This window comes from Pseudopodoces humilis, chromosome 2 (genome assembly GCF_049639895.1).
Source record: "Pseudopodoces humilis isolate 2021_Gansu_Grassland_sample_001 chromosome 2, ASM4963989v1, whole genome shotgun sequence".
NCBI classification, from domain to species: Eukaryota; Metazoa; Chordata; class Aves; order Passeriformes; family Paridae; genus Pseudopodoces; species Pseudopodoces humilis.
This window is the reverse complement of record NC_142201.1, coordinates 93,542,871-93,826,747: the sequence shown is the minus strand read 5'-3', so window position 1 is coordinate 93,826,747 and position 283,877 is coordinate 93,542,871. Positions and strand designations below refer to the sequence as shown.

Genomic DNA, 283,877 nt, shown 5'->3' with positions numbered 1-283,877 from the left:
TGGGTGGATGATAAATTCGGCTTTCTGTGGTTGTGCCAACTGAGGGCTGTCTGCTCAGCCTCAGAAAAGACCCTGCTGTTCTGTCTCTGTTCTTTCCCTCCTTCTGGGACTTATTCCCCTGTGCGAGCACTGCAGAATAGAGAGCCACCAAGGTCCCTGCCCGTTTGTGTGGCCATTGCTTAGTGCTGCTAAGACTTCCTGTCTTTGTTGTTGTGGGTATCTCAGCCAGGTGGACAAAAGCTAGGTCAGATCTGCCTTCTCATGCTGTAAGTTCCTCACCTTTGCTTATAAACTTTCTCCCGGTGTGATTGGCAGTTGCTGCTGCCAAGTCCCTCTTTACATGGCATTTACAGATCATGCTTCATTGTCTTTTAAGCAGGGGGTGGCTGGAGGTCATCCTTGTTGTTACTTTGTTCATCTAATTAGGTGCAACTCCTGCTCTGCTGCTGTACGAAGGTGACAGCACTGACAGCTCACTGGAAGGTTGCCTTTTGCTGGGAAATATCTGGGGCTGCAGACAAAAAACTGAGATATGGAGAGTGCGACAATATCTGACACACTGTCTCTGTGGTCATTCCATCTGTTCAAACAAATAGAACACAGACAGGTAATGAAGGTGCTCATGATCCTGCAGTTCAACTGGGTGATGAACTATTTCATTGAGCATGACAGGCATGTTGGACATGGCCCTGGCTCAGATATCGTTCTGATAGAGGTTGCATATAAGCAACAATGTATTTGCTAAACCCATTCCACACCATTCTGTCAAGGCACAGCTTTTTTTACTGTGATGTTCACAAAAGGTGGCCCACTCCTAATCCTTAAGGATAAGGTGATGCCCATTCTTTTGCAGTAGTTCTGCACCGCCATAATCAGTTCTGAGACACATTGCACTTTCCCCATCCCCTTGACAGCTATTGCTACAAATTGTCTACTCTTAATTTAACCTCTCTGGGAGGCTGGGCCAGAACAGCTCCTGCTCATTGCCACAAGAAGAATAACTGAGCCCCTGAAACATAATTTTGCTATCTAGTCATTATATGCCTGAGCCATGAAGTTTCTGAGCCTTCTTTCAACCTTCAAGCATATTTGCCTCTGCACCACACAGTTTACTGAGCCCTGTGCCAACCCACATGGCAGGCTATGTTTGTATGAGAACTCTTGTATTTTGTTGGTGTTCCTGACACTGCACTAGATACCAGCAGTAACTGTGCTCACCGAGAAGCAGGAAAGTGCCTACACAGCTGTTACTGCCTTAAGCTTTTCTAATCACAGCAAATTCCGATGGTTTGTCAGCTACATCCACAGAATAGTGTATCCTTTTCTTTGTGCTACATTCTAGGTTATTTTATTGTAGTGAGAGCTCATACAACTTTATTAGGGCAGCGTGCTCCCTGTGTCTCTTCTTAGCTTTAGTACATTTACAAGCACTGCTCATCATGAGGAAAGGTTGTGTGGAAGAGTAGCCTTGAGAGTGCATAACCTTGGTGTTGTTATGTGGTTTATATGCACAAATGAAGAGAAAATACTTGCCAGTAAATGGAAAGATAGGCATGGAAAGAACAAAAAAGAATCAGCAGAACTCTAAAAAATGGAAGCAAAGTTGTATGTTTGGATTATTCATAAGGTGAAGCATGACAGGCACTAGGGAATAAACTGTGTTGTACTTCATGACTGCCTTCAAGGGAATATGACTTCCCTTCTTCAAGGGAAGATTAAGAGAAATTTCTGCTCATTACTTAAATGCCCAGCTACATTTTATGTCCACACAGTGCAATGCAAAGTGTCAGTACTCATTGGTTTAAGAGCTCACAATTTAAGCTAGCTGGAAATGCCTGTGGATAAGTCTTGCACTATGGGATTGAGCTGCTTCTGCAGCCATAACCAGTGTCTCTTTCTGGTGAAGCATGAAAAATGGAAAAGTTTGTCTTTAGCAGAGATCAAATACTTGGTTCTGGCCCGGAAATAAAGGCCAGAAGTTGCTATTCTGCTAAGCATGGGCAGCAGCACCACACAATCCTTATGTTGCAATGGGCACAGCATAGTTCAGATTGGAAGACACCCCTGGAGGTTTCCAGAATGACCTCTTGTTGAAATCAGGGTTGGCTGAAGATCTGACCAGATTGCTCATAGTTTTATCCAGTCTTGAAAATCTCCAAGGATGGAGGATGCACAGCCTGTCATTTTTCCACCTGCAAAGAGAAAGCATGAGTTATGCAATTGTAATGTAATATCTTTGTGACCAGAGGAACTTGATAACAGAATCAAAGCTGCTCTTGCACTGTTACTTGAGCACTTCTTGCTCTGCAGCTCTCTTTACCACTATACCCTTCAAAGCATGATATTGAAAAGGGTCTATTTTTCACTTTAGGAGGCATGTCTGTGCCATTAGAATGCTTAGCAACATGGATGCAGATGCATGCCATACATGCAATGAAAGTTAGACTGCTTCCCAGCCTATATTAGACACATTTCCCAGCTCTCACCTCATTATTTTTATGATGAATCCAAAACCCAGCAATTAAAAGGAGAGCACCAGTGTTCTTTTATGTCAGCAACGGGTTAGAGTAATTGCCTGTGGAGCTATCAGTGTCCCTAGCCCAGAAATGCTGCAGCTCTCCAGATGGCAACCTTGCACCCAGTAAAAGAACTGTGCTAATTGCCTGAAACCCTTTTTATATCATCCTTCCAACATTATTATTGTGTATTTAAACCTAAGTTTCAGAGTATCAACAGTCCAGTGGGAGTTGCTGGTTTAGGAAATCCTGGAATCCTGGGTTAATAAATCTCTACACATTTGGCTTAGTCATAGCTCAAGATAGCTCTGCCACTCTACAGTTCTGAATCCTTAAACAAGTTACTTTGTTTCTTCATATTCCTTGCTCATGTTCCTTCTGCTTATTTTTGGTATTTCTGGCCTGGTGCTGTAAACTCAGTTGTTAAGTTACTGTCTCAATATGGATTTGACAACAAATCCATATCCAACTAATACCCGTGTTCTCCAGCTATTAACTATTGTTGCTTGCTTCTTGCTCTCTGTCTTTTCACAGGTGAACTCGGTCTCCTGCTATTGTGGAAAAGAGACGGGGAAAAAAGCTACCAACTATTCCACAGAAAACAAAAATAATTTCTTAGCCAGTGGTTATAATAACTGCTGTGGACCCGTCTCTCTCTATATATGATTTCCTGACATTAAATGAATTTGACATTTACATCTGCTTTTATTTATTCTAAGAGCCCTGTGTGATTTTTTTCCCATTTAAATTGCTATTATACTCTGAAAATTGTTTTTAATATTGGCACTTTGGGGCTCTCTATTTATTCTGTCAAATTTACTCAGAGCAAAAACAAGTGGTTTGACAGCAAGAAATTCTCTGGCTTTTGTGATCTTTGGATTGCAGTGGAAAAGGCCTTTGCTAACTCATAGCACTGCAGACCCAGATGTCAGAATTTTCCTGAACTGTGCAGAATTGATGGAGAGTGATGAAGGAGAGCGTGACGCACAGTGCTGAGAATAGACTGTGCAGGAAAAGCAGAGACAGCGGGCTTCTCTCTCTTGTCCCTCTCTCGCTGCTACAGAGGATTTATGACGTTGTAACAGGCTCTGCTGTGAGTTGAATACGAAAAGGATTTCTCCCAGCCCGTAGTACAATCAGCATTTTTGCTGCATTGGCTTCATTGCTTCGCTTCAGTACTCCAGTGAGCTGACTGGCAAAATCCCAAGCTGCATGCTAAGATCCCTGCAGTGCTGCAGGGCAAAAGAGTGCCCAAGCTGCAGAAATAATGAAATAATGTACCTCGTAAGTGCCCTTCACTGAGTCAGAAGATCCCCTGAGGAGCAGCAAAATCCTCGAGAGGTTGTTGCCAAAATTCCTTCTTTGCTGTCATCCACTGCAGAGGTAATGATTTGCATATAGTTACTGCTCAGCAAATTCCCTGACACAGCCTCTGCCCTCCACACCAGAGAACTGCTGGCTGCTTTCATACACAATACACAGATCCAGATTCGTCCAAACACGAGGCCAGCATGTTGGGATCACTTATCTTTTCACCAAGATGAAACCAAATCAGAAAAAGCAATTTTGTTGCTGTATTTACATCTCATACCAGCTTACTCTATCCTTTACTGTCTTTTGCTTGCAGTCTAAATGCGAAGCTCTTGAGTAAAGATTATTAGGTGTTCACAGTGCTGAACACAATGAAATCCTGATCTTCCTTCATCAATCACTATCACAATTACATCAGCATTTATTTGTTTACAATGTCTGTTCTTTCAGTAGGAAGGTCTGCTGGGATCTCAGTGGTAATAAGAAGAGAGTGCTGTTTTTCTCAGCCATGCCTCCTTTTAAGAATATAAATGGAATAGTTCTTTATGGCACCCAAAATGAAATTTTTCCACAGATACCAGTGATTACTTTTTGAGTTGGCTTTTTCCTTTTATGCCTAATTGATACTTTTTTACACTGTATATTTAATAGCTTTCTGGCACTTTCCATGGAGGAATCTTGAGGTACAGAAATATTGTATCTATTTTACAGACATGGGAATCTGAGGAAAAGCATGGTAAGGTTTACCTGTCATCAAGGTCATGCACTGAGTTTGTAACAAAACTGACATTTTAAAAAACCCCAGCAGTTCACCACTATTTCTTCCCCTGTTTTTAGCCATTCCCATTCTCTGTGCCTTCTCTCCCCCATCTTCCTTTTCTGCTACCATTTTGCCAATGTCTTGTCTTCTCTTTCAATGGGTCTTATCCCTGAAGGTGGAGTTTGTTTTCCATATTTCTGAATCTGGATCTGATACCCAAACTCTTCATATGACATTCAGACTCATTGGCTGCCAGTCTTGCTTCTCTTTCACATGGTAACAGCTAGGAAATTCCATAGCAAACTCCCAGCTATTTCAGGGACCTTGGACACTGCCAGTAATTCTCCTTTCTCCTGTTTTTGGTGGTTTTTTTCCCTATGGCCCATTATAGTCCTGGCTTTTAACATTTTTATGGACCATTTTGATTTATAAACAGGTCATTCTGAAATGTTGTGGAGCCTGCAGTGTGTACAGACTCCAGAACAGTTTTCCACGGGACTTTCTGGATTCAGTATCTTTTGTACAACTATGTGCAGTAGTATGTGGGGATGCAGCCCATCTTTTCTCAGCCTCTATTTCAAACAAAACTCCTAATATAAATTTTCTTTCAGTATCCTCACACTGAAAAAGTCCCCAGATTCTTCCTGGATTAAATCTTCAGTTTGCCCTGCAGTGCACCTGAAAAAAAGGTCAATCTGTGTGTACAACAGCTGGTCAAAGGGACATGTTTAGGATTTGAGTGAGGGTTTCTGGTTGGTATTTTTGCCTCTTTACTTTTCAAAAAAAAAATCACAAAACTTCTTCATGTGGTTATTTTAAAAACTTCTGGGCAATCTACTCTGTGAAGTAAGAATAGCCAATTCAAAATTCTGATTTGTATTGATGTAGGCACTCTTTGTATTTTAGACATTGTGTAAATGTCTTTCCTGGATAGATTTGTTATCTTGTTTTTAATACCTTGGAACAAGGGGGAGCTGCTAAGGAGGAGGGGAAGCTCTTTGCCCATGTGAGGACACCAGGGGAGCTGTCTGCCAATTTCAATAAGAGAAGAACAAATTTTTTTTCCTTTTCACTCCTCCCCTCTTTCCTAGTGCTCCTACTCCCTTACATTCACTCCTGCATAGAGGTAGGAATTCAGTCTCCAAACTGAATCAATTCTTGCTCCCTTCACTGATGCTGTCAGCAGAGCAAGTTTAAGTGTCACAACAGTGTTTTTGTGTTGTGAAGAGCTCTTCTATCTGCATTTGCTTGATATAAACAGGCTTGTAGCCCCTTTCCCCTTTATCCTGCTCAATGCAACATACACACTGCAGATCACTAAAGCTGGGATTACTTGGCTTTACAAAGCTTCCCTAAAATGACTTGTCTCTCCCTGTCTCTCTCCGAAAAGCACCACAAGATCTCTGATACCCTGTCTTTTGTCTGAGTGTGCTCAGAGGAAAAAATCTTAAAGACCTATATTTCTTCTCACTTGTTTTACATCTGCCACCAGTTATCTGTATGAATAAGGCATGGAAAAACAGCAATTAGAAGGAGTAACCCCATACTGATAAGATGGCTGCTTGCTGATTGCCTTTACCTCGTGTTCCAACAAGCTACCCAAGAAAACCATCAGTGACTGGAGTAACAACATGGCTGGGAGAGTCTCAAGGGTTTTAGCCAATTCCAAGTGGATCACCAGCCTCATATAAGATGGCCTGGTACTGGTGGAAATTATAGTTTTCAGATGGGACAAGAAATGACTCCCTACTGAGCTATTTTCCACAAGAGTAGAGACTGTCACAGTGTCTGTGCCACTTCTTTCTAGATGCTAGCAAGATTCTGTCTCACTCAGAATTTCCCAAGCACTCTTTATTTGTAGAAGCAATCCTCTCTTCTTTCTGCACTGGACTCCTGCTAAGTAAATAGTAGTTACTTTACTGGGGGGAAATTTACCCTGTGTGTGGAGCAGGGAGTATACTGGAAATAGCAAATATCAGCCATGCTGTTTGATAGAATGATGAAACTCTCTCCTGTTACTTAAATGGCATCATTCCTATGTAGGAAACTATAGCCTAATGGTGGAGCATTAATCTGATGAGAGGAAATTCTCATCAGCTTGGAAATCTATGTATGGTTGACAAAACATCTAAAGCTGTCCTCTTGTTCCCCCTTAAAGTTTTAAGTGCATTTCAGCTTTTGAAGCTAACCCATTCTGCTGGAGGACTGCCCAGTCTTGCTTTGGCTTGTCTCTTTCTCTGGATTCCTGCCACATAAGAGATGTTAGCTACTTTGGTTGTGTTTTAGAAACATGGAAAATGTGGCTCATGTAAGCTTATGATAATGGATTGCTGGACTTTTCAGGCTGATGTTGTGGTTTATATTCTGCATTTCATGCTCAAGAATTTCCCTTGTGTAAACCTCACCCCTGTTGTTCATTTGCAAAGAGAAATCTTTTGGAGATGGGACAGAATTTGCCAAGAGTAGGAAGGGAATGTGGTCTGCCATGGAAGATGTGACATATTCTGCACCTCACCAGAGCTTTGCAGCAGAATCCTGTTTTGCTGCTCTCTGATATCCTCTTTTGCTGTACTTTTGGCTGATGTTTTTCAATGCTAAATCACTAGTCTGCACTGCTTGAACCATCTCATGGCTTGTTGAGGTTCACTGACCATCAATTGCAGTCCACAGCTGCCTTGGTTTGTAACTTCAGAGAGAAGAAAGCTGTCTGACAGAAGCACTTCCTACTGGAGCTTCCAAACAGACAGCCACCACAACTCTTATCTCATTGTAGGTAAAGATATGCTCATGAGGTAACAGGTGTGAAAAATGTTATTTATTTAGTAAAATAACGTATGTATTTTTGTATCCCACTCCCTGTTCAGATTTATATTTATGTATCCCTTCAAAATTAGAGACTGTCAGAGATTATGTGCAGTGCAGATATTAAAGTGCATGATTTTGTTGTGAGGACCTTGGGCATATGGCAAGTTTCTCTCCATACCTCAAGCAGGGGCTCCCCACCTCCCCAGCTCTTACCTGCGTCGGTGTGGTTGTGCTAAGGTAATGTCTGGCTTCACAGTTTCTCTTTTCTTTTCTTCAGGTGTGACTTCCTGTCAAAACTATGGCAATATCGTGGCATCAGGCTGGCTGCAGGGAAAGAGGGTTGGCTTAGGAGCTGCAGAGCTGACTTGTGAGGCAGTTCATTTTTTGTTTGGCATTTGCTTCATTCAAATGCTTCGGCCATTTTTTGTTAGAGTGAGCAATGTCAAACTTCTCAAGTGAACATAAAGATATGAATACAGGCAAGAGTGGTGAAGTGCACAGCTCCTGTCCCATGCTGGGACCCTAATTGCTCTAAAGAATTACACACTTTGTCAAGTCCTGTTTGTAAGTCCTCTCTTGATTCAGCCTATTTTCCACTAGGGGGAAGTGAAGGTGAATTGCTTGATTTGCATAGCACTTGGAGGCAAAAATTTTCAGAAAAATTAATGCCTTGATATGGTGATTTTTATATGCATGTGGATGTCTTGTCAGCCCATGGTTGTCCTACAGAGACAGCATTTCCCTGAATGGCTAGGTTATGCCCATGTGCATAGAGTATATGAAGTGCTTTTGATTTCTGATAAGATGAAATGCCTTTAAAATAAACTCTGTCCCCACAGAAATCATGAGCAAAGCTCCCAGTGACATCTGAGGGTGCAAAGTATTACAAAACCTATCCTAGAAATGACTGAAGTCTGGACAGCCCAGATTTTTCTAAGGTGCTAGTAATCTGCTACACAGAAGAATCTCATTTCTTACCCTTGTGTGCTGTGAAAACACCTTTTGTTTTAGAAACAGGCTTCCCATTGTGATCAGGTCAAGAACTGAACATTTGATAAGAGAATTTACAGCTCTGTGGGATGTGTCTGATGGATGAGGCCATAATGACCTTCTTTGGGTAGTGTAGGGTCCCGTGGAAAAATCCTGAAGCATCTGTCTGAAAAGATTAGGGAGAATCCCAATTCCAGGTCTGGGATTCAACTACCCTGCTGGTTTTTCATTGTCCATATTCCAAGCCTTAACTGAGATCCAGACAGAGGTATATGGTCATTCTGCCTCTATAGAAGATGTGAAACTGCAGGCTGGCATTTCCCTGACCTCAGAGTTGTTCCTACTGCTGTGTTTTGTGGCATCAACCCATTTCAGCAGCAGCATTAGGTTAGAGGATACCCAGAGGCCTCCTTGTCAGTCACAAAGGAGTTGAGCTTTATTCCCGGACACATCATTCCTGCCTGCAGCCAAGTTCTGAAATAAAGCTGGCCAAGGAGAATTGCTCAGAAATGCAGGTCATGGGCAGGCCAGAGTTTGTGCTTGGAGTGAGTCAGCCCTGGAACCTCCATGGGACTGACATTTGAAGATGAGGACAGAGGAAGACAGGCCATGAGTGCATCAGTAACACTTGTGTGTATGCACATCTAAACCAGTCCAGGGGTGAAATTCTTGCAGCTGGGCAAGAATCTTCTTGCTGCTGTGCTTGGCAGACAATGGGGGTAGCTGGACTGGCCCTGAGGATGGGAGGAAACGGTAAAGGCAACTTCCAACCTGAAAAGTGCCATGACAGGGACTGGACTAGATTTCATGCCCTTCCATTGATTTCTGTGCAAGGCAGCCATGGTAACTCTAGCCATATTTAAACCAAGGTTTTCCTCTTCCTCCAGGGGAAAAGAGAGGCCAGAAAGGAACCACATACACAAGCTAGCTTTGGAGCTGTGCTATGGCTGCTGCTCAGCTGAGGGCCTCTGGACTGAGTTTCTCACTGCAGTGTGACCAGCAGGTTCCTGATACCTGCTGCACAGGGCTGCATGGGACTTGCTTGTGGGAATGAGGGGAGACAGTTCACTCTGTGCCAGGCAGGGTAGCATCAATAGGAATTAGAGGAAAACTTGTGCATAAGAAGGAGGCAGGACCAGAGAGTTTTGGCCTAAAGCTAAGAAAGTATTTCTTAGGAAATACGATAGTCTCAGTTAACAGGATCAATATGAGTCATATGGACAAAAGGCAGTAACGGGACTGTTTCTACGACGAATTTCCCTGTAGCTGCTTCACAGATCAAGAAACCTTCAGGATTCATTCCTGGGAACAATAATGTGGAGTCCTTCTCCTCTTGGCTGTAGCAGTGTGAATCAGGAGCAAGTCTTTGGAAGTCAGGGCACCTGACATAGTAAAACAGAGGATGAAGGCACATAAATCCATGAGCTAAGAAAGGGAAGACTTAAACTGAAATGACTGACACAAGAGGCAGCAATTCCTTCCCATACTATTATTCAGCAGATCTTAAACTTTAGGGAGAATTACTATGTGAGGACTGCTCTGCCCTGTATCCATTTTGGCTCCTGGCTGCTCTGCACCATCAGCCAGCAGAAGAGCTGCTGTGAGGTGCCTCGAATCAGGGTACCCAGCAAGGCACCCTGCTCTTGTCCCAGAACATGCCAAAGGATACCCATGGCAGCATGAACAGCTCTGAAGGAGCAGTCAGCAGCAGGGATTGGTAAAACCCTTTCCTTACTAACCCTGAGGACACGCAAGGACTTGCAGGGACGTGTACTGTTTAGTTTCAATTGCTAGTTCACATTTCTCTCAGTTCTGGATAACTGCCTGCTGAAGCTGAGGTTATTTCTAACCTCTTGGAAAAAAAATTTACTTCCACTTTCTACCTGATCATTTTGGTTATTTCTTTTTCCACTGTTGTGCATGAAAAGGCTGGCTGGCCAGTGCAGCCCTGAGCAGAGCTACATGTTCACAGAGCACCCAGGAGCGAGCTAACAGGACAACTAACCCAGCTGGTTTCGCTTCCGTGTGCAACAAATGCCATTGCAAAGAGAGAGTTTGGGATGCTTGTAAGCTCTTTTTGATGCACAAAAAAGAGGTAATGTCTTCTTTTCCACCAAATATAAGCTGTCCTAGCCTGTAGCTTTGCCTAATTTCCTATCAACAGCTTCAAGGAGACTTGGGCGTAAGGTGTCCACTTTTAATCCTCTCCCTGCAGGAGTTGGAGATGGGGTTTGGAGGACAGACAAAGATACAAACCCCTACTTTTTCTCTATTTCCAGTCACCACTTCCTCCTTTTACCAGATCAGAAGATGTCTATATTTCATCTCCAGTTCTAATGGAGAACGTCTGCTAGTATTTTCTCATTGACTGCATTCATTTTAGAGAGCAATCTTGTAATTTTGTCATTCATTGTGAGCTTCTGTTCCCTCTAGTGGTGGCTGGGCTCTGTGTGAGCCATAATATATAGGGACTTTGTTTTAGGTCTGAACCTATATTCAAGATCTGATTTACCCTCAGTCTTCGTTGTTCATCATAGATATTCACTAAGAGACCTAGCAGGCATTTAATCCAAGCTCTGGAGTTTGGAAATAGTCCTTGTGGAGGCCTGAAGTTCTCAGGACCTTGTGTGTGTCAAGCACCAGCCCACCAGCAGGTGTCCCAGAAGCCCACTGGTTTTCACCACGGGAGGAGCAGGATCCGTCCTACCTGGTGCTGGTTCTTCTGAAGAGCCCTACAGATGCTCTGCCACAAGCAGGATATGGCGTCAAATAAAAAGTACAACGCACAAATGAAAAGTCTGTGGATTTCAGGACTGGGTGTGCTGGAGCCAGGATCTTCACCTCACCATGTGGATACGCTCCTTGCGGGGGCTGAGGAGCCTGCTGTTGCCTTGGTGACTGGAGCCGGCTCTATTAGCACAGCCAGGAGAGCTTAATCCAGTGTAGTCCAGAGGATTAAGAACGAGTTCCTGCAGCACAGCTCGAGAAGAGGTGATTTAGGGATGACGCCAGGCAGATATCAAATTTTGTGTCATGTTTAGCCAACATGGGAGTACTGGGTTGAGACGGCTGCTTATCATTCCCCTAGTGCTGCAAAGAGAGCATTATCTTTCTCATATTCCAGGAACCCTTCAACTTTGACAGGGACAAGAAGTCCCTTGGGGACTACCTGTTCTCTATTACCAATACCATCAAGAGACAGTAGTTTCTCCAGCTCTTGCAATGGAAATGAAACCTCTGTCTAAAGGAAAAGCAGTAATAATGTTGTACTGGTTCACAACAAAAGCACAGGAGCATGTGCTAGCACCATCTAGCCAGCATCCCCATCATTGCAGCACCAGCTACTTCTTTCTCCTCTTTTGTCCATCTTTGAGCTTGATGTGAGTAGTTGTCCTCTGTTTTCAACTTACTTTTCTTACTTACTGTCTTGTATCCATTGTCCTCTGGCGTTATTGCTCATCCTCCCCCACTTCTCATCGTCCTTCAGGGAGAGCCTGAGAACTTGCAGGGAAAGCCATTGATTATGCCCTGCTATGTGGGAGAGAGGATGAGATGTTCTGGTTGTATCCCAAACCTGAGATCCTCTGACAAGGGTGAAGCCAGAGTATTCCTGCATTCTGTTTCCAATATGGGCCTGAAATCATGTGAAAATGGTTACAGGGCATGTAGCCACTGGGGAAGCTCTGCCTCGACCCAAGGCACAGCCCTAAAAGCAGGGAGTTATGAAGTCACCTTTGGTCCCTGCTGTCTCCTGTTGTGGAAGCCCCAGATACGGGTCAACTGGTCCCAGCTGTATCATTTCAAATCTGTGTGTCCAAAGCAGCAGGGGAGGAGCCAGATGAGCAGCAATTAATTACCTGAGGCAAGTAATCCCGAGGACTAGGCAGTGCTGTGGGGCCGGACATCCTTGCACACTATGGAGAGCAGTACCCTGTTTCACGCCATGGAGCCTGTCCTGGCAGCTCACTCTGTCTTGGAGCTCGTCTCCTGGTCTGCTTTTCCAGGGTGTGTTCTGCCTGGGTGGTGACGTGGAGGTAGTACAGCGGTGGGTGAGCGAGGGCAGGATTTCCCTACAAGCCCTCAGTCCTCGTCCCCAGCGTGTGAAGGTCGCTGGCTCCTGGGTAAATTTCCATCGGATGCGGCACTCTCCCATTGCGACTCAGCATTTCTGACACCCGACTGCAGCTCCTCTTTCTCATTTGATCATTTTCTTTGTAAGGGGAACTAACAGCCGTTACTAGAGTGATTTGGCCACCGTCCAACAGTGTGTATATTACTCACACATTTCCCTGCTAGCAAAAGGGGGTTTTTTTTCCACTGTCTGGTTGCAGCCTCTTCCTATCTTCATCATTAGATAGCTCAGAAGGTCAGTGTTAAAAGAGAAATCTCGGAGGCTTTTTTTACAACCCAGAGTAAGGGAGGGCTGGTGCTGGGGGAGAGGGAAGGGGTGAGAAAGAATGGAGGTTATGCCTGACTGAATTAATTCTTCACTAGGATTGTCTCTGGTACAGCTGAAAACACAATCCTGGAATATGTAATATTTATAGAAACCATACTGCCCTGGTTGAGTAAATCTCAAGGTCATCTGGTGATCACTGCAAAAGGACTGGCCAGATACTGCTGCTGTTGCCCTGGCATCATGAGACCATAAGACCTTCAACTCAGCACTGAAATCTGCATACAAAATGGGATCCTACTCCCTCTCCCTAACAACCATCTCCCCTGAAACTGCCTTCAGAAGGAAATGCACAGCCCAGCAGTGAGGAGGTTCAAAATGCCTGCATGGCTCCTTTTTTTTTTTTTCCTTTCCTTTGAGAACATTAAGCTATTAACTCTAATTCCCTCAGAGGCAGAGGTCTGCAATTCATTTCACATATAGGGCATCTCAGGAGTTTGCCTGAAGGACCAAGTGCTGGCATGAAGCCAGTTCTTTCATTTCTGAGCCCTTTCCATTCCTTGAGGAAATTCTGCATGGACATGCTGGATGCCAAAGTCCTTAGAGAGAAAAGAAGAGCAGAGGATTTGCGTTTTCAGTACATCTGCTATATTCCTGCACAAAGAAAAGTCATGGTCTCATTGTCAGGTAGACACAATCCTTCCACTGCCCCCAGAAGTACTAACTGTCAAAGAAATTGGTGGTAATGGGGAAAGGTGAGAGCAAGGTCATGACTGCAGCTATTTCACTCTGGTCCAAACGACTGTCCAGCTCTGAAGAGTGAGGGGTCTCCACTGGAGAAAGTGGAGTCAAGGAGGTACTATCCTGAGGCAGGTACCCACTTCTGAAAGTTTAAAAGATTCTCCCCTTTCAAAACATTAAAAGCAAACTAAATGTGACCTCTATACAACCTTCCTGAATTATCTTTCCTGAGCACAGAACATCTTCCCTAATATTCTTTGTTGCTGAAATATTTTCTCCAGTGGGGGTGTTTTCAGGAGTCTTTAATTTTTTGTGTGGGGTTAATAGAGTAAATGAAGGTAATTATTCATGTTTTCAAGCATTTATTCAGCTGTTCAAAACACTTGATTGCAGTACCAGTATTTTAACCAATGCAGCAATGCAAAGCAGTAATAAAAAAAAAAACTCAGACTGAAACAGTGGTCTGCAGTAAGAATAATCGTGTTGCAAGTGAAACAAGGAGCATGCAAAGCATACAGCAAAGGTGAACTCTCAGAAGAGTAAAAGGCATGAGAGGTAAATTTTTTGCTGTTCATGACCTTGGGCCAGACTCAGCTAGGCCACACAAATACGTGTGCTCAGCTTTCCTGGAGCGTGTTCTTCAGTGCTCGCTCAGGTGAGGCTGGAGGTCTCCTGTGAGCACCTCCCCGGTTCCCAGCACCCCAGAGAGACATTCTCCTCTGGGTAACTGGAACCTGGGCTGCTTGTCTCCATGGAAATACTACAAACAGCTCCCATCCATCAGACTGCACTGAGGTGGATTTAAGCCTGGTATGTACTGTCTTGGTGAGGAGTCACTTCTGATGTAGAATTTGTGAGTAGGTAGCTGGACAAGAATTTGCAGCTCGAGGGAGGTTATGGGAAAGCACTGGAAAACCAAGAGTTTTGAACACAGTGGCTAGCAACCTGAACCTAAGTCAAGTTCTAAGGCTCATTAAACTCAGGTGACAGGATTTTGTGGGTCAACGGGAAATGGATGAGGAAAAATGCTGTGGAGAAGCTTGACTTGATGGTGGAGGTGAAGACTGTATGTGAACAAGCAGTGTTTTACATAAACATGTTCAAATACGATACGGGGCAAGACAGTTTAAAGCATTTGACCTCCAAATTCCCAGATCGAACTTCCCTGCTCTAGGAAGGAAATATTATGTATAGATTGAAAGGTGGGTGCTATAGGGAGAGCAGTGGTTGCTTGTCTCTATGAAGATTAAAGGCTGTGTAGGGTATGAATTCCTAGCCTAGGATTGTCTCTCTTGCTAGGACTTGTGTGAAATAGAATCCACTCTGGAGAATTCATACCAGAAAGGCTGCAGCTAATACACATGACATTCCCAAGGATTAGAAAGATGATTTTTCATGGGCCAAATTACTTTAGAGACACTGGCCCTGTCATATCAAGGTGAATCCTATTATCCATCTGGAGTGTGCAGGACAATATGAAAGCACCACTGGGGTATTGAATGTAGAGGCAGCTTACTTGCATGGTAAGAGATGGTTGAATGCATCAGTGGGAGAGAGGCCTGTATGTACAGTGTTTGTCTTGATAAACTTTGAAATTTAGGGCAGAGAACACAGACTGAGCACAGTCTCCGCCTTGTGTTCAGTATTGTCTTAGCCGTGTTTTGGAGAATATAAGATTGGCTTTTAATTAGTGTGGGACAGCCCAAAGAGACAAAGTATGCATGATGCATCTGAAATAAGCCTCCATTAGGAACTCTACTACACTGTTTCTCAACAGATGTTTTAACGTTTTTTTGAATGCTTTCAAAAGGAAAATACATTGCCCTGATCTGCCAAATACCTTGATGATTAATGCAATGCTGAGGCATCACACATCTTCAGATGGCCTCACAGAGGTGTCTGGTAAACAAGAAAGACAAAGCTGTAGCTCAAACATTGTGGAGGCCTTTGCTTTTTTTTTCTCTTACTTTTTAATGCTCCTTTTTGAAAAAGAACTGTAGTGTAATCATTATTATGCTTATGCCCCAGCACATGTAATGGAGGCACAAGAAAAATTCTCTTCTTAGGTCTTGTCCTTTGGCTGTAGCACCAACTCCACAGTTATTTTCTCCTTTTTGGATGTAAGATCAATAATAAGTATGTACATTTTTAACACTAGAACAACTGTGCCCAACAGTGCCAAAGAAGCCCTGCAGGGAGTGCACGGGTAGGGGCGTGTCAGGCAAGAGGAACATAATCTATTCATTCACTCCCTCTAATACTGTTTTGTGCCTTTTAAATTATGAAAAAATCACAAGAGTCTCTGCCTCCTTGCACATTTTTGAAAGAACTCCAAGCAGAATGACCTCCTTCTCTGTTCCTTTGGTGAGAGGACATGCTTCTGCCTACAGCGAAAGGAAGAAAATGCTAGCATCTGCTAGTCCAGAGGACATATTTCAGCAGTGGAAGCTTACAGGTTTTGCCTGGTATTTTCCCTCTTCCTAAAGCACATGTTAACAATTTTGACCTTTCTAGTAATTTGATTCCAAAAACAGTGTTGCAGCAGCTGAGCCCCAAGATGCCATTTGGAAGATTATTATCACTATGAAATCAAAGCAAACAGCTGCTTGTTCAAGCCTGTGTGGAGATTCCCCCACTCATGGAGATCCTCTTCTCTCGTCTCTCAGTGTCCTCAGCCCTGGGCCTGCTGTCAAGAAGTTCCATTCTGCTTGGTCAATGTAAAGGATAAATATGCTGCCAATTCTTTGCATTTGTGTAGTACAAAAAAGCTGTAGCAGAGCCAAGCTGGTTGAATATACCAAAGGCATCCCTGCACACAGGTAGCTAAGACAGAGGGGGCAGGGTCTGTAAAAACTTTTGCTCATGGTGTGCAATTAGTTGAAAGGACATTTAGGCTATTTGCAGATAGATCAGAAAGCGTTCTCTTCTTGCCTTAAGCAGAAGCTGGCTCATGCAAAAGTTCCCCTTCCAGATCTGCATTTCCTTGGCTCCTCCCACAGTGTGAATAATCCCTAACATTTCCGTGACTCAGTGGATTTGCTATGGAAATCATGGCAATACTTTCAGAGTCATAGTCTAATACCTGAGCCCCGACAGGATTCGTGCCTCCACATCTCTGGCATTTTGCATAGTTATGTAACACCTCTTACTCATGGAACTGAAATCAGGAGTATGTCCGAGTAGTGAGGAACAAATGAAATTTAGAGTAAAATCCAAACCTCCCTTTCACTCAATCTTGAAAACCTTATCATTCATGTTTGAGTGTGCAACATTTTTTAAAATGTGATTTGCAGATAGCTTGCTCTGTTGTTGAAAACAACAGGGTCACAACTTTATTTTAAATTTCTTCCTTTTGCATGGCAAAATTCAAGTTACTGTGTAGAAAGAAAATCTGATCAGCTACTTCACAAGACTAACATGAGCATCTGCCTTCAACTTTGCTGTTTCATCCCCTTTTCTCCTGGTTCCCTTTCGCCTGTTCCCTGTAAATGCTTAATAAGAACAGTAGCTGGGAGAGCAGGTGTATAAAAAAAGAGAAAGAAGTAATCTCATCCATACAACCCAAAGCCCACAGCTGTGTTTCTTATACCAACTGAATATAAAGCTGCTGTCCTCAGAAAACTGATAATAAAAATCATTTGAGAGGCTCACTGCTCTGTGCAGAACAGTAGCTGTCCTCAATGCAGTTTCTGGTTGCTCCTTTATGCAAAGTATATTTTCTGCTATCAGTGACAGGAGTGGTTCTTCCAGGTTAGATAGAGCATTCACAATGTGTGCAGAGGCCACAGAGCCTTGTCAGGGGGTGGCTACACTGGGAAGTGGTCACAAAAAAGTGGTCACTATTCAGATATTTTTATGTGATATTCAGAAAGGGTATTTTACCTGGCCAACTGAAAAATAGGAGTAAATCACCTTCCAGTGGGTTCACATTTATGAATACAAATAGGATTTGAAGGTGGTAGGCGTGCAGGGCTTCCATGTCTGCACCAGCTGCCTTCTCTGGGCCATAATCACATTTTCAGAGAAGCTGTATCAGCCACTACTGCTGTCTGTAATAATAACAGTAGCACTGATTGCCCTGCTCATATACAGCCACGGTCTCTTGCAGCAAAAGCTGCCTCCCTTAAGGCTACAGAAAGCAGACCCACCTGCAGACTGCCGTGCCAGCAGCTGTGGAGCAGGTGGGGAAGCCAGAGCCAGAAAAGCAGTCATGCATTGCAAAGCCACTACCAGGTTCTGTTTCACAGGTGAAGAAACTGAGACAGATGGAGGGCAAGAGATTTTCTCAAAGTGATATGAGTAATATCACTGGCAGTGCCAGGTCTTGAAACTAATCCTGGCTTAGGCTAGGTTCTGGGAAATGTACAATAAACTGTGCAGCAACATCCCTGGGCTTCTTGCTCTTGCCCCAGGGAGACTCACTGAAGATGTCTGGCACAGCTGGCACCGTGGGTGCACCATTGTGTTGGCTCTGGTCCAACAGTCCTGCTGTGGGACCTTCCCCTTTCTTTCTCCTGAGGGTGTCTGTGGTGAGGAAGTAGCTGATTATTTACATAGTAGGGGCTCTTTCTTAAATTAAAATAATCCCTTCTGGGTTTTGGTCCTGTTCAGCTCAGTCTTCCCTTTTTGGGCTCAATGTCATTGGGTGACAGAATTATTTATAGGTAACACCTGGCAGGGGCAAAGACACTGACATTTAATGAATCAGTAGGGATGAAACAAAGGATTTGTTTGCTGATGCTCCAAGAATAGGCTGCACTGAGAGTAAGCACACCTTGTATTTCCCCTCTGATCCCTGTCACTTTGGTATCCTTTCCCAGTGCACTCCAGGCTGTAATTTCCACTTGTTTTTCTCCCTCCTTCACTCCCTACAATCAGCTGCCCTAGGAGAACATTAAGCTCAGTTGCTCCATGCCCTGGCTGCACCAAAGTTTCAGTAGACCATGTGCAAACGTTGAAACGATCACCTTTTTTTTCAATCAGATGTATTGCAGTGTGAAGGATCATGACTCTCACCAGCCTCTCTAACTGTGACCCTGGGGTGCACCAATCTGCCCCATTCCTAGACCTCTGAATAACTTTTTTCTGCCATTCTACCAAAAGTTCCATCTTTTTATTCACTGAGTTCTAAGCCTCTGCTAGACCCTTGTCTCTGACTAAAGAGCTTGCTCACCCATGAGCCCTGTTTTGGACTTTGATTTTCCTCCTGGTCCTCCAGCTTGGCTAGGTCCTGGGCTTGAGGAGACAGTCAGGCAGTCCAGTGTGCAGGAAGAGTGAGGGCTGTAAAGGAGAAACAGAGTGGAAATCACCCCAAACACTGCTTTTGGCAGCAGTTTAATTGCACATGATGTGATATCACAGAATCACAGAATCACTGGGTTAGAAGAGACCTTTAAAATCATCAAGTCCAACCCAGCCCTAACACCTCAACTAAACCATGGCACCAAGTGCCACATCCAGTCTTTTTTTAAACATCTCCAGGGATGGTGACTCCACCACCTCCCCAGGCAGACCATTCCAGTATTTTATCACCCTTTCAGTAAAAACTTTTTCCTAACATCCAACCTAAATTTCCATTGGTGCAGCTTATGTATCCATCCTGGGCCACATGTAATCTTGTGTTCTTGTCTTTCTTGTCTTGTTATTCTTGTCTTTCAGGAAAAATGATGGGGCTGGAAAACAGCCCAAACAGACTAGCTTGTCTTAGGGCCAGGAGTTCTATGAGTTGCATGGCACTTTGATGGCTCCCATGGATTCCAAGGTAACCCAGGATTCATGGCCTTTTCTAGTTATTCAGACTTTCCCTAGCTGTTCATCATGCTAGGAACTAGCTGGTTTCCTGAGAACTAACACTGCCATTTCAAAGCAGTATCTTTGGCAGTTCTAGGACACTTCTCTTACTGTTTGGTAAGCTTGGATCTGGCCGAGATCAACCAGACAACTTTCTCATTGTTCTTTGAGCAGCATAACTCTCTTTGCACTGATTAGTTGTTAGGCTAAAGTATATGAATGCTCTAGGTGATGTGCTTCACATTTAAAAAGAGAAAGAGAAGAGCACAAATATGCACACAGAAACTACCAAATAATGAAAAACAAGTGGTTTCTAAAGTTCTCTTTTCAGATGGGTGACTTGCAATGCAGTGTTAATTTTCTATTGCTCCTGTCTCCTGGAAAGATATTTAGAAGGGAGAGGGAGTAGCACATTTCCAGAGCTAGATATTGGAAAGGATCAGTAGCTCCATCTCGTAGTAACACTCGTCAGTCAGGCGTGTGCTGTGTGTCACTCAGTGGAGGAGTGCCTGCTCTACTGTGCAGCATCTCTGCTGTCACTGACAGCTTCAGTCCTGCATTCCTCACTTAACTTCCCACTGTGACTCTCCTCTGCACCTTCCATCCCTTAGTATCAGGCTGCTCCCTGCTTCTGGATCATCCCCTTTCTTGACTGTGCTCTGGGTTTTGTACCTCTATGCCTTTTGCAGTCTCTCATGCTGACCGCTTTTCACACTTTTAATCTCTTTTATTTATTCTCTTCCCCCTTCCTTTCCTGGTGTTTTCAGCATTGTAATAGTATTTGGCACATCTTTGAAAAACATTCTTAAGCCAGAATCATATTTTCTTCAGGTTTTTATAGTTTTAGCCATCTCAAAATGCCAGAGGGAAAAGTGAAACTAAGCACACTTTGTGATCACCCTAGAAAAACAGTCATGTCAGAAGCAGACTTCAAGGTGTCTCAGTCTCAGTGCATGGTTCTGGCTCTCTGGCAGGGCATGAGCACTGCACTTTGCTCAGCACCTACATCATGGGAGTTCCTGCCATCACAGATCAGCCAGTGGGATGGGCTGTGCCAGCCCCTTTGGAACCTGCTCTGGTGCAAAGTCAGCCATAAAGCCAGGCTGGTGGGCTGTGTACAGGTGGGAGTCACATGCAGGATCCCACCACCAGCCCAATTTTGAGCATATCAACAAGCAGCTGGAATATTGTAGTGTAAATCTTTTCCAGATGCTTGAAATGTGCCTGAAAGTCATGGATTTGGCTGGAGGGAAGGATGTGATAAAGTGGATAGATCTTTTCTTTGCCCCTTTTGGCTTGTAGGGTACTATCATTATCTGATGCTGTGCTTTCAGAGCAGGAGAAGGCTCTGTGTCAGCCTCAGAAAAGGGCTGAGTGTAACTCCTCTACCTGGAAATATATAGATGCTTTAATTTATTGTGGGGAGTGTAATAGAAGGAAACAAACTAAAACATTTCCCCCATTTATGAGAGTAGTCTATGTGTCTGCTGTGTATTGCTCCTCCTTGCACAGAGGTGTTGGATGGCTGTCAGCACAATGAAGGCTTTTACATGTAAGAGAAGGCCAACCTAAACTTCCCTCATCTGGTCTGGATAATCTGACTGATCTCACCATTTCTGCCGAACAATGGAAAATTGCCTGAATATTTAAACATGTATTGTTCTTAGGGAAACAAAATGTTCAGCTAGTTTGGTTGCCTTAGCAACATTCACTTCTAAAAATACAAAAGACACAATCTACAAAATAAGTGAACGTGGAGAACAGGCAAGGAAAGAAAAATGCTTCTTTTTTCCTGACCCAGAGCTACTGGGTCGTGAGCAGAAATGCTTTCATTTAAATCTCAGTGAAGGATTTCGGGCATATCTTCACACACTTGTTGAATACATTAAATTTTTAGTAGTTTAGAACATGGCTGATGTTAATCTCAGGCAAGTCCCTGTGACATCTCTTTTATAGTGGCTCCAAACCAATTCTGTCAGAGGTCCTTTAGAGTGATGCAGCTCAGACAGTGCAGGTTGCACCAGAAGTAAGCAGCATGTCACTGTAAGGGTTGCTGTGTGCTGTAGAGCAGGAAGGTTAAAGCAGTAAAAGTTAATTAAGAATGATTAAAGGCCAGCCTGAGACAAGTATTGCAAAGGCAAGTAAAAGAAACAAAAAGTGATTCCTTTGTGACATGATGTGGGAAGGACCTGTGCATGCTTGGGGAAAAAAAATGAGGGGATCCTAGGTGTGACCCAAGGACTACATGAATTAAATGAGTAACACTCCAATTTTCAGTAATTCTGACAAAGGAGAATATGGAGCAAACACTGTGTGTACAGAAAAGGAAATGACTGCATTTGAGATGAAACAGGAACGTAAGCATCTTGATCAGCTCCAGTCACAGGGACCAGAATATCTCAGAATATTGAGATAGTTGGCATATGAAATGGCAAATCTTACAGGGCGGATTTTTAATTAATCTGTCAAGTTGGTGGTGGCACTGTCTGACTGCAGAATAACAGATGCAGTGCTTCTGTTATCTCTAAGAAAAGGAAAAGGGTGTAATCTAGGGAAATGCAGACCCATTCTTCTGACCACCACAGTGCCTACAGCTTTAGAGCCAATCTGTAGGAGGGAATAATTAAAAAAAACCACAGAGGCAAATGAACAGTAAAGAACAATGCAATATTAGTTTGTCAAAGACAGAGCATGCCAGAATAACTCAATATTTCTCTTTGATAACACAACTATTTTGGACTGGGGAAATGATACAGATCTTACCTGTCCAGACTACGATAAGGTACTTGACACAGTGCCATAAGTGAAACTAATAGCTAAAATAGAATTTATGAAAAAGTTAGAAGGTAGATAAAGAGCTGGCTGATGGGGAGACAAAGTCAGGTTGTACAGAAAGGGAAGGCATCAGTTTGGACGAATGGAATTCAGTAGCTGGCTTTCCTAGTGCCTTAGCTTTAATATGCAGAAATGTATCAGCATTTGTAACAGCAACACTGTTGTGGCTCAACAACTGGAAATGCCAAAGAATGACAAAAACTTGCACTTAATAAGAGCACTGTCATTGCACAGTGACTGTGAACCCCAAAATGTTGCAAGTAAAGACAAATAATATCCTACGATATATCCAGAAAGAGAAGGAAGAGTGATTAGTGATATGCAGGACTCAGGAGAGATCTCATCTGAAAAATGGAGTACAGTTCTTGCTGTCCACTTCCTAGAAATATGAATTTCAATGGGAGCAGGTGAAGAGAGGAGTGAGCACATGATGCCAGGGCCAGGGAGACTCATAACCTCTGTAGAGAGACTAAGAGAGACTAGCTTTCACAGCCAGGAAAGTGAAGGATGAGAGTGGCTAGATTTCCTCTCTATAAATCTCTTGAAGTGTAAAAATCAGAAGATTTTACAGCTGAAGGACATCCCAAGAACAACTGAGTGAGTCTAAACTGACCATGAAAGAATTTACTCTAGAAATTAAAAGGAAGCTTCTAGCCATCAGAGCAATCAGGTTTAGAAACAGTCTCTAATGGGAGAGGCAAGGAAAGAGGCCAGATGCTTTAAAAAGATTTCGCTCAAATGAAAGACATTTTGTTCTGTGGCTTCCTGTGATAGCACTCAGTGACTGAGAGGCTTCCAGGGCTATATTTGCCTAATCACAAATCAGTTTGGCAGCATCTGTATCCAAGAGGTCTTCTCCACTTTACCTAAATTAAAGTCTATGCTTTCAGCCACATCAGTAGAACTTAGGGTGCAAAACAATGATTCACAGAAAACACCTGGTGGGAGGAGAATGACAGCAGGGAAAGGAAAACACCGTTTCAGCAGAAAGCTGTTTTCCTTCCCTGATGCTGAGGGACGTGAGATATCATGTTTGCCAACTGGGGATAAGCCCTGCAATGCTGATGCCCACAAATGCATCAAATGCAACAAAAGCTAAAAGAGCTTCCTAAAAGTATAGTAACTGCATATATTGGGTATAGATCCATCATGGAGACAAGCAGAAATGGATTAAACTCCCTCACAGTCTGTTCCTGTTTGCTTTCCTCCATGAACTGTGACTTTGTTGAGAATGTTCAGATAATTTTTTATTATTTTTTCCTGGATGTTGTTTAGCTTGTTTTTTATCACTTAGAAGGTGGTTGCCATTCTGTTTTATATTCCCCATGGCCCATGACATTTTGTGACAGTTCTTCTCTCAGAAACTTTTTACAGAACAGCAACTGATGTTCAAACCATGGGATGATTTGGCTAGAGTTGTTTGAGAAGTCTGCAGTAAAACAAATTGTCTACCAAATCACTACTCTCTGCCTCACCATAAAGTCAATGTCTCTCCTACCTTTCTTCTGTGTTTTATTTCCCCCTTCCATTTTAGTCTGCTCCATTCAAGCTCATTCATGTCCTCTTCACTCCCTTCTCCTCCTTGCCAGCTGGAGCACCTGGCAGAGGTGCCCTGTTGCAAGCTTCTGTCCTCTGATTTCCCATGGCTTTCCATTTGCTCCATCCATCACTCTCACGGCTGTCACAGTTGTAGATCACCACAGCAACAACACAGTGGTGCTAGGATGAGCACAGAAGAAATGAGTTATTATGACTCTAGCTGAGACAATATCCATGTCCAAATGGAAGGAGGGCTTTGGGAGAGCCCTGGGTAGAATTTTTGGTTTATACAGTGGATAGAAGCTGATATGACAGACTTGGAAGATATTGCCCATCACAGACAAAACTCACACAATTAATTCCCACCTCTTGGTCCCTTCAGCCAGCAGCTTTTGCTCTGTGTTTTTTTCTGCAGCTTTACATTTGCTGTCTACTCTTTGCCACCCCTCCCATACCAGGCACAGCTGATGGATGTAATCTGTGATCCACTGAAGACCGTTTGGGAGACAGAGGTGCCACAGAGGTTTGGACACAAAACTCTGATGCTGTCACATGTGAGCCACATGCCACTCCCATTATTACAATGCACAGAGGAGAAAAAAGAGTTGTCAGAGAAGAAAGCAGTCCCCCCAGTCAAAATTTATGTGCAGTGTGGAAGGGGTTTGTCAATGCTTCTGCTGCCCTTTGGGTGAGCTGTGTTTGTTCTCTGAAGTATCAGAACTTTTATGTTTCAGTTGTGATGAGAATGGAGACCTTTCTTATAATATATATATGTGTCTTTCTAGGTAGGGAGTCTCAAAACCAACTGTGATATAGTGAAAACTATATCTAACTGTAGAGCCAGATACAGATTCTTGCCTTCCACAATCTTTGTGTTACTGTCCCATTTATATGGATGTAACTTTGGTGCACTTGCAGTAACTGTATACAAGGAAAATTACTTAATTACATATAAATACAGTCAGTGTTGTTATATATTTTGATAAATTATTAATCTTAATGAAACAGATCTTCAGATGAATCAAGTAAATATTTGTCTCAGAAAAGTGTGAGGGCAAGGTGATATTTTATCCAGCTGTCACCCCACAAAAAGATTAAAAGATAATGTTATTAAAAGTTTAGGGTTTGTGCTACCTGTGCCACAGATATATCTCCCTTGGACATTGCTCTAGTGGCCAGAGATTTAGATGTGCTCTCCCCTCTTGTGTTTCTAAACAGCAAGAGAAATAATAGACATAAAGCTGGGTGTTTCATGTCAGTGCTTATGAACTTGCTGTCAAAGATGACAGGTACTTGGTAAGACATTAAAGGTTTTCTACAAAATACTGTGAAAATACACACCAAAAGAAAACACACCTACATTCCTGCTTGCAAGAAATGAGAAAAAGGAGAAGGAGAAAGGAAATGTTATTTAATTTATATAAACAGGTGGGAAAAATAAAGTCGTATAAAAATTTTTAGTCTATTTTTTAGTTGATTATAAAGGAAAAGCAATAGGCTGTGTCTGGTTTGATTTTTTTTTTTTTTTTAATAAAGACTGCATTTCTGAGAAACACTGCTACACTCTGCCTCAGTGCAATTCTTTTGGTCGGTTTTCTGCCTGCTTTGCACCACAGGCTCTGTGACAAAGCTGGGACCAAAGACCTGTCCCACTCTCTCCCTTTTCTCTCCATCCTCTCTTCCAGCTAAGTAGCTCACACGGTGAACTTGAGGGCTCACATCTCACTATCTCCACCACCATGCCTCAGTCTCACCCTCTGGAGAGTTATTGCTTCTGTTATTAACAAGACAATTAAAGGGAAGGCCACTTCATATACCAGCTGCTCCCTTGCAAACCTTTTTGCTTTTCTTCTTCCCTGGTATCTGAATGACTGACATGGACTCATCCCCTCTTCTCTGAGGCATCACAGCATGGTAACAGCAAGAGAGTCTAGCCCTGTGGTCCAGTGGTCACAAGCAATGTTCCTTATCTTGCAATCCTCTCTTCCTTCAATGTGTATTCCTGCTTGGCCTCTGTCATCAGGCTGCCTAATTGTCATATCCGCTTCTCTGTTAATCATTGCTGGTTTCCTGCTACCCTTTCTTTGGCCTGTGATTAAAGTATCTGTGGGAAGTCACTGGTCCTGGGACTGTCATCACAGGCTTTAATGTGTATGTGGTGATGTGGCAATGCATCACCTTACAGTATGGGGATACAGCATAAGAAAAAGGAAGGGAAAGTGGTGAGCTGAACTGCAGCAGAGGTTGTGTCAGCTCAAGGCAGATACAACATCTGAACACATTTGTCTGTAGTCGTGCTTGGCTCCTCTGTCGTGCTCTCCTGCTCTGTTTCCCATCAGGTGGGAGAACCTGCAAAGTTGAAAGCGGATCTCAGTGGGGAGACCCTACAGTGATTTTGCTCTGTCAATTACAAAACCTACCCAGCTGTCACCAGCTTTTTGCCTGTAGCTTTGATTGCAATTACTGATTTTTTCCTAAACCTGGGGGCAGGTGTGAGTAAGACAGTAATAATATTTTACTCCTCTTCCCTCTGCAAGAAGGAAAAATGGTCACGAACTTGGAGCTCCAACTTAATGAGGCCAGGAGCTGTGTGGGGCTCCTTGTTGAAGAAAAACTGTCTTACTCTGTGACTGCTTCTGCTCTCCCACTGTCAGAAAATGTCCTGAGCCCAGGAACCTCGCTGCAGACACTGGTTAGGATCATAGAATTGTTTAGGCTGGAAAAGACTTTTGGGATCATCAAGACCAGCCATTAACCTTACACTGCCAACTACAACACTAAACCATGTCCCTGAGCACATCTACATGTATTTTAAATACCTCCAGGGGTGGAGACTCAAACACTTCCCTGGCAAGCCCATTCCAATACTTGACAACCCTTTCGGTGAAGAGATTTTTCCTAATATCCAATCTAAAACTCCCCTGGTGCAACTTGAGCCCATTTCCTCTTGTCTTATTGCTGGTTACTTGGGAGGAGAGTTTGACCCCCACCTGGCTACAGACTCCCATCAGGGAGCTGTAGAGAGTGGTAAGGTCCCCCCTGAGCCTCCTTTTCTCCAGGCTAAACAACCCAGCTCCCTGAACTGCTCCTCATAGGACTTGTGCTCCAGACTCTTCACCAGTTCCACTGCTCTTCTCTGGACACACTCCAGCACTTCAATGTCTTCCTTGCAGTCAGGAGCCCAAAACTGAACACAGGATTCGAGCTGCAGCCTTACCAGGAGGGTACACTGCTTCAGGGGGACAATTCCTGCCTTGGTCCTGCTGGCCACACCATTATTGATACAAGCCAAGATGTTGTTGGTTTTCTTGGTCACCTGGGCACACACTGGTTCGTGTTCAGTCCCTCTCAACCAACAACCCTGGGTCCTTTCCCACCAGGCAGCTTTCCAGCCACTCTGCCCTAAGCCTTAGTTGCCAAGCTATTGCTTGTCTGGACCTGGTAGGAATGAGAAGTGAAACTGCCACTACAGTAGAAGTGTATATCATGAAACTCAGTGTTGAATGGTCCAAGTTTCATGCAGAAATACAACTTTGTTTCAAGATTTTCAAGAAACCATTCATAGGACCACATGGAGGGACAGGGAAATCTTTGCTTGTTCAGCTTTCCTGCCTGAAGCCAATTATGCCCCAAAGTTTGAAAGGTTTTGAAGATAGAGTGTGATATAACTAGAAGTTTGTACTTTCTAAACAGCAGTTTTCCTCATAAACTGGCCTAGCTGGTGTTCAAGTACATGGCAGTACCACACATGCAGCATGGTGTGACTGTGAGCAAAAACAGTGCCTGCAGGCTTGTGAGCACAGCAAATCTCCCCAGTCATACCTAGACTTCCCTGAAGTCTTTTTCTGTCTTGGATTTCAACAGAGCCAGAATTTTGCTCCAGCATCTACTTTCATTAGATAACTTTTTTCAATCCTCCACACTGTTTCTTAGCCAGCAGGCATCTCATAACATCCATCTGACCAGTATCTTCTTCCCATTTAGATCCCTGTCCATCTCCTGCAAGGAATCACTTAATATAAGTTACTGCTTTTTCATCATGCAATTATTTTTGGTATTTGTAGGGCCTTTCCTATTCTGTCTGGATATGCTACATCAGCCTAAACCATGTCTCTGTGTTTGTTGCAATTCCTCTCCCAGATTGTGCCCCAATGATTCCCTTTCCCCTCAATTCCCCCTGCAATGAGACTTCAGGTTTATGAGGGGAACCAGCAGGACTGGGTTTACCAGAAAGCTCCAGCTCACCTCTGCTTCTCACAGGTGAGTGCTTCCCATCCTTTGATGTGCATGGAGACGAGCATGCATACCCACAGAAGCATCCCACAGAGATGTCCCATTTAACCCGTTCCAGAAAAATCTGTCTGGATCATAGCCCTGCAGTGGGCACCAAGAAAAAGCTGTCTTGAAAATCTGGCCTTTAAAGCCTTGAACTGATGATGTTGTCAGCACATAGTGTTCATTCCCAAGTCATGAAGTTTATTCTGGGACCACTTGAGAGCTTCAAAGCTCTTCCCTTGCCAGGAAAATATCTGTGCTGTTGAACTCTCCTTCAGATTCTCTCCACATGCCATAAAGGAAATGCTCAGAAACCTAATCTGAGGGGGATCGGGCTGCAAGTTCTCCTTGTCTCCATCAGCTTTATGGGGCATGAAATCTGAGGGTGCTGTAAGAATCAGGCAGCCTTTCTAATGCACACCAGCTGTGTCATATGCCCCCAGAAGGGAGGCAAGTGCTCATGTGTCCCTATTGCTTCAGGCTCCACCCTTACTTGGATCCTGCCTGCTTAGAGGGACCCTATTGCCTGCAGCTAGGACTGCTGCTAGGTAAGCAAATAGGAATGTCATGTTCTTCCCTTGAGAAAAGAGTGAGAGGTGAAGGATGGTCTTGGGACTGAGACACTGAGCTGTGATTCAGAGAAATAAAAATTTCTGTTCCAATCTCTGTTGCTCAATTCTTGAGTGACCTTGATAAGTCACAGCTACAGTTTCAGTTCCTGGTTTTGAGCTGGGGGAGATAATGCTTTCTTGCTCCTTTGTCTGTGTCAGTGTCCAACTTTTTGTGCCATGGACTTCCCTCAATAATATGTTTGTGTGTCATCCAGCAGAGCTAGCCCTTAACTCTGGGTGAGCCTTTAGGTGCTATTATGGTACCCCTAAGCAGGAACAGGAGTGGAGCCTGTGGAGTGGAGCAGGCATAGGCACTGCACTGATTCTGACAGCTTCTTGCTGGTCCTGTCCTGCTGGTACATTTTGACTCAGCAAAGGCTGGCACAGTCTCTTGAGTGTGAACTCCCTGCTCTGAGCTATAAATAACTCCCACAAATAGATGAACACCAAGTGCTAAGCATTCACTGTCAGATGCTGCTTTGTAAGTGAAGGCAAAGAGTTAACCTACTTTGTGTACCTCATCCAGGATGTTGAGGTGTGCTCTCAGTTCTGCTGACACAGGCCTGAGCAGAAAAGCTAAATCAAGCTATATAACCCTCACAACAGAAGGCTTATGTGCCATCATTTGGAAGGCCACAGAAGTGCCAAATGCCCAACAGTATTTGGAAAGGAGCTGATGGCAACAAAGTAATGTCTGGTTTGGAAATTACATATAAAATTCTTATAATCGTATAGGGGGTTGTCTAAAAAAAGGAAGCCACTTCTGCAAGACAGACAGCACTCAGAAATCAGGTGGGACATGAAGGGAGAACACGTGTCCATGAAAAAGAGGTGTTTCTTCACTAGAGTTCACTTAGTGGTAGGCTGGGCCATATCCTAAATCAGCTATTGAGGAAGGTTTGATGTCACTAGAAATCAACAGGAGAGTAAAGTCCTGTATGAAGGGGAACCAGAAAAAAAGCAGCTTAAAGGCATGGCCCAGTAAGATCCTGGATCAGGATCTAAACCTGGGTGAATTCTTCTATTCCCTGAGCAGAATAAGGCCTGTGGGATTGGACAAGGTGAACTGTGAGGGCAAAACTGGAGGGAGGACAACAGAGAAAGAACTTGTAAAGAAAATGAATGGAAAAAAGAAGTAGGGATGAGAAGATATGAGAGGGTAGGGTGAAGGAATGAAGTTAGGAAAACACAAAAACCTGAGAGGAGTTGAAAAGAGAGATTTTTAGTGGCCTGTGGAGATGCAATTGTTGAGCCAGATGTACCTTGAAGCACACCTTGAAAGATGCATCTGCGGCCCACATGCTAGGTGTTGGAGAGGATTATCTTACACATTCCTCTTACCTTTTGATCTGGATTGGGAAAAGAATGTTACTAAGGCTCAGTTCTCCTCTTTAGGATCCCCGAACGCCGGAGCAAACAAACACCGAACTGTTTTCCCAAACACACTTATAAAGAGTGACATTTTTTTCAGTGCCCCAAATTCCTTAAACTCCTTTCTTTGATTTGAATAATCCCTACAAAGCTATGTGATTTCAGGTATATCTTGCTACCAGCAAAGGCAGATTTAGTGAATGAGATGGCTTTACAGAGATATCCTAAGCCTGGAAGGGCAAGGCCTCCTTTCTTCAGGAAATAGCTTCACAGGCTCTTCCTGTTGTTTTTATAGGCCATTTTGAAACTTGGTGCTGGCTTAGATCTAGTATGAAGCTTCAGTCTTTGCTTCAGTCTTTCACCCAAGCCAGCCACTCGCTGATTCTTTCTACTCAGAATATTCTGTGTGTGTGTGGTTCCTCAAGAGCAACTACAGCCAGATTTCCTTATTTTATTGGAAGTTTCTCAGTAGTCAGAGTTATGGGCTTAACTAAAGTTCAGCTTTCTTTTTATTTAGTTAGGGTAACTTTCCCTGATGGTTGCTGAGAATAGTTTTTAAACATGAAAGTTAGAAGTTTAAAAGCCAGAAAAAAATATGAATAATTTTGAAAGAATAGTTTGAAGTGAATGCTATCATTACTAGTTGCCTAATTTGTGATTTTTAAACAGATTGTGTTTTTCAGAGATTCTGAAAAGGGAAAATGCGATGGTAGCCAGTGTATTTGTGTAATAAATTTTCTGCAGCATTTTAAGATAACTTAGACAAATGTGTGATACAAACTGTCAGGTTACTTTCTGTGTATTTCTTTCCAAAAAGCTGTTTCTTTTAAAATAGAGTGGCCAAAACAAGCAAAAAACTTCACAAAAGTACCTCACTGATGGAAGCAAATATGAGGGCTTCTTAGAATTAGGCAATCTCCATAGATAAAAACTATTTCCTTGTATGAATGGGTCACACTGGGATGGCACATGTGTTCTGGCACTTCCATTAGCACACCTCCCACTTCTAAAACCCTTAAAATGTTGTGGTATGCTATGACAACATCAGAAATTGTGCTGCCCAGGGGTCACCTTTGCCTCTGGCTCCTACAGAGTCCCCTGGTGAAGGACCATGACATTGCTCCACACATCCAGGTGTTTTATTTGGCCTTCCAGACAAGCAACAATATCCAACCCCAATCAATCTTTGACCTCAGCATCAAAACCAATCAGACCTTAAAACACTTCCTGACTAAATTAACAACCTCTATTTACTGTTGCTTTTACCATAATTCATTAATAACATTTAAGAGCTTTCACTTTGAAAGCACCCCACTGGCTATTACAGGCCACACCACACATTGTGGAAATTCAATTGCAGAACAACAACCATGCACTGGGTCCTGGCTCTGTCTGCTGTGCCTAACAAATCCAGTCTGCAAACCCAGGGAGTCTCAAGCTGTCTGTCCCCTCAGAGTCCCCAGGAGCAGCCAGCAGGTGTATCCTCACCTGCCTGCAACCTGCCAGCAGCCCATTCTCCTGCTGATGCTGCACTGCTCAGCCATGAGCTCTGGGGCAAGACCAAAGTGCTGCTGGCAGTGGAGGCATGGAGCTAGGACATAGATGTGCCAGGACACTTGGCCCAACAGATCCTTTCTTAGTTTTGCTAACACAGTGAGGAAAGCTCAGCTGCCCTTGATGCAAGGGCAAGCTGACTGCTGTGTCATTATTGATCCTTTGTGTAGGTTCCCAAATGTTCCCCTTCTGCTTCCATCTGGTTCTGGATAGAAGAGGATCAGCCTCCAAACACAAGGTTGCTGAAACCTGTTGCTTTCTCCTTCCTTGCAACATGAAGTGTCTGGTGATGTAATCAATAGGAGAGACTGTCCAGAATAGCAGAGATGCAAAAATAGTATGTCCTCTGTGCGTGTGTGTTTTCCCTGTGACCCCCTCCTGTTTCACAATATAGTCAAGGTGGGGTTTCTCTTGTTTCCCTGCTCATGCAGAAATCCCTGTAGATGGTCAGGCACCATGTCAAATACTCCACATCTACCCAGAACCCAGATCCTGACTCTGGCTTTGCTGTGCAGTCTGCAAAGCCAGAAATCAAATCCACTGGGCAGCAACAATAGATGTTGCTCAGCTAGAAGACTAGACTCACTATCAAGAAAGAAATTAAAAATTATTGAAATTAAAAACATTTCTCTAAAACTCCCATTGGACGCTATTCCCCAGGCTATCTGGCACCACAGTCAGTCTCCATCACAACAGCATCCACACAAGTTGTAATCAGGACCAAGTGGTCACACTGGTGGCTTCTTTCCACACCTCCCAGGCTGCAGCAGAATAATAAGAGCATCTCTTACATTTCATATTGTCTGCAACTTTAGAAACACCAGCAGAAAACAAAATGGTATTAAAGAGGCTCTACCAGTAAAACAAAGTTGATTTGAGGCCTAAAGGGGATATGAGTACAGATTTAAAAGGTCATTTTGGTGTGTGCTTAACTCAAGTTACATCTATCCACTGTCATCCACAGTCATCCACACTCTTTCCATGCTGGTGCTTATCTGGGCCCATTTTCTGGCATTTCTGGTGTTTTTCTAGCTCACCTTTGTGCACTTGAGAGCTGGCAGCACAGAGAGCACAGGGGTGACCTGAAAAAAGAGGGAGGAGTACAGTTATCCAAGCCCAGAGAGAAGGATACAGAAACAACATTTGGCAGGAATACAGAAGTCTCAGTAAAGAAACAGAAGGCATAATGAGATCAGCAGACCTACAGTGTAGGGCCAAAGCTCTTGGAACCCAGGATTTATGATGTCCCATCAGTTATGAGAAGGGCAGACTTTTTTCCTTATTTCTTTTTTCCTAAATAGATGGTATATTATGACAAGACTCCCTTGGCAGTGGATTTGCATGAATAATGTGGTTGTACTGTACCCAAGTAAATCATATTTTGTTCTCAAACATTCCCAAATGGTGTTTGTGCAATTCTGAAGTCTTAAAATCCTACCTGCCTGGCAAAAGTTTGACTGCAATAATCAAAAGGAAGTGAAGCATCCTGTAGGACAGGAAACCCTCTTGAGGACTCCAAGAATGTGGAGATCCCAGGGCTGCCCAGAAGAAACTTCACCCACTGTGTTTCTGAAGCTACTTCTTGGTTGGCAGCAGCTGTTGGATACCGTGTGACACCATGACAGACCAAATTGCTTCAGGAAATAGAAAACTGTCAAGCAGATGCTGCTAGGACATTCGTGGTGGGAGGAAGTATCAGGATTTTTTATTTAGGTACACCATTTTCAATAGTGACACTCTATAAAAGGCGTTTTTAAAGAGCTGCTCTGTCGTTGCCTTTACAGAGCATCAGAAAACATCTTCAGAGGCGTAGGGCTGCAAGATACCAAGTGAGAACATTGCATCAACACCTGAGCAGGGTTTTCTTTGTTGTCTCCTGTCCAAATACTGACAAGTGGAGCTCAAAAAGAATGAACAAGCAGGAGCACAGAAAAGTGGAATAAATAAGTAAAGTATTATTTTGAGTCAGTGAGAGAATAACTAAAAGAAACATGCTGAGCTATTTATTTCTAAAAACTTAGTCAGAGAAAGCAGTTACCAGGCAGCAAACAACTCATGAGCTGAGTATCTCTAGAAAGGGAAGTGCTATTAAAGTGGTTTGTAACTGATTAAACTGGAAATTTTTATTTTTTATTTTCAATTTGATGTTCTATCATTGCTAACAGGAAAAACAGAGAGGATGCTGTGGTAACTCAAAGCTTCTGGTGTGACTAAGGTACTTAAAGTGGCCCATATGGATTCCAGACCACCCACCTACCCACCCCAGCCCTTAGTCAAGTCAAAACAAAGCATTGCATTTTTGAAGAGTTGCAGCAATGGCAAAAAAATATAGGCCTCCAAAAAGCTTGTTATTAGACATTGCCAAGATAGCTTTTTTATGATAATTTCTGTTAATTTGGCAACATAAATAAAATACCGGTATTTTTATTACGGTACATGATGTGAGGTGGAGCAGGTGTTTGGCAGGTATTCATCTTTAGGACTCATCTCTCAGGTGTAGGAGATGAAAGGGGCAGGACATGGTGACATCTTCCCATGGGTGCACATACTCACACATTCATCTCCATGAGGCAGATTCTTCTCTCTACAATGTGGCAAAATGGGAATAGTCCCCTAGAAATTACTGGCACAGACCCAGCATGAGGTCATCACTGAAATGTGAGGTCATGGACAGCTGCTCCTTATAGAACAGCAAGAGACATCCTGCTCCCAGACAGCTGAGTTTCCACAGGAGGACAAAAATGTCTGTGGTGTGTGGCCAGGACTACTGCTCCTGCACATTCCAGATGGTCTACTGTGAAATTTTCTAACCCAAATTATCTAAGAGCCTAATTGCCATTTACATATAAAATTAGACTCCTGAGCAGTTTGTGCTATGCCTGCAATTAGTCCTACAGCTGTTAGGTTTCTAGTTTTGAAAGAAGTTCCTTTATTATGTCCCCAAAGATGGTGCTTTCTCCAAATGTGGCTTGTTGGCTGAAGGCAAAGTGCCCACTGGAGGGTCAGTCAGGGCTGTCCTCAGAGCCTGATACAGCACTCTGTGAAACATCTTTGCAGAGCATTTCTGGAGGCTGTTGTGACACTCAGTAAACTCTTGCACCAAACTCTCATGGCTCTATTTTCAGCTGGTGTTCTGTCATTATAGCAGGCAGCACCTGTGATTTTCTGACTCTGAAGGCCTTGAGGTCCCAGTGCACCTCTGTGCTCATGCTTCTTTTGGGACACATCATATTTTACTTCTGCTCTTATGGGGATTCCTCTTTCTTTAGCCAGAAACTTTTGAATAGGATGAGCTCTATGACACAGTCTACATCATGCTGAATTTGTTTGGATTGTTTTGGGTCCAGGTCTGGCAAAAACAGATAAGGAGGTTGAACATTTCAAGGAGAAGCCGACAAGAGTGATTAGTTTCACACACACAAAAAAAGAGAAACAATAGAAATGTTAGTTTTATACCAGGAATCAAGAAAATATGTGTTTTTTGTATTTCTAGATTTTTTCTGTAATCATCTAAGGTGAGGCACAGAGGTGTTTTCCTCTCTGGAATTGTTTAGCTCACACTATCCTTGTCATCCTTTCTGTCATCCTGTAGCAATTAAGTAGGGAAGGTTCATAAGATAAGTCCTGGCTGGAAAGTGAAGGAGCATGGCACCAAGTGTTGCCCCTCTGGCTGCTGTGGGGTGAGGTGGCTGTGGTTCATGCATCATCCCCGTGGTTCTGAAGAGCTGCCAGGAGCAGATGCTTCTGAGCTAATCCCAAGTCATTGACTGCCCACCTGCTTTCAACATTTGTCCCAGCCAAGCTCCTCCTTTAGGCTGTGGAAAGGATTCCTCAGTAGATGGAGGCAGGAGAAGTGCCAGGGTTAAAGGATCAGAGCTTGTGGGAGCAGTTTTGAGCTATTGGGGCTGGACTCGCTGCCTGTTCCAAAATAATGGATAGCACTGCAAATTAGGGTCATTCTCTCCCTGCTGAGAGGATATTTTAGTGTCTTCCACAAGCAGTCTGATCTTTGAAGCCTGATACAATGCATTCTGGCTTCTCATGACAGAGAAGACACAAGCCTGTAAGAGGGTCATGGAAGGGCAGAGTTTTGGATCTTTTTTGTGTGGAGCTTTTTTGTTTCTGCCATTCTGCCATGTCTCGCACATGAGACATCCAGAGATGGGTATTAAGATGTGAATTATGACCCAGGAATGTCAGACCGAGCAGAGCAAACTCCTCAGTGAAAGAAGAGAGGCAGAGAATAGCTAGAGCAAGAACAGCTCAAGGTCAGCTATGTGAAGAGAAGAAAAAGGGCTGTAGGTTTTGAAGGCCGGTGGCTCCTGGGTGTAACTTCTGCCTGCTTTTCTGAAGTGGGACTGTAGGAAAGGATCCTGCATATTGTGACAATATTTCATGACAGCGAGTTTTGGGAAGCTCTCCAACACTGTGACAAGCCAAATCACAAGAACTCTGATGGATGAATCTCCAAGTGTTGGAAATTATGTGGTTTGTCTACACAGAGAAATTGCAGAGGCTTTAAATATCCTGGAGTTAAAGCTCTGTGATCTCTACTGTGAATGAAGATTATATTTGTATAAAGGTGTATGATGCCAATACAACCCTTTCAGTATGTGGGGGGTAAAAAAAAGAGAGAGAACACACTTCCAACTGAAATAGTTATGCCTGTAGAAGAAAAAAAATGCTTGGAACTACTTAGACAGAAAATGTTTATCATACCAACTAGCTCCAAAAGGCTGCATTGAGACTGTAATAAGCTGGTTATGTCCTTTCTGCTGGCTTCTGCCACACCTGCTAACTCTAAAGGACTGGAGGAAACTGGCCTGAAGGAGGGATCATTTGCTTTTTTTTCTCTAGCACCTCAGCAGACATGGCTGTGAAATTCCTTATTGGCAACAATATGTATCGTAGCTTTGGTAATTCACATGGGAGTGGATTTTAGGTTAAAAGTTACTTAGATATGCTTAGCATTTTTGCTCAATTTTTGCTCAATTTTTGCTCATTTTTGCTGGCTTCCCAAGCAAACATGAATGATTCTGGATTTTCTCAGATCTTCTGAACCAAAACAACTTTTATTGGGCTAGATGGGCTGACTATATAGAGGTGTATAGTACCTTTCTCTACATACATACCTGGGCTTGGGCTTGAGCTCCACTCCAGTGGAGTGTAAATTGATAGTGGGGTATGAGTACCAGCATATTCCTAGATTAGCCTGAATTAATTTCATTTGCCTAATTCCAAATAGAATTCAGAAAACATTTTTTTAGGCAGCAGTGAAAGGAAGGGACTTCCTCAGCAGCACCTGCACCCTCATCTAGGAGTGCAGGGGAGGATATCTGCTACAAATAGATGGCACAGAGATGGCTGTCCTGGCAAAACAATAGTGTCCCAAAAATAGTGTCTGGCAAGGAAGGGGGAAAAGAACAGGTGAGTAGATAGGGTAGAGGTGTCCAGATAGATAATTCAGCTGACACAGGGGCTGGTATTCTGAAAGGGAAGCTTCGACTGCCTGGCTGCCAGTTTTCCTGTCTGGTGAACAAAGAGTTTCAGTGTTGCTTCACCACAATGTCTCTTCACCTTTTGTAAGACCTACAATGACATGAACTCACTAAACAGTCACTAAGCTTTGTCTCAGTTAAACCTATTTGTAACCAGTTTACAGTAATGCTACTAAATTTATCCAAATCTCTTTTCTAGCCCATGTAATTTAAGACAATGTTCTGTATTAGTCTGAGTGTGGATAACTGTACATTATTCTAGTTTTATATAAAATAACAAAGACCTGTGTAGTTCAGTAACCCACATGCAGGAAAAGGAATATAGCTTAACTCTCCCACAGCAAATTGCTGTGTTTGTAGCAGCCCTGCCTGCATTTCTTCCCTGTAATGAGACCAGACCTGTTCCTGTCCAGGGCTTATGTGTTTCTGAATGACAGACAAAAGCTAAAGGTTGAGACCGCCTTTCTTGCTTGCACTAGGAAAGTTGAAGTCCACAATGTAAGCTGCTTGTCATCTGAAATATTTATGCATTCATCCCTATAAAAGCACCTATCTTGTCTGCAAAAGTACAGTGAAGCAAAATGCACTTCCTGCAGCTTAGAATGGATATCAAGGGCGTCTTCATTGATTATTGTGAATTTCAAATTATTTTCTTCTTTAGTTCTCTTTACTGCATCTTTTGTCTTTAGAGAGCAGGTCAGCCTTCCTGGAAGGCACACAAAACCTCACTGAATGCAGTGCTTACAAACAAGGTGCAATGTATAAAATTACTTCCAGTGTCAAATATTTTACATTAAAATTGTCCACCCAGTGAACCCTTCTTACTCAAGTTTATTTTGATACTTGATGAGTTTGGGACATTAAAAAAAGCAGAAGTAGAAAGATCAAAATCCTACTTCATTTGTTGGGCTGCTCTGTGTCAGAGTAGATACTTGATAACTGGACCCTATGGATGGAAAGGGGAAGGGGGTATAATAATCTAAGCATTAGTCAAGATTTCAAAGACCTGTATTCAGTTCTTAGCTGTCAAGTCATCTAAGTCTCTTCATTATGCATCTATGAAACACTTTTAAGAGCTGTAGCCTTTTTCTGTAAGAAGTGCATGCATCAGCACCAAGAAAATATCTGGGTATCATACAGCTGTGCCAGCCAGTAATGCAAGCAATGTATTGAACAGCGTATCAAAGAAAACATTTCCCCATTTGCCATATTAAGATATGGGTCTTAGAAATGGTGAAGGAGTATGATTTTCCTCTTCCATTGATTTCCAGCATTTTAGCATTTTTTGTAGCCTTCTGTAATCCTTTCAGGTTCCTTTCCAAGCCAGAAGATAACTCAGGTGTGCCTTCCATACTTTGCACACCAGATACAGCATCAGGGCACGTTGAAGAGGTGGTGAGAAAGTGTTGTGCAGATCCATGCGGGAACAGGAAATTTCCCCTCATGTCTCTGTCTACCCAGTCTGCTGGAGAAAACCCAGAGCAGTGGAATGTCTCACTTGAGCTATTAGGAAATTGATGAAATTGCAAATATTCTCATCTCATCTTCCCTGAAGCCTCTCTCTAGCCTTGGCTGAAATTGCAGCAAATGTTTTCTTCGCTTGGAGGGCAAATAAAAAGGGAAGGCAAAAAGTGGGAAAATAAAATTATCTTTAAAATGTAGTTGGAGCTGATGCAGTAAATTCAGCTGCTCAATTGGTGCTTTGCAGTTGTTTGTTGTTTCTGCCATCACCCACTAATGTAGTTGAAAGGCTAACTACTGAAGTCATTGAATACCTTTTGATTTATTCTCTGCTCTGTTTTATATCCAGTATATACATTTTCATAAGTTGGACTGTTATTACAGTGAAGGTGAAATTTCTGTCCTTTTATTAGAGAACAATTTTATAAGAAAATAAAACCCCAAAATATTTATAGTCTCAATTGCAGTGTATCTGAGTATACCTATAGTCTAAAAATACCGATTTTAATTAGCGACCTCTTCGGGGTGAAGAGAGAGCTCCATTTTTAGTTACAAGGTATTGGTGGAGGTGGAACTCCAGGACAGTTTCAGGGCAATAAGTAGCACGGATTTTGGTAGCACATTTCCTAGCCCAGCAGAGGAGTGGGGAGGGTTCCTGGCTATGCTGTTCCACCTCACAATATACTTGCACTGTAACTAGAGAGTGACTGAGACACCTTTAAAACAACAGTGTTCTATATTGAAGATCCCAGTGATGGCTAAGTGATTAAAACACAGAGGAGTAAGAGCTGCTAGACTGCTAGAATTGTAAGACTGCTAGAACTGCCTACTGTTATGGGGAAGCAATTATGTACTAAATGCCTAAAGGCAGATATATTTGATAGAAAGAACTGGAACTGGGCTTATAAAGAATAACTGTGAGGTAGTCAGAGATATAAATCAAGTTTTTCAAACAGTTATATTAGAGAATTCTTCTTTCAGTTCTGCTTTTGTGCTCCCATTGGCCTGTGTGTGTATATTCCTAAAGTGAAAGGCAAGACGAAACTACTCTGTCAAATTATTTGCTAAAATTGTAGTCTGTCACATTCTGCTGTTTGACTAGCCTTGTGGGGCAGGGTTAATATTGCTTTGAAAACTGAATTTAAGGTTATCTGATTCACAAAACCTCAGTCTTAAATATTGTATTAGGGAAGTGGGTGGGTGGGAAGGAGCTTTTATCTTGCATAATGCTATAAAATTGTAATTGAACAGCAGTTGTGCTTTGTTAGTTCTATTGTTCTGAAATTGTAATGATAGAAGACCACTTCCTTGCTTGTATCCAGACACATCCAGAGGCTACTGCAGGGCAGCTTGGGAAGAAGCTACAATGTGCTACCAGGAGTACTGGCCTGTGTGCATGCTCTGACCTTAAAATAAGTTTCAGTCATCTTGCTTCCTTTTCACTAAAGCTACGTCCCATCAAGCTTTCATTACTGCTGCATAAGACCACGTAAGTGAGAAAACAGAAATATTAACTTATTCCTGTGCTTGTGCACTAGTAGCTCTGCACTGCCTTCAGAAGAGCAATATCTTGTTCTGAGAGCAAAGGGGATCAGACTGGGATTCACTGGCTGTGGAATTTTCAATGGGGCCTAGAGGAGAGAGGTCAGTACCCAATAGTCCATGGAGCTCCCTGACACCCTTGTGAAGGTACCGTGTGCTTATCTCTGCATTCCTAGTTACTAGCTCCAAATAGTTTAGGAACAGTCAAGTTATTGCTCCATGCTATGATTAGTATGATACACTGTTCATGTGCTATCATCTGGGACATCTGGGTCGTTTAGGGACACAAATAGCTATCAGCAGTAGGTTAGGATAGATGAAGGGCTTGAGCAAACTCTGCTGAAGCCAGTGTGAGTTTTTCCCATGCCTCTGATTTGAAGCTAGATAGAGACATATTTTGGCATGAAATGTATGCATATTTCTTAGTCAGTCTCCCTGTAGGAAAGCAGGGAAATAAAACGTTGAAGGAGGGCTTAAGAGAAACTTGTTCAGCTGTGATCTGTGGTGCACTCAGGCTGTGCTCTCAGGCATACCAGCTGATCTGTTCCAACTCCACTAACTCCATTTACAGTGTATTTACCTGTTACATTAATGGACACAGAATGTTTGGTGGTTTGTCCTTTTAGATGTTCCTTCTCTTCCAGCTGTTGTCAAACACAATGAATTGTTACACAGCTTCTGAATTTATGCTGTTGTATAACTGCATTTATAAGGGAAAGCCCAGTCTGAAATGAGCCTTGTTTCTCAATGGCAGGAGCAGTGGCAGCAGGTGCTTGCTAAGAATATCTCTGGAAGAGAGAGAGGAAGAGCAAATATGCCTGTAAGTATCATTTTGCATACTGACACTCTTCCCAAGGCTACTGAGGAATAAAGCCAGCCAAGGCTGAAATTCAACAATCCTTTCATCCAATTTTATGAAGACTTAACCAGACCTGTGTGTTTGTCATGAGATTAATTTTAAGAAACAACTGCTTCAAGAAATTCTCTTCTTTTTCTGCTGTCAGTCAATATCAGTTTGCTAGCCCAGTGGTAACCATTCACCTCCACCCTGTGTTTATGTTTTCAGCCAGTGGGAATTCACACCAAGTAGTCAGCACATCATTATTACTGGGAAGTTGCACTATCTGTGTGCAGATGTTCCTGCTGTTAACTTGAAAATCTGGCTGTGTAGTGCCAGAAGCATTTATAAATCTGGGATTCTCTTCCTGGGTCTGCTGCCGAAGCCTGATAATTTGACTGTAGTTAGTGGAGACCTCGCAAAAGATACACCAGCAGGGCTGGTACAACTACTCTCAAAAGAAGTAGTTATTCATGTGACCAGAAGGAGCTGCTCAGGTGCATTTATTGTAAGTCAGAAAGTGCCCTTGAAGGTAAAATCTTCTAAGTAGTCACAGAATAGGTGCAGCAGTGATAGCAATTTCTAACAATGTATTCAAGCTCTGGCCATAATTAGACTTTGTGTCATGGTGTCTGTCCTTGAATTTATACCTACACGTTGTAATGATGTGGTTTTATGTGGATAACTCTCCACCAGGAACCAGAGAAGGATGTTCATTTACACTGCATATCATCTAATTAAATTGTTGAAATTAAAATTAGTTTTGGCCACAGTACTTTGGGCTGATTTTTTAGTTATGTAAGAGCATGGTAGATGCCACTTGTATATATTAGAAGAGCTGGGAAGAGGGGTGGGTATGAGATGGTAATGTTTATAGGTAATTAGCTTGTTTAGGCTAGATAATCTGGAAAGAATGAGAAGCTTCACAGGGTTATAGCCAAATCTGGGGATGGGCAGCAGGCTGTGCAAGTATGTGGGTATATTAGTGAGTATTGGGGAGCTGGAGGCACACAGGATCTATTAACACATCTCAAATGAGTTAACTGCAGCCACAGAGACAAAGCACTTTTACTACCACTGACTGTCTAATGGTGCTTCATTAGCACTATGCTTTTGAAATAAGTCCTATCTATTATGGATTGCAGGACAAATTTATTTATATAATTTCTCATATTTTGCCCAGATATGCTCTCACAGGAAAAATACCACATTCTGGATGATCTTGAGTGATCTAATCTGGCACAAAAATTTTTAAAAGCTAAAAAGCTTTATAGTCCATAGCCATTCTTCTGAATAGTTCACATTATTAACTTCATCTCCTTATAATACCACTTTTCAACAGGAAGCTATCAAGTGGATTCCAAGAATGTGGTCATCCTGACCCAGCTCATTCAGATTCATTTGTCTCATGATAAGAAGTATAGATAGAATACACCAGGTGTACAGAAGAAGATAAATAGTTCAGAAGTCTATGTGGAACCACTGCAAGTAGATCTTTTCTCTCCAGTAATGTAATTTTATCTTGCTGTATCTAATTGCAGGTGGTTGCTGAATCTAATGATGAGATTGCTCTGTTTTCTGTCTTAACAATGTCTCTAAAGCCTGAAGCAATGAGAGAAAAATCAAGATTATTTAAAATTATCTGGAGTGACTGATTCCACTGTTGCAGAGAAGGATATTTTTCTTCAGCTTTCATAGATTTCAGTAGTTTGATACTATATCATCTTCTTTTATGGAAAAGTTCTAAATCCTCCTGTAAGGTGAGAAGTCTCATGAATTGGTTTAGTAGTCAATCACCAACATGTGAGACAAAGACTGAACTAGTCAAGTATCCTCTTAGATACATTAGCCCCAAAAGCCATTTCTGACACTTCTAAAATATGAAGTGTCAATGTGGTGCTTCTGATTTGGTGATAATTTACTGATTTACCTGTGATTTGTATGAGAATTTCTGTTTGCAAAAACAGACACAGCTGGTTGTTCTGCACTGTTAAAGCACATTGGTGGCCTCATATTCATGGTCAATGTGCCACCTGGAATACAACTTGGGAATCTCTTTGCCAGCCATAGACCTCTGATACTTGGGAAAGAGCTGGCTCACCATCCAGCCACAGGTGTCTGTTCCATTCATACCTATCCCCATCTTTTAAATTATTCAGCAAGTTTGATCCCTGCACTAGAGGGCAGTCAGAGGCAGCTGCACCAGCTGGCAGGTGTGTCACAGCAGCCCCAGGAAAGGTGGGACAAGTCTCAAGACCTGCCTTTTAGTTCTCCAGCCCCTTAGTATTTGAACTTTACCAGGGCCAGGAATGAGCAGCACAGGCACTGCCACTTGTCTTTATGAATGAGAAACTGAAGTTCAGTGTCTGAAGGCCATGATTCCAGAAGGACAGGGCTTGGACAGCTGGCACTGGTTTCAGTAAATGTTTAAGGGCTTGTGATTGTCTGGAAAATCAGTGTGAGTAGGTTTACATAGTCCCTTATACCAGCATTGAATCCATCAAAGCATTTCTGTTTCCTGCAAGGCATTGTGCTATTCACAAGTCCAACTGACCTGCTCCACACCACCTTCATAAACAACTGCATTCACTTGTTTGGAAGGTTCTGCAACATTTTAAATCCTGTTTGAATCATAAGCAAGACAATAGGAGTATCCATTCCCTCAGCTGCTTTCTCCCCAGGGCAGCTGAACATGCCTGGCTTCTGGCTGTGGGTTGGTATGGGCTGTGCCCTGTGGTGTGTGGCATGACAAGGACAAGGGATTTGGTGGACCCTTTTAGAGTGTGGGCTCCCATGAGACAGAGTTCACCCAATATTTGGAAAGGCAATCCATCATGTGAGTGGGGAAGTGTGTGTGAAGCACAAAGCAGAAGTAAAACTGGAATTTGATAGCAGTAGTTCTGGGATGCTGAGTATTTGATTTATTTAGGGAGAAAGGAATTATTCTCCCTCACAGCCAGCACTGAATCATTCATGGAATTCTGAATTTGCCTCTTGAGAAGAAGGCGTTGCCTGATGCCTCAGACAAGATACTAAAACTAAACTTGGTGGCTGCTAGTGTGACCTGGCCCAGCAGATCCTGTGCTATGTTGGAGGGAGAACTCTGGCAACAACCTGCTTGGATATTTCTGTCCTTGTGTGCAGCCAGATTTACAGCACCACAAACATGAGGAAATTATATCCAAACAGAACTTCACAGAAATACTGTGCTGTTAAATGAATAGCAGCTTTTTATATAAAGAGCAGTTGACTTTGCAGACTGGTCCCAAATGGATTTTGGGTGAGAGCTGGTTTTTTCCATCAAAAAGCTGAAAAAAAGGCAGAGAAATAGAGGGTGTGTTATCATCTCTGGTTGAGGGCCATGCCACTATGCCATCTTGTTCAATCCTCCCTCCTTGGGCCCTCACATGAGCTGCTCAATACTGTCTGCAGCCCGCGAGCTGCCAAGCCTGGCTTTGCACCATCTGCACCAGCCAACCTTTTCTTTGGGCCTGCTGCTGCTGTTCAGGGTTCCATCAGTTCAAAAGACAAACACGGATACAAAGCATTACCAAGAGCAAAGCCCCATGTGGAGGGTACACTGTGCATCTGGACCATGTCCAGGTTGAGTAGGTCTCCTTCCTTCCTTCACATGCTTAAGCAGGAACCAGGAAATATCTTCAGGAGATTTTTTTTTTTCCCTAATTCCTGCTTATTCTATTTATAAAGACTGGCAATTTGTAAACATCCTCAAAGCACAAGGTACACTCTGAGCTTTTGCTTTCTCAGGCTTCATGTGTATTTACATTACAATAAGTCTAAATAAATAATGGGCAATAGTAGCATCTCTTTGCTCTGTTTTCTGGCTGGCATTTCCAGTCTGGTCTGGAACAGCTGAACCAGGAAGGGATTCCCACTGTTGTCAGGGGCTCTAAATGAATATTCTAGTGCCAGTCCTACATTTCTTTTATTTTTCATGCCCTAAACTCCCACCAGTTTCGCTGGGTGCTGACACTTTCTGCCAATGGCAGTATCACATCCCCCAGCAGGGATCTATCTCCTGTGTTGAGGCTATAGGAGACTTATGTTTCATTTCCCTGTGCTGTGTGTAATCTTTTTCTGCAGCATAAAGACATAGGGAGTACAAAGCCCTACCATTCTGATTTCATAGTTTGTACAACACCTTTGTACTCTTCTGTAGGGGATGGCATGTGATGCAGGGCAGTGAGGAGGGGGAGGAGGAGAGCTAGAGCCTTGGGAAGTGCTTGTTCTGATCACTGAGACTTAGTAGTCCTTGGGCATGACCAAAATAATTTTAAAATAAACACAAACTCAAATACTTCTTTAAAACATCAAGGTCCCTTCCTTTTTCTCCTTCCCCTTTCCCTTTCATACTTTTTTTTTTCACTTGTCTCCTTCTCCTTTTTATGTCTCCTCTCCTATGAGCACGAAAATTTCCTTCAACCTTGTCTCTCAAATTTTCAGGCATCTCTGGCCTCAAAGAGGAGCTGATGTACCAAAACCCCAAGAGAGAGGTCTATTCTTACTGTATTTCTGGCCTATTTTTGTTGTGAGGAGATATGGGTGCCCTCTGAAGCTCCGAATGGTATCTAGGGTTTCAGATGTTTCCCCCAACCACTGTGGCACTTGTCCAGAGCAGATACTCTGTGTAAAGTACCTGTCTGCTTACAAGGGAAAAAGAAGTCACCACAGGGGTGATCTGCTGTCAGTTTGGCGAGTGGAAGGGTAGGAAATGTCACTCTGCTTTCTCTTTTGTAGGGAGAACAGTGGGACAGCATATCATAAAATGACCACTTGAAAGGCAGTAAGGACAAAAGGACTGAACTCAGTCACACTTCAGGTCAGCTGGGTGCCAGGTTTTCTCTCATCCAAGGTATGTTAGCTGTTTCAAGCATTCTTCTTCATGGCAGTGATAGCAGACAAGGTTTATGAATAAGAAACTGGATGACAGAGACATAAAGAGGACTTCACAACACAAAGGTGGGGCTATTCCCAAGGAGAAAATGCTGGCCTGTAAAGCTGGACCTGGAGCACTTTTGGATGAGGCAGCAGGGTACACAGTAGCGTAATTCCATCCTCCCAATGCTTGCTCTGGTGCTGACAAGGAGGCCTTGGGTAGTTGTGGTTTCTGTAGCTTTTCCTGTAGCTTTGTTGACCAGTTTAAAACCTGCCTGTCTGTGTCAGTGCAGGCTGAGGATGAAGATGTGATTTGGGTTGTGAAAGAAAGGGCAGACTCAGCAACACTCCCCGGCACTCCATGTCTTCTCTTTCTCCTGTATTATCCAGTACTGCCTCTCCTTTGTCTGTCACCTTGCCCCAAAAGTATCATCATATCAAATTGATCCCTGACATATCGTTTTGGGAGCATAGACATACTGGACTCCATCAATGAAATTTCTAGAACATGAAAAGCATCTTAAAAAAATTAGACAATTATGCAGTTCCCTAAAACCCTTCATTGACCTGCATTAAGCCTTCCACAAAAACCTTCTTAAAAGCTCTGCAAGTCAAATCCTGCCTCCTCAATGCATTTTCCCATAGGATTTGCTGGGCCTCAGATAGTGTGGTTAATTTAGAAGGCAAATACCATAGAGAAGATGCCCAAGGACAGAAGTCCATGATATTGCCTTCATGGTGCAGAATATATCCAGGCTTGGGCAGAAGGGATGGTAGAGCAACAAGCCTTATTGTGTTTCACTGAACTAAGAACCAGTTCCATGGCAGCATTTCTGTTGATTTAGTAGTAACTTTACATAGAAGTTTACCAGACTAGCACTACAATTCAAAACAAATCCCTAAAACCTTTAATAATAATGCCTGGGTTTAAAGGAAGATGTATTTCACTTTTTTTGCCTCTTTTGCTTTCTTTTTTCTTTGGAAAAATGCCCAACAGAAACCATATGTGTTGCTTGTACACAGTAGTACATAAAATGAGAAGACTTATCAGAAATTTTTCTCTTCTTGTCTTAGAAGTGGATTTAGGCCTGTAAAGAGATGCATTATTTATGGCATTAGCAGTTTGTTTGGATTTTAATCAACCACAGGATGCTATCCCAATATCATTTAACCTGTAATCATCTTTTGTCCAGAAGCCCAAATATTAGCATTGCTAATAAGAACTCACTAAGGTGGCACTCAGGGAGGGGGGTTTTGTCCCCTGAATGCTGCCAAGTAATTAAGTTATAATATATTCAGATATTTGAAAGGCTGCAGTCTAAGTACTCTCCCTAGTTATAAAGTGACTATTCTGGGAACTAACCATCCAGTTAGTACAATTACTTATTTCCAGTAACAGCAGGTCCAACCTGGTTCAAAGGTAAAATACCTGGTGATGTGTAATGGCATAGTCTATAGGGAAGTTCCTCTCTGAGAACAGCTATGATCACTTTGAAGCAAGTACGTTAAAAATCCTTGAAGATTTGTACTGTACACGGTGTTGTTAGAAATGCTGCTTTTCTCAAATTCACATATTTTATTTAGGCAAAAAATGAATAGGCTTTTTTTCTTGATAAATAGATTGTGGCAATGTGTAGTGCAAAGCCAGCTAACACTGAACTCTAAAATGCCTGACTTAGCAGAGCTGAAGGGAACTCCAGGAAGAACATGTACTGTGCATGGTAATCTGGAAGTGTGCATATAAGCAAATGTTCTGCTACCATGGACATTTTAGATCTGAAATACCTGTGCAGCCTTTACATCAAAGGGTTCCTAAGTGCTTTATTATGCCGATCTATCTAATAATATTGAGCAAACTCCAAAGTACCAGTATCTGGTAAACATTCACTTACCCACCTCTGATATGGAGCAATTGCAGGAATCAATCCCAGTTACTCTCTAACAGCATGCAACGGACTAATTTCAGTTTTGTGGCAGGAAGGTTGGAAGATCATACTCACACACGAAATGACAGGAGAAAGTCTTGCAGCTGATACCCTTGCCATAGTTTTATGTGTACGTATCTCTCAGTCCTTCCAAAGGAGGAGAAGAGACTGAATGTGAGGTTAGGGGCAAGGTCCCGAGTCCTGCTTGGGTCTGGGGACTGCCCTGGTGATTCTCATGGAGTGGAAGGTGGGGAGGTACACAAGCACTGGCCCAACACAAAGAGACCAGTAGCAGCTGAGGTCTCCTTGAGGGCACACAGAGCAGATGAAGGGTGAGAGGGGGAGAGAACTGGGGACACAGACCTTCACTGGTAGGTGGGTGGCTTTGGGAAGGGGGTGAAGGAATATGGTGTTTGCAAGGCCTCTTCACCAGTGTTGTCTGGTGTTGCACAGGTATCTGTGCAGGCTACAGTGGGGACTTCAGCACCTCTGCCAGTTCTGTGAGTTCCAGCTGCTCTGGAATGTCTGGCACTGAGTGTGTACAGAGTGGCAGTTGTTGTTCAGGCTGGGAAGTGGTGTTGGTGGTACCAAGTGGAGCTGGCCCAGAAATGGCACTTCTGGGTTAACCACTATTGGGCAAATTAACACACGAGGTGGTGCAGCAAGTTGTCACAGAGGGTGATTGAGGAGCACCAGGAAGGGGAGCAGCTCAGTAAAGGGCAAGACAGCTTGATTTTAAAAAGACAGAGAAATGGCATGAAACTAGAGGAGGAAGAGAAGGAAACACTCGTCCCATACTCCTTGAAATCTCACTGGCTCCTGATTCATAAGGCTTAATGGTATTGCCACTTCTCTGGCATTTGAATTGGGAAAGGTGCAAATATTGTTCAAATGTTGAATACTGAAAATCAGCCAGAATCACCTTTTGCTTCTGCCAGTGGGACAGAGAAGCATCATAATTTTTTCTGTTGCAGGCTGGGGAAGGGAGTTAAGCTGTTGGAGCTCAGGTATAATAGCACTTCTAGGTATGGCTGGGGTTTGGTTGGTTGTTTTCTCCTCCATACCAAACTTTTCCAGACCAGAATTATTTTAGTTAGAACATGTTACTATTTTCATCTCTCATCAGTCCAAACTGTTGACCCAGTACGTCTTCTGAGACATAATGCATTATTTGATATGGGAGAATTGGTGTCAGTTTAAAAAAATAAATTGCATGCTCACCAGACAAAGACAGCCCTTAAGGACCAGGTCTCAGGCTCTGTATTTTCAGATGAGTGCTGACTGAGGTAATTGAGTTTTTGGCAAGATAGTCAGAAACCCAAAATGTCAGATTGAGGCCCAAAATATATTAAAGCATCTGTTTGCAAAGATCATGCATGTACCCACCCATTTGTTTACAGAACTATCCTAAATAAAAGGTCAAAACTTCACTGTAGTTCAGCTACAAGATTCTGAAAATAAAGAACAAGTAGCATGATTTCCTTCTCAAATTCCGTGTATTATGTGTTAATTTAAAACTTTCCACTCCTGTGGAGAGCAAAAAGTGAACCTAGCTAGAGGCAAGTGATGAACATAAAGAGTTTGAATTGTTCTGACCCTGCAAAGAGAAAATCCCAAGCACACAAATCATCTCTTCTGACGGTAAAATAAATCATGTCCTTAAACTTTTCACAGTCATATCTGAGTCACGGGGGTTTAATAACACCACCAAGAACTGGCAATTATTTAATTATTCAAGGAAGAATATCCCCAGCCTCTCTTCTCATAATTGCTGGAGGATTGCTCTGAAAAAAGATGGCCTTACGCTGGCAGAACCCTGTGGAAGTCTGTGGGAGTTTGCTTTCACTGTGACTTGCAGGAAACAGTTGGTGAAAATCTAAGTCTGATGGTGAGTGCTGTCAGGCAAATGGCCAAATCCAAGGAGGAATACAGTCACCTAAACACTCACTGATCTCTGTGACAGGCTGTGGCTTACATTTCTTCAGGTGGCTTGCTCCTGTATCTTCTTTTTTCATTCAGGATTAATATATCAAAGTTCAAAAGGTTGTTTATTTTCACAAAGAATAAAGAATGTGTGTGCTTTCAAGAGCTGTGGGCAAACTGGTCAGCAGTGCAGAAAGGAGAGTCCTGGGGAGGATGGTTAAATAGCCATGGGTAAATTTAGATTACGTGACACGCAGATGGGCTGTGCTGAATGCACAGTGCCTTGGCTGTGCTGTGTGGCTGGACAGAGGGTGGCAGTGAGTCTGGGCACAGGCAGCAATGCCTCACACCCTGCTGATGACAGCTGTGCTACTGGTGAAGCAGGGACACCCAAGGAATCAGTCCCAGAGCAAATGGGGCCAGTGCTCTGGTGGCCCTGAGTGCCTTGTGCAAACATCCCTGCTGCCCCAGGTTTCCTAAAGAAAACCAGGGCATGGGAGAGATGTATCCTCTTTATACTTTATATCCTTGCAGAAGTCCTCAGAGGAGACTAAACCTTACAATCCTTGGGCAAGAAAATACAATGTGACTGAAAAAGTCTCTCATACAGAGATCTAGGAACGCATCAGGTCTAAGCATGGGCAGTCCACTGACATGCAGCATATATTGGTTTGGTTTAGGAGCTGACAAGCCAAACTTTCACCAGTATCCACCACATATGCAGATTTCCCTGAGAATTCCATGGTTTTCCCAGCCTTTGCCTTTGCAAGGTGGCATCACTGTTCTCTTAGAGTCACTGCAGCTTATTGCTGGGGACACCCACATCATGCAAGCAAAATCCTCACACAGCACCTTCTTTCCAGAGCTGTTGCTTCTCCACTCTGTGTGGAAGGTCTTCCAGACTAACACACAGGTGCAGAAAAACATTGCACAAGAAATGAATGTTTCCCTGGGAAGGCACAGAGCAAAGAGGATTTGTTCCACCCCTGCCAGATATCTAGAAGGTTAATCTTGGTGGTGGTGCAACCTGAGACCTGCTCTTCCCTGACTCCCACCTTTCATGATCCGCAGAGGACTTTGCATTGCTTTGATGCACAGTCTCCAGGGTTGGGTTAGCAATCAGCCCTGAGAGCTCACAGAGGCACAGCCTGCACCACAGTCAGCAGATTTGTCTCCTGACTTGACACAGAGCTTCACTTGCAGCTGCCTTGAACCAGCTTGGCTGTAAATGCAGCTAGGTAGGTTGAAAAGAAGTTTTGCTGAAGTAAGATTAACAAGTTCAAGCCTTTATTAGCATTCAACTTCCAGAAGTGCATGTGGTCTAAGGAGACACATTAATACTTTTTTGCTTTGTGAGAAGGTAAAATGTTGCTTAATTCATTGTGGCAGGTCAAGATTTCTATTAGAACAAGAGGCTTGAAGAGGAGTACATGCTTTTTGGAGAGAATGAGACAAAAAATAAATGCAAAGAACCACATATGTATATAGCTACTAAAAAAAATTAAACATTTTAAGTGCAGTACTCAGCAGTGACAAATTATCCATCTCTTTTTTGTCTTAGGGAAAAGTATAATAAAATTGCAGGCCTTGATCAATGGTAGATGAGTCATTTAATGACAAATTGTAGTGATGAGTTCAAACCTTTTAATTCAAGTACATTTTAATCTCCTGTCCTGTTTAATTATCCAATAATGGCAACTTGGATGGAGAGTGATAGGCTGTGTGTACAAAGTGTCTTAAACTCCAAATTTTGTTTGTAAGCTAACAGTGAAGAGGATGCTAAATAGGCTAGATCTTGACCTTTCCTGAGTGCTATTGCACTCAGCCCAGATGAGGAGCATGCCTGGAAAGTTAAAAGGAGTTAAAAACTTCAGTGAAACTGAGTCATCACACTTTGAAAGGCAAAAAGAGAAATACATGACAGCTTGCATTATGACCTAGAAACTCAGTCACTGAATTTTTATAACCTCTCTGCTAAAACCAGGAACATATAGCCCTGCCCTGCTCCAGAAATTGCAACATCCTGTCAGTTTGTATGGAAAATGCAAGTGTTCTCTCAACTCTTTGTAGGCCTTTGTTTTGCTTTGCTTTTTAGCTACCTTGTTTCTCCTAGTCTTCAGCCTTCTGTGTTTGCTAAAGCCATTCAAGAATGCAATGCCAAACAACGCCCTATTACTGCTCTGCAGCTTTTATTTGGGAAACAGCCTCTCAAATGTACTCATCCTAGGCAGCAAGAGCTACCTTCACCCACAGTTAGGGCTTCACAATCATTTCCATTTCAAGAATCCTTTTTTTGTTGTTTTGTTTCAAATTTTTCCCCCTGAAGTTGCTTGTAACATCGCTAGACTTGACTATTTAGGCTGAAATTTTCCATGTTGGGTGTGTACCTCAGGCCTCTTTTCCTTAATTTCAAGCAAAACTGTTTCATTATCATCCATTTCTGAGAACAAGATGATGCAAAACTTGTGCACTTCCCACATAAGAAATCTGACTGTAAATCGAAGTGCACGGATGCATTCACTCCTTCGCCTTGTTTGGAGGGCAATGCAAAGCTGGCCCGCTTCTTAGAAGAGCCTTTGTCATTACTGTGGTATTTCTGGAAATTTGAAAAAGTGCAGGACTGTAACACTTCTGCTCTGTTTGGTTAGAAAGAACCTAGAGCTTGCAAACCAAATTCTGTGAAAATGTGTCAGCCTTTCACAGGGAAACCAGCAGAGTCTGAAATGTCACAGCAGTGACACAGCACCTGCCTGGCCCCAGGCAAAGAGCACAGGCACTAGAGAAGAGGGTCAGCCACAGGCAGATGATTTTCCTCTCCAGGTCCATAAGTAAAATCTAGGTTTGTTGTTCATGTTCAGTGCATAATTTACTCTAATTTCCTCTTAAGGAAAGTCTATGGACATGAGTTTTCCACCAAGAGCAGTTTCTCTGTAATCTCAGGTGGGAAAGGGCTGATAAGGAGCTGATGTTCCAGCTATATCAGATAACCCTTGTAAGGACTAAGGTGAAATTTTGATGTTGCCATTGTTTTAGTTTCCTTTTAATACCTCAGAAACATTGTGGAATGTACTTTGCACACCACCGTTAACATTGCAGACATTCAGAAGCGAGAGCTGCCATTGCAACTATATTCAGCTCCCCATTATGGCATGACAGTGGTGTGGAGAGTATAGAGAAACAATTCAGAAATTATGATGTCAATGTGAGCAACTGGAAAGCCACATCCACCTCCAGACTCCACTCATTAAACTGTCTCCTCTAGGACTTAAGACTTTTCCTTAATAAACTTCTTTATGTCAGGCTTCTTCCTCTGGGTTATGTTAAAGAAAATATTACTACACAGTGGAAAAAGAGCATTTATGTGGCTAAAAGCAAGCATTATGGTGAGATATCAAACCTCTCATCATAATAATTTTCAAAAAAAGAGAAGGCAAAAGTTCATTTTTTGAGAAGCACAGGCTGTTTGAGCTACATTTTTCCTCTTTTACAGACGCTGTAGGAGCAGGTCTGTGATTCTGCCACAAGCCTGGAGCAGCTGGGGACAGGTGTACTGCAAGCACAGACAGCACAGGGCTGCCTGGGGCAGCAGTGCTGGGGGCTGAAAGGTGCTGATTGCCACAGGACCCGCTTGGCCAACACAAAAACTCAGGGAACTGCTGGAGCTGTTACTGTTGCAGAAAGGGCCAGGCTCTTCCCTGGGACCTGCTGTGGACCCTGGTGAATGAGGAAAGGGTCTCAGCACACCTAGTTCCCATTCTCCTGTTTCTTCCATCCTTGTGAACTGACACTTGCCTCCTCTCTCAGAGCAGCAATGGTAACTTTGCCTGTGCAGCTCAGTTAATTTGTTCAGTAAGGCAAGATGGGGTTACTGCTGAATAAATACTGGGATAAGATTCTTGGAAAAACTTCACTTATGTAAAAGAATTTAAGAGTGTTTCCTCTGAAATGCAGAACTCTGAGTTCTAGAAATGAACAAGGAATGATTGAGGATTTGCCACTCATCAGTTACGTGGTCATATCAACCTCAAGCTTCCTCACACAATCACACATGCTCCTTCAGTTTGCTCCCTAACACACTTATGTGAAGAGTTATGACAAATGCAGAGACAAGTGATGTCAAAAATAGTAAACATATAACCTTTTTATAAGTATATCAACAAAACCATTGAGAGAGTATTTCATATTTTCTGGTCAAGTTTGCTTTTGGAATAAATATAGCAAAAGATGGATAACCCCAGCAGTTTCAAATCTGATGTTTGTGGTGAGCTGCATTAGGATCGATCATCCAGAGAAGATCACAACAGAGATCTTTGCTTGTGCACACCTTCAAAAACATGGCAGTGGGGTCATGAAACTGGAAATGTTTGTGTTTGAGAAAGTTGCAATGCTAAAGTGGCTGTAATACAGAATCTCTGATACGTTTTTGATGTTGCTTAACTTTTAGTAATAATGACTTTTAAGGGGTTTAGTTATCTTAAACCACTCCAAGGGCTTAAACTGTTTTAAGCTGTTTAACTTACAGTTGTGCCAGTTCATAGGGGTTGAGGCATCCCAGTTAAAGCACTGTACGGTCAGGACATGTCAAGACATACAGTTCAGCTCAGATGAATGTTCAACATGTTGAGGCAGTCATAATTTTCAGGCTTTTTTTCCCTCTGATTTTTTTTTTTAAATGGAGGACTATCACACATAAACATAGGGGATTTTTGGCACTGAGGTTCAGGGAAGACATGAACTTCCTCAGAAATTAAGTATTAACTCTGGGGCTAAAAGATGAAAATCTGAAGTGATATTTCAATGTTTTTTGGCATGTTACTTATCTTGGAGTTTTCAGACTTTCTGGAAATCAAGCTGCAGAGAAGGGTTGCAGCCCTGTGTTTCTTGTCTAGTATTGAAGGGGTCCACAGCCAGATGATTGGTTTCATCTTCCTATCACAACTCCTCACTCCTTCCAAGAGTTTATTTACTCATTGGCAGTGCCCTCCTCCAAGGAGAGATGGCTCTGCCATTGATTCATTTGGAAATGTAAGAAAGGATCTTGCTGAGTGAATATTTCTCTCTGGAAGATGCTTAACATGCTTGGCACGCTGCTAGGAATATTTCATTAGCAGTAACAATAGTACTGTCTCTCTAGTAAAGATCTTTACAAACACAGGAGGGAGAGAGGACTAAAACACTACAGCCATACTTTCACCTGGGGCAGTTACAGAAAAATCCCTTTTGCTACTGCCACCAGCTCTAACTGTGGAAAGAAAGGATCTGTTTGCATTTGTGCTGAAGAGGTAATGTTGATGTGTTCCTAATTTTTATGTAATTTTTATATAATACCACAGAAACACTGAAGATTATAAGAAATACAGATGAATAGCAAGAAATAAGAATGTGCCATTGTGTTCCTGCAGCTCCTAAATTAGCTTTTAGAGTATATTTGGCACTGACACATTAGGCACAGGCACAGATGATTTGGGCTTTAGGCTCTGCCTCACTTCTGTCATTTTAGGAGGAGACTCAGACCATTCCCCTCTTCCTCTTTCACCTGTCACTCCAAGTCCTTTGGCACCATCATCACTTAACTACTTTATATTACAAACACCTAACCAACTGCCTTGTGAGGAAGGAGACTGTTATTGCACCCATCCTAACAAGCTCATCAACACACATAGTTAAAATCTCCAGGATAAAAGCACATGCAGAAATTGGACCCTTTGCACTAGATCAGAATTCAGAAAGAACACCAACATATTTACTCTTTCAAACTCAAATGTTTATTGTTCCATATAGCCTCCCTTTATTGTCAAGAGCTCTGGATTGCATATCCAGGTTTACCACAGTCAGTTCTGCAGGAGCAATCTGACTGCATCCAGCAGTTTTGCAAGAAATCACAGAATAGCTTACAAAAAGAACACAGGAGATAAACTGCATATTTGTAGCCTCAAAGGCTCAAACTTTCCTAAAGAGCTGATGTGTGAGAGAGATGAGAAATTTAAACTACCCTGTTCTGCTGGTTCCTAATTGCCCCCACAATATCCCTAATCATGGGAAGTCACGTAGGAACAAACAAAGGCACACATAAAACTGTACTTGGAATTGCAGAACAAAAATGAAAAGCATGCTCTCCAGAGAATCCAGAGAAAAATACCTGTGCAATTACTGTGAAACATGAAAATATAAAGTTCATGAAAAGGTTTTCTGCTGTTATTTGAGACAATAGATATTTAGTAAATAAAGGGTTTCCATCAAAAGGTGAATGAGTAAGACCATTGTCAAAGAACAGCATACCAGAACCATACCAGAGCCTTCAATTGCTTTGTGACATCAGCCTGTCTTTATAAAGCTGTGAAGGCAGTGATGAGCTCAGCATAGAGCCTGGGCTTCACTTTCTTTCACACAAGAGCCTGGAGAAAGTGTCCAATCAAAGGTGCTGGTGCAAGGTTGGTGGTCTCCCAAACTACTTCTCTTGCCACCAAGAGAAAAAAGGAGAAAAAGAATCAATCTAAGGGGCTAGAATGAAAAAAGTAAGGGAAGTCAAAACTAGGTCTGGAGGTCAGGGAAGTCCAGGAGGAAATAAAGGATTTATCCCAATGCTGGAACAAATTCTTGTGGACATGGATACATATTATTCACCCTTGGGATGAAAGTCTGGATGCTGAAATAATTCTCCAAGGCAAAGAAAATGATCTCAGCATCAAAGAGTTTCTAATTGAAACTTGGACTAAGACAAGACAAAAGGGCAGGCTTGTTCTTAGCTGCCCTCAGAAGGTGATTGAAAAGGTGACAGTTTTTTTAAGGATTATTCCTGTTCAAAGAATGAAAGAGGCTTGAAGTAATTTGCTAAATATAAATACAGAAGACTTAGAGGTCAGGAGGGTACTTTTTGTCCATGTCTGCTTCTGAAACTAGATGACCTCTCTGATTGAGCTTCTGCTTTTCATTTCCAAGGACAGGATGATACCCCTCATCTCTTGAAGCTGAGCAAAAGGCAAACATTTTCCAGTGTAGTGAGCTTATTCTGCCCTCAGAGCTACTGAACTTGCAGTCAATTTAAATCTAATGTGAAAATTGAAAAAGAGAGACCAGCTGTGATTTTCATGAAGCTAGTCTCCTTTCTAACAAGGATATTTAATAATTCTCAAAATAGCCCTTGAATTCCTTTCCTTCTCTCCCTGCAGACATAGGCAGGACTTCTTTCTGAGCCTTGTGGATGAATTTTGGAGGCATATCCTCTGTTATTAGCAGATACATGTCACAAGGCTAATGGGGAGGTAGGGAGAAGAGAGAACAATCTAACAGAGACCTGAGTGCCAGGGATTAGTCACACAGGGACCTGTGGAAGATCTACACAACAGATCACATCAAAAGAAGCAAAAAGCTAGTGTTTATCTCTCCCTCAGTTTAATGCTCTCAGCTGCAGAGAAACAGAGCAGAAGAGAAATCAGGAATAAAATCCAGTCATCAACGTGCTATGAATTGGTTTCACCTGCTCTTGGGTGCACAGGTTGATACAGCTGTGAGATACTGCTGCATCACTGCAGAGGGACAAGCACTGCTGGCAGAAGTTTTGTGCCAAATAGAAGTTTTGAGCCAAATAGATAAGTGAAGCTGTAATGGACTATAGGTTTTTTCTTCAGGAATTCTATTCTATGGAAGATTACAAATTGCATTTATTGACCACTTCTATTGAGTGAGGAAGAACTCTGAAAAAAATAATTCCTTTCATATCTTAGACTTACCAGACAGAGAGTTAGAGCTTGTGATTTCTAAGAGCTGGTCCCTGTAAGTTGGCCTAGCACTTCATCATGCCATGGAGACCTGCAGTGTGACACTGTGCTGAGAGAACTGGGGAGAAATATGTCCAGGGAAAATAGCAGTTGTGCATCCAGTGCAAGATTCAGCTTGTGGACAGGATACCAGGTGCAGAGATCCATGTGGAATGAGGACAGCAAAGATCAGCATGTTTGTTTATCCGATCCATGACGGTATGAAATGGTAAGTCCAATTCTAGGACCAGGGCAAACGCACCATGGCTGCACGATGCTCAGTGATGAAATGGTACATACTTACTCTGCTGTGTCAAATGCTTTTTAAAGAAGTGAAGGGACACTCTGTTCTGGCAGATTGTATATCATGCACAGTCTGTCTGCGCTTCACTGACTTCATGATGAGTCAAGTGTGGTCTGTCCTTCCACAGCTGGTGTAAGTCCCTATATGAATTTAATGGTTCCTAAGAGCAATAAATCCTGTGAGCTTTGGCTGAAAAGATTATTAAAATGTGATTGTATACTTGCATCTGATCCAGATGAGATGTGTTCTGTCATGACCCAGAAGTGTGCAGGCCACATATCAATGGTTGCAGCATTGGCGTTCATGTTCATCTGTGCAGAGTATGGTGTGGGTTCCTCAGAAAAAACAGTTTGTGATCCTGCAGCTGGAGTTCATATCAGAGTGCCTTACCACCAGCAGGGCACAAAGGTTTCATAGGCAGCTTTAATCCTGGCATTTCCTATCCATGAGTGGATGATTTTGTCCCTTTGGTGGTGTTCTTTCTGTGTGTCATATGATTGTAAGTCTATACTTGTGAGCATTTTCCTTGCAACATTTGGATATTTTGTCTACAGCTCTTCAACAGTGTGCTTTTGTGTCTTCCTTTGTAGAACTTTTGCTACTCCTCAGTTCATAATCTTTAGCGATCAATTCTTCTATGAAACAAAGCAGTCTAAGACATGATTGCTTAAGCATCTACAGTAATAAGACTAAATGTTTTGGCATTGAGGAGCTGCTGTAAACAGAGCTTCTTTTGTGATGGGTTCCTACTGGAAGTTATTGAAATCTCCTATCAGTATTTTTTGTTAAGTTTTAAAACATACTGCTTCCTTTATTACCTGCATCCCTAGCAATTCTCTCTGTCATTCAACAAATGAATAACACAGCTGTGTTAGGAGCCAGTTTAGCACGTGAACTTCAGGGTGACTTTCACCAGAATGCAATTCAGCAGTGTGCTGCGCCAGGTGCCAGGTGTTTGGGCCAACCTGGGAAAAACACTGAGCTGGTTTGTTAGAGAGCTGTTGGAAGTGAGGCTGCTTTTGTGCCTCTGCCAGGAAAGAACAAGCAACCTTCCTCGCTGTGAGGCTGCTCACCGTGTCTCTAACCAGGAGCTGCTTGTGGCTGTCGTCCCATTAGGAGCTACAGCAGCTAAAACCTGCTTTTTAAATGGGAGCTTGTCCCTGGTAAGATCAAAAGCCTTCACACTGCAAATGGAGCACACTTCTAAATAAATGCAGCACCTCTCCAGAGCAGTGTCAGATTTTTCAGCATCACAGCAGAAGTGAATTTAGCTGCCCTAACTAAGAGGAACAGATACTGAGATAAACTCATAGAATGATGTGGTTATAAGGCACCATCAAGTTCTAATACCCCTGCCATGGAGGGGGACATCTTTGTATAGACCAGGTTGCTCAAAGTTCTATCCAACCTGCCCTTGGACACTTGCAGGGATAGGGCAGCCACAGCTTCTCTGGGCAACCTCTTACAGTGTTTTACCCTTACAGTAAAGAATTTTTTCCTAACACCTAATCTAAACCTAATCTCTGTCAGATTAATGCCATTTCCTCTTTTCCTATCACTACATGCCTTTGTAAAATGTCCCTCTCCAGCTCTATTGTAGGTTCCCTGCAGGTGCTGGCAGGTGCTCTAAGGTCTCCCCGGAGCCTTCTCTTCTCCAGGCTGAACAAGCCCAGCTCTCTCAGTCTGTCTTTATAAGAGGTGCTCCAGCCCTCTGATCATCTTTGTAGTCTCCTCTGGACTTGCTCCAGCAGGTCCATGTCCTTCTTGGGGACCCTGGATGCTGGATGCAGGTGAGGCTTCACCAAAGCCAAGCAGAGGGAGAGAATCCCCTCCTTCACCCGGCTGGCCACACTGCTTTGGATGCAGCCCAGGATATGTTTGGCCTTTTTGGACTGCCAGCATGTGTTGCTGGGTCATGTCCAGCTCCTCATCCACCAACACACCTCCTTTGATCTATGATCCTGAGATCCGCTCCTGTGACAGAACAGGGAAGGAAGGGACAGGGTACAGATGGCAGAGCAGTGGTCGTGACCCTGTGTGGATCACCTCTTCCAGTGTAGAGATCAGAGGATTGAGGACACATCATGCTGTTAGCCCTGATGTTGGAAATAGCAGCTGTCCATATATTCTGTCCCCAGTTACACAGAGGTGGAGGCAGCAGAAGATGGTGTGAATCTCCAGCACCTTGGAATAGGCAAAATGGGCAGCTGGGTCATAGCTGGCTTGTGTGCTTTGGCTTCCTGCTCTGGGAAGTCAGTGGCTTCATGAATTTCTAGAGCCCTGCACCTGTTTATGTATGGCCTCAATTATTTTTCTTTATGTTTGCATTGCTCTACTTTTTCACTCTCTCAGCTACATCCCTGCCCATTCTTGTTTGCATTGAGAGGGAAAGATCTAACCAGCACTCTCTTGTAACAGGGATGCTCTTTTAATTCAAATGGTAGCAGTCTGTGTGATTGTACTGAGAATCTTTGTTTCCATCTCCTGCTGCCCTCCTCTGCAGGGTGGGCTATTGCAAATGTGTCAGATGTACCACTAACATGATGAAGTCTCACATCAAGCAGATGAAAAGACAATAAACATCCCCCCAAATTGTCAATGAGAGTAAATATTAGCTTCATTAGTGGAGACTTCTCTCTTTCATGCCAGCACATAATGTTTGCAAGAGCATCTTTGGTTTTTATCTGCAGAATGCTGAAGCTATGCTGACTGGAAAATTACCCATGTGCCTACATCCATCCAGGAGAGCAAGGGGAGCATTTTGTTCCAGCCAAACCCACTTTCTTCCAGCACAACAAAAACCTACAACACAAGCTTCGTGTTAGAGGTGTTGAGGGGGGTGGCAAAGTAGGAAAAAATGTAAATGTGGCCAGAAGGCTGGTGCCTTAGATACCCTTGGCATGGAAGTTATAGCTGTGTTTCAACAGCGACAGAAAAGCACATGAAAAGTGTGCAGCTTCTCTTTTGTCCCTAGCAGGAGACCAACATCAACTCTAATCCAGAGAATGTGATGGAGTACAGCCACAGTTTTGTCTGGACCCTGAGTTCCTGCCAGCTGCACACAGCTAGGAGCCAAAGCAGTGCATCTACAGGAGTGAGGGAATGTGGGCATCAGCCAGAGGAAGGTGATCAACAGAAAGGAATTGGCAGGTAGAAGCAGAAAGAGTATCATATGTTGGGAAAGTGGTTGATGTTCAGGAACAGTTGTCCTCAGAAAAGTGTTGGCCTATTAAGGGCATTGACTTGGAGATTGCAGTGCCTTCTGTGATCCAAAGGTTAGAATGAATATTAAGCCCAGCAAGCACAGCAATAAAGTGGGGAAGCCAAGCTAGCTTGCAGAGTAAAACCCAGGAGGTGGTTTAACTGTATCACAGGCTTGCATTGAATTGCTTAGTAAATTGCTAGGTCCTGCTGTTGAATATGAGTTGCAAGGCTTTAAAATGTAGTCTTCTACTCTCTTTCCATTTTCTGATACACAAAGTATATGTGGAAGGCTTGTTTGCATCCCATAGAAGGCTGGAGGGTGTTTCTGTTTCTCTGGAAGCACAACAGGGAGAAATTTGCCACAGCAAGTTGTGGATGGGACCGGGGAAGTATCCCTGCTGCTTCCATATGCACCCTACTGTCCGGACAGCTTCTCCATGGAGGGTGCCCTGTGCTTGCATGCAGGGAGAGAATATGGAATGTCTTGGGAACTGAAAATTATTCCCTCAATCTTTAGACACATAGGCTCTAATCACAGAAAGCTGTGCATCTGTGCATCCATGCAGACATTTTCTCCAGTTCCACTGTACTAGTTAAGTGACACATCTGAGATTTCCTCAGCTGAAAGAGCCTTCTGAAAATTAAGAGGTGATTACCCAGACCTTTGCACAGTTTTAAAACTAATCTTTGAAAATTACTTAAACATTTCTTTGTAAGATTCATTTTAAACCTAGCTAGTGCAATTTTCTTGTGGTAGCAGAGGCAAAGAGAAAAAAAGGAATGGAAGAAGGCAGAGGTGGATCACCTCTGTGTGTATGTGTGTGTGTGTGTGCATGCTACCTTTAAGAACAAGGCCTGGCTCAAGCTTTTGAATATCATGGTTTCTCTTCTCTTTTGGAACCAGAATAGAAACTTTCATGAGCTGCCAAATATTGATAATATACCTAGGTGGGACAACCACCAGCTGGATTTGTACTAGTTACTTTCTCACTGTGGTTTCACACAAGCAGAGCAGAACCATGTTTGGAGTTGAGAGAGGAGATAAGCAGGAGTCTCCATATCTTAAAATTTTACTCTCTAACAATAACTTGCTCTTTTCCTGTGAACAAATTATTCAGTTTCTCTGTGCCTGGTAGGGTGGCTTGATGACACTGAGTCTTCTTTGGTATTTCAAGCTTTAGGTATTGCAACTTCACTTCCCATCATCATCAGCAGCAGCAGCAGCAGCAGCAGCAGCACCCTTTCCTTTGCTTTCTCCTTCTTCCACAGCTCATTCCTGCCCCTCTGACACGTGTTACCACTATGCTCATCATTAGTCAATATTTTCCAAGCAGAATTGTCCCTCTGGTAACTGTTGAGATTATAAAGCAGTACAAGAATAACAAAAACCCCTGTGTTGGGTTTGTTTGTGTTCAGTTGGAAGCTACACCAACAGGTTTGTAAAGTAATGAACCAGTTTGAGGCTCAGCCAGCTGGGAGGTGGCTGTGGCAAAAAGAAGGAGTGTGAATGAGGTAGAAGCAGCAGTTGCTGAAGACTTTGGTGCCATCACATTCTTTATACTGACACACTGTGGCCTCCATTTTAGCATTAAACACAAATGAGAGAAGGTGCTGTGAGTCATCACTAAAGGATGTTTGCAAAGGGTTTTGAGATCCTCACAGTCACCTTGCAAAGAAATGTCCATGAAGAACAGACATCTCTGCTGTTACCCTACCAGATTTTCCAGGCAGACAGTAATAAACAAGAATGATTGCAGGTCATGGCTAGTCATCTAAGAATCACATGTTTTGAGAAGAAGGAGGGAGGAGAGGTTGTTATATGTTGTCTAATTGCAGGAATGTAGCTAGATGCAGAATTCATAGTTCTGGGTTGAGCTTTTGACCCTGTTCAGGATGCAGTTGGCTGAGCTATTTTTGTCTAGAAGGCTGCGACTACTAAGTGCAGTAAGGCTGTGATTTGAAGTAACCAGCTGAAATCTTATAATTCTCCCATTTCACCATAGTTGTTTTTTGTCATTCTCTCCCAGCCCACTTGTCCCATTGATGCTGGTACAAGCATTTATGCTGTATGTCAGACTTTTGAGGAGAAAGTTATTTTTCATCCTGAGCTAATTCAACATCGAGGTGGTCAAACACCAGGTTCAGTCCAAGCAAGAGTGAGGTGCAGGAGCATGAGTACATGATTAAAGGTGAGGAAAACCAAGGCTTCTTAAGCTAAGTTAAGCAGGTGTGGCACAGCTGCCCATGCAGCACACTGTACATTATACTGGGTAGATGGTTCCCATCAAGAGCTCCAGATTACAAAACACAGATTTGGATACTGTTGCATTAAATGTTTTGTACATGACACCAAGGTAGAATGTGTTTAAAAAGTGTCTAAAGTCTCCAAAGATAGCTCTGATGTTGTAGGAAAGGCTGTCATCTGCATAGAACCATTCAGCATCCAGTAGATAACAATTCCTCTGCAGTGACATTGGTGCTGGTTTTGGGGGCAATTTGATATGGGAACTCAGTGAGGCAGGAACTGCTTTGATGACTAGAAGGAGTGAGGAGTAAGGAGAAAAGAGGGAAGAGAATTGAGAATGAGTTGGAGAGAGAGACTGGTCTGAGGGGATCAGAAAGGAGGATGTAGGACCAAATTGCTATTCAAGAAGTAATACCTGATTTAAAATTGCAGAAATGGATGACATAGTGAGTACAGCTTTGAGCTTGCTGGTGTGACTGCGTCTTTTCCTGCCAGCCTTCAATACAACAGCCCATGCACCCAGCTCTTTGCAGTACATGTTTTATCTTTTCCTTTTCTTCTCTTTTCCATGCAAGCCCGTATGACTCTGGGGTAGGAGACTCCCCATGGCTCTCTAAAGGGAGTCAGTCAGTCTTGTACAGTTACTAGTGGGTGTGAGGAATATTTATTTTTAGAGGAGCTTTTGGAATTGAAGGAACAAAAGAAAGGAGGACCCATGCAACAGCAAAAGTACCTTTTTTTTCTTGTGTGCTGCTGCTGTACATTGCTAACCTGTTAGCCCATATATAGCTGTGTTTCAGGTGCAGGAAAATTCCTTCTAACACCCTGGTGGGATCCCATGGGATGGGATGGGATGCAATAGGCCAATGTGAAACTTGTCCTTTAATTGCCAGCTCTGTCCTTGCTCTTGGAATCAACATCTTTTTCAGACTGGACTCCCCATTTCCATAGAAATGCCAGCCTGGTTCTGCATAACTTTTGCATCATTTTATGTGGTGTTTGTTTAGTGTGGCACAGCTTTAAACACCACAGCCTGCCTCTCCTTTTTTTCCCCCTTTGTTGCTTGCTTGTTTTCATTTTGCTCTTTGTTTCTTCCACCGTATTGTTCATTTATTTGCACTCCCTTTGTGCCTTGTCTCAAGGCTGTGAGCAACATCTCAGTGCAGGGAATTCATTGTGCTACCACGTTGTAGTGAAAAGAGCCCCCATTCAGAGGCAAGGGAGCGTTTTTTTTAAAGGGAAAACCTTGTTATCCACAGCTTCGTGTTTGTATAGCACAATGTACAAACAGTGTCCCCTTTGGCACAACTTTATCTCCTACTGTTTATGACAAAGTATGGATCAAGGAAGAGAGACATTACAGCAAAGGAGAAAGTTGGAGCCTGTTGAAAGGGAGAGTGAGCAAGCAGGGCAAATTCCCAAAGCCACAGGCCATGGAAAGACCTTGTAGAACACAGCTATGACTTGGGGCAAGACATCTAACAACTGGGTGGGAGCAGAGAGAACTGTGTGCCCTCTGTGTGAGGTGTCACATTTCTGCCCCCGAACTGCAGTGTACAGACAGATACATCCAGTTGGATTTGATGATCTTAAGAGTCTTTTCCAACCTAGATGGTTCTCTGATACCTTGAGCTCACCTCAGTTTGAGCTTGCACTCAGATGCTCAGCAGTGAAGCACAGCAGCTCAAAAGCAGGTACATCCACACACTTCTGAACGGGATGTAACTGCCACACAGCCCTGCAAAACCTGTCCCTGAAAGTAAGATGCTGCCTGGCCTTCCCAGATGAGGTTCAAGACTGTGGGGCCATCAGAGGAGCAAGTTGCAGTGAGAAAATAGCAGTGAGAAAATTAACTTCAATGGTTATGATAAAACAAGGGCTAAAAGAAAGAAAAAGCTCACCAGAGTGAAAAATATAAACAGGGATGCTTGGAAGAGAAAAATTAAGGACGTTTTGTCAACTCCACTCCAGTACATTATAAACATAGTAACATCTTGATCCAGGGCTGCCAGGTGGGTAATAAAATCCCATAAGTGCTCACTGTCATAGATGAGGCTTGCACTGAGTTTGGCTTAACAGAGTTCTATGGAGAAATAGGAGAAGTTAATGAAAAAGATAATGGAGACAGCTGCTGCCTGTGGACAAGAGTGGGGGAGGGAACTGAAGAAAAGTCCTGAAGTTAGGCAGAGCCACAGCATACAGCTTTATAAGCAAGGATCCAGAACCCAAATAGCCTTCAATAGGTATCTCTGCTGATACTAGTGTGCAGTCTCTGGCTGGGGTAGCAAACAGCACATGCTGCAAGACAGCAAGGGAAGGTGATTTGAACTGGTGCTCTGCAGTGAAAGCAAAAATTGCAGTTACTTAATACAAGTAGAATTCCAAGAAGACACAGCATTCTACCTGTGCTCCCCCTATACAAGTGTCTGGCTGGCACTGTGACTTGGACCTTGGCAAGAATGGGGCCTGAGAGAGGTTCTCGTATAAATTTCCTTGCTGACATTCAAACCTGAATGCTTAGATTTGGTTTCCAGGAACTGGTGCTGAAGTCATAGAATCATAGAATTGTTTAGGTTGTTAAGAACTTTTAGACAATTCAGTCCAAAATTTAATGTGTAACACACTGAAAAAAGCTATTCCTTGAACTTAACGAGCTTTTCACATTTATTCTTCAAGTGGTGGATATTTCTCTACATATTTTGAGATTCTTCACCTCCATTTCAGAGATCAGTGTGACTTCTAATAAGAAATTAAGTCCAACTTCCCATTAGCTTCAACACCCTTTACCTGCCACTGAACACCCAGCAGTAAAGGGTGAGAAGATTCTTGTTACCTTGCATCAATAAAACAGAAGCAATACGCTCCAGACAGATACTTGCAGACTACTGAGAGCACATATCAGGAGATGTGTGTTATCATCAGTTGTGGTGTTTAGTATAGTTTAGATTTTTTCATTAGTCTTCAGAAACTATGACAGATAACTGATGGAAAAGTAAGGATAAACAGTCCCTCTTAAGGCACTTCTGTCTTGATGTGTATCAGTTTTGAAATAGGTCTGGCTTTACAGGCAAGACAAGATTTTTTTTTTAGGCCATATAGTGATGACAAAACACTGTCACTTAATGGGATTTTAGATTTCTACTAGGCACAGCAGGCACAGACAGCCCATCAAAACCATTCAAGAAGTCTATACAGAGCATGGGTATCCATAATCAACTAATTTTTTGACTCTGTTACTCAAACAACTGTGTGCCAATAGCAGCATTATCCTAATCAAAGGAAAACTCTTCCTCTGCAGAGCTCCCTGGCTTCTAAGTCCTCTTTCACATTCAGTTTTCTGCCCTGCCAGGGCAAAGGGCTGTGGTGAGAAGGGCCAGAGGTTATAAGTGTGTGGGGCAAAGCTTTCAGGTGGGGGGGAAGATTCCTATGTCAAAGGTGCAAAGTGAACACCCAGCACTGTACCAAAGAGCGGCATTCTTGTGAAGGGAAGGAAAAAAGTCCAAGTTAGAGGACTGATCCCACAAGGACTTTTGGAGTAGTAACCTGGAGAAGAGTAAAAAACACATTTTATTCTGCAACGTTTTTATTTTTCTGTGTGGGCTTTATACAGAACTTTGACGTTTTCCATATAGTTTTTCAAATGTGCAATTGACATTCAGATAGAGCACTCAAGTGGCTGAGAGAGCTTCTCTTCCTTCTCATTGCTGACCTTTTGATTTTTAGAAAGTTTGAAAACGGAAAATTCTGTTTTTCCGTTCTGCTAGACAGAATGTCATTGCCATCAGTGTACGCTCTTGCAAAGACAGTGCAACTTTACCTTGTGTTTTCTGTAATACAGATGTTTGGGTCTTGGATGTGAATGGCTGGTGCACACACTGTAAGAAGGCTTGATTGCTTTATGGGGAGCTGGAAGGGTAAGAGGAGCCTGCAATGATCGGTTTTTTGCACATGGGACTTTTCATGTTATTTAATATACTGTATTCTCCTAGAGCATTCTCTCCTTTAGTTACTGCCTCCTCCCAGGAGGACTGTGTCTGCTCTGGACAAGGGGTCTGCTCTGGACAAGGGGTCTGGGCAGGAGGGTAGGAACTGGCAGACAGGCAGCAGCCAGGGTGTGGTAATAAATAGCTCCTTTTCAGCTGGCAGCCTGTCACAAGTGGGGTCCCACAGGGATCAGTGCTGGGCCCAGGGCTGTTTAACATCTCCATAAAGTGATCTGGATAATGGGATCAAGCATACCCTGATGAACTTTGCCAGTGATACCAAACTGAATGGAAAAGTGGACACTTTGGAAAGGAGTGCTACCCTGCAGGAAGACCTGGATAGGCTGGAAGACTGGGCTAACAAAAGCCTTATGAAATTCAACAAAGACAGATGTAAGGTATGGGAAAACATAATCCTGGAGTGCAGCTCAGGCTGGGATCTACCCACCTGGGGAGCAGCTCGGTGGAAAAGGGCCTGAAGGACCTGGTGGGGGACAGCTTAATGCACCACAGCAGAACATTGTTCTCTCACAGCAACCCAACAGGATGCTGGGCTGCACCAACACAGGCATCACCAGCAGACATAAAGAAGTCACTGTCCTACTCTACTCAGTGCTTGTCAGGCCACTCCTGGAGTCCTGCATTGTTTTTGGTCCCTGCTACACACAAAAGATGTGGACAAGCTGGAGAGGGTCCAGAGAAGGGCCACAAAGATGAACAATGGTGTGGGAAGCCTGTCCTATGAGAAAAGGCTGAGAGAAGTGGCTTTTCTCAGTCCTGAGAAAAGAAGACCTTATCACCATGTTTATCCAGTATTTAAAGGGTGGCTGCAAAGAAGGTAGAGACTCCCTCTTTTGCTCAAAATCACATGGAAAAGACAGGGGTTAATGGGTCCATGTTACTTCTGGGGACATTCCAGTTAGACACAAGAGTAAAATTTTTCACAATGAAGCCAGTCAGCCATTGGGATAGTCTCTTGAGGGAAGTGGTGGATTCCCCAGAATTGGACACTTTTAAGATTTGTCCATTTCTGCTTGCCTGTCTTGTATAGACTCTGTTTTTGGCAAGAAAGGTTAGACCAGGTAATCCTTTATGTATGGTCTCTTCCAACTTGGTATTCTATAGTTTCGTGATTTTATGATTCTGACACTGGCTTAAATGACCCCAAGGAAAGCTTGCCATTTATATGGGACTTCTCTCATCCAGGCATGGAATAAGAAATAGCTGCTACATGCTCAGTGTACCCCTAGATATGTTACAAATGCTGCTCTCACAGACAGGTGCTAACTAGGCACTGCAACTGTTACAGCTTCGCAGTTCCTCAGCAGTTCCCCAAAATTTTATGCCTGAGGAAACATATCCAATCTTGTTACACCAGACAAATGGTTTTCGACATCCTTCCAATTTGCCAGCCACTAAAAATTCCAGCAGTTGTGGGTTCCTATGGAGAGAGTAGGTTTTCTTTTCTTGGTCTTTATTCATGGGCTCCTTAAAAATAATTCACAGACCCCTGGGATCTCACATAGCGTGGGTTGAAAACCACAGTGCTGGATCAGTAAACAGATCCCCTTGAGACACTAAGACATTTTTTCCTGGCTGCAAGTAGTACAGAAGTAGGTGTGAAGTTAGTCCAGTTCCATTTGTTTGTTGTTAGACAACACGTTCTCATGGATAAAGCCGTGATCTGGCAGTCAGGAAACTGGGTAGCAAGCAGGACCTAGAGCAGTGCATCACGCTCTGCAAAGCAGAAAGTGTGGTTGGTGCTTGTGGAGAGGTGAGACGAGCAGTTAGCCCTATATTTTAGAGCCATAGAAGCAATTTTGGATAGAAAACTGGCCTCTGAAAAAGGTGAGTAATGAAACATATTTTTCAGATGGGAGAAGTTCTGAAAAAGACCTTTCCTGACATACTGTCTTTCTGGAGTAAGACATGTTCTTGGGATGTTAACAGAAGCAGATTTCCTACAGTGGTGACAGTAGGAATATCACTGGAGATTTTTTTTCCATATCCCAGTACCACCAGAACAAATTTCCTTTTTGGTGTGTATAAAACCTGTTTCTCTTGTATTACAGGAGGCAGTAGGAGTGTAGTACTTCACTGAGAAGTTCAGTATGTCTCCAGTTAAACTGCCTGAGCTGGCTGCAGTTCAGCCTACTTTTTGAAGATGCCATCAACCTTTTAACTTGGCCAACAGCCTTCAGAGGAGCATCACATTCACTTAATAAAATACAAGGACTAACTTTTTCGTTCTCCTTCCAAATTGTCTGAACTCAACCTGCTGGTAGGACATCATTACCACATCTTACACCTCCTCAGTAAGCTACTGGGCTGATCAAGCTGTCTGTAAGAGTCATGAAAAGTTTTGCAAGGGTTATATGGAAAAGTGAATATCCAGAATGAGGAGAAAGTCTCATCTTCCTACTAAACATGCCTTTAGCTCTGATGGATAGAAACATAGGAACAAACTGGATATTGACTTTCTAAGACAGGATAGGGAAATGAGGGCTGATCTCTTGTTGATTGGATATGCATCAAAATGCTGAACAGGTTCCTGAAAAGCTGCCACTAATGCTTCATATCTCACATTGCCAGAATGTTTTAAGAGGTTCTTGCTGCTTTCCTGAACAGCCAGTTCTTGCAGCTGGGTGTTTGGAAAGCAGAGAGTTTGTCTTTAGTGATCAGTTTTAACTGTGGACTAAACAAGGATTTCTCTCAGAAGGAGAGACAGTTTTATGAGGATCTTAAAACATTTCCATGATTGGAAATGAAGATTTCTGAACTTCTTCAGAATGGAGTTTCTGCAGAAGAAAGTACAAGGGGAAGAGGACTTCCTTCTATCATCTTTCCAAGCATCAGTCTTAATTTGGTGGCTGAAGAGAACAGCGTGCTTGAGATTTAGTCTGTGTAAGGTACACAAGTAATGCATGGAGGAGCATCACTTCTTTTGGTACAGAGAGTATTTCAAGCATATCTGGATTCTGTCTCTCCTGCACCAGAATGAATCTGGATTATTTCCACTGCAGACAAAGACAGAACTTCTGTGATTTACAGCAGAACCTTCATGTTTGGAGGCAAGCAGGCACAGTTTCAGACAATCATCCATGACCCACTGTACTTGTATGCAGTTTTTAGTCTACATCAGACCTTGTGTCACCTCCACATATCTGTTAAGCACTGCAGATGTCACATTGAGTCCAAGGACTTGCAAGTGGAGAGTACTTGTCTAATAACCTTGTAACTCCTGCAAAGCTTCTCAGGAGCGGCATGTGGTGTTCAGGTCTGATACTGACTCTAGAGTGTCCAGCCCTCACCTCTTTTTTGTCACACATACTCATATGGCATTAGAGAGCTACCTCACAGCCACTGCTCTGCTGTCATTTTGGTGTAGGTCCCTGCTTTTTAGTTTGGGATCCAAATAAAGTGGAACATGGCATTTACAAACCGTGTAGCAGAGTGTTGTCCGAACATGCTGCCCCACATGCCAGCTCTATGAATTAGGTCACCCTGGCTGTGTTTTGTCTTCATAGTACAGATAAGGAAAATAATTCATCCTTGTCAAAAGCGGGCTGGAAGTCAGTACAAGGATTTTAGTCCCAGCAGACTTGTGTTGTTTTATTTACCATCCCTAAGAGGGGATAATAAAAATGAACAAGGGGGGAAAAGTCATAAAGTGCAAGTGGCATGCTGTGCCCCAGCCAGAGGATGCTGTGTGTACAAGCCAGGGCACTGCCTCTGAACAGCAGTCTGTGTTATCCTGACAATACAGAGATCCCAGCAAGACACAAGTCTTGTTTTACTGATCTGCAAGTAAATGCTTAGGAACAGAGCATTCTTGCCCCACAGCCATTACAGTACACTTGCTGAGAGGGAAGCAGGAAGAGGATTCAGCCCATGGAGAACTGAGAGGAGGTATGACTTTTCCCTGTGGCAGAGCCAAGACTTAAAGCCCTTTCCCCCTTTCAGTGCTTAACCATCCCTTCTCCAAATGTCCCTCTGTGGCTGTGCCTGCAAAGCTGTCATTCTGAGGAGCATTAGGAGCTGCCTCCGAAGTGACTTCAGTGCGGTTTCTCTCCTCCTCACCCCCGCACCCTCTCTCATTAACTTGAAAGCTCCTATTTATAAACCTGCTCAAGATTGCTTGTTCAGAAAGGAGGAGCTGAAACACTCCATACACAGACTAAGAGACTCAGCAGAGATGCAGGCAAGAGCTACTTCTCACTCAAAGGGTAATAACCAGATGGAACAAGTCAGCAGGAAGAGTGCCTGAAATGTCACAGAAATGAGATCAAGCAACAGCTAGAGCTGTGTGTCTGCAGGCAGAAGGGGGAGAATCACAGGATCACAGGAAACAGAAAGAAAGAAGGGCTGAGAGGAAACAAAATATTTAAGTGGGTAAGCACTTTGGACAAAGTGGCCTGATAATCTCCCTAGACCACCACAGATCTATTATGCATTTTTGACACTCTCTCCCAGCCTCTGTCACAGTGATGAACAGGAGGCCTATAAAGCTGGCTTGCTGTGAAAAAGTGTGCCAGGCTACTAACTGTGGAGTGACTTGTCATCTCTGTTGTTAAACAGCTTACTCGCCTCCCTGAATCTCACTGGGATGCTGTTTGTAAGCACAAAACTTGTTAAACTCAGGCTTGCCTGCACTTTCTGTAGCACTTGGTGATTTTGTGCTGGCAAGCTAGATAGAGAACAGGCTGATGAAAACTCAAACCCCTGTGAGGGGAGAAGTGAGTACCTAAATAGCTGTCCTACATTGTATGGCACTATTTACAACAGCCTGACTTCCTTTATTTTTCCTTCTGACTGTATTTTATGATAATGATCCAGACATGACCCAGCTATCTCTACTCTTCTGGAGAAGCACAGCACAACTATGAAAGATCAGACAAGCTCATCTGCTATGAAGACAGGGCCAAAAAAAGGCCAGTCCCTAAGTTTTATATAAAGAATAAACAAAACTGCAGTAACCCATAAGGAGTCACATTCATGGAGAGAAACAGAATCACATTGTTCAATAAATCAGGGGAGAACAAAGAAGTTCAATGACAACCCGAGACCAAAGCCATTTCTGCTAAGGAGCCTGCATCTGTGTTCTGAACATAACCTCACCTCTTCCCCTTCCGGCTTAACAAGTGATTTCATGCAGCTCTTTGTGCCAGCATGCAGGCAATTCCCTGAGCTGCTTCTTCTCAATAGAGGGCAAAGGATGTGCTATACCTGGTGCCCTGCTCTTTTGCAGTCTGAATTCTCCCTGTTACTCTCAAAAATACCAGCTTTAATCTCCTTGACATCTATGCTCTTAGGTGCTTTGTCATCTGATACATTATCATGTTACTTTAAAAACCCAAAATTTAAAGCCCACAATCTTACCAAGGTGAAGTCTCAATGTGACAGTTTACAGATCCAGTAAAGGACAAGCATTCCCACAAAATGCCCACGAGGTGTCAAAGACAAGAAACAACCACTGAAGAAAGGAGGTAGACTGATGGAATGAGAGACTTGAGAATTAGGGTAACAGAAGTAATGTGATGTGCACAATTGTGACATTTCAGTCTCATGATTTCAATGGTATGCTGGACATACCAGAGTACTGGGACACTCTTCCAATAATACCAAAAAAATTTTGAGAGGAAAATTACTGAATTTGAACTTGTTCTCTTTGCTGGAGAAAGTCTGATACAGTTTGTGGTATCATCTGACATATCTTACATATTTAAGAAGCTCTCTACTAACATCAGAAGAAAAAATATTGTCCTACCTGGAGCATGTCTCACTCTCAGACACAGACAGACGTGGGTTTAGAAATGAGCAATGAAAACTGTCATAGATCTAGAAAACCTGGTAAAGAAAAATTATTGGAAGATTCATTTACTGGGTTTAGGAAAAAGACATTTGAGGAGGAACATGGGAAACTGTCTTCTAGCAGAGCTATAAAAAAGACAGGGATTAATTGTTCTCTGCTTCTGTGACAGGAGGGGTGTGCCACAAATAGTGGCCAGCTTTGTTTGCGTAAACAAAGATTCTGCTTAAGTATCAGAAGGAGATTTATTCTGAAAATAGGAAGAAGAAGTGAAGCAGCCTTGAAGGCTGTGAAGTCCCTGTTTATGGACTCCCTTTAGAACAAAGCTTTGTTAGTCAGTGATGGTGTTGGCATGTTTACTTTTTCAAAAGGAAGGGGCCCCTGAGCCCCATATTTTTGTGATTTGTACTAAGTCTGCAGTTCTAGCAGGGCAAGGCTGCAAGATGTAATCTCATTATTTAAATAAACAGAAATCTCCATTGTGTTCCAAACAACCAAACCTGGAAAGGGAAACAGACGGTTTGGCGAAAACAAATACCCCAAGAACCTTTAAAGATTTATAGGTGTAATTTGACCCTGTAGTTCTGTTTAGGAGTATCTGTGAAGAGTGTGCTGGGTTGGGTAGGCTAAAGATGGGGAAAGCACCCCTACTCCTTGTCCTCAGCTTTGTGGCAGGACAAACCGGCTTATCCTGCGTATAAACAGGAGGCTTCAGGGCTGGCAGTGGGATCCAGCCTGCTTTTCAGTGACTACACTCAAAATGTGCTAATAATAAAACTGCTAACAAAATTTTATTGATGGAAATATCCCAAAGTAGCTGAAGTGGTTCACAGATTCAAAGCTGGAACAGGAGAGAGGTTTGTGAAATTAGGATGTCTATATTCCTTGTCCAAAATCAGAGGGGAAAGCTGAAGAGCACATGGGTAAAATACATGAACTTTAAATTACATTATGAATAACCTATGGTATAAGTACTACATATAAGATTATTGGGTATTTTTAAACAGCACCCATTGGGTTTGAATTGAAACATCCGATTTACTCAAGTGTAAGTTCTCTTAGTTAATAAAACTAAATATGATTTGGCACTATGTACATTAAAATCTAGTATGTTTGCTTTGTGATAGCTTCATTAGGTTTCTTTCTTCATCCCAAATAATTTACTGATTGTTCATTTTCTATAATTTCAGTATTTTCAATTTTTCCCTTACTTTTTGTTTCTGTTTAAAAAAGGAGGTTTCCGTGTCAAACATAGAAGCTCCTAAACAGTGATAGGTCATGACCAATGATCCTACCTTAAGCACTCAAGCATATGTGTAAGAATTGAAATGCTGTGAGCTTAACTCTGGAAGATAATAAGAACTGTGGCCCCAGTCCAGCACACCGTATTTGTCCTGGGAATAGACTGATTTGACTGGATTATTTGCATACTTCACTCTAAGCACCAGGAAGGAGAGCAGTTCAATCAGGACCTGTTGGGATAAAGAGAAGCAGTGCAGATTTGATCATAGCAATGAAGTGCATTCCCTTATCTTTGGTGCAGTTCCTCTGATGTATGCAAGGCTAAGTGAAATTGGATCTGGATCTCTAAGGTCCTTTCTCCCTTTAGATTCCAGGTTTCAATGTGATCTCTTTCACTTGGAATAACATCAGTTAATTGAGATAAAAGATTCATATCACTGGTTTATGACAGAAAGAAGTTGTCCAGGTTCTTCAGAAATTACTTATCTTTGTGTTACATAACCTAATAAATTTACATTCTCCAAGAAGATTAAGCTTGGAGTATCTAAAAGTCCTGTCTAAAGTCCACAGTGATAAAAAAAGCAGGCTCTGTCATGCTGACATTGCTAATGGCAAGGAAGGATGTACTGTTTAGCCAGGTTGGTGTGAATTGATGAGTCTTGATCCAGCTTACAAACAGCAGCCTTGGCTCAGCCCTGCCACCAGCATCTCTGTCCCATGCTCCACTACACAGGGCAGAGAAGCACAAAACTTGATGGGAAACCCACAGAATAAACTGTTCCAGAGGTCAGATCCATCCTAGGGTCTAGATGTTTGTCACCACTTCTCTGTCTATCAGAGCTTTGTTCAGTGTGGCCCAGAAATGAATAATGCAAAAGCCTATTTGAATCATGTGGCCTCTGCTTGTTCTCAAGTTTCTTGAATGAACAGTAGTTTACTACAATACTGCAGCATCTACATCCTGTGTCTAGGACTGTTTTCCATCTCTTTCTTGCTTCAGAGTAGCAGGGCTTGGACACTGAAAAGGATCAGTGGAAATGCAGAACATCAAGTCCAGAGTTCCTGGCTTAGAGAAATGTTTCCTGCCTCTCCCATGCAAGCTGCATAGCCTAGATCTGAAAACTGGTTATCTTGTCTCACTGGGGGTCAGCTCTTTGCAGTTAGTCCAAAAAACCCCAGTTTGGTGCAGAGCTATAGATGGTTATATTGAGCCATACATATGATTACTCAGTAGTACTTATTGTATGTTGACAGGAAATGGAAAAAAAAATAAGAAAACAGCTAACACAAGGCTGTTACGAACTGCAAAATAAGAAGGAAATCCATTGTTTTCCATGCACTTGCAATTCTGTTATTTGCTTTCCTGGCTGTTCTCTGCTCCTTCCACAGTCTCTCAGTGTGTAAAATCATAATTGCATTGCATAACTTATGGTGCTGATGCCACTGTGAAATTTGTTGCTTGGCTGTTGGACTTATTTTTATTAGATGCAGTGATTAGAATCTAAGCAGTGATCATAGCTTTAAAACATCAGTGAATATGTAGTTGTTTCCAATGGGATTTTCTTTGTACTTCTTAAATATCTGTCTGATTCAGAATGCTTATTGAAACTTAGAGAATGAATGTGTATGGAGAAGCATATCAGGAGGGGAGGTTCGGAATTTAAAATCATAGTCAAATATCTTAAGGGCAGCAAATTTGTACTCTAGGGCAAGGTGCTTTATTGCTTAGGTTACTGACAACTGTAAAACACCTTCCAGAAGAAACATATGGTCTCGAAAGTATTGATAAGGCAATATAATGTGTTTTTTTCATCATATGAACCAAAGCTAGCCCAAAGCCTGTGAGAGCTATTACTGTTGAACTTACTGGGAACTGTGGGAAAGGGGCCCAAATTCCAGTGCCTGGGTTCCCAAACACCAGGTAAATAGTGAAGGATCAGCAATCAGTGTCCACCTTTTCTTTACCTGTATGTGATGAAGAGGGGCCCCAGGAAGAGGAGCAAGGAAACTGCACTCCAAGTGAATCCATTTCTGTACAACAGATTCATCTGCTTATGTGGGGATGAACTGGAGTGTCCCACTGAGGGTAGTAGGCTAGGTGACATGAGAAGGAAAGCCTATCCTTCTGTATGTATTTTATTTTCTTGACCTATGTATTTTCTTTTTCTTTCTTGGTTTGAAGGGGCTGTATTAAATCCAGCCACAGGAATGACAGTCTTAAAAGGGCTTATTTACTCACTAGGCTAAAATGAGTGTTCTTGTTTCGTTTTGGTGGTGCCTTTCCTTGACATATCTGGCTCTACCTGCAGTTGTAGTTATTCCAGAAAAGGAGTGCCTTTTTCTGGTTTAAGATAAGCCATTCCTGTACTAGGTTATAGGTGCTACTCAGTGTTACCTTGCCTGGTCTCTTCAGCACTGTTTGCTCTCCTTTTTATGGTCATCTTGTCTCTTCAGGTTGACAGTTTTCCTGTCTCAATCTATCTGCCTGTGTAGTCCTTGGAAAACCTCTTATCATGAGAAAAGTAAAAAAAAATTTGAACATTTTCCAGCATGTGTTCAGAGACACAAGGAGCAGGTACATCCTTGGGAGCGATCAACTCAGAAAAACATTTCAAAATGTGTTCTGGCACACATTGTTTGTCTGGGAGAAGTCATACAGAAATACTTCTGAGACATCTACACCTTGTTTATCAGTTCAACGTCAATGAACATTTTCTCTCATCCTTTCACCAGAAGAAAAAAAAACATAAGTGCACACAAAAGGGTCAATGTTTTTGAAAGGTCAGTAAATCCAGATGAAATGCAAACCTAAGGCTTAAAAAAAAACCAAACTCCATTGAGCAATAAGGCACTTAGAGTTTGACTTTGTTACGCAAGAGAGAAACTTTCCAGCTGGCTAACAGTGGCTCCAAAGGGTGTCTGCGTGGTTATTGATTAATTAAATCTATTGTTACTCACTTCTTTCATTAATCCAAGTGTTTTCTCTTCACTTGTGTCCCTGCATAACCCTGTCCAAAGATTTGGAATCTGTCAGAGACAACTGCTTTGAGTATCACGTTGCTTATTTGAAATGCTAACTCTTCCTGTCTCAGAAATTTCTAGGTGTGGCATTTTAGACCTCAGAAGAATGAGAAAGCTACTTCAAGTTGAAGGTGTCTCCCGTCTCATGTTCAGGCCTGGAACTCTGTAATGTGTAATGTGTAACAGAGAGGAAGGGCACGAAAGGCTGGACCAGAGGGGTGGCTCCGCTGCTTTCTGTAGCACTGCATTCAGTTCCTGTGCTGAAACACAAACCTTAGCGGGTTGTGTGAGGGACAGATGTCTCTAGAGTGTTGACACTTGCTGTTCAGGGTTCTAAATATTTGGTAGTGTGGAGGATGAGATTAGTAATATCAGCAAGCCAGCAGCAGAGTTTTGCTTCTCCATATACCCACCTTGGCCCCAGCGAAAATCTCTATTTAGCCTAATACCCACATAGTCCTCTGCTCATGGTCCCAACAACCAAAGACCCTGAACAGTACTGCTAACCCCAGCAGTAGGAGACTGTGTCTAAAAATCCAGAGAAAAGCCCAGCCCTCGCTAGGCCACACAGTCCCAGCATCTCTGTTTGCTGTACTGAGGGTACTTTGTCTGCTGGTCCCTGGCCCAGCGCCACTGACTTGTGTCACACAGGAAGCTGAAGCCCTGCCAGCTGGGAGCCGCTTCTGGTCGCTATCTCCAGCCATCAGTGCTCGATTGGAGCCTGTTAACCAGGCTCCTGACCTGCCAGCCTTGCAGGTCCCAGGCATTTGCTTTCCCTTTTGAGCCCTTGAGATAGCAGAGTCTGCTCTACCACGATGAATGTGTTTAGGAAATGCCAAGTCTGAATTAACTACTGGGAATTTTTAGCTTGACTGGAAACATTTGCCAGAAAGTAGGATGGACAGTGTTCATGCCCAAGAGCAGGGCAGACCTCTTTGATAAAGCTTCCCCACAGAAGCAATTCTTAATCATAGCAGTGACAAGTCACTCCTAGTTCCTTGCTGCTCTATTTCCACTGAAATACAGGGGTCATTTGAAGGGTAAAGCTGCAGCTGTCACTCAAGTCAAGAAAGAACAACATCCACCTTTCTGAAGCATGGAAAGAGAGGAGGCACTTCCAGTTCAAGACTATTTGGCTGCTTTACAGTTTTGTTTGGTGAACATAAAAGAGACTTGGAAATTTCAGAGGCCTCTTTTAGGAAATCCTTTACAAGTTCCTTTAGTAGATGGGTTTTATCTCAACAATTCAACTAATTACAATCAGTCACTTGATCCTGGAAGAACAGGGAAATCGTATCATGCACATTTCATACAGGATTTACTTAAGCATTCTGGGTTTTAGCTCTTTGGCACCTGCAGTTAGTCCTTTTGCCTGTAATTTTGGCTGGCCATAATACTGATGTCTTCGTATCAGAAAAATGGGCTTCCTCCTCTGCGGAGCAACAACAATAGCGTCAGCTGGCAGGCTCATTTCTTGCAAAAATCACAGGCAAACAAAACATGCATAGGTTGGTCTTCCAGTCCAATATCCAATAGGACGACAAAGGAGACATCTGTGCCTGGGGATGTCCATTTGCCCCCAGCTGCAGAGGGGAAGGGAGGGAGGTACCCAAAGAGCACCTTGCTGATAGGTGGAGATCCCCCTGGTTATAGCAGTGCTGCTAACAAACTCTGCAGTAAACCTTCATGCAACACAGTTATCAGGAAGGCCATCTCCTTTCCCTAAAGCATTCTAAAATGGGACTTTTTAACCATTTCCTAGCCACAACAATGTGTTGGCCATTGTGAGAGTCCAACCAGAGGACCTAAAACCTCAGAGAGGGGCTGAGGCCACAGATGCTGAGGAGCGGCTGTGGGGAGGAGCAGACCAGTTCAGCTTGTGTGCTGATTAGCTGTATAAATGTGTTGAGCACAGAGGAAATTTGCAGTCAATTTAATGCAAACAAAATGTTTCAGCATAATTGCAGTAATTAAACAGGAATGCTGCTTTTAACTAAACATCTGTTACCTTTTTCTGATTGAATTAAATAGTTATAAGCCTCTGAGGCTCACTGGTACTCTCTCTTCCTTTCTATCTTAAATCTCTTTTCCTGCTGTTTTATCAATCAGTGATTGTGACTGAAGATTTTGCAGTGTCTCTCTTTGATCAGATTAGAAATGTTTGTGGTTTCTTGCTCTCTGAAGCCTTGCACACACAGGACAATCTTCCATGGCTACCTCATCAGAGCTTTTGTGCCAGCAGCTGCCTGCCCTTCTCTGCTGATGCACCACTGCTGCCCTAACCTCTGTGGAGGGGATTGATCCTGGAAATATTTTGATCCTGATCTGAATAAGGCTGCCAGTAGAAGCAGACAATGCTTTGCCATCATACAGCGCTATCTAACACACAGGAACAAAGATGTATCTTTTTCCTGAATTACAGTGATGCTTCACCTGCTTTTGGAGTGGTTGGTGTTGAAACAGTGTAAGGTGCTACGACCAAAGGAGATGCAGGCAAAACCATTTAACTCTGTACTCTGTCAAAGAATTTGACTGTTACCAACTTCCCCCTGAAGAGCCGTCACAAGCAGTGTTGTGGGTGGTGACATCTGAGAATTGCACTACCTGATCACAGATCATAGTAGGGATGACTCTTCCAGCCTTCTGTCTCTTCAGATCATTTTCTGTTGTTTTCTCATCATCTTATCCTCATCCACCTTCCATGTTTTCCTCTCTGCACTCTTCAAGTATTTCTGTATTGGTGTTTTAGGTCACCTAAGTGAAGGTGGAAGAAAATCTGGTTATGAAAGAGCAACAGCGATAGTCAGCTTAGCAGCCTGACTGCTGTGTACTCAACTCCACTGAGTTCCCTCGAATGTAAGTGCCTGGCCTCACCTGACCTGTGGCACCTAGCAGTCCTACCTTTGTATTGGTTTAAATTTGCTCCAAACAGGTCACCCTATCTAAGAAAGGCTATAAGAAAAGAATCCTAAACATTTTCATTTCTGAACAGGCAATAGTCTTGGACAGTGCATGACAGAGCTTATAAATAGCACTTTGATTGCCTGTGATGTCACAAACCACAAGAGCATCTGACTTTGATTTATTACATCAGATCATGACTTGTTCATAGGCTTGTAGTTTACAGCTTATTTACAGTCAGTACACCCACTATTATTCCTAAGCCATCCCAGTGTTTTGCAGATACATAAATGCTGCCTGGAACTGAAACAGTAAACAACCAATTAAAAGTTTAACCTCTTCCTTTCTGATCTCTTCCTACGTGATTAACCGAGGATACTGTTGCATAAATTACAGTTGTGTCAGATAATGAAAAACTGGTGTTCTTCCATTTGCCTGTGTATCACACTTACAGGTGATGGTGATGGTGAGGGTGATGCACTAAAAAAAGTTTGTAGATATTTTTAATATTTATGCTCAAGAATAATTTCTCATTAAAACTGTATTTATTTGAAGAAGTGTTCTTTCCTTCACTGCATGATTGTTGTTTTATGAGACTTTCTAGAATAAACCAGCAAAATCTAATTTCTGGAATTTAATGAAAGAAGAATTTTAATTCTTTTTGTAGTTCTTGACGCTGCACACATATACACACAAATTGGTTTGTCTGAACAGCAGTTTGAAAAACCAGAGTTGGGCAATGTAATTAGAAAGGGAAAAGCTTGCTATTCAGATTAATTAAGCTAAGTAACATTTAACTTTTATGTCACATCTTTTTGGCAGAGGGGGTATTCTCATTTACTTTGACCACGTTTTGGAAGAGTTCACAGTTAAGATTTAAATACAGGCCAATAAAAACTCCAGACATTAATGAATGTAATGATTTTAAGATTGGAAAAATTCTTAGTTCCACTCCTTATCTATATCACTGAGTTACAGGTCTTACTTGGTTTTGAATAGCCCAGTTGCAGAGAAAGGCACTCACCTAAAAATCTACAGAAAGAACTAAGCCATTTCAACCAGTCCTTGTTCAACTACCAGCATTTTAAAATAAAGCAAATCCCACCCTGAGAAAAATGTCTGATTATATTCAGGTATCTAAAAATTGGTATAGCCTGGTATCTAAGATTGGACAAGGGAGTAACTGTATCATTCAGAAATTATAAAATGGGAAATTATTTATGTAATTCCTCTCAACTGAGTATCTGTGGACCTGGCTGGTACATCAGCATGTGCTCTCCATCAGAGGTTACCATAAAGCACTCCTAAACATTGCTGTGATTTACTCTCTTGTTTTAAAAAAAAATCCTTCAGGTGAATCTAAGGCTGTTGGAGAAGAAAAGTAATTACCAGTACTAATGTCCTGTACAATACCTGGGTCTATGCCTCATAGTTTCACAGTCTGTGATCTTAAAAATATAGTGCTCAGAACAGAACCTCCTTTTGTATTCTCATAGGACACAGTACCCTAACCCAGCTGGTCAGAGGAGATCAAGCACTACCTGTCAGTGTGATTTGCAAGATAGACACAAAGGAAACTTTTCTGTAGCCAACTGGTTCTTTCTAAACATTCATTTGTATTAATTAAAAGATTTACAGTGTTAATGGCCCTTACTGGAACTGGAACGGAGTGCAGATAAGATGGTTCAAGGTGCATGAGAAATCAGGTTTACTGAAGTCTTCTCTGTACAGATTTTGCATTAAATACCTAATCTTGTTTTTAAGTAGTGAGTTGGCTAGCTGAGGTCTACTAGTGGCCATGAAAGAGAAATCTAACACGCAGCCTGTAAGCAGTATTTCTTCTAGTTGAGTTTACATACATCTGTTGGTGGCCTCTAAGCTGGGTTTTATTCATTGTGACCTGCTTTTAAATATGAGTGCTTCCAGAATCTTGCTGGGGTAGGCAGAGAGCTTAGTGGAGATCATGGAAGAGCCATGTGCTTGTCTCTGAAGAGACCCAAGGTGCCTTAAATTGAAGAAAAATGCTTATCTTTGTTAAAAAATAAAAAAAAATTGTGTACACTGCTACTAATCTCAGGTGTTTAGTCATCAAGGAAGAGGCCTTCAAAATTCAGAAATCAAATGATTAAGCAAATAAATAAATAAATAAATAGGGAAAAAAAATTGTTAACACCCCCAGAGTATGGGGGACATTGGTGAAGAGAGCTCTGTTTTCAGGATTTTTTACGCAGTCATGACAGCTCAAATCCCATTTCCCTTTGATCAAAGTACATACGCAATCCCTTGGTATCAGGAGTTGCGGCTCTAAGGAAAATATTGCAAAACTTTCCTGTATGAAAGTATGCAGATTTTTTGGTACCATCCAGTTCCTGGCACACTGCCACTGGCACAGAGCAGTGCTGGAGGCTGACAAGGTGCCTTCCACAAGTATCCACTGTGGATCTTCCTGTGTCTTATCATGTCCCTGGACATGTGGTAGCAGCCACTGTCAGAACCTGGGTGATGGCTAAAAAAGCCTCTGCTGGGGCCTTTCTTATGTCTTATTTTGGATTTGGAAGAGTTAATAAATATACAGATTTGTTTTTCCTCTTATGTAATTAGATCCCAGAGGAAAAATGTCATAAGCCTCAACTACATCCTTAATCTCCTGAACAATGGAAACTGTGTTAAAAAACCCAAAACAACTGTCTTCCTGGGAAGGGTGGGTGCTTATCAGTGATCCTCAGCTGGGTTTCTGGTGTCAGCCTTGCACAGGCTGGCTGGGGGCACCGAGGGGCTGCCTACCACTGTGGGGGCACCTCCTGCTTACCTGGGCTGGGCTCCTGCCAGGCAGGTGTTTGTGGCTCTAAAACTCTGCAGCAGTGTGGAGAGGTGTTGGGGAAGAGGGAGCCTGGGCAGGTGGGTGAGCAGCTTGCTCACTGCTGTAAGAAGTGGCTTCTTTCCAGCTGGGAGTGCTTTGGCAGAGGGATGGGGTGGACAGATGCTCTGCACTTGCCCGATTTATCTTACGGAGAGGTGCCTTCCCTCTCTGGGTCTGTCGGCTCGCCTGCACTAAAAATACATCCCTGAAACGTGCCCTCCTATGCACTCAGTTGTGCAGAGAGCCTGACCCTCAGCTCAACTGGCAGAAAGCATTCTTCTGGCACTTTCTGTGTACTTCAGGAAGGGCACAATCAGCTGCCCAGAACCATTATCGAAAGAATTGGGACATAGAATTGCACACATTAACCCAGCCTCTCCTCTCTTCCTCCTCCCTCTGACTCAACAAGTGGTGTAAGTTCCAAACAGCATCCTTATCCTACAAGTGTGTTTAATTTCCTTAACAAATTGAGGTACTAGGAATTTTAAACCCCACATGTTTCCCAGAGTTATGTAAACCAAGAGGCACCCAGATGCTCACGTAAGAACAGAGGGAAAATCCCTTTTGGGAATATGTGCCTGGCCCATGGGTGCAATGGGCTGCCAAGCAGTGTTATTCAAACTGTGACGTGCAACAGGCTGAGATAGCAAAAGCCCAGGGCAAGGAGAATGAGGTGAAGGTGTAAAGTGACACACTGTTCTTTTTCTTTTTCCCCAGGTGGGCCTTGGGAAAATTACAATATGCTATAGCTGTGCCTTCCAAATCAAGAGCCAAGCTCTCCTGTGCATGAGCTCACACAGGCACCAGAAAGAGGCCTACAAGACAACAAGTATCAAAAGAAAAAAGATGGAACAAAACAGGTAAATACTAGCATTCAGTGTTTCCCAGTGTACTATATTTAATTTTCCCCTCCTTGTTTCACTCTCCTTTTGAGACAAAGAATTGTCATCTGGAAAAGAAGAAATTTCCTCTTGTTTTGTTGCATTAGGGCATATAGGAAGGTTTGAAAATGCTTAGGTATTTGAAAATTACTATTTTTAGAACAGTCATGAATGCTGAATCTGTTTCCTGGATGTCTTTTATGGTGACCTTCACATGTTGACTATGAAGTCTTTGAATTCTTAGAGAAAGTAGCTGGGTCTTTTTTCCCTTCCAACAACTTATTTTGTCCTTTCAATTGAAGAGATGTTAATGAACACACACTGTTATAAACAGCTGTTCCTGCCTCATACTAGAGCTCATCTCCACCATAATAGTTCTGCTGAAAAGAGAAAAATGATCTCCCTGTGTGGATTCAGTCCTGTGTGAACTTTTGCTTTCTTTTCTTCTGCAAGGCTCTGTCCCTCACCCAGAATGGGCAGCCTGCCTCTGTCTACCCCGGGATGCCCTGTGTTACAGGGATCAATGACACGACCTAGCTTTATCTTGTACTAGGAAATTATAGAGCTATCAAGAGTATGGAAAATACCTTTTCTCTCCCTCTCCTCCCACCAGCCAACTGCAATCAGCACAGGCTTTACAGTAAATGCAGTGATAAGAGGAAAAAGCAGCAGCAGGAGGCTTTTTGCTGGTGTGGCTTCTTATTACTATCTGAGAAAATAAACTCCAAATACAATACTGAGGTTTGCTAGTTACACCATTGCCCCTGTAGCTGTATCTTGTTTAGTGGAGGCAAAAAATGAGATTGGAAACTGTGCAACCAGTGAAGCACGATTTCATTAAATGTTGCAGCACCCCGAGGAGTGAAGGAGCTAAGCTGTAGGTACCTAATAAAAGCGTTTGATGATGGTTTGAGGACATCCACATGCATACAGGGCTTTTGCAAGGGGACCTTCACAAAACTCTGCATGTCTCTTCTCGTTCCATCTCACCCCTGTTGAGATACCAAGGAACCCATAGCTGGGATATCATCAGGCCTTTCTGGCTGAGAGGTACTGACTGTAATAGTGTCTGACTCAGTTTCAGCCTAGTGGCCTCCTGAAACTCTCAATATGTGCCAGATATAAGGAGCTCTTCATCATGCAGGTATCTCCAAAGAACCTAATTGAGGCCAGAATATCCTGGCATGTAGAAGACTAATCTGAGGCTGAGTCACCATTGAATCTCACCAGACCAGGTTTTGAATCAGGTCAGAGGATCAGTTGTTTATTGTTAAAATCCTCAAGCTCTCTATCCCTGCTTGCCGGGACAGTTTAGCTTCCCGCCACCGTTTCAAAGCCTTACTCATTCCAAGTGGCCTGTGCTTGACTTCTCCTTAATGCAGCTCCCTGGAGAGGAGGAAACACAGCGTCACCCTGGGCCAGGGCTGGCTGCCCTGGGTGCGTGACCTTTGCCATGCTAACCTGCCCTCATCTTGCCCAGCACTGTTAATTGCCTCTTAGGGCAGCTTTGTCTCCAGCTCTGAGAGGTTGGGACAGACAGCTCATGCTTCCGCTAGTTAGGAGCCAGTAATAGCCACTTTGGGTCCTAGGATGAGAGAAGGAGAGGCTGGTAATACCCCTGCTTCAGTGCCCCATTAGATGGAGGAATCCTCAAAATGTGGGTTAGTTTCAGCTGAGCCCCCTCCCTCTCCAGCCCAGGCACTTCCTCGTCTTGTTTCAGCTCTGCACCACAACCCACGTGAGGAGGGCGTGATGCTATTTATTCTTGTTTCCTCCCTCTCTGAGATCCTATCAGAAACACCAGTCTGAGTCAGAGGCAGAGGCTGTGACTGAAATGAGAGAGAATACTTGGAAATGCACAGATTTCAGCCCAGTGTGGCTACCCCAGCTCTTTGGAAAACTGGGCCCCAAAAATGTGTGAGATACTCAGCAAAACAGCAGCTAAAGAAAGACTATGTGAATTAGAAACTGCCTAGCAAGCAGCAAGTAAAGGAGTGGCTGGCTTGTCATAGGTAAGGAACAGGACTCAGAGGAGTGTTGTAGCATGGGTGTTACATGACCTTCTACCCTCTTGAAATATCTGCTATTTTTGGACATTTGCTGAGAAGAATCCCTCCAAGATCACTCTTCTGGTTTACTGGGTGGTAATAGCTGGGTTTTCCAGCACAAACAGAACTGTGCTACAGTGAGAGGTCTCCAGCAGTGATATTTTTCCACATGCATTTGGAGAAAAGTCATTTAAAAGCCTACTCTCTGCATTTGGCAAGTAGGGGCAGGGTTCAACAAACCAAAAACATGTGTCCAAATATTCCAGTCCCAAACACTTAGATCTAGGTGTTTACAACATGCTTCATTACATATTAAGCAGCACAGATCTGGAAGGATCTGGAAATACTTTCCACATCCAGATCTCCCCAGCAAAAACCATGTCTTGGGCAGATTGCATTTTTATTGCCTTCATTGCCTTGCTGAGATGATATCCCGGTACTTAAGGTGAACTGTGTGAGTAATGGTACTTCAGTAGAATGGAGCCATTTACTTCTGCTCAAGTGAGCTGGTGCTTAATGGTCTGTAGAGTTATATGACCTCTGGTTGCAATCTGATCAGATAGCACAAACTAAATGCAGTAGAGTCTTGCTGATAATGGGAGGAGACTGGAGGCTCAGGATCTAGGGTACTGCCCAAAGTAGGGACAACTGGTCAGCAGGTGGCAATCATATCTAAAGCAGGAAAGGCCCACCACTGCTAAAAAAATTTGCTACCTGCCATGTCTTCAGTGAGATGTGTAACTGAGAGATCTGGACGCTTTGTGTACTGGTTCTAATCACACACATTTAATTTTTCTTTGCAGTCTATTAGCAGCACACCTTTGCCATGTCCCAGATGTTACGACTAAGTTTCCCTTCCCTCCGTTCTGCCGTGCCCTCCAGTTGCAGATCTGATAGGTTACACTCAGCCTCCTCCTCCTCCTCGGCCAGACAGCAATACAGGTCCAGACAGCAATACAGGTCCAGACGTGCAGCCTTGCTATTTGCTGCTTAAAAGCTGCTATGGAATGGGTGCACCTTGCAAATGTAAGCCATGTATTATCAGTAACCAGATCTGCTGCTCAGGAGTGTGAGAGAAGGGCATCTTGGTCCTTGCAGACATGAATGGCTCACTGACTTCACTGGCCTGGTTTGTCCGTGCAAAGTCAGTCAGCTGTAGCAGTTTGATCAACACCATCTTTAATACGACACTTCAGCTTAGACATCTTTGCTCATATAGTGCTACTTCAGAAATGCTTTCATTTGGGCCTTTTTATAATACACAGAAAAGAGTGGCACAAACCATTTCCAGAGCATCTGACCTCGTTTTCAGCCTGTCAAGTGGGAGAGAGGCCGTGAAGCATAAGGAGAGTGGTTGGGACCAGGCAGGGAGTATGCAGCAATGGCAGAATTTGTGATACATGTTGTCCTAACAACAGCAGCTTTCTCTAAGCCAAGATTTCCTGTGCTAACATCTTGAGGAATCCTTGGGTATGGCCTGTTACCTGAAAGGCACTTCATGCTCTTGTGGGAAGGGAGGAGGTGAGAAAAAAATAGGATGCTGCTGTTCTTAAAATGAATTTAGCATTGAGGAGAGTAACTTGTTCCCAAACCTAGAGCCTGAAGCTCTGTCTTGCCCACAGGGCATGGAAAACAGGCAGGGCTGGAGCAAATGTCCCTGTCCTGCATTTTCTGGGTGAACTTGGATGTTGCATCCATATGTGTGAAGTACTGCAGGAAAGGGGCAAGTGTTGATGATAGCCAGTTTTTTCTTGTGGACTTTGCTGGGCATATATTGTGGGCAAACTTCTTACAGACCTCTGAGTACCAGTCCCCAGTAGTCTGCTAACAAGTGCTTACACTGCTTTCAGGGAGGCAAGGTAAGAGGCCTAAAACCTGGAGACCTAGGCATGGTTACATGACAGGTTTGTTGCAAGACAAGCAGTTATACCAGAGCCTCCCAAACCCTTGCCCTTTCCCTTGGGTTAGTGCAGCTTCAGTGGCCCATTCAGATCTCAGCCCCATAACCCAACAGCTAATTTGGGCCTATTGCAAGTGAGGTATGAACTACCAAGGATTAAAAGTCATTTTTCTCATCCTGCCAAGTCACCAACTGGAATTTGACAGCTAAGCACTGCTAGTCTGTGCTTCATCTAAGCTGACAGCCTTCTTGCTGAAGTCAAGGTCACCAGGAGTAGCACAGTACGGTGAAGAGGCAATTAAAGCACACAGAAGTCACCCGGGCACTCACAGCAGGTTTGATTTCTCACCCCTTCTGCTGCCCAGTTTTCACAATGCACATCTACAGATTCAGGTTATAACCCCAGAAGTGTTGCAACAAGTTAGGGCTTGGAGCACATTTTGTCTGCAATGTTTGCACGGTCTGTCTCGCGACAGCCAAGGCTGTCCCAGGCACGCCAGCAATGCTGCAGGTGGGAATGGCTGGATGAAACTTCTAGGTAGTGAGCAGGGCTTTAACTCCCATCCCATTGTAACCCAAATGATGTCAAGCATAAGGTCCCTGAAACGGAAAGCTCCCTACCTGTTCCTTGTTTGGCTGCCTGCAGCCTTTACCCAGGGAGCTTGTGATGCTGCAGCAGTACAGAACAGTGGTGTGTGGGAAAGAAAGGGCGAGCATCAGAGTGGTACTGGCTCAGACAGCTGCTCACATCCTGCCCACCAAAGCAGTGATCTGCATTCAGAACCTGACCCAATTCCAGCCCCTGCTGGCTTCACAGGACAAACACTGTGGGGTTTTCAGGAAGCACTTGCACAACAGCCGATACCAGCTGAGCTGCAGGCTGAGACAGATGTGTCGTCAAAGCAGTGTGGCCACGTGTGTTGCAAGTATGAGTGAAGGATATTGGCATTTTCTGTCATTCATACCTAGAGGACCATTTTCTCTTCTCAAATTCAGTCAGAATGGGGGGGAGAAGGGGATAAGCATGGTTGTGACTTTAAGATATCAATTATGAGTGGGAATGTGTACCTGGCACAAAGTCAGTTCTTTCAGTAATGCTTATGTTGCTTTTATGCTTTTGTCAAAAATTCATCAGTGGATTAAGACCAAGAAAAGTGTAGGGGCCTTTGCTTCAAGAGAAGGGCTATGACCTGGTGGTGTGAAATTACTCTGTTTTGCAAAATTTCCCTTCATATCTGACATTTGCTCTACATCTACTCAGGAGCTCTGATCCATCTCTCACGAGCAACCTCTAATCACATGTGAGGACAAGTGAAGGATAATATATTTTCTTTCACCAGAATGAAGAGAAAAAGCAATGACAAACACAGCAATAGATGGGGCATGTTCTCTCTTTAGTATAAACCAGATGTCTTCCAGCCTGAGGAGCTGGTATATGGCTCACAGTGGAATGGGAGTGCTGGGGTGGATGAGAGAGCTTGAAGTGGTGCACCTGGCCTGACCTGGTCATACGTGCTCCTTGTGACCTTTGATGAAACTCTGGTTGTTGTTCTCTGAAAGCCATTTTCTTTCTACCTACCTACTGTGTCAGTCCTCAGAAAAGCTTGCCTTAGAAAAAAAAAGCCTGGTCATCAGCCTGGTAAGTCAGGCTTCTTGTTTCCTCTCTCTCTCTTGACTTCTTTTCCCAGCGAGAAGCACATTTGTCCCAGATCCACAAGTCCACATCAGAAATCTCTGCTTTAGCTTCCCTGGATCTGGGAATATCAGAAGAGGGAAATGAGAGCAGAAGATGGTTCAGGGAGGTATCAAAAGAAATGGACAGGAAAAATGAGATCAATGTGTGATCCCAGGCTACCGGATGGGTGTGTGACGGAAAGGAAGGAACAGGAATTTTCTAAAAGTGTTCTCACCCGAAGGGAACTAGGTGAGAGACATGGCAAATTTTACTAGAAAGGTCTCCAAGACTGGAAGATGTCAAGGGCTGCTAAGAGCAGGGAAACAAAACAGTATTCATCTTGGAAAATGTGAGGCATAGGGATAGCTGCAGCCCTATGGAGAGATTCACATTTTTCCTTAGATGGTCCTTGTTTAGTTATGCTCTGCACCAGTACTTACAGCACAGCCCTGCTGATGCCACAACTTAACCCTGCAATGTTAGCAAGTGTCTGCAATGCCTGGTCCCAAACCACGTGGGTCAAGGTGCCACGTGGCTTTCCTTCTTGGCCAGCACCCAAGAAGGAGCCATAGCAGCTCCACAGGTCCCATCCCCACCCCGTCTGCCTGGAGGCCTCCCAGTGTCCTGGCCAGCTCGGCGTGGGGGCTGGGAGGACAGCGGTGCTGGTGTAACTGGTTTGGGCAGCATACCAGACCAGCGCCGGTGCCAGACAGCGCCATTCCAGCCGGACGGAGGGCTGCTCCTCCGGCGCCTCCGCGGGGCACGGCGGCAGCAGGGACCAACACCCCGGGCTCCTCGGCTCCTCTGTGGGGCTGGGCCGGGCCATGTGGGCCAGGGAGCAGGTTCCACCGAGGAAGGGCCCCACACCTGCACAGGGGCCCTGGGAGGCCAGCGTGGCATCGGAGCGGTGGGAAGGAGCCGGTGCCGGTGCTGGGCCCAGCTGCGGGTCAGGCCGGGTGAGCGAGGAGCACGGCAGAGCCTCAGGTGCCGCTGCCAGGCCGAGCGAAGGCCGGAGGTGCCTCGTGTCAGCTCCAGCCACGTGTGCACAGGGTCAGGGCACGGCACTGCCCCAGGCAGCAGCACTGCTACGGGCTGGTCTGCAGGGAAACGGCGTCCTTGCAGAAAAATGACTCTCAAGGTCCCTCTCTTTTGCTGTCCCAAGTTGCCCTTGATGGTAGTGGAAAAAGCCAAGGCGGGAGTCCTGTTCTGCAGCATTTTCTCCTTGAACTCCGGACTGCAAGTTGATGTTGCTGTAAATGCAGCAACACACTTTGCCACTGAGGCATTTCTGTGTGACTGACAGGGATTTTGCCCAAATGTCACGCAGGAGGCCAGGAATATGTCATCCTAGCCTTAACAGCTCTTTCTGCTCCTCCTGCTCTAAGGACTGGCACGACATGATGAAAAGGGCAACAGGCAAGGACAGATAGCCACGGTCTTCTACCAGTCGGAGTCTTAGCTGGAGATTCCTGCGCTGGGGGTCGTTAAGCCAAGGAAGCCTCCTTGGAACGAGCAAAATACCAAATCTGAGACCTTGAGCTGCAACTCAGTCCTCGTTGTTATCAGTTAGCTATCAGGCTAGAAAGGATGAAGCCAGGCTGAATTATTTTCTCTTCTTTTTTGAATTTCTTTCGTCTTGAGGCCCTGATGGTGTAGACAAAATTAAGAAACTTACCTTTGTGCTTCTTTGGGAATTTTTGAATGCTTCTTGTGTCCTGGAGGCATGCAAACTTCCCATCATCTTACCACAGATTGTATTTTTTTTAAACCTTGTTTTCCACAATGCATTCCAGTGAGAAATGTGTCCCGAAAGTGTTTTGTCTCGGGTCATCCTGCCAAGCCAGGACTTGTGGAAAGGAAATCTATTCAGGCTAGGAATGTGTTAACTATTCATGGCTGACTCTCCCATCAGGGCCTGTGAGCTCTGCTGGGGATTTTGTGCCAGGGATTTTCCACCAGCTCTGCCTATTCCAGATTTTCATCTGGGTTCATTTTCCCACAAAGATGTAGTCTCAGAAGTGCCATCTTCACTGCTTAGTCACTCAGGTAAAGAAAATAGTTCGAGCATGGTTCTCATGCTGCCTCCTTCCTACCAGGCACTTGGCTTTATCTTGCATTATAAGTGAGACTAAATCTTTTTGAAAACCTATGTGTCAGCACTGAATTATTTATAGTCCTGTCAAACATTCCTGAGTACATGGATAAAACCCGGGATAAAGTATCCTAGTGCGCCACTGATGACAAAAAAGTGTTGTGCCAGTCAGAGGGCCAGCCTTGATGTGATGCAGACAAAGATGGTTTTTGCAGGCTGGGGGGCAGGTGGGGGGGTGGGGGATGGGCTTTTTGTAGCAAAGTCAATACATTGTATTTTATGATTACTTTAGTAATCACATATATATTAATGTAATTTTCCCAGCAGCTGACTGCAGCAGCAGATAAAAACCTAGAATTATGTTTGAGAATTTGACTGGAGGAGATTGCAGACTGTTCCCAGGCCATGTTTGTTCTCTTCGCCAAAGCAAAGTATTACTTAAATAGAAAGCTAGAGACACTATGCTGCAGCTGAAATATGACCCATTAGGCATGCCTGAGAAGCCACAATTAAAAACTCAAGAAATTCTAAACAATTTCCCCCAAATAAAACTAGGGGAGGGGAGGTAATTTTATTGCTGCATAAGTTGTGAATCCAGATTTTGCTTTGTAGATGCTTATTTCCTTTATATGCTATTTGTCCTTATTTAAAGAATAGCACAGGCCTTATACATGTGCATATAAAGTATGCAATGATACATCATTATCCTGCTTGTTCTTTATTCATTTTCTATTTAAAAATCTTCCAGCAATTGGAGCACTCATCCTTATATTAAAAAACTGCTTGACATTAGTAACTGCCCTCTCCTCTTTCCAAACTAATTAAGATGTCCACATCTTTACATTTTTTATTTCATTTCTGTTTGTGTTCTGACATATGTATTGACCAGCCCACTCTCACTGCCCTCCACTAAAGGAAACTGTGATTGACAGATCCTGTCTTCAGTTAAAGAAGGTCTCTCAAGAGGGGCATTTAGGAATTCTTGCTGGCTGCTTTGGTGCTCAGTGCATTGTTCACACGAATGGGCTGGACCATTGTCAAAGGAGAGGTTAAATCTCAGCCAGACCTGAGAGGGTTCAAGTGGGCAAGGAATTACAGCCTTTCACCTGTTTTGGTCTTCTCAGTCTTATCATAGCAATATATGCTTGCTTGGTCACTCCCTTTCGAAAAACAGTCAGTCTGCTGAAAAAACAGATCCTTTGGTTTGCTCTGTATTTAGGCAAAACCAATCTTGATTCCAGGACTATAGAAATGTATGCTTTTCTTTCCACCCTTCAGCTAAGGAAGAGGGGAAAACAAAAATTTGAGCAAATCCATCTATAACAGTGTAATATTTTACAAGTCTGTTTAATAGACAACTACTGCAGTGAGGGGAAACTCTGACAAGTCGCTGCTGCACTTTATGTTGTTTGTGCTCTGAAGGCTGTTCACCTTCTTCATTGTCCTGCAGAGTTTGCAGATTGGACTGTGATTTCTTGATGGGTTTGGTTCATGGGTGTAAACTTATTTTCTGGTAATGCCTAAACAGGGTAGAAACTTCAAAACTATAAAGGAACCTTTGACATCTTCAATGTCCTGAGGGCTGAGGACAGATCACTGAAGGGAAAAGTTAAATAAAAGGTGGGAAAATCAGAGTTATTGCTGTTGGTTCTTCAGCAAAGCTGTGTGACTTCTCACATTGGACTGAATACTTGTCTCCAGGTTTATTTTTCCCTTCCTAAGAGGTAATGTGATATTGATAACATGTACATGGATTATTCTGTATTAAAATTTTTTGGTGTCTTGTTGAGGTATACTAATTGGGAGCATACAGGAGAATACACATCCAACTCATCACAGTTCTGGCCCTAGCATAATTTAAATTATGCTTGGGAAAAAAAATACAGCATAGTCTATTTAAATAGCTGAGAAAATAACTTCTCTGTGGTATGAATGGCATCTCCATTACTGAAGTATTTCTGTCATGACTCTAGCAATATATACATACGCTGGAAAACTTTCATTGTAGACATACCCTAGAGGAACTGGGTGTCCAACTGGCTGAGAAGGTCACCTACGTATCTAACTCTCTCAGACACACTCAAAATCATTACCTAAAACTTCCCTTCTGGAATAACAGCTTAACACTGTTAAAGCTCTGTCTCACCCCTGTGAGGTCTTGATGAACAATGTGGTATCATCTTCTCTCAATCCCAAATCCAGCCTACCTGTTGCTCACCCTGCCTTCAGTGCTGCCTTTCACACATACCTGAGGAAGCAAAGCTGGCAGAGGAAGCCTGGGCTGGTCTGGAGAGAAAGTGGAAGGGTAGGATGTCAACAAAGAGTTTTTAACTGGCAAATAGAAGGACATTTCCCTTTAGCAACAAGACCTGCACCTGTGATGCAAATTAAGTGGAATATTTGCAGTGTCATACCAGTGGGTGTAGATTCCACTTGTTTTAAGATACACATAAATCCTAAACCTATTTTTTCTCCTGATTTTCTGCCTCTGGAGCTAATGCATTTAACTCTCAAAGAGGAGACAGCTGATTGTTAGCTTCAGATTCTCTTGATGTTAATTTTCTTTTTAAAAAAGCTCGCATGTTATTCTAGATTAATTATATCTTTCTGCAAGTTAAATCATTGGAAGGGGTCCACCTCCCTCCCTGCATTCTGCTCAGTTTCTTCCTTGATTTCTTTCGCATGTCCCTTCCCCAGTGAATACATCTGAATGTTAAGTGGCATTAATTAAGAATCTTAATTGCATATTTGTCTTCTCAAAGCCTGCCAGGATGTACAGGCAACTGTGGTTGACAGCATGCAAAGAACAATGGAGAAGCCTTAACAAGGCTTGGCAGAGCAATACAATCAGTGGAGACCATGCTCAGGGTAAGAGCTTCACACAAGGATTTCAGGAAAATCTGTGCTTGGTGACTTTTATTTCCTTAATCAACGGCAGGAAACATTTCAGGCCTGCTGCAGCTGGTGATAAAGCAGCTCCCCTAAAGCCCACTGCTAGATGAAATAACCACATGGTTAGAGGTAGAACAAGCTGTTCTGGAACATGAACTTTTGTGGTTATTTGGGGAAGCCTTAAGAAATTGTGGTTCTTCTCAGCATTGACCTGGAGCTGGGATATTTTGACTTTGGGCTCTGCAGTTGTGCTAGCACAAGCTGCTTGTGATGCTGGTGCAGAGAGACTCCCCTCCCAGATGAGGTCCTGAGTAATTGACCCAATGCTACACAGGCCAGCCATCTGTTCTGCTGCTATCCCAAGGCAAAGCTTGAGCACACTGGAAGGGAAAAAGGCTGGATTTACCTCAACTCACACAGAAAGTCTCCCACAGGGTGAGCTTCAGCTGCAGCCACCTGCCCAGGATTCCAGGGGAAAAAGCTCGTCCTGGTTCCGTGCACCATCCACAGGGCTTGCCTGTCTCACATGCTGTGGTCGTCCCTGGTACCCCCAAATCTGAGTACCACACCCCTTCCCTTGAATCTTTGCCTTCTCCTCACATTCCTAAGGGGCTAAAAACTGCTGCAAGCTCTGCTTTACAGGAGGCAAGTGGAGTTACAGAGATGTAACCTGTAACCTCTTCAGTTTCCTAAGCAATGATGAGAAATTTTAGGGCAGAACCAGAAATTAAACCCAGGTTTCCCAATGGTGTTTCTTGGAGAGTTACCTCAGGGGCTTCCAGCCCATGGATCCAGGTATCACATAAGAAGAGGTACAGTGGTTCAGGTGAAACTCTGAGAAATCACAGCAGTCTGGGCTCTGTTACATTTGGAAACAGTAGCATAATGCAGCAGAAACTGCTTTCCCTCCATCTGTCATGCCTGGAGTGGCATTTACGCAGGCAGATCTCTATGCCAAGGGGTCACGTTACAGCCCAGTTCTCTGCTAACCATGTTACTGCATGTTTTCGTCTCACCTGTGTGTGCAAGTCCAATCCGTGTTACAGCTCAGAGGACAAATTCCTTGCCAAAAGAGAGTTTGACCTTATGTTTAGCAGCAGCAATGACCACTGCTGCTGCAGGACTCCCAGGCGTGTTCAGTTTTCCACGCAGACAGATCTGCTCACACCAGTGAAGAAGGGCACCAAAGCGAGGTGTGCACTGTAAACCTCAGGGGCAGGGGGGGTGTGATGATATCCTGACTTATAAAAGTCTGCACAGTTATTATTTTTCACCTATTTTACCTCCTCCTCCCTGTCCTGCAGTTGTTTCCTGAGCTGAGAAGCACAGAAGATCAGGTGTTTGGGTGCTGGCAAAGAACATGGGAGACCTGGAGTCAATATCTTTACCTGCTGCAATCCTTTGCATTTGAGCTGGGTGAACCACTTAGGGTTTGTCTGCACCAGGTGAAGTAAATGACTGGGATGTTATACCTTCCTGTAGGCAGCAGCCAGATAAATTCACCCAGGAGAACATGGCAGAACAGTTCTCTCTCATAATTGATCTCCTTATCGATTTAGAGCTTGTCACTCAAAGAGGTTGCCTGGGCTGCAGGGATGGCCCAACTCCCAAGGAAAGCAGCTGGTGAACCCCGTGGTTTACAGCCCTCATCATTAAGGTAAATTAGCACCAACATAGGAAACTTTAAATGAAAAATTGGCACACTGGATCCCTCTATATGTCTGTCTAGTCTAGTATCCTCTCTTCATTGGTGGTAGATAGCAGATGTTTAGAGAAAACTCTGTGAGAAAGGCAAGCATGTAGTGGTAATTCTCTGGTGTACTTGCCAGGCTGTGGGTTCTTGAAAGCTTCCTAAAATCTTGCTGTTTAATAGCACTTAATAGATGTGTTTGCAGCTTCACAAAATCATTTTTTGAAATCTATTTTAGGCATCCATAGCACTGCTGGCAGCAAGCTCCAGAATTTAATTACCCATTTGATGAAGCTTTTCCTTTTGTTAGCCTTGAATCTTCCACCTCATAACTTTATTTTATGCTGTTTCTTCTGTATAATCCTGCCATGTGACCAAGCTGCATGCAAGTCACCAGGACACTTCTCACGCTGGTGTTTTGTCTATAGCTGCATGCCTGTGAAACCGTTGTGGTTATGTTGTGATTATGTTGTGGATATATGCGGCATATGTGTCAAGGGGAGGTGGTTTTTCACTTAACCAAGCCCATACCAACATAACTCTCAATTTTAATTTCCATTGCAATAACATGAATAGGTCTGCCAATGATTAAGCTCTTCTCTCTTCTTGGGAATGAAGCTTTGCCAATGTAAAGCACTGATACATCACAGAATCACAGAATGTGCTGAGTTGGAAGGAATTCATCAGGATCATCGAGTCCAACTCCTGACCCTGCACAGGACAGCCCAAGTGTCACCACGTGCATGAGAGCATTGTCCAAGTGCTTCCTGAGCTCTGGCAGACTTGGTGCTGTGACCATTTCCCTGGGGAGCCTGTTCCAGTGCCCAACCACACTCTGCAGGAAGAACCTTTTTGTAATAACCAACCTAAACCTCCCCTGACGCAGCTTCAGGCCTTCCCTAGGGTCCTGTCACAGGTCACCACAGAAAAGAGATCAGTGTCTGTCCCTCCTCTTCCCATCACAATGAAGTTGTAGAAAGCAGGTGTAGTCAAAAAAGCTTGTATTTCAGCCACAGCTTTGTACAAACACTTTTCCAGCACCAGTGAGTTTTACCAGGGAGGTGTCTCTCTCTGTGGAGATGGTGTGTGTCAAGGCTGTGCTTCGTACCAACCTGTAACTCACCGGCAGAAAACAGGGTTTTGCTGCAAGAGTGATGCAGCAATGCATCTCACCCCTCTTTGCCTCCAGACCCATCTGTAGGCCAACAGAAGTCTTTGGTAATCCAGCCTTTGGGGCTAAACCAGCCTGATGGGGTCCAAAGCTGTCCCTCAAGTCATGTGAAAGAAAAAATAAAAATACCTTCATGAGGTCTAAGGAGCCTCCCCGCTCAACACCTGTGCGAATGGCACAAAGTTCATGAACCCTGTGCCTATGATTTGCTTAAAAAGCTATGTCCCCAAGACCATATCTGAAAGTCTGATAAAAGACTTGATTTCTCAGGAACCCTTGAGTTTCTATTAAAAGAAGTGAGAGAGATTGTGAGTTCTGCTCATTTGCAATTCAAGTCATTCATATAGGAATCCAAATATGAAGCTGGACTTGTATCTTATGATATATTGACCTTTGTCTTGGGCTGTAGTAAAGCAAATATTATAAGCCAACAAGTGACATGAAATTTTCAGTTACTCCTTAAATGTTACAGTAGCAAAGAACCAAGCAGCATTACTGAAGGGTCAAAGGCATAGATTAGAAACATCATTAAGAAAGGGTAAGAATTACTGATAAGTTTTAGTGTCTTTGTTTTATTACTTTCCTGTCTCAGTCGGGTCTGCAAACACACTGATTCACGTTTAATTGAACAACAGCTTCATTGTGAAACCTGCCATTCTTAGCTCCAGTAAAGAAAATATCTTTAAAAACACCGCCCCCGCTTTCTAACATTGTACAGACAAAGAATTACAGCTCATCTGCCATAGGATATTCTCTACAGTAGCATCATCTCCCTTAGGTCTTGTTTTCTCCGTCATACGTGGTGTGACAAGCAGCAGTCTGGGGACCTGTCTGCTGTGTGTGCCTCTGTGCAGAAGGGCTCCTTCCCCCCTGCTCCTTCGTGCCCCTCAATGCCTCAGTCATTGCCAGCAGCCTCTGGGCCAGTGTCCCAAAGCCGCAGAGTGGGGCCATGCAGGAGCTGTGTGAGGGTGACTTTCACTTCGAGTTCCCAAAGCCCTGCCCACATTTGGGTTGTACACAAGCAAATGTGTCCCACCTCCCCGAAAGCAGCGCTCCATGAAGCATGTTCTGCTTCCACTGGCCATGGGCTGCAACATTCTCTACCTGTGATCAGATGTATATATTTGATTGCTCTCACAAAAATAAAAAGGATTACCTGGCTCTGTAGAGCAGTGGCCTACATTTCACTATTTTGCTCATGAAGTTGAGCTGGATAGGAGTGTGAAAAAAAGAGCTTGTGAATGACACAGTTATGTCAGCCAAAAAAAAAAACCTAAAAAAATAAATACTTGTCTCAAGAACTAGTTTCCTTTTGAGGTGCTCTCCTCTGTGGCTTTCACTGCTGTAGATGTGAGCCCCACCTCACACAGATCACGCAGTGCAGGGATGATAAGGGTGTGCAGTCCAGCCTGGCTGTGGCTCCAGCAGTAGTCTGGTGTCCTTGGTGCAGCTCCTAGGAGAGGCATGCATCTAGTGCAAAGTTTAGGCTTGAGGAGGACGCATGAGAGGCTTCTGACCTGCCTCTGATCCAGGATACTACATCCACGTGCTCAGGAGTGCATTCACCTCAGCTTATTTCAATTCCAACATACAGGCACAGTTCAGTGCAAGGTGCAGTGGCTTGGAGAAGAGTGGATGGTCCTTTAGGTCCAGTGGTGTGTATGCATGATGCCCCAGGGTATGTCAGACATCCTATGTCTGCCTCAGGCCGTGGGAGATTTCACAGCTCTAGTGTCACATAAAGTTCACCCCAGTGATCTAAATTGGTGTAACCAAGCTAAAAGTGACACTTCAGTACAGATAAGCCCTTAATTTTTCAGTTGGTTATTTACAGTAGATCAGCCTATGTGAGTCTCAGCATCTGACCTGAACGGCCCCTTCCACTACCTGGGTAAGGATTTGTCTGGTTCTGTCTTTTTTTTTTTGCCATTTTTAAACTCCTCAGGAAGTCAAGAGTGATAGAAGGAGGATGGAAACTTCCCTGGACCTTCTCTCCTCAAGCCTTCTCTCCTGCTCTGAGTTTTGACTTTTAGTTGTTTTACTTTCAGCCAAAATTGCTGAAAGTCCTTTCCTCCTAATCTGTGCACTAGAGATCATGAAAACCTAATGAGAAAAGCTAAAACTCATTTTCTCAGAAAGAACAATTTCATTTTTTTCCTGTGGCAAATGAGAAAGTTAGGAAAACAAATGCATTTGTCATAGACTCAGTTGAATACACTGTGTTATTCAGGTTCATGTAAGGGTACTGTAAGAAGGGCCTGGGCACAAGTCCCTGATGAGTTAATAACTCAAACTTTGTTTCTACAGGGCTTGTCAGAGCACTGTAGTTTTCCAGATGGAGGACTGGCAGCCTAAGGAAAAGTCTAGGCCCCAGGGGTTCTGGCAGTAAAAAGGCAGGATGGGTGGGTGTCTGTGAATGTTACAAGAGAAGATCATGTCTGTAGACCTTTACCTGACAACTGTGCCCAATTCTGCTGGGGACCCCTGGCTTTGGCCAGATAGGCCCATGAGTCATGTGTCACTGTAATTTGACTTGTGATTGCTGTCTTCAGTGCCCTGGTAAACATCTGTCCATTGTGAGCAAAGCCAAGTCACTTTTCCCATCTCTTGCTTTGTGCCTTAGGAAAAGGTAAGAAGTAGTGACTCTTGTCCTTAGTGTCACGTTAAGATCCAGCACTGGAAACTGCTCATGTGTTCTGAGCATTATTGATGAGCCCAGAATGCTGAGACAGTGCAGCACAGAGAGGGTGGTCTTATATTTGAGACTTAAATAAGTCTTGAATTAAGACTGAAATATTTAAGAGTGAATTACCTACCCTAGAGAGGCTAGTCTCCATTTTTCTGTCTTGCTCATTTTTATGGTTTATTCCAATGTGTGTCTGCATCTCTCTGCAGTTCACAGCTTCGTGCTGCCATTTGTGTGAGGGAATAGAAAAGGCTAAATCTGTGGGTTTTATATGAAGAAACCGTGAAGCTGCCCACCAGATCCTCCTTTTGGCTCCTGTGGTGTGCCTGAGGCTGGGACCACCCTGCAAACCTTGCAGGCTTTGCTGACACTTTGAGATAAAGAAAAGTACTCACCCTACGTCCTCAAGAACCTAGGCATATTAGTGACAATAAGAGAGAGGTATTTGAGGTTAGGAGAAATTTACATTCATTCTGGTGTAATAATTTCAGCCCCCCTGGAAAAATATTGGTGTTCCCCCTTTTGGTTTTTTAAACTGTTTATAGACCAAAGCTGCATCCCCAAGAAGGCAGGACTATGATTTTGCACAGAAAGGCATGTCTGTCAGAGGGAAAAAGATTATAAAAGAGTAGTTTTCTAAAAGCAAAATTGATTTCAATGGAAAACATGTATCCAGCAAAATGCCTGGAAAATTTGACTGCTGCAAATACCTGACTTTATGTTTCAGCCAAAGATAAACTATCAGGCAGACTGAAGAAGTAATGGAATGAAATTATACTGTCTGTGTTGTGCTGGAAGGGCATAATAAATGATCCCTAGACTGCAGACTCAAAGGACTGTAGCATTTTCATGAATTTTCTGCACAGTGTTGCTTGGAGCCAGACAAGACAATCACTATCTTGCTCTTCCCATCTTGCCTCTCCTGTTTGGGTCTGTTGCAAAGCCTGATGTGGAAAGGGTAGAAAAAGAGTGCTAGATCTGCAGAAAACAACTCCTGCAGTGGTGGAAGTGGAGAGAAAATCTTCTTCCCTGAGTACTTGTGTATGTCTGGTCTCCCCCACTTCTGCTCCTGACACTTCTTTTAGATAATCCCATACAAGACCCTTCTCTCTCTTGAATGGCTTCTTTATAAAAGAAAATGGAGGGGAAAAGTCATCTAAGTTATCTAGAGGCATGGATTTTAAGTAGGTGAGTCACCTGCTTTAAAGTGGACACCTTTAATAAGGGTGGGCTAAATCAAATGTTCTTCTTAAGCTAAAATGCCCACATGTGGCTTTAATGTGATTTAAATAAGTTTTAAAAGTTTCATCCCTTCCGAAATTCATTCAAATTAGGTTTCTGGAGCATATCCATGTAGGTAAACCCACAGTTTCTCCCACTGATGAAATGGGGACTTCCCTGCCTTAGAAGGGTGCTGCTGGCAGAGCAGTTCCCCAGTGCCTAGAAAGCACTTTGCTCTGCCGAAGGCACGGGGCCAGGCGTGCACAGCCCTCTCTCCTAAGTGCGGCAGGCTCTGGGCAGCTGCTCGTGGCTCTGTGCAAGGCTCCCAGCTGCAGCCTCTCCAGACACCTGCCAGCTGGCAGGGACAGTGCTGTCACCTGCATGGAGCCATATCTGAGGTGGCAAAACACTGGCTTTGCTCTTCCTTCTACCACCAGCTCCCCGTGTCCCACATGCACCGACCAGAAATGGGGCCAGAACAATGGGCGTGCATTTACTCTTTAGTGTAAAGCCTGGAAGTCAAGGGGGGAGAAGGGAATTTGCAGATCTGTTCAGTGCCTGATGTGGGTGACTTTCCTGAGCCATTTCATTAGGGGAATTCAACTGCAGCAGATTCCTGGAAACCTGATCCCTGAGATAAACGTGGAAGAACTGAAACAGCAGTATCTGTCCAGTGCTTCAGACTGCCAGCTCAGAGGCAGGTCAGAGCCTCCCTGACCTGAACAGGGCTGTCAGGATAAAGACAGCTGCTCTCACTCATGGGCACCCAGTGGGCCTAAGTGGAGGCAAAAGTTACATTAAACAGCCACACTGCTTTCAGAGTCACATGAGCACTACTGACATGCATTTTCTAGGAGACTGATGACATTTAAAGTTCTTTGAGTAAACTATTTGCTTTACATTTATAACAGGATATTCATCCCACTGCTTGCCATGGGAATGAAGCACACTGATCAGCCTTCCCAATGACCAAATGTTTGCCATCTCAAAAACATTCTCCTGAAGAATAAAATACACATCTTTATTGTACAGTTCTGCCTCATCAATAATGCTGGGACAGATTCTCTTACAAAGGTATCAAGTTTAAGAGAGCAACCATCTTCCTAACCACACCAGCCTATTTCCAGATGGCATTTCGAACATAATATAGACCAGGGACTTTGCTATCTAATCCATTATGTGATTAATTAGCGCTTATAAATTAAGTATGTGCCTAGCAGAATGCGTCCTTCCATGTGGCAAGCCTCGTGCGGCGAGCACAGACTGTGAGTCGTTGAGTCACCACAGGTGACACAAAGGCCACCTCAGCCGGTCATTTCGCTGGAAAAATGAGAGGCAATTCCCATGTGCTAGGAGGCTGCATCTGAAGGAGAAAGATTCTCTTTGTGCACTCCTGCTGCTGTTTGTTTTCTGGTGGTGTTGACGCGTGGGTGCTCAAATAGCAACGTGACAGTAAGACAGGTACCTCCCTCATCAGGTGAATTACCGTGTGTCCACCGAGGTTTATGGTTCACCTGTAGCTGCACACCCCATGGGGAGGCTGATCCGTGTGCACCCTGAGGCTAATGGTGACTTAGACAGACCAGGGACAGCTTTGAACCCTCTTGCTGGTGAAACGCACCAGTGGCAGGCCACTGCTGGCTCTTTCTGTGCAGGGTGTGGCTGTGGTGGCACTTCCATCACCCCTGCACCCCTGCTGGCCTCCAAAGCTCACCCAGGTGAACTTGCAGGGGCTGCAGTCACACCATTAGGCTGGAGGGTGAGGTGCAAGGTGCCGGATACAAACTGCTTCTCCAAAGTGAGCCACAGATTAGGCTGGGGACTACACCCAGTTTACTTAGCTGCCAGGGTACTCCCTGGCTTGGGAAATCCCTAGGTGGCAGACTGCTGGCACCTGGGAGGTCACACCGGTCACTGTGTACTTGGGCTCTGTTCTTGGGCTCTTTTTCTAAATATTTGGTACTGACCACAGCTGGAGAAGACACACTGGGTTAAACGGACCTTTGGTGTGTTCCAGGTGTTGCCAGTCTTATGTGCTTGCAGTCACCAAAATTAGCTTGTAACAAAACTAGTTAGCTAAGACCATTTTGGTAAGGGGTGTTCATTTGTGAAGTGCTTTGAATATCAGGCGACGGTAGCTAATCTTTGATTACCAATAGTGATTGCTTTTCCAAAAGGAAATATGGGTGGGGAGAAAATGGAATTTCTATTCAGTTCCTAGTCCTGGTTGCCTGGGGAATTCTTTTAACATGCAGAAGAACATATTTGCATGTTGGTATTTTGGGGATGCTTCCCATGAGAGAAAAAGTGCAACTCAAAACTAGCTGACTTGGAGGTCTTGTCATGATTATATCCTCCAAGGATTTGTGTTATTCAGCTGATAAATAGGGTTTAAATAAGGGGAAAACAAAGGTATTGCCTTATGTCAATAACAGCAGCATCACAGCACTGTCCTGTCCCATTGTTAGGGCAAACACAGTGGAGCTGCTGGCTTGTGGCGTTCACTTCCCTGTGGCCATCACTTGTGGTGTCTTATTTAGCCAGGAGTGAGAGATTCTGAGAAATGCCTGATCAATCTGTGGGCACCAGTGACACAAGTGCCCAGGTCCCATCATGCTGTTGTAGGATAGATTCACTTTGACACAGTTCTGGTGCAAATGTCTATGTCAAACATATCCTGGCCATCTGAGCACAAAGGCAAAGCAGATTTTCCAAGATATACAAGCATCTAAAAACACATGCTGAGGCTCATACAGCTTTTTAAATCATTTACACAGGTCAGGTTATTAACTCCTACTAATTATAATAAAAATATTATATGATAATTATAATAAGAAGAGTGCTTTTTAAACGCCTGTTGGATGTGTCTGCCCCCTTTGGCCTGCATGATAATGCCTCTCAAGCTGTGTAGTGTGCTGCAGCACACAGGACCAGCTAAAAGAGAAAAGGGAATTTCAGACTCCAAAGTGGTTACCACAGCACCAAATTCACGCGAGGAAAATGAAGGCAGACAGTTTCCATCACAGCTGCATGATTTCTTTGGTCATAATAATTGGATGTCCAGGACTGTAGAGGGTTCTCCAGAGAAAATATGTTTAACATGTCACGTGTCACTTCAAGTGAGGGTGCAGTGCTGGTCACTGCAGAATGTCACAGTGGAACCAGGTAACCCAAGCCAAATCAAAGTCCACCAAGAAGCCCACAATGGGCAGCAGGCTCGCTGGTTTGCAGAGATGTCCATCTTCACCTGCTAAGAAGTTTTAGTGTGGAAAATGCTGGAGTAATCTTTAAAATTACCACATACATCTGTAAATAGTGTCAGGGAAAAGACCTCCCATGAGGAGAAGGAGAAAGGCCTCTGGCAAGCATCGTAAATCATGTACCATCCCACTGATGTTTAGGAACAAATTGAACCTTAACTTACCATTCCCATTGCCAGCTCCTGTGTGGGGCTGCTAAGATAAGTCTTGCTCCTGATGGCTAAAAATAGAAATGTTTTTCCACTCTGATTTTGTTTTTCTTTTTAGAAATTTTGTTTTTCTTTTTCTTTTAGAGAAGGCCTCAAAATAGTTCTAGAGTTTATTTAGTTCTTGTTCTTTGACTTGGTTTCCTGCTGGATGTCCCGGGCCGGCTGGCGCTGGAGACAGCAGAGCTCTAACTGGAGCAGACAATCAGGCTGGTGCCCAAATAAAACCTTCATCAGAAACCCCATACAGGGGATTCTGGTCAGGCAAGTGGAGAGTGAAGTCCTGTCATCTCACTGCCTGAACAGGAAAGTGCTGGCTGCCTGTTGTGATGGGGACAGTGCTTCTATATCCAGTAGGAGCCAAATGGGGACAATTTTTTTTGCACCAGCAGGGGTGAAGCTGTATCAGTGCCCCAGACTTGCAGCTGCTGGCTGCATCAGGAGCTCATGTAGCTGCCTGAGCTTGGTGGCTGCACACCAGGAAGCTGGCTACTGCTCCAATAAGGTTCCAGGTGCCCATTATCACAAAACAAGTGTTCTTGTAGCTTCATAGCTAGTTCCAGCCTAATGCTGCTTCCCTGTGTGGTGATCACTCCCAGATGTGCCAAGGAAAACAGGGTAGATTTCATGCAAGACCATATTTTCATATTGTTTTCTGTGAGATCAGAGTAATTTTTTCTGTATAAGCCAAAAAGCAAAATTCTGGCAATATGATGTGACTTCTGCTGCCTTCCCAAGCTGCCTTTGTCTCCATCAGAGCAGTGTTGGTCGCTGGCAGGTTTCACTGCAGCAATCACCAGAACTCTATACTGTCCACTAGAAGTATTTATCCCAGTTTTCAAACACCAGACACACATCACATTGTCTCTATTGCATCCCCCTTTTCTGTCTTCACCTGCCATCCAGTCCACCCCAAAACCCTTCCTTTGTTCTGCACGTAGTCACCAGTTCAACATGAAATGTTTTTTTTTTTTTCTATCACTGAGCATTTAGGCCTTCTCCCACCAGGACTGCACAAACTGTAGACAAAAGCCTACATCAGCTGGTCATTGTGTCAGGGAGAAGTGGCTCAGCTCATGTAAGTTAAACCAAATCAGGACTGAAATGATTTATTGATTTCTAAAGGAATGTAATTAATGGACAATCTGTGAACTATACATTCAGGGTCTCTGTCAGCAATACAGCAGTTCAACCTCTAGGTTAGACATATAGAAAACACTTATAAATTCCTGCTGGTTCCTAAACACACTTTTGTAACTAATCTCCAGACACAAGGACACCAAGCCCTCTCTCATTGGCTTGGGGGTCACTTCTGGGAGCACGGGTCTCCCCAGTTATGTCCTGCTCCAACTGGAGCTGTGGCCAGCTCCAGCTCTGGGGGTGCCCATGCCACTCCCTGCAATCAGCTAATGCACCTGCTGGTGGCAAGGGACACCAGCAGGTCACAGCCCCTCCCAGATTGTGAGTCCCACATGCTGCACCCCACGGTGCAGGCACCCAGACCATGTGCTGGATGCCTGCTGCTGGTGGTGTCACATGGATGGGGAACTGCTGCATCTGACCTCCACAGAAGCTGTGATGTGCCAGACTGGATTCTGACAGTCTGAGGCCTCTCCCTGCTCTGTTACCGGTTTTTATTTTTCTTTTATGTAGTCTTTCCAACCAACTCATTATTTGTCTCAAAATTGTCTTTGTCATTCCCTGGTTACCATTTAATCCAGCTAAAGGATGCCATCCTCTTTAGCTTGATCAGCTGAGGTCTGGTGTTTGTTTTCTTCTTCAGCAAAAGAAGTTTGGGGCAAATTTTTGCCTCAAAGCGTTTGCCTCAGACACTTTTGGGTTTTCCATCTATAATTGCTCTTTAGAGTCAGTTATCTGTTTTATCAACTGTTATCCTACACCTCATTTTCCCAAGGGTGAGCTGTGCAAGCACCCCAATCATAACTAAAACATCCCCATGTCTGAATTTGGGGGAAGGTTATTTCTACATATATTTACTTTCTCAGGGCCTACCAGTTCATGAAGCCTTGACCTCAGTTACCTCACCTTGCACAGATATATACAGTTAATCTGTTTAAATTGTGCAGTCATTGTGCTCAGAGAACCAACTGGATATGTCTGTAAATCTAATCGCTTATGACCCCACACCTGTAGAGGGACAAGAAGAGGAAGGAGGAAGACTTGAAAGCCAGTTTTGTCCTGGGAGACAACATACCCTGCTTGAGCCAGTGTTATGTGTAGCAGCCCCTGAATGGGTTTTTTTTCTCCTGAACCTCCCAGGCAGAAAATTGGAGGACAATCCCAAGGCAGTGTCCTGCAGGACCAAAAAGCTGGCATGAGGACTGAACACTGGCACGTGCTTTGCTGAGACCCTGAGGGCCATTCTTGAGGGTCACTACTCTCCCCCTCAAGCCCCCCAGAGGGCTATAAAGTGGCTGTTTGCCACCTGGCATCTTGATGGCAGTCTGAGGACTGTCGTTCCGTTCCTCATCCTCTCTCACCTGTTGTGTGTGATGCAGGCTTGGTGCCAAGCAGCTGCCCTTTCCCAGCTCCTGGGCACACTCCAAGCCTGCCCATCCCCATTTGTTTGCAGTGGCAGCCCGTGGAATAGTAACAACTTGCAGCCATTTTGCACACTTCAGGCACCTTGTAACTTGTACTTGGTCCCACAGCCTGAGCTGCTCCCTGCCCTGGCCATGCCTCTCTCCTGCTGCTCATCACAGCATCACTCACAGTCAACTTCAGAGATGTTTCTAGATCACACATTGCCCAAAATTTCTGTGTGTGACCATCAGCAGCAAAGTCTCCTCTCCCCCCAAAAATGGCACTAAGGGGCAGAAATCAAGCCAAACAAAGCCTTCCTTTGCTCTGCACTGGCCATTTCTCTTTCACTGCTACATTAGAAATAATTGTCCATCCTCCTGCCCCATAGCGAGACACCTTTCCTTGCTCTAGGTGCTTTCTTCCAGTCCTACAAGGCAGGAGATGGAAAGGAAGCAGGAAATCTCTTTGATGGCTATGCTCGAGGCAGTGAGATAAACTCTTAGCAACTTCCATCCTGTAGGTTGTTTCCTAGGTGTCTGTGCACAGCTTTCCCTAACCCCATCCTTCGTCCTGTGGCTAATCTGGACATGCATTGCTTTGCACATTTTGTTCTTGGCAGTTTCCAACATTGCCTCAGGCCCTTATCGCCTTAAAAAATCAGATCATACGGTGGTGGCCTTAGAGACTGCCTGATTGATATCTGAGCAGCCAAACAAACAGTAAATTTGAATAAAATTTGGCACCTCATTGCCTATTAGTTCTGCTCATTCTGAGAGGATAATTCACAGCCATCAAGTAAAGTGCATGTCCTGAGCATGCACAGGACAGAGTCTTCAGTTTTGTAAAAGGTTGTCAGGAATGGTTTGCAACCCTCATGAAGGGCATTTTGCCCATTGCACATCCTGCATGCCCCAGCCTGTGCAGTGACAGGGATTTGATACTTCTGGCCACCACCAACCCACCAAGACATGTCTGTGTATTTATGCAGAAATACAGGTGCTTGCAGGAAGAGGAGGGAGTTTCCTGGTGATCCTTGAACAAATAGTGATGAAGCCAGGAGCTCCTACAGCTCAGCTTCCACCAGCAGCACTGGAGCTCATAGCCATGGTGTGCATGTGCTCAGAGATCGTGTTTCTGGGTGGCCATTTACCGTGTAATTGTGATACAGTTCTTTAGATATTCTCTAGTTGCTTCCTCCAAACTCATTCTCTGTGGTCATAGGAAATAATGCTGTGCTAGAGTGTATCCCCACTCAAATCTTCCCTGATTTCGGTATCAGCTTGAACCTCCCCGAATGTCCCACACCTGTTTTGTTTTGGATGTCCCTTTTGCTCAGGCAGAAGGCAAGAAGGAGAGGCCTCCACTGACTGCTGCTGTTGCGTGTGCCCTGATCTAACTCATGTGCTACTCCTTCCACAGAGCAGATGAACTGGGCCCTGGCCCGTGGATAACACGAGACATAGCATCGCAGGGCAGGCTGTCTGGTGAGCAGATTTCATGCTTGGGTGACACCATCACATACCCATGCATAATTCCCAAACTGCTGTCCTTTGTAGGGTGGCGTACCTGGGCTGTAAATGCACCCAGGGCAGTAGAAAGAAAGTTGGTTCAGCTCCCCAGTTGCCACTGCAGATTTGCAGCCCAGCAGCTGAGAGGAACAGACTAGCTGGCAAGAGCAGCAACTGCACTGTGGTCTGGGGAGTCAAAAACGGGTGTTTTTTCCTTCAGCAGTGCTTGTGTATTTATTGGCTTGATTGTAATCACAGCTGCCTTAAGTTGTAATTGATACTGCCCTCCCTGCAGCGTAGATGATGTTCTCTTAGGTATCAGGTACTGCTGTCTGTGTTTGCTTTTGTTATCAACCACCATCACCAGGATCTTTTAAAAGACCAGCTCTGACCAGACACAAAGGAGAAAAGAGAGATTCCAATTATCCCCTTCCCCGTGGCTCTCCAGCTCTTTCCCATCACATAAACACCACTGACAGCTGATTTTCCTAACCCAGGATGAAAATCCACGTGGCACACCTGGCTCCCTTTGATCATGTGTAACGTATCATGGTGCATTCACCAAACCAGGCACTCCCAGTTAAACACACACAGCCTTCGAGGCACACAGCCTCTGTGTATCTCTAAACCACAAGTCTTCACAGCTTTGAGAAGTCTGGTTGCACATCTAAGGCTAAGGAAGCCATCCTCAGCCGCTGTCATGGATGGTGTGAGCTTGAGGGTATCTGGCCTGTCTGGACCTAGAGTGGCTCCAGCAAAGTAAGGATGAGGGTCTAAAAAAGCAGGTCCCTCAGTTGCTTCAGGGGCTGGTTGGGGTTGTAGCCATGGATCACTTGGAGAAAGGTGCCCCGTTATGACTTGGCCCCAAAATGTCAGCTTTAATGGCTTAGGAAGGATCTAATGATGGTTGCCAGACCACTTCCTCTTGAGACCTAAGAAGAGCATGTTAAGTTTGGGTGGTTCGTGATTGCAGGCTAGGTCATTCTCACAGGCAACTGTCAGAATGTGCACCTGCTAGGTAGTACCGTGGAAAGGCTCATCTTACGTGCATTCATCGCGATTCAGACCTTATGGGGAAAAAAAGCAAGATGGAGCTAAAGTTCAGAGAATGTATCAGCAGCTTAAGGGCAAGAAAATACGTGGAATACAATATTGCAACCCGACAGGAAGTTCAGAGGTAAACCCAAGCAGGCTTGGATGTACAGATTTAATTCAACTGTCCTGTAATGGTACCAGGGGACCAAAGCACATCGGTTACCTGTGATCACAGAGGTGTCCCGGCGGAGAGCCCCCCAACCCCACCCGGCCGGGCCAGGGGTGCGCTGCCGGCGGCTGGGTGTCCCCCGAGCCGGAGGCGGCAGTGGCGTTTGTGCAGCGCCCTGAAGGTCACCCCGCAAGGGCGGCGGCTGTCGCGTGTGTGAGTCGTGTCCGGCCCGCCACAGGGGACGGGCAGGTCCCGCTGCCCCCGGGAGCCCCTGCCCGCCCCTCCCGGCTGGTGCTCCCGGGGCGCGGGCGGCGGAGCGCGGGGCCGGGCCGGGAGCGCTGTTCGCGCTCATTATTCCGCAGCCGCGTTACACGTGAGCCCGCCGGAGCGTGGCGGGGCCGGCGGAGCGGGGCGCCAGGAGCGGGAGCAGGGGAGAGAGCGAGAGAGAGAGAGACGGTGCTCAGCAGAGCCCGGCCTATCGGCTCCGCTGCGGGGAGCAGGGACCCGCAGGGAGCGGCCGGGGCGGCAATACCGGGAACGGGCGGGCACGTGTGCGGCCCGGCGCGCGCACAGGTGTGCGGGCGCGCGCACAGGCGCGCCCGCAGCTACGGCCGGGCAATGGAGGCGCGTCCCCGCGGGCACACGCACGCACGCACCGGCCCGGCCCGGCGGGCCGGAGCTCCGGTGAGCGGCGGGAGGCCCGCACCCATCCATCCCCCGGTGCCGGTGCCGCAGCCCCCCGCCCCCTCCCGCCTCGGCGCTCCCGCCGCCGGCGCGCCCCCCGCCCGCCCCGCCCGCCCCCGGCCCCGCCCGCGGAGCGCTCGGCGGAGCCGCATTGGCGGCGGTGCGGGCAGGGCGGAGCCCGCGGTGTATATGAAGGGGCGCTGCGCGGGGAGCGGGGCTGCTCGGTGCCCCGTGCGCTCCGCCGCGCTCCCCCCGCCGCTCCCGCGTCCCCCGGCCGCCTCCCCCGCTCTGCCCCGCCGGGCCGGCGCCGCCGGGGCGGGCGCACCCACCCGCACCTTCCCGGGCCGCTCCGCCCGGCCGGGTCCTGCCCGCTGCGCCCGCCGAGGGCTATAGATCGCTGCACGCCGCTCGCCCACCCCGCCGTTCGCCATGGCCCGCGGGAAGGCCAAGGACGGTGACGGCAACTGGAAGAAATTCATCTGGAACTCGGAGAAGAAGGAGCTGCTGGGCCGCACCGGGGGCAGCTGGTGTGAGTGCGGGGCCGGGGGGCGGCGATGCGGCGGGCGCTGCAGCACGGCCCCGGCGCTCCGCCTCCGCCGGCTGCGGCGGGGCTGCGGCCGTGGCGGGGGGGGCTGGGGACGGGGCGGCCCCGCGGGGCGAGGGAGGCAGGGACGGGGCCCTCCTGCCCTCTCCCCTCGGTGTCCGCGGGGGTTCCGCGGGGGCCGGCGAGAGCTGCCCCCCGAGTGCGGCTCCAGGTGGGTCCGGGGGTGAGGCGGGGTCGGGCCGACCTTGTCGAGGGCGCCTCGTCCTTGGGTCTCCTTCCTTTCCCTGTGGCTGGCCCGGCCCGGGAGCATCGCCGTCGGGGGACCCTGACCTCCCAGCTCTCATCTGCCCTAGACCTTACAGAGGCTTTTTCTTTTTTTCTGTTTTCTCTGGATAAATGAAACTAAGCGAGTTTTATTCTGCTGAGAAGGATCATTTGACTTTTAATATCTCCGCAAGAAGGAAATGGCTCTGTGTGCATTCCTCATAAATGCTCATGATCTATTAATTGGGCGCTGTATAGCGTTTAGCTGAAAGAGGCTTTTAATTTCTTTGTGCAAGTAGACAGCCTTCCAGTTGCTGCCAACCACAGCTGGTGCCACCTTTGCCATGTTGAATTCAGCTCCTATTGTAATGGATCGGCCGGAGGTGCCACATCCCGAGCCGGCAGCTCTGGCAGGCGGACTCTAGAGCAGGCTTCTGCCGTATCTTTACGTGAGCAGAATGGGGTTGTGGGTGCGCATGGAGAGGTATTTTCTGCTCCTGAGGCACCAGGCAACTGCGCAGTGCTTCAAACGCGGAGGCTGAACCAGGTCCTTCTCCCAGAGTGCCCGTACCTATCTGCCTAGGACTGATTTCCATTTGCTGAGTCGATCTGCAAGGCTGATGATCACATTCTTCTGTTATGAGCCTACCTGTTGCAAGAAGCTTTTTCCTTCAACCCTGTGGTGCTCGATTTCTAGACCCACTGCGTATTTTCTGAGACCTTGGAGCGGTTTTGACCTTTTTAAGGTGTCTTTGGCATTTAGAGCATCCTGGCTGGGAACCTGATTAAATAAGCTACCTCCCAGCGTTTGCCTTTTGATGTTACAAAACTCAAAGGCATTACGCTGCAGACAACAGCATTAGTGTTTGGTTTGTTACAACAGCACCTCCTATGACCGTGCTCTGGAAAAAATTTCCACACGTCCCTGACGTCACGGCCATTTGCTTTACGCTGCCTGGATACCAAAGAGTGCTTTAACTCCTGGAGCACCTTGTTACTGCACCCAGCTCTGCCCTCCAGCCCTGGCTACCTCTGCTGCACGCGAGGAAGACGAGAGGATGGAGTGCTTTTCTGACGGTGTCCCTCAGCCTCTGTTTCTCTGGGTGGCCCTCCTGCCTGCCTGCCTGTCTTTCATAGACTTAGAACAACCAGAACTGCCAGCTTTCATTGTGAGGCTTCTCTAATGATGCAGGGTTTTTTTATGATGGAGCTGGGGAGTGAGGAGGAATATTTCCACCCACTACTTACTCCTTGTCTCTGGTAGCTCATCGCTTCAAGTCCTTCAAATAAACTACATCTGTTTTACTTGTGATTAGGTGAGGACAGTCTGAGATCAAGCAGGCTTGCTCTCAAGTTGTCTTTGGCCTCTGCCTGTCCCTGATGAGCAATACAGCTGCTTGGCATGGGCTGGCCTACTCTTGTAGGTGGCCTGGTGGTGCGTAGTACAGCATGTTACCCTGCAGTTAATCAGTTCAGATAATCCTTGTAAACTGGTAACTGATACTCAGAGCTGGGCTGCATCTCCTGACTCTTCTCCCCACAAGATTATTCTGGATGTTCCCTTTAGACTGAAACTACATTCAATCTTTCATTGTTATGTAATTCACTCTTTAATTGGCATGAGCAGTGCCAGAGCGCGTTTGTCGGCACACAAGGCTGGTAAATGTGTGGTATTTTGACATCTTGAGAGTACTTTCCTACATTTGAGATGGAGTACTGAAGTTAATTGGGCCTGAACTCTTTTCCTGTTGTCTTTTTTTGGAGGTGATGGCCTGAATTACTAGAAGAGATCAGGCCTTACGGTGGCTTGCGAACACATTTACTGTTACTGCTCCTGGAATTAGCTTGGAGCCCCAGAGCTGTGTGGAATGAGTGTCCTTCAAGGACACCCATGCTTGCTGTGGGGCACTTGGATCACTGACAGTGTCAAGTGTGAGGGCCTGTGGTGGTAATGCTGGGTCAGCCAAGGGATCCTTGAAGGTGTGGGGGAACGTGGTTTAGTCTTTATATTTTATAAGCCCAAACCCAGATTCATGGGTTTCTAAGTTTTAAGGGGCTTATGCTTCCCCACCACCGAAACAACTGGAGCGCCTTACGTTTCCTGTCTGCATCAGGGCACGATCTCACTGTTAAATAGATGTCCTTTCAATGTCTGAATTTCATGTGCTGGGCTCTTCCTTGGAAGTGGCAAAGGTTGGAAGTATTGTCCTGAAACGTGACTGCCACAAGGGCTTGATTTGATTCCTCTTTGTTTGTTTTTTCTTGCAGTTAAGATCCTCCTCTTCTATGTCATCTTCTACGGTTGCCTGGCAGGTATATTCATCGGGACCATCCAAGTGATGTTGCTCACTGTCAGCGAATTTGAGCCCAAATACCAGGATCGAGTGGCACCTCCAGGTAACTAAACAGGAGGCCCGTGTTTGACTTTGTGCAAGCTGCTCTGGGAAGGCGGGGTTGGTTACTCACCTCAAGAAGGAGGATGAAATAAGCGTGTCGTTGCTGCAACACATACTTGCAGGGGGTGGGTATGTTCTCAGCCTTCTGTGTTAACAGCACTGGGGCTTGAACACAATCCTGCTAGAACTAAAGGTTGCATCACATGAAAAATGTCTCCTCTCTGAGAGGAACTTGAACCTGGTTTGGTTTTCCCTTCCCTTAAGCTGAAGTGGTGGGGTGAGGCTAAAAGGCTTCACCTTTGGGAACGGGCTGTGTGAAGAAGCTGGGTTCAGTTTTTCTTTCTTCAGAGCCACTCTGTTCACATGGGTAAGTGAAGGGATAAAGATAAAATGTTGGCTCTATCTGTGGACGTGGCACGCACAAAGAGAAAGTGGGGACAGTGCCAGTTCTGGGAGTGCTCACAGAACTGCGTTATCCAACACCAAAGTACCCCGCACTCCAGAGATGCTGTGGCACTCACTAGTGGGAATTGTGAGTGACTGGTGTGGGAGGTGAAGGGAGGGTGAGTCTGGCAGTTGCTGATGTATGACCTGTCCTCACAGACAGAAGAAATCTCTGCTCAAAATGATGCCTGAGCAGTGCCTGTGGCCAGTAGGTCTTGGGCAGGGCAGAAGGAGCGAGTGGCCCTTGCCACAGGTTCGTGCTCTGCCTGCCCGGGCTGTGCTGCACTATCCGACTCCCAGCGCAGCCGGCGGCTGGAGCGCGGGGGGAGCTGCGCAACTGCTGCTTTCCCACATTGCAAGTGACCTTGAGGCTGCCTGGCACTGGGCATCCTAACGATCCGTCTCCAGTTGCTCTGTGAAACAGTTCAGAAGCTTTTAATAACAGTGGTATTTAAGTGACAATTGTGAGGCTGATGGCTTGTAGCTACACAAGTTGGCCCTGGTGCTGCACTGTGTCTTGCAGTCCCACTGTCTGTAATGCTGTGCTGTGAATCCCTGCCCTAAACACAGGGAATGTCACCATCGCCAAATGGTGTTCTAGCTCAGCTAAGTCATCTTTTCCAGATAACTGCTTTTCTACCAGCATGCTTGAAAGACAGAACAGAGGCTGGAACTGCTGTGTTAGTGTGTTGTACTTCATGTACCGCCACCGTGGCTGGGGCAAATGCTATCTTAAGCTCTGAAAGCTGCTTTTTTAGTCTCTGCAGTGGACCCTGACATTTGCAGTACTGTCACTGATACTGCCCAGAGCCATTTGGCTGTGTCTGAAAAGCCAACATGGCTAATCCTGGGGTAGTTGTTACTCAATAATGTGCTTTTCTCCTTCATGAAATAATTAGTGAAGGTGCCCATGGATCTGAGGTCTCACCCAGGTAGCCCTGCTGTTCAGCCAGATGTCACATAATTACCCAGTCTAGGTAAACTGTTTGCTTTTTGGGAAACAGCAGTTTACTATTATAATTTCAAAGCAACTCTGGCAAAATTTCTGTGAAAGACTTCAGCCTGCAGAGGATTTTTATTAATGTCTTAATGGCATACTGCAGCAGTTCTTCTGGGGCTTCTTTTTTTTTTAAACAAAGAAAAGGAATTGAATTTCACAACACTCTTGTAGTGTGTACTGCAGAAATCAAAATGCAGGAGCAATGAAAAGGTTGTCAGGAATCTTTTGCAATGAGCTTTCAGGATGGGCCTTGAAATCAAAGGGAACAAAATCCACCTCCTCCAATGTGTGACAGTGGGGAGCCAGTAAACAAGGGTTTTGAACTAAGCTGCAATGGCATATGTATAAAACTTCAAAGAAATAATTAATAAATAGCACAGGGTCCTTTGCAGAGCATCACTTGACAGCTCTTCCTACAGATGTGGACAAGCTGGTGTGGGGTGTGGCAGAGCCTGGCACTCAGTATCCAGGACATTCCTTGTCCTGTAGCAGAGCTGTGAGTCGAAAGTAGCCCTTTAATGCAGGTTTTCAGAGACACTGACAGGTAGCGAGTGGCTGCACTGCTGTTTGGGGGGTCAGCAATCCCTGTATTCCCTGGCTGTGCAGGATTTTCCCCATTGCTGCAAGCACAGCTGCTGTTCTGTCAATGAACACATTTGTGGTGAGCATCAAACTTGAACTTTCTGTGACACCTGCAGATGATGAACTATATAAAATAGGATGTTGAGCAATTCTAATTCCTGGTTCTTGTGGGAAAATTTGTGAGCCAAGTAAGTATACTGGCAGCTTAGTAAAGCCCTGGATTTTCTAGGGAGCCAGAAAAGCTGGTTTTATTCTTGTTCCAGTGCTCTGTCCTTCTTGGGTAAGTCACTGTTGTGTCAGCCTAGAATGTTTTGAGAAAGGGAAAACTAGACTTGTCTTCAGGACTTGCAAGAGAAAATGCTGTAGGGGCTGCTATAATATCATTCTTGTTCTGAAATACAACAGATTTCATAACAGCAACAGAACCTACAGGGTGTTGTATTGAGTTATCGACATGGGTATAACATTGAAAGCCATAAAGTGCTATTTTTGTAGCCAAGTGTCATTAATATGGTAATTGGTTCCTGCATTGAACACAACAGGAATGTTATACAGGGCTTCAGGGCAAGCTGAGTATTGTACCTTTCCATTACACTATTTTTTTCCTTCTTTTGTCTTGTGGTGGGGGAAGGGAAGGTGCAGTTCACCTGCCCGTCCAGCCCTGCCATTGTGACAGCCCCAGCTCCCAGTTCCACGTGTGCTGCAGGCTTAGACTCTGCTTTGAACACAGGAGACTTACCTTGCCAATAGTGAAGGATGAGGATATTGATCTTGTATCTTAAGAAGTATCCCTAAAAAATAATGCTTCATTCTCCCCCCTCCCCACCCCAATACAAATTGGGCTGTGTATCCTGCCATCTTGTGGTGTGCATCTCGCGGAACAGCATTCCATCACAGGCTGGCCGAGGGGACAGAGCTTGCTGCTGCCTGAGGCAAAGGTTTGTAAGTGGTGGCTGGAAGGAAGAATCCCCACTCCAGCCAGGGGATTTCAGGTGTCCCTGCTTCAAGCACTGCTGGGCACTGAGCATGTCATGGAAAAGGCTGCTTTGGTGTGTTCCCCACTTGGATTATTTAGCTTGGACAGCAGAAGCAAGGTGGCGAGGAGGCTTCAAAGGAGTGTGTGTTGCCTCCTATGAAGTTGCACTTCTTTGCTTCTCTCATCTCAGCATCAGCTGTGCTTGGGAAAATCTCAGGCTCCAGGATGTTACAGCCAAGCAGGCTTTGCTGCATTTGGAGGAGACTCGCACCTGCTTCTTGCACTTTGGGGATGAGGTTGACTGGAAGCTTGGAAGGACGTGGTTTGATGTGGTGGCTTTTAAAATCTATCCTCACTTACTGAGCTGGGGGAGGGTGTAGTGATCACTCAATTTGTCATCTGTGTTATCTCAGGAGTGTTCATACTCATTTGGAACAGAGCTTACGTGGTACTTGGAAGTGAGCATGGTGTCATGGAGCAAGAGTGGTTACTATGGCTTTATACAACCGTTCCTAATAACAACCCTGACTTCCCATTTTTAGTTTCTTCCTCTTTACCTTCAGGACACTTCTGAAGTCTTGTTATTGCAGCTTAGAATGATAAAATCGATGTGGAAGATTGTTTTTTTTTTTTAAATGGACTTGAATAAACAGGGTTTTAATCTGCAGTGGCATTTTGGAAGTGGAACTGTAGCTAAAAAAAACCAACCTAAATGACTTTGTGGGTTTTTTTGTGTTTGATGTCCTTGTATAGTCACAGCCAACAGAAGGTGGTGTCCATTACCAACTCAAGGCATTGCTCATCATTTATATGGACAATGTCAGCCAAGTGAAGATGAGAGTCTTATTTCCTAACAAGGCACTCTGAAATGCCAGTTGCAGCAATTTTCTAATTTGCCAGTATTTTGGCAATGAATTACTTGATTCTCTTCTGTGGAAAGAACAGCATCACCATGTGACACTATGGTGCATCCCTGTCCAGCATACCTGTGACATACAAATTATAGTCTGAGGATGGGGGAGAGGGTTGTTAGACTCCTGGCTATGAAAGCACCTGTGGGTTTGGTTTGTTCCCCCACAGGACTTGCTCATGAATGGCTTCCTCATGTGCATGCAGCCCCTAAAAGCTTTATTCATGCCAGCCACACACTTCCTTGGGTGTCTAGCAATACATGCCAGGTAGCACTACAAGGGCCCAGCTTTTAAATACTTTTTCATGTCCCTGCTTGCTTAAGTTCCCAAGTGGGGGTGAGAGAATGTTCCAGAAAGGTTAGTGTTCTGCAGAGGTTACCTTCTGCCATCATACAACACGCTTGGTTTTCCACGCAAGACTGCTTATGGTGTCAGTGATAGTGCTGCTCTGCTAACAGCACTGCAGCTTTTAGTTTGGCAATGGGATGTACAGAAGGAAGTGATACATCAGGGCTTAGAGCTTTGTATCCAGTCAGTTGCAGGCATGTGAGAATGAAGGTTGTGGTAGAAGCCATTAGAACGCTTTTTAGTTAGAATAAAGTTACTTTTCTTGACAAGTCATGAAAGATTTTCTTTCTTGCTTTGTAAGTGGGAAGATTGATCTTCACTTTGCTCCTATCCTAAGCAAAGCAAGCACATGTGTGCCAAAGCCTGGTCTAGTCTGGTTCATCCAACCACCTGGAAATGCTCCCAATTAGGCAGAAAACAGCCCAGCTTTGGCCTCAAGCTACCTGGCAGGAACAGTGGTTCCCTTGTGGCTGCTGGAACAGCTGCTTGGTGGTACTGCATCAGTGGCCAGGCTCTCTTGAAGAGAGAACAGATCTTCTGGGTGGCTTGTACAAACCACAGGGTTTATTGCTGACCTTCAGGTCACCTTTGCCAGGCCTGTGTGGGTGCCCTATGCGTTACCTTGGCCAAGACCAGAAACAGATGTCAGCAAAACTGACGGCTTCACTTGCCTGACTGGAACTTAACAAACCTGGCCATGTTTTCTTGATTTTTCTTTTTTTTTTATTTATACACTTGAATGACACAACTGTAACTTGAACTCTGGAAAAGGCAGATGCAGGAGAGGACCCAAGGCCTGGCCAACCTCTGCTGCAATTCCAGACAGCCACTTCAGGTGACTGAGTCTGTTGCTTCCCAGCTGAGTGGTAACATGAGAAGGGCTTGGCAGGATGGAGTTGAAGTCCCTTACTAAAATGGAAACTGGCGTATTTATTCTATATATAACTGTTTGTGAAGCAAGAAGATGAGTAATTGCTCGAAAAGGGGTTGAAAGACACTGACTTTGGAGGGTAGGATGTAATTCTGTTAGAGGAATAGTAAATTGCTTCTAAACTTGTAAACTCAACACAGTCCATTTGTACCAGAGGGATTTTTGAGCAGTTAAAACTGCTTCAGGAATAAAACTTAGAACACCCAAGCTCCTTGCTGGACTTCTCGCGATCTTTGGCGATCAGGAGCTGTGTTTAGGGGAACAAAGCTAATCTTTGTCCTAGGTTACAAATTCCAAGTTAGTGGGTAGTGTCAGGGGGGGTAGGGGGAGTGGTGAGCTGGTTTGAGGAGGGACTGAGCAGAAGCACTCAAGTGGCTTTGGAAAAATTGCTGGAGTCACAAGCTCTTGTGGGTTGGGGCCAGCCGGCTAAGCTGCCTGAGTTTTGCACCAGAGGAGCTTCTTGGCAACAGGCCTGTTCTGAAAGCTGTCAAAGCAAATGCTGCTCCCCTGCTCCTTTTCTTGATCTTGCTAAAATGAAGATGACAAACTGAACTGAAGTCACAACCTCAATAATTACAGTGGCTGCCACAAAAGCAGCATGAACTTGGTTCCCCATTACTTAAATTAAAGTGTTAGCCATGCATCAATACTTTCAATTAAAATGTGACCTAAACACTGCATAGGAGCAACTATATCCAAATTCTTCCAATGAAGAGCAAAGGAGTTGGTGCTTTTCATTATCTGTGGGCATTTCTTGTTTATAGTCTCTTCTCTGTGCACTATAGTCTAAATCTGAGCTGGTTAGCACAGCCCAGAATCTGGATAGTCTTTTAAACAACTCTTCTGTGTGTGGTGGCATTTTTCTACTCACTTCCTTGGTGAGCTGCTGATAAAAGCTCAGAAGATGAGTTTTGCAGTCAGAAATGCCTAATTAGGGGGTGAAAAGAGAGGAGGCAGTGCTCACACACAGGAAGTTACTGTGGGAGAAAGTGTCTCCTGCCCCACATCCCACAAGAGAGACACACAAAGGCCACGTGGATTACAGCTGGCAGAGCGTGACTGGACTTGGGAAACCTCTCTTGTCTTTCATTGCAGGAGTTCACGAGTGGACAGCTGTGCTTTATCCTGAACACAGTGTTTGCAGACGCTGAAGGCAGCCTGTTAGGGATATTTATGGTCTGTGTGGTTGGTCTCACACACAGCTTCCCTTCTGTCCTTGAGGAGGAGGCAGAAGTGCACAGTGGACCTGTGGTTGGCTGTTTTTCTTGAAGGAAACCTTGACTTGTAGCTTCACTTCTCCATTTTGTGATTTTTGTCTTTTTACCTTTTACTTTTTATGCAAACACTGTGATAAATATTTAGGACTTGCTGTTGGAAAGAGGAGAACCTCTCCTGCAGTGAACTTAAGCTGTTTTGTTAAAGTTCTTAAGTCTGAAAAATAGAGATTGTTATTATTGTTAGGAGTTACGTTCTTGGTCTGGAGGCTGTGCAGCTCTGAGGTGTACTTAATGTTTTCTTCCTGATTTTGCATTTCTTAGGACTGACTCAAGTCCCCCAGGTTCAAAAGACAGAGATTGCCTTTACTGCCTCTGAACCCAGAACTTATGAACCCTATGTGAGGAACCTTGATAATTTCTTAAGGGACTACAGTGCTGAGCTACAAACTGAAAACATTGTGTTTCAGGACTGTGGAGGTAAGTCTCGATTGTTTCCAACAGCTGAGGGCTCTGAAAGATGCCTCTGTCAGGTCCACTAGAAGCTGAAGTTGAGCAGTGGTTGTCTTGGTCTTCAGCTGTTTCAGAAGCCCATTGGTTAACTGGCTGCTCATTAATTTTGTTTGGGCACACCACACTGGGCCGTGCTCAGCAGTTTATTGAAGGGTTGTGAGCCTCCGTGTTTCACTTGGAGAATATTCCAGCTGACTCTGAGGCTCGTGGCACTGACCTTGTGAAAGCCATAGGGGTTTTACTGATGACTTTGATAAAGCCAGTGTTGGTCCTCTTCATGCCACACAGTCAAACATGTGGGAGGTGTTAACCTTTAATAGGTTATTTGTAATCATGTGAATGAGACTCTCACCTCATAATACGTCTGTATCAAATCTGAGAGGAGCCCACTTGTAAAAGCTGCCTAGAAAAAATTAGTCTCTGAGCCAGGTGACTCTGGAAGAAATCTGTTCTAAAACAAAACTCCATAAAACCTGCTGGTCTGGGGGCAGCCCCACATGGGGGGTGGCTGGGTGTAGGTCTGTGGAGTGCCTTAATGGAGAAATCCCCAAATGCTTAGGGAAGTGTGACACGCAAAAGTTCCCACTGAATACGGTTGTCTTTCCCTTCCCCCGCCATGACAGACGTACCTACTGAATACAAAGAGAGAGGACCATATAATGATGCCCAGGGCCAGAAGAAGGTCTGCAAATTCAAACGTGAATGGCTGGAAAACTGTTCTGGATTAAATGATCCCACCTATGGATACAAGGATGGCAAACCATGCATCCTTGTCAAGCTCAACAGAATTATTGGCTTCAAACCTCAGGCAAGTACCTCTCTTCCCTTTCTAGCAGAAGCTACTGTTCAGGAGGAGGAGTTGGCTGTAGATTTGGTGTGGCTGCTTTTTGGTCTCTGGAAAGAGATCAGTATTAAACCCTTTCTGCAGAGGATAAATTGTGAGACAACTGGAGTTATTTGCTTTAAAAATACTTTTAATTGAGAAACAGTGGAAGTTGTGCACTACAAACTAGTAACAAGTAGCAGTGAACCTCACAGTGCAACCTCCTGGTTATTTAGCTGGTAACTTCTGAGCCTGCTACTGGAGTTGCTATAAAGGGGCATTTTCTTCAAATGATAAATTCCATTTTAAATTCCTGTGTGCTTCCGTGGGACCGTCCCAAACCAACCCTGTCTGTAGTAACATCAATACATTTTGTCATGCCCTGATCCACTCCATACTTTTCCTCAGGCAGTGTAGTCTTGTCTGCCTTGCTAAAACTGCTTAATTAAATGATGAAATGCTAATATTAAATACCAGAGTGAAACACAGGCTCTAAAGAGTAAACTACATTTGAAAGTCAGGCACAGCTGCAAGAAAGGTGAGAAGGTCTTTAGTTAATTTAATGTAGTTTTCCAGAAGGCTGTGGGATGTATCTGCCAACTGGTTGCTCTGTCCTTCACCCAAAGGCAAGTCTGCAGTAATGCAGAACAGTGTTAATCTGGACATTCATGGCTTTTCCTTCTTATTTTCCCCCAATGCATTAAAAGGCTAAAAATTTCTTTTTAAAATTCAGTAGCAAAACATGTGCTATTGAGTAAGGTGGTGTGCAAAACCTGCCACTCCATCTTTTGGATGGAGAACAGTGCAAATGGTGTTCTACGCCACCTTCACTCCGATCTGTCAGGGCACTTGAGGATGGGAAATGGTGCTGCCTAACGAGTCCTGAGGAATGTTGTCCTCCAAAGGGAGCTTGTCCTGTGCTAAAAGGAATGAGCAAGCTTTTGGTTTATCAGATGCATGGTGGAAACATTTTAGCAGAATGCACTGTGGTGGCTTTGGTATGTGGTGGCAGTGGGGTGACATGAGATGAGCATGTTTGATGACTGGGAAAGAGAAGGGATTGGTGTTTTCCTCCTTTTTTATTGCCATGGAGCTCTGGAGACCTCCAGACCGCATTAGACAGCAGGGTCTAGTCACAAGAATGACTCTGCATGTTTCATTTAGAAACAATATATCCAGGACAGTATTTACTTTTGTGGTGCCACACTCCAGCAGGGACCCGGTAGCACTGGGAAAAGATCTGAAACTGAAATGCTGTCAAGCAATACTGCTGCACTTTATAAGACCAAAGACCGACTGGGTTAGTGGTTGGACTATAAGAGTTGGCACTCATATTTCTCTGATATACCCAGAGCTTTTGTCCTTCCTTGGTGGTGGTGTTGAAGTTCAGCAGTGTCAGGGTGAGACTGCCACACTTTGTTCTTTCCTGTGCATTTCCAGTCCTGGTTGCACACACCTGGCAGGCAGGTGGCAGATCCTGCACCAGTGCAATCCTGCCACTGCCTGAGCTTGCACAAATGAGCCCCACTAGCTATAGACACCGCCATGAAACACTTTCCCCAGGGACACCATGGAACTAAATCCAGCCTGACCTGCTTGTATCCACAGCAGGTGAAGCTGGAAGAACAGCCAGCAGCTCTGCTTGGGTCAAGTTCCCCTGCTTCCAGCTGTGTTGCACTACTTGTCTGTCCCAAGAACCACTGAGAGCTGTTGCCTCTGAACAGTGCTTAGAGGGGATTCCAGTTAATGGTGTGTGTTTGGTACTGTTGATCTTTGCTGCTGAAAAGGTGCTCCAGTCTGCAGAGGAGTGTCCAGTGTGTAACATCCCCTTGTTCTGGATTTCTTCTAGGCTCCTGTCAATGAAAGCCTGCCTCCTGAGGTTATGGCAAAATACAGTCCGAATCTCATCCCTGTCCACTGTGTTGCCAAGGTAAGTTGAAATGCGACAGAGCAGAGTTGGGAAGCTGCAGGGGATGACTAAGCCTTTGTCCAAGTGTAGTTACACCCCCTGCCTGCCTTTCCATAGACAAATGGGTTGGTTCTTCCTTGGGAAATCTCCCCCTCAGGAACAAAAGTTTCTCAAAGCCCCGCTGATGGATGAGTTAGTGCTGCCCTCACAGTGTGGGGTAAAAGCAGGGCAAGGCAGTCGAAAGTATCTTCAGAAGTAGCCATTTGGCTTCCAAGTGCTGTGCTGGAGCCAATATAAAGGCCTGCAGGGAAGGTATTTCATACTTGGCAGGTGTAAAGCAGCTGAGACACAGCAAAGTTTTTGTAGCCAAAGCCTGTGCAATTGTACCACAGGGGGCTCTGATGGTTTCTAACTGTGGGAGGTGGCTGAGGCTTTAAATTAAGCAAAGCCCTTTTCCTGGCTGCTGTGTGCTGGGAGGTGCTGCTGTTTGTGTGCTGACCCGGCAGTGCTGACCCGGCAGTGCTGCCACATCCTCTGAAGCACCGGCCGCTCTTGTGCCATCACGCTGGGGACCAGCGCTGACCAAATGGGAGCTGAAAATCAGCTGCTGCTACAGCCAGCAGTGCCAACGGTGGAGTTTGGGTGGTTGTCATTGGTTGCGCCTCCTCTTCCCCCTGCAGCGAGAGGAAGACGCGGACAAAATCGGCACGGTGGAGTACTACGGGATGGGCGGCTACCCCGGCTTCGGGCTGCAGTACTACCCCTACTACGGGAAGCTGCTGCAGCCGCGGTACCTGCAGCCGCTGGTGGCCGTGCAGTTCACCAACCTGACCTACGACGTGGAGGTGCGCGTGGAGTGCAGGGCCTACGGGCAGAACATCGTCTACAGCGACAAGGACCGCTTCCAGGGACGCTTTGATATTAAATTCGACATAAAAAGCAGCTGATTGTAAGCACAACTCTCTTCCTCCCCCCTCCTCCTCCTAGCCATTTAAAAAGGTTAAAAAAAAAAAAAAAAAAGAACAAAAAAGAAAACCTACTAGTCTTGAACAAACTGTCATACGTATGGGACCTACACGTAATCTATATGCTTTACACTAGCTTTCTGCATTTACTAGGTTAGAATGTAAACAAAGTGTAGCAATAGCGACAAATATTTATTCTACTGTAAATGACAAAAGAAAACAAAATTGAGCCTTGGGACATGCCCATTTTTACTGTAAATTATGATTCCATAACTGACTTGTAGTAAGCAGTGTTTCTGGCCCCTAAGTATTGCTGCCTTGTGTATTTTATTTAGTGTACAGTACTATAGGTGCATACTCTGGTCATTTTTCAAGCCATGTATTGTATCTGTTTTCTACTTCTTGTGAGCAAAGACTTTTGCTGTCCAAGGTGTAAATACTCAATGGGACTAGAACTGGCATGAAACTTCTCATTATTTTGTTCCTTTTCAAAGAAAGGCCCACCTGTGAGACGATATTTAACAGCACTCCATAAGGCTTCTGGCTTTTCTGTGGTGTTAGGGTATTTTATTTGGAGGGGTGGCAGGGAAACTAACTTAAGTGAAGTTAAAGAGAATAGGTGATTGTGTACTGTGCTTTGTAGCGAATGCTGTCTCTCTCTCCACCTCTTCCCTTATCCTCCAGTATGTTGTGTGAGAGATTGGGTCAGACTATCACTCTCCCCAGTGATAGGCATAACTCTTTGCTTTGTATATTTTCTTTTTTCTTTTTTTTTTTTTTCCTGCTGAAGGCATCGCACACTGTGGTGCTAATGTCTTTATTGAATGTTTTAGCCATTTTCATGGTGGAAGAATTTTATATTTATGCAGTTGTACAATTTTATTTTTTCTGCAAGAAAGTGTAATGTATGAAATAAACCAAAGTCACATGTTTGAAAATAAAAATTTATTTTAAACTTTATAAAAGCAATGCAGTACCCCATAGAATGGTGTTAAATGTTGTCTAAAGTGCAAAACTCTATGTTCTAACATGTAATAATAGCCAGGAGTACAGTGCTCTTGTTGATCTTGTATTTCAGTCAGGTTGAAACATTGGACAAATAAATGAATGAACACACAGTTCTGTGTGCGTGTCTGTTGCAGTTGGTGAGGATGGAGCCTGTTAGTTGTCCAGAATCTTGAAGAAGTACTGCACCTATTTCAAACAGAAAATGCATCTTTATCATCCCTAGATGGTCTCAGTGCAAGGGAGTTTGAAACATTTGAAACACTTGAAACACTGAGCTGTTACACATCAGTGCTGGTGTCTGTTACTTGTTTTCCCTACCCCGAATGAGGGGCTGCTGTGGCACAGGTGCCTGTGCCCCTCTGAATCCCAAAAAGTCTCTTCCCCATAACTGCACAGGCTCCCCCGCTGGAGGCACAGGCTCCCCCGCTGGAGGCACAGGCTCTTGTGTTCCATACACAACACAACAGACAACCATCAGTCCTCAGCACAGGTTAAAACTTACAGCAACCAGAAGGGAGAGGCTACACACTGAAGCCACAAGAGTTTCAGGACAGCCACTTGCTCTGTGTTGCTGCTGGGCCGGTGGCAGAGGACAGGCTGTGCCTGCTGGGGCTGATCAGATGTGACAAAACGTGGCAGCTGCCTTCATGCAGGAGTCAGGCTCACTTTGTGCTGCATGACGCAGATTACCAGGGAGAATTTATCCATGTAAAGTGAGAAAACAGGACTATCCTAGAGCAAGTGACTTGATAAAGACTTCCTAACTGGAACACACACTCCTGGAAAAGCAAGATGCTAAACTCTTTGCCATCTGCTAGAAGGAAGAGCGTGGTTACGGTATGCTGTGGTGGTTAGTGCACCCATTTAGCTGTTCCATGTTGTTCCCAAGGAGCAGGTGCCAGCAGAAATCACACCTTTCAGCTCTTTCTTTTGCTGCTGTATGTTTATAGCAAGGATTTTAAAAACTGTGATGAAAGCCCTAAAATACTCCCTAATGGAAGCTCCACCTGCAAAAAGAATTGCAGGAAAGCAGAGCCATTTTGGCTCCCAGCAATTTATGGGTTCCTACTGCTACCATTTTCAGTGGGGAGTGGGGATGTTGTTGCATGGCTCAAGGTTTGGTAGGATCAACTGCCCCTACAATTCAGTTCCTAGGTGAACAGTCTGTGACAGAAAAAAAACCACAACAATAAAAAACCCCAAACCAACCAACAAACTAAAAAAAATCCTAACTCATGGTTAGGTAGTTTACTACCTTTTAATTCTCTATATGAGTGCAAAATCCAAGCAAGAATTTTTTAATAAAACTTTCTGGCTTATTCCAGGGGTTGGGATGACCATTGTGGAAAACTTAAGGTGCTTGTGTTCGCTTCAGTGAGCAAATGCCAAAAAGGGCTCGTGTAACTTAGGAATTGCATATGAAATTAGGCAAAAACAAACCTTTACCCACCATCCCTGCCCCAATCACTTTCTCATCCCACATCAGTGAAAGCAGAATGGCTGCTCAGATCACTAATTAACCAGGCAGGAAGGGCAGTAGCTATCTCAGCCACATGCCCTGCAGCCGCCCACTGGAAAGACCCACCTGGTCCCAGGCTTCAGGACAACTCTGCTACCAAAGCACCCCACGCCCCCAAAAGACACACCCTCCTCAATGCCCCTGGTCAGACACGTCCCCTTTCCCCCTTAGAAATGCTGCTGTAATTTGTCAGACCTACTAGCTAAACAGCACTAGAAGACTGCAGGATGGTTAAAAAAATTCCCAAATAACCAAAGTCCAAGAAAACCTCACCCCATCCCACCACAAGCAGGTGCAGACTCTGGCTGGGCACCCCACTTGCCCAGGGGCACCAGTGCTTTGGATACACAACAGCTTTGATATCAAAACAACCTTTCCCAAGTGGCACTGACACAGCCTCACTGGGCTGGGGCTGGTCAACAGCCCTGGGGGCAGAGGGACTGCAAGGCAGGGCAAGGGCCTCAAGATGTGACATCTCACTAACCCAAATTAAAATGTGCATTACCTTCAAGATTCTTTATTTTAATCTGTGCTTGCTCCATCCACCCTCCTCAGGAAGGCATCGCTTTCCTTACTGCCTAATAGGACATTACATTATAAACTGCCAGTCTGAACATGATGTTCTTTCTGCCAGATTGACTCAGTATAGTTAAGTATAATTGTAGCCATTAAAGTGAATTTTATCTCCCTTCTTGTTATATGGGACACCTGCATTTCATAAGAGAGACACACAAAAGCCCTAGTAAAATAAAAAGCAGAGAGAGAGACACACACACATATACTTGACAACTTAAGCCTTTAAGGCTGTGTCTGCACAAACACGTGCACTAACGCACACCAACTATCGATTTTACAGCTCTGAGCACTGGCACTTCTGGACTTCTGCTCACAGCTTGGGCCAAGGGCAGGTGTCCAGCACTGGCCAGGCACGGCCCTTGGCATGGGTGGGGAGCTGTGCCAAGAGCAAAGAAAAAGGCCAAGTGCAGTGGAATCTGCTTCTTCCTAGGTAATAACTCCATGTCCACCCTCAGCCTGGGGTGCTGATACAACTGCTGCCACTACAGTCCCATTTCCCTGCCATGGGGTAGGTTTAATAGAGCTCAACTCCCAACCCTGCCTGGGATGCCTCAGCTGGAGCTGCATGGCCACCCCTGGGATTTAAGTACTGATCCACCCCTGCAGCACACACTGAGACAGGCGAATGCTGGCCAAGCCCAATGCCTGCTCACTTGCCACTAGCAACAAGAAAATTTGTGTTATTTTAGTCTCCAAAGGCCCCTTGGTTGTGTGCAACCAATTTTCCCAGGCTGGACAGAACAACCTCAGTTTACTTACAACCTTGTGAAAAACCTCTTCCTCCTCAATTAGCTTTTATTGGATTATTCAGGATCCACACAGACTGTACTGGCAAGGCTCAGACATCAGAACAAGCAACACTACATTTCATATGCTGCACAAAACCAGGTGCCGGTATGTTCTCTTTATGTATAATTATCTTTATGTGGGTCAGCTGCCACCCAGCTCCCAGTAAAACCAGTTAAGAGATGGCATATCTGTGGTATGCAGGAAGGATCCTTCTCTCTAAGAACCTCACCCTTGGGAGCAGGGCAGTGCTGAACAATTACCATCAGAACTCAGTTACCCATCCTGTGACCACAGAGAAGAATTATGACTTAAGAGTCATGAGTTATGAGAAGAATCAAGACTTCAGAAGAACCAAGCTTTCAGCATTACCAAGGGATTTGGGGTGTCCCCATCTTATGAGGCCCCACTTGGAGACACCTTGAAGAACCCCCATTCTAAAAGCACCAGGTCCTTTTCCAAGGGGATGGACTTGGTAATAACTTGCATCAAGCATCCAGATGGGGGTTAGATACTCCAAAATATCCTGTATTTTAGGAAATACAGTGCCTCTCTTTCCCAAGGTTTGAGCATAGTCCAAACCACAGAAAGGAGAACTGTAGCAGTACAGAGCATATGAACAAGCCTCACATTTGACCAAGGGCAAGGTCAGCCTCTGAGCCAAGCACACCTCTGATCTTTACAGGACCCAAGGGTGTCAGAGCACAAATCCGCACCAGGAGCTGATCTGAATCCAACCAAACACATTTTCCAGATGCCACCCAAATGCCTTCCCAATGATGCTAACATTCAGGTGTGCTCACTGTTTCCCAGGGATGAGACAGGACCGAATTTAACATCAGTACTCCCCTTGCATATCCCAGGAACCATCTACCTGCTTTGCAGCATGCAGCTATGCCCTCTCTAGCTCCTGTTCAGGGACAAATAGCAATAATGCTCAGGAAGTAACAACGGGTGAATAACCGTGACCTTCTGGCTCTGACCCCATAAACTGCTTCACTGAGGAGGAGCTGAGAGCTGCTTCAGCTCCATGAAGTTTTGCTTCAGTCACACTCACTGCCAGCAAAACTCATGTTAATGAGGTTGGCTGCTCTCTCTGAGCACTGCCATGTGTTGCCACAAAGTTTCAGGAGCTAATACAGCAGGCAATAACAAAATCCAGTCTAATGCTCTGGCTGAGCACAAGCAAGTATCATCTGAACAGTGTGTGCCCTAAGTGCACAGAAAGGCCAGGCAAAATTATAAAGATGGAAGCAAATCAAGCGAGACAGACAGTTTTCCAAGGGAGAAGAAAAGATCTTAGTATTAACACAGGGCCCTGCACAAGCACAAAGTGTGCTGAAGATTCCAAGTGAAAGAATTACAGGCACTTAAAATTTAACTCATTTTGTATTGTTTTCTATCCAGAAAACAACACAAAAAGCAGTGCTGATGAGAGATGCCTGCTGAGCAGCTTTGGAGTCACGGCTTTTGTCTACAGGCCAGACCCAGGCACACCTTGGGCTGTAGCAGCACTCCACACAGGTAGAACTGCAGCCTCAAAGAAACCCCAGCACTGAAAGGGCACATCAACTCTCATTCCCCTTGTTCCTCTGAGCTGGCAGTTTTTGGTCAGAGACCCTGTTAGTCTCCTTTATGGAGAGGCCAGGGGGCTGACAGGGTGACACACTAGCAAGAAAAGGGCTGAGTTCACAGGTTCACTTCTCATCCATCACCAGAAAGGTGACAGGAATTTTCAGTCCTTCCTCATCTCTGCAGAACCAAAACTGGCAGCTGGGAGATGGAAGCCTTTTCTATCCCTGTATCCATTTAGAGCCTGTCAGGAATCTTGGTGCCTTCCATGCAGCTAGCTAGACAGACACTCACTAGCACTCTCTCCCCAAAACCACCACAACTCTTATCTCCTTGGTCAGTGTAGGCATCCAGGCACATGATCCAGAGTCCTTGCTGACCCAAAGTTTCAGCATCAGTACACTCTTCCTAAACATTTAGGTCTGACAAATTTTTACATGTTACTTCAGCTTGAGGTCACAAGTAGGAAACAAAAAGCTTTTTTTGCCCATTAACATTGGTCTTTACATCTGAATGAACTCACCAATGCTGTTAGCAAGCACACTTGCTAACACCTAACACCTAAACTACACTTGAGCTACAGTTCACTCAGCTGATTCACATGACTAAATCATTAGATTAACACACTGAAAGCCCCATGGATTCATACCATCCTTTCAGCCACAAGCACTCCAGAAAGAAAACTGGTTGTCAGAGAAGATAGTCTACTCACCTACTATTTTATCTGTTCTGAAAACTGTTATTTTCCCACACAAATCTGAAGAGGGTTTAGTTTGTTAAAAAAAAAAAAAAAAAAAAGGCAGGTTTATCACTCCTGCCTCTCTCCCAAGCATCACACAATGTAAGAAATAAAGCCAGCCAGGCTGCCCAAGACAGAACAATTTGTACACATGAACTTCAACTAGCCACATTAATTTCTTAAGCAGAGCTGGGATAAAAAACCCTATGCACCAAAAAACACAACCTTGCAATGGGAGGTTTTATTACATAAACACTACAGGATAACACAGAGCGCACTGTGCTTTTATGCTGTGTGCTGTTAACACAGTCACCTCAAAAATTGTGTATGGTTCAATTCCAAAAATACAGTGGAAGAGGAGAGTAAGGGAAGCTATCTGAAAATTGTAAAAATAAAATAAAATATTAGAAAAATGTGAATTCCAAACAGGATGGAAATGAGAGGACAAGACAGTAGTTCATCATACCACAATCACAAATACCAAGAAAAGTGAGTTTTATGCTATTTACTCTAAGAAAAATAAGTGAACTCTGAAACTATTTTAAAATAACAAGACGTTGTTTTTTACCATGTATAACTACTGTGTTGACTCAGAACACTGATTTCTGAAGCATAGATACTTGTAGATTTAACAAGAAGGTACAGGTCCATTGAATCTTCTCAGCCCTCATCATAAGCAAACTGCTCTGTAGCTGGAGCTGAACATACGAGTTCAGGACTCTCCCTGGAGTTCTGCTTCTTATTTAGTAACATATTTGGTCACCATCAGAACACACCAATGGCTTGGAAGAGCCACTGGAATGAAATAAAGTTTAAGATCCCATCTCCCATCAGATGTGACAAATTCCAACATGACAGCAAGTACTGCTTTCCTGAGGATCCCAAGAGCCCACTGAGTGATCAGGATCACTGCCTCTGCTCTTCACACTTATCTTGAGGGACACTTGCTTGCCTGCCTCACAGTCAGGAGCTGCTGTGGAGGTCTTGTAGGATGCCCTTGAAGCAGTGGGCTGAGGTGAGACAAGACACAAGTACACCACAAGTGTCAGTGCAAGCTGCAAACACATCCCAAGCACTGGATAAAAACACTTGGAAAGGGCTCCTGCTGCTCATACCTGCAGTATCTAAGTAAAGCCAGGTTTGGATGCGTTTCTTACAAGCCACAGGCATTGCCAATGCTGAGCAAAGTCTCTCCAGCCTGCTCACGGAGTACTGACAGTCATGGTCCTCCTGGGCTACCAGGTTATGGCCAAGGGAGAAGGAAGTGATCACACAGACACAACAACATGTTTTCCAACCACATCACAGGTTCAAGCAAGGATGGAAGCAGCAAACAAAGAAATAAAGTAGAAGGCACCCAACATCTGAAGCCCTTCCTGAGCAGCCCTGATGTTCAGCAGATTTTTATTTGCGCAAGAGACCCAATAGGCTACACATGGCAAGTGTTAAAATTAAAAAATGAGATGACAACAAAATATCCTGAAAGAAACAACCAATCAAAGGCACCACCAGCAGGGGCCTTGCAGGCACCACCACAAGCCCTTATGCTGACAGGAAACATCCCACCAAACTAATAGCATAAATTCCCCAAGCATGGTGTTTAAAGTACCTTCTGAGAGATGTCACTGAATCCAGAAAGCTCCATTTCCCTGTGGAATGGGTCAGTATTAAAAGGCCAAGAGTTTGTTTTGAGTCTCATCAGCTTTCAGTGATTTCAACAGTGCTGCTGAGTGCTGAAGCAGGTACTGCCATGGCAGGGCTTGACACTTCAGTGATCAAATTACTATTGGCTGGACTAAGGTAGCTACCTGAGGAATCCCACAGTTTGTGTTTGGACAGTCTTGTGGCTGGACAGTCTTGGCACACTGTCTCTCCCCAGCAGAACAGCAGTAACTGGCACCAGTGTAGAAAGAAACTTGCCCACTTAGCAACTCTGAATACTTCAGATACAATTGCCATATGTCAGTGTATCTCAGGAATAGCTGTGGATGCATCATTCCTGCCTATGTGCCAGTGCACTTAGGGATTACACACAAAGAGGAAGAATGCAGCTCTTACTGAAACCACAAGATGATAGGTGTCTTCAAGGAGCCCTAGACCTAGCCTAGACTACAGTCAACATCCTTTCAGGTGATCACTGCCATCCTGTTTTGTGTTTGCACAGCTGCTAGCACAGGATCAACACAGTGTCTAAGCCCTCAGCACTAGGACAGCACAAAACCAGTAGTGGCATGAGACTACGCTTTGAATCATTTGCTATTATTAATTATGAAACAAGAAGTAGTTTCTAGAGCTTGACAAACTCTAAAACTCACTATATTCCACGGCATTAGCATCTATGACAGACAAGAAATCTTATTCGCAGTTTTCTGTCCATATTAACACATTTGGCTTTGGGTTTTTCCTCCTATGTTCCACATATATTTCAACACATGTATGAAAATAGCTGGCTTAAATTCTCCTCTTAATTACTGCTAGTTGATGGCAGTGAAGGAAGCTGCAATGAGAAGGGGTAAACCCTACACAGGAAGAACCAGCAGAGCTAATCATTTGTCTATTTGACCTCTGAGAGTGAGGTGGGAGGTACAACTGGCTGAGGTCAATAACAGGAAATCTCATAAAAATTTATGTGCATCTCACAGGATGTTTGTTATACAACAGTGTTTCTCTTACGCCCCAAATAAGGTGCAGGGCCCCTTGCTCCAGAAATGAAGGATATTCTGAGCTTTGACGTGGCTGTACAACTACAGCATGCCCTTACTGCTCTTGCTGTATAAGCCGTTCCCCTGGGGTTTTTTGCCTTCTTGGCTGTAGTTTGCCCACGGTGCAGCTGAGTTGCAGCCCAACTGCTGCTCTGCTTGAGCTGAATAAAAAGGAGAAATGGAAAAAGGACTCGGGCTTTTTGGTTAAAAATGAGAACATGCTTGGGGAAAGAAAGAAGGCAGCAGCCTCAAAGACACAAACTGGGCTTCAGATGAATTATCAAGAAGTGTCACACCTTCCCTCCACCTTGACCTCCCCTCCACAAAATTACTTTGCTCAGCGCAACACAAACACGTGCCAAAAGCCAAGCCTTGTTTATCACATAAGTTACCTTCAGGATCAGGTGAAACTCAAAGAGCTTTGGCAGCTGCTTGGTTCACACTCATTAACTTCTTCTCTCTGGCACTTAAAAACCTCAGACTTGGCAGAACAAGGGGTAACTGGACCTCGGATTTTACTCAGAAGTGGAAGCACAAGAGGTGAACTATTTCACAACTCTGTTTAAGCAAGTTCCTGGTTTAGTTTGCCTGTCTAGCCCACAAGTATAATAATTATACAACCTATGCTCAAAATGAGGCTGCACGTGACCTAATAATACAACAATCTTTAAAAGAGAAATCACCAACTTCTCCAACATCCATCCATCTACTACTGCCATTTTTAATTCTTAATTTCCTTCAGATAGGCCTAGGCAAAAGGACTACTTAATTCTCTGTGCAAGAATATATACAGCATCAGGAAACATTGAGAGACAGCATTCCAGCAGTGGTGGCTAACATGTTCTGATATGCAAAAACACCACCAAGTAAGATTAAGTTTTCCTGCACTCCAGATTCTTTCCAACCTGTTCCCACAGCTGTTGGATAAAAAGCTTCAGAAAGTTTAAATGGGGAAGCACTTGAATCATAATAACTATTATCTGATAGACCTCCCTAGAAATCATCTTGTACCAGGAGAGACTGAAATTTCCAACTGACAGACAAAAATAGCTACTGCTTGGATGAAAACTTGGGAGAAAAAAGTGCCAAAGCCAACCTCACCCAAAACACTCAATTTTTATTACTTTTCACTGGAAACGGTGAAAAGCATTTTACCCTGGATTATGCAGCTCAGTATGGGCCTCTAATAAAAGACTTCATCACAAAATTGCTGTATGACTGAGTGAAACAATGGCTTCTTTATTAAAATATTTTAAAGACTCCTGAGGGAAATGCAGACGGCTGAAATGCCCTCAGTGAAAGGTTCATTGCCATGCTATGCACTTCTGCTGTGTAATGTTTTACAAGCTGGGCTGCTCTGTGAATGGGGAGAGTTAGTTCTCGGCTGGCAGAGGCAGCTTGCATAATACCAGACAAGTTAATCGGTAACAAGCAATGCAGGAGACCTTTGTTCCAAGTGTGACACACACAAATTCCACACTAAGCACATTGACGCTTCTGAGAGTTACTCATTGACATGCTTTATTAAATTGCTTGGACTATACCTCAGTGCACCGAAAAGGACTAGTTTGACAGAGCTACATCCCTCTGATGCCTTCCATCCTAAACTGCTGCACTTTAACCTCAGCCCAGGATCAGCTCATTACTGGTACAGAAGCACTTCCAGGGTGGATGACAGCACCATGCAGCACACCCACATGTCCAGACAATGGCAGTGGGCAGCCAAGGAGGCAGCACACAGGAAAGGGCAAGTTGGCAGCTTGCAGAGTGCTTCTGTAACAGGAAGTGGTTATGGAAGCATGTGTTGGGTTCCCCCTTCCAAAGCCAGTGCTCCCCTGTCCACACTGAACAGCTTGCTAAAATACCACCCTGCCCTCAGCTGCCCTGAATAAATGGAAAGGGGAAGGAGAAATAAGACCTGCTTCTTCTGGCATGATCTGGAATGCCAGACCAAGGACAGCTGGCCTCTAGCAGGTGGAATACACAGTGCACCAAAAGCTTAGGAGCAGCACAGCTCTTAACACTCAGCAGAGCATTCAGTTTATACCAAATCTGAGGAAAACTATCACAGCTTTCATTGTCAACAGCACCACCCTGGACAAAATTACTTCTGCTGAACTGAAGCCACTGCTTTCAGTACAGAACCACCTCCCACCTCCCCAAGGCCGGATTCAGGCAGCTGAACTTCCAGTGCCAGAGCTGTGTGAGCCTCTGTCCAGCAGATCACTATAGCTGATCTGTCCCTAGGTGACATTACTTGTTTGCTTTAATGCCCTAGGAGCGGTAAGCCAGTCTCACTAGTGCAAGGCTGAGCAAAGGAACAAAAAGCCTCCAGCAGTTTGTTGCGCAGCCTGCCAGCCCCCAGCTCTACACTTGAAAACCATTGCACAGCCAGAATTCAAAGAAGCAGTAGAGAAAAAAACCAACCATCATGACAGCTCTCTCAGAAGACAGATGAAATCCACTCTTCTTTGATAACAGCAAAGTCATCCCCCTTTGACAGGTTATTTTCATGTCTGTGAGTGCCACAAATAGCTCTGAGGCAAGGGAGAAGGCCAGCAAACGATACACGAGGAGGTCCTCGCTCCTGCCTGTCTGGAAAGCTGCCCATGATGCTGAAAACTGACACGTCTCTCCACGGTGCCGATGCCCAAGGAGGAGGCAGACGCACCCCGCAGCCATGCGGTGGCACACGCAGCGCCAGCGCTGAGAGCGCCCGTGGGGACACAAGATTGGGAAGGCATTTGGCACATCCCCCACTCCCACGGAAAGTGGCTTGAGAGATCACCCCCTCTGCAGTTCCACTCGTAGCCTAGCAGGCACACAAAGGCACGGGTAAGCACACACCGGCAGCAATTGTCACGATATTGCCCAAGGATTAGTCACCTAATAACATCGTCGCCCTCGGTAACAGGGAGAAGGCTGTTTCACCCAGAAATCAAGTTCTATCCACCCCACAGCAAATCCTTTTTCATGCATATGTCGCTGAGGGCAGCATACTCTCCCTCTGTGCCTAAGTACACGCACACAAACACAGGTATGACTACTAAGGACCTGGTAATTATGCAAAGAAACCCTGTGAGACTGACTGGTTGCCCCAATACCATGGCACAGGAACATGAAGCCAGCGTGGGTGGCACGGCAGTCTGCACTGCAATGCAGAGACCTTTCAGGTTACCCCAGATGTGTGCATTCTATCATTCCCAGAGTGTTTCCCTGCACTGCAAATGCCCTCATGGAACTGCTCACACACACACACAAAAAAACTCCTAAAACCTTGAACTGCACAGTATGAGCAACAAGTTAAAGGCAAAGAAATTCTGGTTTTGTTATAACTGCAATTCTAGGCTACCAGTTTTATTTATTATGTGGTTTCCTGCATGGTCTGAAACGTACTGAGCCACTTGAGACCCAGGGTGTACAGGGTGTACAGGTGTGTGTACAGCACCACCTCCTGTGGGAAGTTTTACTCACTGTAGTTCCAGGGATGTGAATAAGGCCTTTATGACTGATTTTTAATTTGCCTTCACTTCTTTATAAAGGCACACAAACTGTGAACTCTGGTAGCCACAATACCTTGTATCACTACTTTGATTAAGAAGTATCCCAGGAATGATCAATTTTAAGGAAACTTCTTTTGTCTAGAGAATGATGATTCATCAGATCCAATGGTTTGCAAGCCTCTATTTCAACAAGATAGTTATCAGAAATGTTCCTCAGGTCAAAGACGGTGACTTGAGAAACAGAATCATCTTTCACCACATGTAGATGACGCATCTCTAGTCTGCTAAACAGAGCAGTTCCTTGGCATATAAAATATGCATGTTCTAGTCCTGGCACTACCTGACTCAGAAGGAACATGAAAGCAGGTGAGTACTGTCATTGCTTTCTCCAAATAGTACCTGCTTTATACAAAACAGAAAAAAACCAAACTTGACAAGAGGTAGAGCTGTACCAGCTTTGGATGCGGGAAACAAATGCAGCCACATGCTCTGAATGAATGTCCTACACAACATCAGCTGCTGGTTTGAACCTTCAATCAAGAAACTGCATCATCTCACAAATACTCCATTGCTATCAGTCTCCCTTCTCTACTCTTCCTCCTTTCTTCCCTCTTCTCATTAAAATGGGAAACTGATGACAAGGCTGAGAAAACGGACTGTTCTGAGCTATTTGTGTCTATCCATTGTCACTTGTAAAAATACATTTTGTACTGATAAGAGGACTCACAAGCTCATGAAGTGAATAAGTAAGTGCCTGACCCAGTAAGTCAAACAACTCATCCAAGAGACTTCAGGGCAATATCCACATGCCTGTATCACTAAACTAGGAATAAAAAGAGCACTTACAGCTCCAGAGATGAAAACACACTGATTTTTCTACGGTGACCAGTCACATTTAACTGCATCTCCCCTCCTTTCTTGAGCCAAAGTGAGTTATTAATTAATTCTGATATTCTTTAGTCACTGCCTAAAACGTGAAGTAGTTTGTAGAACAAAGACAGGAGTTAAGGGTCATACTGGTGGAAGCAAGTGCTTGTATTTGCTTTTGGGGTTGGTTTGTTTGAGGGGGTTTAAGATTAAAAGTGAACTTTCCTTTTTTCAGATCCACAGAAAAGAGGTCTAAGAGAAAAACACTGAAAAACTCCTGTACTACATTATTTAAGTGTAGTGTTCTAAACTAGATGCACAAGCTGACCCTTATTTAGTTAATTAGTCCTTGTTGTTCTCAAGACAGTGTTGTTCTGTCTCCTTTCACCAAGTACTCCTTAGCCATGATTTTTGGGAGAAAGGTCACAACCTTGCCCTTCCCAGTGGCAGTCAATGAAGTGCAAAACACCAAAGCCACCTAGAGTTTGGCTACTAACTTCAGGAAGGATTTTATCTAATCCTCAAATTAATCCTCATCTCCTCTAAGAAGTCTCCATTTGTGGACAAAGAGACTTCAGCTGCCATTGTAAATTCTTCAAATTTCAGCTAGATCTGAAACTGGGTGATGAAAACTGCAGAGAAGGGTGGAGAAATCATAAGATAAACAGTGTCTGGCACACAAGATTCTGGAGTTCTCAGGAAGGCACCAGTGTGATCCCTTCTACAAGGGAACATGCTTCTATTGTGCTTCCATAAACACTATGCATTTAAGGCTCATCATGGAATACTTGGTCAACCAGTGATGTGACCATCTCCATTTGGTTCTGGAAGTTTAAAAGTCACAAAACCAGCCTACTCAGCTTTCTATACACAGTGTCAATAGCAGCAGTTCCTCCACGCTTCCTCCAGGATCCCTTGTGCACTGCAGTCCCTGCACACACCCTGTGTGCACACAGGACACGCAGCCACAGCAGGAGCCAGGACTGTGGCTGGGACACCTAATAAACTGCTTTAGCATTAACAGTGTAAATACTCCACACACCAACCAACGGGTACAGCCAAGGCTTCCTCTGTACAAACCCATTGTGCTCAATCCAAAACATTCTCTGCTTTATTTACTCACTAAACAACATTGAGCGATGTCCTTTACAACTGCTGACTTAACCTGGGCTGTTACAGAAGAAACTATAGATTGATGAACAGCCATGTTCTGCACACAATTATGCCTGTGGTAAAAAAAGATCTTAGATCCCTTTCCCAAAAAAACACAATCAATAAATGACTGTTAAAATGATCAGTCTGCACCAGGAACTGCAAGGTGTGTGTAGTCAAAATAATCCTAGATCAACAATTTTGGTTATGACTGAGATGCAAGTTTTAAAGACAAACACACATAATGGAGACCCTTAAGGAAGAGGGCTCAGCTTCTGTTTTGGAGAAGCAATTCTTGCCTCATTTCTAGTAGCTCTAAACTCAGTTTAAACAGCCAGCAAAATCTGCACCAATGTAAAGGCAACAGACTGGAAAATTCTGATGGAATACTAAAATGTTCTTTGAGTGTTGGCCTGTATAGTTTTTCCCTTAAAGGCTATGCCTTTTGTTCTGCTTCCACTGGAATGCTATGGCTGAGGAACTTTAGGCATGTGGTGAAAAATACCTGTTTGCCTGTATAAACCCTAAGGAAACAAACTAAAAGTTGTCAATTTTTAATGACATATTGAAAATGCTCAAAAAACCTGCAACTTTGTTTATACTGGTTGCTATTCTGAGTGTTGAATTTCACTAGTCTGTGCCTTAAACTAAATGGGATTTCCTAGCAAAAGCACTTTAACCCACAGGTTATTTCATGGAGGAAGATGGTGATGAAATTAGGTCTTCCTCACTCCTCCATGAAACAACCATTTTGGCTATGTAAAATTATCTAAGTAGGACAACACTTGCTGCTCCATGATTCTGCTATACTTGACAGCAAAGCACTCACAAATACATAGAGATAGCAAAAAATAAGCTGTGTATGCACTGGAAAAGCATCTCCATTGACACAGAGATTTATCCAAGATTACACACCACTTCAACCCCCTGCTATGGACATTTGTTTTGAAGCACAGAATTAAGTGAATGAGCTTGTTCTCATTTTCACAGTGAGTACTTCTGTCTTTACAAATTCCCTTAATTTTACATTTTCTCGTTTTACTGGACTTTAATGGAGGCACACAAAGCCAAAATCAGGTAATAATTAGTAAGTTAATATAAAACACAGGAAATATCAACTGATGTGTGTAAGTATGACTGCCTGCAAATAAACCTGGCCTCTGTCTGGAGGATTTGAATCCCTAGTGCCTGTAATATTCCAAGCCCCACACAAGTTCACTGTAGGGACAATCTAGATGAGGGTACTCATCCAAGAAAGGGCTAAGAATGGTGTCCCTGCAGAAGCACTGTTAGGTACTGATATTCAGACCCAAGGACACATTCAGACAAAGAGAAGATTCTTGAGCTGCATTACATTTAATACTTCATTGTACTATATTCCTTCAAGAAAACTTCATGGATGAATTTTTTCACAGTATCAAAATTAACTGAGTCAAACGCCCTTAATAAACTCTTTTTTTTGGTGTCTAGTCTGGTCTACGACACAGCTACTCCACATAGGAAACACTGGCTTAAAAGAGTGTCAAGAGAAGCATTTCACTTCACAACTTCAGTGATATATGAGAACGTGTTTGTCTAGCAAGTTTGTCTTACCTCTAAAAGCCCATCCTCAGGCAGGTCTGTGCAGTGAACAGCATTCTGAACCTTGTCCTTCCCAAAGACAGCACGCAGAGTTCCAGGTCGGAGGTGACGGGCTAATGCCTATTGAACACAAGCAAACCAGAAGACCTTTGTGAACCACATTGTTTGTATCATGGATGAACCTTATAAAGTAAAATACTATTATGCTATTAAAATATGTGTAGTGTATTAAAATATGTGTAGTTCACTATGAAAGGAAACATAGATTGAAAGCAACCCTCAGGAGAAGGATGTGGGGGTGCTGGTGGACGAGAAAGTTGACACAACCCAGCAAGGTGCCAATTGTATCCTGGGCTGCATCAAAAGCAGCATGGCCAGCAGGGCGAGGGAGGGGATTCTCCCCCACTGCTCCACTCTCCTGAGACCCCACCTGGAGTGCTGCATCCAGCTCTGGGGCCCCCAGCATAAGAAGAGCGTGCCTGTTGGAGCAAGTCCAGAGGAGGGCCATGAATGAAGCACCTCTCCTGTGATGACAGACTGAGAGAGTTGGGGTTGTTCAACCTGGTATGTCTCCAGGGAAACCTTAGAGCAGCCTTCTGGTACCTAAAGGGGGTTACAACAGAGGTGGAGAGTGACCTTACTAGGACAGGTAGTGATAGGAAAAGAGTGAATGGCTTTAAACTGAAAGAGAGCAGGTTTAGGAAAATATTAGGAAGAAATTCTTCACATTGAGATTGGCTGAGATGGGTTTCCCAGAGAAGCTGTGGATGTCCCCTCCTCAGAGGTATTCAAGGACAGGTTAGATGGGTCTCTGAGCAACCTGGTCTAAGTGCTGGCTATGGCAGGAGGGTTTGGAACTACTTGATCCTCAAGATCTCTTCCAACCCAAACCATTCTGAGTCTATAAAGAGAGAAATTCCAACCTGTACTACACACATAGGCAGCTGCTGAAAAAAATGTAACCAAGACTACGAATACCTGCTTCACATTGCAGACACACCTTACTGGTACTTGTATTAATACAGTAAATTCATGTTAAGACCTTTTCAGCTCTCAAGCACAGGATGTGCTGTCTGTGAGCAGACACAAATGTGCTGCCTTGCAGATTGCTTCCCTTAACACAGAGCTACTTGCTTCAGTAACATTTGTGAAGTCCAGCTGCTGAAAAACCTCTCAGTCTTCTCCTTTGACACGGTGACTAAGGCCAGCATCTGATCCCCTCTAAGAATCAGTCCAGACTCTGCATCTTTCTTTGTTCTTTTAAATTAGCCTTTCAATACTCTTCTTCACCTACAATGCCAAATAGCCTCTTAGGCCTCTCAGAGGTCTTTTCACTCCTCAGGTCCAGAGATAACATTCCTCCCCTACATCTTCACTGTGGTATTTCTCTTCATACCCCGGAGGACTGCCTTCATTGGCTTTCCCTTCCATCATACTCTTTCTTTCAAGCCACAATGAAGTCCTGCTGTACTTCTCTGTACTATTATCTTGCACTGCTGTCTTTTAACCCCTTTCCTACGCCACCCATGCACTTGGCCTCTCTTCTTAACACCCTGGAGGCTTTTTTCCAAGCTCTATCTCATGCACAGTGAAATTAACCCACTTTTCCCTCATTAAAACCCTTTGGATATTCTCCCACGAGTGCCCGTGAGGGGACAGGTGGATCACAAGCTGACAGTACAGCTACTGAACAAAGAAAATAACACTTTCCTTGACAACAAAGCCTTCCTCAGGCCCTTTCTGAATAGGCACTGGGCACGTTAGGGTGTAATCACTTTGGAAGTGGCCAGTGCAGTTTCATTGTGCCACTCCCGGGTGTTTGTTTCAGTGTCACAGCTGGAGGTTACTGTTTCCACAACTGAGTCATCAAACTGGATTTTCCGAGCATTTCTTAACTTTCAGTGTCAAACGGGTTCGAATTGACTCCATCAGTAGCTCTTAGCTGACCTGGAAAACCCTGCACAGGTACAAATGAGAACTGGTCCATGATGCACAGTCTCTTCTGGGATGGCACTGAACGCTTTAAGGTAGTCCCAAAAGACCTCACAAGGGCATTATCTGACAACACCCTTTGTCCACTTTCCAGCTTCACCCATTGTTTACATCTCATTACTAAAGTAAAGCAATTGGACTTTAAGGGCAAGAACTTCTTATAGCTCAGCAAGTCCTAGATATTTTCCTGTCATAACAACTAACAATTATTATGATCTGTTACCCACCCAGAAGACAATTAAACTGCTTTAATGCTTGGAGTGTGTATAACCCAAAACATGATATGAGAAGTTTCAGTTCCTCATTGTTACTGTGTGTACATCACAGATTATACAAGATCTTTTGATATGAATGTCAAGGACATTTGAATAAGACACACTCAACATCAAACGAATTTTGCTTCAGAGGAAAGTTCAAGAGTTTCACTTAAAAAAAAAAAAAGCCCCAAGGAGAAAAAACCCCTCCTCTACATGGTCCTCATTAAAGGCTTGAGATAAGGAAATCTGCTGGAGAAACAAAAGTCACATGCCAGTTAACTACAACTATGTGACACTTTAATCAAGCCTTCCTCCAAGCAACTGTTGATTGCAGTAATAACTAGCTGTCAGGAAGTCGGCAATAGCACTGGAGCTTTCAATCATTTTAATGAAAGTTTGCGAATACTAGAAAAAAGCATCATGGCTATGAAACCTTTGGAAACAATTTAGAAACAGCTCAAGTCTAAAAAGCTAAAGTTTGATATTTTATATTCTGTTTATTTCCTATCAATCAAAAATTCTTTTGCTCAAACTGTTCTGTCCTCCAACAGGTCCAGTAATGCTGCTTCTTATGAAAATTCCAGAAGATTTTCCTTGATATCTTCCTCATCACACCCACTTTTCTTTTTTTCTTTTTTCTTCCTTCTCTCTGTTTTTTAAGAGCAGCTATGGTCTCCTAACTTACCATTTGTCCTAAGCTGTCATTTCTACTTCACAACTTCATGACAAAAGACGTCATGCTTCTTCCTGTGGACTCACTCTTTCTCACTAATGTGGGCAAAAGCTCCTGCTGTTGCACTGTGTAATGTCCTGTTCTTCCTTTCATTTTTCAATGCAGGTTGCTACATTTTAGTGGCCTCCTGAAACTCTTGCACAAAGAGCGATGCATTCTGTTCTGCCCAGGATTGCACTGGATCAGAAACGCTCAAAGATAGGTCCTTCAGCATTTTACACTGTTAGCACCTGATTAATAAGAATCTAAATAAGCCTTTTTTGCCATTACTTAAATAGGATGAAACAGTCTCTGCTTACATTTACATAGCCAAAATAAAGTACAATACGTGTCAATTCAAATAATTTTCAATTCCACTGCTTTCCTATCACACCACTGAGGAATCATGAAGAAACAAGGCCTCTGTAAATGATGGAGATACAAAGAGATGTACAGTTCATATATTGTGTTCTTGTGCATGTATGGCTGGAAATCCTGGGAATGTTTCAGGGAAGAAGAGAGTTCATTATGGAACTTATTGCTCATAGCAAGTATTAATACACTCTTCTGGTCCATTACAGGAAGCTTACTAATCATTTTATTTATAGATCCTCATCTGTCACACCAGGGAGATAAAAACAGTGGGCTTTGGGTTTGTTTCCCCATGCCCCACCATCCCCTTTTAAAGCTTTTTCCTAAGCTTTTGTCTGAGTCTACTTTCTGGAGTATGCATTTTGTGCAATGGCGTTCAGAATGTTTTTGAAAGGAGTTGAAAGTGGGATGATGGAGGAATTAAGAGCTCTACCATATGCATGAGAGGAGACTGATGTGTGTGTGCTGGAGCTTTGTGTGCATGTGTAAATGGGGATGACACAAAACTGGCACCTCACACAAGAAGACACTGTCTGTGGCAAAACAAACCAGGGCTGCTGTACCCAGAGGCTTCATCCTCTTTGGTCTTATTCAGCAGGTTATTTGATCACCACTTACGGCTCGGCTTTGATCTGCAGTTAGCCCTTTGAAGATCCTTATCCCATGCCAGATACAGATGCATATATTCCATGTCTCTCTTTAACATGCAACTGTGTCCAGTGTAACACTGCCTGCATGAAGTACTTAGCACATTTCTAAAATTTTTCTATTTCTACACAAGTGAAAAGAAACAAAAATGTCACCAATGCCAGTAATATGTCAAAATCAAACTGAAAAAATCATAAATATATTCATAAGCAAAGCTCATTAACTGCTTTTCCTCCAAAAGGCTGGGGTTTTTTCACGGGCTGGATGGAAGTTATAAAGAATAGTAACATGTATTCCAGCCAAAACTGCAGATTTCAAGAAAATTCGGCCAGCTTTATTTAAACAGTGTCCTGAACATTTAATTTGGTATCCAGAAAGGCCACTGAATGGATCAATACGACACAAAGGAACCTTTACAGCCTAAAATTTTGTTCTTCTTAAACATGAACTAGAATGAAGGACCCTTGAAAATTTACCAACCCTCTTGAATGAAGCAGAAAAATAAAAGTTTGATCAAACCTCTCTAGCCACAGTGCACTCACACCAGGCAGGCTCCTTCTTTTAGATCTGCTTTCAGATCAGCAGCATTCAGAGGATTTCTTGGGCTGCAACATACTGCACAGATCCCTCTACACCCTCAGTAAAACAGTTTTCCTATTCTAGCTGGGCCCTAGCTGTGCACCTGCTCCTTGCTCTTCTTGGCATTCCTCATTCATCTCTTTCTGAAGGCTTTGTGTTGACTTGGTCTCACCACCTCTGCCTTCCCCACCCTGCACTCATGAAGCTTTTTCCTTCTGCAGTTCTCCATGCCCTGCTGCTGTCAGGAATGAGATGGTCCCTCTCTCCCCTTGAGGGTGCCACCTAATCCAGAAGGCAGAGCCAGCCTCAAACAAGCAAGTGCCTTTCTCCTTCTAAGGACCAGCTACGCCCTTGTCAAGAGAACAGAACACACATTAACTGTGAACAAATAAAATAAGGTAAATTCCACCACTCACCTTGGAATTTGTCTGGCTCACCTTTAGGCATTGGAAAGCCTACTGCCTCATCCAAGCAAGGCACCTAAGCTTCCTCTATAGTGCATAAAAACGATCTAAAACAACATTTGCAGCACAGCAAGTATGGAAGCTAAAGGAAGGGTAAGTGCCTCTCTTTGCATCATCATAGCTCTTCAGGTGCTTTTATTTTCAGGGCACTTTAGCACCGGTCATATCAAACACTAATGGTTGCAGTAGGGAGCTGGACAAAATACTGGTTCTTACAAGCCATCAGCAAGAGGTAAGACAATAAAAGCAGTATCATCTTTGTCATACAATACAGGATATGAGACAAGCAAATCCTGCAATGCTGATCAAAGCTACAAATGCTTTACTGTTACTATGAGAATAACCTCAGGTCAGTCCAAGAGATTCTTCACAAAAGTTCTCATCCGAAGACAAATGCCTAGTGTCAAAATGAAATCTGTGGTCACAGGTGACCCTGTGCATGATACAAAAAGGGCAATCTTGCCTTAGCATGCTTCACATGTTTTGTTTGCAGCTCATACTCCCTCCAAACTCTAGCCAACCACTTGGCTGACGTGTGCACTTCCCGATTTGTTACCTCAGCTCAGCCCTGGTTTGTTACTCAGTTTCATCCAACAGGCCGCTTGGAAATCAACATCAGCTGCTTCAGAACACAATTTTCTACTCACGCAGCAATTCAAGGTCCAGTTCATCATCCCTAAATGCAGTACGAACCCTTCCGTCTCTATTACAGAGAAAAATTATGTAAGATGGTGGTGCTGTTGCTATTGTAAGAATTTTAATTGGGCAAGAGTTTTGCCTTGAAATCTGGGGTCTGCCTGTAGAAAGGCACTGCATAAAGCTCCTAAGTACAAAACAAGGTTAGTGTTAAAGAGAATGCAAGAGGCTTCCTTCAGCTTACGTTTCACAAACCACTCCAGAACAGAAGTCACTTGTTGACAGTGACATATTTTCTCTTTGAGCTCCACATGAGCTGCAGCAATGTCATTCACAAATGCAGTCAGTATCAAAGGCCTTACACAGACTTCAAGGGAGTCAGTGTTACCCAAAAGCGCTTTTGTACTTTCCACATATCACAAAAAAAAAAATAATCAAGCCAAAGCAACTTCCTTTAAATACACACACACACTAATCTTCCTTCACCTTTAAATCTTTATCACAAGACAAATTCAAGAACCTGGAAAAGTTGCATTCAAAGTCTTTATAATGTTTACCCTAACCGTCTCTCCCCTTCGCACTGTGCGCTTCACCTAGACTTCCAGGTTGTCTTGTCCTGGATGATGGCAGAATAGATCACTTATTGTCCATCCTGACAGTGTCTCATACTTTTAACTGAGCCAAGTCTGTGTGCACATAGTATGTGAGTATGTATGTGAGAGAGCACAGCTGTAAAGGTTTGTTCAGCAAATGAATTGATCTGATCCAGGCAACAGCAGTAAAATTTTCAATTACAAGGCATATAAAAAGTGCATCTGAGATGCAACTCCTTCCCAAATCAAACAGTTTTACAACAGTAGCAGCAACTTCTCAATCCACAGTTTTTTTAATTATGTAAGCTTACTCTTGTCTGAGTAAAAAAAAAAAAAAAAAAATCCATTTACTTTTCTGTTTATTTTACAGTCAGCCAACCTCTGAAGTACCAGTCTGAAGCCCTGTATCTTTGAAAGTTTTGTTAACGGACCTAAAATTATATTCCATACTCCAGTGTTGGCAGTTTTCCGTAAGCCCACAAGTCTGTACAAGTTGTTACACTGTCTCCTCCTCACCCTCCATCCCCTCAGGCACTTTGATTCTCTCTGTTTCACTCCCACACATTCCCTACCACTCCTCCTCCCTGGCAGCCCAAAGGTTCTGCACCAGCTCTCTGTGGGTTCTCTGCTGTGGGCAGCACGCGCGGCACATTTGCCAGCCTGAGACAGTATTTTCACTGGTCTTGGTGCTTCTGGCTGATGTTTAAGTGATTCTAATGATAAGTGCCCTGCTCAGAGAGTTTGTGTGCCACTGCCAGTGTTCTGAACTTGGGTAGCCACACACCTGAGTTAAGTGCAAATTAGACTGGATGGTGAAGCCTTGAAGATAATTGAAATACCTAATACAAGATGGTCACAAAATAGGAATAAAGATAAAATATCCAGCTTGTCCTATTATTTTGTCCCATTATCTGGTTGCCACAAGGGATATTTATGTTACTTGACAAGCTGGAAAAAGGAAGCATTTAACAACTGAAAAGCAACTAACCCCACAAGACATCAACACACAGTGTAAGTGTAAATTTCATTAGTAGATGCTCTAAATTTTAAAGGTGAGATGGTCCTACTGATGCTTTTCCAGTGCTTTCCAAGGCACCCAAAATATTAATTCACCTGTAAAACAAGGACAAAAACACACTAGGCTACAAAAGATAATATGGGATTTTATTAATTCAGATTAGCAAAATACACTAAGAGCCTCCAGTAAAAGTCACTATGAAGTTGCAAGACATTATTTTTCATCTGCAGATATTTTGGCTGATTTTTTCCCAGTAAAAACAAGAATAATTACAAATTATCTTTTCCTCTGAATTTTTTTGAGATTAAATTCTACATTTGTGAAACAGTCCAGGTATCAAGAGTTTTACACTTTGCAAAGCAGACAAAAATGCTTTGAAATTCCACTGAGACTTCCCAAGCTGAACAAATTTTGGACCATCCACTTCAACAGAAGATGGAGACAGATTGAAAGATAAAATTCATATGCCTGCTGCAAAACCCATAGATCCTTCTCGTTTGATTCTTAGAATGGGAGAGACCTCTCCTTCCATTCTGTGCCCTAAAGTCTCTTCAGTGCAAGCTTGGAGGCAGCAGTGCTGGATCTTCCCACACAGTTGTGAGCAGCCCTGTTCTGATGGAAGAAATCACTCATTATTTGTGCACAACTGCTTTTTAAAAGCCCCTCCCCTTTTCATTAACTAGCTGTATTAGCCAATGTGCTTATACCTACTAACAGATGGTTCTTGGCCTGCAAAACTTGTAGGAAAACTTATAGAAAGAGACACAAAGAACAGAAAGTAGCAGAATGGACCTTATTTTCTGGAGTGGAAAACCAAGACAGTGAGACTGTAATTTTCCAGGTGCATAAAAGAAATACGTATTTCACAAGAATCACAAGTTTAATGTCTAAGTTTCAGCTGAATCTTTAAAATCTCAGATCAGTTCCTCAACTAGTCTCTCTCCTTGATGTAATGCTTTGTAATTCCTGGGTAGCACTCTGATGATAAGCCACAGTCTGCAGAACCCAGACCATACCAGGTCACCTATGGGAACTTGAGAGCTGCCATGGGAACATGAAGAACGGCTGCTCACCCATCTTCTACCCTGACCATGTTCTAGTCCCTTGATGTGGGAAGTCCGTGGAAGCAGAGAAAGGAAAAACGTATTAGGAGTGTTCAAGGGAAGTCCCACGTGTACATCAAATGCAATCTATCATACTGTAAGTGAAAGAAGCTGATAAAAATTCAGCTCAAGTGGCCCTGCAGCAGAACAGAGAATGTCAGCCTGAATCAGACCAGCAAACAGCACCCCAAATTATTCAGCAAGTTCTCAGAAATTGAATTAATCACTTTATATCCAGCTTCTAAAATGTTTTTGTCTAGTTAACAGTATCCCCAGGCAATGAGACCAGTGATACATACTGAAAACTATTGCCGCAGTTTTTCTCACAACTGTGCTATGGCTGTCAGCAGTTGATAAGAGAAGAAGAAGAATAACAGTAATAACAACAATACCTGTCATCATTATAAATGTGAAATTAGACTACTTCTTCTCATTACAGAAGGGAAGGCTTAGGCCACAGTATTTGTTTTTGTCCACTTTGAAGCCTTCATTAATGTAATTTAAGCAGAAGACATAGAATCACAGAATAAGCTGTCTTGGAACGGAAACACAAGGATTGTCAGTCCAACTCCTTACCCAACACAGGACACTCCAAGAGTCATACTAAATATCCAAGACCATTGCTCAAATGCTTCTTGAACTCTGTCAGGCTTGGTGCTGTGACCACTCCACTGGGGAAACTGTTTGAGTGTCCAGTCACCCCCTGTGTAAAGAATCTTTTCCTAATACTCAACCTAAATGTCCCCTGACACAACTTCAGGCCACACCCTCAGGTCCTGTCACTGATCACTGCAGAGATCAGTACCTGTGCCTCTTCTCACCCTCACAAGGAAGTTCCAGACTGCAATGAGGTCTCCCCTCAGTCTCCTCCAGGCTGAACAGACCAAGTGACCTCAGCCCCTCCTCACACAGTTTCCCCTCAAGGCCCTTACATTGTGGCACCCAAAGCTGCTCCCAGCACTTGAGGTGAGGCTGCCCCAGCTCAGAGCAGAGCTGGACAGTCCCCTCCCCTGCCTGGCTGTGATGCTGTGCCTGATGCCCCCAGGACAGGGTTGGCCCTCCTGGCTCCAGGGCACTGCTGGCTCAGATTCAACTTCCCACAGACCAGGACCCCCAGGTCTCTTTCCATCATCACATTCCCCAGTCTGTCTGTACATTCCAGCTTGCCCCATTCCAGGTGCAGAATCTAGCACTTTCCCTTGCTGAACTTCATATGGTTGGTGATTACCCATCCTTCTCATTTATCAAGGTCTCTTTGTGGGGTCTCTGCCTTTGAGGGAGTCAACAGCTCCTCCCAGTTCAGTATTATCTGCAGACTTGCCCAGTATCCCTTCCAGCCCTGCATACAAGTCATTTACAAAGATGCTGAAGAGCAGAGGGCCAAGGATGAAGCCCTGCAGAACCCCACAGGTGACAGGTCACCAGTCTGATATCATTCACTGAAACCCTTTGTGCCCGACCTGTGAGCCAGCTGCTCACCCATCCTATGATGTGTTTATCCAGCTGTATGCTGGACACCTTGTCCAGAAGGATCCTGTGAGAGACAGCATCGAGAACTTTACCAAAATCCAATCCAAAAAGATTACATCAACTGGCTTCCCTTGACCAATGGGGTGGGTCACCTTGTGATAGAAGGAGATCAGGTTTGATAAGCAGGACTTTCCTCTCACAAAGTTGTGCTGGCTGTGACCGATGACTGCATTGTCTATCAGGTGTTTTTCAATACCTCCCAGAATAATCTTCTCCATAACTCTGATTTCTCTCATGTAACAATTTATCCAGAGTACCTAAGATACACTGTGATCTGCAGCTCCTTTCTAGTTTGGCTGTTACTAGCTCTACTACTAGTGTATTGACCAAGCAGAACCTGAATAAGAGGTCCTCCGGGATAAAGAAAAGAGAAAAGTAAGTCATGCACTTCTAGGAATTAACTAATCATTCATAATCTGTTGACTGAAAAACATGAAAACTGTTACAGCCAACTTCAGAATACTCATGATCACATCATCATGGTTTTGTGGAAAAGTTAACTGTTCTGCTGCCCTTTTTCTACATGGTTATAACTCTCTCTATTGCACAATTTCATCAAGCACCTTTGTGTGCTGACTCTTGCAAACTGCCATTTACAGAGCTCTAGAAAAAGCTCTTGCAGCCTGTTCTACCATGTTCTGCCTTGATTTTCTTAAAAATTCTACCTTTATTATCTTAATTTTTAAAGAATGAAATATCACTCATATTACCTCATAACTTGAAGTATTTGCAACAGCACAACATAACCAATATGTTCCAACCAGAGGCTGGGATGAATTCTAGTGAAGGACAAGGCTATCTATGGTCTACAAAAACCTGAGTCAGACATGTAAAGCAAACACTGTTAATCAATTCAAATCAAAGATTCTACAAACATACAAGGTCACTGTGACCAGAATGCTAAGCAACTAAAGGATAAAATAATTGTTTAGTGCAGTAATAGTATAATTTTCTTTCCCAGACAGAGTGACCTCAGAACTTGCCATATCTTTTGGAAACGCACGGAAGGACTGAAGCTATATGTTTTTTGGGTTTTTTTTTCCTTGAATGTTTCTGTTCTGGTATTTCATATATTCAAAAACATTGCTGTCCAAGGTTAAAGTGATTTGCTGTCTGCTGCAACCAAACAGAACACAAGGGAAACAAAGAAAACAACCATGTAGGTTGAAATTAACCCAGAACCATCATATTCTCAAAAAGACTCTTACCTTGCCTTTATGGACTGAATATATCAATTAATCAGTTCTCAGAAACCTCAGCAGCTACAACAGAACCTTAAATAGAAAAGTCCAAAGGAAAAAGAAGGGAGAAAAAAAACCTTAAAAAAATTAAAAGAAAGGGAATCACTGAGGACAACAGTCATCCTCTGACTGCAGGAGGACACTAGAACCTAAAAGTTCTGATGATCAGCTATTTGTATTGCTGAAAAAGACTGTTTTTATGAGGGGGGTATACTCTTGTTTTCAAACAGCATTAAAACCTCCCATAGGCCAGGTAAATAACATTGCAATCCAGTGTAGCTATGAGAAAGAAGCCCTGGAGAGAACCCTGCAGACTACCTTTGATCAACCTAGCAGCACAAAATTATGTTGTATATTTGTCTATACTAGGCTGGTATCACACGATCAGTTGCTTTCTTAGAAGCCTACCTCTTTTCCTACAGAAGTGGGAACCAAAACTTTTTCCTTTAATCCATCTAAGATACCTAAGCAGAGATGCAACAAAAATATGATATTTTGAAATACATTGATTTTGTATTATTTAGACACAAACCAAGCAAATGTCAAAAGAAATTAGGCAAGCACTTCTAAAACTTTGTGTGGTCACTTTTAAAACAAAATACGAGCCATTAGTATGAGATACTAAATCTGTAACACAACCCTGAAGCATGGCATTTATTCAAAGCTTGGAGAGAACATTACCAGGAAGATCCAATGCAAACAGGATATGGAAGCATTCATCTTGCAGAACAAGACCTGCAGATGGACGGTTATTACCAAAACTCTGCACAATCAGAAAAACCCCACCTCCTCAAGGCTGAATAGATAAATTTATGTAAGTCACAGCATTTATAAGAATCTTGTGTTCATCACAGTTGCTTAAAATAACCACTTCTTTAATAACACACACCTACTACTTTGGGATGTGCTCAGTCTGAGTGCAAAGGGAGCTTTTATGATTTCTAAGCCAGTCTTTCAGTCTTCATTCCCACCTACCTACAGATACAATAAGTCTTTGTGATTTCAGATCAGATTAAATGTCTTTGTATGTCTGCAAAGCTGAACACTACCAAGGCCTTGACCAAAAAAATTGAGTTTTCTTAAAAAGTAAATATTCTATGTGCAGCTTAAACCTTTACCAAAATGCCTAGCCTTGTGACACTTTACAGGGAAAAGCCCAAACATCCAGCTCCAGGATATCTTGGCACATTTGCCATTCTGGAGAGTAACTAGGAGGTCTCCCTGGTAGCTCAGCAAGTCAAGGAAGATCAGTAACCAGTGGTGTAAATGCTTTGTGGCACAGCCCTGCTTTCCTTCAGTCTCTGGGCTCATGCTAAGCTTCACTCCTATTGCTAAAACAGGGCAAGTTATTCCAGCCTGGAACCAGGTGAGAGGTACCCTGAAAGAAATATTTCAAAGCCAGAGACAGATTGACATAAGAGAAAGACAGGAATGCAGATGGGAACCCTGAAGCTTCTGAAGTTGATGCCACTTTTCAGGAGGACATACAGAATCTTTGACAAGATGATCTTAACTTCCTGCAAATGTCCAGAAATCAGTTAAAAACATGCCATCAGAGGATACCAAAATATCAGTGTCAAGTAGGAGAGGAAACTCCAAAAAAAACCCTACCACATAGGTTAGAGGGGCTTTGGTAGTCAACTAATTATAAAAAAAGGCATTGCAGCAACCAGAAACGAGAAGCAAATACACCCTCAGTCCTCTCCCAGAGGGCACCAGCACCTTCTCTCCAGAGAATGAAAGCAGCAGACTCTCTAGTATCCTGCCTTTGTAGTGGCAGTGGGCCTGGTAATAGACAATGCAGTATCTTTTATTAACTATTTTACCCAATTACTCAAATTTGGGACCACTGAACTCAAGTCCAGTGAGCTCACATCCAGGATGTGTTTAGGCAGCAACAGTTGCATTGATAACACATTCAAGTTCAGTAACTCTGGAGCTGCAGAAAAGGAGCAGCAGATAAAAGTGGGGATTTTTTCCAACTGTACCTTTGCCAACATGCCTCAACCACACTGGATTTGAAGCAGAATTAGGTCTTGAGGCTCTATCAATATTTAGTCTCCTGATGGAGACTGTCAGTCACCACTAATAACAGCAAATTTCAATCTAGACATCAAGAATCAAAGTGAGCCTACAAGCTCCAGCTCCACATGACAGCGAACAGCCATCATATGACAGCAACCTTGCGGCAACAAGCCACATCTAAAGCAAGCCACTTGCAAGCAAAAGTCTCCTCCAGTACTACTGCTCTGATTTTTGTTCTAATCTCTGCACAATGACATATTGCCTGAGGCTGAAATCCCTCTTGCCATCAAAGGACTACCCATCACCACCAAAGAGTGGCTTGGAGGAGAGAGTCTGCAAGAAACGCAGCTCCAAGCTGGTCACCTCAAAACTGTAAGCAGATCATGTATCCATGCCACTACAAAGCACACACACACGTGATCAGAGCAAACAGGGCAGCAGGGATAGGATGGGTGTCAAGGCCTGCCAGACCTCTGCAGTATGTATTCAGAAACAAAAAAGACATCAGGAGAACCTATTATGAACAATGAATTCATGCCTGTAAAAATTACTTCTCGGATTCTTGACTCTCAGCTGCTCCCAGGGATACACAGAGCTTTGAGAGGATGAAAATTGCCAGTTTTGTTCCTGGTGCAGCCACTGGAGACTCCATGCATTTTAACCCCGGGAAAGCAACTCACCGTGCCACAGGTGTGGTGTTTGGCATCCACAGAGACAGAGGCTTGTCTCTGACAAGAAACTATAATACTGTTTGAGGTAAATTTCAAATCATACACCAACATTGTGACTGTCTAGAGCAGTGGTCACAACTCCTATTTGCAGCCACATTGCAGTCATGGATCATTAGAGCATAGCTACCTTATCCCTTCCTTTCTTCTAGATCCCCTGCCTGTGCACAGACAGGTGACATGGAACAAGGCAGGAGAACTCCTGAACCTACAGATGCCCTGGGCTTTATGAATCAGTAGTTCCAGCTCAGAAAAAGGAGACCGCACTAGAGGGAAGCATCCGTGTCTGCAGACAAAAACTACCCTGTCTCTCTAACTAAGAGACCTTAGCTCTGTCTAGAACACTTTTTCATTAGACCTGCAGAGGCTAATGTAGAAATTAAAAATTGAAAGGACAGAGTCAGATGATTGACCCTAAATAACATCTAAGCAATTCAATCATGTCTTTCCCATTGCTGGCTTAGACAGCAGGGTATTGTAACTGGTATTGATTGGTCCGTTTGCTACTCTAGCTGATTCAGTCTGCATCTGAATGAAAGTTTTTATTTTTATTACACGACTCAGACTATCTGAGCAGATAATCAATTATATTAAAATCTTCTTCGTTAAAGAATTAGATTAAAAATATCTTATTTCTCTTGAAAGACATTATGTACTGCATTGTCAACGCTCTTATCAGGGCTCGCTAGGCTATAGGGAGAACCCACACTGAAATAGCTATAATGTTATTACAAGAAAACAAGTACTTGGAAGCTCAAAAATAGCCTTTATAGTCCTTTACGCCTTCCACTGAACTATTCTCTATCTGATGCAATGTGAAAATGTTGTGCTGATATATAGCTCTAGGAATGAGCATGAACATTTTTAGGCCTCACACATACCTATTTTTCAGCGCTAGAGATTCACAGGAGGTCTATAAAAACCAAAATCTTACAGCAACAGTGCTCTTTGGCTCATACTGTTATCCCTATTTAACTGATGTGATTAACTGAGGCAGAAAGATATTGAACTTTTTGTCCAAGGTCACACAGTGAGGTCAGGAATGGAGCTAAAGCAGACTCGAACTCTTTCAGTTCACTGCTTTGTTTTAAACCATCTAATCTCCCTTTCAGCTCTTTCATGCAAAGGTACAAAAGACTTGACACACTCTAACACTTAAAAGTACAAATCCCCAGTGTAAAAAGAATGCAGGTTAGGATTTAAAGCAAGTGTACAAAAATCCCCTTTCAGGCCACAGGATGCAGAAATATTGCAGCACAGCCCATCACTTTAATAATATCTCACAGCAGAAGGTACTTGAGTCACGTTTAGTGTACTGCCAATTCCAAGTAAAAGCTCTCAGGAATACTAAAAGTTATGCAGTCAGCCAGGAACATGTAGCTGATGTAGACTCCTGGAATCATATATTATAACCAACTTTTTAATTTGCATATGAACAAAATAAAAAAACCCAACAAACCAAACAAAAAACCCCACCCTAATCTCTACAGCATTTTTCAAGTGTTCCATGAATACTAAGTAATCATCTTGACAACTCCATGACAAAACATTACCAAGCAGTTATTTCAACATAGAAGCTGCATAAATATGTGCAAACTAAAGCTGTAGCTTCAGACCTAAGTAATAACAAAAAGCCTCTAACTGCTCCAGAGGCCAAAAATAGCCAAACATTAGTGAAATGAAATATCAATGCCAGGAAACGCAAGGAGTGACAGGATTCCCTGGCCACCCTTGTTCCAAGGTTTTCCATTACAGATTTTACATCCTGGTCCATATTAAAGAACACCAAATTAATGCAGAATAGGTTGCTTTCTTTTTCTTCCTTACTGAACTTAAACAAAAGAGCTTTCTTGATAATGTACACTGACCTGTATTTATCCCTACCCCTCCAAGCATTTTCATTTCTTTATAATGAAGGAGAAACAACTTCATTTCTGGCAGACCTAGACAGGTTGCAGTTATTAACTTTTACTTCCAAGTAATAGCATGTACTGAAAGTTCAAAAGACCAGTGTTCTGTAAGAATCAGATTTAATTAACTTTTTAAGTCCTCTTCCTAGCTTTCTAGAACAGCTACCTTTTTGCCATAGGTAATTTTTTTCTTTCTATTTTCTTCTTTCTTTTCAACTGCACCAGTAGAAACAGTCCATGAAGACTGGCGAATTTCCCTCAAGTCTGCAACTAAAACATTAAATCATAACAAGAAAAACATACAAACCTTGACTTCAATGTCTGCATCTTCATATTTCAACTCATTGTTCTTGTGTGTAGAGCAGCCTTCACTGTTTTAGACAAATATTGTAACCAAATATCCAAATGTATACCAATATTGTAACAAAAAACTACAGACTTTTTGAGACAGCCTGTCTTCAAGTTGCACACAGTATCACACATATGTAATTATCCACCTCAAGAAATGAAAAACAAAAGCTAGAAGCAAACAGGTATGAGAGCTTTGACACCCATTTTTGTTTCCTTCCTTCTGAAAAATCAAAGGAACCTATTCTTCTTTCAGTTTCATCCTAGGAGAATGCCACAGACTGCAGTGATTTAACATTTGATTACACTGGCATCCACAAGCAATAACTGTTCATTCCAGTGCTCTGAAGCCATGAATTATTATATTTGTGATTCTTTAACAGATTTTTGCCTAGGTAGCTTTCCTTTCACATAGATGTCATCACAGTATTTTATCATCTGATTTAGGTAAGATCAGAAGAGCTGCTAAAGGATTCGCAAATTGGTCCACCAAGGCTAGTGCTTGACCTCTGTAATAAGGTAATATTGACATGTTTCTAATGAATGCAGCAGGCATGTGGCAGCCATACCACCCTCTGACATCTTAATTCACTTAGCACATTAATTTTTTAAGCTTTATTTATCACTAAAGAAAGTACTTACAGGGTCAGAAGGACCACAGAAGTCTCTGAACACTTTTGAAGGATCGAATTGTCTAACCTCCATTGCTATGCAAGGGCCTGAACACAACTCTGAAACCATCTCCTGGAAGAGAAAGAAGACAGAAAAAAAGTTGAACTCTTTGGGCTTTAGCACAGGTCGTATTTCTCCCCAAAACAAGGCCCAAACTTACAGGACAGGAACAATTAAGAAATATTGGTACATTTGGGAAAGTGAGGACACTAAACAGATACCATTAGTATACAGCACAAAAGAAATGTTTTCCATTTTGCCTCTTGGTTTCGAAGGTGGAAATTGAGAAAAAAATGGATCCACAGCATCCACAATACTTTAAATTCTTTTGTAGGTCCATCTTCATTGATCTAGATTGCACTGCAGTATCTCATAACTTGTCAAACTACACTAAATCACTGGAATCTACTTTGCTGGGTTTTAAGCCTGAAAAATCACACTATGTTCAGCCAGTTCCACAGGCAGCAATGTACTTTGCAGTGTTCCCTACCAGAAGCCCAGTACACAGCCTATATCTGTTTCCAAATATACACTCATTTGATGTCTTTGAGTCATTAAAATGTCTCCTGGGCTTTTGGTTCTCACTGTCTTCTCCTCATAGATTACGATAGAAGCTGAAACACACAAGCCAACAGAATCCGTGCCTGTGGCACAACCTGTTAGGGAAAGGGTCTGGCAACACTCTTGTGATGTACTAATACCAGTATCTCAGTTACAGTGAAATCATCTGTTTCCCTGGAGTCTCCAGAAGAGTCAAGAGACATCGTAAGTTCCGTGTGGGTGATGAAGATGGGTCTTAGTTTTCATAGGCTTAAATTAACTCTGGGCATTAGTGCCAATTTAGAGTTTGTTAATTAGAGGTATAAGTTTCACAAGCAGAAAGAACCAATTTTGATGTTCTAATCTGACTTCCTTTTTTAAATCATACCCTTATAATTGCATATTAGTCTAGAAATCTGGCCAGACAAGTTTTAAACAAATAAAGACAATTAAAGGAATCAAAACTAATGAGGAAAGACAAAAGGACAAAACATGCACAGAAAGTAAGGGAGGACAGGTAAAGATTAGCAAGGTTCTGCAACCACGCCCACCAGCCATAGGCAGGTCAAAGATGAACCATGGCAAAGTATACAGAGCAGACAAAAGAGCAGAAGGAAAAGAAGACCTAAGTCCTTCTTTTCCTTCTATGAACTATGACAGAAAACAAATACAAAATGACTCCAAGTCAAGCAGCACTGTTCCAAAAACCTACTATCCTTATACTGGATTCCATACTGAGAACTGAATTTTATCCAGTGCCTCTATCATAACCGGATCCTAGGAAATTTAGGTAGAAGTATTCCTTAAGGACATGAAAACAGTGCAGACTAGCTTTATGCTCCACAACATAAATAAATATTTTAATTCCAAAAACTGTGTTATCACTAACAGATCCTCTGTTCAAAACAGGTCAAAGAACTACATATTTCATTCTGAACTGACACAAAGTCACTACTCTGCAGAATTTCATTTATTTCTGTCATCTAAACAACTGCTAACAGGAAAGCAGAGAGAAAAGGGTCTTTTGAAACTTGAGCTGAATCAACTCTCTGCAATTCCTGCAAACAGTGTTTTTTCTTGTTCCTCCCTCTTTTAATTGTTTCTGTCTCAGCACAGGCATCCCACCAGCAACAGTGAACAACATGACCAAAGTTATTCCTGATTCCCTCATTACTGCATGGAGCTGAGACCTGAAGACCAGCTGCCATCAGGTACAGCACAGGTGATTCTGTGTCAGACAAGCCCAATCTACTTACACAGCCTCATCAACTCCAGAGCTGAGTCTAAACAGCAGACAATGTTTGTCTGGTGAGGCTTCCAGTTACAGCTACATCAAATTTTCTCTAGCAAATAGTTTGTCAAATAGCATGGTTTGTGGTCAAGCAGAACCATTCCTGGAGGTGGATCAAGCACAAGGATTTTTGATTAACGAAGTGGATTCTGAGCTGATCAAAAATAATCTCACTTCTTTTTACCCATTTTCTATTCTGACTAGAGTAGGAAGTAAAAACCAAAACAGCACAAAAACTAAGCAACAGTATGTAAAATCCCATGTAGGGGATACTAAAAAAGCTAAAATTTGGGCAAGTGTACAGCTTTCTCTTTTCAGAAAGTACTTTATATACAATGTCAAACCTTTATCTGACTGACAAGGAATAACCAGAATAAATGGAAGTACATTTTTTTAAAAGGATTTCTGGATGCCAGTATTTTCTGTGCTGAGTTATTTTGGAATTATAAATAAAATTTAGATCAAAACAGATGGTTCTGAGTCACATATAGAAGAGGTCATATTCTTTCTCCAATATCCTATTTCATAACATACTTTCCTATTTGGACTGCACTGACAATATCTGCTGCTGTTCCCATGTGTGCCTTCTCCAGAACCCTTTACCATCACAATTAGATTTTCCACGCTTTCCTGTTTCTCAGATATCCTGAGTGCATGAAAATATTAATTTGATTTCTTTTCAACTGAGTCAATCCAGCACATATAACTTGCAGGATGGAGCGCTAGATTCTCACTTTTCTTGACATTACCTAAAACGTGTTTTATCTATTGACTTACCTTGTTTTAAATGTTACCTTCCATTCTGAGTAACTCTCCAATTAAATTATATAACTAAAATTTGCAACTTGTTAGAAAGTTAGAGATTGTGCAGCCCAAGAGCTGCAGAAAATGCTAGAGAATTCCCCATTTTGATCAAAGCAGAGATTTTTGCAGCACTATAGGACTCCTCAGACCCTGAAATACTGGTCAGATATTTCCATTCTTAAATTCTGCCACATACCAACAAGTATGCCTGTCCAATCTCCCTTTGGCACTTGTAAAAAATTATGTTCAGAAGAGGTCTTGTGAGTATTCCCCAATCTGAGAGTGAACTAACAGTACTCCTAACTCATTTAAAGACAAATATACAAACCCTGTTGAATTATGTCAGGCTGATCAATCATAAAGGAAGAAAAAAATAATTTAAAAAATTTCATTTTTAGAGTAATATTAGTAAATATGTAGAAAATCTACAATAATGTAACCATTTAAAAATTAAGGATAATTTGCCACATAACAGCATGGCAGTAAAATCATCACTGTGAGTAAATTACATTGTAAAGTAAAAATTGCTATGAGTAAAAGGAACCAAAATCCTCTGAGAGAAAGTGATCCAGAAATACAAACTCATCTTCTTGTATTCCCACTGTTCTATCTGCAGTCAGAAAGTTTTATGTAACAGCACAACATAGCATAATACTGTAGAGAGTCTCAGATGTCCACTGGGATTACAGCATATCTTAAACTTCTTAAATTTTCTGAATATTTACAAAAGTCAGATGAATAAAACAAAGAGTAGTTCAAGATGTCATTAGGAAAGCCTCCAATTCAGCAGCCTCATTGTAAATAAAATGATAAATATGTATTTTGGTCTAAGCCAAAACTGGAAATACCCAATCAAACAAAGATGCAGATGTGCTACATTATCATAGCTCAACTTCAATAATATAATTTTTTGGGGGAAACCAGGGATGTGACTCTGTTGTATTTTACAAATTCCTTGGCTGAACAGTTTTCATGAAAGGCTCTCCTCTATTATGACACACATGACACAATTCTCACAATGAATTAATTTATATGAGAACAAACTAGAACTGTTCAATACCAAGTTCACAAAAGAAACCACATCACAATCCCAAGAAACAAGAAATTTGGTAATTTCCTCACTTGAGCATATTTTATTTTTAAACAAATTCTAGTTAAACTTATGCTTACCAGGTATTCAGGGACAACACCTTTGTAAATCTCATAAAATTCTTCCACATTTGTACGCTCCAGGTTGAACTAAGAAAACCAAAATGTTAGCAGTCTGAATTAAACAAAACAGGAATACACAGACACCCCTTCTTAACCAGCAAACATTCAGAATCCTCAGAGTTTTACTAGGTAAAAGGAATGGTTTTACTACTGCAATATGATGCTTGTCAGCAACTTAAGTCAGTGATGCCAGAGGCAACATAGCACACAGTATCTTTTTCTACATCAAATACAAGTAGACAATGTAGTGTTGTCTGATCCCACTAAGAAAGAGGATATTCTTCCTTTGTGATAGGAAGAATTTCCTTCGAGTGATAGGAAAATATCAGATCTTGAAACTTCTACCAGAATTGAAGGGAAGGAACTCTTGGGAACAATCTCTGTACCAAATCCCTTTAACTACTGAGGGTGTTCAGGGTGTCAAAATCCCTTAAGTGCTTTTAAAAGCATTCCCCATAATTCATACTAAATATATATCTTTAAAAAAATAAGGAAGGATATTAACAATAGTTTCATTAATATTAGCTAGTACATTTTGTAAAGATAACTCAAATTGCTCCAGAAGAGACAGATATCATTATCTCTCCTCCTGTAGGGAAACTCAGATACAGGGAAGTGAACTCTCTTGGCTCAAGGTCACCAAGCAAGCAGAAACAGATTAGCAGACTAATCAGATACTAAAACACAAATATCACAAGGACAATGCTGATCCCAAAACATTGCTACAGTCTGCACAAGGGCTTTATACTGCAGGAAGACACCTGTGCACTGCTATGACGTGCATACAGCACTACTCCAACTTCTGTTTATCATAAAAACACACAAAAGGAAACCTACCATCTGCAAAGCTGAGATCTCAAATCCTTCTTTGAGGATGGCTTTTATAATCTTTCCAGCAAGCCCTGAAGAAACATAGAAAATACAGTATGCAATTTTAAAAAGCAGAATTTACAACTAAAAGTATTATGCCAATACACTGCTTATTCTCAAACTGAAAACACAGTGTTTGTGTAAGGCTGTGAGAGGAAGCAGAGAGCAGAGCTGAGTTCACCCTCTATGTTCTATAGGAGGTTACAAGTTGATGGCCTCAAATAACTAAATTCCTTGCAGCTGTTGAAGAGCACTTCCACCAAAAAAAAATAATTAGTGAAGCCTTTGCTTTTCTCAGATCAACTGCAAAACATCCAGTTGCTGCAAGACCAAGACTTAGATTTTTAATGAAGACCCATTGGCAATACTGATGTTAATCAGTCATCAATTCAGAGCACCAGCTGTCTTTTTCTTTTTGCAGGTCCTGCTTTAAGCCAGAAACAATGCAGGATGATAACAAATGTTGCCAGTAACCTAGCACAGGAGTTCATGTCTTCTATGGGAAAAACACATTAGTGCAAAATAACCTACTCCTTCAAAGTTTATAGCTCACAAATATGCTATTGCTGATGATACTGCCTGCTTATTCTCTCCAGAACACAACCTCAAAAACTGAATGATATTGTAAAACAAAAAACTGAACTTCAAGAAACAAGAACCGCTGATTTTCCACTGAATGTATATTTTAGATTTGCTCATACTTACAAGATCAGGACATTTTGAAGATTATGTCAGCCAAGCACAGTACTCTGTGTGAGTGAATTTCACAGAATCATTGTTTTTTATAGAACACAAATGCTTGTCCTCTAGTACAACTTGTGAGAAACGACAAATTTCTGGTCATTTATCTAAAAAAGAATGAGTCACAGAAAAATACCCTGTAATGAATGATAACAGTAGGATGTGACTCCTGGTCATTAGGTCCACTTATTAAGCAGTCTTTAAATTGCAGGATATTCAGCACTACACAAATTTAGGAGATGAGAATAAAACAAAGCTTGTATGGAAGTTATAGTATGCTTGAGACACAGCCTACTAACACCTGTGGCAAAGGACTGGGGAGCTTCCTACCACATTAAAAGGTCAATGGAAGCTCTGAGTAAATGAGACAGAGTTGAAAGGTTTTCAAAAACTATCTACAAATGAAAATAAAAAAAATGTGTCCTTGAAGTATTTGCTACCGTATTTTCACACTATGGTTTATGTAGAATAGCCTTCCCTCTACAAAACACTGCATATTTCTTCCAAAAATCTTCCAGTTACTAAAGGGAAAACCTAAGATTTCAGTGCATACTCAGTCCATGCAGCTCTTTGTGTTTAAAGAACATAGAAACAAGCAAAGGCAAATACAATTCCTGTCCCACTACACTGTTCCACCATGTTTTGGTGAAAGTTTCCTTTTAACACTCCTGTGAACCCAGGGAAAAAAAAAAATCCCCCTTTTTAAGACAAGAAATTAAACAACTGCAACAGCAAAATGAAGGGTCTTGGACAGGTTTCCCCAGGAAATGCAAGCCCGCATCACAGAGAGAAACCAGAGCTCTGGTTTCTTTTCATTCACCCTGCTGGAAAGACTGAGCAGCTCAGATGCTTCCACACAGGTTCCACTGAGGCAGTGAGCCTTCAGTCTTGTTTTCAGAGATGAATGGACAGTTTATAAAGAGATCAAGTGACTGGCTGGGAATCATTCAGGAAATGAATAAATAAATTGAATAAATTAATTCATTAATTAATTAAATATGTGACACAGCCTAAACATTTCCTCATTCTCAATCTTCAAAGACAATACTCTAGTCAACTGCTTTACCAGAAACCAGCAAAGATGAAGAAAGAGCACTGGCAGATAAATGGTCTCTGTCACTTGCAGGGAAAAAGCTATGAGAAAGGTAATGGACAGCTGCTTTGCCTGGCAGATGTCCATTTTACACTTTATCAGTAAAGAATGGGCTACTTGCATTTCACTCTCAGACAGCAAAAATCTAATTAAAATACATCAAGTTATGGGGTATTATGGAGATCTGTTTTTTACAGAACTTTTGTCTTTAGCAGTTTGACAACCTATAAGCAAAATCCATGTTTTAGAGAAGCACAGGGGGACTCTATTCAGCTTTCTGGGCTGTTTCTCTACTGAGGTCACCAAGACCTATCTCTTGTGTAGAGAGGAGATAGTCTCCTTTAATGATAGAAATTAAAGTTAGAAGGTATTTTGCATAAAGGTCTTTAATGCACGGTTCCTTTAATAATTGTGATAAATCTATCAGGATTTTCTTCTACATATTTCTTCTTTGTATTTCTGAGTTCACTCCCACTCAGCAGTGCACTTTGTTGCTCCAGACAGATTGCCCATGTCTGCAACACCCAAAAGACTTAACCAAAACATTTACTGTCACCATTCAGACAGATAGACACCTCAGCCACAAAATTCAAAAAGTCCCTTGAGGAAGAAGAGCCATGAGATTTCATTTATGTTTGCAAAGCTGGATGTTAGCTCCACTTCCCAGATGTGGGAATTGAGGCAGAGGAGCATAAGCAAGTTGCCAGTGGCAGCACAGATCCAGTGACTTGCCCTCCCTTGTCCCAGTTTAGGCAATCCACGTATCATTTCTCCTAGGGACACTTTCCTTTCAAATTCTACCTGAACCAAAATAGAAACAAAAATCACAAAGGCAATCCCCAAGCAACAGAAAAGTGCCAGCTCAAGGCTCAGCCTGGGATCTGTTTGAGGCTTTCAGCCAGTTGCATCTCTGAACTGGGACGTAGCCTCTTCTTTGGGGGCAGATAAGGCTCAGGAAAAGATGAACTAATTAGAGTGCCATTTCAGCAGCTTTCAACAATTCTTTTCAACTTTAAAATCCAAATCTGTAGTGAAAAACAACTTTCTAAGGACCCCTCAAAAAGGGTCAGTGGATGTTTAAAATGTGATTACAGTAAGAACCCAAATCAAAGCTGCAGATTAGGCACCAGTTATGACGAATTTTCAGTTGCAAAGCACAAAAGAATCCCAAGCATTACTAAATACAACTGAGGGAATTTAACACTAATCCGAGCAAAGAGTGAAAGAAAGGGAGCACAGGCACACATTTAATGTCTGCTGGGCAGCATTATCTTACGACATAGCTAGTACAGGACATAATCATTTTCCAATATAAACAGATAATTTCCCAATATATTTTAATCAGGTAAAATGATAAAGTACCAAGACTTCCTCAATTACATCAATATTATATGACTTGTTGCTTTAGGACATACAGTATTTAAAAACTGTCCTTCATTAAGAAACAGAAAATAGCAGGGAAGATATCAGACTGAAAAATGTTACAACTGTTCACAGAACTAGACATTGGGATAAAATAAAAGAGTTTAATGAAAGTCACTTTTAACCTAGTGACACTTAAATCAATGAGCCATAGCAGCTGTGCTACTGGGACCTTTCAGTCCCAGCACACTATGAACCATCAGCCCTAGGAGTAGGAATGTTACATTCTCTTCCCTTTCTTCTTGGCCTGTTTCCTAATTTAACCATTCCTCTGTTAAAAGCTCATTAGGCAAGATAACAGACTGCTTTCAAAGCAAGGCAAGAACTAGATTCCTCATCTCAGTCTCCATATGTCATTTTTTAAAATCCTTCCAATAATTAAAAATAATTCCTCTTAAACAACAGGGGTTTTTTGACAGGAATACAAAAAATGCCATGACTGATCAGATTGATGATCCACCTCATCCAGTGACATATTTCTAAAAGTAACCTGTACTGGGTGCTTAATATATCACTAACTATAAGTAGCAACTTCATTTCATGTCTTTTTCTGACATTTTGAAATGCAATTTTGCTTCATGGTGTAATGAAATAATCTGATCCTTTACAGCCAAGTGGTAAGGTCCTATTTCAAAACTGCAAAGAATCACAATCAGGCTTGACTCCAGGCCAAATCCTTTTTGAACTCTAGAAGATAGAAAAGTGGGATTTAGAGTTGGGCCCTCTGCAATGTATTTCAGCTGAAGTTCTTGCTAATCTTTGTTTCATTGAAACAAACATTGAAAAACACTGGGCAGTAAGTCAATGATGATGTCCTTCTCAAAGAGTGCATTTCTTCCCATCAGCTGGTCAACCTATACCCTGAAGAACAAAGTTTCTCTCTCTCTTCTTCTTTTCCTACTTAGGAATAACACAACTCTAGGTATTTTTACTATGCAGCATAAATACACTATTTCTAGACTCCCCAAAAGTTTGGTCACGGTGAAAATCTATAATTATCAGTCTCCCAGCCCCACTGTGTACTGTATGAAAAATAATACACAGTCATTTTTGCATCTGTGCTCTGGCACACCAAGGGAAATGACAGAGGGTCTCCTGAGTGACACACTCTGGACCAGCAAAGGAGAGGGGGACCTCAAAAGTCACCCAGGTTAGCAATGAGGAGGGAAAGAAAAGACCAGTGGATACAGATGGGAGAAAGAGAAGCCTGTGAGGAAACAATGAGAGACTATTGTTCATAGCGACAGAGTCCAGGATTTTCCATTATTCCTCATTTCTGACTAGGTACTGTATTAAAGGAGAACCTTGAGAAGTTTGAAGGGCAGCTTTACAGACATTTATGGAGAACTACGCCAACACAGCAGTACTGGTGAAAACCTTTACAGAAAATACTAACAGCTAAAGGAGCAAAGACAAAAGATATTACCATGGCCTTACTGGAAAATAGAAGTCAGGATAATGCTAGCACAAGAAAAATTATGCATGCAGATTGTAAATCTCAGGGGGCCTTGAAACCAAAATGATTGAGCATGTGACGTGGCTGAGAACAGGAACTGACAGATTCAAAGGGGGTGAAAGGTTCAAAGGCTTAATTCCAGCTGCAACTTTCTGAACTGCTATGAACAAGGCAAGACCACACATGTGAATGTCAGACAGGGCATTATAAGATGCAGAATGATGAAAATGCATAGGGGAGAAAAACGTATTCTGGGAATTCTTGCATGGGAACAGATGGAAAGAGTCACACTTAGCATTCAGAAACAAAGGCCCACAGAGAAATTCACAGCAAAGATCATGGCCAGACTACACAAAGTATCAGCAATTTGGCTGGGCAGTGTGAGCCATTGGAGAAGAGAATTTGAAGAAGAAAGCAATATTATGAAGAAAGGTCAATATCTGTGCAACAGTTATGCTGAACCCAGACTGACAGTTGTATATCTACAAAAAAAAAAAACCCAAAACCCAGAAAAGCTTAGTTTTCTGTCTTTGTTCCTGTGTTAAGAGAAAGTTTGAAAAAAAATATGCAGTCTGGTTTGCTCTTTCTTTCAAGATCTTCATTGCTTTATATTCCTTTAGCACATCCACTCAGATTTATTTTTTTTTCAACTTAAGAAAATAATGATTGACCATTATTATTTCTGGCTAGTAGAATGTTTCTATGGCTATAATGGGTTTCATTTATTTTTGTTTATTTCTTAAGTGTGAACAAAATTAAATACAATATTTTAGCTGAGGCTGTACCACTGGATTATACTAGGGTGTTCAGTATTGTAATTCAAACCATTCACAAGCTTAGAAACATTTCTTTCCTTTTTTTCTGGTTATCCCTGATGAAAACTGTGTGTGTGATTTCTCATTAATATGAGAATTAATAATTAATTAATATTTATATATAAATATAATAATAAATTAATAGTTACAGTAATAGAGAGGAAGTGGTTAAAATTATTCCTTGGAATGTGCATTAACCCCTAATTAGAAACAATAACTTTAATCTACTATTTCACTGTCAATTAAATTAATTCTGGAAGTTAAAATCTTCATGAGATCTCCTACAATCTGGAAGGTTCACCAACTCACTGTCCTAGAACAATAGTAAATACACTGTAAGCTCATTAATTTATTTTGAACTTGGTAAAAGACTATCACATATTCCTACATTCTGTGCCTTGGCTGTTTTCAGGTCCAATATCTTGCCTTTCTCCTTATACTCTGATTTGAAAAGGGTAGTAAAAGAAGAGACTACAACAGATTTACCTCTTGCTCCAAGGTACAGTGAGTTAGATTAGGCATGGCCACATTTTTTTCATTTTTCTAAAATGTTCCCAAAAATTTCTGGGTACTTCAGGTTCTGTTACATAACCGAATATCAGGCCAGTGATACACTACAAAGTTTTCCTTAATGATTACATTAAATCTTCTTTCATCTCAATTAGTAAATATGCTTGTATTTTGTAAATGTACTTATAGAAAGCTGTATATTCTTGTCCTACCCATCTCAGGTTAAATAAATAAAACCCATCAAGTTTTCATTAGCTAAGTCTCTTATTCTTTTTGCTCTCTTTTTCTGTTATTTTTGAAAAAGAGTGCACAGAAATTGCACATGATACACAAGTTGGATTCTCATGAACATTGAGCAGAACTAGTGGGTACACAGTGAACATGGATTGTGCCTGTTTCATCACTATACCAACCATTTCTCTACAAACTTTTCACTGATACCCTGCCAGTTCTTCTCTATTTTATATCTGTGCATTTATTTTCCCTTCTCCACTGTAGTGCTATGCAGTTTATATTCAGTTTCACCATCTTCACATCACATCATTTCTGCAATTCATCTGGAATGTTCTGAATTCTAATCACATCTTTCAAAATTTCAGTAGGCACTTGGTACCATGTGTGAACATTGCAAGCATGCTCTGTCCTCATCCATCCAAGCCTTTAATGACAATACTGACAAGCTCCAGGATGCCTGACAAGACTTCACTTGTAAAGCCCTTTTAATTTGACATGCTTATGTCCAGTCCAACATTCAGGGAAACACTTACAGCTGTGTGGATGCCTATGCTGTAAAGATCTAAACATACAAATTACTCCACTAAAGGAAAATTCTGGTTTCCTAATAGCAAAAAACTTTCATAAAGGCATTCATAACCAAGTGAATCAGGCTGTCTTACATTTTTCTACCTTCCTTTAGAGAAAGTATACTTGGAGAATTCAGAGATCAATATATCATATTTTCCTTCACAAAAGACATGCTGGTAAATGTCCATCAACCACTGAGTGATTTCAATGAAATTATACACTCCTGATTCATCAGTTTCCTTGGTATGAAAGAAGTTTCACTATCTTGAAATTCCCTTGTCCACTCTTAGAGTTGACTTTTCTTTAATCCTTGACAAGTAAAAATCCCAAAATGCAGTAGTAAAGACTCATTTCTAATGTTTTTGGTTTTTTTTTCACATTAATACCATCATCTGCAGAGAGATGACTTCCAGCAATATGGACACCACCAATACAAGTCTACTGAACACAGCAGCAAATACCTTCTTTCTAGTTGGAGGATACTTATGAGCTTCAGCAAGGATTGGTTGTGCCATTTGATCTGTTTGTTTCTCTGAAGTGTATCTTCTCCTCTTCCTTCCTGTCTCAAACTGTCAGCAAGGATTTTCAAATTCAGTTCACCTCCTCCCCTACCCAAATCTATTCAAATGTAAAATATTATTTTTCACACTTCAAAAAAATAGATGGCATTTCCCCACTAGCCATTGAAATCCAGAATCAGTCTGGGAAACCAATGCCAAGGTGCTAAAACTTTAGGCAGAAATAAATGAGAAACACTATGGGCTCGGTTTCAAAACCAAACATCCCAGGCAAGGAATATCCATCACTACAACTACAGCAAAGAATTAAAAACACAGATGGAAGCGTATGGATGACTGATCTCATGAAAGCTAAATTTTATTCTAAAAAAATGGTGATGAAGTGCCAAAGTAGGTTGTTTTCATTTTAATCACTTTTTCCTAGCTTCTCTAAAGAGAAAAAACCCAACCAACCAAAAAAACCCCAGCATCACTAGACACCACCAAATGCTTCAACACCCTATATATTATATATATTCAAGGAAAACATAAGAAACAAACTGCATTTCATTTGCCATAAGTACGTCTCCTCCCTGGGCAAATCTGTCTGCAAAAGAATGCCTGCAGCTGAAAGCACAGTGTTTTACTAGTTAGTCCTCACATGACTACAGCACCAAGATTGCCATACTGCATGTGGGAACACCCTGAGGTCACATCTCAGACCATCCACTCTGAAGTATCTGCAAAGATTTGTGTTCATTCCACAATTATTTTTTTTTCACTTCCAGACTCTATCTGCAAATTATTCCTTCCAGACTTCAAACTGTTAAGTGCATCAAGGCTAGCACTGATGTCCCCTGGCACTCTGTCTTGTAGACAAAATCCAAAGAAAGGTTCTGCCTACAATGAGGTAAACTCCACAGCATCTGCACTTCACCTATATATTATTTACACACTTATCACAGACAGATTAACTTTCAGATTACTTATAAGAAAATTGCACTCATTTTTTCTCAAGCCAGTTTTCTGAAAACCCTGTTCCAATTCTAGGTCTGTGAAAAAAAAAATATTTAATTACTCAGACTTATGCCTAAAAGGGTCAAAAAAAGGAAACCATTTCCAGAGTTTTCATATCTAAAGAATACAAATTGTCTTGAGAAAAAACTATGAAATAGATAAGTAGTGCTGAGAGTGATAATAGATTTGTATCTCTACTATACCATCCTCTTTTTCTTTTCCAGCTTATTCAACTTCCTAACTACAGGCATGTAAGCACACTTAGCATTATAGTGAGGTGAACTGGACATTTACATAGTGATGCCTTCTCTCTTTCAAAGAGCAGCAAGTGTATCGTGTGTCAGGACAGTTCAGTTGTCTGCAGTCAGATAATCCACTACAATGTTGGATTCCCACACTCCGCAGTCCTCTCCCCACTCTCTCTTATACAGGAAATTCACTTAAGATTCTACATAAGTAAACCTTGTTTCTGTACCTGCCTGAGACTGAACTACCATCCTTGGTACTCTTTTTGTCACATTCAGGTTTGTCTTTGGAGCTACAAACTACTCTCTCAATTGGAATTTTTCTGCACATATTTATTTTTACATAAAGAAGGAAGTACAATTCTTATGATTTCCTGTGCAACTTTTCGTTAATCAATGTAAAGTTCTGCAACTTTCTAAAGCTATCCACTAGATAGTAAGTTAATAGAAGAGCTCTGTAAATTTTATCATCCACTCAGAAAAGGTCTAAAACCATGTTTCCACACAATATCTTTTCCACTTGGCACGAAGGTATTCCTGCACCTTTTATTTTTTATGAGATTTAAATTTTGTTCAGTTGAATACTGTGGAAGACAGCACTGTTTTTTTGGTTTTTTTTTAATTAAGAGGAAAAAGGATTTAACTTACCAGAAATGTTAGAACAAAATCTCAAGCTTAACACATACATAGGAGAGCAAACCTGTCTGGGTAGTTAGTCTCATGCCTAGGACCTCTCAAAACCATAGAGCCTTCCTTACCTCTAGGCAGATCTTTCAGTTTGCACACTGCACACTTCTGACCTCAGTTTTTAAACCTTGATCATTGCTATTTTAAAATTTTCCCCCTGCTAATTTTTCCAAGGAAAAAGCTAAAGGTCACATCAAAGAAACTTTAAAGCAGTCATGAAATACCCAAGTCTGCTTCCTACAGCAAACATGACTAAACTGTTATACACAAAAATATTAAAAATTAATCCCACCCAGTGATCTATGAGGTGCTATTTCTGCTCACAAAACAGTCGAATCATAGCTGTCCTAAGGGCATTAAACTGATATTTATCCATTCTGGTGAATTTACAAGTTTGGCTTCTGAGCACTAGTGCTAATACCTCCAGATCTACTAACACCAGGGGACTTACAAAAAGAGAATGTTTAAATGATTGCAGCTATGATCTTGTATCTCAAGTATCAGAACCACAAGAAGCAGGAAGATTACAGAACACAGACCCACACTAAAAATTTCAAATTACTAAACAACTTGAACATACAATCCTAGAGCTGTGCTTACTAGTTACCATACTCCTTGACTAAAAACTGGTCTCAGGAGAAGAGGAGGAAACTGAAAGACACTGAGCAGTGTAGCAGATTCTAGAGGGGACAAACCACATCATGCCTCCCTGATGCAACCCAGGTCAGAATAAATTTTCCTGGAGTAGCATCAAGTTGGTTTTGCATTCTTCTAGCTCTCAGTGAAGAGGAATTGGACAACTCTTGCAAAGCCTCTTCAGAGTTAAAATACAACCACCTCACTGCTGCCAGCCAGGGAAGCTCTCCATATCCACTGGGAGCAGCTACCAGTGAGCTAAAGCTATCTAGTCCACAGCTCTGGCCTACACTGCCTTCCATGGCATAACCATTTCTGATCCTCCACAGAAGATGTCATGCTGACACCAGACTGGCAAAATAGCCATGGCCTTACTTCTTAGCTATGGCCTTACTTCTTTAAGAGACATGCATGGCACACGTTCCTAGAGGGCCAGTGATGCCATCACTCCACCATTACCAGCACTCTTGACAGCTGAGGTTAAACTTCACCTTAGTCCCGCAACACCCTTTATCAGGCCTCAGGGTTCCCCTGCAGCCTGGCAGACATGCTGACACTCCAGTTTACAGGAATTCTCAGGTGCCTGGGCACTGCACCAGGTCCTGCTGTGCTTGGCTGGGCTGTGCTGCTGCGGCTGCCTAGTACCAGACGCTTCTGTATGTCCATCAGGAGAGAGGCAGCAAGGCCACAGATAAAACCAGCACTGATCTTCCTCTACTTTATCACTGGATAGGAACCAGCTGTGGCAATCAAAGTAATTTCCTAAGAGAGTATTCTGCCTAAGGATTAACCAGTATAAACTAGAGATTACACGCAGCCTTTTGTCAGCAAGTTAAGCTGACCAAAAAGCACCCTAATTTACACTTGTAATTAAAGAAAATCATCTTCCAGGACAGAAAACCAGGAAGATTTTTCCTTCTAAGAATCAGCTATGCAACAGACTCTGGAGGAAAAAAAAAAACCTCTAGGGAAAAGGGCCAGAAAGCAAAATTCATTAATTCAGTCAAATGTCTCTACAGAAATAAAGACTAAATCTCCACATAAACTCAAGTACGTAAGTGAAACTTCATGTAATTGTAAATATGTAATGAGTAGCTTATATTCATGGTAATTAGACAATCAAGTTCAAAGCCTCAGCAGTGCACAGGAAATTGCAAAAAGGTTTATTTTTAGATACTCAATACTGAAAATTTGTAGAGCACAAATCAAAACTCCAGTGCGAAAGAGGCTCTGCTGCTCTGACCCACATGATTTTCTCTCCACGCCCCTGGCTTTGCCAAACCACCTTTTCCCACTGCAAGCCACAAAGGATTTCCTTTCCTCTCCAGCTGCTGTGCTTCCACTTACCTGATTGATTGTGTGTGCCGCTTTTGCTTTACCTATTAAACTGTCCTTATCTTAACCCATGAGTTTCCTCACTTTTACTCCTCTGATTCTCTCCCTGATCACAGAGAAGTGGGCAAGTTGTTGTATGGGGTTTGGTTGCCAGCTGCAGTTAAACCACAACAAAATGTTAAAACAGTCTGCTGACTTAGAAAACTCAGTTCTGATTTCTTTGTTCTATAGAGGGTAGTAATCACAGATGCATGCAGGGGGAATGCTCACACAAGGTACACTTTCAGTCTTTCAAATGTTAATTGCTTTTTGGCAGCTATCCTCTGACTTTCCAGCTCTCTGTGGTGTGCAAAAAAGGACTATATAGGGGACATTCAGACCAGCACTCACACTGCAAAGCTGGATGCGCACATACATTTTTTGTTTACCTACATCCATATCTCCTCTCTTCACCACTCTCACCCTCCCAGAGGGATGTGCAAATAGGGTCACAATTTGTCTTCTGGCAACTCAGGAAAATTCAGAGAAGTTAAAGAAAAAAAAAAACATGGACAGGACACTATGAAATCTACAGAGATGAGAAAGATTAAAAATAGGAAGAGAAAACCTGAGCTCACTAAGATAAGAGTCTGGGCCTCTATATGTAATAGAAATTTTATCTTAAGCCTAAAAAAACAGTCCAAGCCATCCACTTTGCTATTTTTACACTCAAATGAAGGACCCTAACAATCCTGCCACAGAAAAGTTTGTCCTCTGCAAACATGTAGCTAGGTAAAATCACAGTCCCAGCTGCTGCCTATATTTCTGTAAAAGGAACATCGTTGTGTCTTTGCTGCATGGCAGACTTATCGGTGGCAGATACCATGCAAGGTCTGGAAGAGATAACAGGCACATTATCAGTAGCAACTACAAAACTCCTTCTTGTGAAAGCATTTTTTTTTTATTTCAGCAAGCTCTCCAGACATCCCACTTGAGGTGTGAAGGGCCTGGAAATTGCTCCAGCCACTTCTGCTATTTCCATTTAAGCTATCCACAAAGAAGTGATTAAAACGTTGCAGTGCACTCTGCATCTTACTAAGAAAAAACTCTATGCTCTCACATGGTGATATTTATTCCGCATTTAAAAATACTGTCTCAGTGCCTGAGTCGAAGTATTTTACTGCACTCACTGCTCCTACTCATGCTCCTGGATCTAAGTACAGGACACACAAGTGAGGTTATTTTTGTACAGTAACAGTAGAGCATTAAACATTTCCAACACTCATATGGCAAACTCCCAGGGCATTCTCCAGCACAGAAAACATCACAGAATCCACCAAATGCTTTAGGTCTTTGGTTCACTTTCATAAACAAGCCTTTCCTACTTTCCATCCCCACTGCATTCAGCAGAACAAGATTTTAACTGCACAAATCTCCCTTTGTGAGTCGTTTTAATCTGATGTGCTACTGCCTGAGTGGAGGGTCCTGGATCATGGCCAAGTGTCCTGCTTTCACTCTCTTGCAGGGATGCTAACCTCCAGCAGGTGACTGCACTGGGAAGGAGCAAGGATATGGGAAGCTGTCACAGTAAGATACATCAAATCTCATGCAGGTTTTAATCCTTCTCTTTTTCTCCTCTCCCTTCTTATTCTGAAGTGAACAAGCATTTGCATGGAAAGCACATGACCCACTCACTCTTCATGGAAATGAGCTGCAGAAATACTAAATGTGTGTAAAAGGCAATATATCTGCAAGTTTTGCATTACTGTGAAATACACCCTATGCTCCCTACATCCTCCCAAAAAGAGGGCACAAAAAGAGGAATGATCGTGGATACAATGGACACACACTTCTTTCTCGTCTGCTATCTGCATTGCTTACCTTCATTAACAGCATGAGGCTTAATAATGCAACAAGTACAGTTTGTGAATTTTGCACTGCTGACTGGTCCACGACCTCCACTGGAGGGAAAGAACAACTCCAGCTCCTGAAAACAATTGTAATTAAACACATTTTAGATTGATCTAGCTGCACACGTCAGCTTCTATCATAAGTAACAAAATCTGAAGTATCCATAATCACAGAAGATAAACCTTTAGTGCAGACTTTTTTTTTCTACAGATACTTCTTCCCTGAAATGTTATCTGAAATGTATCTTTTCCTCTCTGGCACCATTGCTACAATCATAAAAACAGGATTGGAGTATTTCTTGCAATGTTTTCCTTTTCAGTTCTGCAGTGCAATCTGTTCACACTCGGAGCACTCAAAATGCTGATGCAACAATCATTTGGTAGAGGTGTTCCCAGTTTTACCAAGCTCTCTCTTCCTCTTTCCTAGTATCTTTCCAAATCCACTCCCTTATACACATTTTTTTTTCCTTTATCTCAAATCATCTTTTCCACTGTATAAGCAAAAATATAACTACTATCCATTTCTCATGTTTTCTTTCCATATACAAAACTGACCTCCTTCCAAATTGCTTACATTTTTTTCCTTTCACCTTAAACAATTTAACTTTGTCTAAAATTGCTGAGTCACTTCTCATGCCATATTGGCCCTATAATTTTTTTAAAAGTCTTACTGAATTGAAGTTGATGAATTCAATTTGATTGAGCTTTGATTTCCCAGATAAATCAAAGGAACTTTTTTGCCTTCAATCTCTTTCTTCCCACCATCACTATTTAGGTATCAGGTATCTTGGGTCTTAGGCCATACTGGGGTGAACCTGGCAGTCAGGTTTCTTTCCTTGGTGATATTTTTTCTCTGTTCACTGCCAGCTTCACATTTTTCCATACCATTTATTCACGTATGTTACACAATCTGCCAATTCACAAACGTGCAAAACACAGGTTCCATTTCATACCTATTTAGTCAAATTCAGTAAGAGAATTGATACATTTCTATTTAAAAGAAAAAATTACATGCAAGAAATACTGCTAACAAATGTATTTGATTTTTTCCCTGTATAACAGTAGCAGTGCTAAAGGCCATTTCCAGGAATTGTCTTCCTTAATTTACCGGCTCAACTTAAATGGAATAGATTCACATTTAGCTCATGGCACTTCAACAATTTCTGTAATCCTTTCCTTAAGAATTACACAATTCAAACTTGTCCTGGTTTGGATCTTGGACAATGGATCCCGGATGACGAATCTTTCAACAGAAGGAAAAAGGGCCTTTGTTTTTCTGCTGGCAAATAATCCACATTTTAAGTGGGCACATCTGAGACAATAGGGTCCACTCCTTATATCCTTCTACTGATAAAATGCTGCATGATTCAAGGAACTTGTCCCACTCTGTTAATTGCTATTTACTCTAAAAGAAGCAGCCAGAAAAAGGCAGTAAAATATGTATAATATTTAACACTTATTTTTATCCATTAAAATTCATAAAAGAAAATGAACTCAATAGTGCCGAAGGACTGGCATAATGAAAGGCCAAACTATAATCTTGTGAAGCCTTAAAAAAACAAAAAAAAATTTCCTTACCTTTTATTCATGATCTAAAGAAATTACAAAATTTGGCCTGCAGAGAGACAGTAGCTTAGAGTGTATCAGAGACATTCTTTCACTTGTCATTTAGCCATCAAAAGAATAATGCAGCTTTCTACTCTAAGTGTTCAGCTTACAATACGTTCATTAAATGTGGTTGAGACTTCAGTTTTCTGTCAGGAGAGTTCATTTAGGTCCCTTTATCTTTTATTTCTTTCTTTTCAGCAAATTTTCTGCAGGCACAGCCAGCTAGTTTCCATAGCAACTGCTATACAGCCATATGATACTAGGCCTACTAAATTAATAAAGGCATAGGGGCACTAAATTCACAATTTTGCTTGATTTATTAAAGATAGGTATCAGTAACACCACAAAGATGCACACACCTACAGATACTCAGCAAAATAATCCCAGTGTCATAAAAATGCTGCAGATGAACGGGGCCTTCAGACAGCATTTCAAAAATAATGAAATTCAACAAGAACAACAAACTAAAACCTAAGCACACACTTATGCATCTAACCAAGAATTTATGCTAATAGATACTCTTTCCTACATTCTCAGTTCAGAAGCTGGCACAGTTGTCATGGTAGTACAGAGGAAAAGAGAAATTTTCACCTTTATATTTGAAGTCTTCTAAATATTTAACCAGAACTCCAAAGACTTTGCTGGCTTTAACTCTGCTTCATCAGAAAAGATCACTTTTATCCAAACTCTGAGTCTGTAACATGTTCATCAAGGCAGCAGAAAAAGTACTTTATGCCCAACATCCGATTTCTTGCCAAAATCCAAGGCACAGGGAGAGGATCCAGCAGCTCAGGCAGAGTGCAGAGCAGCAAGGTGAGTGCTTGGGCCAACAGAAAACCACCCTGTGCTTTGCAGTCAGCCTGCTGTAGCTCACAGCCTAACAGTACCAGACAGGGAGGCTGCTCAACTCTGCCCTCACCACCAGGGTATGATCTCTCGGCACGTTTTCTAGCATACACTACTTGGCAGTTTATGAGATATTCTGAGGCAGGTCTCTCTCCAGCTGTGCTACTGCAGCTGTTCCAATTTAAACAGACAGAAGACTAGAATCAAGGAAGTAACAATGGTTATCTTTCCCCACCTAAAGTGGTCCACAGCTCAGACACCACAGTGACACATCAATCAACCATGAGATAAACTTTATTCTTGCCATCATTTATTAGCATATCTATCCCACAGCAATGCACACAAAAGTCACCATAATTCTATGGAAATGGTAATATCTATTACCCAGACTCAGGGCTTTTTCTTAGCACTGAGAAAAGAAACACTGCAAACAAAGGAAAACACAACTAAACTCCTCAAAGTCATGTCCACTGTGTTACCTCTCAAAGCACAAAGCACTACAAAGTGGCCTGGTTTTTAATTTTTCATTCTGAATAATAACAGCAAAGTAGGCTGCAAGAAGAACACTAGTGAGAACCGTGAAGGAGAACAGATATGTGAAACACAAGAGAGCACAAAAGGATTTAATTGTTTAATCCCTTTCTTTTTATGACCGACACTGGTAGACTATAGGTAGATTATACAGACTATGCAATTAACTCACTGTTTGTGATGTACAGGAGACATTAAAAATGACCAGGCATGCTCTCCTGATCAAAGCACCCAAGATTCACCCTTGTGATAAACAAGATTTCTGTTTTCAGGCAGTTTATTCTTCCATGCTAAAAAGGAGCCATGAAAAATATGTAAACTAGTTCCAAATTCAAGTGTGGAAACAAAGGAGAAATTCTTAATCCGGTTGTTAGCAGATAAAAGTAAAAATAAACCTCAGTCAAGAAAGAGTCAAAATCTTACTTTAGCAGCTGAAGCAACTGAATCTGGGCCATGAGCTGCATCTCTGAGGCCAATATGTCCAAAGCTTTCTGAGATGCTGTCCAGTGTATCACTCTCAGTCGCTGTAGGGTTTGCTGGCCCCACCATTGCTCTCCACTTACTCACTGCATCATCTCCTAAGAGCTCCATAGCCAGGATGGGGCCACTCATTATTAACTGGAGAAGCTCACTGCAAAATGGAAACAGCACATGGTGACCCATGTTACAAATTAAAACTAACAAAAACATGATCCAGTGGAGATGCTCAGAACTCAACTTGGCAAGACCTCGAGCACCCTGATCTAACTTTCACATTGACTCTGATTGGAGGAAGAGGTTAGAGAGAGAGAATGTCATGTGCAGACATTCCCTTATTATGGTTGCAGAAAAAAACCAACACATACATAATCCAAACTCACTCAAACTACTCTGTAAAGTCTTAGATTTCAAAAGCATTTTTAAAGGATCAGTACTGGTGTCCTGGTAACAGTGAAAGAGAGACTCTGGTAATGACTTGTCTGACAGGAATGATTCCTAAGTTTTCCCATTCTGCACAGCAGCATTTCAAAGCTCTCATGTGAGCATCTCTCACATGAGACCTGGATGTGCACCCTACTGACAGAACATTAGCACTGCTTTCAAGCTAAATTTTCCACTGTCCCACAGATCTCTCCCATGGATTTTGCCCAGCCAAAGTCCAAAGTGGGAGAGAAGGGAAAAAATTAAAAAGTTTGTATGGGATAAAGGACTTACTCACAAAGTGAGTTACTACATCTTGGCATAACTCAAGTGACTTTAATGGGATGAATCCAAGTAAGAAGAGGCTGTCAGGATCATGTCCTGACCACCTCACAACAGCAAACAACCACCCAAAATTGCTAGCCCAAACATTCCATTTAAAAACTAAACAAAACACCATAACTATATTTCAGTATCTTCAGAAAACATGCATACCAATAAGCCTGTCTTTTCCCTGTTTAGTCTGGACAGAACCAACAAAGAAGAACATTGACTATGGTTTTTGTACTATTTTGTTTAAAAGAAGAGCTTTACACAACTGTAACTGTGGATGTACATGCTTCTTCAACTACCTACTTCCTAATGATCACTAGTCAAGAAGAGAAGAGAAATCCTAGTAGTTTTTGAAAAAGAAACACTATTAAAACTACAAAAAGCTACATAAACAACACAATAAAAAGCTACTGGAAGTCAGTTGCTGTTGGTCATAGTCAACATGTTTAGGACATTTAAACAGTACACATACATACACCCAAGAAATAAGTCATTTCTACCACATTATTTGCAGATTAATCCTTGAATATTCTCTTTTTTTAAAACTCTTTAATATGAAAACCATTCTTTTCCAAGCAATAGGATTATTATTTTTCCTTATTATTCACTAGACTTACATTGACTAGTGAACTTTCAAACTAAATCTGAATTTAAAGACAAGATACAACATCAAATATAAATGAGTTGTAGATTTCACACTTTACTGCCTTGAAGTTTCTTGTTTCTATTTGATTTGGAATGCTGTAGAGCTATTTATTTCTAATGCAGAGAAAAATCCTATACAGAAGATGTAGCCAATAGGGCTGTAGGATGGGAGACAGGCACATCACAGTGGACAAAGGCTACAGTTCCTCAGACAATTACCATTAGTATAGATACACATCTGTGAAGTTACACTGCAGGCAAAATTCTTGATTATTTATCAACATATTCAAGCAGGCTTACTCAGCAAAGAAAAGGCAATTTCAAATCATCCATTCTCTGACCTCCAACATGGTCAGACATAGCCTGGGGCCATGTCTCTCTGAAGGGCTTGAGTTTGGACCCACAACAAAATCAGCTGCTCTTGCTGGAGAGCAGCTGGCAATGCTAATTCTCAAGCACTTCGTGAAAGTGCTGATACCAGGTCTTTCAACCACACCAGTGCAAACCCAGGCACCAACATGCCTGAAAAACACAAGGCACCTTCTTCCTAAAAGAGGTAGAATGCCCAATGGAGAGGGAGGAAAAGGAAGTTGCTGGCACTTTCAGGGGAATCAGAAACAACTCAATCTCTGGGTCATAAGCATCCAGCTGGTCAGCTATGGAAAGACTAAGGTTTCTCACATTACGTGAAGCAGTCTAGCATCATAGAAGTTTGACATTTCTCCAAGGGTAGCAGTACAGTAAAAACTGCCCCATGCACTATCCTTTCAGTTATTTATGATTTGGGGTACTTATTACCAAATCAATTCTTACAACTAAGTGTTCCCCCTAATTCTCATTATCTGTAAGCCCCACCCTGATCCTGAAGATATCCCTTCTCTTGGCTGTGAAGTTTTGCCCTATCAGGAGCATTTTCACTTCTGAGGGACAAAAGACATTCCCCTGATACCACCGGGTTGTAAAAAGTTTGAGTTAAAACCCTGAACAGCCAAAATAAGGATCTCTCCTTGGAGGAAGAAGAAAAGGTGCATGCTTTGCAAAGGGCTCCACTCAACTAAGACAAGCTCCGATTTTCCCGCGGTCCTGTAGAATCAAATATGGTAAATGAATTTCATGCATTCAATAAATAAGCTTAATACACATCAAGCTGAAATTTATATACCTACTGATAATAAGGTTTTGCTCGATGATCAGCATAGAAATCAGCTGCTTCTTTTCTGGAAAAGTAAAAAGACATAGATATAGCTATATATATATATGTAGATGTATATAAATATATATCTATATAAAACCCCCTGAAAACCACAATTATCATTCATTCAAATATCATTCATAAACATGTTTCTACAGGCAATGTCTTCCTAAGCTGGACAATTTGTTGGGTGTTCATGTCCAATAACAGGAACTACATTTAAATTTCTGTCATATTTTGTGTGGCTACCAGTATAGCTGACAACTCCTTATGTTCCTGCTCTGAGAAGGAATCACTAAAGCCCATTTCAGGGTCACTGATGGTCCCACATTCTCAGGCTGAGAAATAAATGCAGAAGAATCACCTTCTTGCCAAGCTATTTGCTGTTACGTTGCTTTCATCATTCATCAGTTTGAGTGGGGATTTTGGTTAATGAAGTTTGGTTTTAAAGCACAAACAATTTATCTGCTCCACTGGAACACTTCTTTATCAAGGTTAGTGTTTGATTAAACTGGTGCATAACAAAATACTGCATAACCTGGTTTCCACTCAGTGTCCTCAAATCTTACAAGTTGCACAGGCAGCACAATGCCCTCCATATTAAAACTGGATTTCTCCCACACTTTCACACTTCAAAACTCAGTTTGGTCTTGCATGTCTCCTCAGGGAACACAGCAATGACTACATACAGTTTTCTTCCAAAGCAATGGGGTTTCTGCAGTGAGGGGGTCTCCTTACACTGCCAGGCAAATAAAGGCTACCAGGCATACCCAGCATGTCTGCCAGCACAGCTGTTACTCAGCCTTTCCTCAGGTGCTGGAAGCAAAGATGTCCTTTTCAGACAGGGTGGTGGCCCTTCCCAAGCTCTGCATTGCCACAGCCACACTCTACCAGCACTGGGCTCAGCTACCCAGCTACCCAGATTTTGGGGACCACCACAATGCAGAGCTACCATCCATCGACTGATGGACACACTATTTTGTGGCTTTTCACCCCACCAGCCTGACACCAGCCAACCTATTCTCTTCCCTGTCTTTTTCCCCAGCTGCTTCTCATGTTTTACTCTTGCTTACTGAATTGCTTTTTCTGCATGGCAACAGCTAGAAAAATCCATGGAATTTTTCATCTCTTAACCTGCTATTCTGCAGCTTCAGAATTCCTGTTGAGAACACAGGCTCAGTATTTGCTTGCTCCAAATCCTGGTGTATGCCACTTATTGAAGCTGGAATTTTTAGAGAAGGACAAGCTCTTCAAGAGGATTGACAGGTGAAAGAAAGCAATATTCCTAACCTCTGCTCTGGGTGCAAAGTTCATAATCAAAGCAGTGCTGCAGGGTGACTAAGAAATTCCAAATTGGAAAGTAGTTTTTACCTGCAGCACAGTCTGATTTTTTCTGGTCTTCATGAGTTTGCTCATTTTGAGCAGCCCTCTTTACTGACATAAATTGCCTGCATATTTTTCAAATAACAGATTCCAAGTATGAACAAAGGCATAGTTCTGTCATCTGAAATGGAACTTTTGATGCCTCTCTCCCATTTGTAGTCCAGACTTAAACCAAATATTGCCAGAGGAAAGAAATAACATCAAGAACCTAAGAAGAATTTCATTTTCTTAACATTTATCAGTGTTTGAACAGTCACATTTTTCTTCAGCTTTTTTATCAAAATTACCTGAATAATTCCTGGTTTGTTGCTTTTAGTTCAGTATAAGTATGAGCCATTCAAAATCCAAAATATTTTTATCAACCATACAGTAAATCTGCCTCCCTTCCATTGCAAACTAAGGCAGAAGCATGATGTAAAAACGCTAGACACGGGAGCTCTTGCAAGCTCATGCTTCAAACCTACACTCTACAAAACGTTTGCCTACAATTCATTATTTCACCAGAAAATTCTCTTCTGAAATTAATTCACCAAATAATTTTGGAAAGCAAATATGAAAGGGTATGTGAAAATGTGAAAAGATTAAGTATTACCAATTCTGATTTCAAGGAAGTATTTGAGAGGTCTGCTTCTGAAACAACTTGAGCTCTACTACTCAGTTAACAATTCCCACTGAAATATCAAAGTGCAGTTGTGTTGTATAACTTAGTTCCTTTTTAATTTCATTATTAGTTCTCTGTTTTCAAATAATGGAAAACAGTGTTCACCTATGTATAACAGAGTGAACTGACACAGGATTAAAGGAAGAGACTGAAGAAGCAAGTGCCTGCCCACACTTTCATATCTTGGCTACAACTTTTACAGAAGGCATGAATCTACTTAACAGTGATTGACAGACAAATGTTGTTAATCCCTGTAAAGAAAGGAGTTGATGATGATTTGAACAAGCAAGCCTGCAGAATCTAAGGGTAGAAGACTTTGGCAAAGCCATAGTTCTATCATTTTAAAATGGCACAGTCCCAAGAAACAGAGTATGCAGAGAAACCACAAAATACTCAAGAGACTATTTAAATACATTCAGTATCACAGCCCAGTCTCGTGCTTATTAATAATTACTTTCAATTATACAAGACAACCAGAAATTTTTATATTGCAGTAGGCAATAAAAGTTCAAGTCTCCATTTCTTCCCTTCAGTGTGAGTCAACTCTAAAGCACATGACTTGGCTCAAGAGCTTAACTTCTCAGACAGACACTCAAATAAAGCACCAACCAAAATAACACTTCAAGATCAAATTTCTCAGATTGCAGGAGAGAGGAAGCAAAAAAAAGGCTAGTTTGAAAGACATTATGAATTGTAAAGAAACATTAGAAACCTGATTGATTTTGTGAACTGGAGTTGTTGGATGGAGGATCTGGGACCAATACCATCAGACATTGCAGCAGGTGCATGCAGAGATAAGAGGAGAAAGTCTTATTGTCATTTTCTCAGTATTTCAGAGAGCAAAAAATGTTCTGAAGTGAAGGAAAATGGTTCCTGACTTCACACATAAACAATAAGAACACAAGAAAATGGTATTATATAAAATAGATAACTTTTCTTTCCAAAAACATGTTGCACACGAACAGGTTTGGCAAAGCAGCAATGGAGAAATAATGCTGTAACTTTGGGAAAGTCTTCTAAGGTAAATTAATTATGTTCTCTTTCCTCTGAAGCACACCTTCTTTTAAATCTTGGGGCTCAATAAGAACTGGAGAACACTGAAGGTTGGGAGGATTAGGAAGATGCATGAGTAAAACCTGTCCAACCCTGCGCCATCAGAATATCACTTGTTTTGCCTAGGACTTCCAGTGATTAAAAAGCACAAATCTGAGAGCACAAATTTAAGCAACAGATTTACTGAGAGCAAGCAAACCAAATACTTTATAGACAACATTATTATAGTCAGCAATACTGTCTGTACGAGGCAGCCTAGAGGTGAGGACATACAGACATGTCAGTCGTAAACATTGCTGGACTGCTAAAGCTATGGTAGCCACCTTGAGTTCATACAGACATGACTTATTTCATCACCCATACTCATTTGCACATCACTTCTGAATACTTAGCTTAAATCTCTAAAATACTTTAAGAAACCTACCTCCTTCAGAATTATGAAACTGATGAGTTTCAAGAGTTACCTCTCTTACTCATTGGAATGGATCTGACACATGGAACAACACAGAGTAGCTTTAGAGAATATTCTTAATTGCAATAATATTTAGATACAATAGACCTAACCTTAAAAATTCCTTACCTTGAAAGCAGCATCATTTTGGCCTTAGTTATTGTCAATCCTGCATTAATAATGATATCAAATAATTCTCCAATTTTACGCATTCCATCAGGTTTAATCAAAGCCAGCGTTCTGGGGAGGAAGAAAAAATAGTAGAGAGATAGAGCCAACATGACTTGTCTTAGAGCATTTGGTGTGTATACTGGGTTCACATTCAGACAAAAAAAAACAGCACATCAAAGAGAAAAATTTTGTCACAGTCACATATTCACTGTCCCAGTGTCTCATCAATTTCCATGCTGTTCTTGAATGGCCGTGCAACACATTATTCTGATAACAACAAGCTTTGCACATTTTAATTTCCATGGCTTTCTAACCCAAGTCAGCTCACAGTGTTCCACCAGCACTTATTATTTACCAACATCTCCCTCTGCTCTTGCAGCACACAATTTGACCACCTCTTCCTTAGCAAATTGGTATCTTGACAGCTCCTCACTCTGGGTTAGAACATGACTGAATTGTTAATCTCTCCTTGTGCTTGCTTAGCTCCCTTTTTTCCTAATGTTAATCATACACATAAAATTGAAGCAGTTAAAGTTCCCTGTTTAAAAATATTACTTAAACATGTGCCTCTGCCATAAAACTCAAAGTTAAATGATTGTTTTATTAATACTTTTAAAATATTTGAAGTCCTCAGTGAGAAGATGATCCTCTTGTGCTTGGTACAGTATAAAAATTTCGTGGTATAGCATGTGCATGCCAAATAGCTGACACTGTTAATAGACACAATAAAAGGATGGCAGAGGAGGTATTGCATCTCTTATACTGACTGACAGCTATATTCTATATACTAAGGGGCATCAATCCAAAAATCTCTACACTCTCCCCCACATCTCTGTTTCCAAGTACATCCCGTCTTCTAGGTAATTATCTTTTTACACTGTACATCCCCAGGGCCAGGACTGTTTTATTAGTGAGCTTTGCATAGCACCAAGAACACCATCAGCACTAAACGTATTATTAATAAAAAATAACAAGCACAAAAAGAAGGTTTGTAAAATTGCATCTTCTATTTGCATTCATCCTGTGGTGAGTCAGTTTCAAATGTGCTTGGCTTACAAACCAACAGATTTATTCAACCCTGCATCTCAGAAACGCCACGTCTCTGACAATCCTAAAGAGCAGTTTCCATCTTTTACACTGTTTCAAATAAGGAAGGTTCTCCAAGTTGGAATTTTTTATTGCAGTACTTCCTTGAGTGAAAGACAAATAATTGCAAATTTCCTATTTTATATACCAACATAGCATGGAAAGCAGCCCTTAGGTTAGCAGCAATATATTCCAGCCAGGGCAAATATGCTGAGATTATAGGAGATGGATGAACTTCCACTACATTTACTCTGAACCTTAAGTGACCCCAGATTGACAGATGCTTTGGCAAGAGACAGACTATTTCACAGCAAATGTAAAGCAAGGGAGGTGTTAGGAGCAGGAAATGTAACCAGGAAGATTTGAACATATGCGACATTTTATCTGCAGCTAAGGGAGAGGCGTGGACGACCTTCAGAGCTCAGAAACAGACTTCCTCAAGCACCATGAAGCTCCTATACACAGAGCACCTCAGGCTCAGACCCCTTGGGAAGTATGACACAAAAAGACTGATGGACTAAGGCTGCAGGATGGACAAAGGAATGCCATTAAACCAGAAACTGGCTGAAAGCAGTCAACCAAGACTGCGCTTCAGTCCACTGCAGTGCAGGCAAAAGTTGGTTTAGCCCCATCATCAGATCAGGAAAGGCTGACCTCTCACCAACACTGAACACAGTTTGCCAATGTACTCCATGCAGCCTTACAGCCTGGCCCCGTCTTCCCCAAGGATTTCACAGCTCCACCTCATTTTTGGTATTATTTATCGTATCACAGGGTGTACCAGGTGAATCCTCCATGAGGACTGCACATGAGCTGCATGTTTGACCTATGAGAATCACACAGTGCACGACCTGCATCCTAGCACAAGAGGTTCTCAACACTCTCATTTCCCATGAACAATTAGGATCAAATCCCTGGAATGGGTCTCCAGCACCATTTGCATTTCCTCAAGGAACACTTTTTTAAATTTATGTTATTACACAGGTGGTTTGAGATAGGCTGGTAATGCTAGAAATATATTGTTCCTTACTTTTCTAATTTCAAGGGTTTTAGTAATAGTGTAATTCCTACAAATTTGCAAAAAATATTGTATTATGAAGCAATTTACCTAGAAGACATTAATATAAACTGCAGTAAGCAACCCTTGTAATATCTTTTGTCTAACACTGGTATTTAAATTTTAACATTTCAGTGTGAGCTTTTCAGAAGTATGCAGGACACAAAAAGCGTACTTCAGGATGCTGAGATCTGCTTCAGAGATTGGATTTTGATTCATGTGCCCTATTTATAGTTTTAATTAGGAATATGTTTCATGGGGTTCAGCATGATGCAGTCTGCAGTGTAGATTTGAAAACAGTTTTGTGTCGAGGAACCAAGGAGAAAGAAGGAAAATTAAGCTCACTGGCATACATTTTTTCAGAGGGACTGTGCTGACAGTACTGCAGTGAGTACTGAAACAATAGAAAATGAGAACTGATCAAAGGAATGATGCACAAAGCATGCTGTGACTATGCTTGTGAAACCTACTTACTTCAAATAATAGGACTGTTGCATGTACAGTAGCTTATGTCTTCCAGGGGAAGAAATGCTGATTATATCAATAACCAGAAGCATAAGAAAAACAAATCCTACTCAAAACAGAACACGAGTATTTCTGGGTGACACACAAGTTTTCTAACATCATTTTCAGTACCAGTGATACTGACTCTAAGTAAAACCTACTTAGAGAGGACACACTGGTCAGACAAATGTTTACCTCATGTTACAACTACCCAGGATCACAAGGGAAAGGCACAGAAAGCCCTGTCCCATGCCGGTGAATCCTTATGTGGCACACTGTAAGAACATGCTCACTTAACCATTTTAGTCACTGTTTGTGATGGTTTTCTTATGATACCCTGGGAGGGGAACAGAAATGCAAAACACTTAAATACAGCAATATTTAAAAACTGACTCAAGAATTAAGAAAAAGTAGGTACAGAAACTGAAATAGAACTGTCTTAATTCTAGCCTAATTCTGGAAAGAGCCTGTGCAAATCTAGCCTTTTTTCTGCACATCTGTTTTGTATCTCATGTACCTAAGGTCACATTCATTCACTTGTTTTGCTGATAAAAATAAAGGTCCCTAACTCAAAACATTCAAGATTTTTTTTTATATTCACTTTGCAGTCTTCCACAAAGGCCTCTGCTGAGCCTGTCTGAGCACACATTGAGTGACCAGAGAATGTATTTCCAAAGTCAAACTGATCTGCCAATAGTCCTGAACAGCACAACAGCAAAAAAAGACAGAAACATTCTGCTTCATACAGCAACCTTAAAATTATTAATATCATTCCAAATGCAGATTATTTCAGGAATTATCATGCACTGCAGAAATCTTATTATATCGAATAACTGCTGTAAAACCTGCTAGGAACAAGCCAAAAAGACAAATAACTCACATGCAACTGTTTTGCCCAAGGAAACTCTTTTAATATGACCCTGTTTACTCAGTGAAAGCTTCTGTGAAGAAACTGGATTTTGAAGATCCTTTGCCTAAGTAAGGCACCTTTCACTAGGTTCCTTTGGGCTATTCTGAATATGTAACACCACTTGAATATTTATGTTATCTTTCAGCCAACATTCCTGAAATGTTTTTCAAACAGCTGACATGTCATAAATGCCTTTTCTTTCTTTTGTAGAGCAGTACAAAAATTTGCCTCCTCCCAAGACCAACCACTTAATTGACACAATTGTAGTGTTGCCATGTAGACTGCAACATCTCCTACAAGATGAAAACGTCATTTTATCATAAACTGCTTTTTCCTGGTATAACTACATGAGCAGTGCAAGAGCACCAGGGATTATGTTAGTTTAGGCAGAGCAGGGAATACACAACTTTACATTGATATAAAGATGCAATCTCCCCAAAACTGCACTGAGGAACAAAAAGAGTAGCCACATATACAGAATCCATCCCATTGTATTCTCTACCTCCTTTGCTGCTCTTTCACCATGCCCAACCCCAGCCCGGAGAAGTACCAGAACTCCTCTGGAAAGATATTATGGCAGGCATTTTCACAGCAATTTTTTTGTGCAGTTAAGACAAAGATGTGTGTAAAAATATGCAGCTCTTCCTCTATGTCTGGTTATGTACAACTCTCTAAAAAGAGTTCAAAACAAGCCTGTTTACTGGGAGGGAGCAAGTGATTAAGGCTCACTGGAATATCATACCTAAGAAAACGTTCTGTGCTCTTTTCAAAAAGGCTGGAGGAAATTACAAAAATGTATTAATTTGCAAATTCAGAGATTACCTGAACTGCCATTAAAGCAGATCTAAATTTCTTGTAAATTAGCCTTAGTATCCAAGTATTCTTAGTCCTGATATTTGCTTCAGATGACTTCTGGCTTTTGGAAAGTCTTTTCCAAAGTCTTTAAATCAAAAATGCGAGTCTTATCTTCACCCATGATAAACAAATGAGCCTGTAATTTTTACTGACATTCTCACACTGTACTTTCTGTCCTCATGCACACAGAGCTTAAGAGAAGCGGAAAAAAAATCTCAGAAAAAAATCTCCACAGTGAGGAAAAACAACAGAATGGGAGTGGTCCTCTAGTACTTTCATTTATTCCTACTAATAGAGAGTACATCAGACTGGTGAGGCACTAGGCTTCTGCACAGATCCCAGAGAGACAGTTGCAACTTCACATGGCCCAGGCCTTTGAAGCCCAGCACACATCAGTTACCATATAAATTCTGCCCCAGGAGAACCCACAAATCTGCTGCCTGCCCTGGCCGAGTAACGAAGCTGAACAGGACCCATCTTCCTCCTCCCCCTCTTCTCTCCCAAGATACCTAGAGGAGCCAGCAGCTGACACCATAGAGAAGCTGGCCTTGTAATGGTACTACAAGCCAGGTACCACTTTGCTTCTCTGTAGCTATCATAAAATCAGATCCCTTCGAACTGCATGCAAACATGCACCCACCTCCTCTTCCGCCCACATCAGTACAGAAACCTCATTTCCAGCAAGCATCCAATTTGAAACCCCAACCACAAGATTCCAAGCTCTTCCCTTGTCACCTCTCTTTGCGGCTCCCAAGCTTGCGGGACGTGTACAGATTGCCGTAGTCCACTATGGTGAGGTGTCGGGAGAAAACAGTGACCTTGCTGCCCACATAGAGATCCTCGAGGTGCAAGCTCTCGTACTTGGTGCGCCTCAGAAACGTGCGACGGTTCTTCACGTCGTACTGCAGCAAAAACAAGAGTCAAATCTACCTTGGCAAGAGATTTAGTTGTGGGCAAACTCAACTTAATCTTTACTATCAGAAATTTCCATAGTATTGTAGGACTGAATCTGATCGCCTAATTTGATTTCAAGCCCTTTGAACTTACAAGTGTACCAAGAAAGCTTAGAAGACTAAACCACAATTACAAATTTATTCCATTTAAATAGTCTCAGGCCAACAGCTATCTTTGAAATTTTTTTGGTTTGCAATTTGCTTGTTCTAATTCAAGCTGTGATAAAAGGTTCAGGTGTCTGGTGCATGTCTCTGCCCAGTCTCACTGAGAGTTCCCCCAGCACATCCATGCTGTTTCACGGCCCAGTGGCTCGCACCAGAACGATCAGGATACACACACTGGCAGGTCTCCTCTTCAGGGCATTGTTCCAGTGATATTATGCTCTATTTGACTGCGTAAGACTTAGCATTAGGGACGGAGAGATGATTGCAACACTTGGCTGAGATGTTCTCACTGCCTAGAGCTGCAAGCTCAAAAGCCTGTCAGGACAATTCAGCTTTATGTATCACCACTCCAAGCAAGAAGCCAGACATTAATGTGCAGTTTTCTGGGTGGGCTGGCAAAGCACAGAAGTCAACCTGCTGAACAGTTTCTTTACTGCAAGTAAGTATTATAGATGCCTTCCATTTCCTGGAGAAGTGGAAGCCTATGAAAGGAAAAGCTTTGTGCTCCTCAGGCCAAACTTACCCCTCTGTCTAGACCTACAGGTGCTGTCCTCCACTGCAATGGTGTATTTACTAGAAGAGCATTAGAAGAAAGAACATCATTCCCACAAATTTTGGAGGGGAAAAAAATTTAAGATGAAAATTCCATGTTCTGAAGTGTGTAAATACAGTTCCATTAGAAGGATAAAAGAATTGTAATTGTTTTCAGGATAGCCAAAACTTTGCAGATTAAAGAATTGCAAATTATTTTGATACTTCCTTCTGCTGAGGCATGATTGTAAGGAGGAATCCTTGCCTGCTGAAACCTCCTTAGCCACTCATACATGCTCCTACTAAGTGTTCACTATTCAAGTGTAGTAGGGAATCAAATGACAACATGGTAAGAAAAAAAAAAATCAAAGAAACTAACTTGAATTCATCTTCTTGTTTTCTCCCAGTCTTTGCCAGGAAGCCTATTAACTGTCTCAACCATAAGCAAATTATTCAATATCTTGACCAAAAATCTGAGTATTTCCTTGGTTATTTCACTAATGGTTGCTAGAAAGGCACCCCAAGGTGTTTCTCTTCTCTCAAGAAGAAGAGAGGATCTACCTGTGTTAAAGGATTCTTCTTTAGAGTGGACTTTTAAATATGTTTAAAAGACTTTTTTTATAAAGTTAATGATAAGCCACTGCAAAAGAACTATATAACTGTTTGGACTGCTCCACTCCTGCCCAGGTACATGCAGAAGTAAATTACCCAAAACAAAATAGTTCTCTGTTAAGAATCTGTTCTTTTTAAAGATTTCTTCTCTCTTTTTAGGAAATCTTTTGTAGAAAGAAAAGTTATTAAGGCTTTAAGAATTCCCCATGAGAATTATTAACTATGGAAAACTCAGAGAACAGGGCCTCTGTGTCAAGAGATCCTGTTTGACTGAAAGAACTGCTTGCTGTCCTTGGACAAAAATCTATGCTGTCTTCTTACAGCTGCAAAGCTAGCTGGAAACTTCTCTCATTATTCCCACTGTCATTCTACTTCACCAACCAAGACATGAAGGAGAGAAAGAAAAGTTAAGCTCAGGACTTAATATAATACAAGCCTCCAAGAGCTCTGCTCCCCCCTCAGGCGAGGAGTGTGATAAGGGAAAGCTGTTGTCAAGGATGGGGGGGAAAAAGGAGCTGAAACATCCTCCTCATACGTGGGGACATTTCCATCACCTCCCTTCTCTCAGATATGTCACAGGTAAGAGCAGGTTGTCACCTTCTCAGGAAAGTACTAAAATATGCAGAAGAATTAGGCAGTAAAAAAAGAAAAAAAAAATATCACCAAATTCTGCAGAAATTAAAAAAAAAACAATCCAGAAAAGAGTTCTAAATGTAGTAACTGTCCACAAACTCACCCCCAAAAGTGATTTTGCGATATTATTTCTCTAAGGGTGTTCACATACATTTTTGTTCTTTTAATTCCTGTTCTGCCCACATGGAGTCTATGACTGTATACACACCATGGTACTTTAACCGAAGAGCACACCAACAAAATGCAGAAGTCTGCCAAGACATAGATACTGCATTAAGAAGCTCAAGAACACCTTGGAAGCTTTTGGTTTTAAGACGTGTAGGTGAAATGAACAACTATTTTGTCAGCCTACACATGGTTGTGTAGGAAGATTATTACAGCTCCTAACTGATCAGCTAAACTGTTTCTGAGAAATAAAAATTAGAAACCTCACATTTTGAAAACTGTGCACATAGACATCGTACAAAGAACTAACTTAGTAACCAATGTGACATGCATCTTCTCACACAACTGGGTATTACTGCTTCAGTGAGGAGCAGTTTGGGTAAGAAAAGGCAAACACTACTGGATTGGTTATTTCCGCAGTTGATTTCCATAGAAGGAAAGTTAAAATTTTATAATGAAATTACTAAGTGTGAATATCCAAATCTAGGCTACTCTTAGACTCTTCACTAAGAATTGGAACAGACTAGTGCATGCCACTCACTCAATCCTAAAAGGAAGCACAAAGCATTGGTTGGCATGAGTATTATCTTTACAGTACACATTATACTTTTATATACATGTCTGCTACTGCAAAATGCTGTTTTCACCGCTGTCAATAAGTGGTGGGATTAGTTGTATGAACCACAAGTCAGAAAGGTCTCTGCAAGCACCGCTGATGGAAAAATTTTGATCCCGCTGTCTGAAACGTCCTACCTCCCATTAAACCAAATTTACCATTTCCTCTACTTTGGTAAGACTTTTACATTTCACTCTTCAGAGACTTCTGGAACTCCTGTTGAAGCTTATTCTCCTGACTGGAATTAGCTTCAGCTTACTTTTCTCAAGCTGTAGGTCAGAGTTGCTGAGTTTCAATTCTGAAACCCAAGTAGAGATTGAATGAAAATAGATTTGTGAAAATTAATCTCTCCACACCAAAGCAAGCTTTAAGAAAAAAAAATCATAAATGTGGAAGCTATTCCATATGCTTCACTGTGAACTCATATTTTTGTTTTTCTTTTAGTTTTAGAAACAGAGCAAGATACATTTTATATTAAATTTTCTTACCTGGAAAATAAATAGGCATTGGAAATGGCTTGCCATTTTATGAACTGTTTAACTGGATATTACATTTATGACAACAGAATTTTCTTCTTACATCCTTACCATTTCAATTGATGAATCTTTTGGATAATACAGAAGTTCATAACGCCGAAAGAGTGAAGCACTTGGGTCATACCATTCAGCGATGAAAGCGTATCTCTCATCTTGACTCTGGAAAAAGAAAAGGGGCAAAACTGGCTATTATAGAAAGCATAAATATTCTATATATAAAACCACACAAATAAAAAACTTTCTTCATTTGTTATAAGGAAAGTAAAAAAAAAAAAAAATCACTTGTAAATGGACTTGCACACTTTACATATTATCTCCTGCCTACCACAGCTGGTGACATCTTTTCACTTGTTAGCAATGATCTTTTAAATATGATGGAACTTGGATCATGGCTGTTTTCCAGACAATCTCATAACTTACCCTGATTTCTTCAGTCAGGAAGCATGGACTACTGTTGTTGTTGGACTTCTCAACTTAGTCAAAGTATTTGATTTACTTTCTCTTGCTAAAAAAAATGTGTTCACCTACAATTAAATTCCAGACTCTTAACACATTTTCTATACATCCTACAAGGAAACACCTTCCTCTTCCTTAACAGTCATATCTAAGCTTCTCTTAATGATGAGATAAACATATTCAAGTAAAGAACAACGTTTGTTTGATTCACTACTTAACTTCTTGAAATTTACATAAAGCATAAATAGCCCAATCTCATTAACAACTCATTTTCTGCCCCTAAGGAGTGCAGATGAGGAAGATGGATTGCAGTAATTCCAGAAGTGTAACTACATGGGTAGTTTCTCTCCATGCCTCATCCTCAGAGGATAACAGCCCCCAGCAAAGCAAGCACAAAGACGAGGCATAGCACGTGGATGTGCAATCCTCATTTCTCTCAGTGGTACATGCTCGTTAGTTATTCATGCAATATCAGTTATTTGATAGTTAGAACAGTTAGAAGGAGCTTTAAATTTTTAATTCCCACAGCTCCTCCAAATCTGACTGCTACTCCTAAGGGCAAGCACGGTCTTATCCCAGACTTCCACACTTTACACATATCTGTACTCTTCTCAGACTTTAAACATTGAGGAATCACTGGGAGTTTAACTTAAAGCCATGTGGGTCTTTTTGGTACTTTAGATTTTAGAAAAGGATAGCATTTCAGTTGTTACAAAGATCACTAAATAAGCAAAAAGACAGAGAGTTCCTGTAAGCTTCCATGACTATTCTAAAACACCAGAAGGAAAAGAGTCATAATTTTCCAACATCTTCAGTTTACTGCTAACTTCATGTTAAGTGCTCTTGCAGGTTGAAGTCCTAACAGAATCAGCAGAAGGAAAGAATGAGATGATGAAGAACAAATTCAGAATTTTACAATTGGATGAATACTAGTACTTCTCCAGTCAAGTGCATCATGGCAAATGCCCCAGCCTCCTGTCAGTTTTTATGGTACCCCCTACACTGCAAACGAAGTATGATTGTACTGCAGAAACACTTATGCCATGGGGGCAGCACCGTGCCCCATGAAAGATGCAAAGTTTCCATTTCCCTCTGTAGACACCTGTGCAGCATTGGGATCTTATTAGCATCAGCTACTCCAACTTCTGTATTATCTGTACAGCACACACTGCAGGCTTTGACAAGAGTTAAGCTCATCTTTTACGTGCAGTATCCAGCATGAGAACTCCCTAGGGACTTAGCCTGGTTTCCGGCCCTTGTTTGCGTCATTATTGCTACTGCCATTATTCTGGAGGTATGCAAATCAGAACAAAGTCTGTCTTATGGAAAAGCTCACTCCTGATTTTTTTGTATAGGCAATAAGCAGTAATAAGGGTTGGCAGACTGATTTCAATTTTAATCTTGTATTACTAGACAACAAGATATTGGATCAATTAATTTGACTGACCATCACCTTGTCAAGAATGGGTTTTATAGAGAAGCAGTTCTCTGCCAAAGAGGCTGTCTAAAAAAAGAAAAACAGTCCAGTTTCTTGGAACCATAGAATGGTCTGGCTTGGGATCTTAAAGATCACTCCATGGCAGGGGCACCTTTCACTAGAACAGGTTGCTCAAAGCCCCATCCAACCTTGAACATTTCCTGAGATGGGGTATTTTCAAGTACTACCTCCATAAAATGACTACTGATGGATGATATAAAATAGATCTTTAATCAATCACCATCTTTAATCAATGCCTCTTCATAACATGGAGACATGTAATTGCATTACTACCTGCTACTTTATCATGTTATAGCATTGATTTCAACTATCTTTTCCAGGTAGCAGTTGCCAAGAAACTACCAACTTTCATTTAAGTAAAATTTCTAGAATTTGTTAATGCTTATTTGTCTCAGGGAAGTAATGTATCTATGTGAACAACCAAAGAAAGCACCATTAGATTTTCCACTTAGTCACCAGTATCAATCACCAGCACCTTCATGTTTACAGTGAGAAACTGCATTGTGTGTCTTGTGTAGTGAGGAATTGGTCTTTTTTTTTTTCCTTTTAATACAACCTTGGTTTTAAGAATTCAAATTTCATTAAGAACCTGAAATTAATTTTATAATATTTTATTCAATGTCTGAGCTATTAATATTAGTTATTCAGCAAGCTCTGCTGGCCACTGAATAGCAGAAATCACCATTCTGTATTATCTTCTTTCGGCATTGTAAGCAAAGGAAAGGTAATAAATGCTACTTAGATTTGAGAAAAACTGCAGAGCTAATCCCCAAACACCCAAAAAATGCTATCAGTAAGCAGGACAGCCTGAATCCATTACTGTTATGTATGGAGAAAATATGGAGACCTAATATTTTTTCTAAAATGACCAAAACAAAGTCTCTAAAGCTTCTCCTGAGCCATAACTAGAATCTTCTCTAGTTTATGGACACAGAATTATTACAATAAATATTTATACACGTAGAAAACAGTATCAGAAAAAATGTCAAAGCTTATGAGAAACATTCTAAAAAATAACTGGAAACATTGTATTTGTGAACATGTCAATTGTTTCAGAGGCAGACACTACAAAGTGAAAAAATTCAACATTGAAAGCAAACTGAAGACCCTGCCAAACAAGTACCTAAAACACAGCAGGACTCCGATCTTACTACTGCAGATTCATGCAAATAGTTCTTCGATTGTGACTCTGTGACTCAGTTACTCTGAAATCAGACTAAAGAGAAAAAGAATCAAAGGATTTGAATCATCTCCTAATGAAGCAATAAAAAGACTGCACAAACCATGGTAAAAGCTGAATCCGATCCATCCTGATATCTGTGTTCTATATTTTGTAAAACTCTGCTGTCACAGGGAAAACCTCCAGTAAAGCACAGACCAAGCTGTTTCTATGAAAATCACTGGGAACAGGATGGACCAGCAGACAGGAACTATTCTTACACCAAATGGGTATTTCTCCTAATACCATCAAAAAAGCTTTCTGGAAACGTTGCTCTGAAGCTTCCTAAAATTCTTAAAATAAACAATTTTAAGGGAATGTTTTTTCACAACCTACTCCCTCCTCAAACCAGGCTGGTGGCACTCTCAAAAATACTTTGGAAGAGCAAGAGTATTTTTATTAAAAATTAGGTGGTTTCAAAGCACAGGAATACTAATATTATAAAATATTTCAGGTAAAAATATCATGAGGCTGATTGACTCCAACATCAGGTATCTGATAAGCAACATCTGCTTATGCATTAACATGTACTTACCTTATGTTTTAGGAAGAAACAAGGTTTAAAAAAATCACAAATGTATAAGAGTATAAGAGCTTGGGGAAAAAAGAAAGCTGAAATGGCCAATGAAGAGATACCTTTATCTTTTTATCTTTCCTCTTTATAGTTTCTACAAAAAAACACCAACTACTGCCATATGTGCTGGTGCATTCCTCGGACAGATGTTGGCCTCGTGCTCTTCAGACAGGGTGAAGTAAGGGACCTGACCAGCTGCCTTCCCCAGGAACATTATTTTCAGCATAAGGCCCAGAAACTGTTGTTACAAAAATATAATCAACCTCCAAAGTCCAGAAACTACTGCTACAAATGTATGACCAACCTCTAACAGCAGGTATCTAAGTCCTGTTATGAATTATTTGAAACAGGTCCTCAAAGCTCATAAATCTCCAATCACTGTTCTTCCAGACCAATTCCCACTTCAGATTTAATGCTACTGCCTAGTCCTGAAGAGGACTTCAGCACAAATGAAAAGCAGTAGCTGACAAACTCCTGGTCTGAGGAGCAAGAGCCACGAATTCCAGCCAGAAGCAGCTACTCACAGTGTTCTACTCCCCCCACAGGCCAGTGGCACAAGCACTGTCACAGCAGCACCTGCTTTCTTAAGAGCCCCAGAAATAGTCTGATTGCTTTAAATGGTTACTTGTTAGCTTTTCTGTTCTCCCACTTTAACATCTGGCAAGCTTTCATTTCAGATGAATGCTTTTAGATGCAGGCCCAGCACGATGCCAAACTTCCCACATAGCACCAAGAGGTCACAAATTCAGACCACAAAAATGTAACTTCAATTAGTTTAAAAGACAGTCTTAACCACTGGGTTAGAAGTGCTGCTCTTTCATGGAAGGGCATCTTAAATGTGACAATCCTCTGCAGACATACAACTGAAAAAGAAAATTCAAAAACATTTACAACAATTGAAATCTCTAAAAAAATCTCTTTAAAAAATCAAGTACTTCTGTATGAGAAATAATGAGCCTGGTTCTCTATATTCATGTTTCTCATCCCTGACTGTTGTGACCAGAGCCTCTCTTCAGCTCAGGTGTTTAATAAAGGCCCATACCCACCTGGGATCTCTGGTGTCTAACTATGGTTGAGCTCACACTGAAGTCTAACATTCTGCATGGCAGAAAAGTGCTCTGATTTTCAGCATTGCAGTGCACCTTAAATCCCTAAATATATTCACATCAGTGCATGCTTATTAAGCTGTGTTATTCAAGCCATCTTCTGCCTTCACAGTTTATGTAATACAGGATATTTTCCAGGCAAAACTTAAATCCACAACACTGTGTAGATCGAGCACTCAATTAGCTCTGTCTCTTAAAACTCATTTTCCTCCTCCTTTTCTATTCATATTTCTGACAAACGAGCTGGAATAATTTTTAGAACTCAAATTTTGCAGCCCCCTCACTGCTGTTGTACCTCCCACTTCTTTCTCAACAGGCTTTTCTTTAGTGAAAAAGTAAAATCAAAAGATCACTTTTCAAAAGGAAAAACATCTGGCAACTGCAATTTTCATGACAATGTCTTCACTACAGACAATTCTCAACCTTGCATTCAAAAGCCCACTGATGAATTTTGTAATCTCTTTTTATCTCTTTGTATCTCTTTTTATCCTCTCCTTGCAGAAAACAAAGCCTACCTAGTGAAAATACCACACAAATTCTAGACTATTTCAAATTAAGGAAATATTGGATAACTTACTAACATTCTTAATCATATTTAAAATCTATTGAGTCAAACACTCTACTGCATTTGTGTTTACCCTCCTCCAACTGGTCCTGCATCCTTTGGATCCACAGACTTCCAATATTATTTCCCTAGGCTTCTCAAGTGCCTTTTGGGTATGTTCATATGGCTACTGCTGCTTGGACCATCTGTTGCCAAGTAGCATGTAGATACTTCTGTCCCTGTAGCACTAACCAAGGGAATCTTCCTCTTCCATTGGGATCTCAGCTCAGTAAATCATCCCCTTATGCTCAGGTATTGTGATAAACACAGCTCTAGAAGGTTGAAGGCCTCAAATTTTCTTCTCAGGTTTAGGAATCTGCAATTCCATGTCACATCAGCAAATTACCTGTTCCGTCGATTTACTAAGCAAGAAATCTGCTTTTACTACTAGATTATGTAAATTATGTAATCTTCCTATGAAGCATGTGGGCATGATTAGTATAACCTAACATTTCCCTCCCCCCCCACCCTGGTCTCTCATATAAAATAATCAAGAATTTAAGTTCTCAAGCAATAACTTCAATCCTCTATATGTCGTACTTAAGTACTTAGTTACAGAATTCATATTATTTTTCTAATTATGGAAAAAATTTTCTCTAAAACACATGAAGGATGCCATACTGCTCCTCACTGCTCTGTTCAGGCAGGTTTAGCTTTAGAAGACCAGCTACATCTCATCTTTAGGAGAACATGTGGCAATTTAATGCACATTTATAAAGCTGCACATGATAGGATCATATATTTTTGCACTTGTAACTACATGATCACAGGTAATTCCTCTCAGAGCAGTCAATAGTGCTCAGCACTTGCCTGTCTACCTCCACTAACTCCAGCAGAGCCTGACAGTGATTTAAGCAAAAGCAGAGCGGTTCCCTGACTCAGAGCACGATTTTGCAATGCAGGTCATCCCACATAATCACATCTGAGCACAAAGTTTAGGTGCTTTGCACTTCATCAGCCAGTAGTGGACAAACCAATGCTGCCGTGGTCAGCTGCTGAAAGCTGTGTCTCCACTTTCCAACCTCCAGATTAATGCCGCCATGTGATGCCAGGAAGAGAAACACTGAGCTACCTGTGCACACCCTGTTACAAGACCCAACCAATATTGTACTCACAGGAAAAACATTTCTGAAAGGCTCAAAACTTGGCCTAACATTACAGCTGATGTCAATACTCAAAGGTAGTTTTCTTTTATAGAAAACCATTCCTCTGGCAAACTTTCAGCTTTCAATTTTCAGTATTTTGAGAACTAAAGCTTTTCAGAGGAACACTTATATTTTTTTTTTCTTTTAGTGTTTTTATTAGGATTCTGAAGCATTTTCAAATTTTCTCCCCACACATTCTTATTCAGGTACTCCATGAAATTTTCAACTGTAGAATCAGTCTGGAAATTTTCACACAGAATGGTTAAAATTGGATAAAGTTACAAGCAGCTGGAAGTAGAGCTTTGAAAGGAAACACCTACAAATCCTAAACTAAAGCTGTCAACAGCACTTCAAAGTAGTATAATGCCTACAGCATCTCCAAATTATCTCAGCTCATAATAATCTTCTGAAAAGCTTTTTTAACAAGAACTGGTTGGTTGCCTTGGAATCACAGCTAAGGGAAAGTGGGTCCTTCAGCCAGCCAGTACCACGAGCAATTAGCACCCAGGAGTTTGTGTGAATACTCTGAAGACCACACATGCTGCATCCACCTGGAACAGTCAGAGCTTGCCACGTTCTAGTAACAATTTATGGTCCTATGAAGCTGACAAAACAATTCTACTGACACGTTTCCCATTCACTGCTGTAGGCACTTAAAGCAAGTATTTTGTCTGCACTACTGCTTAACCAAATGCTGGTTTTACTTTGTCTCAGATTTTGTCCAATTCTAAGATAGTTGGACTAAATCCAGATTTCAGCTAGTACAGATGTCATGGTCATAATTTATTCTGAAGTCAAACTAATGACAAATGCAAACAGAAGTTCTCATGATAAAAGCTGTTCAGCAATTTCCCATTAGTAAAGAAAGAAATCAAAAATGTCTGTGGGGTACAAAAAGCAAAGTGGGTGAGTATAATCATATTCCCAAACTCTGCCAATCCTAACAGACTTTTACAGGTTCACTTTATGAAGATTTGTTCTACAATTCACAGATTATTTCCCTCCCAAAGCATAGGATTTTTGTCATCAGATCTGCACAACTGAATTATGTTATTCCCCTGAGATGCAAACTTCTCTGCTGGGTGAAGACAGTGACTGACAGATTCCAATCCCATAACAGTTTGAATAAGATTGCTTATTTCCACCTACAAGGCTGCCCCCTGCATTAGTGCATTTGATGTTCAGCACCTTTTCAAAAAGGAGGCTATTTTTCCCACTTTTGTAAAATGGGAATAATCATCATCATCACTCACAGAAGGATGCCAAGATTTAATAGCTAAAATATTTGTACTATTTAGGCATCATAAATCGCCCTTCATTTTGACAAAAACAGAGCAGAAGCAGGTTAGTCAGTTCATCCTGATTTCCTGCTTCCACAGACCCTTCAGTGCAGCACAGGAACCAGGCACCTGTGGAAGAAGTCAGAAAGGGAAAATGCTGCCCAGCCCACTGCCCCTGCAGCTGCCTCCAGGAAACACTGCTAGTCCAGAATGTCAGTACCTGCAAGGATTGGATCCAGACCACAGCTCCTCTACTCCATCCCAGTGATCTGGGAGTCTTCAAACTTAAAAGACCACAGTGTATTGAAGAGTGTACTGTAAAAGAGACCATGGGACAGGGCGAGGACAGCATTGCTCCTATGTAACTAGAAAACATACAGCATGATACAGTCCCTACAGCAGGAGAAAGAAAACAAAGAAAGGCTAAAAATAGGAGGAGTACTAAATTTATTGAGGGATCACACTTAAATGTGCAATATGTGTAAGAACAGGTATATAGGCTCAAGCATGCCTACCCACCTCTGTCCACTTCCCATGTGTAAGCCCTCTCTTATATGTGTCTCTCCTTCCAAGTGTGCTGGAGCACTCTGCAGAAAAAGCATGATTTTTTAAAAGAAGGTAATTAAGGTAGTTACAATCATCGAAGGATCCCATGCAAAGATCGTGCAACAGGCTCTCAGGAACATGTGTCGGGAGAGAGCCACTTCTTTGCAAAGACATGAGCACCCTCTGGTGCCCAGGACAGGTTGAGCGCCTTATCTAAACCTCAAGAATTCACTTCTGAAATGATCAGTTAGAAACATTGCGCTCTCTTCCTAGTATACACAGAGCTTCAAAATTAGTTAACTTGTAAGAGGAGGTAGAAATTACTAAATGATAAAGCACAGTTCACAACAGCCAGGGTGATGAAGTCCTTTCACACAGGAAAACTGAGACGCATAGGCAGGGGGCCTTCCTTAATGCCCAGCCTCACAATGCAAATCCCACAGCCTCCCAAAAATCCCAGTGCCACGGTTTTAAACGACTACCAGAGCTGCCCACTCCAGAACAACTCATAAAGGCACCTCACAGAGTTTATCTCTAATAGGCACAGAGTGTGAGAAAAAAAAATAATAACTTCTATCTCTTTTATGTGCTTATCTGATGAGATATGCTCATTATAGATGAAAATACTTGCTAAGCTGTCATTCTTAGTATTAAACTGTGACAGCATGTTCCAAAGATCTGCCACACACAATTTACTACCTTTATCAAACCTTATGCTGTATTTTCTTTTCATTTTGCTGATTGGGAGAGAACTATGGGGTTCCACCCACACAACACTGCTGAGTGACCTTGGTGTGTTGCTCAGGCACCACGGCCTCTGGTTTCCATCCAGGGGAACATAAAACACCTTTAGGCCAAGCACAGTGCTTACTTTCAGGAAACAGTACTTTTGGTGATTATTCCTGGCAGCTACAATTATAGTTAAAAGTCAATGTTCATGGAAAAGCCCTCTTCAGACTTAGAGCAATAGGTGTTCCCTACAACCACTGTTTCTCACCAGCCAGCTCATGATTATCAGTATCCCACCTCGATAAACTAGATCACCATAGGATTCTAGAAACTGACACTAAAGTGGGCAACTGAACAGCCAAAACCCCTTTTTGGAGGGTCACTACTCCCTTGGCTTAAAGGAAACAGACACTATCAGAGAAAAACCTAAAAAGTTCCATTCTGAGTGCTTAGCCACTAGCCACCAAAGCAGCCAGGGTCTGGAGAACAGGACACATGAGAGGAGGCTGGGAGAACTGAGCCTACTCCAATTAGAGAAGGCTGAGGGTGACCTTACCGCTGTCTAAAACTGCCTAACTGAAATACAACAAAAAGATGGATCTAGAATTTTCCTGAAGGCGCACAGTGAGAGCAAAAAATGCAAAGGACACACGTGGAAACATAGAACATGCCAGTCACATACTAGAAGAACAAAGAATTACCAAGAGGGTGGTCAAGCATTGGCTCGGAATGCCCAGAGGAAGTGTGCAATCTCCATCTTGGGAGAGGTTCAGGACTCACCGGGACATAGCCTGGAACAGCCTGGTCTGGTTAGACCTGTTTTGAGCAGGTTGGTCCCTTCCAACCTAAATTACAGTTCTATGATTCTAATTATACCTTGGTGTCTGCTTTGCCCAAAGGTAATGCTCATCCTTCCAAGCTGCTCCAGAGCTGACACAGACCAGCTGGGTTCTTGTATTAACAACAGTTTAGATGTACTTTCAAAAAATGCTGAGCTCTGATGGTTAAGTGTAAATTTTACCCACATCAAATCTGCCTGGAACATCTCTCTAAATAACTACTGTCTCTGTCATCAAAATCTATTATTTTTTACTGCTAATTGAAAGTTTGTAGCTTCTTTTTTTCCTGGCACTGGCTCACTCAGTAATTCCTGAACTTTTTGAGTTTGACTATATATATATATATATTAAAAAAAACCCAACATAGCATTAGGACAGACATGTCAGTTATTGAGATCTGTACCCACAACCCAAAGGATCTGGACAGAACACTCTGGGTGAAAAAAAGGGAAATTAATATCAAACTTATCATTAGACAATGTTGGGTAACTTGGACTATCACAGTATCACCTGTTTGAGCCGCCCCATCAGAAGAGCCATGAATTAATCTAAAATTACATTTGGAGAGATGGTAATTTCTGCAAGCTAAAGCCAAGACTTGGGTACAGTAGGAGGTAATTTATCCCATGGATTCTAAACCTGTCAACTTTGTATTTGTAGGGTGGTATTTTATAAAGCACATAATGTCATAAAGATGTCAGCATCAAACCCAAAATGAGCTCCTGGAACAAAGGGAAGTTATGGGGGTTTTCAAACAGTTTTCACTTGTCTGACAGAGTGCCAAAGAATTTGTAATTTTATCCGCTACATGATCTGCAATGCACACAGCCTACCTGCTGAATAAGTAAATTTCCACTGTTTGGAATCACAGTTCAAGATGAAACCATGACTTGCTCCTGATGCTCACAGGAAGACACACCATGCAATAAGGAGAGGCTACCTGGTAGCATTTTGCCTATTTTCTCCTCACGCTGCATACAAATTTTTTTTCCCTGTGATCAAATGCTGTAAATGAGAGTTGGCCATTAAGTACAGAGACTTGTCTTTGTGGTTGGTTTTGTAATGCAAACTTTCAACTGACAGGATCAGGCCACTGTGCAGCTGAGAAAAATTCAATGTAATTACCAGCTGTCACTCTAATGAAACTGAGTCTTGTTTTAAGACCAAAGAAGCAAAACTTGTCAAGCATTAGGAATGTCTTTTGTGAAGATATTGCATCCTTTCCAGGAAGGGTTTAAAATGGTTTTTTTGGGTTTTTTTTTTTGTTGGTTTTTTTTTTAATGGCAGTTGTTTTGCAACAGGAAGTATGCACTTCGAAAATTACGAAAAGTCATTTTATCAACATGCACTTATTCAGGAAAGTCTATTACCAGGAAAGAGTTTAGTCTGTTTATATGATCAGCTCTGAATGACAGATCTTTATAAAAATTATTCCATTTTACCAGCTCATCCAGTATGGTTGAGATAACTGGGTTCCAAGAGAAACTCCTTTAAACCCATACAGCCCCATGAGCTGTTCTGCCTTTATAAAGTCTTCAGCTGAAAATCTGAACACTCCATGAAAACCTAGGCCTCACTATTGTCAAGTTCTAGAAATTCCTGACCCATTTCCAAAAAAGGAAATAAGTATTTTGCACTGATGAATCGAAGCACTTTAAAAAATTTCTCTTTTTTCTTCCCTGTCTTGTCTAAACTGATGACTTCCATGTTGATATTCTCCAAGCTGTGGGTTTTACTAATGAACTGATGATAATAATAATAATAATAATTACAGCAAACATGTAATACACAAGTTGTCAAATTTACTACTGAAGTGAGCTGAACTGCTCATCCCTTGATATATATAGGATTCTTGTCAAAATTACAAGATTGCAAGCTCTGGCAACCAGGAGAGCAAATTTCATATATATTTTCCCCTAATTTTGCAGAAAGAATTAAGGCAGTTGGATACTTAAATTCCACTAACTGTGTACTTTTACATCCACAAGATCAAAACCAAATGGCAATCAATTAGACAAGTCACCTGGCTTTTATGTGCCTTGATTTCTTTATGCACAAGAAGGAAATAATTAGTCTGTCCTGTTGTTCAAAAACTGTTTATAATGTAGAATGCAGCTGTCAGATTGCAGGGCTAACAATAATTGTTTCAAAGGATGTAAGAAACGGAAATCCTCTAACTGCACCTATGTGCAGAGTTTCCATTGCAATCAGACTGTATCTGTGGTGAACGAAGCCCATTGTTCTCTGGAAAATGTTGCACTTCCATATCTGGACCACTTTCAAGTGTCAGAGTGCAACTCAAGAATCAAAAGAAACTAACGTTGTTAAGATCATGAACAAATACATCTCTGTATGTGATTACATCAAAGGTACCATTACAGAATAATAATTATTCTGGAAATAATAATCTAGAATAATTACAGCCAAGAAGGAGAGCACATCTTGGGTGGAGAAAAGCAGGTTTCCCCTTGGGAATTTACTGCTCACTGTCCACAGCAGCCAGGTCTCGCACAAACCAGACAGCAGAATGCACCAGAACTGATCTGAAATGCTGCCATTTGATGACAAGGAAAGCTGTTCTCCACTGATTAGTAGGCCATAAAGCCAAAGTGCTGTTAGACCAATAACTGCAGGATATTTCAGAACATTTGTCCCTTACCTCAGCTTCTGCCACCACAGCAATATGCCTTCCCAGTTTTACAATGCACATAACCACTTCCAGAGCACTGCTTGCACACGAGTGGAATACAGGGTGTGACACAAATACATTCCAAATTGATTCCACTAAAAGTTATTACATTTTTCTATCTGTGGCTATGATATGACTTGTAACAGATTTTTTCTGAGTAGGTATATATGTTAAAACTTACTCAAGCTATATGATTAAGTGGAAGCAACATAGTACTAAAGGTTGGTCAAGCTTTCTAGCCCCAAATTCATTACTTTCAGAATCTAATTAAAATCCTGGGGCTAAAGTCCAGCTTGCAATATTAGAACCCACCAGAAGGCATCTTTTATATTCTGATTTTGCTTCTGAGAAATGATGCTCTGAACAGGTTTAAGATGGGCCAGGTGCATAAAGTCAAGGCATCCAACAATTGCCTAATTTAGCCTTTTCCCAGGATCCTGTGTCTGTACATAACTGAGCAGCACTCATTCCCAAACATCTATTCTCCCATCGTCTTCCAGCTGCCAAATTATTCTTAATGCATTTTAGAAAACTGTCAGGATGAAGGGTGCATGAGCGGAAAAAATTAGCGGGTTTTTAATTATAAAATAAGTAAGCAGGACTCTGTAACACCTGAAAGACCAGAGAAGAAAGGGAACAGCACATAGAAGGACAAGAGAGGCAGTGTTTGGGAAGATAATACGAGTTACTAAGTAGCTGTTTATTGAACATCTAAGACAACAACATTATAATAAAAAGCAGATAATGTGAATTTGTCAAGAATAAATCTTTTACTGATACAGTGAGCAAGGGAGAAGCCACAGCTGTGACAAACAGCTTTGTTAATCTTTTAATCTGTCTCTTCAGAATCTGACAAGCTGAGTAAGGCATTATGGCCTAGACTAAAGAGCAGTCTATCATATGAAGATGTAATTAGGAATACTTCCCTTGCCAACTGGGAGTCAGATGGTGTTCCACAATGATCTGCCATGCACCTGATTTATTTCAGATGTTTCTTGTTGGAAATGGAAAAATAGAAACTTCCACAGATGCTGAAGGGTTCAATCTGCAGCCTTGGAAAGAGCTTGGATTAAGGTAATGATGAAGGTACACAGATATTGGGTAGAGAAATTATAAACTTATGTTCCTATAATTATAAGTAAGAATATGCCTAGTGTAGGTAAGAAATTATATTAGGTAAAATAGTCTGAAGTTTGAACTGTAATAGTGTGATGTATAGAGTAAATTAGAGATCCAGAAACTATAACAGAGGTGTGTATGAATATGCGACCTGTGAGCTTAGTGGCTAAGAGACATATGCAGTGCAGCAAAATTAAGTAGAGGTGATAGGTTAATAAGTGAAAACAAGTTTCGTGTCAGCTGTCTATTGGACCAAAAGGTTATATATTGCTGTGAGAAGAAGAAACCCATGAGTACCTTGAGCTATGGCTGACTTGTTGCTCCTCTAAATCTCACACCTTCAAAGTGACATTTTATCTGGCTACTTGAGCAATATATCATCTCAAAGCAAGGTGGCCTCATTCTTCATCTCGACAGTTTCTTACTGCTCCAAAAATGAAACTGAAAAAGCATCCTTCCAGAATCTGGGCTGACAACTAAGGAGTGAGAAAGATTGCAAGCATCTTAGAAGCAGAACTTAGAATGATAATCTGAAAATTCTATAGAAACAAATGCAAAGTATTACAATAAAAATTCAAATACAAGAGGAGAAATTGGCCAGACAACAAAACCATGGGAAATCTGATAGTTATGGTAGGTTCCAGTGAGAGTGCAAAACAGCTCAGGAGAAAAAAAAAATGGTAAATTTGACAATATGAAGATCTAAGACACAAGAAACAAATACTTTGCTCTGTTCAGCAGCAGTGGAACACAATGCAGCTGGTAAGAAACCTGCAGGTTAAGCACCACATTTAGAGAAAACTGCAGGCAGAGTGAAAAATGGCTAAATTTTAGAACCACAGTTACCAGCAGAAAAACATAAAGAAAACAAAATTTGTTTACTGAAGAAAAATGTGAAATGAGGAAAGGGTAAAGTTAAAATCTACAAGTACTTCTACAAATAAAAGACAAAATGGAATATCTTTAACCCACAAAGAACAGAACAATAATCACTGGTATCATTTCCAGCACTGAATATAATAGGAAAAAAACTCAGTGACCTATAAAAATCATCATGCAATGGAATTATGTCAACAGATCATGTAGTTCCTATCACTGAAGGCTTTTCAAAAGAAATTAAACAAATATGCTATGGAACATTTTGTTAGAGGTTGCTGTAAGATTTCGCACTGCTTTAATGAAGTTAAGTTGGTGTCACCTCAGAAATAAAGGCGGGTTAGAAACATGTCAATCTCAGAGACAACCAACTAAAATAAAGCAAATGCTTTACCTAAGAAAGTAGGACTTCTGCCGACATGAATAAACTCAACATGAGAATTGAAAATTAAAGTTTTACCTGCATTAAACAGGACACTTGTAACTCCTGTATTTGAAAACAAACAGTGGCATTTCTATTTAAGTGGAAAATGCTGATCTTGAATTTATGTTCCCAAAGCAAGGTGCAAAATAAGCTGCTGGAGGGGATGAGGAAAATTTGAGGTGCTGGAGACAAGTATTTAAGGGTGGATCCACCCACGGGTACATCTGCCTGGCTACTGAATGTGTCTTGTATATGAGTTTGAGTACAAAGTGCAACTCAAAGCTGTTGATTTTTTAATCAGCTCTACAGTATTGGGGCTTGCACATCATCTTGGGCAAGGAAGACCCAGCTGAGTTTCTCTATAATCACAGAACAGGCTGCGATGGAAGAGAACCACAAGGACTGTCCAGTCCAACTTCAGGCCCTGCACAGGGCAGCCTCGAGTCACTCTGTGCCTGAGAGAGCTGTCCAAACACTCCTTGAGCTCTGCCAGGCTTGGTGCTGTGACCACTTCCCTGGGGAGCCTGTTCCAGGGCCCAGCCACCCTCTGGGCGAAGAACCTTTCCCCGAGAGTAAAATGCAAACCGGGTCTTCTTTTATTATTGCCCGTGCAATGATATCCTGCCGTCTGTCCTGCATTACTACACAGGAAATCCAGTCAAGAATAAAGACTGTGGCACCTAAAACATATTCTCTCCTCCAAATGCACCACTGCCTTCCTGCTGGCTCTCCCGAGTTCCTGGCCCAGCTTATTCCCAACTCGGGAAGGCAGCAGCAGCTTCCCTACGGCGGGGCACCAACGAGCCCGAACGGCCCCTTAGAACACCCCCGGCTGCGCCCCACGGGCCCCTCAGCCACGGGCCGGGCGGGGCCGGGCGTGCCCCTCCCGCAGCGCTGAGGGGCTCTGCCCCGCGGAGCCGCGAACGCCCCCGGCCCCGTATCCCCGCTCACCATGGCGATGCTGGAGATGAGGATGACGACGGCGGTGATGGCGATCCCGGCCCGCCCCTGCCCCGGCAACCGAAGCGCCGCCCCCGCGCCCGGGCCCGCGATTGGGCGGGAGCGGACACGAGGAGCGGGGCGCCCCGCCCGCCGCCGGACGCGGAAGCCGCGGAGGTGACAACTGCCGGGGCTGTGGCGACATTGCTGCTGAGGGCCGGTCTGTCGGGGCCGAGGGGCAGGGGGCCCGGGGGAGCAGGGGGGCCGGAGCTGGGCTGGGCGGTGGCTGTGCGAGGCCCTGGGTCCTGCAGGGCTCGGCGTCCTGAGAGGTGCGGTGGGTAATGATGCAACCAGTGAGGGAGATGGAGGAGGAGGGGGACATGTGGGGAGGCTTACACTGCTCCCGCTGCTCCCGCACGTAACTGGCCGGGATTGTAGCGTGAGCTCTGAAGGAGCAGGGTCACCGGCCGGCCGTGTCTGATGGAGTGGATAAGCCCAAATGCTCCTAATCAGTCTTTCGTTGAGTATTTCTACCTCTTCCTGAGCAGCTACGCTTTCATCCTCCTCGTTCTCATCAAGTAAATAGAGATCCCCAGTCAAAATGACGGAACAGCGGTGGTGATTAACACCTAATGCTATTAAGTAAGCAAACACTCAACTCCGGTTGTAGAAGCAACAGATGGTGAGACATCTCTGTATCTGTAGTTTGAGAAAGCTAAAGGAGGAAAAGGTGTTTATTTTGTTTTCTGTTCATCACAAAAGATAAACCTGCCTGACACAAAACAAATCTTTAGTCTAGAAACCTGAAAGTTTGCTCACTGCTGCCATTTTCTTTTTAGGGCAGAGAGCTGCTGCAATGGAGGTCAAAAAGCTGTAGTTAGACCTTTTCAGTTTGTGGTACAGTGAAAAGAAGCAAAGGCCCTGGGGGTCTCCCCTGTAAAATGGGGAGAGCTCAAGGAAAAAAAGCCAGCCAGACAAGATAAGGGTATACTGACCTCAAACTAAAGTAGTTAGACCCTAGAAAAGAGCGATGAGTGACTTGTATAACTGAGAGTGGATGGCCCTTGTGGATGAAGGTAGCAATGGTCAATACTTTCTGTGGATAAGGGAGAAAATGGCCAGGATGGTGGTTTGGGCCAAACTGGTTGTCAGCTTTTGTTGTTAGGTTAAACGAACCATGTGCACCCACTTAGGGCACTGACTCCTTCTTTGACTGAGAATTGACCTATCAAAAAGGTTGTTCCAGCAAGCAGGACTACAGGAATTGTGCAGCTGTGCAGTTGCCACTGTTTTCTCCTCGCCTCTTAATCTGCTTGAAGCACAGAGTGGGATTGCCTTTTCTTGTGGTTGATTATTTTAGGATATCTTGGCACAGTCGTGCAGTTGTACTGTGGGAGTGTTACAGACTTTTAAAGGGTAAGATGGGGGGTCACTGAAAAAAGGAGGGAGACCAGAAAAAAAAATTGAGGAATGGAAACTAGAACAAGATGGGGAGCAACGCAAAGGAGTTGAAATGCAGCTCTTGGAGAAAAAAGGACACAAGTGCCAGAAGACTCACAGTCTTCTTTTAACTCTATGGTTTTTGGTGTAGTTTTTATCATTCTGTGTTTTTCCCCTTTGTTTTGGTGTGGGTTTTTTCACTGTGCTGGTGAACTAGAGTTTAGAGCTTGTACTAGAAAACAGGATAATCCAAGATTAACTGTCACTGTTACCTTGCTAAAGATTTTTTTTTGCCCCCCTCCTTATTTCTTCCTCAGACTTACCTAGTTAGGAAGAGCTGACTGCTAAAGAGAAAATGACATCTCTAGAAAAAGGTAGGTTGTTCATATGACATCTATACAGACTGAATTAAGAAGTACTTTGACTGGAATTCTGAACACCAGAGTTATACTGTATACAAGGCTCCTTTCATTTAAACTTACTCCTTTTATGTAGCTGTGAGGAAGTAGTTCTGTGACTTCATTACTCCAGTGAAAGCCAGAGCTGCCTGGATGGAACAGCAATTAAATGTAGTTTTTCTAATCCAGCTCGATATTGAAAAATAAGTTTGTCAGTGGTACTGTGATCTGTCTGTACACTTGTCTGACAGCCTCCTCTGGTATTTAGAACCTGTTGGTACTGGTTCAGCAAACTTGAAAGTAAGCCAATACAGTGGTGTTACTACAGCATTTTTGAAATCCATTAGTATTTTTCTAGAGGACACAAGCTCACACTACTGCCTGCAATATGAGAAAAAAAGCAGTAGGTGTAACTATGCCCTCAGAAACTTTGTATCTCCCACCCATTGTGAAGAAACTGTACTACAATAATAATTAATTCAGCTGGAAACTTAGTAGACTTAAATAAAATTAATTTCAGTAAATGTTGTGTATATTGGGGACTATAGAACAGAATGTAGCATTACTGGGAATTCTGGAGTCTGTACTTCAAAAATGGAGCAGAACTGGGTTGTTGGCTTTTCTTAAACCTTCACTTGGGCAACTAAAACATGTTAGTACTTAAAAAGCTGCTAAACTTCTTAAGGTGTCAGTAGCTGTCTGGGTAATAGCTGTTTTTCATTTGCTTCTTGCTTTTAAAATGAAACTGCTCTGATTCTGCCAGCTCCCAAAACCTGATTTTGTTTTCAGCCTATGAGTAATGTTGTCAAGATTTTTTTTTTCCCGGAAAGCTCTTTTTTGTGCCTGCATTTAATCTTGTATGGCAGCAGGAAATTTAAATTAATGCAATTCAGATCAATGTTTGTGTCTTGTACTGCTCTTTTTAATGAGCAGTGCACATTTGAGTAAGGGCTTACTGTGAGGGTGGTGAGGCACTGGAATGGGTTCCTAGGGAAGTTGTGGATGCCCCATGCCTGGAAGTGTTCAAGAACAGGTTGGATGGGGCCCTGAGCAACCTGGTCTAGTGGAAGGTGTCCCTGCCCACAGCAGGGCAGTTCCACAGTGTTGGAGCAAGATGATCCTGAATAAGGTCCCTTCCAATCCAAATCATTCTGTGATTTCCTGACTTGTGCTTGGTAGTCACTGCTGCAGTGTGACTGCAATTTGACACATGCAGTGTACAATTAAAATCTCTAACTCGGAAGTACAGAAATTAGGGGAAGACTTACAATGACACTATAACCAAGTAAAAGGTGGTAAACGTTTCCTCTACAATTTCTAAATTTCAGTTGATGATGCCTCAGCACCCATTCGAGGACCTGGAGATGGCATGGAAACAGAACAAACAGCTGGATCAGTGGAAGTAATCACTGGAGCCAGCACTACGAGCCATCACATCCACCACAGCCCCCATAAAAAGACAGCCTCTTCCCTGAGTCCCGGAGTTCTGCAGCTGGGGAAAGTACATGCAGATAAATCAGTGGAGATTGAAGCTGTTCGAATATTAGTCCCCAGAGCAGCCATCACCCATGTTGTTCCAACTAAAAATGCTAAGGTAGCTAAATCTTTGGGACATAAAGGAGACACATTCCATCAGTCAGATGGAGCCACAGATCCCAAGAAAGAGCAGATAGAGCTGAAAAATGCAATTGAAAAGCTAAAGAATTCAGAAAAGCGGTTGTTACAGGATAAAGAAGGTCTCTCTAATCAACTGCGTATACAGACAGAGGTAAGAAATTAAAGGTGTTTTCTCTCCCACAGCTGAACTGTTTTGGTTTGTATAAGCAGTTTGTGAATGTGAAAGAACTGCTATGACACTCTAGCCTTGAAACAAATAAGTTCCCTTTTGAACTTACCAGCTAAGATACAGAGTAGAAGTACATCAAAGTATTCCAGTGCTGCTTCTCTGACAACAGATGAAAGAATCAAAGACTTAGCTGGGAGAAACACATGAGAGAGCTGCAAGGAAATGAATCTTTCATGAGGAAAGACTTTGTTCCTTAATCACTAAGTGGAAAATGTTATGCCGTAGAAGGGTTGACTATAACTTTATATTTCATACACCTGTCTTGTCTAATCCTTTGTTATCTTACTGATTCAGGAGTCGAATACTACTGAAACTCTGTTTCCTGCAGCAGGCTTTCATATTTCCTCTTTGACTGTTAGAATTTAAATAAGAATGTGTTGGACATGCTTATGTTCTAAATGTTTAGGCTTAAATGTTTATGCTTTCCCAGATACATCCCATTCTGGAAAGACAATTTACTGTTAGCAATTTGCAATAAGTTGCACTGCATTCTTAGGAGCGTTTACTCTCTACTGATAATTGCAAGAGAGTCTGGTCTAATTCTAGGTCAATCGGGAGTTGAAGAAATTACTTGTTGCTTCTGTTGGGGACGATCTGCAGTATCACTTTGAACGGATGGCTCGTGAGAAGAATCAGCTCATCCTAGAAAACGAAGTCCTGGGCCGGAATATGGCTCAGTTGTCTGAACAATTGGAGCGCATGTCTATACAATGTGATGTGTGGAGAAGCAAATTCCTAGCAAGCAGGTATTCCTTCTCATGGAGCTGTCCTAACAGCATTCTCCTTCAGTCTTTCATCACATACAGACACTGCAGTGTGCTTTCATATGCAGAGGACAGCCGCAATAGCCATACTGACACCTACTATGAAATCTGAGAATACAGAAAAGGTATAAAGAAAGTAAGCTCCTTGTAAATCTGAATAGTCCTGCTTTTCAGAGGTAATACAGTGAGTCCTAAACCTCCTAAAATCACAACTACAGTTCTTGTCAAGAAAACAAGATAAGCTCTTAATTTTGATAAAACCACATTCAGTTTAGGGTTTAAAAATGTCTTCTAGGGCAGCTGACTTTTCTTAAAGGTAATTAGTTGATTTTCATCCCCAACCCCCCAGTATGATACAGTCATCAATTTGAGAAGAAGCTGGTGTTTAAGAGCTCTGCTTATAGTGAGTCAGGGATCTACTATAGAAGAAAGAGTAGGGGGACTTCTTTATCAAACACTGTCTGTGTTACTACTACTACTACCCTACTGTTACTTCTGTAAACATGAAAGCAGGTCTGACAGTCAAAATCTCATTTTACAATGATTTTAAATTTGCTAATTTTAAAACTTGTTAAGTTTGTCTCATCAGATCTGTAAATAGTTTTCAAGGATTTTTAATTTTCTAGTGTACTTGGATATAACTGACTGAATTTTGATGCTTAATGCATATCACAAAAGATCTTACTGCTTGAAGGAAATGGCAATGGAATTTAGTCTCCTCCCTTTAATTTGCTGGTCTTAAGAAGTTTCAGCATATGGGGTGAATGGTATCTTGTGTGACATATGAGGTGTAATGGTACTTGTAAATCCTAGCTGAGCAAGAGTCACTATGCAGACTTGGGATTTTTTTTTAACATTATGAGGAGTTCTAGGGTCAGGGCTGTGAGTCTCAGCAGTGTGCTTAAAGTAACACTCTTCAGTATTTTAACATTCTGGTTCATTTTTATCTCATATTTCTAACTGGTGGTTGTTTAAATGTCGTTCTGGTTTTTGCATTTGGAATATCACAGGCATTTGAAATGCCTGCTGGAGGGGTCAGTGCCAAGCCTCATGGCATAGGAGAATGTGACAACATCTGTCTCCTTTGTAGCTATTAAACACTCATATCTGGCATCTGGTGATTGTCCGTGAGAAGGACAAAGAGGTAAATGCTTGCAGTCTATAGCCATAGATTCCATTTTTAGAGATGAGTGAACAAATGTGATTACAGCATCCTTGTGAAAATTGTTAGAAAAATGTATTTAGCTTTCTCTTTCACAGGATCCTTGTCAACCATGTACACTTTCCCAAGGTATTTTGAAATGTCTGTTACTAGCTTTGTATTAAGTGCCTTAAATTGTTTAAACTCAGTCAAAAGATAATCTTACACTGGTGTTGGCTGTAGTTGAACAGAAATTATTCTTAATTAGGTTGATACAGGCTCTGCATGAGGGAGGGGACAGAGAAGAGCAGCTTAATACTTAGATTGACCAGAAAAATGATGATCTGTAGTAGAAAAAAGTGACTTTCAAACTGTTCACTTGCACTGCTGACTGGGGATTTCCTTTGCAGAGTGATGGCTGATGAGCTGACCAATACCAGGGCAATTCTTCAGCGCCAAACCAGGGATGCACAAAGTGCAATCCAGGACTTGCTGAACGAACGTGAACAGTTCCGTCAAGAGATGATAGATACACACAAGTATGATTTTTTTTAATGCAGACTATCTCTGTGCAAACTTCATTTTTCTCAGTTTATTTTAGGCTAGAGGAGAATCAAATAACTTTCCCCTCCTCCAGTGATATTCAACAAAAATCAATTATGCTGATGTATAATATAGTAACTTTTCAGTCTTAGAGCTGAAACAGCAAAAACAATAGAATACTTTCTTCATTCCCCTAGAGGTCTGAGGTCTTAAGGGTAATAACCTGTGGAACTGATATCCTTCACATCCTCAAGCTTTCTCTCTTTAATCACTTACTGTCTTGACTTCACGTCTTCTCTGTTTCCTTCCAAAATATCAGAGATAATCTTCTTCCTACATAGACTTTACAGTGCTTTTTCTGCCAGATGTCAAAGAAGTGTTCCCAATATTAATGTCCTGTGTTGGTGAGGCCTTTCCTTGGAGAATAGCCCAGTTGTCTCCTTGTTCATAAGCACTTTTTTTGTCCATTTCTTTGGTTTAAGATTTAGCTTATGCACTAAGCCTTGGGAAGAGATGATTCCTTTGAAGTGTGTTGGGTGCTGATTATACAGTATAGAATACAAACCCCACTAACAGGGCTTCCTTCCTTTCTGTTCAGGCTGCTGGAGGAGCTCATGGTCTCTCTTCAGTGGGGGAGACAACAGACATACTATCCTAGTGCCCAGCCTTACACTACAACAGAGCTAGCAGCTGTGAACTGTAAGCTAGCCAAAGCTGTAAGCTCACATCTTCTAGGAAATGTTGGCACTAACAGTCCAAAAAAGACTTCAACAACTGTGGAGTTTTGCAATACCCCTGCTGAGAAAATGGCTGAAATGGTAAGTACTCTTGATACATGTTAATCTTTATATTAAGGTTCTAGGTAAACAGATACTTCATTTTCAACGTAGAAAAAATATGAAAAATGGCTTTTAAGCAGAAATCCTTCCTAGCTCTTAGAGAAGGAAAAAGCCAATTAAATTGAATAAAAATATTTTCAGTGTCAATTTTTCCCTCCTTAGATGCTACGTGTACTGGATCCAGCTGCACATCCAGAAACATCAACAGAAGTTTCTTTTTCTGAGACTTCTCCATCTTCTTTCCTTTCCACAAAGAAAAGTATTGGAAGGTTTCACCCATATACAAGATATGAAGATGTCACCTTCAATTGTTGCAATCACTGTCAAGGAGAGCTGATAGCCCTTTAAAAGCCCAGCCAAGGCAGCTGCACATGCACTCTTTCTAAAGAACACTAGTTGATGCTCAGCAGGCTTTCCTTTGTCCTTTTTCTGTAATGGGTGGGTCTGGCATTGGAAATTACACAGTTTCAGCTCCTCTATCTCTTGAAGTTAGGGATTGACAGGATTTCCATAGTCTCTGGGATACTTCTACTATTTCTCAATGGGGAAAGCTACTTATTTTCTTAAACATAGTCACGACAAAAAACATTATGCTGGTCCAATTTACAGAGCATAGAGATGCTCTTGACTGTTTAACATTTATAATTTGGTCAGCAAATCTTAATGAATTTCCCTTTAGAGGGAGTCAGAAGTGTAACTGTACCAAAGCAAATTAAGTGCTGATCAGTTATGTCTAAATTTAAAAATAATGATAAATGGTCAGTTAATTTTTTTTTTTTTCATTTTAGCCAAGGTGATGAACTGTCCCCAGGTCTATGTTCTACCTTTTAAATTTAGTTATAAAAAGGAGTATATGCAATCATTCTTCATAGCTGTAAGTTCTGAAAGCAAGAGTATATGCAGTGTCAGCCCACCTGTCAAGAAGGCGATGAAGCTTGAATGAACTTTAGCTATAATACATAAGTAGTAACTGCTTTCAATTGGATTCTAGAAAACGCTGGGGTGAGATTATTCTTGCATTTCTATAGAGCTGAAATGGCTTTTCCATTGTTTCAGCTTCTAGAATGAAGCTGCTGCCTAGCTGATCCTCAGCAAAGGCAGACTGACATGCTTCCTTTAGTACATAGCATTGAACCTGCTCTGGCATTAGGGCTCAGTCCTTGCCCAAGGTCTTCCTAGGTATTATGGGAAGATGAAGATAAGCACTAAGTTTGCACAGGTACTGTTAAAAAAAAAAAGTATTTTTTTACTTGTATGGTTTTATAATCTTGATATAGATTTGGAGTTCTTGACATAGGTTTGATGAGAACTTTTAGGAGCCAATCTGCTAAATCCAAAGAACCCTATTTAAGTTTCTTTGCTTGACCCCCAAAATTTACCATATGAAGCTGCCTACTTTAGGGAAAAGGTTTCTGAAATGGTTGCTTTTACCCAGTTTTCCTTTGAATCTCATACCCATGATCAGAATATGTAAGCTGTAAGTTCTTGCTCTTGCTGGCTCAGCTTTGGTTTACATGAAGAAAGCTACAATAAACTTCCTTTGCTTGCTTTCAAGTTACAGTTTTGGATTTAATGAAGTCACATTCTCTGTAGCATTAACAGAACTATATGACATTGAACAGTAAAACCCTTCACTCTGCTGGTGTGAGGCAATGAACAGAGAAGCACTTCTTCTGTAGTTTTCTACAGTTAGGGAGATGGTGTGTGTGAACCTTTGCAAACATTCCCCCTGGATTTGCTTGCTAGACACAGGAAGCTCTTCTTGCCTTTGGTGTCAGGGGGAGGTTTTGGAGGGAGGAAGGCAACCTGTTACTTATGTGTCCCAGTAGCATGTGAAATTTTCATTTTGTGTCCATGCTCACTCTCTATGCTGGCAAAAGCTGCAACAGACCAGCCTCCAGTCCAACACCAGTGCTCTCAATATGCCTGTAACTAGCTCCAAAAATAACCAAGGAAAATACTACCAGCAAACATGCTTTGCATCTCTACACTTCTGTCTATTGCAGTACTCCCAGAAAACAGTGACTGTGGAAAAATTGAAGAGCAATTCCAGGATCATGAAATCTGTTGGGACATACAGTTGGACAGAATGCTTCTATTCTTTCACTAACTTTATGATTTCATGAGTGACTTTGGCATGTTCTCTATCAAGAGTTCACAATTTAGGTGGGTAAGGTGATGTAGTTTGGTAGATTTATTATAATAAGCATTGACATTTATATAAGGAACCTGGCTTCCTTAGTAGCGGGAAAGGTCATCATTTGCACAAGCTTTTAATTCCATGAAATAGAAAACTACTCAATATGACTCACAGAAATAAGTTTCAAAACTTGTTGCACAATCACCTATACATTAGTCTTCAATGACCCTTTCCAGGAACCTAAAAGAACACAGTCTTCTGGTCTAGAGCTGGTCAACAGATCAATAGGTATAATAAACATCATTTTCCAACAACATAGCACCTTGCACAGTCTTAATCACTAGCAGCATCAAACAGCAATATTAATCCACAAAAAATTCAACATTTTACAGAGTAGCCTGCATCCAGGAATCCATGATGGAGCTGAGTATAAAGTGCCTCTAAGAAGCGAATGTGTATTTGTCACCCTCATACATACATCTTGCACTCACTTAGGTTTGGTTAAATCGAGAAGATCCCTGAGTTATAGATTAAAGCAGGCTTTTCAACTAAATTACAAATAAATAGATAGTAAAATCATTGTCACTGAAGGTAATTGTTAAACTTGATTGTAAGCTTCAAAAACACCACAAAAAGTCAGTAGCTGGAAAGGACAAAAACAAGCCATAAAAATTCAGAAGATTGTCACCAAGAACTCTGTGTCTACATCAAATTTTTAACTGTAATGATCTGTGAAGCAAAAGAATTTTGCCTCTGAATTAAATATAGTGCATACTCCGCATCTGTCTTGCTCTTCTGGCTTCTAATTTAAACAGCCTGCCTCTCTCTTTAGCAGCGAGTTCTGCTTCTTGTTTCTCTTCTTTCTTCCTCCTCAGCCAGCTGTGGAGAGACAAAGAGGATCAGAAGTACTGGCAGTTGTAATTTCAAGTTTGACATCATTCAAAGGAGTTTTGGCCCCCACTCACTGGAGCCCACATGTCTTATAGGGTGAAGTTGGGTGTCATGGCTGAGACAGTCTAAAAGCTTGCCACACCCAAACACAGGAAGCACTACTTTCCCACTCCAATTCCCCTGCTTCTGCACCCTCCTTTACCTCCCCTATTTTGTTAGACTGGTTTAACTTTATGCTTATTTCATGGAGTGAATAAACCCAAGCTTGCTCCAGAACACGAAACAAATGTTTGAGGAGAAGATCCCTTTCTTAGCAAAAGCAATTCACTCCTTTTAGCTCAGGTTCTGACAAATAATTTCACAGCAGTGAACGAACAACATCAAGGCATCGATGGATTTTTGCTGAGGTGTAAGTTTAAAAGGGCATATTCAAGAAAAAAAAACCCTCCAAAACAATGAGGACTTCAGCAGCAAAGATGTGCCATAAGATAGCTACAGTTTTGAGATGATACACTACAAAAGTTGCAAATGTGGTCCCTTAGGAATGACCCTACTCACTCTCTAAACGCTCTGTCGCATTCCTCTGCCCTTGGTACAAAGGCCACTTCCTCAGTTTGGCGTCTCAAAAATTCTATCCGTTTTTCTTTCATATATTGTTGGTGCTTTTTTTTAAGCCATAACCTGTAGGCTTCTTCTGGATCCCTGTTCACGTCCTAGTTAATAAAAGACATGTATATACAAGGGTTATCAGTAAATGACCTTTATAATAATCACATTATATTAGTTTTTTTTTGTATTCTGCTGGCATCTCCCATCCATAAAACATACTTTATAAACACAGTAGAGCATATGCTAATCTGGCATAGAATATATACATGAGCAAGCATTCAAAGCACCATGTTTAAAAAAGTACTTATTTAGCTTTTGAAGCCCATCACTTTAAGGCAGAACTTTAGAACAGCATCTGAATCCCCAGGTTTTTGTCAGGTCATGTGCATTAACTGCTTGCTAACAAGTTTTGATGGTAAAGAACACACTCCAAAGAGTTTTCTGGCTGCTTGTTCACTGCAGGGCTCAATCAAGTCCTTCTTCTGGTATATGGGAGCATCACTGTATCCCCTGTGATTTTATAGTTAAGTTCATGTATGCTGCTTCTAAATTGCAAGCCACTCTGCCAAGGAGATAAGTCCTAAACCTGCAAGTCTAGCTCTTCACTGAAAACAATGGAACAAGAACATTCCCCAGTGCTGTAAATTTTCATACACTTAGCTAAAAACCCAGGTTTAGAATTTGGTTTTCCTATTTAACAAGAGCACTATAGATCCCAGTTCCACAGTAGTGTGACCTTACTTTCATCCTCAGCTCTTCCAGCTGCTTTGCACGACGAACTCGCTTTTCTTCTTTTAGCTGTACTTTCTTCTTCTGTAACCAAGCTTTATAAACTATTTCATTCTCTCTTCTCCTCATTTCTTCTAGTTCCCTTTTCCTGTCTTCTTCCTTAAGTGGAAGGAAAACCAAATAAACTTAGTTTTTAAGAGAATTATCTTAATTTGCAAAGACTGTTGCAGGCAAGAAATAAGCCATTTGAATTTCATGAGAGACACACTAAAATACAGATGAAACAGGAATACTCAAAGACTGCATCACAGCTGACACTGCATTTAGGAAGAAATTGCTTGGAGCACTTCTGTGGTTTGTGATATATTCAGACACTTTCAGTCTAATACTTCTTGTGATTACCTCCATTTCCATGACACCTCTTGACTCACAGACATTTAAATAGGATCAGGTGAAAATTCTTAAATTTAAGTTTGCCCAATATCCCTGGTTAGTTTAGAATCACTTTATATGGATACATTTTAAAAATAAAAGCAGCTCTCAGGCTTGATGGACCCCTAAACACTAAAGGATATTTAACAACATCTTTAGCAACATTTAACAATATGGATTGCACTACCTCATAATTAAGGACCTTTCTTTTTACTTGAAGTTACAATGTATTTACTTAAGGAGTATTAATAGCTTCAGGTTTTTTCAAGTGTACGAAATGAACTGATATTTACAAAAATGAGAAAGGTATCTCTTACTTATTAATTACATTGTAGCTAATTAGAAGTATTTACAAAGAGTAGTAAAAGTTTCAATTAATGCTTAAGAAAGCTGATATTTTTTACCAGGATTTACTCTCTCTTTTACAAAAACTACAATCCCTACTTACTTCAATACTTAGAGAAATCTAATCTACTTGCAAATAGGTGATGTTCCTCCCACCTACACACAACTTTCAGATATCCTCCTTTACCATTTCTAATTTACTGGAATGAAAGAAACTCCACCAAAATGAAGCAGATGGAGTCTAGTAATGTCAAGAAATGTTTCATGCCTGTGAAATCCATCACAGAATGGAAGAATTCCATTCCAGAATGAAGAAATAAGGTAACACATCCTTACCTTTCTATAACTAAGCAACAAAGGAAGAAATTTAGCACACACTGTTAGGAAAATAACCTTCCTTCCCCTCACTACCCTACCACACTTTAAATACATATATCATGGTTTCAAGAGACGTAGTCTTGTGTGCAAAAAGAAAACACTTCAATTGCTCATCAGATTTCATTCCCCTGATTACTAAGCTGAGCCTCAGCAACCTTTTCAAATAAAGCAGGCTAGAGCTCTTTCCACAAATAGAAAGTAACCTTGGGAGCTACTTAGCCAGCTTAATTATTACATCATGGCACAGAAAAATGGCAGATGCTTCATGCTCCTTTTATACAGCAACACACATAGCAAGCTACCTTTTTGTAACTGTATCATCATAATGCAAAAAGAAGAAAAATATCAACATTTTTTAACTCTCTGGTAAAGATTTCTGAAGTCCCCATTACAGCTGTTGGAGGCTCTCTATTAAATGTAAGGGGTTTTTTTTCTGTGTGAGGAGCTGAGAAAGAATTAAAAGGGTTCCTACAGTCACTCTGCTGTGTAAACATTATATTATGACTGAACACTCTTCCATATAATTGCCAAATCCATACTTCTTTAGTACCCAAATGTGCCCCAGCCTTACTATGGTTAACGCAAACTTCCTGCACTGCAATATAATATGTGCAGATGTGACACCACATGCTAAATTCCATAAACTATGGGACTGTAACAGAACCTAGGTAGAGAGAGTCAAGAAACAAAAGCAGTAAGAAAACTATAACAGAAGAAGGCCTATTTATGAAGGATATATTGAATAAATACTTCATTTCTCCTCTGAGCAAGGCATGATCCTATACCACTCTGGGAAAGGAACTTCGAGAGATTCTATACAAACCCCAGAGAATGATTGTTATTATTGTTGTTGATGCTATTATTACTACTACAACTATTATTGCTGCCTCTTTTATCAAGGAAGAATGGAGTAAATACCCTGAGCACATGGTCTTTGTGAAGCAGGGGAATAGGATGGTCACTGTGATTTACTTTTCTCTATACATTTACCTCTCTCCTCAGTATTTCATTCCTTATTTCTATCTGCTTCCTTAGTTCTTTTTGTTTGGGAGTAAGAGTGTAAGTGGAGGTTTTCATGGCTGTGTTTGCAGACTCAGTCTTCTGTTTTCCCAGGTCTTTTGCACCATTTGAAGCAGAATCTGGAGGTTGCTTAGAGTCAGATGGAGGTGAAGGGTCAGTGGGGAGCGAAGATTTTGGAGCTGTATGTTGAGTTTCAATATCTGAAAAAGAAACACTTATTGGGGGCAAAATGCCCTGGCTTTCAATATCACATAAACTTAAGAGTTCAAACTTTCCATCTTTTTCCACTAGGACTTTACCACCTGTCATTTCCTCATCTGAGCCAGTACCTTCTGAAAGTGTGTGTTTCTGTCCTGTGTCATCAGAAATATGCAGCTGAGACAGCCCAATTGAAACATCATCTCCTCTTGCAAGGTCAGCATCTTTTGGAGGAGGAGCTTTAATATCCATCTCATCCTTAAATTTTAATTTCCTTTCTCTGTTTTGATCCACAGGAGTCTGATTTTCCAGGTTTTTGTTGGCTTCTTCAATCTTTTCCAAGACATAACGCTTCATATCTTCATCCTCTTCCAGTTCCTGCTCATTTTCCAACTTACATTCCTGGATAAAGCTTTCTCTCTCATCAGATTCATGGCCCTTTTGTTCAGTACTTGCCTCAGGAAAATATTTTTCATTGGCATATATCATTTTCACATTTACATCTGCCTCTGAAAGCTGATCTAGACTTTCTTCCACTTCCTCATTGTCTTCCTGAGAGCTGTATGCAGCTTTATGAATTTGTGCTTCAACATCCTCTTCCTTTTTTCCAGGATTCTAAAAAAGTTAAAATAAACTAGTCTCATCTTTCAACAAAAGAATAGTTATCAAAGAAAGAGAAAAAAACTGAGAGAGAAGAGCAGTAAACTACCTGCACTCTAAATCAGGCTGTCAATTAGTGCATGTCATAACTAACTGCTTTTTTGGCACTAACAAGTCTCTTCATTTTCTTCATGTTCACATTCACACACAGTTTAACTAACCAGTGAAATGATTAGTGACAGCACAAAACCACAATGAGTGTTGCACAAACACTTAAAGGAACTCAGAAGTACTTTTGAAAAAATATATCATTTTTAATGAATGCTGAAATTTCAGCTTTACAGAGAGTATAACTAAACTAACCAGTTTGCTGAAATGTTTTTCACTGTAATTCCAAATAATCTTCCTTGTCAAAATTCAGTGAATGCATCTGCACATTTCAAGCAATACTGAATTTGTGCCTAAGATTCCAAATATTACTCAGTTTTGTCTTCTAAATAACACAACTAGCATTTAATGTAACAAATACCTTTTTTTCACCAAGGTTCTGTTTCTCTTCTTCGTCAGTTAGGCATTCCAGGTCTTTTTCAAAATCATCCTCATATTCTGCATTTTCTGTTACATCACCCATATCTGCTCGATCTTCCTTTTCAGTTATTTTGGTGATGTGTTAGAATAATACTATAAAAAAGAGAGGGAATAAAATGTTTCCAAGTGACACACAAATACTGATATCTCTCATGACACTCACATCAAACTTGTGAGCAGTATTAATACAAGCATGTTAGACAGTGTCACAGCACCTCAGGACTAAGGATCACCAATGGCTCATAAACATGAATGGTTTTGGCCTTTCCAGCCCTGGCTACTGGGAGAAGGTTTGAGTTAAAGCAAATCAAGGTGATTTAATGTCTCTGACAGATCTTAAACTAGAACTCATGATCTTTTAACAGTTAGCCTTGTGCTTGGACAAAGAGACCACTATTTTGTGTTAGCTTGAAGTGCGACGAACTTCCTGCTTGTATCTTACCTTGTTTGTATCTTACCTTGTTTAAATGCACTGTAACTTTAAACGCTCATTAACCTGTTAATCAGGCTGGATATCATGCTCATGATAAAACTGAAGATGACCCACTATAAGGGCTGAATCTTTTAAAAAATGTTTGCACTGCATAGCACACAGGTGCCACCAGCTCCTGAAGGTTTGCTTAAATGCCAGTGCTTGGTGCTCCAGGCTGACTGTCTGCTGTCCCTCTGCTCAGCTCACTCAGTACAAGGCATCAAAGATGCAAAAGTTTAAAGATGTGGACATACTCACGAGCCTAGAGAGCTGATTCTGCTGTTTATAGCTTTAGCCCCTCTTCAGTCCTTCAGTAATTTATTTCTTTTTACAAAAGCAGCACAGAAGAAGAAAACATAAAGTATTCAAAAGTTCCTGTTCTTTTTGTACCACCTGCTGTAGGCTGGAAGGTGCCACTTCCATGCGTCTGTTGGAGGGTTAATCTGTGTCATTTTCAATAGACTAAAGATCATGATTGTTGTGGCAGGACAAGGAGTAATGGGTACAAATTGAAAGAGGGGAAATTTAGGTATATTAGGATGAAATTCTTTGCTATTTTGGTGGTAAGGCACTGGAACAGGTTTCCCAGGGAGATTGCAGATGCCCCATTTCTGAAAGTCTTCAAGACCAGGTTGGATGGTGCTTTGAGCAACCTGTTCTAGTGGAAGGTGTCTCTGCCCATGGCAGGGAGGTCACAATTTGATGCTCTTTAAGGTCCATTCCAACCCCTTAACATTTTATGATACGGCAAGACAATATGGGATGTAAGAGAGAGCTCTGACTCTGGATGGCCCTAGAACAGCAAGACAGCTCTTGCTGTGTGACCATCCTGCCCTTCCAGACAAGAATCACAGCATCAAGAAGGGTTGTCTTTCAAATCCGTCTACACATTTTGTAAAAACCCTTTCATGCAGCAGATGTTGCTTAAATTCTCCCAAGCTTTTGTTTTGAGTCCTGATGAACATCTCTGAATTCTCAGTTATTTGTTCTCAGGAACACCAGCTCTGCTTCTTAGAACTCAGTATTTCATGCTGGAAAAGAGTGATGTTTTTTAAGCCTCAAAACTTTGGCAAGATTTGTCTTAGAGTGGTAATAAAGCTGGGCATTTTTTGCTGCAAAATTGTTTGTACAGAAACTTTTAAAAGCTCTTCATTTTCTTTGAAAAGAAAATTTTCATTTTCAAGAAAGTCTGGCAGATTTTTCACTTCTTCTTAGCTACCACTTGCCACCAGAATCACTCTCACACCAGATTTCTCAGAATTTGAATTTTTAGAGCTTGTTTAGACTATTGTCTTGACTTTCCACACCATATCTATTTCCCTAGTGTTTTTCCTGCACCACCTCATATGACATGTAATGATTTTTGCTGGGAAATGTCCCTTCCTTCACAAATATCCTTGGTTTGGGTGATGATGTACCCAGCATCTTAATGGAGATTACTTTTCTCTAGTGCATATTCAGCACAAACGAACCATTTCATTATGTGATTTCATTATTATGGTAAGGAGATACAAAAGCTGCACAGAGGAATTGTGCTTTTAGAAAAAACATGTTAACATCTGTGGCACCCAGTAAAAACACATCTAACACACTCTTTCATTCATTTAGGTTAAGTGTAATAATGGAGACCAGCATAAAAAACAACTTCTTCTGTTGTAAGATAAAGTAGCCATGGCTAAAGAGAGAATTTACAATTCAACGACTTGTTTCATAGAATCATAGAATGTTAAGGGGTTGGAAAGGACCTTAACATCATCTAGTCCCAACTCCCCCTGCCATGGGCAGGAACACCTCCTGCTAGCCCAGGTAGCTCAAAGCCCCATCCGGCCTGACCTTGAACACTTTCAAAGATTGGGGCATCCATCATCTCCCCGGGCAATCTGTTCCAGTGTCTCATCACCTTCACAGTAAAGAATTTCTTCCTTATATCTAACCTAAGCTCCCCCTCTTCCAGTGCGTACGCATTTCCCCTTGTCCTGTCACTGCAGTTCCTGACAGGGAATCCCTCTCCGGCTTCCCTATGGGCCCCTTCAGATCCTGGAAGGTTGTAATGAGGTTTCCACACACCCTCCTCTTCTCCAGGCTGAACAGCCCCAACCTTCTCAGCCTGTCTCCACAGGGGAGGTGCTTTACCAACCTCGTGGTCCCTTCTGCACTTGCTCCAACAGTTCCATGCCCTTCTTATATCGAGGGCACCAGAAAATCCTGAATCAGCTCTTATTCTATTTTGGATATTATGAAGTAAAGTGATTCAGCATTAAGAGGGACAGAAAGTATTCAGAAAATCTCACATCTTCATTTTCACCTGCTCCTGTTCTACTTGGGGTGTGTCTGTGGGGGGTGCGCGCTGTCACCATTTGTTCTGCACGGATTAGTAACGCGGTTACACCCGGGCACAGTGACAACAAAAGGCGGCTTTCTGTCGCTTCGTCCTTCTGCACTAAAACACGTACGCATACACAGACCCACGAACCCGAACCCCATGCGGGGCGGTGGGGAACATCCTCACCAGAATTCCCTGCTCCCCTGGGACACGCCGGGCACCGCCGCTCCCTGACGGCGACGAGGAGGTGCCGCCGCCGGGCGTCGCGGTTGCCGTGACAGCCGTGAGGCCGCCCCGTCCGCCAGCGCCGGTCAGTGACACGGTGGTTCCCGAGGGACAAACACCGCCTCCCGAGGGACAAACACCGCCTCCCGAGGGACAAACACCGCTTCTCGAGGGACAAACGCCGCCTCTCGCAGGGCCCTGGCTCCCGTGGGCCGCACCGCCCCGTTGCCATGGAGACGGGCCTCCGCGCCAGGGCCCCCCTCCCTGCCCCTTTTCCGTGTGGCACAATTCCATCTAACGCCTGGAAACTGTCGGGAAGCAGAGCGCTGAGGGCAGCGGGGGCACACACACCCCACCAGGAGAGCGGCAACCCGCTCTCCCTGTCCAGCCGAAAGCCCTTCTTTGATGCTCTTAAATTATGTACTCCATCCTCAGCGGGCAGCCCCGTTTCGCGTGTTGTATTATTCATCATGATCCGGCTGGTAATGAGCGATCGGATCAGCCCAAGAGCCAGCAGTATCAGGATTTGGGCTTTTGTTAATCACAAAATCATAGAATTGTTTGGGCTGGAAAAGGATCTTGAAACTCTTAACCCCCTTGCCATGGGCAGGGACACCTTCCAGTAGACCAGGCTGCTCAGAGCCCCATCCAGCCTGGCCTTGAACACCTCCAGGGATGGGGCATCCACAATTTCTCTGGACAACCTGTTCCAGTGTCTCACCACTAAAGAAGACAGCACTGAATCTCCAGAGACACACCTCTCTGTGTTAACCACACACTGCTCCTTGAACATGGAAATGAGAAAAACAAACAAACAAACAAACCAGGAAAATGCCCTGAATTAATTCCCATCTGGAAAAAAAAAAAAACCAACAGACAAAAACAAAAAAAACAGGCCAAAAAACCCCACCCTGATTTACCTGTGGGGCCAAGGGGGCTGTCAGAAAGAGAAGGATCAGACTCCTCAGTGGAACTGGAGGGAGGTGGCAGATTGCAGTCTCCTCTAGGGACAACCAAACCCCCCACAGGTAGTGGATGCTGTGCCCCTAAGGCCAGCAGGTCCCCCAAGAGCTGTGTGACCACCAGACTCCCCACTGAGCACACACAGAGCTCATTGCAAGGGCAAACAGCTGCCAGCAGCCATTCAGAGTGATTAAGTTCACTCAGAATCACAAGACACTTCTCAGCATGGCATTTTGGGGGATGACCCTCCTCAGCCCTTCTACCAGCTTGGGCTGCAGTAGCAGGGACCCCTCTGGGGGAAAAGAGGGAGAGAGCAAGGGAGGGAGTTCTCCTCAGTGGCAGCATGGTGCCCATCACACTGTCCCTCACACGGCCATGGCCCCAAGTTTTGAATACACTGGCCTGGCAAAGTGAAAGATGACATCTACAAGGCCACACACCTCAGAGGGAAGCACTCCCCCTGTGCTAAAGGGTTAATGCTAATGAAAGAAAATACAGGCATAAGACAGCCATGAAGCCAGAGCTTTGATAACTCTCAGAGTAACTCAAGTAGGGTCAGCCTTTCACTCAAAGTCACATGGGACAGAAAAGCTGAACCCCTTCAAGGTGGGGCTCATGAGTTCTCTAAAGACATCTGTCATCATAGGCCACATGCTATTGGAGGAGAATGGACTCCATGACCTCAGGGTTTCTGCTCATCCTACACCATACAGTGAAAAAGAAAACCAGGTTTTGACATTGGCTCTAGTGGGCTGTAAGGGCTCCCTTACACTTAGCAGAGATAATGTTCAGTTACCTGCTTGGCAATGGTTCCTGCTGTACCTGGTGAAAATTCAACCAGTGACCTCGCCCAGTGAATGCAGTTATCCCACCCTTCCGGGCAATATGCTGAATTTCTGATTTTCCACATTTCGACAAATTCATAGCAGACTAAAATACAGGGAACTGGATACAATACCAAGGCTTTCTTCTCTGCTCTTATTGTAAGACTATCCTTCATCTTAAAAGCCAGCACTGTCCTTTTCATTAGCAAGAGATACTTTATGTAACTAATCACAAATCAGGGTGATTAAGACAAGGGTTAGACCCCATTGTTGGAATGTCAAGCTGTAATGTGTGGTAATAAGAACTTAATGATAACTTAATGATTTAAGGTCAATCAAAATTCATCTATGCATCCATTAACCCACATGTCATTAAATGTAGGTTTTCAGATGTTCCCATACGTGAGGAAGCTGCAGAGCATGGTTATGAAAAAGGCAATGAAACCAACAGTAAAAGAGTGCAGATCTCCAAGGACAAACCCCGACATGTTGGCTGCTGTTTTCCGTGTCACTAATGCATCAGACACTGTGTTCAGGGAACAGATTCACGTACAGTGTGTTTCACAGACAAAGGCTGCATAACACCTCCAGTGCAATATTAAACAAGCACCTTAACACCTTTTTTATGTAGTGTAGGAAACAGTTTACACTGTCAAAAGCCACTGGGAACAGGGTTCAGAGCATCCAGTCTCCTGCCCCTCCATAGCCAAAGTCCCTCTTTCCTTCCCAGTACTTGGCTATGATCACAATGATAGAGAAGAAAACACAACCGCTTCCACACAGAGCCCTTCCCTTTCCCTGAGAGCGCTGCCAGAGCAGCCGGCTCTGTCACACACACACACAGCCTCAGCTGGGGTTGAGTGTAACCCTGTAATCCTGCCTTGCCCTGGCGGCCTCTCACAGCCCCTGCTAGCCCAGGGGGACCGCAGTGGGTGCTGCTCCTGAAACAGCAGCCTCTGGCAGCTCTGCCTATTCCTTGCTTTTTGGACAGAACAAGCCCAGCACCCTGTCTCTCACTGTAGCAGTGATCCCAGGAACTACACCTCATCCTCCCAGCATCACAGCAAGCCCAGCGCAGGACAGAGATTCATTTGTAACACTCACCTGCAGGAGTCCCCAGCATCAACTGGAACAAAGAAACAGTCACAGCACCCCAGGCAGACAGGCGTGTGTAGCGTTTATCTCATCTCCGCCAAACCGCACTGCGTGCTCGATCTCCAACGCAGAAATTCCGCTCCTGCACAGCAGCTCTGTGCCCCTTTCAGCTCTCTCAGATGTACACGATGTGGCAGGATGCGATGGGAGGAGCAAGGATTGCCACAGTTCACGTGGACTCGCTTCACTTGCAGGAGAGAGCAGCCTTTCACCAGAACCAGAGGAGGATCACTTGAACCCACCCAAGGGAAATGCTATACCTGTATGACTTACTAATATTCCTGACATACACAAGCAGAGATTTTAATCCCCCACACTGTCAAGAAACTCATCCCTCCACAGCTGACTCTGTATTCACCCAGGGAAGGCAGATGAATGAAATTCAGAACCTGCCAAGAGTCCTGTCCTTCAGCAATAAAACTCAGCAACAAAGCTCTGAAGGAAGCATGTGTAAGAAAACCTCCCTTCCTCCTTTCCTCCCCAGAACATTCCTTTTTTCTTGTTTTTGGTGGTGGGCTACTACCCGACATAAACCACTGTACCCTCCAGCCTAGCCTGTATTATGAGGTACAAGCCATGTCTTCTAGAAACACAGCACAGGAGAGCCTCATAAGGCAGGAAGTGCCAGGATGGGGAGCTTACAGCATTTTTCCTTTAAGGCCTCCATTTTGTAATTAGGTCAATGTAAGTAGAAAGGTCCTGCATGGCAAACCTACACCTGCTTTCCCTGACTGTAACCCCCAGCTAGACCAGAGCATCCAGGGCTACCCTGCACCCGTGATGATCTCCCTCACCAGATCAGTCTACACTGCAATTAGAGTGGTGCTTCTGGACTGCTCAGCACTTAAGAATCCCCAATACAAGACACTTGCACAGTTATGCAAACTCACAAAAGCCAGCCAGCAACTATCAGCTTCTTGAAGTCTTGCTTCTTTTTGTATGTTTTGTTCTAAATTGTTTTTCTCTTTGTTACAAAGATGCTCAGAACAACCTACAGCAGCAATACTGTGGATTAGCAGGATATCAAAATAGAAAAAAAGCACTGACCACACAGGATATCTCAGAGTATTTTTATTTAACAAAAATAGCTGTTTAATTAGAAACCAACAATGTCCACATGGTTACAGATTTTCATAAGAATCATTGTTAACTCTGCATACAGCTCCAATCAGGCTCTATAGTCACCTCATCACCACAGCAACAGCACAGCTCAGAACCTGAACAACATCCAGGTGTGGCTTCCATACATTGTGGGCCTGAAGACATACCCAACGTAGCAAGCTTTTATATTGCTACAGTTTCATTACTTTGGTACAAAAATCACTGATATTGCTCTAAGTCATTAGTTAATTTGTGACTTGCATTTAAAATAACAGGGCTCTTCCCCATCAAAGATTTGATATCTGTACTTAAAGTATGATTAAAACTGAGCTGCTGCTTTTGGTCACTTGACAGGAGTGCTGTACACCCACTCTCCCTGCCTTGCTCCAACTGCCATCAGACCAAGGAACTCAAAAGGACAGACTATCCTTGTCCCAGGATAGCTCATCAGCTAGTATTTCATGGCTTCAGATATTATTTTTTTAAAAAAAAAACAAAAAAAACTATAGAGAACAGAATATATACATGTGTGGCTTCAAGTTTCCATTTCAGGATAAGGCAGTTAAGGCTACATGTGTAAATGCCAGTGCAGCTGAGCCCCTCTTTAGGGGGCTGATTCAGGAGGCAGCCTGCAGAAAGAAAAGCTTTGGCAAGTGGGCTCCCCTGAGCAGCCGGCCTGGAAGGGCTCCCTGGATCCCAGGATCCCATGCCAAACACATTAATCATGCACCTTGTGTGGTAAAGGCTGAGGCTCACAGATGATGAGAAATGTCCCAGCCAGGGGAAAAACACCTTCCCAGCCCCTATACTGTGAAGTCTCCATGGCACTAAAAGCAGGTGATGAACCAAAGCTGCTTCTTCAGCTGAAAGAAGAAAGAAGCTCTAACGAACACAAAGAGAGAAGGCACAGAGGGAAAGGCTGCATTGCACCTTCTCTTTTTCCAGCTCCCCTGTACACTCAAACTCACCACAACCTGCACAGCAACAGTCACACTCCATAGGCATTTGCTGCTGTGCTGGTCATGCTGCCTGAGTATCCAGGTACCCAAGCCCAGGACAAGTCTGTGCAACTCCCTCTTAGTGTTGAAGCAATTTGGAAAAGATAAATTATTTTAAAAATCAGGTATGAGGCAAGTCCCAAATTGCTTAAACTGGGCAAAACAAAAGAATTGCCCACTCTAAACATTCATTGTTCTGCTTATGTGGAAAGAAGAGGTAGAACTAGTGGACAGAGATCCATCAGAAGCATAAAGGCATTTTAAAATATCGGTGGAAAAACGACAGACCATAAATCATCATTTTCCAAAGCCTCAGGCAGTCATTCTGCTAACTACCATAATTGAAAGTGTCAATTTAATCACCACAGTCACAATTCTCTAAGGGCACAAAGAATACCTTAAAATCCTGTGAGTTACCTTCCTTCTCAGTGCTATACTAACATACACCACCCCCTGAAACAGTCTAGCCCGTGGGTTGTGAGGCAATGACTCCTGTAATCACAGGAACCTGCAGCCCTAAGGGACAAAGGCAAAGCTATCCAAGGGTTCCTTGGATTAGCATTTTGCCTACTTCAACTCCCTCTAAGTGTCCCCTCCAGTTACAGTCCCTTGGGCACAGGCCTTTGTGGCACAAGTAGTGCTGCTGACAGCCCTTCCACCAGTGCCACAGATTCCCCAGGACAGTTATGTTTTTGGGGAAGCACCATGATCAGCTAAGGTAAACCTCTGGCAGCAGGGATGACAGACAGGAACAGGAGAAACAGTACAAGCTCCTCAAGGAAGCATGTGCGTATGCAGAAATGTACGTATAGCAGTCCTCAAAACGGAGCATCCAGCATCACAGGGCAGCTTCAGAGAGAGCCACACTGCAGAGCACAGCCCTCAGGCCACCTCCTGTCCCAGGCCTGGGGCTCTCCACAGAGAGGTCTGTTAGTGTGCCCTCATTTCGGCCCTGTAGCAGCACCTCATGATAGAGAGCAGCAGTTGACCACACAATCACAAAACTGCCTGCAGATGGACAGTGTTAGACTAAAACCTCCCAAGGTTCTCATTCTTTGAGAAAATTTACTGTTCTTTGCTGCACATCCCATACATGCAACAGAAGAACAAAAGGCATTTTAGAAAGAAGATATTTGTTCTTACTTACGTAAGAGCTAATACATTCACCTTCTAAAATGTGCTACTAATATAGTATAAATATGGATCATATACCATTAAGGTGACTGCCTTGGGAAGAAAAGGCAGAGATTAAAAACAGACCTATTTCTTCATATGTAGTCACCAAGAGACTTTGCTTGGTGCACTACTGGCTTTCAGGAGATCTGCTTTGCACCTGCTCTTGTCTTCTGTAAGCTCTCACAATATTGCAGATGCCGCTGACCAAGAACACCAGTGAGATGGCCGCAAAGTAAGAGGCATAAATCATGAACTGCAGACAAGATGAAAAGAAAAGAAGAAAGTGGTTAAACCAAGCAGTTACCAGATTTATAGGAATGTTAATAAAATAAATGAGCTCCCTTCCACTTCCAAAATATCATGAATCAGCGGTTATTTCTCTGTCAAATCCTTGACCCAGAAACAGGTAGCTGAGAAGCTTTACAGCTTGGTTTATCTTCCTCCCTTCCCAACCTCCCGTCAAGAAAGGTAAGAGCATCTATCATACCTGGGTGAAGATGTCCAAGCCAAGCCCACTGGCATCCACAACAATAACAGTGAGCAGAGTCTGAAGTGCTAAGGCAATGAAAGTATTGACCCCAAACACCAGGGCATACCGCTCCACACTGAGATTTGTGGCAATCTGGAACCTGGAAAGAAAGAGATGACCAGAAACATAAGGGGAAAAGCAGGGAAATGCATGAATGGCTGGAATGTTTTTTCTGGACAGAATGACTGTGCAGCCTGAGGAGTTACACTGACTGGTTTAGTATTTTCCACAGCTAAATCACTTTGCATGGATAGTGTCCTTTTCTAAACAGAATCATGATGGACTAATTTAGAAGCTACAAGAGACCCATAGACACATGCAACACCTTTTTTTAAAAACAAACAAACAACCCACCACTTAGGGAGGTTTGTGGGTTTCAGTGTTACTGAAGCAGCCCTGCTGTCTGGTGTAAAAGGTCTTGTCCTGTGGAGAAGATGCAAGGCACTCTGACCCCAGAGAGCTGCTGCCAATCTCAAAGTTTCAGTCTGTGGCTGTGTGGTCCATAACCTTTTGCATCCTTCTAAGCAGAACTCCCTTTGCAGTTGCCAGTTTCAGCATCACCCCTCTTGTGCTTGAGCTGTCTTGGAGTGATTTTATGGTTCAAAACCAGCTATGCTTTCATCCCCAAAGTGACAAATAAAACTGAAGCAATTTTCCTACAGGTTAGGGGAAGCCGATGCTTCATCCCAGTCAAAGCATTGTCATTTCCTCATCTGTTAACACTTCACTCCAGCCACATTTATGAAAAACATTCCCCTAGCAATCAGCACTAGCTAATATTTAGAAGTAGTCACTTCAGTGTCACAAGACTTTTAAGCTTGGGCACACTGCCAGCTAAATATATCCCCATGCCTCAGTTTCCAACCTGAATCAAAACACAAACCCTCGCAACAGACTCTTGTTACACAGAGTAATGCACTGCTTTCACACCAGCTGTAACCTTGAGAGCAGTTTAGGTTACAGAGATACTCACGTTGCTATTGTGATTAGCATCATGTAGATAATTCTGAAGATGACATAAGATGCATAGCACACCCAGATGTTACGAACAGTGTCCATGACATACACAGCAGCAGCAATAAGAAAGGAGAACAGGGCAAGTGCCACTTCACCCCACATTGCCCAGGATGTTTTTATGTGACCCACAACAACAACTGCAACAGCTCCTGTGAGGGGAAGGAAGACATAAATCTTAGTAATTACAGTTGGAGAAATTTGGAGATGGTACATTGGGAGCTCTATACCCCTAACAGCCAAACATGAATGAAGTGGAGTACACAAATGGGAACACCTCAGCAGCTCTCCTTCCTGACCCCTCCCTCACCTGGAACCCTGCTGTAAACTCCCATTTACTTTTACAGAAACAGGAAAAAAATTACATAGATCAATGCTGACTGCTTTTAAAGTCTCCTTGCTGTCTCCAGAAGCATGACAGCCCCAGGCCTCAGACCACTTCTACTCAGTCCTCTGTGCTTGACTGTGGCAGTGCTGTCAATAATTGGGCAATTTCTGTTGAGAAATGCAAACCTGGTTCTCAAAAGCACTCACCCAGTTATTTAGTGGTGCTGTAGCAGAGGGTAGGAGGAATAAAGACACTACTCACTTCAATGCACAGCTGTTAGAGCTCTCTCCCAGGAAGCAGAAAAACCTACATTTACTGTCTTCTCTACACTTGGCTGTAAGAGTAAGACGAGGAGTCCAAATCCACATCTCCTGGGATGCAGCCTAATCACAGGGTATAATCATGCACTACTGATTGTGCAAGAACAATCCTTTACAACCCAGAGAGGTTTGTAACTCTGGCTGAATTTTATGAAGAGGGGATGGGGATAAAAGACAAATCATAGGACAGGAAAGCATGTGGTGTTTCCTGCAGTTCAACAAGCAGACAAGGTGTGTTTCATGCACTGTCATGGCTGCAGCTCCTGAGAAGCCTAAATACAGATGACATTAATAGAAAATTCCCATTCCAAGTAGGCCTTGTTCTGCAAACAAGCCAAATAGCAACCAACAGCATAATGGCTGTACACAGCAAACCAGACAAACAGCATACTGACAAAGGGAGGTTTACAGGATATCTCTGAAAAACAGGATTGTGTTCAGCAGCAGACAACTGCACAGAAGTGCTACAGTGCAGTATCTAAGCTCTTTGTAGCCCTTAGCTGGCTTGCTGTCTTAGAAAACCTTCAAGCACACCAGGACTCCTTATGTAGCACCAGTTTGCACAAGCCTTCAATCCTGTCAGACCTTACATCAATCTTGCAGACTGGTGAAGAAGGGCACTATGCCAAGGGAAAGGATTTATTTTCCTCTACTAAAGTCTTCTTGGTGCCTGCTGTGACATGACATAACATCTTGTTCTTTGAAAGTCTGACTCCCCAAGTAGCAAAACTCTGAGATGCAAAAAGAAGCTAAGTCCTAGAGCACTCTTCCTACTGTCTCAGCAATCCTGAAATTTGGTAATAGACGTGAGGATCTCATGGAAATTCACGAAGTTGTACTCTCCCTATGTGCCAAGGTTGCATCAACCTGACACCAAATTAATATATTCAGTCTCTTCAGTGAGACACATTCAACTGATCCACTGGTTTCACAACCCAACCTGATAAAGGATTGCCACACTCCAAAGCAGGTGCAGGGATACAGCCTAACAGTGAGCTGCTCTCCCTAGAAGGAATACTACTTCTCTTTCTCAGGACAGGGAAAGCTTAATGAGTCACCATGCCAACTTAAACCCTTCTGCAGGGCAGGGGTGGCAACAGCACCTTAGGCAAAGGCTGTCAAACGTTGCTCCTAACTGAGCACAGAATGACTGAAAGCAATGAAAATGGCAAATCAGATCTGAGATGCAGCAGGAGAGGTATTTCCAGCACAGGAAGAAGAGGGAACAGCATGTTCTTCTGTAAGTCTGAGGCCTCACTGAATAAAGTTGAATGCAATTCTGATTATCTACCTTCAAAAAGAATCAGCTCAAACCAGGTTTGTTGCAAAGACAGGCTAGTAAGGAAGAGAACAAAAAACTTAACTTTACCAAACAACAACTAGAAAAACCTGGCTTGTCTGGCCCAGAGTTAAATGTGTATTTGTGCTAAAATACAACCTTGGCATGACATCAGAGATAAATAAACAGCTCATTAATAAATTCAAACTGGAAATCAGAAGTTAGAGCATTTTCACTAGCACCTAGGAAGTCCGGTCAGTGCATGCTCATTCTTAACAGATGTAAGGACTTCCAGTCCTGTCACACAATTCAAGCTTTTAGTTTTGAATATTAATTCATTAAACTTTGCTTCTTTCAAGCAATTAATCTCTATCAACTGGAAGGATTCTCTCTTTTGAGTAGTTCAGACTAATTTACCTGAAAACATCACCCAAAATGATTCAACTATTTATAAAAATACTTGAAAAAAAAATAAAAATGGGAAACTAAAATCTTCAGTCTTACAAGAGTTTAGGTCCATTGTTCACAGGCCTTTTTAAAAGGGACCTTATTATCAAAGATGTTCATGATAAGGTTTGAAGAATACTCTTCCTGCCTTGTTTTTTAGTTTATAAATTGTGCTGCTATTAGGCCACATTATGGGTCTCATTTTCTTTGATATCAATTCTTTTCCTTCTGGGACAAAGGTAGGGTGGTAGAGGAAGCCAATCCAAACAAGAGATAAGAGCCACAGGCTCAGGCTAGAGTGGAGAAACAGTGTATGAGAGCAAACTATTTAAGGGCAGGTTTAGCACACCAAGAACTGAATAGACAAAGTCATCAAGTTGCCAGCAGTTTCAAACCCAACTAACAGTGGGTTGTGGACCAGCTTTTAGAACTATAAACCAGCCACTGCTTCCTACTGAACTTCAAGCAGAGGCTGACCACGCCCAAGGAAGCACTAATAATTTGCTTGTGTACCTCGGTTTCTTTTGCCCCCAAGTAGGTGAGGTCCACAGCAGATGATGGAACAATGACTCCATCAAAGAAAAGGGAAATTCTGTAGCAACATCTGTAAGGGTATGTTAGCTATTTTAAAAAGGTATTGTCCTAGTTCTGGTAATGAAACAGTATTAAACAACTTAATAAACAAACGCTTGTGTTGACTGACCTACCTGTCCCTTTCAAGTCAACCAACTCCTTTCATCTGAATAGCTTCTGCTCCTTACAGTGCTGAAATGACTAAACATGGCTCACTGCATGCTGTGTGTGTACAGGAAACCTTCACAGGCTCCTGGAGGAAAACCTAACAGGACCCCATGTCTGCCTCTGAGTGGCTAAAACAAACATAACCCCACTGTCATGGTGACAGCCAAGAACACACAGTCAGCCACATGCCTGGAACCTTCTGCCAAGTATTTCAGAATGAAGATTGACTTGGGAGGTTCCTCTAAACACCTACGTACTGGATTACAAGAATCAGGGCTGCTTCAGCAACTAACTCACACGGAGCACCCTACCTGTGCATGTCAGGGAAGACTCACCCCAAATGCCAGGGTTCACCTCTCCTGCATGCTTGGGGGAATGCATGGCACTTCCAAATCGTGCTCTAGTGACCTTGAGAGAAGCAAGACATTTCTCAGAGCAGAAGCTAAGCCAGAAGCTTACCCAGGAGCGTCGAGGCCGCCTCCACAGCACCATTGTAGATGTCTGCACTGTGAGAAGGCAGCACCATCTCCCACAGGCCCTGAGCATAGTTGATGACCTGAAAGTAGCCACAAGTGGACAGTGCCCACCACACGGACCAGCAGAGCATGGTCCTGGAGGAGTAGCACTGCAGGAAGTCCCGCCAGAGATCTTTGAGCACCTTTACGATGTCTACTTTCTGCTTCTGCATAGATTGGAGAAGGAAGGGGAGAGAAATGTTAAGTCTTTGTCTATGAATACTTCACACTGCTCCACAAAATTGCCCCTTTCAGGTGAGTGACAAGACCATTCTTGGTCACAAACCTCACAGAGTAATGAATACAAAGCTTTCCCATCCCACAGTCTCTGTGCCAAACAGGGCTGTATCCTTACATGCAGAGGAAGGGTTCAGTCCCAAGCACCCCTTCATCTCTGGCTCTCCCCAGCAGAGAGCAGGGACTGCCACATGTTATGTGAGCAACTGAAGGGTACCAGAGAAGAAACACCAGAGAACAGGACACAATATCTACTTTGACAAGACAGGATCAGAAACCAGACATTAACATCATAAAGGCAAAAAGTATCACTGACACTTTTAAGTCCTGATTCAAATTCAACCAAATTTTGTAGCACAGAGAACTTTATCTGTCCCCAAAAAGTTGATTTTCTTTAGAACAGGCATTGGGAGTTTATAAATACTCAAAGAATCTCATCACCACACACTCTACCCCTGAATGCTTCAAGGTGAGAGATGTCACCTGGGGATCTAAAGGGAAACAGAAGCTACTTCCACCAGACACTGCTGTTGCAAATGGCAGCTCCTGCACATACAAGTGACTGACAAATTGCATGCGATAAAAAATGAAGCTTTCCACTCCAAATATTTCTAGAAAGAGCATGAAAGGGGGAAGACCCATAAAAATAATTGAAAATAGATCAATTCTAGCATCAAAATTGCTTTCTATATATACTGTTACAGTCCTGTTCTCTACCACTTTATATCAACAGCAGCAGAAGAAAAGAGCATGTCTTTACTTTGTAGACAAAAGTTCCTGGTTCCATTTGCTGCATGCACACATATATACAGATGTAGTGTAGACTCTGTAGGACAAGACCCTTCTAGGCTGAGTAGGAGCAGTTACTTCATTTGAGACTGGGCAGAGCCCCAAGGCCCACCCAGCACCTCAGGCCCCTGTGAACTTGGGTTCCCTGCAGGGAAACACAGCATTGTCACAGGACTGAGCTATTGCATATTGTGCTGTCACACGTCCAGTTTCAGAGTGGTTTCCAGACAGCAGCAGCAACTTTGAGCTCCTGGCATTATGCCCTTTCCCTGGGGGAGTCATGCAGTGTGTGCCTGAAAAAGACTATATTCCATGAGCAATAAAACTCATTTCAAAAAGTTTCTACTAAAACCCCCAAAAAACACAGCCTGAAACCTGTTCTGAACTTCCTTTCTCCCACCCCCTCAAGCATCACTGATTTCTAAGCATCTTTATCAAATGCCACACAGTCCCACAGGGGCTTTGCCAATGGCGTAACTCTTGCTCTGCATGTGGATACCGTTCCTCCAAAACACAACACAACAACTTGGGAAGAGGTGAGCTTGTGGCAATGTGACTTTAGCACATAACTCCCACACAGACGATTTCACACGAAGCTCAAGTTTAGGTGCAGGAAAACAAGAGAAGGGAACAGTCACACACAATGCCAAAACTGATTTGGCTGTTCAGCCCCAAGCATGTGTCTGATAAGGCGGAAAGGCCCACTTGCCCTGCCCGTGCCTCTTCAGTACAATTGTTCCTACAGCCATCCATGTTTGTGAAATGTGGTTGCTGTTACCTCAGTAAGAAGGACAATCATCACACTCCAGTGCTTCTCAGCCTTCAGCACCTGGTGTAAGTGACCTCTGCTGAGTTAGGCAGGTGTGCTTGCTCCTGTTCTAAACTTTTCTGCACTACTTTGGTACTACATGTACTCTCACAGGAGAGGAGTAAGGTAAACAAAAGGGACAGATAAGTTATATGTTTATGGTATAGAATTTGTCTTAACAAATACCCTTCAGCAAGCAAGCATAACTCGGGTAGAAATATCCTTCCTCACACAAGATCGTGCTGGATGGGGCAGGATTAAGTCCCTGGAATGTTAATACTTTTAATTCCCAGCTGTAGCTGGAAAAGCAGAAAGCAGTCCTGGATGCTGCCTCCCCCAGCTAACTGTGGCATACTTGCTAAGAAATACCCACTGCTGACTAATCCAGCAGCTGCACTTACCTTCTGGCTTGTCCTCAGAACCAGCACGGCCTCCTTCTGTCTGAGGAGCAAGGCTGGCCTCTCCCCAGGGCCTTGAATCCCCCTGCCAGGAATCTCCACATCTTTGCATTCCCTGGAGCAGTGTGGCCAGCAGGGACCTGCCCAGCAGGCAACTACACACTCACACTGGTCCTCAAAACCGGAGGCTGCTCACCCACGGTAGGACACAGCATGTCCCTCCACTGAGCAAGGGTCCCTGCACTTGTTTCCATACAAATGACTTTGCCAAGTTATGCAACCCACAAAAGCCACATGTCACCTTGACATTCTCAGGGGCTGCATTAAACAGATATTATGCAGATGTGCTTCCTGCAATTTATCCACATTCTGCCTTTCTACAACTAATCAATGTCTGCTTCCAAGTGCACTCAAGAACTACTGCAGTTTCTTTCCTAGACCAGCTTCCTTCCAGGATCGTACGATAAACCCCAATTATTACATAGCATATTATAGCATATCTTGCACAACAGTTGGAATAACAGTGTCAAAATGCGAGTGCAAGAAGAATTATCTTTTTTTCTGCAAGTCACTGGGTGCATCCAGGAGCACACACAGAGTTTGGACATATGCTCAATGTTTAGTGTCCCAGAGATGTCCCTTGCTTTCTACTGTTGGATGGCAATCTGATGGCCCAGAGCATTCAAACCACAGCCGTGTGAAACATGAAGAGCAATTTCAGAAAAACTAAGGAGCAGCCTACCATGTTCAAACGGCAAAAGGATGCCAGCAAAAATTCCCCCCGTGCCATAAATAAGGAAGTGGAACAAGTAAAGGGATACTTTTTTGCTGTTAGATATTACATCTCTACTGCTACATACATATATGCATGTGTTACAATCACATCTGAATGGCACCTTCTGCTCATGTAAACTCAGGGCACAACTCACCCGTTTCTCTGCTGAATGGCGCTCCCCATTTAAGGGAACTTTTGTCTCATCCTCCCAGCCAGGTGCCCTCTGCACATCGGGATGATCCTGAACAGCCGCTCCGTTTTTACAGTCCATGACCTTCATTTCACAACTAAGCCGCTGACTTGTGAGGTGGTGAAAGAAAAGGCTTTTTTGTGGCATGGGCAGGAACCACGCTGTGCCAAAGGCAATGGATATGCTGGTTAAGGAGATAACGTTCAAGCTGAAGAGGGACCATCCCGCCACTGACACAAGGACCTGCCCGGACACCGAGCCCACTGTGTAGCCCACCAGGGTGGCACTTCGGCAGTAGCTGGTGACCTTCTGGTACAGATTGATATCGACGACACTGTAGATGTAGGAATAATAGGCGATGTCGGTGGCAGTCCCCATGCCGTAGAAGAACTCAAGGAACTGGATGGCCCGCAGCCCCTGGGCGTAGAGCAGCATGAACCAGGTGACGATGAGGCTCAGGCCCTGCAGCAGGACCACGGGCTTGTACCGCAGGTAGTCCGTGGCCAGGAACACGGGGAAGAGCAGCGCCAGGTAGGAATAAGTCCACACCGGGAAAATCTCGTTGAACACCTGCGGAAGGGAAAAGGCAGCGGTGACCGCCAGCACCCGCGTATTGAGAACAAAGCACAGACAGACAGAAAGACAGACACACAGCCCCAGGGGGGGTTGGGGGGGAAGAAGACACACGGGGACGCGGTACCTGGGTCTCGGAGAGGTTCTTGTAAGGTCCCAGCAAGTACCGGGTGAGGAAAGGCTCCGACGGCCGCACGCTGCAGAAGAAGCCGTAGGCGCAGAGCAGTGCCGTGGGCAGCGCCCAGCAGCAGGCGCCGCCGTCGGCAGCCCGGGCGGGGCGCCGCGCCGGCCGCCGCCCGTGCGAGCCCGCCATACCGGGCCGGGCCGGGCGGGGCCAAGGTCGGGCCGGGCCGGGGCCGGAGGCGCTCCCGGGGCCCGAGGCGCCGGTGCGGGCGCGTCCCCGTCACCTCCCGGGAGGCGGCTCCGGCCGCGGCCAGCGGAGCTGCGCCCCACGCTGATTGGCTGGCGTGCGGAAGGCGGGGCCCCGGACAGCGCTCGGATTGGGCGAGGGCGCCCACGTGGGCGGGGCCAGCAGCCGCGCTGGCGGGAGAGGCGGGGCAGGGCGGGATCCCCACCGGTCGGTCGCGCCCGGAGCTCCTCCTCCCCACGTTCCTCCGGGAGCAGGTACGAGCCTTCTCTGGAAACCCCTCAAAACAGAGATACCTGCCCGCTGTGCTGTGCTCGTTCGGACTTTCCTGGCCCAGACTCCTTCGGCCGCTGAGCCCTGCCGCTTTCTTCTCTTTCGCGAGATAAGAGCGTGGATTATGTCTGTGGTTTAATAAAGCAGCACCTTGTTGTCCATCCAGAAGAAATATTAGACAAGCGGGAAAATAAAACTATTACATTTGAAGTCATTATCTAATTTTTGCCCAGTACTACTGTTCCTGGAGGTTTGCCAATCCTCTGAACTATTTGCCATTTTTCTTCTCAATGTATTCCTTTCTATCTACTTGATTTACCTTTCCCTTTGCTCCACTCCCCTGATCTCCACGGCATTGCTTCCACTCCTAGGGCTCCCTACTTTATACCTACAGTTTGTTCTCCAAACTGACTGATGCCAGAGAGAATTCACACCAGGGGTCGGGCCTCTCACCTGTGCAATTACACATCCTGCCTCCTAGGCATCTGGATATACAGAGTTGGGTGGGAAAGAACAAGTTCTTCTCAGCCCCAGAATAAATTCCTTGTAGAGCAGGATTTTATTACTATCTATTACTATTATATATTTATTACTATTTTATTACTGTTATTAGCATAATCATACCTTAGTAAACATAGCTACAAAGAGGATTTGGGCTGTAAGATTACTCAGCTGTCTGTCAAACACAGCTAAATATTTTGGTCTTGATCATCTGGTATCAGTGGTTTGCTGCTTTCTGGCTGTCTTCTAGGTCTAGCAAAATTTCCTTTCTATTTTTCTCCGCATTCTCCTCTGTAGGAAACCTGTAAGGTTCATTAGGGAAAAAAAAAATTAAATATTGCCATTTCACTACCCTTTGGCTTGAAGCAAAAGTCTACATAAAAAGAATCAGTTCCTGTTAATATTGGCATCCATTTCAGCCACAGGCAAGGAACGGCTGATCTTTTCAAACAACATGGTTAGAGTGAAATGAGCTGAAACAACGAGCGATAAAAGCGTTGCCAGGGGTTCCCTCTCACTTAGCAGCACCTCTGTCCCGCTGGCATGTGGCCCAGGAACAGGTAATAAAGGGATAGGGGCTGTTAGCAAGGTGTTGTGCACCCTCTGATCAGTCGGGGCCATCACTTCCTGCCGAGAAGGGACGGGAGGAAAGAACAAAACCTTGGAGTTCTTGGTGTGCCCTGCCTGGAGGCAACAGTTCCCACAGCTTCCAGGCTGCTCACAGGATCTCATGGGCGGCCTTGGTCTTTTCCAAAACAACAATCCTTAGAGTTGTGCCACTGGAGCTCAAGTGCTGTTTCCAGCAGATTAGAACAAGTTACATCAGTTCAGCCCTTTTCCTTAAAAAAAATACAGTCAGGCAACCTATATTTCTCCCCCAAAAACTGGAACAGAAAAAGAAACTGCAAAATTTTGATTTAAGTACTCCATGTTTTCTCAGGGTTTGTTTTGTTCTTTTGAGAACTTGTTTTATTTTCATGGAATATTTTCAGCCTTTGGGAACAAGATAAAATTTTACTCCCTGTTTTGTTTTTTTTTTACTTCTGTCTCTTCTCTCTTAGCCTTCTTCCACATCTTCTCTTTCCATCTCCCCACTCTACTAGAAAAAGTAAGGAAAGGTTAAACATGTTTGATAGTAAAAAAAAAAAACCCTCAACATTTACAATTTTTTTTTCTAAGATGGAAGACATAAGCTGTGAAAAATAGGGTTTTTCACACTTTCCTTAATCTTACCCATTTCTTTCTTCTGCAGTGTATAGTGGAGGAATTAATAAAATATATGTGCATGAAAAGTTCTAAAGTCTTGCCAAATTGTTTAGAGAAAATCTTCTGTAAATTAAAAACTTTAAAAACTGCACTCTTGTGAAGCTGTTGTTCAGAACACTTCCTCAGTATGTGACCACTAAGGTGGTACAATTATTTCAGAAAGTATCCAGGAGACAATAAAACAGATTTGTCTTTTGCTGAGCATGGAAGGAACAAAGGCAGAAATGTGACAAACAGCAGCCACCACTTTTATTATTTTGGCCATTATAACTAATATGGGGAAGTAGACTCCATTAACTAGTATCTATGTTGGAATGAAATAGAATTAACAAGGACAAAAAAAAATCCAAATTACTTCTGAAATGCAGGATGATTAGTTTAGATCAAAGGCTACAGGTAGCTATCTGTTAGAACAGTAGACTGGATATAACCTTGAGAGGCTGTGTCTTCTACTTCCAACCCCCAACTTGATAATCTGGGGGCTTTCAACAGGAAACTCATAAATATTATGCAGCCATAGAGGGTCAATTTAAAGCCCTGTGCATGGGGGAGGAAAATGAAGCATTGTAGTTCTCTGGAACAAAGCTGATACAGAAGCCAGTCTAAAATCCAAGCTTCTGAGACCTGCAGAAGCATAAGGACAAATAACCATCTCTTCAAAATACAGGAGTCATCAGGAGATGGGTTGCTATCAAAAGCCTCTGGCAGAAAACTTCCCTTTTGCCCCACACACCACAGCAAGCTCTGCATTGTTCCAATGCAGACTGAAGCAGAGAGCTGTTAAGAGATGAGGCATTCATGGCTGAATTTGAGGAATTACTTACCACAGGATATCAGGATAACTCCTGGACTAAGGTAGGTCATGTTGTACAGCACTATACAATTCCATTTTCGGATGTAACAGTTTAAAATATTTTGCAGTCAGCTACATGAGGGGGAAAATGGAAAAACCACTGAAGTCTGCTACAAACAGTGGAAAAAATTTCATGGGAAGTTCTAAAAGAGAGTATAATAGTGTTGTTACAAAGAAAATCAAGAACTTAGAAGAAACATACCCTGTACTTTTATTAAATGAAGAAGCCAATAGGTTGGTCTGAATTACTTGGTGCTTGGTGTATGTAGGTCACAGTGGGCTTAACACAGTATTGCTCCGATTAGGAATGGTGTTACAGATGTGCCCAGGAACCCTGAGAATGATCCCATGGCCTGTTTCGGAGAGTGCTGTACAAACATTCAAGAAGATGTGAGTCCCTACCTGGAGGAGATTGTAATTAAAGCATGACTCAAGCACTGGGTGTAACAAACAAATGGAGAATGGGGCACAGTAATGATAGGAAAGTGTAGGTGGATAAACTGGTTATGATCTAGAGTTAGCATGAATAAACACAGCAAGAAGAGGAATATTTTACACTGATTGAGAGGAGTAACTGACTCATACAAAACAGTAGCTGGTCCACATAGGACAGTGCTGCATCTCATTTCTCTGGTGCTTCATAGTAACATTGATAAACAGTCTTCCCTAGCACATATGTGAGCATGGGCAGAGCCTTTATCTTCCTCTCTCAGGCATGTGCCAAAAAATTATTCTCCAGTCATGAAAGACATATGATGAGTATGAGTGCTTGTGAAGTTGCAAGCCCTCCTTTTGCTCCTTAGCACCATCCTAAAGTGAATTATTCTGATGAACCCACCACTGTTAATGGACATTTCAGGGGGTGCTGGAGGATGCTCAAAAGATTGTTTTTTTATCTGGAGTCCTGACCACATTCCCATTTGATGCTTTTTCTGCAGAGTTCTCCAGGCACTTCACTTAGACATACTCTTGCCAAGCATCCTTCACAGGCATCTCTAATATAAGAAGAGCCCCAAAGCCCAGATTCACCTTTGCATCTGTGCTGATGCACAGTTCAGGTTTATGAGTGGATGCAGAAACAGGATCAGCACTGGCTGTAGTCCATGGGTAATATGCAGCTTTAGTCCTCCACCATGCTTTGCTATCCTGGTGGTGTGGAGGGAACCATCCAGTTTGCTGACTCCTGGGAACCTTGGTGAAGGTGAGCTGGCCCAGCTTCAGTGCAGGGATCCCTGCAGTGCAGGTGCTACATTCAGAACACCAGCAGAAAAACTGGCAAAAATGGAGTTTATATCTCCTCTAAAAGGCAGAGGTGTCTGTACCCATCCACATGAGACTGCCTGCACCAACTTCAGATTGTACAGGGCCCTCTGTACAAACCTGTCTTAATACGGGACTACTGTATCAGGCTCTAGAGAAATTACTGTGGTGCTGCTGTCAGTACATATTTCAGAGCTGCTCAACTGTCTTTACACATACGTCCAACTCCTTTCCAATCCATGTGCAGACACAACCAGTTTCAGAGTCTGTGTGAAGATGTACAGCCAGCACCTCTGGAAAGAAAATGGAAACACTTGGTTGTACCTAGTAAAGGTGGTTGTGAGTAAAAGCACAAGGCTTCAAGCATAGCCTCCCCTGTGCTATTGTCCCCTGCAGACAGTCAGCTTTGGACACCTTGCAGCCTCTTGGAAGCTGGAATGAGCATTAGAGGGCAGCAGCTCCATTGCAACACTGTTTGAAGCTAAAAGCAGTTAACTTTGGACCTTTGGATCAAAAGGCCAGCGTGAAGGCATTCATCCAGATCTGTGAAATTATTTACTGTATTACTCTGAACTTTGGCACCACATTTGTCCCTCAGTTCAAAAGAGCTTATGTTTGCTAACCTTCATGCTGTCACATGCATCTTTCACCTCTGAGAAAACTGCAGGAATTATTGCTCTCCTTGTGTATTTTGCAAATAATCTCAACATACACAGAATTTCATTTCACAGTCTGCAAAAGACTATGCAGGACTGACTGCTTTAACTACAGATTTTCAAAAGCCTTGGCGAATTCAATCTAAGATGCCTGCTTAATAAAATTAAAACACTGTGTATGTGGTCCAGCTAGGATAGAGTTAATTTTCTCCACAGCAGCTTGTATAGCGCTGTGCTTTGGTTTTTTGACTAAACTAGCACTTATCTGATAATACACATTGGTTTAGCTGGTACTGGCAGTGTTTGCTCAGCACCAAGGCCTTTTCTTTTCCCCACCCTGCCTCACTGGTGAGGAGGCTGGGGCTGCACAAGAGGCTGGGAGAGGACACAGCTGAACCAGGGGACATAATATCCCAGACCGTGTGACATTGTGCTCAGCAAGAAATGCAGGGGGGAAAAGGACAAAAGGGGAATGTTCAGAGTTACAGTGTTTGTTTCCCCAAGCAACTGTCAGGTGTGTCGAGGTCTTGCCTGCTTGGAAGCAGCTGAACACATCTGTTGATGAGAAGTGGCAAATGAATTCCTTATTTTGCTTTACTTGCAGGTGCAGCTTTGATTTGCTTATTGAACTGCCTTAATATCAGCCCACAAGTTTCTTTTCTTTTGCCCTTCCAATCCTCTCTCCCAGCCTGCCAGGGGAAAGCCATCAAGTGACTGAGTGAGGACTTGGCTGCCAGCTTGGGCCAACCTACTGCAGTCCTTTTTGGTGTCCAATGTGGGGCAAGAGGATTTTGAGATAACATCCTTGATCAGAGTGTGCTAGGTAGAATTTATAGCTGTTATTGGCATGGGTTCATACTTTTTGCCTTACCCAATATTAAAGTCTGTCAAGTTAGTGACTGGTTTGGACTTTTGCTGTTTATTGTATCACTTATCATCATGCTCTGCTGTGCAAGGGAACATTTTATTATTGGCAATGGCCACATGTCTGGGCTGGCACAGGGCCCAGACATCCCTGCTCTACTGGGCAGCCTGGAATACCAGTGGAATAGAGTTAATTCCCATCATAGTTGCTCACAGGGTGTTGTGGCTTAGATTTGTGACTAGGGCAGTGCAAACAACACAGGGTCTTTAGTGGCACTTAACAGTGTTTGCACTGTCAAGGCCTTTGCTTTTTACCTCTCTGCCCTGCCAGTGATTATGCTGGAAATGGACAAGGGGCTGGGGAAGAAATGCAAGGAGGATAGCTGACCCCAGCTAACTAAAGTACCGCTCATTAGTAAGCAGAAACAGAATCTTCAACTTGTAAAACTGATGCAGATGTACTGAGTCATACTGAGTCATGCTCCTGCAATCAGTTTTGCATTTATGTAACTTTACATAGAATTATACGTGTGTGTGTATATATATATTTAAAGAACTAATTACTTATTTAGAACATTAAAGATCACTGCATTCTAAAAAACTATTTCACAGTTATCACCTAAAAACCTGGTTCTGCTGAAGTTAACAAGCATTTATTGACTGTTTTCTAAGGTAAACCTCAATCCAAAGTTTACATTTCTTTCTTCTTTTTTTTTTTTAGTGAACATGGCTTGTGTTGCAATTTCATGGCGGTGTCAAAAATAAATTAAGCACCATTACAAAATACTAAGAAACCAACCTTTAAAGATGAAACCTTTAAAGATGAATTATTCATACTGTTTCACTATTTGAAATTAATTCTAATTGGCACTGAAAATTTTAGTTTCCTGTTGCAAAATTTCACCATTACCAGAGCTACTACTGTAGAGGCAAGCAAACAAAATAAAATGTTGATAGCTTTTATGCTACAATATTACCTTTATTTTCCAGTGGAAAATTACAACAGTTTGTGACATAGTAAAAAAAAAAAAGAAAATATTTGTTTAGTTTTTACACTTTTTTCACTCCTGTTCTATACCTTCTCTTTAAAATGCATGTTCTGTAAGAGAAAGAAATGAAAAACTACTGAAATAAAACTGGCTAACTCCATCCAAGGTTCAAAGACAAACTACTTTAAAAATTCAGCCTGCTAAATGGCACCTATGATATGATATGATAATTCAAGTGCTGCAAATAAACAGTTTACAGGATAGAAGCCCAGAAAACTACTGAAAGCTCAGCTAAAATTCTGCTGAAATAATGAGTTTATGGACTGTGTACCTATTTTCAGATGTAGTCATCCTGGGAAAAATCCACATAAAATCTATGCACAAGACTATTTCCATCAGTGAAAACACTGTTAAATTGTAAGAGAAGATGCAGATGTTTCTGTTACCCAGTTTGATCTAAGCCTCCTCTGCCACCCTCAGGCTGTAGTGTCACTGAACAGCTGCAGTTCTCAAAGCTTTCCTCATCAAGGGAGCTCCCTGTCCCAACAGTCTGAGAGTATATGGGACTGAGCATCAGGAGTTCTGAATTCTCATTTTGGTTCTCCCATTGCTGTTTCATGACCTGCCATGACCTAATTTCTGGGATGGAAAGGCACTGTCGACCCTCTTTTCCTTTGCCAGGGCACTTAAGATGAATTATGAGAAATCCACAGCATTCGGATGTGCTGGGTGTGAAAGAACCAAACCAACAATGCCAACACACATTCTCTGAGAAGGGACTGCACATACCTCAGTGCTGACACATGTCCTGTCTTTGCCACAGTGTAGGTGACAGACGTGGAGGAGAGACCACCCCTACAATCATTTCTCACCAAGGCACTGCTGGAATGCAGCACCACAGCTCCAAATCAGCACTGGTCCCCTCTCAGCCTTATGTATGGAGAACATCCACCTGCTATAGCTTTCTATTCCTCATCTGTGCTGCAAAAGCATTACAAAATGGGGATAGTCAGGGCTCAGTATCAAGGGCAGAGTCTCCATTCTTGGGATTTAGGACTTAAAATTAAGTAAAAAGTAAGACAGATATGAAGAACTGATAATACTAATCAGAAGGGACTACTATTTCTTCCCAGAAAAAATAAGCTGTTTTCTAAAGTGTGCATTTGCAGGAATGGAACACCTGCCAGAGAAATCTCTCAATCCTGCTGGTAAAACATCATGTTCCTTTGACGAAGCACACATACAAACTACTAAGCATGACTGTTTTAAGGGTTTCTTAACAAACATGTTCTGCATGACCGCTGGCAGGTTAAGAGCTCCCAGACTTGTCAGTCCTTTTCACAGTCAGACTCCCACCAAAATCGCAGCCATAGAGCTCTACCCGAAGGGCAATCCCACGGTACCATGTTTTTGGAACAATGCGGATGAACCTGGACAGGATGGGTGGGTTAAAAAAATTCTTGACGTGTCCATTGCTGTTTGCATTACCCAAGAAAACCTGTGAATACACAAAGGTTAAAAGGTTGCACTTGAAAAAAATCCTGTGTATTTTCCTTACAACAGTTCCAAGCTGTTGCATTAGTCCCACCCAGGCTAGATGGACTGGCCCATTTCTGGTTTTAAACAAGACCACAACAAGTTTCCTCCCAACGTGCTGGGTTAACAGTAGTTCAGGCCAGCAATAGCTGAGTCTGAATAGATTAAACAGCCTCTGTTTCCATCCACACCAGAAAATTTGCCATTCTAATTTCTAATGGACCAAACTCACAGTCTTTTCTTATTTTACCACTGCTAATAGCCGTTGTGGGTTAGGTTGGTGTAAAGTAATATGGGAAAAAATACAAAGTACTGTGTATGCTGTGTGGGTACTCGAAGTTCCCCAGCTCTGCTATAGCACTTCTGCTCCCTAACATTACTTTCACTTAAAAAATTGGGGCAAAAATAAAAAAAAAACCAACCAAAAGAGGCCCTGGGGAACCCATTATTCACTCAAATTAAATGTCCTTGTGCATTCAAACTAAAAGTACTCCTTTACAAACGGTGTCAGCTCCTTTTATCACAATGTTGGCTGCATTCTCTGCAGATACAGCATTCATTCTTTTTATTATGATTCATTATGATCACTAAAATCAGATAGATACTGTTATATTATCTGTAGTAACCCCAGCTCCCTAGCACTTTACAGTCCAGTGAGAATATCAATTTGGCTGTGCATTCTGCCTTTGAGCCTTGACTGTGTTCAGCACCTAAAACTGAACAATTCAATTGCCTGGGCTGACAGTGATACCTTTGGCACTGAGCTTGAACCCTCAGTGTAGGATTTCCACTCAGAGCCTTCATTGCTGTACAGAAGAACGTAGGTTTTCACAAAGTTTTCGGCTGACATGGACGAGACCCCCTGTGTAGCAATAGCAGTGATCTTCTTAACTGTGAGGAGATCAATTTGCAGCCACTGTTGGTGGTTGTTCACCTACAATTGATATAAAAGTTTGTGTATTAGCAAACACGTCTATGTCTGTATTTGCTTAAGTGAAAAAGCTTGTTTACAGATAGTTAAAAGTGTATCAAAATGCATCAAAACTGCATCAAAGAAGTCCAGAAGAGTAAAGCTGAGGCAAATCACAAGCATTCTTAGTGACCTATATAATTAACTTCATCACTGCAGGTAGTGTATTTGGAGTCTTAAGATTTACACTTTACTTTCCAATACATAATGAAACATAACAGAGATTTACCTCCAGTATTAAAACATACTTAATACTAATACCAAATGCTTATACAAAAGAGCATCTTCCAGCAAATCTCAAGGTGCTTTGTGAAGAAATGCAGCTACATTTCAAAGACACAGAAGCTCACATGCCTTGCTGAAGGTCATCCAGCCCCAGACCCACTAGGCTGCACTGCCTATTAGCCAACCCAGAATGCTTTTCTTTAACCCCTTTGAGGCAAATATTCAAGTTGCACTCATCTCCTGAAATCAAACAGGCTATTCCCACAGGAAGGTTCTGCAGACTGGCCCAGAGGAGACCATCCATCTCTTGAAAGTATTTCACTGCTGCTGCCAGAAGCTCAACAAGTTTTCTGCTAGAGTTGAGTGATGCTCTTCCTGAGGGATGGTTGTGAAGTGACTCTATCACGCTCAGCACTGGACAGAGCATGCAGGAAGCACCATGATCACACAGGCAGCACAAATTTATTAACCAGCTGTCCCTGCTGCCTTCCATGTTTTTGTCTTGTTACCTTGGCTCGCCAGGCATTCATCTTTCCATTCTGATTGAGACGAGCAAGTGAAGCATCCCATGTGTTAAACCAGGATGTCTTAGTAGATGAGGCTGTTATCTGAGTATTCTTGATTTCTCCACTTTCCATTCCAAGTGGCAAAGAGCAACCTGTTGAGAGGAGCACTGTGTCATCTCCAGAACATCCAAGTAGCCACAGCAAAAGCAACAATGTTGGAATGGGGAAGACCCACAGTTTTAGCTTCATTTAAAGTATTAGGTAAAAAATTTGTCAGAATGGAAGCACCAGCACCTGACCAATTCTTACCATCTACTTCACAGCCCAGAAGCTCCATGCGAAGAGTAGGCCTATTGTAGAACTCAGTGGGGTAGAGTCTGATGTACCTAGCAATAATAGGGGGATCAATGATGTTCTCTTTTATCTCATACGCATTGGAATTACCTTCAAAAATCTGTTTAAAAGGAAAACAAAAAAAAAGAAAAAAACCCACACCGTACTTAATTTAATGCAAACACAAGCTTGGATGCTGAAAGCCTGCCCTGTTACAAATGTAGTCTTTTTTTATGTCCTTAGCCCCATCCACAGTGATAGCACACCCTCTGCTGCAGGGCCACTTGGTCTCATGGTCCCATCTTAACTAACATATTTGGAAGTGTCTGAAGGCCTGTTTAAATAAGGAATCTTTTTTAAATGTAAGCCTGTAAGAATACATGAGCAAAGAGGCAAAAGGAGAGGTAAAAGACAACAGGCTTTCAATTTGGGAGCTGTACCGCAGAAATCTCAGTGTAAATTGAAGCGAGCTGCAATAGGTAGGGCTGGAGCAGCTGGGAATAGGATGAATCTCTTTCAGCATACAGCCATGCTCACCACATTGCCCTTCTGCAGGCAAATCTGACAGTTCAACATGCAGCTGCTGGGACAGATCAAAGGAAGGGATGAGAAGCAGAATCTAATCCCAAATGAGGTAAGGGCCTGATTTTTAGTTTAACTTCCCGCTTCCTTCAAAAAAGCTGCCATGGGCTTAGGAAATAATAGGAGAGATGCCTGTGAGAGAGCCAGCCTCCACATGGTCAAGGTCACAAGGCCTCACAAACCCCAGGCCAGGTAACTCCTCACCTTGCAATTTGTCTTCTAGTCTGAAATTCATCAGTTTGGTAAATGCCCTTTGGGGCTTCAAGCTGGACCTATTAAGGCTCTAAAGGCCATAATTTTTTCCACTTTTTCTTAACATTAAACAAGACTCACTGTATCACTCAGTGATGCTGTCTAGGTTGTTGCAACCCCCATGGCACAGACAGACCTTTCCTGTTGGTGAGCTGTCTCCTTTGAAGGTGTTCCATGTCCGCTTGTCTTTGCTGTAAACAAGAAAATACTTCTGGATGTACAAGGACTTAAAAAACTGCTTGGCTCCCTGTGTTTGTATCCCAGTGAGCAAAACTTGTCTTCGCAAGTCCACCTAGGAACATCAAAGAATTTTTATAAAGTCAATAATGCACAGCAAAACCCATATGATACTTTGGCATTTACACAGTAGCTTTTTAACATGCACAACACTAATATTCTCTAAAGGAATAATAGATACCAGAGTCCAAATTAATGCTCTCTCATTTAATTTGTGTATTTGCATGTGCATTTAGTTTCAGAGGCCATTTTACAGGGTTCAGCACTGCACCACAAAGGCACCTCAAAAGTATCTGTGTGTCTGTGGTAGGCACTGCCCCCCCTGTCCCATTTTACAGACAGGTCAAAGGAGCACAGAGAAATTAAAGGCTCACACATTTAGAAGCCACCTCTAATTTTGGATACCCAGGCTGCAGAAAGGCATATGACATTCTGAAATGCTGAAAAGCCACTATTCCTGCAGATACAGTATCTAAGCACTTAGCACAAGAAAACAAATCTGGAAGGTGTGCCTGTCAGCAGTGAAGCTCATTCTTTGGGGCACGCCCTTCATACCTCTGCATGCTTCACTGCAGTAACCTCAGCTTCTCACTACCACAGCCTCCTGTTAAATTTTTTCTTTTCCCAAAGTTATTTCCAGTTCCACAACAGATCTCCCAACCTTTTCTCCCTACTTCCACTAACTTGCCAGTTTGTCAAATATTAGCAAGCCAAACACAACAGCCACCTGCTGTGACTCTTTCTTGTCTTCCGATCAATTTTAATGAGATTTGTAATAAATCACTATTCTCCCCAAATTTGGGTGCAAATTGGCTATGCAGTGCAAAAGTCACTGGGATGGAATAAAAATGGAAGTGAGGTAACTGAATGATAGAGTGCTAGAAGTCATAATTGTAAGCTTAGTGTCCCTGTGAAAACAACTGAGTTCTGTCAAGTGGAACAGCAGCATACAAACCAAGCAAAAAACTATCTGAAGCAAGGCTTACTTTAAATGACCACCCAACAAACACATACATACAAATATGTACTGTTAGGTAGACAAAGGAAAAATAAAGTACTAGAATGAATTACTCCATTTGCCTACAAATTGGTTACAATCTAAATTGTGAAGGTAACTGTCCAGTCAATGAGCCTCAACAGCAGCAGAGAGGTTACCCCAGAGAAGAAAAACAATTCATAGCATTACCAATCTTGCCACATCTTTTCAGTTATCCCCTGCAGTCTTCTCAGTGACAAGAGCAGCTAGACCCTCTAAAATAAGCTCTAAGAAAATCATAACTCAATGATGTTGTACCTTACCTGGATCCAAGGGAGTTCTTCCTCTACTGTAGTACTCCAAGCATTGTATGTTCCATAATTATTTAATCGGGCTAACTTAGGTTCCCAATAGTCTAGACAGAAAATATGAATAAAGCAAGAATTTCAAGAGGCATTGAAAAAACAAACTGAGGCTGTAATTAGCTTTGAGTGCTCCATTTCCCACCCCCATTCAAAGGATTAAAAAAAAAAAAAAGAAAAAAATACAAACGAGAGACTCTAAAACCATAATCTAGGATAATTTGGACATGGTCAGCAGCTGAAAGTCATCTGTACCCTGTAAAGCTTTAGAGTTGACAAAATGACAAAAGTAATAGTCTTTTCCATAATATACTGTCTGGTAATTAGGAACTAGGGTCTAGAGTTTGCTAAACAAGTTTTGGGGCCCAGCAGGATCAGATACAAAATGTGCTCTACATTCATGGAAGAGAGCTCCCCTCTGCACAACAAGGTTTCCAAGTTAAAAACTAGTATAGAATATATATTACAAAACAACTTTCAAGCCTTCAAAACACTCTATGAGGAAACAAAGAGAGAAAATCAAATCCACAGAAAATTCAGTTTCACAAAGTAATATATTTTTTATTTCAAGGGAAAGGATGGACATTCCTGCATGGGTGTGTAACCTGTACACCATGATTTGACACTATGTAAAATTCTAAGAAAATTCTCTATGTAATGATCCCACTTTTGTACCACAGATAAACTTGACAAATTAAAGACTCTGTAATTGCTCTGGATGCCAGGGTTCCCCAGTCTTTCATAACAGATATATTTTGTCCTTTCATATCTCATTTGCATACATACACATGCAAATCTCAAAAGGTTTTTGAACGCTTGGTGTTCATTTTCAAGCAGGGAATCCAAGGGACAAAAGGAATGCTGGATTTGCTCCTGATCATTCAGCAGGCCACAGACAGAGCAGTCCCTGACTCAAGCTTGTGATACTGATAGCAGACCTGTGACACTTAAAATACAATGATGATGGCTACCTACAGAGCTCCCAGTCTCTTCTTGGAACACTGGAGAAACTTTCAGCCTGACAGTTGATTCACTGCTGAACTGATCTTGAAAGACATAGGAGATGCCAAAAGAATACAGAACTGCAACATTTTGCTGGAGGTCTTCAGGAGCAAGCACGGACCTTTTCAAGGATAAACTCACCTATGTGATGTGAAGCATCGATCTGCGAATCAAGTATAACTCCACTTGCCAGGCCCATTGGAATCCTGCAATCTGAAAGGAGCACAGTAAGTTTGCTGTTAAAGAAAATGAGGGCTATTCCAATATATATTCTGGTGAAATCTAAGACAACATCACTCAGAACAATTCCTAGTAATTCTGTAACACCACTCTTCCCAGAGAAGTCTAAATTAATTTCTGCAATTTCTCCCAATAGATTAATCCACTGGTCACTGTAGGGAAACCTCAAAATCAAAGCTAGCATGCTAAAGGAATAAAGGTAGTGTGCTAAATAGTTCAAAGTCAGCATTTCTGGAAGCTAAATATTTTTTCTTCTAGAAAAAATTTACAGTAACCACTCCACCATGTCCTTGAACGTGGATAATTTTCTATGTCAGTTTTTTTTGCAGAACAATCTCTCACGTTTATTTTCAGTGATCCTGAAAGGGTGGAGAAGACTTCATAGCTTGACTTTCCCAGCCAAAAACCACTGTAGTTCATACCTTTCTCTATAACCAAATAGGATGCCTGCATTCCTGCTTGCTGGTATTCCCCCACTTCAGTGTCTAAAAGCCACCAGCCAGGTCTCTGTGGTTTCATTTCAATTGTTCTAAATGAGCCTTGAAAAAAAGGAAATTAAATGTATCAGAAACATTGGCATTACAAGGTTGATATCAGTGAGGCTGAATTTTAAACCAAAAATCTTTCTATGACCTAATCCAGAAAATTTAAAAACACATTGCAGTGAGAACAGTAACTTCCATCATCTCAGTGATTTTTTTCTTAGCAAGCTAGTTCTAGCTGGAGACTGAGATTGGAATCAAGTAGCCAGATCAAAACCCAACCTTTGCTGATGGTGCAAAGTACAAAACCTTGTCTACCTGTATGTAAGAACAGATACCTGCACGTTAACTACAGTGCTGAACAGTGTAGTGAACAGTGTTTATTAGATAATGCAGGAATGTTAATTCTGTGGTGTTAGTTATGATTCTCACTCCTGCTGTGCCAGTGTGTTGTTCTAGTAATGAAAGGGATGGATGTAAAGAAGCCAAAAGCAGAAGTGGGAAAATTAGAAGTATGGGCCCTCCTCTCACTTTCTGCATGCCCCGGGAGTGCCAAGGGTTGAGCAGGAAGCAGATATGGTTTCAGTTGCTTGCTGCACTTTTTAGAAAGCACAGGACATGTTCTCATTGCTTTTCTTCTATTCCTAGTTAATGCAGACAATTCCTCAGGTAATTCCAGCTAATTTTGGTTCCCATTTAAATAAAAGTATGTAGATTTAACTACCTTAAAACTAATGACATAAAATAGTGAATATACTACCCCTAACGTTCACTAAAACTCCTAATATTCCCATTATAGTACCATTAGTTTGATCTCCTTGTTGTCTTTTTTTTTTTCACTCTTGAACTCTTGTAGCTGACAATACAGGCTTCGTAAGTGCTCTTATTTCACATTGGCACTGCTGACAGTGATGGGGAAAAGGACTTCATCCTGTAGTCTAACGAATACCTACAGCCTATTTCTCCCTAGAGAGAGAATAAGAATTCTCCTAGGGCTCACAGTTGTTCTTTCTGTTCTGTATCACTCACCCAGACATTAAAACCCCCAAACTCCCACTATTTGGAGACCTTTAAATTGCTATGATGATGATGGACTGCAGAGGTCACCCCTTAGAACTTCCTCTGCTCTGATGCTTACCTGGGAGGAGAGTGTATGTACCAAGCTGATGCTCTGGCTCTCCTTGTTCTATGAAAGTCTGTCCATGAAAATGGACAACATGAATGTCTTTTGGCCCACCCATATTCAGCAAGTGCCATCGGACTGTTTCACCTTCATACATCCTCAAACCTTGCAAATTGTAAGTAATCCCATTAATGGCTGAAAAAAAAGATTGTTAATCAGAAAAAAACTGCTCACAGAACTGGACTCAAAGTGCTAGAAAGTAATTATTGAAATTAGCAAAATAGTCAATGAAGTAATGTGCTCAGGAAAAACATAATTTTTTCTAATTTATCATTTTTTCTAATTTAAAGTTCAACACACTTTATGGTCTTTGTACATCAATGCAGAAAATAGAGACCTCACCAGAAGATCTGAGCACTGCTTGCTAGCAACACATGGTAGCCAGGAGAACAAAAAGATTTAAATGTAAGATGGGAATATCAGGCCCCAAAAAAATGACAGCTGTCCAAAACTCTTCCTGCAGCTCCCATTTCCACAGGCACACAGTCACAACTGATATACCTCTATATCCACAGAGAGGTATATAAAGGGATGTTCTACAGCTGCTTCAAATTCTTCAATAGAACTACCTGATTTGTCAAACTATTAAAATATTTTTAAATTTCTTGCAAGAAGTTGTCAGGGTACTAGCTTCTTACTGCAAAGCACCTTCTTCTAGTACAAATAACCTTTTGTTTCTTTTTTATTTTAATATGGGGGCGGAATATGTATGCAAATGCAAGAGAAATTTTCTGTTGAAAGTTTCAGTCTAATATGTCCTTTCTTAATTTTAATAGTAAATTTCCCATCATTGCTAATTTTTACCTGTAAGCCCATGACTATTATGGGTACAATGGATAACAACAAAAAAAGTTCACATAACCAATGTGTGGAATTTATGCATGTTGAAAAGGACTGTGAGCTGAGATACATCTCCTGACATGTTTCCCTCTACCCTAATAAACTGCATATTTGGCAAATGAAATAAGTACCATAGAATTTGTGGCATTGCTGCATTTCTTGTGTCTTGTCATTACAAGGCCTTCCAGAATGTTTGTCGAAGTACCAGCTTTTCTCTTCATCAAAGACCATAAAAAGCAAGAAAAAGTCTCGGGTATATGTCCTGCTGCTGTCTGATTTGCTGAAGGCTCCTTTTTCACAGATCAGTATTGGCCCAATTAAACCAGACTGGATGTCTTTCTCCTAGAAGGTAATAAACTCATATTAGAGGTAAAAGTGGATTTCCCAGAAGATTTAAAGAAACCCCATAGCATTCTTCAGTAATGCATCAGCCCCTAAAAATCTAAAACAGGTCTCAGAATTACTGCTCCCTTCTATCTTTACTCTCCCCTGCTCAGTCTACCAGAGCTGCCCAATTCAAATTCTCCCATACCTTATGTCCTGCTTTAACTGAGTGCAAGAGATTAAATGTCAGGTGGGAACATGGAGCCCAAAAGAAAGGACACATATCAAAAAACATGTTCTGCAGCTTGCATTTCTACAGCCATACATAATTTGGAGATATTCAAAACCCAATGGAACATTGGTCCTGGACAAACAACTCCAGCCAACCCTGCTTGAGTTGCAGTGGTGGACTGGTTGCTCTCTAGTGATGCCTCCCAACACAAGTGTTTCTATGATTCTGTGATCAACCCCAGCCACACCACCACTTCTATTTTCATTCCCTTACCAGGTTTAAATCAGAGTAGTAGATCCAGGACCGACAAGCTGCTCCTGACTGCACAGGACCCGATCGCCTGTTTGCGTACCATACATATATGTAGCTGTTATTTGGCTGAACTTCATCATCTTCCTTAAACCAAGCAGTAGATTCATCATCATAAATGCTTCCCTCAGAGGACTTTTCATAGAAGACTCCATGGGCATGGAGGGAGTACGGTCTGGATGCCAGATTCTTAAAATGAACCTAAAAAAACCAAAACAGTCTGTTCAGCAAACTCAGGCCTAATCCAAAGTCCCCACACACTACATTCCCATGACCTCAAACCAGAGTCAAGATTTGCATAAAGATTACAGGTTACATTGTACATGGAAAAGCCAGCAGAGACTGCTTTTGACATCTCCATGCAGAGTCGCCACCTTTGATGCAGGTAGTAAATGAAAAATCAGAAAGCACGAGTCTAGCTCCATGTCTTTCACCAGGTCAAGGCTCCCAGGACATTTACTGCTGCTCCTTGTACCTGGAGCTGCTTAGTTACTGCCAGCAGGGAAATGGGGAATTTCTACCTCTTATGCTTTGCTGCAGTCATTACAATATAGTAACTCTAGACCTCTGTATGTATCATTCTTGCTGAAATCAGTGCTTCCCACTTGTCCCAGAGAAACACCAGGACAGTGGGATAAAATATGTACCTCCTCTTAAAGAATAACTCTCCCATGCTACAAAATATTTTTCTTCTCTTACTCATGATTTAAGCATAGCTTGGTGTGTTGCACACCAGTCCTACTGAAATAAGCAGAAAGCCCTGAGATCTATCTTCCCTATCTCTGTGTGTTGCAAGACTGGATGAAGAAGGATGAGAGAGGGGAAATTTTACAGAAGTGTGCTTCCTAATGCAAATATACCACAGTATCACCAGGGATATGGTTCCTCTTCATCCTTGTTGATAGTTCTAATAAAATCCTACACATTTACATAGCAAAACTTGTTAGAGGAAATTATGTATTTTCCCAAAAAGTACATATTAATCTTGAACACATATGTACTAATTTTTGAGTTCAGAAAACTCATTTTTCATTAACATTAAACCTAAATCTTATTTTACAATAGACCAATAAGCCAGTATTTAATGCTGGGAAACATAAGAAAGAAAAACAGAATTTAAGTTGCTGTGGACAGGAGAGAAAAAAGATGTGTTCCAGAGAAACACATCACAGTGCTTACATGTCCACAGTGCAATTTCTAGCTTTGAAAACTGTTTTCCCTTCATCATCTTTAAAAAATTTGTGGTATTTTTAGGTCCATTCTGTAACACTCCAAGATCACTGTAAGAATCTTATCCTGCAAACACAACCAAAACACAGACTTACTAGGATAACATCGTCCACTTCAGCCCGAATAACTGGTCCCAGGATGCCAAGATGTTCTGTATATTCATCTTCATCCTGAAGAGTCAAAAAGGTACTGTCTGTATAGCTCTGGAAAATCACCTTTCTTCTGCTGCCATCTTTACAGGTTTTGTCATTCCTCATTGTACTGAAATGAAAACCCCAATTAAAATCCCACACAGTGAATCAGAAATAATCGCTTTGATGAAACCTGAGAACTCATACAGCAGAAACATTTTTGAATTCTGTGAATATAAAGAATAAACACTCAAATGGCTTCAAACTGTGTCAGGGAAGGTTTAGATTGGATATTAGGAAAAATTTCTTTGCCCAGGAAAGCGGTTGAGTCTTATTCCCTGGAAGTTTTCAGAGAAGAAATGCGGATGTGGATATGCGGGTTCTGAGGGACATAGTTTAGTGGTGAACCTGGCAGTGATGGGTTTAAGGTTGGACTTGATGGTCTTAAAGTTGTTTTCCAACCTTCTGTGAATCCACAAAATGAGTGTCAGATGATTCTAAAAATCATGGCTTGCAATGTTTAAGAAATTCTAGTTCTACGGTTAGATAAGAGGTCCCTCAATAATTTGGTCAACTATCACTGAAAAACTCCAACAAGTCTCTCAAAACCCATCTGAGCTCTATTTTCCTTTTATTCTTAGCCTTAATAATCTCAACTGGAGCTTGGCTGAGTATAGTGAACCTATCACCTACACCCTACTGTCTCACAGATCTTTACATCTGATAACATCTGCATTTTGCACACTGAGCTGCTGTGGTAAAACAAGCTTTTGGACATTCAAACTGTTGTTCAGATCTTAAATAGAAGCACTGAAATGCTATTATAATTCCCTACAAATATTGCTTTATTATAAATTCTGCAAAAACCAGAAAATTAATGGAAGTCACATAGGAAAAAGGCTGGGTTTCAGCTCTTCAACACACTGAGACAGGATATGCCATGGACTCTGTTAAATTCACTGGAACTATGCAGCTCACATCAGCTGAAGATGAATGCCTCTGGAAAGACCTAGATAGAGGTCTAAGCATAAAAAAATTCTTTATTTTGCAAGTACCCAAAGAAATTATCTTGTTTCTGCTATTTTTGCATGTGCCATTTATATGGACTGAGATGAAGCAAAAGTAAACCTGGAGAATACTGTAAAAGTTTTATTTTTATTTCCATCGAATGAAATGGAAATTCAGTTTGAGAAATAATCTGTGTCTGGAGGTTCATTTTGCATAATGAAAATTTTCTTACTCCTGTTTTGGCTGCTTTCGATAAAAATCCAAAGTTGTGTATGCTTTGATTCAGCTTTTTTATGAAAAGTGACAAGGAATACTATGCCTTGTTGGGTGAGCATTGATCCTAACCTGTATCAATTAGGAGAGTGAATTTTTAGTACAGTGTTTTTCTCAGTATATTATCACATATTCTTTGCTGTGGCACAGTGGCCAGTCTTCCCTATCAAAACATAAGAAAATTCCTCAACATTAGGGTTGCGATCCAGTCACCTTTCTGATTTCTCTAACAGCAGGAACAACAATAATACTTTATGCAGCTTTGTTTTTACTCTGAATATAAGGCAGTTACCAGAGTGGTTAAACACTTTGAGCTTTCATACGCTTTTCAATACTGCAGCCTTGTGAAGTTGGAAAGTGCTCTTATCCTATTCTCCAAAAGAGAACTGAGACACCAGAACCATTTCCTAATAGTGCTAGAAACTGATTTCATCTGCCTATAAGCATATCCCATTCTAGATTCCATCAGTTAGTCCACTAAATTCCTGGAAAGGCTTTGCACAAGGAGGTCTCTGTTCTGTGTACAGGCACCAAGAAATGAAGCACAAAGTAAAACAGGTCATTCAAATATAACAAAACAAGCTGCAAGATTCCCTCTTGACCTCTTAAAGTGATTTTTCTAAATGATGTATTAAAGACTGTTTCTTGAGAGTCTACAAAACAGGGTTAAGAAAAAAAAAAAAAGCTCTAAAAAGTTCTTAGCTGTGTTGTCCTTGATTATAGTAATCTCACTCTGACATTTCTAAGGGCTGTGAGCCTCCTGTGGAAAATTCTTATGGTTCTGCCACTGAAATGTTGGAAATCAGATGGCACATTACAGATGCTTTTAAGTTTATCAGCATGTGAATAAACATTCTGCAAGAAGGTTTCAGGATGGTGTGCCAAATGAAAGCAAAGGCAAACCTTTTCTTATATCCTGCATAGTTCCAGCAGACCTCTTTAGCTGCGATGTAGTATCTCCTCTCATTGCCTCTGCTGCGCAGGTAGTGCTCAGCAATGTCATCAGGGTTACGCTGCCTGCTGATGTTCACCTTGGGGTCTGTCATGTAGGGGTCATCAAAGCTCACATAATGGTACTCGTATTCCCCACCCGAGCTTTCGTCGTTGTAGGATTCTCCTATCACATATTCATAGTCCCCATCTGCTCGGGGAAGCCCGATTGTGATGGACGGCCGAAACTGCCGTGGGGTGAGGGTGTCATTCAGCGACTCTCCGTGCCTGGCTCTGCTCAGATCCAGCCTCTGGCTGACCTCACTGGGTGCCTCGGTGGTGTTTGTGCAACACGGCACTGCCGTGTGGTTGGTCCCACCTGGAAACAACGCACGGCCAAACCCTGCCATGGAATTGCTGGGCTTTTTGGGGTTTCTACTCCTTGGGCTCAGCAAGTAGGTAATTTTTACATCTTCCTTCTTTCTCCTTCGGATCTTGATGAAGGTTCCCAATGAAGTCAAGGTATCATTGTTGTTTCCCTCCTTTCCTTTCTGAGTTGGGTGCATGTGGCTCCCTTTCTGGTTTTCCCCCATTAGATGTGAGAACCCTTGATACTTCTTCATATCCTCCTTATTTATGGATGCTGTACCGTTTCTGCCATGATGATTCAACTTGCTACCAGCAGATTTATCTAAGCTTGCCTCTAATCCCAGATTCATCTTTGCAGACACCAAGTTAAATTCCTCACTAGTCATTTTAGATGAATATTTCCCAGGCCCGGGCAATGATGTTTCTAGTAAATTCTTCACTACAGGAGGGCTGGAATTAGGGCTTGTATTGTCTAACATATATTCTAAAGTAAAAACATCTGCTGGCTTATCTTTGGATATCCTGGGTTCAGAAATGCTGGATGCATTAGGCCCACCTCCTACTATGAGGTCCAAATCTAGTGTCAGGTTAACTGTGTGCATGGCATTTTCCATCTTCTTTCCCTCCTCTTTCAGATCATCATCATATTCATTTGGCAGCTGGCCAGTTCCCACCATGGCTTCATTGGATGTGTTTTCTCGATGCTGCACAGAATGAGGTGCATCAGTCTTGTCAGAAAAGGAGACATTTTTATTTCGGACATGATTTAGCAGGGCATTCATCTTTTGGACAGAGTAAAACTTAATGGCCAGTGAGCTTCGCCTTTTCCTTTTCTTGTTAGTGGTATAATTTCCTCCTCCTGTGCTTTGCTTTTGATGTTTTTCTGGAAAAGGTTTATTGTCCTCTCTATCAGCTGGAAGCTCTTCTGCAACATTCACTGGGCCTTCCCCATTGCTCAGCAAGTTACCTGCAGACATGTTACTGTGAGCTATTTCATAGTTGCTTTGGCTTCTATTCTCAAATACCAAGTCAGCCTCTCCATCACTTGTGGAAGCTAAAAATAAATCCCCTTCTGCTGTGATTGACGTGTAATTTGACTGGAATGTTTCGGCCTTGACTGGGAGAAGAGGAGTGATATGAGTTTCTAAGAACTTAGAGTTGTTTGTTGTTCCACTACTATTTATAGCTGTCAGACCTGAGCCAGCTACGACCTCAGAACTTGTGGCACCAGTGTCTTCATACTGCTCCCAGGCCAGTGCTGTAAGATTTTGTTTTTCTTCATCACCTGCTGCCTTTCTTGAGCCTCGGATGGAGTAAAAAGAAGCCAGGTAATCCTGATAATCGGATTCCTCCTTGTCTTCCTCATTTTCTTGCACATCTTCCTCAGCTGAGGTGGGAACAGCCTTTCTTTCAGTCTTGGTGGGAGTTAAATCCACAACATCAAATGCTTCATCTTCCTCATAGTCACATTTAGCATCCCTGAATCTCAGCCTCATGCCGTAACTCATTTCTGGGGTGCCCCAGGATGCCAAAAGCCAAGTACCTGCAGTTGAAATAAAAGTGTTATGAGAGTAGACATTGTCTATCATGTCAGTGGCCAAGGCAAATAGCTGGGGTTGCTTCTACAGCACCTGCTATAGCAGACTGCTAATCTTTAACTGGGATATTCATGAGCTCTCATTGCAATGAAAAATAATTATTAAATGTAGACAAATAAGAGCACATACAAATACATCTAGGAGATGGAACTCTTCTCCATAGATTAAACTGTAACTAGAACCTGAATCCAAAAATAACCTGTGAGAGAGATGGATATGAAAAAGAAAGAAACATATTAAAGGATCCTATGTTTAGATCTGGATCTAAGAGTGAGACCGCTCAAGATAATGTTTCAGTTTTATCCTGTCCTTACTGGTGCATGCACCGCTACATAGATAGAACATTCTGAGCAGAGCAAATACATTCTGAGGCAATGTTGGCAAACATCTGACAAACACAGTATTTTAAAAGCTTTTGAATGAGTTACAGATGATCTTTAATAAGTATAATAAGAATAAAGCAATTTGAATTTCCAATCTGACACAACCTATTAAGCTGCCAATCTGAGGCATCTCAGATGAATTTAAAGGTTTTAATAATTCCTCTAAAACCTAGTTACAAGGTAAGTTCTGTCTTGGAAACTAGGATCTTCAGAGAAGAAATTAAAATCTGTTTCCCTAAACAACATCAGCAAGTCCTTTGCTTGTTACACTTTGCTTCTAGCAGAAATGACAGAATAGTCAGAATTAACACCCTGAGAAACAGGTTCTTTTAATTAAAAAGGTCACATACAATTCTTCCTGTATTGATCAGCTGGAAGTAACCTGCACAGCTTTCCTGATTTTTAACAGCAAATTTATCAAAGAAAGTATGCCCTAGATGGAAAGACTAGGTTGCATACCAAAATCAAGCAAAAATGCAACTTTGTTACTGGGGAGGTTTTCATAAAGTCTAACAGTTTTTTAATGATCCCCTAGTCTTGAGCAATACAAGCCACTTAGATATTTTTAAGTTATAAGATCTTGATTCTGTGCAATTCATTAAATATATTAAAAAAAAAAAAAGGTATTTTAAATGGGGTAGGGATACTTTAAACCTTAAGTGATTTTAGAATGATCACTCAAAGTGCATAGACTTCAATAACGAAGAACCTTTCCTTCCAGAAGTAATGCCTTAAATGTGGACATGGGTTCTGATGCCCCCTCTTCCAAGACATAATGTTAATTCCAGTTAGACATTGAGATGCATCCCACAGACCAGTGACCTGGTTCAGCAAGGCAGACTTTACTGCTGCTGAATGACCTCAAGCCCAAGGTCAGTTGTAGCCATTTTGCCCAGTAATGACCAGCAGAATTTGGCAGTTTCAGCCCATTTTATACTGCTCAGGATAGACAAGAAAAGGCAATGGGATGGAAATGATTTCCAGGCAAAGCTGGAAATCATACAGTGGAGTTGATACCAGTTTTCAAGTAGAATCTTGCCTTAAAATTATCATTACTAACCCAAATATTAATTGTAAAGTGAAAGAAACCAAATTACAAGATGACCAACAAAAACAGCCTCAGTACAGCATACAGTTATGCTAAATTGGTGGAGCCAGCAAGCCTTTCATGCACATCACTTCCACTGGGGAATGATTCAATGTTTTCTAGCACTGTGTTTATCAGAAGAGTTTTCTTTCCTATTTAGGGAAGTCCTTTTAGACTGGAGATTAAATAATGTCTTAGCAGAGCTGTCAAACACTACAGTTCCACAACTTACCAGCATTGTCCATCTCCACTGTGACCGATTCTCCGCTCATTGGGAAAAGGCTCAGTGTATCCTCATATTTCCCTTGATAAAGAAAAGAGTGCCCAGCAAGGCGAACAGAGACAATCTCATCGTGAGTGCCAACACTGAAAAAGTGCCACTGAACCACAGTATCTCGGCAAAATCCAAGGATTTCACTGCTGTCAGACACATAGCCATTTATTGCTAAAAGGAAAGCAAAGTGGTTTCAGTATTTTTTTTAAAGCTCCCTGTACTTTGACGTCAGTCCACTGGGCTCATGTTTGCACTGGAAAGAGATGGGCACAGGGCTGAAACCATGGTAATTTCCATCTCTGAAAATATTAACTCTAAGGCAGTAGGGTGCTGCATCAAAATTCAGTTAGCCCTTGTCTTTGCTTCAGGGTTCAGAGCCAGCCTAGCTATTAGTGGCAAGGTGTGGGTAGGCCTTTTCTCCCTGGCAGCTAGCAATAAAACAAGGGGGAATGGCCTCAAGTTGCACTAGGAGAGGCTCAGGTTGGATATTAGGAAAAACTTCTTCACTGAGTTTTTAACCATTGGAACAGGCTCCCAAAGGAAGCAGCAGTCATCATCCCTGAAGTGTTCAAAAAACAAGTGAACGAGGTACTTTGCAATATGTTTTAGTGGGCATGCAGATATTAGGTCAGAGGTTGGACTTGATCTTGGAGGTCTTTTCCAACCTTTCTAATTCTATGATATTTCCTATTTCTGTCCAGTGCCACCCAGCATGGTTAGAAGTTCACCGATTCTCTGGAGGATTCTCCAATCACATGTGCTTCTGAGAACAAGCAATCACTGAGTGCTCAGGTTCATATAAGCTTTCCTATTATTCATCTCAGTATCCCACTCACTGTGCATTATGTTCGAGTTATAGAACTTGGGATCATCCCTTTTGACAGTGGCTGGATTGCTGCAGTACTCCTTGATATTATCTTCTAGGTACCAGCTCTTATTTTCATCGAACACAGCAAACATTGCCTGCTGCTCCTCGTCTGCCTTTTTCTGAAAGACAATCAACACAGCAGCTACATTTTATCAGCAGACACATGTATTAAGAACTCAATCCTACAACATCTTTCTTACTATGTAAGCAACATAAGCTTCACCAGAGTCCTGGTAAGTGTGATCCAAAGGCTGAGAGGAAGGGAGTAGAGGCTCCAGATTTCAATCCTACTACTGCAACTAACCTGTGGTGGAAACTGAGCAAGCCTCTAGCACTGCTGACACACATGTGGTTTATGACTGGGCTCTCTGTAACAGGACCAGACTTCTGCCTTGACCTGACAAAGTTTCTGACACCTTTTCTCTCAAGTGATGCTTAAGTCCTTACCAAGCAAGATTTCAATAACTGGTAAAGGGAAGCCCTTTCCCAGAACCCTCCCATGCTCTTTTGGTTGTTCTAGATTCATTGTGCCCGAGATTGACAGATTCTGTGGAGCTGTCTCTGTTACACAAAGGGACCGGGTCAGATCTGAATATCTTCAGAGTATGAAAATATAATAGCAGCAGGAAAATTAATTATCAAGTCTAGAAATAGACTTTCAAGTCAGGCTGACCTTTTGTTGACCTTTCTTAGCTCTTGCTAAGAAACACAGAACACAATTCCTTTACTGCTGTGGACAGTTACAGGACTATTTATTCAGGAGCCTGTTGGTTTAACTGCCCTCTACAGAATAGTTCTCTAAGGGAAGTAAAACTAAATTCAATGTAGACCAAATAACATTATTTGAGCAAAATCTGCCCAAGCAACTTACCTGCACACCTTTTTGTGTCAGTGCTTCACTTTTACAAATCAGAAGTGGGCCAATCAGTCCAGAGGCTATATCTCTCTCAATATTTACAGCACTGTGATACAGCCTTGTAATACACTGTGCATCCTGTGCAGTGGGTTGGTCTGTTTTAGCAATTTTCCACTCATAAGTGTATGTATTCCCTGGTTCAACTCCTCTGCTCTGGGTGTCATTGCCTTAGGAAAAACAAGAACAGTAATGATACAAACTCAGAGCCAGATCTTAATATCAATCTGCACCTTCTAATGCCATTGGTGCAGTATGGCCATTAAAAGCTACCTTGAGATAACTGAAGTTCAGCGAGAACTTTTGTCTCTCTAAAATCACAAACAAGAACAGAAAACTAAGACAACAAATAGAAGGTATTTGTCTCTGCTTTGCAGATAATACCTTGGTTTCTCTATAAGGCAACACAACAGGTAAGCAGAGGCAGAGCACAGAACTGAGGTCTCCCAATCATGCACATTCCCAGCCACAGCACCTCCTTGAAAGCAACAAAACCATCCATAACAGTTAGTAATATGCAAAAATATATTTCACAATTTTTTTACTTGTGGGATCCAGAGGATAATCAGCTCCTTCTGCATTCTTTGCAAGTGTCACTCCATGGAAATAAATGCTGTAGGGTCGGCTGGCCTTATTTTTGAATACAATCTACATTGATAGGCAAATGAAAAAAAAAATTAGGATTCAACAAATCCTTGTCTCAATACAAAATGAAGTTACCACTACAGTAGAATTTTCCTGGGTTTAGCTCAGAAAGTGCCAGAAAGGCAAAAGTCCATTCTGCTGGACTTTGTAGACCCCACTGAGTGAAGTTCAGCTGCTTATAGCTGGGCTCTGGAAGGTCTAAACAGAACACTTGTTCTTCTAGCTACTAGGCACACACTGCCTCAGGAAATATGAAGTTACTGACTGAAGTTCTTAAAAACCTTCAATATGGGAGAAAAAAAAATTTAAACCAAAGCTTGTTCCAGGTTGGAAGACCCAGAGGGGATATGTAAGGAAAAGGCAAAATTTCCTATCTATTCTTGACAAAATCAGGATTAGGGAAAAAAAATGAGAGAGAGAGAAAAAAGAAAAAAGGGAACATGCTAAACTCAAGTTGAGAGCCACAGACTCATAGTGGAAATTATGGAAGTTAAATGTCATGGAACTTTGTGATGCATCATTAAATGACAACAGAAAGACAAGTGGATGTTGCAGCAGCATGAGCTTATACTGCAAATGTTTCCTAGTTTCATAGTATAACCTCATGAAATAACATTTGGTCATGGAAACTGAGTACCTTTGTCTAAAACAGCAGGAAAAAAATAACAGCATAAAGAAACAAGAGGCCCATGAAATTCAGCCTCAGATAAAAATCCTCTCAAGTCCACCCAGTCTTAGGGCTTTTTTTTCTCCTTTTGGACCAGTGTCAAGATACATTTTACAGAGTGTGCCTGAAGCATGTTTATTTTGTAAAAAAAAGGCACAATCATGGAAACTATAGAAGGTATACTGAAAAATACAAGCTAAACACTGTTCCTTATGATCATACCTTTTAACAGGGCCAATATTTAGAACATTGGCTATATTATCTAAAAAACAAAAATCAAACTAGTTCCTCTATATCTCTGCCTCAATGAAAAACACGCTATAGTATAAATAATTTATGTATTTATTTTACTTACTTTGACTTTATCATTGATCTGTGCTCTGATAATAGGGCCCAAGATTCCAGTTTCCTTGGGACGAGGATTTTCCAGACGTTTAGTGAAGCTGTCATCAGTGTATTGCCTAAAAATAGCCTTTTTATACCTTTTACCTATGAGATTGGAGAAGTTGTCCAAGTGTTGTGATTTATAGTGTCTTAAAAATAAAGGAAAAGAAAAAATATCAACAAAACTTGAATAGTAGCGTTTGTTAAAATACAAAATTAGTATTCACATAACTGGTAGAAATCTCACTGCTTGAAAAAAAATCCAAACCATAAATCAACCTAATGCTTTTCACCCAAATTCTAACCTAAATTAGGGAAGAAGAATCTTGGACCATTACTTGTGTTTTGGTATTAGATATGACCAATTAATATCAGAGTTTACATTTAATTTAACAGTGTGCATACAAGTAAGAAACAAACTGGAGCAGCAGGTACACTTTCAAGGTAAAATAGAAACCACTGCTCTCCTTTATCAAAGGCCTAGTTGAGCACAGAGGAAAAAAAAATCCAATTTGCTCACAGTAGCAAAGACTCCAGGAGAAATAGGAAAACAATCTTAATCCCAGTCAGGCATCATACAGTAAGTAGTGCTACACTGAGGTTTCAAATGTTAAAATTGTTAATGTTGAGAGAAAAACCAGAATAATCACTTGGAATTTACACAGAGAAACATGTTTGTTGTCACTCACACTTCAAAAAATGTTACTGAAAAGGAATAAACTCTGCAGTTTTGAACAAAGGAGGAAAAATCAGAGAACTGAGGTGGTTAAGTAAGGCAGTATGACTGACAGGAAAGATATAAAAGTTTGTTCTGTTGCAGTTCAAGAGCACATAAGGGAAGCAAATCATTCCAAAGGAGAATGAGTTGTGCAAACACTGTATTTCTAAGGATGTATATGAAACTATAACCCTTACAGAATAAGGAATTTCTTTTGTTCTGTTTAAATCCTTAAAGATTCTTGTGAATATCAGCTTGTAAAGGCTCGTGTAGCACTGGGGAATAGACAAATTGCAAATTAAACCCCACAGTGCAGTGATAGCGCTGTCTACTATGACATCATGTATGCTCCAGAATTCCTTCTATTTGTCCTAAGTTGAGCAAAATAGCAAAATATGCTTGCTTATGACTTGTACTCCATCTACATTGGTAACATGCAGAGGTCATTTATACAGAGCCGTTTCTTCTGTTCCCCAAACACTTTATTGTATTGAACTTTTTAAAACATTTAATCTCCAGAAATATTCCCTCCCTCCCCTTCTCTACCTCTTAAGGATTGTTTGTTTCAGCAGAATAGATACTGAAAAGTATTTTAGAAAATATGCTACTTTGGACAATTCCTAATTCATCTTGTTGTTTTGTGCTCCCTGTGAGAGGCAAAAGAAGGTGTCCACTGTTGGGCTTCTCAGCAAAGAAAGTCACTGACACTGGTGAGAGTTCAGTGAAGGGCTACCATGGTGATCAGGGAGCCAGAGCACTTGGCATAGAAGCAAAATTCCTGTTTCTTCAGTCATGCAAAGACATAGCTAAGGGAGCATCTTATCTTTAACCTCAACTATCAAATTGACATTATAGAGAAAGCAAGACCACATGCTTCTCAGAGCTGCATGGTGAAGAGATGAGACACACTGAACACAACATGCAACATTTAGATATAAGGAAAGTTGCAGAGGTGCCAAGAGGGCACCTGACGGGCAAGCTGAGAGGTCCCTGTACTTGGAAACAATAAAAATGCAACTGCATAATGTCCAGTGTAACTGGATCCAACTTTGCTGTTGGATACCAAGAGGTTCTTTCCAACCACAATTATCCTATGATTTCATGCTAACATTCCCTATTATACTGACAAAGTATTATTTTACCTATCAAGGGTGTCTGGAATACTTGGGGCATAATCCCAGGTAACTTCTTCTGCAGCAATGAAATAGTCCCAGGTTTTGACCATAAGACGTTCTCTATAGGAGAGACGACTCTTCTTCACCTCTTTGTCCCCACAGTCCCTTACAGTGAGGTAACCGTGCATTCCAGCTAATTGAGAGGAAACAGGACCATAGTGATTTCCCATCTGAGGACCTCTTACCACTTTAGCTGTTTTTTACCCCCAAAATGTATCTCCAGCTCTTATAAGACAGATATTTTTCTCATCCTTTAAAACAGAATTCTGATCATTGCTGAAAGATACCACTTTCAAATGATGAACAGAAAATATTTTCATCACATTGAAGTACCCTTAGCTGAAAGTACTCAGTTTCTCAGGAAACAGATGGTTTCTTAATAATTTTATAACAGTGCTTATCTTAACAGTTCACAGAGACTGAGATGCTGGAAAATTGAATGACTGTTGCTCTGTGATGTGGACCTGCAGTAAAGCTGCAGATAAGAACATTTTTTAGTTCAACGTGCACTTCCAACAGAATGCCCTGTTCTTGGTCATTAGTGAAACGATAAAACCACCTGAAACAGATGAACTGTGCTGTTGCAGAACAGTAGAAGCCATTTGGGACTTAGAGAAGGACAGCTTTACTAATAACTAGATGGTTCCTTGCCTTGCAGGTGCTTTTGGACAAGAGAAGATATGAGCCACCTTCCTTCCTCTGTCACTGTCATGTTTACAGTGGTTGAGGCTCCTCCCACCAAGTTAACAGCAGAAACTCGGCGACGTTTTTGCTCCATGCTCTGGCCATTGATATGAATGGAGAAGATTTCTGGTTTGGAACTCATTCCTATCAAATGCCAGCTAACGTTGTCATATGCACAAGCCTCTAAATCTGAAAGAGACATGAGATTAAGGTTCAGAATACAGGTAAATCATGCAAGTTCCCCATGCACCCTAGGTTAGAAGTGAACCTTCACTGAAAACATTAAAAAAATTTGCTGTGGTCAATGTTTGCAACAAGAGGAAGTTTCAGATACCGAAATCCTGTATGTCAGTGCAAGACAAGTGCTTAAATCTTACCTGCAGGTGACAAAATTACTTACAATGACGTGGCAAAAAAGGAAAAAAAAACCCAGTGCCTTCTTTTGGAAAGATGACCTGTCCTTGCTTGGGGAGTGAGGGAAAAGCAGGGCAGGAAAGGCAAAAAACAAAGCAAGAATCTAAACTAAAGATTGATGTGGTACCTAGTAACAGTGACAATATTTCCTTAAAAAAATACCCACTTAAGACAACCTTTTGTATTTGCTCAATGGATGGGAGAGTGATATGAAAGTTTTTTCTTAGTAGAACAACAGAAAAGCACTGGCAATGGAATAGCCCCACTACCACCTTCCTAGACTTCTTGCTTAATTGAGTCTTTTAATGATAACTGACTTTCCACTTTCAGGAAGTTTTGCACCCAGTATATTCTATATGCTGTAGAAGCAACAATTTACTTAATCAAATCACTCTCTCACCATCAGCTTGTTAAAAAAAACAAGGAGCTTATTAAATATATATATATTTTTTTTAGTTGGTAATCCTTTTCTCCAAGCAGAAGTCATCTTAGAAGTAATCTCATTGTTCCTATCAGTAATTTGCCTTCCTTTCAGCAGCACAGTTTTTCTTCCAGAATCTAGATGCTCACAGACACATTCTTAAAAAGGCTGTATCCCATTTCTCCACATTCCCATTTTGGGCATGAAAGGCAACTAAAGGTAATACTCAGTGTTCATAAATGTTAGTTTCATTTCACATAAGCCTGAACAGTACCTGGTAACGTTCCATCGGCATAGCCATTAATTGTATACTTGACTGATGGTGATCTTTGCCAACTCTTGTTTTCATCAAACACACCAAACATCAGTACATATTCCCTGTCAAAATGTTTCTGTGACCCATCCTCATTTAGACTTCCTGTGAAGGAGAAACAACAGATCTTAATTTGAAGCAGAAATAAAGCAGATTTCACATGCAGTTGTGTTAATATATATTTAATGAGCTTGTTTCACCTGTTAGCATGTACTGACTGAGCCTGATCAAAACAAGGCTTTAATAATGCTCATAATGTGATTTTATTTCTGAAAGTACTTTTGGACTGGGTAACTGCAAAATCAAAAGTCTGAAGTATTCCAGAGAAGATAAACATCACTCAATGAATTGTCTCAGACAAATTCTGGTAATGTGTTGCAGAGACCACCCTAATGAAGGGGAGTGTCAAACACCTTTGGTTCACAATCAGGTGCTCTGATCTCTTTTCAGACTGTGAGGCAAGGAGAAGACTGATGGCAGAGTCACCAGCAGTGTGAACAGCACCTTTTCAAGCACTAAGGTCATCAGCAGCTTTAAAAAGCTTAAAACCAATCACTCAGCAAACAACATTTACACACAGAAGACTTCAACAGACACTGCTGTGCTGGATTATTTACAAGAAACTGTCCTGGTTGATTTTGTGGTACAGATGTAATTTCTGTCAAGAAGCAGAATTTCTTTCTGGACATGCCACACAGAACTGGTGTGATTTTTACTGATTCTTTCTGTAGATCGCTCACATTAAAAAACTTCCACTTGCTACTTTCAAAACATAGTTTGGCTCCTTTGGATTGCAGGAATTAAAAATTTGCAAACTTCTTGATTATTCTACCTAGGAGAAGACACAGTGGAAGAAATGATTTCTAATATTTTTTTTTTATTTATGAGAAGCTACAAACTTCTGTTTTTCTTCACAAAAGAAGCCTCAGATCAACAGAGGAATTTATCTACTTGCCACACAAAGAACATTCAGGCAGTGCTTTAACTCAAAAGTCCACTTTTCATAACCTTACCACCTCTTACATGTTTCAGACCATGGGGAGCTGACACCAACCAGAAACCAAACACCCTCTTCAATGCCTCCCCATCCCCAACAGGACAGGAGAGAGAGCGGGAAGAACAAAAACCAGAAAACTCATGAGTCAATAAAGATGGTTCAAAGGTGAAGGAAAGAGGGGAAAACAACAAGCAATGCAGAAGAAATCACTCATCTCCCACAAATTAACTGATGCCTAGTCAGTCTCTCAAAAACAGTCACCTTGGAAGTCAACATCCCTTGTGCTCCCCACGCTGTTGTTTCCTCCTCTGCCTCCAGTTTTTATTGCAGAATGATGTTAATGGTAGAAAATAACCCTTTGGCCAATTTGTTTCATCTGTCCAGATGGGTGCCCTCCCAATCTCTTGTCCACCCCCAGTCCACTGTTAGGGGAGGTGTGAGCAGGAAAAAGAGACTGTTCAGCAACAGCTCAAACATGGGTGGGCGTATTATCAATGCTAATAAGCCACAAATCCAAAACACAGCACCATATGAGCTGCTGTAAACAAACCAAACTCCATGCCAGGCAGACCAAACACATAGGTACACTGCACATCTACCAGACATGGTGTCCAGTCAAAACACTGTTCAGAAATCCTAAAAATAAGCATAGTGAGCTGTTTGTCTCAGTTCTAGCCAGAAATATACACCCAAATTTTCCTGAAGGAAAGTAGTACCTTACCACTGGTGTGGTAGTGGTCACACCAGTCCATCTCAAATTCATATCCTATTCAAGCCCAGAGTGCATGAATTTGAGAAGCCTGAGAAGGAAGTAGTTCCAAAGTATTTGCCCAGATTAGCTCAACCAGTATGCCATAAAAGATGCGTATACATGGAAACCCAGAGAAAGAAAACCCAAGAAAACTAGGAAAATAACAAGCCTTAGATAATACTAAAAGCACCAATCATCAAAAAAATTCAGGAGGAACATAATACTAATGCCACTCCTTTGAGGTGATACGAGTAGGTGTGATCTGCCTTAAAATGGGTATCTATGGGTGAAGAGAGTGTCCTTGTGCAACCCACACTGAACCAATGTTCTGTTTACTTTCAGGGGAGCTTCGAGGTCCAAGTCCACGCAGTCTACAGTCTACACAAATTTTTTGACTCAAACAAAAGCAAGCTAAATAACTCCCAGCACGTTCACCACAAGAAGGATATATAATTTGGAAAACCCTCGGATTTAAGGGACCGGTAAGTAGTTTAAGTACATTACATGGTGGCATGTTGTTTCAGTTGTCCCTCAAACTAGGGATGTGTATCTAGCAGCTATTTACAAGTGCTACAAGACACCAGTTATTAGTGGAGATGGAATTCAATGGTTCAGACTGCTAAAATCTAAAGTCTCTGACTGCATGCAAAAACAATTTTAAGACTTATAATCTGTTCAAATTTGGCCATATCTTCAAATAGCTAGCAAAATACACTAGTCTGCAGTTTTAAACTCATGCTACAGAAGAGAGTGTTCCAGGTTCTTGATCAGACAGCTTTAAAAGACAAAGGGTAAAACAATAATTTACTGCCTTATTTTCTGAAATGGCCAAATCATTTTGAATGAAATTTTAGAAAATATTTATTCTAATACAGAAAATTTGAGGTCATACTAGCAGTTAATTTGAGGTCATATTAACATATAAGCAGTTAGCTTAATTTAACAGTTAAGCAACTAAAAATGCAACCAATACAGGCAAATGTATCCATTTATTAAGGTTTTCTGCCCATCCTATGATTATAGGATGGAACTGCATGAAAGCTGGCATTTAAAAACTTTAACATCTAAAAGAATGATGTTAAAAAACATTTGTTTTACACTGCATGTAAAGATGTGAAAAAGAAAATAATGTATCTTCTCTCATTGTCATACATTATCATCTTTGTTAAGAAATGAAAATGTATTACTTTATAGTAGTCTTACAGCATTTCATTACCTTTCTTACAGATCAGCAGTGCTCCAATCAGACCAGAGTTAAAATCCACTGCCATGTTCTCATGAGAATAGTAAGCATAAGTAAGACAAGGAAGGTCAGCTTCTCTTGGACCAACTTCTTCTGATATATCCCACACATATGTGTAGAGCTGGCCTGGAAGTACAGCATCATCACGTTTTTCTTCAGGGGATGTTCTGTCATCATACAGGGAGCCTGCCAAGAAAAGAGTCAGTAGGGTGGCATAAAGACAAAGAACAAATAAAATGCCTGGAATATCTTCCTACAATCAGCTCCAAAAGCTTGGTTTGATCATGCTCATATGGTACTTCAGCTTCAAAGAAATAACTCATTAAATAACTCATGAGTAGCTGGGGAGAGTAGCTATTCCACTACCATTCTGTTCCTCACAGATTAAAGATTTCCTAGAAGTATCATCACTACCAAAGGTTGGGCTCTTCATCAGTCTGACTAAGGTTAGGAGAGGATGAAGCTTCAGCCTCTGCTCACTGATGCTCTGCAGAGGAATGCTGCCCACTCTGTCACCTTTCTAAGTGTCTCTCATAAAGCCACTGCATGGGCTGGCGCTGCCTCAGGCCTTTTGTACACTGCACACTCATATATTGAGCAGTAATGGCTCATGTCAGTGCCTGCCATATCCAACAGATCTGCAATATGACAAAAGGGAGACGGAGAATCAAAATCCGAAGTGCAAAAGGTACATTAATTAATCAGACAGTATTCCCACCATTTCCAATGAGATGTTCTGTTCAACTCCATGAGATGGTGTTGCAAAATTCCTTTTGCACACACACAACAAATAAAGCCTTGCATGAATTCGTAAACTGCAGGTCAGTGCTCTGGCTCAGCACTCAGGGCAGGGCAATCCAAGAAACATGAGCAACCAAACTCATTTTGTGCTGGTACAGACATTTTACTGTCCATTTGGTCATAGTTTATAATCTCTTTTTGCTGGTCTCATGAGGGTGTGGAGCAAAGCACCACAAAGCTGAGCATTAAATGCTGAGTATCAGAACAGCATGATCAGCACTGCTAGGAAACTGCTCGTGACACTCATTCCTAATGTTATGCTGATGAACAAGAAAGGAGCTAACAATGGACGTGAAGATGTAATTCAGGATCAACGGATCTTTGTGTTACACATAGTTTTAAATATCGATTTGGACCCCTCTCAACATTTCATGCAGTAGTCTACAAATAAATGAGCAACACATGGAGTTCCTACAGTATTTACCTTCTTCATTTTTGCTGTAAATTAGGCCTTGAGGATGAATACTGACTGGCTTGTCAGCCATATTTTTAAGGTGAACTACTAAAGTATCTCCCACTTCAGCACGCAGGGTTGGTCCCAGAAGTCCTATAGTTATTCAAGATAAAGAAAGAGGAAAAGATTAATAAAACAGTATGTTTAGAGAAACAAAGAATTTTCTCCCCCATTAGAAAATATTAGCTCTCAGAGTACAAGTTCCAAAATTAATGCAGAGAATGTAATAACACTGCAATGAAACTTGTCCATAAAAAGGCATATCGGTACTTAAAGCCTGTAGTGCATAGTCAGAAATGTTATAAATTATTTATCTGGAAACTAGCACTTAAAAATCACAGGAAAATAATAGATTTAGGGAGAAAAAGTTATTTACAGATACAGAAACTTTATCAAAAGATTCATCTTGAGGTTCAGTGCAAATTTCTAGGAATCTTTCACATACAATTTAATTAAATAGTTTCAGAAGATAAACACTTTCTAGTTTAAGAGTTTAGAGAAAGGCATTCAAACACGTAACTTTAAGTAGCACTCTGAATGCCAGAAGTCACAGAACAAAGAGCTCTTTCAATCCCCAAATCTTATCCAAATAAATAATCAGTCCCACACTGCAAATTTCTTGAGGCATTTCCTGCAAAATATTTCAAGAGCTTGTATCTCTATTCCCCATGTTGCAAAAATAAGCACTTTAAAAAGCTGCTAAGACAACTTTTGGCTTGTTAGTCTCTTTTCTTGTAAACTATTTTGTAAATATTTAGTTTCAGGCCTTAGGCTCCTTCCATATGGATTCATAGTGTCATCACTGCAGCTGTGCCATACAAACATACATGTATGTGGTAATCCTCATCAGATGCTGAAAACAAAGGAAACAAGTTTGTATGGTGCAACTGATTTGTAGACAGCTGCATCCTCTGAAAGCCCAACCTCCGTACAGCCTTTGGAAGCCTCATTCATGCACTGCAGAGCCCTCATCCCCCTGTGCCTGTTTGGTTTATGTGCAAATAATGGACACAAAAATACAAGCTTGCTTAAGTTGCCATTGGCTTTAAAACAAGTGATAAATTAAAATACTCAGAACACTTAATTCCTCTTTACCTGCAAATTTATTTGCTGGTTTTTCTTTTTTAAAATCCACTTCATATTCTCTGTAAGAGATTTTCTTAAATACAGGATCTGAATGTTCCAATCTGAAACCAAAAGAGTAACAAAAAATATTGAAAGGACAAAGATTCTCAGAAATGTCATTGCTGTTTAATGGATATCTCAAAAAATGAATCTTGGAGATATATTTAATCACTTGCACATTTTGATGAAGGCAAAGCACACTCTTTGGACAAAGAGCCCAACTCTTTGTAGTATCTTCCCTTCTCCCTCTTATGCTATTGAATCTGTGATGTTCCTGAGACAGATCATTTAGTACAGGACATCTAATATCCATACCTAGAACAATTCACCACTGATTTTACTAGTGTTTTCTATTGGTCATTTTGATTCTGGGGTAAAGATGCCTTTGTTTTGTCCAAGACATAGAGGAAGATGTCTCAACCACACTTAACCTACAAAGCATCTGACAAGACACAGGGAAAGAAAACTGAATTTATGTTTATTCAGCCCTATGCTTGAACTTTAAGACTCACCAGAAGGGTTTTACAACTGCATAAACAGCAAGCTCCTGTCACAGGAATGACTCTGGAGGCAAGCACTCTGAGAACAACTAAGGATCTCACAGAAAGTTACAAAATGAGAAACACTGCAAGTGCCCTTAGTCTTGTTGCGTAAACAATTTGGCACCCAGCAGACCACGCAATGTTTTCTTAGAAAATATTTAGGCAAGCAGAAGGAAACCAGCACATGACACTTCTGCAATGGAAATAATGACAAGAAGAGGGCTGAGAGGATAACAGCCCTTCACATTTATTGGTTGATTTACTATAGTATGTATGATGAATGAATTCCATTTGCTTTCTTTGTAATGCCCTTTCAGGCACATTTGTCAGCAAGGAGCTGATCAGCTGCTCAACTGTGGGGAGGCTGAGTAGAGAGAACAGAGAGAAACCACTTCAGTGACATCCAGAGTCCATAAGGGGGAGATGTCTTTTGGAAGAGATCTCTTGTAAATTCCTTCACAATCCTCTCTCTCCACAGGACAGTCAGGCAGAAGCAATTGATGTTTCAATTAATTCCCCTCTCCTTAAAGTCACTGATAAAATTTTGTTTAACTCTTTAAGGGGAAGGATGGGATCCATATTGTTCGCTAACAAGAGCTGCCCTAATGTGACAATGTTCAAGAGAACATGTGCCCTGCACTGCAGGGCAGAAGAGGAAATTTATCAGTGCCAGTTGGATAGTGAGGACGAATAAAATATCTAGTGCACTAACAGTTCAGAAATATCACACTACGCAAGCAGGTCTAGTTATGTGACTTCTAGGAATAGCAGCATCAACACTGCAAGATGTGCAGATAATATATTTTCACTTTGTGCTGAAGTGTCTTATAAATAAACAGCACTTGTACATGGTAACAAACCTCTGCAAAGGTAACACTGACACTCAGAGATGTTAGGTATCTTTTTCTAGCCTGTATGATTGGAAAATTAAGGAACTCATGCCGGAAGAGCCGTCTTTCCTTTCAGCCCCTCTTCAGTTATTTAGAAATAAAAGCAACAAAGTATCAGACTCTTACACTGCATTTAGACATTCAGCTTCTGCTGAAATCGGCACAAGTTACATACTCCAATACCTTTGGGATCCAAGCCTTCCTCAGTGAGCATATTTGTGCTGTGAGGATTTTTGTTTTTCTGTGGTTTTTTATTTTTTTTTTGTTTGTTTGGTTTTTGCTTGTTTGGTTTTTTTTGGGTTTTTTTTGTTTTTAGTTGGTAGTTTTGTTTGGTTTTGCTTGCTTGTTTGTTTTGGGTTTTAGATAAATTTCTATAAGCTCTACAAAATTCATTAGACCCATCTGGGATGTGACTTACGCTAAATACTTAGGCAAGGTAACTCAATAGACATTGCATATAAAGTACTGCTGGGTTATCTCAGAAAACTTCAGCTGAGGTTTTAAGACAGTCTTGTGACTACTGCATGAAAACCACTCTATCCACAATGTAAATTTAACCAAACAGCACTTGATGCTTAAATTGATGTGCCTGGTGCAGAAGAGAATAAAGTTTTAACCAGTAAATTATGTAATATGTAAATATGTATTGTATTGTTCACAATACTTAAATGGCATCTGGCTTCATGTTCCTACCTTTGAATCCTATTTCCTTCTTTCCTTTCATGCCAGTTTAACATTATGCTTATACCAGTTCTGTTAAAGTTTCAAGGTGGTTTTAAAAATCATAGAAACTTTGTTATAATTAAATCTTGTAAAAAACAAAAGTTAGAAAGTCATAATCTGAACTGGAAGTATCTTTTCCGTATTATCCTGAAATGGAATACATGTTTAGGAAAAAAAAATCACAAACAAAAAAAAGCAAGCCATTCACCTGTATATAAATATATATACATAAAAAAGCATCAGAATAAAAAAAAACTTTTAACGTAACAGGAAAAGTAATTTTTAATTACTTTTAATGTTTAATTTTTAGTATTTTTCCCCCTAATTTAAACAGGAAATTACATCCAAATTCTGTAATCTGTAGCATTACACCTGAAATGTTTATAATCCTAAGGACAGTAGTAGTAATAAAAATAACATATTTTATATTCTTATGTCTGGTGGATGCAGGTAGGCTGGCCACTGTGCAATGCTATCTGAAAAAAATAAAATCAGTATTTTCACTTAATGAAGCAGAGTAATGCTTGATCTTACCACCTTTACTCATCAGAACTCAGAATGTGTATTTCACAGAACTCATGAACAACTCAGAAACTGTACAGCTAGTTCCAAAGTTCACCTGGCTCTGATTTAAGTGAAAGTGATAGCATCAAAACTGGAACATAATTATTCCTTCAGCAAATTCTAAAGTCTTAAAGTTTTTGAAATCTTACCAAACCATGGTTCAACTTAACATTGCTCAACATCCATGTATCCAAAATAAATACACTAAAAAACCCCAAGCAACCAACATTAAGCTATGCAAAAATGACAAAAGCAAGTCCTGGAGCTTATTTAATAGAAGTGCTCTGAAATAATAAAAATAATTTCCCCTAATGCAGCAAATTAAATTAGTTTTTAATATGTTACTGGCTCTGGTTCAGATCATGCTGTTTAATGTCCATCAAGTTCCTCTGAAACCAACAGATTTGGCTTCAAAGTCCTCTTGGGCTCTGCAATTCCACAAGAGATGAGACACAAACCACCTTTCAGTGACAAGGGAGGACTAATTTCATTCTTCTTATCCTGTACTTTGTTACCTGGATTTTTCCTCAGGTTCCGGTTTGTAGGTCCAGCTAGTGATCTGTGCAGCTATATAGTGCTCCCTGACCTTCACAGCTCCTGTCACATGTTGCCCTGAGTCTGGCCACCACGAACCAAGCAGAAGCAAGAGAAAAAACTGCAAGCAGTGCAGTGTCATGGTAGAGATGCCTGTTGATGCTGCTCTGGAAGACAAGGCAGAAACCACTGCTTTTATTGCTGTTGCTGCTTCTGACTTCCGCTCAGAAATGAAATAATTATGATGCAACAGGGTAACAACATTTGCTATGCTCAGGTCATTGCTCTTCACCTCCGCCTCCCCTTACTGACAGGGATCCAACAGAGATAAAAAACTGTTTAAACTACCTTCCTTCCCCTCCTCCACACCACCTCCAGCAAGAGACAAGCACCAAGGAGAAGCAGCTTCAGCCCCACTAGGTGGTTGGGTCACTGTGTACTGAAGCAGCAGGATATCAGAGGCAGAAGATTATTTAGATTACTTCAATTACAGGATGTTTGACTTGCATGGTTAGAAGAAGTGCTGCATATTTTCTGTCTTCCCA

General features: G+C 42.3%; 6 protein-coding genes and 1 long non-coding RNA gene across 13 annotated transcripts; 2 read left to right on the top strand and 5 right to left on the bottom strand.

Moving 5' to 3' along the window:
- Positions 1-1,480: 1,480 nt before the first annotated feature.
- LOC148184917 (uncharacterized) lies at positions 1,481-11,681 on the bottom strand. Its single transcript, XR_015771974.1, has 4 exons — positions 11,090-11,681; positions 7,606-7,716; positions 3,798-3,891; positions 1,481-2,192 (listed from the first exon to the last, which is right to left on the bottom strand). It is a non-coding gene; the product is annotated as an uncharacterized LOC148184917 (long non-coding RNA).
- Positions 11,682-110,844: 99,163 nt separating this feature from the next.
- ATP1B1 (ATPase Na+/K+ transporting subunit beta 1) lies at positions 110,845-125,503 on the top strand. Its single transcript, XM_005523931.2, has 6 exons — positions 110,845-111,094; positions 113,642-113,770; positions 120,500-120,655; positions 121,312-121,496; positions 123,361-123,441; positions 124,101-125,503. Exons 1-6 carry the CDS (start codon positions 110,995-110,997, stop codon positions 124,365-124,367), a joined length of 918 nt encoding a protein of 305 aa, XP_005523988.1. The 5' UTR covers positions 110,845-110,994; the 3' UTR covers positions 124,368-125,503.
- Positions 125,140-211,123, bottom strand: NME7 (NME/NM23 family member 7). The gene is made up of 13 exons (XM_005523932.3): positions 211,081-211,123; positions 209,535-210,157; positions 193,531-193,638; positions 190,004-190,170; positions 184,815-184,925; positions 181,112-181,162; positions 178,491-178,698; positions 175,054-175,159; positions 161,903-161,967; positions 161,024-161,092; positions 157,189-157,290; positions 140,403-140,510; positions 125,140-125,579 (listed from the first exon to the last, which is right to left on the bottom strand). The coding sequence occupies exons 1-13, from the start codon at positions 211,121-211,123 to the stop codon at positions 125,547-125,549; spliced, it is 1,794 nt and encodes a 597-aa protein (XP_005523989.2). The 3' UTR covers positions 125,140-125,546.
- On the top strand, positions 209,657-218,053 carry BLZF1 (basic leucine zipper nuclear factor 1). 7 transcript variants are annotated; one of them, XM_088051268.1, is made up of 8 exons: positions 209,684-209,742; positions 210,071-210,164; positions 211,280-211,336; positions 212,689-213,128; positions 213,753-213,952; positions 215,522-215,650; positions 216,253-216,472; positions 216,656-218,053. In XM_088051268.1, exons 3-8 carry the CDS (start codon positions 211,318-211,320, stop codon positions 216,839-216,841), a joined length of 1,194 nt encoding a protein of 397 aa, XP_087907394.1. In that variant the 5' UTR covers positions 209,684-209,742; positions 210,071-210,164; positions 211,280-211,317; the 3' UTR covers positions 216,842-218,053. The 7 variants fall into 7 exon arrangements, with proteins under 7 accessions (XP_005523987.1, XP_087907395.1, XP_087907394.1 ...); XM_014253472.2 differs by having other exon boundaries at positions 209,692-209,742; positions 210,071-210,252; XM_005523930.3 differs by lacking the exon at positions 210,071-210,164 and having other exon boundaries at positions 209,657-209,742.
- A 184-nt stretch (positions 218,054-218,237) lies between these two features.
- CCDC181 (coiled-coil domain containing 181) lies at positions 218,238-230,490 on the bottom strand. Its single transcript, XM_088051266.1, is given in 7 exon segments — positions 218,238-219,393; positions 219,395-219,512; positions 220,083-220,237; positions 220,875-221,021; positions 223,008-223,850; positions 224,365-224,516; positions 230,335-230,490. Coding segments are annotated over 6 exon segments (1,410 nt in total). The 5' UTR covers positions 224,467-224,516; positions 230,335-230,490; the 3' UTR covers positions 218,238-219,348.
- Positions 230,491-231,441: 951 nt separating this feature from the next.
- Positions 231,442-242,916, bottom strand: SLC19A2 (solute carrier family 19 member 2). Its single transcript, XM_005524035.3, has 6 exons — positions 242,731-242,916; positions 241,995-242,600; positions 238,778-239,000; positions 235,163-235,355; positions 234,148-234,289; positions 231,442-233,913 (listed from the first exon to the last, which is right to left on the bottom strand). Exons 1-6 carry the CDS (start codon positions 242,914-242,916, stop codon positions 233,788-233,790), a joined length of 1,476 nt encoding a protein of 491 aa, XP_005524092.2. The 3' UTR covers positions 231,442-233,787.
- Positions 242,917-249,601: 6,685 nt separating this feature from the next.
- Positions 249,602-283,544, bottom strand: F5 (coagulation factor V). Its single transcript, XM_005523929.3, has 25 exons — positions 283,314-283,544; positions 280,050-280,141; positions 278,925-279,047; positions 277,673-277,885; positions 274,670-274,813; positions 273,528-273,749; positions 272,844-273,009; positions 270,955-271,132; positions 269,833-269,935; positions 269,246-269,457; positions 268,343-268,493; positions 267,465-267,677; positions 263,769-265,707; positions 261,549-261,714; positions 260,188-260,424; positions 259,490-259,700; positions 258,474-258,653; positions 257,276-257,392; positions 256,755-256,826; positions 255,573-255,664; positions 254,173-254,328; positions 253,179-253,323; positions 252,873-253,021; positions 251,920-252,102; positions 249,602-251,130 (listed from the first exon to the last, which is right to left on the bottom strand). Exons 1-25 carry the CDS (start codon positions 283,472-283,474, stop codon positions 250,942-250,944), a joined length of 5,814 nt encoding a protein of 1,937 aa, XP_005523986.2. The 5' UTR covers positions 283,475-283,544; the 3' UTR covers positions 249,602-250,941.
- Between the last annotated feature and the right edge of the window lie 333 nt (positions 283,545-283,877).

What these genes read in the sequence shown, in the direction of transcription:
- ATP1B1 (XM_005523931.2), top strand. Translation starts at nt 110,995, where the DNA reads ATGGCCCGCGGGAAGGCCAAGGACGGTGACGGCAACTGGAAGAAATTC. An exon ending in TTATTGGCTTCAAACCTCAG is followed by an intron (nt 121,497 to 123,360) that starts GCAAGTACCTCT and finishes GATTTCTTCTAG; the next exon opens with GCTCCTGTCAATGAAAGCCT. An exon ending in CTGTCCACTGTGTTGCCAAG is followed by an intron (nt 123,442 to 124,100) that starts GTAAGTTGAAAT and finishes TTCCCCCTGCAG; the next exon opens with CGAGAGGAAGACGCGGACAA.
- NME7 (XM_005523932.3), bottom strand. Translation starts at nt 211,123, where the DNA reads ATGATAAAAACTACACCAAAAACCATAGAGTTAAAAGAAGACT. An exon ending in AGATCTCAGCTTTGCAGATG is followed by an intron (nt 161,093 to 161,902) that starts GTAGGTTTCCTT and finishes TGGTTTTCTTAG; the next exon opens with TTCAACCTGGAGCGTACAAA. An exon ending in CTGAGGATGGGCTTTTAGAG is followed by an intron (nt 125,580 to 140,402) that starts GTAAGACAAACT and finishes TGTTTGAAATAG; the next exon opens with GTGCAGTACTTCTTCAAGAT.
- BLZF1 (XM_005523930.3), top strand. An exon ending in GAGATGATAGATACACACAA is followed by an intron (nt 215,651 to 216,252) that starts GTATGATTTTTT and finishes CTTTCTGTTCAG; the next exon opens with GCTGCTGGAGGAGCTCATGG. An exon ending in CTGAGAAAATGGCTGAAATG is followed by an intron (nt 216,473 to 216,655) that starts GTAAGTACTCTT and finishes TTCCCTCCTTAG; the next exon opens with ATGCTACGTGTACTGGATCC.
- SLC19A2 (XM_005524035.3), bottom strand. Translation starts at nt 242,916, where the DNA reads ATGGCGGGCTCGCACGGGCGGCGGCCGGCGCGGCGCCCCGCCCGGGCT. An exon ending in AGAACCTCTCCGAGACCCAG is followed by an intron (nt 242,601 to 242,730) that starts GTACCGCGTCCC and finishes TCCCTTCCGCAG; the next exon opens with GTGTTCAACGAGATTTTCCC. An exon ending in GCTTGGACATCTTCACCCAG is followed by an intron (nt 233,914 to 234,147) that starts GTATGATAGATG and finishes TCTTGTCTGCAG; the next exon opens with TTCATGATTTATGCCTCTTA.
- F5 (XM_005523929.3), bottom strand. Translation starts at nt 283,474, where the DNA reads ATGACACTGCACTGCTTGCAGTTTTTTCTCTTGCTTCTGCTTGGTTCG. An exon ending in AGATCAATGATAAAGTCAAA is followed by an intron (nt 269,936 to 270,954) that starts GTAAGTAAAATA and finishes CTATCAATGTAG; the next exon opens with ATTGTATTCAAAAATAAGGC. An exon ending in GTTCAAGCTCAGTGCCAAAG is followed by an intron (nt 251,131 to 251,919) that starts GTATCACTGTCA and finishes GTGTATTCACAG; the next exon opens with GTTTTCTTGGGTAATGCAAA.